Source organism: Diceros bicornis, chromosome 7, assembly GCF_020826845.1.
Source record: "Diceros bicornis minor isolate mBicDic1 chromosome 7, mDicBic1.mat.cur, whole genome shotgun sequence".
In the NCBI taxonomy this organism is placed as follows: domain Eukaryota; kingdom Metazoa; phylum Chordata; class Mammalia; order Perissodactyla; family Rhinocerotidae; genus Diceros; species Diceros bicornis.
The window spans coordinates 74,635,813-74,894,868 of NC_080746.1; the positions used below are offsets into that span (position 1 = coordinate 74,635,813).

At 47.1% G+C, this 259,056-nt stretch overlaps 2 protein-coding genes, 1 non-coding gene and 1 pseudogene across 16 annotated transcripts; 1 reads left to right on the plus strand and 3 right to left on the minus strand.

The window, feature by feature from the left end:
* Positions 1-10,283: 10,283 nt before the first annotated feature.
* PLEKHA7 (pleckstrin homology domain containing A7) lies at positions 10,284-224,705 on the minus strand. 14 transcript variants are annotated; one of them, XM_058546058.1, is made up of 27 exons: positions 224,577-224,704; positions 224,403-224,479; positions 224,256-224,313; positions 98,030-98,113; positions 85,204-85,315; positions 84,329-84,433; positions 82,748-82,820; positions 81,312-81,412; positions 72,697-72,872; positions 59,029-59,499; positions 49,961-50,483; positions 49,307-49,393; positions 46,579-46,632; positions 36,253-36,321; positions 35,998-36,078; positions 34,975-35,124; positions 34,299-34,400; positions 28,881-28,989; positions 28,493-28,719; positions 24,276-24,464; positions 24,061-24,178; positions 21,968-22,071; positions 21,182-21,382; positions 18,199-18,357; positions 15,900-16,033; positions 15,325-15,467; positions 13,635-13,745 (listed from the first exon to the last, which is right to left on the minus strand). In XM_058546058.1, exons 1-27 carry the CDS (start codon positions 224,660-224,662, stop codon positions 13,645-13,647), a joined length of 3,894 nt encoding a protein of 1,297 aa, XP_058402041.1. In that variant the 5' UTR covers positions 224,663-224,704; the 3' UTR covers positions 13,635-13,644. The 14 variants fall into 14 exon arrangements, with proteins under 14 accessions (XP_058402036.1, XP_058402037.1, XP_058402040.1 ...); XM_058546053.1 differs by lacking the exons at positions 13,635-13,745; positions 224,256-224,313; positions 224,403-224,479; positions 224,577-224,704 and adding exons at positions 10,284-11,691; positions 12,611-12,663; positions 147,993-148,488; XM_058546054.1 differs by lacking the exons at positions 13,635-13,745; positions 224,256-224,313; positions 224,403-224,479; positions 224,577-224,704 and adding exons at positions 10,284-11,696; positions 12,611-12,663; positions 147,993-148,487.
* An 8,708-nt stretch (positions 224,706-233,413) lies between these two features.
* LOC131409150 (PDZ domain-containing protein 11-like) lies at positions 233,414-234,031 on the plus strand (annotated as a pseudogene).
* An 18,050-nt stretch (positions 234,032-252,081) lies between these two features.
* On the minus strand, positions 252,082-255,071 carry RPS13 (ribosomal protein S13). Its single transcript, XM_058546068.1, has 6 exons — positions 254,994-255,071; positions 254,800-254,848; positions 254,548-254,626; positions 253,340-253,509; positions 252,796-252,896; positions 252,082-252,160 (listed from the first exon to the last, which is right to left on the minus strand). The coding sequence occupies exons 1-6, from the start codon at positions 255,014-255,016 to the stop codon at positions 252,127-252,129; spliced, it is 456 nt and encodes a 151-aa protein (XP_058402051.1). The 5' UTR covers positions 255,017-255,071; the 3' UTR covers positions 252,082-252,126.
* LOC131409181 (small nucleolar RNA SNORD14) lies at positions 252,349-252,439 on the minus strand. Its single transcript, XR_009220861.1, has one exon. It is a non-coding gene; the product is annotated as a small nucleolar RNA SNORD14 (small nucleolar RNA).
* Positions 255,072-259,056: the final 3,985 nt, after the last annotated feature.

Sequence of the window (259,056 nt, forward strand, 5' to 3'; positions counted from 1 at the left end):
CTAGAGTAATCTACATGCGATGCAGTCTCAACAGAAAAAACAAAAACAAAAAAAACATCCATTTGAGGGTGCAGGGTGAAACTTGGCAAATTGCTTCTGAAATTTATAAGGAAATGCAAAAGAACAAAACTAGTCAAGACATTTGGGAAGAATAAGAACCAGATAGACAGCTTGCTTTTCTGAGTATCCACACTTACTATGAAGCTCCAGTAATTAAAATAGTATGATATTGGCACAACAATAGACAAATAGACAATGAAATAGGAAAAAAGAGCCCAGAAATAGATTCACACATATACAGACACTTGATTATGACAAAGGTGGCACTGTACAGCAGTAGGAAATGATAGACTCTTCACTAAGTTGGATATCTATATGGAAAAATGAACCTTGATGCCCAATTTACACCTTACTTAAAATTCAATTCCAGGTATACTGTAGATCTGTGAAAGACAAAACAATAAAGCTCCTAGAAAATACCATAGGAGAACATTTTTATGACTTAATTACAGGAAGACTTTTTAAACAAGATGCAAAAACCACAAACTACAAAGGAAAAGATTTATAAACTTGATTACCTTAAAATAAGTAATGTCTATTAATTAAAAGACACCATGAACAGGAAAGCCAAAGTGAGAGAAGATGTTTGTTCTGCATATAATTGATAAAAGGCTCTGTGTCAGATATTGCTTGTGCTCCGCATCCTCTCAGCCCCCATTTTACTGTAACTGTTACTGCTGCAGGATCTCATTTTAGCTACACCTCTCATTTGATGCCCCAGGGCTTCCTAGCTGCCCCATTGTGGGGTTCATAACGGGAATCACTCACACATGTGGGATCTGGAAATGTGAGAGACTTAACACCTCATCAGGGAACCCTTGGTCAATGGGGGCCCTGAGCTACAAGATAAATGATCTTCCCTTTCACAGCTCAGGTGGATAATTTCGAGATGCATTTTAACATGGCTCTTCAGAAGGTCCCAAGGAGACTGAGTCCAAGTTTTGCACAACAGTGACTAGCTTGAGAAGGCATCCTTCTATTGGTTTCCCTTTCTTTCCTTTCCACTTCTGCTCCATAGGATCATTTCCCAAATAAACGATTTGCCTGCAAGCCCTTGCCTCACGCTCTGCTTTCCAGGAGTAACCCAAGCTAAGACAGGCTTATATCCAGAATCCCTACAAATCCACAAGAATAAGACGAGAGCCCTGACTACTTCACAAAAGAGGAAATCCAAATGGTCAACGAACATTTGAAAAGATGTTCAATAGCATTAATAATCAGGGAGATGCTAATCAAACCTATTTCATACTTATCAAAATGGCTGAAATTTAAAAAAACAAAAAGTTTTGAGTATATTAATTATCTATTACTATATAACAAATTACTCCAAAACTTAGCTTAAAACAATAAATATCTCAGTTTCCATGATTTAGGAATCAGGACTTAGCTGGGTGCCTCTGGCCCAGGGTGCCTCACAAGGCTGTAATCAAGGTGTCAGCCAGGGCTGCAATCATCTCGAGGGCTGACCTGGGAGAGGACCCACTTCCAGGCTTACTCCCGTGGCTGTTGCAGCTCTCAGGTCCTTGCTGGCTGTTGGTCAGAGACGTCAGTTTCTTGCCCTGTGGGTCTCTCCACAGGTTAGCTCACAACATGGCTTCCCTCACAATAAGCAAGTAAGAAAGCAGAGGAGGATGCCCAAGACAGAAGCCACAGTCTTTTTGTAACCTCATCTTAGAAGCGACACCCTGTCGTGTTCTGTCACATCCTATTCATTAGAAGCAAATTGCTAGCTCCAGCCCACACTTAGGGGGAGAGGCTTACACAAGGTGCGAACACCAGGAGGGGAGGATCACTGGGGGCTATCTCAGAGGCTGCCACCACAGTGAGGATGTGCAGCAACGCATATACTGACGACAGGAATACAAATTAGTCCTACAACTTTGGAACAGTTTGGCATTTTCTATCTAAGTTGAAGATATGCTTATCTTATGACCTAGCAACTCCACACCTAAGTATGCACCGAAAGAAATATGAGTGCATGTGCACCAAGAGGCATGTATAAAATGTTTACAGCAGCACTATTTGTAACAGCTCCAAACTGGAAACACCCAGGTGTCCTTCAACAGTAGAATGGATAAACAATTGCTGAATATTCCATCACTGGATACTACACAACAGCAAAATGAGTGAAATATAGTTACATGGATGAATATCATAAACATGTTTAGTGAAAAAAAAGCCAGACCCAAAGGAATGCATTCTTTATTATTCCATTCATACACATTTCAGAAAACAAAGGTAAGCTAGAGAATTTGGCGATGCCAGCTTAGATAGTAAAACTATAAAGAAAAAGCAAGTAAATAGTTACCACAAAAGTCAGGAAAGTGGTTTTCCTCTGTGGGAGAGGGAGGGCCTCCTGAGTGGGAAGGGGCATGTGCAGGGCTTCCAGCATCCTGGCCAACTCCGATTTCCTGACTGAGGGGGCGGTTACACAGGGGTTTGTTTTCTGATCATTTACTGAGCTGTCCATTGTTAGTCTGTCTACTTTCTATATGTACCATTTTGCCATAAAGAAAGCTTTCACAAAACTGCACACAAACTCACATCCTATTATCCAGCCATGCACAAAAAGGGGCCTAGCAGAGGGCCTGGCCTAGGCTAAGTGCTCGGTGTATGTGAGCCAGTATCCATTTTCAGGACTCCTTCAGATGGGAAATCCTGCCTGCCTCACCTCTTGACTGTGACAGACTCTGGAAAGAAAGGAAAGCAACAGGGTTGTGCCTCCCAGAATCCCTGCCACTTGCTGCAGGTTTGGCCTGGAGGGGGCTGAGGCCTCTCTTTCTGTGAGAGGCCGATCTTCTCCCACGTTCATGGCAGGAGGCAGCGAGTGTGAGGGGGAGCAGGGCTGGCTAAGGGGACCTCGGGTCAGGAGTCAGGGAGCCTTGTGAGGCAGTCACTGGAGCTCAGGTCTCAGAGACAACCTGCCTGCCCCATGCGACTTCAGTCAGAAGACTCGAAAACCCTCTCTAACCACCTGCCCCCCAGAACTTCAATGAAAAGGTCAAGAGAATTTTCCTCTCCTTTAAATGGAATGAATCTTTCTTGGGCACGGAACGAATTATTCATCAGGTGTTCACGGCACTCTGCACGCTTTCGCAGGGCCCAGCCACGCTCTGAGGTGCAGCAGACAACTTTCCTCCTGAAAGCTCAGTTTATGGGCCAACTTCAAAGCCCAGGTCCTCAGAGCAGGGCACGAGTCTCCAGCTTGGGAATTGACATCAAAGGGGCGTGCACAGGTTGATCTGACGTCGGGCTGGACAGCCGCAGGACTGCAGGGGGAGGCCTCAGAGGATTCACCTGTCCTCAGCCCCTGGAGAGTTCAGGGAGGCAGCCTGGCAGTGGCACCGCCTTGCGAACGCCAACTTCAAAAGCCCTGGGCTGTTGCTTTACTTGCTGCAGGCAACTGTCTAAAATGGCTGTCGGATGGTGGAGGGCAGAAGACTGGGGCAGAGGGATAGCAGATGACCCCCAAACCTGTTAATCCTGCTGAGTCAGGGAAAGGAGACAGGGGTTTAAGATGTGGAAGAACCACCTGGAGCCCTGCTGTTTATAAAGATCGCGCGTGAGGGCAAAGCAGGACAGGAACCACTGGCAGCATGCTCCCATGCCAGGGACGGTGCTTCAGGACGGCCTCACTGGCCCTCACAATCACCCATGTAAGGCAGGTACCATTATTCCCATTTTTCAGAGGAGGAAACTGAAGCGTAGGGAGGTTCGGTGAGTTAACAAGGGTGGCTTTCAATTCCACCATCCCTGCTCTCACCTACTACTCAGGGAACTTAGAAATAGGCCACTAGGGATGCTCGCTGGGGGCTAAAAGTATAAAACACATAAGACAGAGCAGAGCAGAGAGAGGCAAAGTCATCTGAAGAAGAGAGAAGGCTCCCTGGCCAGCAGGCTTTGACTTCTTTCTTTCTCTCTTTCTTTATTTCTTAGCACCTTCTTTATTCTGGAAACCAGGAATAATATAACGAACAAGACAATAATCCTTGTTTTCATGAAGCTTATATTCTTGTGAGGTAGACAGGCAATAAACAAGTAAACAAATAATTTAAAGAATAAGTGTGATATGTACTGATTATAATTTAAATGCAGATAAATGATAACTAATCTGTGTACTTTTTCTAGTGCTTCCGATGGGGCCGGGAACCGTCCTTAGCATTCTCTATGTAATAACTCATTTAATCCTCACAACAACCCGACTAAGGTAGCTGCTAATATAAATCTTTATTTTACAAGTGGGAAAACTGAGACATGGAGAGGTTGAGGAGCTTGCCCAAGGTCACAGGGCTGGCAAAATGGCGCAACCAGGATTAGACTCCAGCAGCCTGGCTCCAGAGCCTGTGCTCGCTACCTCCTGACTGCCTCCTTTCCATGGTGTCAACCTACTAATAAGGGACTGGCCAGCCCTTGTCACATAGAAAGGGGGCACCCGAGGAGCAGTGCTATCTTACTCTGTCCTGAGAGAGGAAGCTCTGGTCCAGAAACGTGGGCACCAGGTCTGTGGGATGCGGGGCATCCTGCAGTGAGATGGGACCTCAGGCTGGCGCTGCTCAGTGACACCAGGACTCTCCATGGTTGCCCTGGTCCTGAGACTTCCGAGGAAGGCCTGGCCTCTGCTGGTGGTGGAATGTCAGTAAACACTAGCAGGCTGGCAGGAGGGTTCACACCCAATCTTCTCCACACGTCCCCTGAGCCCAGTCAGTGTGATCATAGCCCTGAGAGACAGGCCCACTCTCGGTGCTGACAAATCTGGTTTCTGAGCTCCGAAGTCTAGGGACCAATGGCCGGGTCAAGTGTACCAAAGCAATGCCTCTCCATGGGATCCCCTGGCGATGCTCGATGCCAAGTCACAGCCATGGTGGCTGCTTCATTCTCTGAGCACCTACTACTCACTCGGCACTGTGCTAGGCACTCTCCCATGGGTCTCTTCACGCTGTCTGTAAGCTTATCCTTCTCACCGGAGGCAATTCTATTCCAAGTGAGCCGGAACCCAGGCCCACACAGCAGCCAATGTAGTGGTGAAAAGCTCTCTGGAGTCAGATACAAGCTCAAATTTCAGCTCAGTCACTCACTAGTCGTGGAACCATCGTACCTCAGTTTCCTCATATATAATACGGGGATAATGATACCTACAACCTGGGTAGGCTAGATTATGTGACGGTAGAAAATAAAGCCTAAAATCCCAGGGGATGAATACATCAAAGTTTATTTCCCACTCATGCAAAGTGAGCTGTGGGCCTGGGGGCCTCTCCTGGGAGGTCCCCTTCCAAGTGGAGATTTACGACCAGTCAGTTTGCATCTCGTGGTTACACCATCCAGAATATGTGGCTCCCAGGAGGCCACTGCAGGGGAAGAAACAGCCGGTGGGAGTGCACTGGCTCTCAAACACTTCACTGTGGCTGGAGGAGAATGAGGAAGGGGTCTGTGGTAGACAATCTCCAAAGATGGCCTGCATCCATTCTTTCCCTTCCTGTACATGCATGCCACTCCTCCCATCATGAGGTAGAGTCTATTTCCCTCTCCTTTAATCTAGGCTGGCCTTGGGCCTTGCCTTAGTCAAGAGAATGTGGAGGAAGTGACCTTGCGCCAATTCCAGACCTACTCTTCAAAAGGCCTGACAGCTTGCCTCTCTTGGAAGCGACCTGAGGTAAAAGTCCAACTACCCCGAAACCTTCACGCTGTAAGAAAGACCAAGCAGCCACAGGGAGAGGCTGTATGGAAAGATGGAGATGCCCAGCCAGTTCCCAGCTCATCCAGCCATCCCAGCTGGGGTGTCACACATGTGAAAGAAACCATCTTGGATATCCCAGCCCCGCCCACCCCCATAACCACATGGACCAGAAGACCTGCCCAGCCGAGCCCAGCCCAGATTGCAGAATCACGAGAAATAAGAAATCGTTGTTTTGGCGAATTTACTACACAGCAATAGAAACGTCGGTGTGTCCCTGAGGGAGGGGGAGGAGACAGAGAGAATGTTTCTGAGCCCCACGGAGAGAGGATCTGAGCAGAAGTTGAAGAACGGTTCTCCCCAGGGCTCTGAGTGAACCAGAGCACATGCAGCCTTGCTTTTGGGTCCAAAAGACACGAAATTAGGGAGCAAAAGTTCTCCCATGTGTGTGCAGACTGCAGCCTGGGTTTGGCAGGGAGAACTCTGCAGAGGGAAACGCTCACCTGGCACTTCAGGGGTTTGTCCCTTGGGGAGAGGGCTGCAAGCCAGGCAGGGCCAGTTGTCCTGGAACACAGGGGCAGTGGCTTCATGGCCGGAGGATACCGAGAAGCTGCACGTGGAAGGACGACAACTTGAAAGAACTACTGCAAGCTTACGTAAGATATACCTGGGGCCTCGCAGAAACGAGCAGGGGAGACATGGGTGGAGGACCCCCGTTATGAGCAGAAGAGGGCAGAGACCATGAAATCTGAGTTGTTACTGTCACTGGGACCTCATGTGTGCCCCAAGAAACACAGGTAACACCAGGAAGGCCTGAAAGTGAGAGCCAAGAAAACTCATTTCAGAGTGTATGAGAAATACCCTTGGGGATCCCATAACTGGGAGGAATTGAAGGGGGCTGGTGTTCCCACAGCTGTGTGCAGACACCCCGAGAATTACTGTTTATTACTGGGATTCTGAATCTATTTTGACCTCCCCAGGCCCGTCTTCTTGGCTGGAGATTTGGCAAGGACCCTGGAAGGATTTTGCGGAGACGCCCAAGCCCTGGGTTCTTGCAGCTTAGGACCTGGTTTTCCAGCTCCTCCCAGGGAAGAGAGGCCTCTGACCCTGAATTTTGGGTCTAGAAAGGAGGTGCTTTTTAGATCCAAGAGGCCTCCGGAGGCAAAGACTCAGACCCACAATGGGCCAGGAACTCAGTCAAAGGGGGCTGTGTGCTTCAGTGGGCCAGGGGAGCTCCCTGTGTGTGGGGAAAAGGAGACTTCGCAGATGCTTCCAGGGCCCTGAGGCAGGATGGCAAGAGGGACCACTGCAGCAGCCCACACACAGCAAATCGTCCCACGTCGTCACTCAGTGAAGGATTGAGAGGCGGCTCAGGGCTCAGTGGGAGAGCATCTATGACTGATTAGTGAGGTCAACCCAGGGACTCAGGATGGCGGCAGCTTCCTGTCTGACTCTGTGACCTCAGCCAAGGGGCTGTGCCTCTCATTCCCTCTCAGTTCTAAAGCCCAGTGTGAGAGAGAGCGAGCAGCTGAGCAGTAAGAAGCCCCTTACTCGTGAGGATAGAACCCTCATCCATTAGGAGCCCCTAACAAGTGATTTCCGGCTCTCCACGTAACAGCCCTTGAGAAGCTCACCTGGGAAGACTCTTCCCTGTCCCCTAAGCTGTCCCCAGTGTGCTCAGAGAGGTCTTTCCTAAGGTGTGTGCTGCTCCAAAGCATAGGGCTCAGCCTCCCCCAACAAAGCACGGCCCTTCCTGGGCTGGCCTGCACCCTCCAGCCACGACCTGCCCCTCCGCTGTGCAGGCACATCCACCCCCACACACGCCCTCACGCCAGCCTCATCTGCATTTAACATCCCTTGTTGGGCTGTGGCAGAGAATACTGAACAGACTCATATTAAAAATGCCCTTTAAAATTCAAAAGCTTTGAACTAAAGAAATACCTCGAGAAGTTTTCATGGAAAGTTCAGCTCTGCTGGTTCAATTTACTACACTTAGATGCACCTTTTCAAATAATAGCGAAAAAATGTAACAGGGTCAGACCCAATCAATATGCTTGTTCAAACAGAATTGTGGGGACTGTGATGTGCACACATTTTTTACTCTGCCTTTGTACCCCGCCACTCACTCTGAAGAAAGGTTTCTTTGCTCAGAGAGCAATGAAAGTGGTAGCCTTTGGAGTGGAGGCAGCAAAGCAATGGCGTGTTTACTGGACCAGGAGGGGCTGCCATTTTTCACAGCCCCCCAGCCTTGTCCCTTTGTTCTTTTCATAACAGCGTGCAACCCACATGGGCAAAGTCCCTCAAGCACCCAGCGTCTGATGCTGCGTCGGAAGCAGAGAGCTCCCAGCATTTGCCTGCCATGTCTCAGAAATGTGATTTGTGGATTAGACAAATAATTTGCTGCTTCTTTCCCACCCTTGGTGAGAACACAAAAGGACCTGCCACGGAGTATCGTACTGCAGTTGGGGGGAAATTCCAAAGCCCCAGTGGGCTCTTGTCTGGCTGTGAGGGTCTGCATACCCCCGACTCCCTACGCCTTCCTTCCCTAAGCCGACCTTGGCAGACAGGGGCTTCCCTGGCCTTGGGCTACGACCTGCAGTAGCCAGAAAAATTCTGGAGAACCCAGCTTAACTGAAGGCAGCCAAGGGGGTAGAGGGAAGGGAAGGGGCAAGGCGCAGTTTCCACCCCACAGCCAGACACCAGGGCAGGCAGAAAAGTGAATTTAGGGAGCAAAGAAAATGCTTTTTTTCAGCATCTCCATCAGTCTGGGCACATCTTACTTCATGCGTACTCACAAGCGCACGTACATCTCAGCTTTAATCACTGAAACGATGCCCTGGACATGTTGAGAATCTGGGCAGTTCAGGAGGCTCCAGTGGGGATTAGGAAAAGATTTTATTCCCAGCTCGTTTCATACCAGATCCTAAAATATTCTCACTGGCTCTTGCTAAAATTAGATAAGATATCCTGGGCTCAACCTGGGCCCAGGGTAGACTTAAACTCATGAGTTCATGTTAGTAAACAGAAGCAGAAGCCCGCTCACGTCCCCTTTGTCAACTTCAATCCCATCATTTCAAACTCTGCTCAGGCCTTGTGGTTCCCTGTAAAGAAGCAAAGCTGGGGGGCCGGCCCGGTGGCGCAGTGGTTAAGTGCGTGCACGGTGGCCTGGGGTTTGTCGGTTCGGATCCCGGGTGCGCACCAACACACTGCTTGGCAAGCCATGCTGTGGCGGCATGCCATATAAAGTGGAGGAGGATGGGCATGGATATTAGCCCAGGGCCGGTCTTCCTCAGCAAAAAGAGGAGGATTGGCAGATGTTAGCTCAGGGCCGATCTCCCTCACAAAAAAAAAAAAAAAGAAGCGAAGCTGGAATTGTGGGCCACGTGGTTTCCCAAAGTCGTCCCCACCAGTAGGGTCCCTGCCAGCCAGTACTTTCACACATGGCCCCATCTTACCTCAGGTAACAAGAGTCCTCTTGAGAGGGCCAGGCCATGTTGCCCCTTACACGTGACGCAGCTGGAGCGTGCCTTTTCCAAACCACATGTGCTCTTCAGGGGGTTTGAGCGGAGGGAGTGTCATGCTCTCTGTAGACTGAAATTTGGGCCACGATTCTTACAGAACAGGCTACCCCTCCTCCCTGCCGGAGCTGGAGAGAACAGTTAGAGTCACCATGTTCCCTCTTACACAGGATTGTGTGTGTGAAACAGAAACTGAGACCAACAGTAAAAAAACCACTGACACGTTTTCGCAGAGAAAATGCCTGCAGACGGCCACTCTGGGTGGGGTGTTGCCTCCATACCTTTTTTGCCTTTGCACTCAGCTACGGAGGAATCCGTCCCTCATCCCCACTTTCATCTGTTATGGAGACTATCTCCAAGTAATGCTTAAAACCGGGGAGCATTTTTTATTTTAAAATTCAAAGAGATCAGTAGCTAAAAAAGCAGCAGTGCCCCCTGTTCAGAATGCTCTGGAATCTATTTTCCCCAGTTTAAATAGCTGGAGAGTCACTCTAAACCTCGAGTGCTCTTCTTGGCAAGAGAGAAAAGCTGCCATAACAACAACTTGGAAACATACACATCCCTAAACTAAACGGGCCTCTTGCCTTCTGTTTTAAGCCTACGTTACAAGTCAAAACGAATTAAACACAAATCCAGTTTGCAATGGTCCGTCACTAACCCGCCTCATTGGAAAGAGCCAGTGGCATGTGGATTGGAAGGGGGCCTGTGGCGTCCCTCCTGCTATCTTGGATTGCAGTCCGCCTGCCAAAACCAGCCCACACGGGAGTCCACAGCCTGGCAGCTCCTCCACAGGGATGGGTGGGGTGGGGGACCATCCTGAGCAGCTGCTGATGCCCAACCAAGGGCCCAGGAGCACAGGCCTTCTTCCTCCAGGCCTCCAAAGTCAATCAAGTGTCAAGGAACTGTCCTCAGGAGAAAATTCTCATAGGTGGACTCAAGCAGGATCAAGAGCTGACGCTGGGGATTTTCCAAAGAAATGGAAAAAAAAACCAGGCCACTCATGAGAACACAGCCAGCAAGAAGCAGGAAGCATATCAGGTTAATATTTTAATCTGTACATCACATTTTTTTTTTTGCAAACCATTACACTTTTATTTAAATTAACGTTTTCTTGCAAAATATTCATTTCATTTTTCCAACAAAATCTTATAAAGACAAAAATAAAATCTTATTTTGGCAAATGTCATGAAGTCGATACTGGCAGCATATGGAGTTAGTTAAAAATAGACAGCAACTTCTAAATATATTCAAGATTTTTTTCCTGACCATAGTCAAAGACAAATTTTCATTTAAAGTGTGGCTCTACCCAATGGAGTTTTTTTTTTCCTTTTGAACACCATTTTCTGTACACAGACTATCACGAGCTCACGACTTAAATAAAGGACCACAAACACTGGGCCTGGCGTGGCAGTCCTCTCCCCATTTCGGGCTGGAAGTCAAGTCACAGTCCTGCCATTGTGGCCCTGCTGGCTGCCGGCCACCAGGGATGGTGGGGGCACCTGCCTGCCCTCCTGCCACCAGACCAAGTCCCAGGGAAGCGGACCTCCGTTCTCCACGGCAGGCCGCACAGACCCCAGGATTCCCACCACGGCCTACTATGCAGTCAGGGAGCTGGAGGCAGATGCCACCCAGTGTGGAGTTTATTGCTTTTGATACAATAAAAGGTGCTTCCTCTCACCTTTTCTGCATTTAAAGTGTATTTCTTAAAATTTAAGCAAACTGCTTTTTTCTTTCTGAGAAGAGCCCTTTGCTGAGAGAACCTCATGGGTGGGCTGGGAGCCAAAGCTCTTGAATGCACTGTAGCCCCTGAACCAAACCCAAGGGCCAAGGCACAGCAGACAGGGGCTCCACGTGCCATCCTAGTGGAGTTTCACGCTCCAGAGCTGTCATAAGACCAGTCAGGGACGGCTGATCTCTGCAGCCAAGGGCCCCTCTTCCCCCAACAGCACACCAACGAGCCTAACACTGGAACCCACTGGAAGCACATTCTCCAATCCAGCCTTCACCTGAGTTCAGCGGATGTTGATTGGTCTCTGCTTGCCCTGCCTTCCCCACGGCCCCCGACCCAAAGGGTACCTGGATCTGTATGTGCAGCTCCAAAATCCCGCACCCTCAACTTTCCAGCCACTCAGTCCTTGAGGTGAACATTATAAAATATATTCTCATTCTAAAATACAGTGTCAGTATTTTACAGTGTGTATCAAAAGTGCCTCTGTCATATGTAAAAAGGAGTCTGAACTAAAACAAGTGGGGGGTGTTAGACCTAGCCCTATGGTGAATGCCCCACAGCTGGTGGGCTGCTCCTTTCTCCAGCTAGAACCCCTGCTTAGCTGGAAGGGGTTTCCTTGGGAGAGGAAAAGTCAATCTTCTCGGAGGAAGCTGGTTCGACTGGGCCTCTGGCTCCAGACTTCTCTGCATGCTGGGTCACGGGTCAGTCACACCCTGGGCTGGCAAAAAGCACAGGAGACAATGAGAGGCTGGCAGGACCCTGTCCGATCTGAGGAGCAGGCCATGGGCATGTCTGTGCACACATGTGACAGGGAATGGCAGACAGGCTGACAGACAGAGAGCAGCAGAGCAGGGAGCTGGGGCAATGCGGCCGCTGCTGGGGGACCCTCAGCTGCTAGGACTCATGGCACTTGGCCCCACCCTCCCTCCACCCCTAGCACTTCTAGGAAGTTTGTCAGACACATGCTGACCCCGAGACTGGGTCCCTGCTCTGACAGGGCAAAAGGCCCGAGCAAAGAAGACCCTGCTGTCCAGGTCTGGCCCTGCCCTGCACTCACTGAGGCCTCTGGGTGACTCTCTCAGCTTCCATAGGCCTTGTTTTTTCAATCTAAAAACAAGGTGATCATACTCACCTCCTGATGAGGAGGAAATGTGGGTGTGCTCTGCAAAGAGCATTAAAAGCCTATCATACAGCCAGGGGGTGCCAAAAGCTGGGAGGAACAAAGTCTCTCCCTGCCCCTCTGTGGCGTGGGTGGTGTCACCAGGCTCAGATCTCCAGAAAACCACACACCCTACCAGGGCCCCAGCAGGACCTGGCTGGAGCGTTTCTTTGTGGTTCCTCAGTCACAGGGTCCCTACTCCACACCTCCCGAGAGCCTGGCCCACACAGGCCGACCTCTTTCCTCCGCCCTCAGGCTGGTGGGGCAGGCCGACCCTGCTCCGAGGCCGCAGGACACCTACCAAAAACCATGGCTCCCACCCCTAGTGCACAGGATCTCCGTCCCTCACTTCACTCCCTTCTCCAAACACCGAGAGCTCCTGGGGGTGGCCCAGATGAGTCCACGCGTGGTGATGGAGAATAAAGGCTCTGAACTCGCACTGGAGGGGCTCAAACCCTGGCTCTGAAACTTACAGCTGTGACTCCTTGGGCAAGTCCCTCAAGGTCTCTGAGCTTCGTTTCCTCACCTGTAAAATGGGAGTGAATATCTTCATAGGGTTGTTGTGTGGATCAGAGGAGATGCTTAGTACAGTGCCTGGCACACAGTAGGTACTCAACAATGGTGCCCATAAGTGTAGGTAAGGCAAAGACAGGGGAAAACCCTACAAAATGTTAGTGAGATGGTATGTCAGGGAAAGGACTGCTGATCTGACTCCCCCACCGTCCAGGTGAGGCGACTGGGCTCAGAAGCAACAGGCCCAGGCCAAGCACTCACCACAAGACTGGACCAAACGCCACGCCTCCTGACTCCTGGTCCAGTGCTCTTCTCTAACCCCACGCTGTCTCTTCACTAAATGCTCACATAGGGAGGACTTAGTGGGGTGATGCCAGAACATTCTGAATGGCTGTGGGCCAATTTCACATTGCTCTGGGCAGCTTCCCCCCGAAGCTTCCCTTCCTCTCCCTCCTAAGGTCCTCAAGTGACTAAAAGGCAGTCCTAGTCCCTGCTCTCATCCCCATTCTGTGTGACCTGGAGTGAGCCCCCACCCCCTCATTGGGCCCCAGTTTCCCCATCTGTAAAACTGGACTTTTTCCAGTCTCCACTTATTTGGTTTCTTTGGCCAAAGCCCCAAGAGGCCAAGATCTAACTCTTGCTTCCCACCCCTGCTGCCCCTGAAGCTGGCCATCTGGCCTGCGCTCGTCCCGTGGGGCGTCGGGCTGCGCGGGAAGGAGAGCAGGGTGGGGAGGGGCGCAGTTCTGGCTCCTGAGATTCGGGAAGGCAGGCGGCTTGGATCACACAGTCTCTATGTATCGGAGCCACTGAGGGTCGAGTCCCTAAAAAACATCAGTCCCCACCTGCCTGCCGGTCCAGGGCGGTCTCCCCAGCAGCCGCTTTGCCAGCGGAAGAAAGCATCACAGGTGGCACTGCAATGTCTCAGCAGCGGGGAGGGGCATGCTCAGCACTAGGGGAGGGGGCACGCCAGGCAGGGGCTCTTACTTGGAAGGTGTTAGACAAAGGTGTAGTGGAGTCCGTTGCTTAAGGGGGGGTAAGGTGGCACCGTCCTGGAGGACAGGGGGGCTTTAGGCGGGAGGAGGGCCAGCTGCTGCGCTAGACGGGCACACAGGAATTAAGCGGTGTGTTAGGCTCCTTGTCCACTCCCACAGCACCGGACGCGGGCAGAGCTGGGGTGGGCACCGTTGCCCACCACTAATGGCCTGGGCTTAGGGGGCACATCCATAGGCCCTGGTGGGGGCTGGCTGGGACCGGCCTGCAGTTCCCAGCTATGTCTCTGAGATGGACAGAGGGAGCAAGAGTGAAGAAAGGCTGCAGCACAGGAGAGTGAGGGAGGCTCTGCTAACTACCCACAGGGGTCTGGTCTGGGGCACACTGGTGGTGAGGAGGCCAAGGACTGGAGGTCCACACAGGCAGAGCAAGCACAGGCCAAAGAGGAGGGTGCTTCATGATGGGGGAGTAGCCCCTGCTGAAACCCTCGACATGTGCCCCGAGATGGGTCACAGGGAGCCCCCAGGATCATTAGGAGGAGGGGTCTGGGTGAGCCACCTACGGTCTCCCCAGTCACAGAACGCCACACTGACCGCCTCTCAGCCCACTCAGCATGTCCTCCAAGGGAGTCAGGACGGTAGGGATTTCAGAGACTCTGCAGGATCAGGGCGCGAGGGACAGAGAACAGGCTTCCCCTTGTCCTCAGTCACTCCCATGGCTTCCTGAGGGGATGGTCAAGCTCTGCTCCCAGACTAGACTCCCCAGGGCCAGTTACCTTTGGGCCCTGCAGGCCCCACCCTTGGTCGCTTCCAGACCCTTTGGCTAGAGTTGGAGGCTTGGTGGGGCTGTGACACCATTTCAGGCTCTCTGACCACCCCCTCCCCAGAAGGCCTAGAACACCTCTGGCCAAGGGCACCTCCTAGACACACAGTGGCCTCTGCCCCTGGGGGGAAACAGTGCTAGGTGAACTGTGAGGGCACACGGGGGTTGGGGGGGAGATGTGGGTGGACGGAGGAGCCATGAGTCTCTTTCCTGGCTGGGAGAGAAAGCCTTCACTCACACACACACACACACACACACACACACACACACACACGTGCACACACACACACTCCCTCCCATTTGTGGTATTTTTTCCCCACTGGCCAGCACAGTCCCATTTCCCAAGTCTAGCATTCTGGCACAGGCCACTCTGAGAAGATAACAGTGGCTTTATTTTGCGGACGAAAGCAGGGGTCCCAGGAAGGGCTAGAGGGGGCCCCCTGCGCCTTGCCCCAGCAAGAAATTCAAGCACCAATGGCTTTCCTGCACCCTTCTTCATGAGACCAGAAACCTTAGCCTTGGCCTCTTGGCTCAGAGGCCTGAAAAACCTGTTTTTCACCCGCAATCTCAGAGAAAGCTGAACAGCAGCGCCACTCCCAGATTAACGAGCTCGACACACGCTCTCCTGGACCTCTTTCCTCTGCCACTTCTGCGCTCCAGTTCCCCCACTGCCTGGCCTGCCCCACCTCACCTTCCACCACCTCACCCTGTGGTGCTCACGGGACAGAACACACCACTGGCTTGCAACTACCATGCCTGACACCTGGTTTTCTGCTGACTCCCTGACAAACCATGCCGGGCCCCGAGCCCCAGGGAGCAGCGAGTGGGACCCAGCCTTGGAGACCAGCATCCATGGCCTCACCTGCCACCTGCCTGCTGCGCTGGGAGGCCTCGGAGGCCAGGGCGTAGGAGATGTTGATGATGCGCTCCTGCTCCTGTAGCTGCAAGTCCAGGTCGGCCACGCTGTTCCTGTCCTGGCCCGATGTGGGCTGCAGGTTGCACATGCTGCAGGAGGGCCAGAAAGCAGGCTATGGGCCCTCACCACCCCTGCAGCCGCTTCAGGGGAGGAGGGGCTCTCTGGCCCCTCCTTTGGGGGGCATCAGATAAAAGCACTTTCTCCCTAGACAAGGGTGTGTGTGCTACTCCCCATACACCCACGGCTTTGTTCACTTCACCGCCATGCTCAGCTCCACTCCCTACACTTGCCAGGGTCACAAGACATGGGACAGGCCCTCCGAGTATTTCAGGACTTCCCAGATGACCTAGGCAAGCTTCCCTGCTGATCTGTGGGTGACATGCTGAGAGCCAGCCTGCCCCTTCCAATGAGTCGGACTTCCCTGAGACGGAGGCCTGGCAAAACATGTACCCCAGCTGGCCTGACACACCCCCGGGGTCGGGCCTAGCAGGCTGCCAGGACTTGGCAGCGCGAGGGCTGACCTGGAGCGGGCGAGGATGTTGCGGATCTTCTCAGCTTTGCGATACCGCGCCTGCAGCTCCTCAAGGCTGGGTGGCTCTTCAGGATCCAGCTCTATGTAACGCTCGGGGATGGAGACCTTCTCCGGTTTGGACAGCTGAGAAGACCAAGAGGCAGTGGAGGGACAGCTGAGATGTCTGGGTGGGGGACCCGCTCCCCGCCCCATCCCCAGTGTGAGGAAGCACACGGAGCCCACAGAGGTTAAGGACTCGCTAAGATCACAACAGCGGTCCACTGTGGAGCTGGGATCTGACTCCAAAGCCCATGTTCTCTCCACCATCCCAGACACCCTCCTACAGGCTGAGGGCAGGGAAGAGGGAAAGCAAAACAACTAGGCCAGAAGCCCTCAGGACAAGAACCATCCTTAATGCTACCCCCAAACTCAGCCCCACAGCCTCTCAGCCACAACGACCCACGGTGCAGACTCTGCCTGGGATGCTCTTCCTTTTGCTGCAGAGACTCTCTCTCATCCTTCTGGCCTCACCTCCAGGAGGCCTCCCTGACCCTCCCCCACAAACCCCTTACTTCCTCCTGTCTTCTGTTGTCTCTCCGCTGTCCAGTGCAGGGACCTGCACTTAGCAGCCCTTCAGCAAATACTCCTTGGATGGGTAGGTGGGCAGGTGGACGAGCAGGCAGATGGATGGATGAGTAGGTGAGTGGGTGGATGGGTGGATAAAAGGAAGCGATAGTGCTTTCTATCCCTACAAAACCTCCTCCAATCTAGACTGGAGGCAGCCGTGCTGTAACTATTGCTTTCAAGAGGAAAATGGCCCTGACTCCCCCTACGTCTCCGACACGAACCAGTAGTAACCTCAGCTTGGTGAAATCTCAAATGCCAAAGGCTAAGAATGCCAAAGGCAATTTTGCATACCCCAGGGAATTTTTTCCTCTGCAAACTACGAGAGCATTAAAACCAGGCTGGTTGAAGCTTCTAAAGACAAGCTAAATCCAATCCCAGGACAAATCTGGACTTGAATTTAAATCCATGGAGACCTTTCATTCTAGTGAAACATAGCAAGAAATAAGCTCTTCTCTGTTATTTCCAATAAGGGCAGATCCAGAGGAAGGAAGTAGATTACATTGTAGCAGGAATGATCTAGGTTAGAGATAAGGAAGGACTTTTCCCCTGGCTGGCACGCCAATTAGAACACCGTAAAACATACTTCCATTGCCAAGGCAGTGGGTAGAAGCTTCTTTTGTGAATCTGAGAGAGTACAGACCTTTGGCTGCTTCAGAGGTGCCAAAGAGAAAAGGTCTGAGGGCAGGGGACTGGCCTTGTTAACCCCTGGAGCCCCAGCTGACCCCAGAACTCGGCAAGTCCACAGGTGCCAGTTTGCCCACACCCTGAAGAACCCACCCCTCAGGGGGTGAGAGCATGTCCTCTCGCACAGTTTCAGGGCCAAGTCCTTGTACAAATGTTCCTGGGATACCCGTGGGCCACTGTGCGCCTCATCCAACAGAGTCGTCATTCAGCAGACTTTTACAGAACGCCTACTGTGTGCCCGGCCTCGCGCCCACTGCACACAAAGCTGAACCAAACAGCCGGAGACTCTGCATGACAGAGCTTACGAATGGCACAACATAGGCCACAGAAGACACCCTGAGTCTGTCACCCTCTGATTCCCTTTCTCTTCCCTTGGGCAGAGACCTTCCCATTGGTAGGGATCCAGGGGTTACTTGCTTTCCTGGGCCTGCCTGGTCATGACGCATTTGAGCCACAAGAGGGCGCCAGAAGAATTCAGACCAGAACTACGCAGGGCTCCCCGCCTCTGCCATGGCTGGAAATTTCACCTGTGATTTTCAAACCTGCCCCCTTTTTTCCCCAAGTCTGATTGCCCAAGTCAGCCTGACTGGCCAGTTGCAAAGTGGTTCTCCAGGGAACATTACAATAACAACCTACCTCATCATGTGCCTACTATGTGCCAGGCCCTGTGCTCAGGACTTCTGATCTTTGCTAATTCTCTAGGCACCGTGATGAGTCACTTAATCCTCACCACAACCCACGTTACTGTCGAGGAAACCGAGGCACAGAGAAGTTAAATGACCTGCCCCAAATTAGAGAGAGAGAGATTTGAACCTGCATCAAAACGCCTGGGTTCTTTTTATTGCTTCAAGCTGCTCTCAATCCATTCTCCTGGGCCACACTGAAGCTGAGCCCTGTCCTCATTCAGGACAACAGGCCCCAGTGCCACTGGGAGGGTGGATCAGGCTGGGAGCCGGAGGCTGTGCCTCTGGGGGCACCAAGGAAGCCCGTGCCCTCACCTCTCTGCTGATGTCCAAGTCATAGTCCTGTGGTTCCAGGTCCAACTCAGTGACAGGCACGGCCTGCACTTTCAGCCAGCCATTCTCCTCCTTGTCCCTCCTTTCCCCTTGCACGGCCCGCTCCAGCAGCTGCAGGTCAAAGTCCTGCTCGCGCTTCCACTGGCAACAGAACAAGAGGGTTAAATGTAGTCCTGACTGCTCAAAGGGCCACTCCGGGCCCCATGTGGTTGGGTCTCGCAGGCCCTGAGGTCCTCGAGAAGATGGGCCTGTGGCCATCAAGGAAAAGCTGTGTGATCACGGACCTCAACCTCATCTCTAAAACAAGGCAGCAGACCTGACACAGACGGTTCCTGCTGTAACTGCGTAAGGGAGAACCAGGCCTCTGCTCCCCTTACACGGCCTGATTCCAGACTGCTGATCTCTTTCTGATATGGGCCCCCCGAGGGTTCAAACATGCACCCCCAGGGCACAGGTCTAAGATTCATGACTTCAGACTCACAATGGTCCCCAGCAATACAGGAGGTCTGCAGCTCCGAGAGGGTGACCCCAAAACAGAACCCGGGACAGAGCTCCAGGGAAGGGATTTGCCGCTGTGTTGCCCACAGCTCATGGAAGTCTTTCCGGTTCAGGAGCCATATGCCCCAGCTCAGGAATAATGAAAAAAACAAGCCCCTTGAGGCCCTGGTAAGCAAACAGGACAGCCAAGGGCCTCTCTAATGGGTACTCCCAACGGGATACATTTAGGGGTGGGGATACTGCACCCACAGTGGGGCTGGGGAGGTCCAAGCAGGAGCAGCTGGGACCAGTGAGGCAGAGAAACCGTTGTGTACCATAGCACCTACCGTACCACGGCATCTATTGTACCCTGACATCTATTGGGGGCAGATGTTTCAAGTTAGAAAAACTGAAGCCATGTAAAGTTGAAATGCTAAATCAAACACATTTCTAAGGCTGTTCCTCAGTATCAACTTTGTAACAAGCGTCTCTTCACAGAGGAAAGTCTAACTTGGCTATTTTACAACCCAAGCACAACTGCGCGGCTCTGTGGTGGTTTCCTAATCACCTCGGCCTGCGTCCTCACAGGCCTTTGACGCTGAGCCGGTTGTCAAGAGGGAACAGGCTCAAAGCCTCTCTTCTCTTGAGCAGGAGCCAAGCAGATGCTTCTCCACCCCAGATCGCCTCCTCCCTCCCACCCCATCCACCTCAAAGAGCCCCAAGCAGTGAAACGGTCTTTGATGCCCCTTCAAGCCGCCCCAAACCCATAGCCGTATCAGCATATTTCCCTCATCCATGCACAAGCTCTCGATACTGACTCCAAACCAATGTAATCGCTCCTAGGTGATGGTTTCCAGTCACAGTATGAAAGGATTAGGCAGTTGAAGTCTCAGGGATGAAAAATTAATTTAATGATTCACAAAGAAAAGCACATTTTCTTACACGCTCACGAGTGCCCGAATAGAGACAAGTCCTCATTTAAACCCAGCCTGATTGTTTCCACAAACAGAAAAAGTTCACTAGACTCTCAAATGCATCCCGGGGAAGAACCACGCCAATCCATTATCGTTAAGCAACACGTTTATTGGCGTTGATGCAGAGACTTACACAAGTCTTTTTTAAGAAAAAAATTACAAGGTATTCAAGTTACGATTTTAGATTATCTTTCTACATTTGAGACATCAGGTTGGAGAAGGTCAGTGTTACCCCATACGACATTTGCTCATAAAGATGAAGTTACTGGCTTTACAGCTTCTCAGGATGAGTGTCCTGAGTCTTACCCCTTTGGTGTCTGAGCTAAAACCTGTAGACGCCCTCTGAATACAGAACATAATATATCTTGCTATCTGTTCAATTATTAAATACTAGAAACAAAAAGTTTTCCATAAGAAATTGTGCAACGGGACTGGAGAAATTAAAACCAAACCACCTTAGACTTGGTAGAATTTATTCAAACGTGCAATCTCTGAAGTCCGCGTCTACTGTCCAGATGTAAGGCATGGACTTTGATAAATTCATAATGCCCAGACCTCTGCCAATGACCACGGCCCTCAGACAGTGGGTTGGCTCAGCCTTGCGGGGTGGCTTTTGGGATGAGTAAATTACGAGTCAGTAGGCCTGCATGAAGGGGGCAGGAGAAAGGTGAGTCACACACGGGAGTGCTCGCTAGGCTACAGAGACAAGAGCTGCTATTATAAGCCTGGTAACAAAGAGCACAGGCCAGTTAGAGAATGTTCAACGCAAACTAGAAGCTCCTGTAAACACAATCAGGCAGGATTAGAGGCAATGAGCGGTAATACTAAAAGCAAAAGAGCTTGTGCAATGAATTAGGGAAAGAACAGTCAGACTAGAGGTCTCTGGAAACACTGATTTCAAACAACAGAGAAGTCACATGGAATGTTTCCAAAAGGGACCTAAGGCGACTGTGGGCAGGGTGCAGTGCCTAGAAGCACCACCAGGGGGAAGCAGATTCCCTGGCTCTCCTGGGGCACCACGAGGCCTGTCAGCACCACAAGCTGTGGGAGACCACAGCCTGGAGACCACACCACCCTGTGCTCAGTTGCCCCACAGGACATCCGCCTGGAGGTTTGAGAGGCTGGTTGGCTTGTGCTCCTCATCAAATCATACTACCTTTTTCCTCCTCCACTTCTCGAACCCTGTATTCCCAAGTCCTTGATTCAGCTGCGAGACTCCGAAGGCCTACAAAGGCCTCTCTCAAGCTCAGCTCGGAGGACTGACTTTGGACATTTTCTCTGCTCCTAGGCTCCTGCCATGACATCCTCACTCCTGCTCTGGTTGTGGGTCACCCTCTGACCAGGTCACACACGCGGCCTGGGTTGCGGACAAACAGTCCGTGGGGTGTTCTCTGAATCATCTAGGTCAATAGCTCACTCTCTCAGAGGTGTGACATGACATGCTTGTGTTTGGGAGACTCGAGGAAGCTCTGCTCCCTGTCCCAGCCCCACCTGCCTGGACCCTCCTAACATACTGAGCCGAGATCTCCAGGGAGCGGTTGGCTGAGGTAGCGGGACGAGGGCAGACCCGTCCTCTCTCCTTGATTCAGCGTCCTCTTGCGCTCCCGGACCAGAGCCTTCTGGTGCCGCTTCATGCGCTCAAGCTGCTCCTCCGCACTCATCTTGCCCCGCTGGTGGTCCCCTGAGTACAGGCGCTCCAAGGCACTCTTGGGTCTCTGAGGAACAGGAGGGTGACAGACAGACAGAGCTGCTGGGCTGGGAACACAGAGGGCAGCCACCCTGCTGGCTTCATTCCCGTTCTTTGTCTCTCTCACACACACATACACACACACTCATACACACACACTCTAGTTGGGCTCCTCTTGGCCATAGAGAACCACTTTCTCTAAGCACACTCATGGACATGATACCCCTGCTATCCTGCTCCCATGGCAGCACCCCATTCTGCAGATGCAGACACTGAGGCCCAGGCCTGTCCAGTTGGGCACACACGCAGCATACTAGGGGGCCAGAACTCAGGGTGCAGATTTCCTGGGCTCCCTCCTCCAAGCCTGACAGACTGGAGAGAAAGGTAGGTCCTCAGGAAACAGACAGGGCAGTGTAATGCCTCTCTTGGTGGGCAGTGGGGAAGGCATCATTGAGCACATGGTGACAGGGACCTTGAGCTCAGGAGGGGCTGAGGTCACCTCAAAGGCCATCCCCAGGGCCCACAGGATCGCCAGTCATAGTCCACCTCACAGCCATTCCCTCTGTGCATGAGGGAGCAGTGAGCCCCTGGAGAACCTCTCAAGGACACTCACAGGGAAGGTCACCTTGCTGCTTTCCACATTGAGATCCCGCCGGAGGGTGACGTAGGGAGCAATGGTGGACGACTGCTGGAGCCTTGACGTGGACCCTGAGAGCCCTTAGTGAGGAAAGAGAAATGCAACTATATTTGTGACGGGGCAGACAGGCCAGCAGCCCCTCCCTAATCACCTCCCACTCCTGTGAGGGATCGACGAGGGCGCAGCTAGCAACCCACTCTTCTTCCTCCCCAGGGCCTGGACGAGCAAGGCCCCGGGTAGAGGATAAAGGGCCAGCCCAGGGCTGCCCTCTGTCCCCAGTGGGGGACAGTGTCCCTGCAAATCTGTGAACTACCCTCATCTTCCCTCACATGCAGAAGACCTGGGCTGCTTGGCAGGTGAAAAGGATGGAGAGGTAGGAATGCCCTTTATCCCTTCTTCCTGATGAACTCCTATGCGTCCTGCACGACCCAACTTAGATGTCCTGCCTGTGTGAAGGCTTCTGAAGTGCCCCAGGCAGTATCAGTTATCCCCTATATCCCCAGTATATTCACTGGTTACTGCACTGACCACAGTGTTAACATACCTGTCTGACTAGATTGCAAATTCAACAATGCCTGGTTGACCAACTGACTGAATGAAAGAATAAATGAATGAAGGGAAAGAAGGGACCAAACATTTATTGAGCATTTACTATGTAACAGGCAGGCACCGTGCTAGGTGTTTTATACAGATGTTGTCCCACTGGCCCTACAATGTAAGTATTACCTGACCATTGTAGAAGGGAGTAATCTAAGGCTCAGAGAGGTTAAGGAACTTGTCCAAGGTCACATGGTAGGAACATCACTGACCACGCGCTTCCCATGAACAGGTCCTATGGCCTAGAGGAATCATCTCACCCTGGCTGGTGCCACAGCCTGAGCTTTCTCCACTAGCCGTGACTCTCACCAAGGGTGGCCCTGACATCTGGAAAGGGGCAACACACTGACTGAGGAGACCACCAGCATTTAGCACATGGGAAAAAGAATGATCAATGCCCTGCATGGCCCAGAGAATCCTGAGCAACAAGAACTGTCCTGCCCAGGATACCACTAATACTGCCATGGAAAAACACCTCTAGGCTATAATGAATGAAGGGAACAGGGTCCCCAGGTACAGTGCCAACGGCTGCTGGGATCCATCTCAGCAAAATCCAGAGCGCACACCCTCCAGGGACCAGCTCAGGCCACAGCAAGCCTAGACAGTGTGGTGGGCTGGGAGTCACATGACCCCACAGGTGTCAGAACCATGGCTGTGTGTCCTCCTGCTTCCGCACCTGGCCAACGGGGGAAAGCACTTGACCTCCCACCTTGGGGAGCAGACAGGAAAATCAGGTGAGGGAGCACGGTCAGCCTGCTCACAGGTTCCAGGAGGACCAGATGCAGAAAGGTTGGGAGGCCTCCCTTTATGGGGATTTCTGAGGAAGAGGGTCTGGCTATGGGGAAAATGGGGTATGGGTGAGCTTAAGGGCCTAAGGCTGCTCCCATCCCCATCCAGAAGGGATAGGGGAGGACAGTGAGAAGGAGGCCCAAACGAGGAGAAAAGTGTGCTTGTTTAAAGAAAGGACTCATGGAGTCTTAGAGTGACACAGAAGAGGAAAAAACCCTTGGGAGGTCCTGAGATGGCCAAACTGATGCAGTCACCCAACATCCCAGCCTGCAGGGGCGGTGGCTCTGGGGCCAGAACACTGGGATTGTACTCTGGCTCCATCATTTACTGGCTAATTAGCAAGTTATTTAATTTCTCTGAGCCTTAGTTTTCTTATCTCTAAAATGGGGATAATAACAGTACTTCCCTCATAGGATTCTTACGGATATTAACTAAGTGAATATAAAGTGCTTAAAACAGTGCCAGGCTTCACAGTAATTACTATTATCATTGTTCCTGGGGGCAGATGTAATAGAAGAGGAGAATCAGCATGTGGGCCAGAGCAGGGAAGGACAGGCCCTCCCTGACAGCCGCTGCCCACAACTGTAGGCAGAAGGGTGCAAGGTACCGGGTGAGGGTTGGGGAGCAGTGGTGTGGTGGTGGTGGGGGTTCCCAGAAAGACTCCATGGAGATTCTTGCCTTACCTCTGCCTGGCAGCGTCTGGTACCTGCTCTCAGAGCCCACGAGTCCCAGGGAGGGCTGGGCCATGTCCCCACTGAAGGTGGCCAGCTCAGGCTCACTCACGTATGACCGGAGCTCCACCTGTGGGCAGAGTCTGAGGCTGTCATTCCTGCCCTTCATCAGCCACTTTACCTCTCCGCAGCATACTGGGGCAACCCCAGGGGTCCTCCCTGCTCACCCTCGAGTCCCCGTTCACACACTGCCCCTGCTCCCGGTCTCGCTTCCTCTCGTCCGACTGCCGCTTGAGGCCCCTCACTGAAGTGTGCCGGATGATGGTGGCCTCCCTTGGCAGAGGTGGCACGGCCGGGGGCTGGTCCTCCGGGCTATAGAGCTCAGGGAGTGGGGGCCTGGGAGGTGCCTCATCTTCCTGCTCAGAAAAAGAACCAGTGTCCAGTGAGAGGGAGCTCGAGGGAGGACGCTGAGTGGTGGCCCAAAGGGCAAAGCAGGCCACCTCAGGCCTGCACAGCATGACCACTTCAGCCAAAAGATGCCAACATTTCCCCTGGTTGACCTCTGAAGAAGGGGGAATGCCTCTGCTCTATCTCCATTCTTCCCTTTGACTCACACACTTTCTATTTTTCCAAGTGTTACCTATACAAAATCCAGAACTCAGGTCTCCTGGGTCCATGTTGACTCCACTTGCTTGGAGCGCATCATAGGGGGAGCAGGCTGGTAGCTCTGCACTTATTCATCAGTCTGTGACAGCACCTCCTCCACCACACCTGGAGAACAATCGTCTACCCCACTCCAGTGCTCAGACTGAGCCGGCTCAGTGTCCCTGCACAGTCCCTGGATCCTTCAGCAGGCTGGGGATCTGAGCAAGGACAATCTACACCCTCCTGCCCTATCAGAAATGTGCATGGCTACAAAATATTTCCTCCTTCCGGACTCAGGGACTGAATAGGCAGTCAGGACGGGTGACTCACTGCCTACCCTGCAGCCCACTCCCTGGGCCAGGATGAATGTAACTATTTTCCTTGAAAGCCCCTACCCACAATGCTCTGAGGGCTGTGGCCTCTCCACAGACAAACAGCCTGGACCGACCGCCATGAACACCCACTCCTGGGACAAAGAACCATGGAGACTCCTTCCTCCTAAACTCCTCTTTTCTTAGTCTAATTTTGCTTTGTTTTTCAGAATTTTGCAGAGTTCAGGAAAGGGTGCTGCAAGCCTGCTTTGCCAAGGTTTATCAGCATTCTTCTAATGCAACACATTTCAATATTGTGTGAAAGTTAAGCCGCCTACCCAAGATACCCATTAGGCTCTCTGAGCATCAGTGGTTTCCAACCCTGACAAGATCTCGGAATCACCAATTTTTAAAAAGCTCCCCAGAAAGATAAACACAAAACATTAATTGCCTTTGATTGAAGCAAATAGAATGTCTAGAGACAGAGGGTACATGGGAGACATTTATTATATACTTGTTTATATCTTTTGATTTTGTACCATTTGAGTATTATCTAATAAAAAAGTAAAAGACATTAAATTCAAGAAAATAAGCCAAATAAAAATGAAAGAACTATAGTTACATGCAACAATGTTGATGAATCTCACAAACATAATGTTGAAGAAAAGATGCAAGATACAAAAGAATAAATACAGCACAGTCATGTGTCGTTTAACGATAAATGCATCGTTAGGTGATTTCATTGTTGTGCGAACATCATAGAGTGCTCTTACACAAACCCAGATGGTATAGCCTACTACACACCTAGGCTGTATGGTACTAATCTTATGGGATCACTGTTGTATATGTAGTCTGTCGCTGACTGATACATCATTATGCGGTGCACGACTGTATTACATATGAGCAAAATTAAAGTGTTTAGAGATGCAAACATAATGGGAATTATCCAAAAAGTCAAGATAGTGGTTACCTCTGGCAGAAAGGGCCTGCACTGGTACAGCCACTATGGAAAACAGTATGGAGGTTCCTTAAAAATTAAAAATAGAATTGCCATATGGTCCAGCAATTCTACTTCTGGGAATATATCCAAAGGAAATGAAAACACTACATTGAAGAGATATCCCCTATGTTTACAGCAGCATTATCTACAATAGCTGAGACATGGAAACAACCTAAGTGCCCATCAACGGATGAATGGATAAAGATGTGGTGCATATACAATGCATTATTATTCAGCCATAAAAAAGAAGGAAATCCTGCCATTTGTGACGTGGATGGACCTTGAGGCATTATGCTAAGTGAAATAAGTCAGACAGACGGAGAAAGACAAATACAGTATGATCTCACTTATATGTGGAATCTTAAAAGAAAAATAAAAACCTCAAAGAAAAAGAAATCAGACTTGTGGTTATCAGAGGCAGAGGGTAAGAGGCAGGAGAATTGGAGGAAGGTGGTCAAAAGGTACAAACGTCCAGTTACAAGATAAATAAGTACTAGGGATGTAACGTACAACATGATGACTACAGTTAACACTGCTTTATGATATATGAGAAAGTTGTTAAGATGGTAGATCCTAAGAGTTCTCATCACAAGGAAAAAAACTTTTTTTTTCTTTTTTTCGTATCTATATGAGATGATGAATGTTAACTTATTGTGGTAATCATTTCACAATATATGTAAATCAAGTCATTTTCTATACACCTTAAGTTTATACAGTGCTGTCAATTATTTCTCAATAAACCTGGTGGGGGGCGGGGGAGGCACGAGGCAGAGACAGGGCCTGCACCAGAAGGAGACCGAAAGGCCCAAGGGCTTCTGGTTGCTGGCGAAGTTCCATTTCTTGGTCTGGGTGTTGGTAAAACATGGGTGATCTCTTTATTATTATTTCTTAAATTATATACTCATGTTTTATGTCAATTTCAGGATGAACTCATTGTTTCACAAATAGAAATTTTAAACAAGCAAACAACAACAAAAATATGGTAAAACTGGTGAACACACATACATTACTAGAAGGAGGGGAGAGAAGACCCCCCCTGGTGACCCTGCTGCTCAGCCAAGTTGAAAAGCCTGGCCCCTGAGCCACAGAGGACCAGGCTGTGAGGAGGAGCCTCTGGCATCATCTATTCCAAGCTGCTTGTTGTGCACAAGGGCAAACTGAGGAGGCTCAGAGAGGAGATCAGCCTTGCTCAAGAACCCAGTGAGAGAACAGGACTAGAATCTATGCAGTCCAGCTCCCAGGCTAGCACCTTCTCCCTCTGTTCCTCGTCCCGGCCGGCAGGCATCTTGCCTTATGTCAGCAGCATCTGCCCCAGCCATTCCTGCTGTTCTGCTATCTTTCTGTCTCCTGTTTGGTGGCTGGTGCCCCATGCCTCTTAGATCTGGGATTGGGAAGGAGATCTCAAGATGGAGAAATTCACAATGACTCTGGGTCCTGGCATCTGTCTTCCAGCCCTGGGCCGTGGCTGGAAGCAGGTGGACAGTGAAGAGCTGGGTACGGGAACGTGTGTGTTTTACCCAGCACTGAACACTGACCTCGTCAGAGGTCCTAGGTACACATGGTGCCCAGGCAAAGCTCCTCCACGCCTTTATTGGCAAAGACCTAGAGGTCCCCATTCCAAGGTCCCCTCTGCTATGACTTCCCTGTCACTTGGACCAGACCCCTCATGTTCTCCAGCCAAGGTTGGCCTGGCCCTGGAGACATGAGCTGTCATGGTACCTGACCACATCTTCTATCTCCTTAAAGTCTCCTCCCGTGCTCCAAGACTCTGCCAAAGGCTAACCCCTCTCTATGCCAGGCAAGCCAAGGTGTTGGCCCAGGCAACCACATGGGCCACAGACCTGACCTGAGGGCCTAGGCTGAATGCCCAATTAGATGGCAGATGGCACAGAGAATGGTCAGGAGATGTGGACTGGATCTGCTAACTAACATGGAGACCTACAACAAATTTTAACACCTTTGGGCCTCAGTTCTCTGATCTGTGGGATGGAGATACTGACCTTCCTGCTTATACTCCTTGAGGTTATTGTGAAGATCAAACATTTCCTACAACCCAGCTGAGTGCTCAACTGTAGGTGAAGATAAGGATACTTTTCTGCTGAAACAAGCCCATAGCCCACGGGCCTGTGTAACTGCAGGTTTGCAGGGAGCCCCACACGGGGCAGCACACACCTCTTTGCATGGTGCAGATCACGAAGTCCACCTATTCAGCACAGTCACTTCCTCTTGCTGGGCCTCAGTTTTCCCAACCACCTAATGGGAGGGTTGGGCTACACCATCTCTAAGGGCGCTTCTAGTTCTGGGGGTCTAAGGCACAATGGCGGAGCCCTACCATTCCTTAACCGCTCATGGCTCAGGACTCTGGCTGCTTCCATCTCCCCAAGTTTCCCCAGAAGCTTCTCTCCCAAGAGAGACTGACCTGAGGACAGAGGGACAATCATCTGGTGGAGAGGAATGACGCGCTCAGCTCCGGGTCATCAGTACTCACCACTTTGGGCTTAGTCTTGGTTGGTGACTGGAGGGGGGACGTCACTTTCTTCAGCTGGAGCGGATGAGGTCGGTACGGCACGTAGGTCTGCAGCTGAGGGAAGAGTCGGACCTCCAGCGGGGTCCGCACCGGGCTGGTGGGAGGGCTGGGCTGCGGGGGCAGCTTGCTCTCCGAGGTCGAGAGTGAAGGCACAGGCGGGTGAGAAAACAAAGGCACCGTCTTCCTCTCTGGGGGCGTGGACGAAACACGGGATAGCATGTATCAAGACCCTCCTCCTCCAAGTACAAGAGGAGTGACAGCGCCTCAAGACCTGGCCTCCCCCAAGACCATTCCACCCACCTGGGTGCTGGCCTCCAACACCCTGTTCCCAGGAAGATGGTGCACTCACCTGGATTTTTGACCGATTCCACCAGGATTCTGAAGTTCTCTTTATTTGCACTCAGGCCTGCGATGACATCTTCAATTCTCCAGAGATCCTTCTGTATCTGAGATTTCTCCTGGGGAAGACAAGGTGGTGGTTCACTTCCTTCTTAGCTCCTTACCAGAAGTTCCTTATTAGGACTTAACGCTATCATTTCAGACAGAGCCCCTCACCCTGGGGGCAGCATCCCCTTCAGAAACCCCACGAGGGCTAGAGCCAAACCTGCTTCACAGCTTCACAGGGAAACAGACACAGATGCGCCCAGGCTCCAGAGGAGAAATTTCAGAGCAGCTCTCACTAGTCCACCTTGCCCATTTCCGGCTAATTGAAAAATAGACTGCCTTAAATACTGTACAATTCCACTTATATGAGGTGTCTAGAGTAGTCAAATTCAGAGACAGGAGAGAGTCTGCCAGAGGCTGGGCGGTGGGATGCAGATGGGGATTGTTGTTTGATGTGCACAGAGCTTCAGTTTCACAAGATGAAGAGAGTTCTAGAGATTGGGTGCACAACAACATGAATGTACTTAACACCACTGAATTGTACACTTAAAAATGGTTAAGGTGGGGGCCGGCCCCGTGGCTTAGCGGTTAAGTGCGCGCGCTCTGCTGCTGGCGGCCCGGGTTCAGATCCCGGGCGCGCACCAACGCACCGCTTCCCCGGCCATGCTGAGGCCGCGTCCCATGTACAGCAACTAGAAGGATGTGCAGCTATGACATACAACTATCTACTGGGGCTTTGGGGGCAAAATAAATAAATAAATAAAATCTTTAAAAAAAAAAAGGTTAAGGTGGTAAATTTTATGTTATGTATATTTCATCACAATTTAAAAAAATAGACGGTCTTAGGAAACCATGGCAGAAGGGAAGAGAAGGCACGGACTAGAGGTTACACCACCTTCAGAATCGAAAGAGCATTTTTCAAAAGACAAAGCTGAGTCAAGGGATTTGAGTTTTAGTTAAGAGTACAGTGGGGAATATTACTTGGCCATAAGAGGGATGAATTACTATATGTGCTACACCACGGAAGAGCCTGGAAAACATGATGCTCCATGAAAGAAGCCAGACACAAAAGGCCACATATTGTAGGATTCCATTTATATAAAATGTCCAGAAAAGGTAGATCCATAAGGACAGAAAATAGATTAGTGGTTGGCTAGAACAGGGGTGGAAATGGGGAGTGACTGTTAATGGGTACAGGCTTTCTTTTTTTGGGATGATGAAAACGTTATAAAATTGATTGGTGGGGATGGGTGCACAACTCTGAATATTCTAGAAACCACTGAATTGTATACTTTAAAAGGGTGAACTTTATGGTATGTGAATTATACGATAAAGCTGTTATTTTTTAAAAAGTACAATGGGAAAACAGCCAGGCTACACAGCCACATGCATACTCTGACAAGTTACAACCAAAATCGGATGGGAAGATGCCCTAGAAAGAGGTGAGCAGGGTCTGCCATTTTAACAGTCCTTTAAACATCAGATGTAGAATTCTTTTTTTTCTGGTGAGGAAGATTGTCCCTGAGCTAACACCTGTGCCCAACTTCCTCTGTTTTGCATGAGGGACGCCGCTTCAGCACGGCTTGATGAGTGGCGTGTAGGTCTGCACCCGGGATCCGAACCTGCGAACCCCGGGCCGCTGAAGCAGCGCGCACAAACTTAACTGGGCCTGGCCCCAAGATGTAGTATTCTTTTAATTTCTAAGTTATAATGGGGGAAGACAGCCTTGGCCCCACCGCATGGATTTAAAAAGGAAGACTTCACATCCCCACCTCCTCTCAAGGCACCGGCCACGGCCACCCTCAATTGGAAGAGTTCTCCCTCAACACTGCATGATACTTACGGAGCTGCCTGATTCTGCAACTAGACTATGTCCCCCTTGACACCCCCACAGGGCTGGGTACTTGGCAGGTTCTCAGTCCGTGCGTGTTGAATGAATAAAGGACCAATCATGTAAAATTCCCTGATCCAATACTTTCCAAGAGCCAGGACAACAGATGTCTGAAGCCCCCCATCCTAAGGGGCTCCTGCTCTCGTACTCTCTCCACCCTTCCAACACCATCGCACATCCTCAGGGCTGACAAGCAAATAATGGGCTTGATGTTCAGCTCCACACTAAAGTATGAGTGTCCTAAAACAGACGTGTTATTGAACCCAGACTGTGTGTGTAAGCTAAGAGGATTATATCTAGGGCTGAGGTCCCCAAGTGGAAAGCTGGGGACAGGTGAAGGTCGAGCATGGGATTAAAATCTACTCTCTCTCTCCTGCTCTGGCGGTCTACCTGGCATACTGCTACCTGTCAGTCCACAATCCTGCTCCATTCTGCCTTTCTGTCACCCTCACGTGTAAGAGCAGAGCAGAGAGGAGCAATGGCCGGAGAACCGCTCTTTCTCCAAGGGCAACAGAATTTCAGAACTTAATGACAAGGTGAAGAAAGCTTCTGGGGAGCAAGGAGGTGGGGTTTCATTCCTGTGTCCTCACACCATGCTGGGCAGAAGGGCTCCTATGTACTACCTTCAGCAAAGGCTGAACTCATTGTCCGGAAGCAGGGAACCTACAGGGAGCCTCACCTATGGCGGCCTCTCACACAGTTACCTGGATGTTCTTTTAACTGCTGTCTTCCCTGCCCAGGGAGCCCTGAGGATCTTCATAAATAAAGCCACTGCTTTACTGAAAAGGCTGTGAATTTCCTCACAGCCAAACCTGCCTAAAGGGAGGTGAATTTCCAAGCCCCACGATGACGGGGGATTTGCATATAGGGCTGCAAGTATATCTCCGGCATTAGTGATTTATTCAGGACTCTAACAGCTTGCCTGGCCTAGAATTACACCAAAGAAATTAGCATAGAGCCTGCTCAAAGAAGGGCTCTGTGAGCTTCCCAGGTCACTGTGCACTCAGGGAAAGCATGAGCAATGCCACTGGGCTAGAAGGAAGTCAAGCTGCATGGACCTGGCTCCGAAGTGGCCTACCTCCTAGTAACTTACAGGGCTAAGTTCTCCAGGATGTCTGTGACAAGACCTGTTACATTGTACCCATTGCTTTTTGGAGGAGAAAAACAGATTCTGGGCCTGCTGTATGTTAAATCACCATGAAATAACGCTCGGTAGAAATACAGATGGCCGATAATCATATGAAAAGATGTTCAGCCTGCTAGTAACTAACTAAATGCAAATTAAAACAAGATGTCCTTTTCCAGCCAGCAGACTGACAAAAACTAAAAAGACGGATAACATCAAGTGTTGGCGAGGATGTAGGCCAACAGGTTCAGCACTCTCATTCACTGTGGGTGGGAGGGCAAATGAGCTCAGCCTTTCAGAGGGTGATTTGGCAGTGTCCATCAACATTTAAGATGTACACTCATTTCAACCCAGCAAGTCTACTCTTAGGAGCCTATCTTAGATAAATACCTGCAAATGAGCTTGAAAAGGCAGTTACATAGATGCCCATTGTGGACTGTTTATAAAAGCAAAACACTACAAATAACTTAAATGCCCATCAGAAGAGGACTGACTAAAGCGTGGAACATCCAGACTATGAAATACTACATAGCAGTTAACAACTAATTTAATGTCAGTTACTGAGACCAACACTGTCCAATACAACTCTCTGAGATTAGGGAAATCTATAATGCGTGCTGTACAAAACAGTAGCCACTAGGCCACATGTGGTTGCTGAGCACTTGCAATGATTCCAGTGTGACTGAGAAATCTACTTTTAATTTTAATTAATTTATGTCTAAATTTAAATAGCTACCGTATTGGGCAGCATAAACTTGGGGGTATCTTCCCTGGAAAGATTTCCACAACATAAAGTTATTACAAAAAAGTGAGTTATCAAACAATGTGTGAGTATGATTCCTCTTTAGGTAAACCCAACTCCCACCCCCAACTAAACTACATGATTCTATGCATGTGCTTATGTTTAGAAATGCATAAAAAACGGTCCCGAAGACAACACTGCAAACTGATGGGATTACATATAGGGAAGGTGATGGGACTGGGGCAGGGAGGGGGGGAAAGAGGAGACTTTTGTTTCATTTTTTTTGTTTTTGCTTCTCATTGTTTGGCCTTTTCAGAGAGATGCATTCATGTGTCATTTGTATAATCATAGAAATGCAATGAAGGAAAAGCTAAAAAAAATTACTGCTAAAATTAATGTGGATCATTGAAATTCAAGAAGATAAGTCTAACAGGACAGGACAGTTTAAGGAACTAGTAACTAGAAAGACTCATTTGTTAAGACTTTGTCAACGACATTCACCTAATGTTTTCAAACCACTGTGCTAAGTGCTGGGGATACGAAAAAGAACAGGAAAATGTTAGTCAGCTCTAATGAAGGGGAATTGTGGGGAAAAAAACAACAGTAGCAGGAGACAGACAAGTTCTAGGAAACCTCGTAGGCCCTTCCTGGGGTGAGGCTAACGTCCAGCCAGTCAGTATGTTCATTAAATCACTTGAATGAAGAGCCTTGGCTAGAACTAGTTCATCAATTAACAAGCCTAGTCCCAAAATAGGCCTAGCACAGTGCCTCATACACAAAAGGCCTCTCAATTAATGCTTGCTGAAGTCGAATAAATCAATTATATGTCAGGGCCCTGAAAGAGGAGATATGGATCTGAAGATGGGTTCGAAAACAGGTTATTTTCCATTTTCAAAATTTTGAGGTTGGGGTGGCAGCCTGGTGGGGTAACACTGAGCAGCTGGAGGACCCAAGCTGGAAGAAGGAAAACCACACGGGGCCTTTCCTTCTCTCACCTGTGGGGGCAGAGGCCGTTCTCAACGGGGTGGCCTGGTTTTTTAGGGTAAAGGAGGCAGGGCTCTAAGGCTGCCTTGCCTGAGTGTGGCAGGGGCACAGCGATGGGTATCTCCCAGCCTGGCCTCCAGAAATGCAAATGACCGCCTGGAGACCAGAGGCAGCTCATGGACCTGAATTCACACTCCTCCTCGAGTGAAGGCTTGATACCATCTATCTTCAGGAATCAGAGGAGGGAAGGAGGTGAGGGCTTCCTGCTGTCTAAGTGAGTAGCTAGGAACCCAAGACGGGGCCAAGAACCACAAGAACACAGATCACTTTCAAGTCTCTGTGAGATTCTCAAGGTTGGTATTTGTCTCCTCTCGAGTCTGTTTCCCCAAATGATCAGTAGCAAAACCCTTACAAAAATGCCCGAGAGCTTGTCGTTGAGAGGAGAGAGACAGGGGGAGCTGAGGTCAGCCTTCTCATCACAGCCTGGCTGGGGAAGGGATCCCCAAGGGAGAGCGTGGGGTGGCGAGGAGGCTGTCCCGGTGGAGGAAGAGACGGCCCCTGGGTAGTGCTCTCAGCACCCACAGGTGAAGGATCTCAGAAGAAATCAGAGCTCAGAAGGGATGAAGAGCCCCTGGGTCACCTGGAAAAAAAAGGCTTTTCTGTGTTGCTCCTGCAGGGTCTGCTTCAGCTGCTCCACATCACTTTCCAACTTCAGGTATTCGTTCCAGGCATTTTCCATCTCCTGTTGGCCAAGGAAACGCTTCTGATTTAGTTACCCGCTGCCGCCAAGAAGGCTCCACGAGCACCTGTGCTCCTGATCACTGCCGACCCAGCCAGGGGAAGGGGACAGGTGAGAAAGGGACAGCGGCTGTCTTCTCATTCAGGCCTGTCCTGGCCACCTGCACTATCCCCTCTCCCACCCTTGGGGATGCTTGGAGTCCCAGTATGGCAGAAAGGGCCTGCATCACATCAGATGGACAAATGGAAAAGTGGAAATTCTGACGTGTGCAGAATCAACTGCACACAAATCAGGGAAATAGCCTTGCAGGCTGCTCTGAGATTTCTGGTCCCTTGGGTGTCACTGTGGCCATCCAGGAGCTGCTGATGGAAAGCACCATAAGGCATGAGTACAGACAGACATGTCACCCCTGGACAAGGTAAGTTACTGTCAGGAGGCAGCCTGGAGAAGTTCTGCTCCTCCAAGACACTTGTCACTGGCCACCAAGTCAACTATAGCCTGGGAGATGAGAAAATCAGCCCCCTGGCAGCCTGAGCTGAGGAGGAAGTGTCTGCCTCCCTCCACACCCTCTACGCACAGTGGACTCTCTGGAGAGCTCCGCCCGGATGTGGACGAGGTCCTCCTGCAGCAACCTCTGCTGGTAGGCAATCTTCTCCAGGTGCTGGGGCTGGTCTCGGTACTGCTCCATCTGTCTGTGCAGCACCTCCAGCACGGACTCTAGCTGGTCCTGCAAGGGCCAAAGAACAAGATAATAGCAGGACAGTCCCTGGAGGTCTCCCCGTACCAGGCCAGGAACTAAACAAACCTGCTGATCTAACTGAGGCTGAAGGGGCCAGTGCCCAGCTGGGGCCTGAGTCAGGGTCTCTGATTTCAGCCCTCACTCTGCCCACTGGGTGGCCTCCTGGGACAAATAACCTAAAAGCTTTGTGCCTTAGTTTCCTCATCTATAAAGTGGGCATAAAGCCATCAAATCCTATGAGATAAACTATGAGGATAAACGAAAGAACAGATAGAAAACTCTCTAAGCTATAGGGAAAACGGGCATCTTATAAACTCTTGGCATCACAAATATAATGCCTTATTAAGATGCAAAAAAGAAAAAATTCACTTTAATGGCCTAAGAGACCAAACATCAGTAGCCCCTGGCCTATTCCTGCCCTTCCAGCTGGACTTGCTTCCTCCACAGCCCAGATCCTAGAGGAAAGTAGCTTTAGGAAGCAAGGGTCTCTGCCCTGTTATGACTGCAGCTACTTTCTCCAAGGCAGCCTCCCTTTCCTTGAGGCATCACATACAAGCCAGCGGAGCCCTCCTCTCCCAGACTCACCTCACACAGCCTCCAGGGGGAGGGGGGCCAAAGCAGAATTAAGGGGGTGAGGCGGGAGGCAGTGCTTGGAATAAATAGGCCAAGGTTTCCCTATAAGGTTTCCTCCGGGTTCAGACAGAAACCCCTTAAGAAATACCCTTTAAACCCAAAAACATTGTTCTGGATAAACTAACACCTGTTGTCCAATACCAACATGCGAGTCCAGTCTATGTCTGAGAAAAGACAGGATGAAAAAGCCCCTCCACTCAGCCCAGGATTACGAAAACTTATGCCTACTTTGTTCTCCTTGAGGGCTCGAATCTTGTCTTCCAAGTCCTGGAGGATCCTGTCTTGTTCACAGAAGACGCTCAGTTTGACCTGTGAGCAAGAACAGGTTGGAGAGGGCCTGGGACGATGAGAAAAGGGCATGGCCTTGGAGTGTGATCAGAAAGACTTTGGCGACAGAACCATCCAGACCCTGCCTGAAGCTGCCCACCCTGGGGCTGGGGGCAGCAGGCAGTCAGGAGTCAGCCTGTCACTGTGCTCACTCACGTCAATGTCACTCTCGGCGATCTTCACCGGCTTCAGGCTTCGATCCTTGAGAAGGTCCCGGCCTGTCATCTGGGAGGTGAACAATTTAAAGGCGATTTAACCACGGGGTTCGGGATCAGAACTCAGGAAGGAAAGTTACCCCCCGATGCATGGGTGTGGAAGTCTCAGCGGTGGCAGGTAGGGTCTCGGCACAGAAGGGGCAGAAACTTGGGCAAAACCTGCTTTATTTTTATGCCTATTTCATTTTAGGGAGAAACCAAAGCCTTTTTGAGATCCTAGTAGCACCTGTAAATTTCGGAAGTTAAAGAAAATGCAGACATTCAAGTTACAGTATCATCAATTAGAGAAGCTTATATTTGCCCCAAAGGGGTTCAGTACGAATCTTGGAAGATTTGCCACTGATAAGTGAGAGTTTTGCTACTGGACCTGGGGTAGGACACAAGTGACAGAAGTCTGTGACCCCCGCCCAGGGCAGTGGGGTAGGTGGACCAGGAGGGACAAGCAAACCTCCTGGGCATTGTCAAGGCTCAGTCCAAGGAAGTCTCTGAGCAGCCCACCTCCCCATGAGTGAGATCAGCCTTCCTCACCCTACACTATTTGGGAAGAGGCTCTGGCCAAGGGAAGGAGGAACTAGATAATTCCTAGCTGGGGTTTTTAACTGATCCCTGAATAGTTGAGGCTAAGCTGTACTTGTAATACAAGCTACAAGTTACCCTGTCCTCTCAAGAAAGGAAACCACAAAGCAGCAAATAAAAATCACCCAAATTTGTGGGCCAGTAGAATTTCACAACATTTCCCATCCCTCCCTTGACCCAACATGGGCGACACGTTGCCCATCTCTCACTGACCCCTACGAATCTAAACCCAACTCTTTAGCTCATGTTTTCATTTCCCCCAAATCTCGTTCTTGCCAAAAGCTGTGCAGGGAAGGGGGAACTTTGGCAAAGATGCACCCCACGACCAGGGACAGCCAGGTCGAATGTGGCCTGTGGAGGGGAGGCCATCTTGCTGAACTCTGTTTTGGAGATCCGACCAGGGAAACGGAGGGTGGAGCTAACCACAGCAGAGAGAGGTGGTGTGTGGACTATGCAGAGCATCCTGGTGGACAGAAAGCTGCTCCGTACTCCATCTGGGAGGTCCAGTTAGTTTGTGAGTGTGAATCAGAAGCAGAAAGACATCGGCAAACATTCCCCTCAAACTCCTCCCTGACAAGCGTCACTAGCAAATCTAAGGTCAAGGTCAAGGTCGAATGCCCCCTCCATGCCACAGGCTGAGGACTGATTCTGGGCTGCAGACTCGCCCCCACCCAGTCCCATGCTCCCTCTGGTCACACAGTAGAGGGCAGGGATCACTGTCTTATTTATCATAGTAGAGTTGGCCCTGGACATAAGGCCTGGCACAGCGGAAGGTACTCGGCAAGTGCTTATTGCATGGCAGGTAGGTCAAAGGGAAATCCGTGCAGGTCAGCATTGTAGAGTGCCTGGAAAAAGCAGAACTCCAGCCAAATTCTGCTCTTCAAACTGGCAGGTTATGTGTACATACATGTATACACACAGTCACAGAGCACACTGACTACAGCAACAATCCACAGACAGACAGGCTGTGCTGGCTCCTGCAAGGGTGGAGGGGGAGGGAGGGGAGTGGAGAGGCACGGGAGGAGGTGGAATTAATCCTGGTCAACCACAAACAGCTGAACTTCCTAGGCAGGACTTGGGCCTTAAACTCAGGGGAACCCGGCAGGTAAAGGTAGAGAAGTCTTCACTCTGTGTCCCAGTCCTTCACCAAAGCGAGGGACACAGAGCTTGTCTACTCTCCGAGGGGCTGACCCTTGGCTTGTTTCCTAGGAAGAAATCATTTTCAAACTGAGCTATGCTTCGGGGATTTTTCCTCCTAGCAAAACTTCCCCTTATTTCATTGAAGCCTTTTACAGATGACATCTTTTGGATGTTGAAATAGCAAGGCAGAGTATCTAATTGAACAATGCTTCATTTATCCAGCACCATCAGGAAAGGAAGGGGGTATTCTACACAAAAAGGGCATTTTGAGAAAGCCAAGTCTTTTAAACTTTTTGATGGAAAGCTTTCTGCAAGTATGTCCTTCGCTGCCTTCATAGAATACTGAATATAAACTCAACCTTTTTTGGATGAATCAGAGTCATTATAAAAATCAGTAATACAGAATTTCCTAGAAGCTACTTTAGGATTATTTGCCCCTTGGTTAAACGCTCCCAAATTTCTGTGCTTTCATTTCCGTTTTAGATTGACATATAACGTTTCTTTTCTTCTCAGAATATCAGCGCTCTCTCTTTTCTAAGATGTTTCTCCTGTCCCCTTTTAAGGTGTTGTGAGTTAGAAATTCAAACCACTGACTGTCAGGATTAGAAACACAACAGAGGTGACACACCTGCTGCTCTTCTCTGTCTCCCTCCCTCGAGGCGGGTTCGGTGCCATCAAGGGAGATCCTCCTGTACCTTGTGTCTCCCACTCCCATGGGCCTTAGGACAGAGGATGTGTTCCATCTCCCCTCACCAGACAGGAACCTAATTAGGGGTGACCGTGGGAACTGTGACATATTTTCTCTGTATCCTCAGAGCCCAGCCCAGGGCCCAGCATATTGAGGATATTTGGGAAATGTTTGCTTAGTGAGTCTGTGAATGTAAAAAAACAGGGTGAGCTGGCTGTGCTGAAGGCCTGAGATCTATTCCTATGGAGTAAAGGCCACAGGCTTTAGAGCATGGGCTCCATGATAGTCTTTACACACCTCAGAGGCCCACTGAGCTTCTGAATTTAGCTTTGTTCCAGACAGCTGAGGCTACTAAGACATATCCACAAGTAATATATTACATCTAATTTTCCTTTTAAAATTGCGCTTTGTGATAGCAATGTTTAAGTCCATTTAAAACATCAACTATGGGTGCCCAGCATCTCTGTCACCAGAAAAAGTGAAAGCCTGTGGGCCCTCACCCATTTGAAAGAGTCTCTGCATCAGAAAGGAATCAAAGGCCACGCAGGCACCCACTCTCCTCCATCACATCCCAAGACTCCTTTTCTCAGGGCTCGGGATGATGGGGCACAGTACCTGCTTCCCAAACTGCAGCTTCCTTGAAAAGCTGTAAAAACTGGCCACGTTAGGCATAACTTCTGCGTCACTCAAAGGGGGATGGGGGGGCCCGTTTTGTTCTAGTCCAACTCCAGACTGTTTTCAAACATCAACTCCTTGCCCTGAAGAAGAGCCACCCTAATCCCAGGGCCATGGTGGAATCTGAGGAGGCCCCAGCTCCTCCAAGGTGACCAGGAACTGCTGCTCCCCCTCAAGGAACTCATGCTTGACTACACAGACCATGCTGCTCTCTGTCTAGGTCAACCCTTGCCATGGAGGCAGACGAACAGAATGCGAACGTGACACAAGCTGGTGGCAAGCTAGGCAAGCCCCCCACCCCCATGCCAGCACAAAAGATGGAGTCACAGAACACCACAGATGAGAAGCTCAGCCTGGTGCACCAGCCAAAACGCTGAGAAGATTCACTAGAAAGAAAATAAACCAAAATGACTTGCAGGAAGCCTGGGGGCGGTCAGAAGAGCCCCTGGATAAGCAAGTGATGGAGTCGCACGGAGCCAGAAGCAATGGAATGGCCCCGCCTGGAGACACAGATCAGATCATCTTACGCTTCTCCTGGGCCGACAGCCCTGTGCTGACTTCTTCAGCACTTTGTAAAGCACGTTGATCAAAGGTTCATTATTTTTTATCTGTTCCAAACAAAAAGGCAAATACAACAAAACGTAACAGGTGAGACATCACATGACACTTGAAGGAGCCAGAATTTGGGGAAGTGGTGAGGGAAACCTTAGGGAGGACGTGTGCTGTGCAATTCACATGACTGCGTCTCAGTCTGGCTGTGCTGCTTCCCAGCTGCCAGACTTTTCCAGACTTAGTCCCCTCACCTCTAACACAGGGGACAATAAGCTCTGCGTGAAGGCCCCTTGTGCAGGCTAGTTTACTGAGAGTGCCGGTTTCAGTGTCCGTTTCCTCCCTGGTTCTGCCGCAGAAGGCAGGAAGGAACCTTGCTTCTCCCTTCACCCTCCCTCATCACATACGGTGAGATACCGAATCTGGAGTTTAGAGTGGTGCCATGCATTAGTCTTACCCTGCCCAACACTTTCCACCTTCCATCCCTCCGACTCTTACCTGCACATCTGTGTTGCATCTACGTAATTATGTCTTTCTAATGTTCCCAAATGCTTACAGCTCCTTTGAGGGAAGGAACACTGTCCCCAACCGCTAAGACAGTGGATCTCAACCCTGGCTGGAACACTGGAATCAGCCAGGAGCTGTAAAAAGTACTGATGCCTGAGTCCCAACTCAAAGAAACTTGGATGTAATTGGTCTGGGGTGGGGTCTGGGCATCGGGATTCTTAAAAGCCCTCCTGGGTGATTCAAAGGTGCAGCCAAGATTGGGAATCACTATTCTAAAAAGTGAATCTCAAACTTGAGCATGCTTCAGAATCACCTGGAGGGCTTGTTAATAAATAGATTTGCTGGGCCCCACCCCCAGAGATTCTCACTGAGCAGGTCTGGGGTGGGGCTCAAGATTTTGCATTTCTAACAAATTATCAAGTACTGCTGATCCTGCTGCTTTGGGATCATACTTGGAGAACTTCTGCTTTGAAACAATGTTTCTCAACCACGGGTACACATTAGAAACACCTAGGGAGAGTTGTTGTTTTTCTTTTTTCTTTTTGAGAGTAATACTTGAGTATTACCAATTCAATCAGAGGGTCTAAGGGGTAGGACCTAAGCATCCATATTCATTTCAAAAGCTTCCCTGGTTGTTCTAGTTCATGACCAGGGTTAACAATCTCCGCTCCAGAACAACAGACCTCAAACTATAGTGTGTACAAGAATCACCCCAGAGCTTGATTAAAAAAAAAAAAAAAAAAAGGGGCCGGCCCGGTGGCGCAGGCGGTTAAGTGCGCGCGCTCCGCTGCGGCGGCCCGGGGTTCGCTGGTTCGGATCCGGGGCGCGCACCGACGCACTGCTTGGTAAGCCATGCTGTGGCGGCGTCCCATATAAAGTGGAGGAGGATGGGCACCGACGTTAGCCCAGGGCCGTCTTCCTCAGCGAAAAAAAGAGGAGGATTGGTGGATGTTAGCCCAGGGCTGATCTCCTCACAAAAAAAAAAAAAAAAGAGCAGAATTCTGGGCACCATCTCCAGAGGTTCTAATTCAATAGAACTCCCCAGATCTGCCATTTTTTGTCAAGCTCACAAGTGATTCCAAAGTAGGTGGTGGCCCAGACCACAACTTAAGAAACTTTGGCCCGGAAGCTAACTTTGGAAACAGACCCTGAACAGAGAGGTCCTGATCTCAGGCTCAAACAGTCAGGAAGAGTCCGGGGGCCCGGCACCCGGAGCCACTGTGGACACATCCCCATCAGGGACAAGAGCCTCTCTGGGGCTGACTGTAACCTGCTCCACCCTCAATGGCACCACCTGAGTGGCAGCAGATGACCTTCCTTCAACCTCACTTCCCAGCTGTGCCTCCCAGCTGTAAAAAACAATTCAAACTGCCAACAACAGTGAACCCCCACATCCCCGCTTCAGACCTAGCTGGTGTGTAGGGTTCTAAAGAGCAGAAGTTTAATGGCAGAAATAGAGCTCAGCGAATACAGCTTTAGAGTGGGTACACGGTATCCAGAAGAAGGAAGGCAGGTGTGAAGTTAGTCACTGGGTTCAAATCCTAACCACATAACTTTGCAGAAGTTACCTCTCTGATACGTGGGTCCCTGGTTGGTAAGGTGGGGACAGTAATTCCTATTGCTCAAGGTTGCTGAGAGGATTAAGTAAAATAATGAACATCAAGTGCCCGAACACTGCCAGGCAGGAACAGATGCTTAATCAATGTGGACTCCTTTCCACCCCGGCACCGCCAAGCAAAATGCCAGAGAAGTAAACATTTCCAAAAAGAACATTAACGCAGGGCGTCTACTAAGAGAAAGGAGGATGCCGTTGTGTGATCACTTGGCAACACAGCAGGAATGCTCATTTCAGGAAGAAAAAACTCCACAACACTGGGAAGCAAACACCACCAACTGACTCTGGAAGCTGAGCATCAGCTAACGGAGGGAGACAGACTCTGCATCCTTATGTCCATGGCCTTTGGGACAAAGACATGGGGGACCCTAGGCTCACCTGGTGGGGGCGGGGAGACTGTCCTCCTCCAGAGAGGCTTACCTCCTTACTCTCCCACCAAGGACCCAGGAGGGACCTCTCACAAGAAGCTGGTCACAACGGGACTGTGCTCGTCTCTGTCTCCAGGCCCAGGCTGGGCTACGGGGCCCATTCAGTTGTGTCCACAGAGGCCTCATCTGTGGGACCCCAGCTGGGCTCAGCATGAGTTCATTTTGTCTGGCATGTCATAGACTCTTCAGAGTGGTAGGCCGGGGTTTTTCCTGATCCAGTCACTCATCCCACCCAGTACTCATCTAGCCTCAATTGCACCCCAGAGATGGGGAGTTCACCACAACCTGAGCTGGCCCTTTTAGAAAGGTCTTTCTTCTACTAAACTATATCCCTTCTACTTGAAGCTACTATCTACTGGACTTAATTCCCCCTTAGGGCTACAGAAGACACCTGGTAACATTTCAGAGCTTTATAGATTGTCTCTTCATCTTTCCCGAATCACACCGACCTCCTCTGACCATTCCACACTGCAGCTGTGCTAGCTACTGCTGTTTCTTGTTTCTGCCCAGCACGCTTTCCCCTTAGGGAACCCCTCCAACACGCCACAGGGAGGCGGGGCTGGGACAAAGTGAACCTGGGTTTGCAAGTGGCCACCTTTCTTCCCTGGCCATGTGGAGGCAGCCTGCACACCAGGGAAAGTAGAACCGTGATGACGTGGCCTGATCCCCTGGAACGGAGTCCATGGCTCTATGAACCAGTATATTCCCTTTCTGGCTTAGCAGGTTGATTTGGGTTTCAGACACTTGCAAACAAAAGCATCCCACCTAATATACTCCTCAGCCACGGTTCTTGCAGGCCCTCAACGCCTCTCCTTGGATTCCAGACCCTCCCTCGTCTGGATCCTGAAATGAGACACACATCTGGGAACCCTACACCCTAGCCGGGTCTGAGCAGAGCAGGCCCACTGCCTCCCTGATCTGGGCACCCTCTCCCCTGGAGGGAGGCCATGGTGGTGCCAGCCTTTCCGGCAGCCAGGCCAGACCAATAACTCACACGCAGCACAAACTCCAGCATCTTACCCCACCTGTGCTACAGGTAAGCCAAGTGTCTCTCACCTGCTAGTGCAGTTCATTTGGGGAACTAATTCTCCACGAGGAGCTTAGCAACCGGAGGAAGAGCCACAAGACCAGAGAAACTCTGGTATCTACATAGCTGTTGTCCATGACAAACAGTGACAACTTCCAATCACTAGTTCATGTTCTGGTCACACAGAGCTCCTAGCAAGTGAAACATACCAAGGATGCACTTGCCTCTCTCTATCACATCAAACATGTTTCCCGGCATAATGACCCCAGTTTAGCTCTATAAAAAAACTTAATGCCGGGGCCAGCCCAGTGGCGTAGTGGTTAAGTTCGCGCACTCTGCTTCAGCAGCCCAGGGCTCGCAGGTGTGGATCCTGGGCACGGACCTACGCACCGCTCATCAAGCCATGCTGTGGCAGCATCCCACATATAAAGGTAGAGGAAGATGGGCATGGATGTTAGCCCAGGGCCAATCTTCCTCAGCAAAAAGAGGAGGATTGGCAACAGATGTTAGCTCAGGGCCAATCTTCTTCACCAAAACAAACAAACAAACAAAACTTAATGCTGTTGTGTCCACAGTAGTATAAGCAGCATTTTAAGAAAGCCTGGGTGAGGGGCCAGCCCCGTGGCTTAGCGGTTAAGTGTGCGCGCTCCACTACTGGCGGCCCGGGTTTGGATTCCGGGTGCGCACCGACGCACCACTTTTCCGGCCATACTGAGGCCGCGTCCCACATACAGCAACTAGAAGGATGTGCAACTATGACATACAACTATCTACTGGGGCTTTGGGGGGAAAAAATTAAATAAATAAAATTATTAAAAAAAAGAACTGAGCAGGCAGCACGGTGACTGGCTATCGGGGAGGCCGTGGTACACATGGCAGGTGGAGGCCAGGGCTGGTGGACCTCCCTCCAGGTCAGGTGGGGTGGTGGGCGTGGTGGAAGGACCTGCCCAGGATGAGGGTACAGGAGGATAGGCAGGGGTGCACATTCAGCCCACACACCAAGTCTTAGCACTTTGCACCCTGAGGCATTACTACCTCACTTACAACACTCATGCTCTGTGTGATCTCATTGCCACGTAAACACCCTGATTTTTTTTTTTTTGTGAGGAAGATCAGCCCTGACCTAACATCCATGCTAATCCTCCTCTTTTTGCTGAGGAAGACCGGCTCTGAGCTAACATCTATTGCCAATCCTCCTCCTTTTTTCCCCCGAAGCCCCAGTAGATAGTTGTATGTCATAGCTGCACAAGTATGTGGGACGCAGCCTCAGCATGGCCGGAGAAGCGGTGCGTCGGTGCACGCGTGGACACCGGGCTGCCAGTAGCGGAACACGCGCACTTAACTGCCAAGCCACAGGGCCGGCCCTAAACGCCCTGATTTTGAGAGAATCTTCCTTGTATTGCTCATGTCCAAAAGCCAAGTCTGACTTTTGCCTACCACACCTTCCTTCCTAAGGCCTAGGACAGACTCAGGAACCTGGACGACCTGGCTCTACCTCCCCCTGCCCTCCCCCTGGCTCTCCTTGGCTCCCACCATTCCCTTCCCTTTAATCTCAACCAACCTAAACCCTCTGGCTCTTCAAGGTGCCACACACATGCCACCACTTCCCAAAGCTTCCCAGCACTGCAGCCCACAATGACCCTCACTATCTCAGTCCTGAGCACTGGGCCAGACAGGTCCTGGTACACTCATTGGAAATAAGTCTGTGTTATTCGGGGATATTTTCTTTCCCCAACCCAGACTGTCTGGAAGTTTCTCAAGGCCACAGAGCCTCAATTTTTCTCTTGCATCTCCCCTAGGCTTCTCCAGAGCTGGGTACATAACAAGTGCTCAATAGATACCTAAATTAACTGTTTGATTCTTAATCGAAGGCCTGATCCTGCCTCCCTCCTCTGCTGCCTTCAGGCCTAATATTCATACCCCTGCTTCTACAAGGCCTGATGACAATCCCGTGTTACAAAGATCTCAAGCCAGGTACGCGGGCACTGGGGCAGGCAGTTGCCTGGATGTCCTCCCACGGGCCCTTCGCCCACCCTCTCACACCCACAGTTAATTAAAGGTCACATTCCTTCAGTCTATTTCATGGTTCAGGCATAAGAAGTGCTTTTCACAGTGGGAGCTTTCAGAGAGCTGTGGGAATGAAACAATAGCAGCTCTCTTTCAAGCGAATGCTTCTCACTTCTACAGCAGCTTTCTCAGGCTCTCTCTGTGCTGTGGAACCTGATTTAGAGCCTGAGCTTTATCACCTACAGGGAGGGCCCAGTGTTCATCTCCTAAACAGAGATGGCAGACTACGGTAAGCCTCAGAGCCATGTAATTCCATGTGGAACTTGCTCCCCCAGTAACAAAACCAAACAACCCAACAAACTACTTGTGGCTGAAAACACACACTGGTGGCACCTATGAACCAAACCCACCCCCACCCCCACTGGAAGCTCTGAAGAAGCGACTGCTTATTATTTGGCGGGACCTTTTGGTTCTGACCAAGATCTTGTGCCCTTATTCTATAAGCCAGAGACCTTACAGCAGAATTCACAAGAAACTGAGGAGAGCCCCGAGTTTGAGGCTGTAAGAAATAAAACTCTTCTGAAAGGTACAAACTTCCAATTATAAAATAAATAACTCACGGGAATGAAATGTACAGACTCTAGTTAATAATACCGTATTGCATATCTGAAAGTTGCTAAGAGAGTAGATCTTGAAAGTTCTCATCACAAGAAAAAAAAATTTTTTTACTATATGGTGACGATGTTAACCAGACTTATTGTGGTGATCATTTTGCAATATATACAAATATTAAATCATTATGCTGTACACCTGAAGCTAATATAATGTTATTTGTCAATTATATCTCAATAAAAAAATGAAAATTTCAAAAGTCACAGCAACATCAAAAACCAAAAACAAAACAAGACTCTTCTGATTCACACAGGAGACATCTTCATTTGGGATCCAGATTTGATAAGACCTGCACGGCCTTTGGCTTTGGCCTCGGCTCCAATGAGGCTGACACTCTCAGACAGGCGAGTGCCAAGGGAGGCAAGAGCCCTGACATCACTCACCTTCAGGTCCAGGTACTCCAGGTCTTTCTTCAGCTGGAGGTAGGTATCATCAGCCTTCAAATGAAGCACAGAGAGAAAACAGCCAGTTATGAGCACCAAGGGTTTCCATAACTTGGGACTTCACAAGTGAACCACTTACATCGTGCAGCCTCGGGAACAAGGGACCACAGCAGACCAACACACTTGGGACCACAGAGGAAGCACAAATGTCTCGGTGTAGCTCAGAGCCCTCTTTTAGCATGGTGGATCTTGCAGGTCCCTGTGGGCAAAGCCAGCTTGCCCCCCATTGGCTCGGGGGGACAGTTTGATGAGGAGGGAGACAGCACACATCCCATCAGAGTGCTCGGATGGCAACGCAAGTGAGGCAGAAGTGAGCTCCTGAGATGGAACTAGAGAGGTCTAGCTGGAAGAGGACACACTACACCTGAGCTAGGGTCTCACTGGTCACTGATGCTCCATTTCTTGTCATCAAACCTTTGCACTGGGTCACTTCACATGCATGAAGTAAAATGACCCCCTGACTGGTCTGAATGGATGCCTGGAAGAGGCAGGGAGATGACCTAGGTGACCCAGGGAGGTCCCCTTATGACCCTGCGTTCCAGAACAATAAGCACCAGCAGCCACTGGAAGTTTCCTGGAAGTTTTGGCTCCCTTTGCTCAGCACGGAGCCAGTGTGGCCATGTCAGGAGCTAGTTGTGGAAGGTCCAGTGTGAGACCCACCTGCTTGCGTCATCTCCGACACTCTGTTGAGTTCTTCAGTATAATTACTGGGAACAGTGAGAATAAGGAAAAGACTCTTCGATTCCCTAGAACTTGTGCTTCCCATGTAACGGGTCACAGAAGCTAACTGTGAGCCAGATGGGCTACGAAAGCTCAGACCTGAGAAAAATGGTCCGGGCACCACTTTCTCAGCAGAATAAGATGCCTCCCAGAAAGCCAAGCAAGCGAGGGCTGGGCAAGTGGTCTCCGTTTACAGCTCTGATGCAAAACAAACACACAAATAAAAAATGTGAGACGTTCACGCCGTGCTTTTAAGCATGAGAAGGACTGAAGGACCATTGCCAGGGATACAGTGGCTTGCAAGATCTTATTTCCGTCCCTAAACTGTCCCCTTACCCATCCCTTCTTCCCCAATCAGCCTAGTCCCTATACACTTTCCACAGCAGTAAGGAGGACAGAGGAGAGGAATGTTATTAAAAATCACCCAAACTCACAACTTAGGGTTTTTGCATGTGTTTCCTTACATTCATTTTGCTGAATATATTTCCTGAGTCCCTCAGGTCCCACTAAAACAGGACAGGTAAGGAAGGTGACAATCCCATCACCCTCATCTGTCCTCTGTCTACTTCTGTGCAGTCCGGAGGGGCCAGCCTCACGTGGACCAACATCTTAAGCGGCTCAGGATGCCCAGGAAAGCAACTGCCTGGCTATTCCTTGAGGAGCTTGCCTGCAACGCTAGGTCCTGGAAATTTAGAATATTGTGCCAGATAGGACCCGGGTTTTGGCTCCAGCCTGCAGGCCACTAGCTGAAGGATCCCAGGCAAGTCACTTTCCCTTTTGGATCCACTGCCTCATGTGCAGTAATAACCCTTGTCCAGCTATGCTCTCCCAGGTTACTGTGAAGTTCACCAGAATGAGGGATGTGAGGATGCCCTGTCAATCAGCAGGGCACTGTCCAGATGAGAGGGGGCACTATGCCTTCCCTCCTCCAAGCTGACACACACCTTTCAGCATCCCTAGGAGTGCCCAAGGTGGAACAAGGACAACAGCCAGCACAGCCCTTTGGACAAGACCACACATCAGCCTGGCAGTCACCACTCACAGCCAGAGAAGCCACAGTTCAGGTCCCTCACACCACATGCAGCCTCCTCCCCAGCACCAGGGGCGTGGGCTCCACCACTGCCGCACAGTGTCTGGCAGCAGCATCCAGAAGCAAACAGGCAGGGAATGAGGGAGAGAGCCAGACAACAAGTATAGACTAGACCACGGCCAGCAGGTCACTCCCTTGCCCCCAGGATGGCCCCCAGCCCTGACCTGGCAGGTGGGAAAAGTCAGCTGGTGCTGCAGTAACTGGCCGACGGCGAAATTTCGCACACTGGCCAGCTTGGCCTGGTGCCGCCGTAAGCGGGTGAGAAGCAGCGAGAGCTCCTCCAGCTGCAGGTGTGGAGACACATCACAAGGAAATTAGCCACCACAGGAGCACGACGCTGTAATTACTCTTCACCCGGGTACCGAGACAGCACTGATGTGACACCGTTAAGCAATTATCGCATTAACTCTGTCATTAGGACAAATAAAGGCACTGGCAGAAAAGGGGCTGCAGGAAGCAGTTTTTTTAGGAAACAGCAACCAAGAGTGCAACCTCACCTAGACTCAAGCTTTGAAGACAGAGTTAACTAATCAAAGCAAAGACCGGGAAGAAAGAAGAGGAGCTTACAGGAGAAAGCAAGTGGCTGGAAAATGCTGCAGGCAAAATGCAGCCAAAAGAGAAGACAAGGCCAACATTCTCCTTCACTTCCCCTAAGCTCTTTGTCTGCTCTGGGGAGGACCCAATGCCAGCAGGATGAGCCCAAGCAAGCCATCTGACTTTACATCATCCCTAAAATGGGGGTTGCTAACTGCCCTGTGGCGACACTTGACTGGCTCAAGGGAAAAACCCGAGGAGAGAGCCCTTTGCAGGCTATATTTTGTATCAGTCACCTGGCGGAGGAGACAAGGAGCTGCTTACCGATTTTCCATGTAAACTGGGAGCGCTGACAGTGTGGGTCATGTAACCCATGGAGGGCATGGAGCGTCGGTCCACGTGAGAGGAGTTCTGCAGGTGGGGAGACAAGAATCACACCAAGGGCCTGGCAAGGAGGCCGGGGCTGGGGCCGGAAGCTGCCACTCACTCCCAGGGCAGCCTACCACACAGCACCTCACCTTTCTGAGCCTTAGACTCTTCATCTGTAAAATGGGGCTACACACCTTTCTCATCGAGTTATAACTACAAACTGGGAAAGCCCCTTGGAGAGGTAAAATTTAAGTTGGTAAAGAGGTAAAATTTAATTTAAATAGTTAAACTGACTGAACACAAACATCTTTTCCTGCCGTCCAAGATGCAAGGAAGCAGACTTCTAGTTGTGTGACCCTGTGCAAGTTACTTCATACCTTAATGCCTCACAGTTCTTATCTGTGAAATGGGCATAATAGCACCTACCTCATAGAGTTGTTGTAAGAATTAAAGTAAAGCCTTTAATACTGCACCTGGCACCTAAAAGTACTGGTAAGTGTTAGCTATCATTATTACCCCAAATTGCTCAAATTTGTGTTCAAACCATGTAAGGCTCCCAGTGTGCTACTGCTAGACCCCAGCAGCCTGGCACGGCCTTCAGAGCCTCACCTTGGTGGTGTGGCCCCATGCCTTCCTGGGAGAACCCCCCAGTGAGATGTCCACGCTCCTCCTCTGGTCCGGTGGCTTGACAGTGACCCTCTCTGCTGGTGTGTGTGGCCGCCGGGGTGGGAATACCCTTGGGGGTCCCGGGGGAGGGATGTCTGAGGGAGACGGAGGCACAGAAATGGAGCGGGGCACCTCCAGCATGCTCCTGCTCCGGCCCTGGTCGGCGAACTCTGGGGAGCCAGCACAGATGGGCGCCGTGGGGCTGCCGTGCCGGAACTGCTGGCGCTGCTGCCACTCATAGAGCTGCCAAACGGTGCCATCCCGGTGCGCCCGGCGCTCCTCACTCGACATCTTCAGGTGGCTGGCTCGGTCCTGTGCATACTTGTAGTCACTCGGCAGGTTGCGGGGAGGGGGCGGGGAGCCCCCTGAGGGGTGTCGGGTGCTCTTGGGAAGAGTCTGGTAGTTTTCTGGGAAGGCCAGGGACTGGCCAGGACCCTGGCGAGGAAGGGTCTGGTCCGGAGGCAGGCTGAGGAGAAAGGAGAAGGGCAGGTAAGACGACCAAGCAAGGGTCTGCCAGCCTTCTGGGAACACAGCTAAGAAAATCCACAAAGCCAGGCAGGCGAGGGAGCCCTGTAAGAGCCCCCAAGAACATCAAAGTAGACATCCAGGACTTGAGCTGCTCCCCCCCTCTGCAGAGGACTCCAAAACCATTTTTCTCTGTCAACCTTGGTGTGTCAACCCCCCTACCAGGCCAACGTGGCTGCCCCACGCCCATCACTTCAAGTGCAATGTGATTAAACCTGCTTTCTTCTCCCCTCTTGCCATCAGTCAGCTCTTCCAACAGGTGTGCATGCTTCTAGGAAACGCCTCTCAGTCCCCCGGGTCGCCAACTTTCCCTCTGCCCAGTATCTCAGCACCAAGTTCTGGAGGTTCCTAAAGGAAGGGGCTGGCACAAGTTCCCTTCTCTTTCTCCTACTCTCGTCCATACACTGATTAATTACTCCCCCTCAGACAACTCTGAGACCTTCCTAACTAGTTTCCACGCTGTACACAGTCTACTGCTTGGATCCAATCACTCCTGCGCTCCAAAAATTTCAATGGCTCCCCGCTGCTCATGAAATAAAACCTAAACTCCTGTGCCTGGTACTCACAGCTCCCTAGCACCTGACCTCAACCCATCCTGTAGTCCTGCTGTTTTCTCACTGCTTCACTTACCAGGGCCAGGACTAGGCTGGGGCAAGCCAGGAGGCCAGGGCCCAGCATTTAAGGCGGCACTCCCGCTCAGGGATAGCCCTGCACTTGCTGAAGCCTGAGAGTGAGTCTCACCCAATCCCGCCCAGCCTCCTACACACCCGGGCAACTGCTCGCAGTGGAAAAAGCAGAGGCAGTCTGACCTGGGTTGAATCCTAGCCCTCCCATCCACCAGCTATGTGACCCCAGGCAGCTTCTCTGACTGCTTGGAGCCTCGGCTTCCTTATCTGTAACAGGAGGACATGTTACAGGCCTGCCTCATAAGGCTCTTCTGAGGAGTAAAGGAGACAAGTGAGAGAATGCGGCTCCGTGCCTGATGCACAGAAGGTGCTTCACTAGCCTCTCCTTATTCTCATAATGGATTGTTCTTCCCTCCCTGCCTGTATGGGCTCCCCTTGCCCAAGTCACCCAAATCTCACTCATTCTCCAGGACACTGTCCCACGCCCCTTCATGGAGGCCTTCTGCAAGGCTGCAGCCCTCAGGGTTCCTGCTCTGCTCCGACCTAGTTATTGTACGGTCTGTAACTTTTCCAAGGTTCTGAATTGATGTAACCTTTTCATACTTGCAAGACATCGCTTCCCCAGCCAAGCTGTAAATCCTTGAAGGGAAGGAACTGTATCTCACTTCTGCGATACTGTCCAGGGTCTGAGAAAGTCCTGATGTATAACTAGCCCTTCAACAAATACTCCCACACACAAGAGCTGGATATGACTGTGAAAACTACTACCAATCAGCCATCTTATTTTCTGAGAAGGAAGAAAAATTCAGAAAGGGGCAAAGTATGGAGTTTTATTAATCCTTAAAAGTCTAACCTGAGAGGCAGCATGATGTTGTAAAAAGAGAACAGGTTTTGGAGTCAGACAGGCCTTGGGTTGGAATCCTAACTCTGCCTTTATCTATCAATTTTTTCTAACAAACTTTATTATATAGTGCTTACCACGTGCCAGGCATTGTTCTAAGTCAGTACTAGTCAGAGTGTGGTCCACGGACCGCCAGCATTAGCACTACCTGGGAACTTTTTGGAAATGCAAGTTATCAGGCCCCTCCCCAGACCTGCCAATCAGAAACCCTGGGGGCCCAGCCACCTGTGTTTTAATAAGCCCTGCAGGTGGCTAACATTTGAGAAGTGCTGTTCTAACTGTTTTCAAACTCATCTCATTTAATCACTTCCTAGCTACAGGACCTTAGGTGTCACAAATGTCCTCACTCCTTACTATAAAACGAGGATACTAAGAACCACTTAGTAGATTGTTGTGAGGATTAGAAATAACTGTCATTCAAAAATGGTATCTTTCTTCTTCCTTTTTATCATTATCTTTGCAATTACAGGAGGTAATTTTAAGATCTTTTCAACCCAGACTTGTCCAGGGTGTCTGTCTAGGCTGCCTGCTTGCCACTAGGTGGCAGGGTTTGCTACTGATTTCCCAAAGTCAGAGGGGAATGTGTCAGTGCCTGAGTCCTCAAACAGCGGTGGTGGCAGTGGCACAAACCAGGTTGGGAGTTTCCCCAGGGAGTTCATGACTTTACTAATCCTTGTTCACTCTGCCTGAAGCAAAATGCAAACTTTGAAAAGCATGTCCTAACTGTGCTCCCACCGCACACCCCTTCCATCTGGCTCTGCAGGCCACTCTCGGTGCCTGCCTACAGTGTCTGGACAGTTAGAGGCCCACACAGGGCGGTACTCCGAAGCCCTCAGCTCGCCCTCTAGCCTGGGCCCTCTGCTTATGCACTGCCTGCCATCCCCCAGTGCTGGCCATTTGGGAGTGACCCCAAAGACCCCAGTGCAGCGGTGAGCCCAGGCTCCAGAGCCAAACCATGGTAACTAACTGATGGTGGAGGGAGGGACACAGGAAGGAGGGTTGTAAGATGAGGTAAAGACACCCCTGGGAGCAGGCAGGAGCTCCCAGAGCAGCTTTGTCCCTGATAGTAGATCCATTTCCTAGCCCCCAACTCCAGCCTTGCCCTAAATGAGGGCTCAAGGTCTCCTGCCCTCATACCCTGCTCTGTGGCTATGGGGCCTCCCTGTTCCAAAAGGCACCGAACAGGATATTCTGATATAGCCACCACAAAATGGTCATACTGAAATGTAAAATCAATTTTTATAACCAATCACTTATGCAGCAGACATTCATCACCCTGACTTCCATATCAACTGAGCTTCCACATCAATTGGACTTTCATTTTCTACTCTGTTCCTCACTGTAATATTTGAGTCCCTGACTCCACCCCAACCCCCACCTTTTTATTTCACAAGTATGCATTACTTTAAATACCAGGAAAAAAAAATGGAAGGCTAGAATTTCAAAACCATCTCTTAGAATGGGTTAAGATTCTCAGTGTATGTCAGTCTGTCCTCCACAAACCATCATTCTGAAGTTTAACGATGTGAAATATAATATATATCTCTAATAAAATACATATCTTGTGCAGTCTAGAGCCACGAATATGAGATCATATTACTGTTTAAATAACCCTCCTTCCAATATCTAACGTGCTCAATCTAATGAGTTCAGCACAGTATTAATCACACACAAAGCAGAAACATCCATCTTCTGTATTTTCACATGGCAGAGGTTCCTTCATTAAGCAGCCAGATCTACTTACTACTTGCCTGTAAGACATTACAAATATATCTTTAAGAAAAAAAACCCTCTGGGAATGCAAGATGCAGTCCTTTCAAGATACAAGTGAATGATCAGATATTGTACTTTGCTTACTGGGGGACTGATAGTCCCTTTCTTCTCAAAAGGCTAGTCTTCAAAGTCCTCACTTTTACTTTTCAGCCCACTGAGATCTTCCACCACTAGACCAAAATTCCTCTCGTCCTGCACCCAATGACCTTCAAGGCCAAGGAACTGTTTTCATCTGCAGGCTCAATGTCACCCTGACCCTTAGATAAGAATGGCTCAACCTCTATCTCACATCGAGGGACAGTCCAACGCCTTCCCCAACCACCTCTTATCTCCTTGCAGTTGACTTCTCGTCCTTTAGCTCCTCAATGTTCCCCCCACTTCTAAATACAGGCTGTGGTGTATAGCAGAGTAACCTAGGTTGATGGGCTGCCAGAAACAGTTATGTAGAGACATTTCACAACCAACAACTTATAACTGTATATCACTTGCACAGCTTTTGAAAGTCCTTTCTGCAACCCTGCCACAAAGGGTTTCTCACTGGCTGTGCCATCTTTCTACTTTCTTCCCATCTTCCCCTATTACTCTGCCTCCTGACCTAACTCTAAAATTCTAACTTTATTACAAAAGGCAATTCAGGTCTGCCCATCTAAGCCCATCAAGAAGCTTAGTAGAACCAAAGGCCTCAACGACTGAGCAAAAGAACAGCAGAGAGACCCTGAGGCTCCAGATTCTCCTTCAGTGGTGCCCAGCCTCCTCAGAAGGCACCAGCCCCAGGGGGTAGTCCTTATTTGCAACACCTCATGCTGCTGACTGGAATCCTTCCCGACGAAACTCCCCTCACCACTCTCTGGTTTTCCTCCTCCATCTCCTGCTAGGCTCCTTTATGGAGACTCTGCTTTTGCCCACCCCTTGGGCTGGAGATGCTCAGGGTTCTGTCTTTGGCCCTCTGCTATTGTTCACTCTCCGCTAGGGATTCTCAACCTTGGCTGCACATTAGAATTGCTGGAGGGAGGGGGGTGTTTTTAAAATTCCTGATGTCCAGGCTGCAACTCAGATCAATGGAATCAGATGTCTGGGCGTGGGACCCAGGCCTCAGTAAATGTCAAACCTCTCCAGGTGATTCACATACTGGTAATACCACGGGAGCCTTTAAAACACACTGATGCCTTGACCTCACCCCAGACCAATTAATCTAAATCCCCGGCAGGGCCTCAAATGATCTAATTGTGCAGCCAGGATTAAGAGCCACTGCTCTAAACAGTTCACTCTGGGTGATTTACTGTCAGGGCATCAGTTACCACCTCTAGGCATTGATTTCCAAACCTCTCTAACCTGAACCCACAGTTCCCATAACCTACTGGTCATCTTCAGCTGGCCACTCCACAGGTACCACATTCCTCTTCAAGCTCATTTCTCTCTCCTACGCTCACATCTTGTGCACGGCACCACATCTACCTATTAACCAAGCCAAACTTGAATGTTAATCTCAGCTCTACCTGTGGCCCTCCCCATCTTCCAGGCCTAGATAAATCAGTTCACCAAGTCCTAAATCTGCCCAGCCTCAACATCTATGTATGCTACCCATCCCCTCCTCACAATGCTCACCATCTTCAGTGCTTCTGTTTAGGTCTTCCTCGCCTCTGACCCAAACTATGACCACCATATACTTGATCATTTTCTCTTTCCAGGCTCTTTTCCTTCTAAACCATCTTCCATATTGTCACCAGAGCAAGGAGTTAACCTAAAACAGTAGTTCTCAGTGCTGATAAAGGGGTGGGGAAACAGAGACACTTTTGGTGGGGTATAAACTGAAACAACGTCTTTAGAGGGTAATTGTGTAATATCTATCAAAACTAAAACTGCATATATCCTTTGACCCAGTCATTCCACTTTAAGTAATCTGTCTTTCAAATACACTTGCACTTCTACACAAAGACAACTGGGCAAGTATATTCATTGTAGCACAGTTTGTAACAGCAAATGTTTGTAACTAACCTAATCGTCCATCAACAGGGAATGGGATAAAGATCACTGTAGATGCATACAATGGAGTACTCCACACCATTTCAAATTGATGATATATGTCTGTATGTGCTGATACGGAAAGACAGCCAAGATATATTAAAATATCTATCTACATCCATCCATAGATATTGATATATTAAGTGAAAAGGGCAAGGTGAACAACAGGGTTGTTTTTTTTTTTTTAACACAGTGGTTAGACTTTGGGGAGCAGAACTAGGTTTCTGAAATAAAATAGGAGAACCCTTATTTTCAATATTTACCTTTTGGTATTGTTTTGATTTTAACCTTGTGAGTGGATTACTGATTATTTGAGGGTACTAAGCAAAGGTAGATCTGCACACTTAGCTATGAATTTGGTGATGAATTAGTAATTGGTACAGAGAAAACTAAGCAAATTACAAGCATGAACATTATCAACACCAGAAAACAAAAAATTGTACAACAAATGAGATTTAATTACAGTACACTATATGGCCCAGCTGTGAATATTTATATTGTCAAATTAATGTAAAAACTGACCAGTGATCTAAACAAAAATTATGCTGTAACTATACTGTGAAGCTGGGATAAGGGCAAGTATGTCTGTTGAAAAGGAAGGTGGGGGGGATAAGAGACTAAAATCCTTACCCTCTAGAGTAGAATGTCAATAGATAGCTAAAACTGAAAACCAAGAAACAGCAGTATTTAAGTATCTTATTTGGAAATATAGAGGTAAACTGGGAAAACTACTAAAAAAATTGAAAGTAGTTGCTCAGAGGGGCTGAAATCAGGAGTAGGAATGGATGGGGGTCACACTACTTAAATCCTTAAACTATGTACGTACATTAACTTGAATAAAAAAGAATCTTAAAAACAAAGGTAACTAAAACTTCCATTCTCATTTGGGTGGGGTACATCAGAATAACCCGGGAGATTTCTTCCCATGTACAAAGACCTGCTGTATTATAACTGGGATGTGGTAAGGGCTGGCTAGTCTGAAAAATCTCCCTGGGTGATCCCGATGTCTTCTCCCTGACAATACCCTTCAAACCACTGTTCTAAATAATAGATAGTATCATGTCAGGCTCCAGTTTAAAGCCTATCAATGGCTTTCATAGGCCTTCAGGATTAAATCCAGTAGTGGGAATTACAGGCTCATCAGAGCCAAACCCCTGCCCTTCCTATCTGCCCCTCTTTCTGGTTTCTCCTGCTTTCACCTCCCCTAGCCAGCCCCATACTGACTTCAGTTCCTAAGAGTTGTTACATACACAAGGAAACAGCTAACTTATCATGATGAGCTTTTCTCGGACCACACTGTCTCCTCTGCTGCATTCCCCCTTCTGCTGCCAACCTTAAGTGCTGGGGTACCATTTATGTGCTGATTGCTCCCAAGTAGCATGTCCAGCCCAGACCTCAAACTTCAACACCACAATCCATATCCAACTGCCTACCTGACATCTCCCCTAGCATAGCTAATAGGTTTCCCAAACTCGTATGTCCAAAGTGGAAACTCTGATTTCCCCCCAAGCTTGTTCCTTAGCCTTCCCCATCTCGGCAACCACCCAACTGTTCAAGTCAAAATTCTAGGGATCATCGTTTTTCCTCCCTTTCTCTCATCCTGCATGTCCAATTCATTGACAAGCTTTACTTTTTCAACCTCCAAAATGTAACTCAAATCTATTTCTTTCTTTCTATTTCCACTATCCCCATCCTGGACGATTGCAGCCTCCTCCTAGGCTCTTATCGTCTTTGCGAATTATTAATCAGATCACATCACTTGCCAGCTTAAAACCTTCCAGTGGCTCCCCCATTGCTTGTTCAAATAAAATCCAAATTCCTTCCCTTGAAGTACGAGGACCTGCACGTTATAACCCCTGCCAGATTTCCAACCTCACTCAGCAGTAAGGTCACTCAGAACCACCTCCCAGGGGGTCTAGCCAGCCCAGCACCAAGAAAAGCAGCTTCCCTCCCCTGTGTCCCTAGGCAGTAGCTGTTTTCAGTAAGATACAAAATTTGAACAAACAGAATTGACACCTGGCCAGTCCCAGGCAGGAATGGGAAGGTTTCTTAGCTACAACACAAAAGGCCTTCCTTCTCCTGGTTTGTCCCACAACAAAGTCTACCAATTGCTTAGGGGGTTACCATTGTGATTTCTCCACCATCTACCCAAAAACTGCCCACCTGGACCAGATTAAAGAGGTTATGCAACCCACACATGCACACCACACACACACACACACACCTAAAAAGAGGCCTAGGCTATTCCCCTAGGAGCACTACTACCTCCAGAACCTACAGGTGGAAAGTCTGGGCCTCCCCAACTAGGGGGAATGAAGTGTGGCATTTTAAAACATGTTTATCAGGCCTGTCGCTGACTTGATCTGAGCTCTGGCACTGGCACATCCACTGAGGCCCCTCCAGCCCCGGGGGAGCTTTCTGAATGCAGCATGGCTTTGCTATCTCCTATCCAGTCAGTGATTTGTTCTTGAAGCCTGAGGATGGCAAGGGGGATTAACTGTCTTCACAATGAAGACAAAATACAGTGGCTTCTGGGGACAATGGGGAAGCCAGGTTACCCTGAATTCTTCATGTTCACAAATGTGTCCTAATTAATCTAAAATTATAATAAAATACAGGGCTTTGCAAATAGCAAGAGATGCATGCCCTCTAAAAAATTAGAAACCGCTTCTTGAAGGGATGGGTATGCTGAAGCCCAATGTCAACGGTGTTGAAGCACTTCTCTATGTGCCTGAAATTAAAAATGGAGCTGTATTTACTCTAGTTTCTACAAGTATTTCCTGAATGCAGGGGAGCAGCAGCACAGGAGGAGATCAGTTACTATCTACTACTGCCTGTTTCAAGGCGCGCTCTCTGGGGAACGGAGAGGCGCCTTAACATAATCTCATGTGGGCTTGGGAGGCTCACAGACCCAGTGTGAACTGTGGCCTGGCCACTCACCTGTGTGCCCTGGGCAGGTTCCTTCACTTCTCTGAGCCCCACTTCCTTTGTCTATAAATTGAGGATATCACCCCTCCTTGCAGGGTGGTTACAGGCATTTATGGAGATAATGGAGGTAAAGAGTTTAAGGCCGGCATTTGCCCAGGACGTGCTGGGTAAATGATAGTTACTGCTATTACGTTATTATACTCAGTAGTAGCAGCGATCCTGAGTCTATTACTGACCTTCTGCCGTCCCCCTTCTGGGCCTTTGCCCACTGCTCCACTTGGGCCAGGCTGCTCTTCCTCTGGCTGTGCTTTTCAGGGTTGGTCCTGGGAGGAAAGGCCCGCTGGTACCCGCCAGTCCCGTTCTGCTCTCCTGGGCCATATGCGGGCGGCAGCACACCGTTCTTCTCCGCCCGCTGGGGCTGTGCCTGCTGGCCTCTCGGGCCACCAGGTAAATCCACGAACAAGGCGTCCTCCTCGGCTGGTGAGTATGGGGACCTGGCCTTGCTGCTGTCCCGCTTGCCCTCCCGTGGGTCCCTCTGGGAACGGTACCGCTCTTCCTCTTGCTCCCGCCTCTCGAAGCCGAAGGAGTCCTCTTGGCCACGATGAGGACAATCCCTCGCATGTCCAGGTCCCACGCGGCCACATTCACGACAGGACTCTGCATGGTTGACCTGGGGGACTGCCTGCCGCTCCACCTTCTCCACTTCCCTGCAATGACAGCAGCACATTCAGCCCATTCCAGACAGCACCGCTGGCTGCCCAGACTCCCAGTGAACACACTTTACACTCAAATTACCTCCAGGCCTTTGCACAGGCTGTTCCTTCTGCCTGGAACACCTTTCATGCCTGGTCCCTCACTCTGCCTGCCTAACTTCTACTCCTTTGGGATCTGGCTTAAATGTCACCTCCTCCAGGAAGCCACTCCAGACACACACCCCCAGTCTAGATCAGGACCTTCGCTAACTCCCCTGTCACACTAATCACACTGGACCATAATTGCATTTTCACTCCTCTGGCTCCCAAGTAGACTATGAGCTCCTTCAGGCTGAAGGTCCACCTGGCTGATCATCGTATGCCTAGAGCTGTGCAATGACTGGTACAGAACAGGTGCTCTATAAATACTACTGAATGAATAAATGATGCCTGTGACATTCTCAAGCCTTTCCCTTGTGCTGTGTGTCTATATGTCTGTCTGATGCAGTCTGGCTTGGATAGAAGGCCCCTGAGCCCAGGGCCTGCCCCACTGACATCCAGCACAGCCCAAAGTACAACTGGCAGCATAATGAACATTCTTTAAAGACGGGAAGTAGAGAAGAGGCATCTCTTTATATGCCCACTTATCTATCTCGTCAGGGAACTGCTCAAACAGGACCCCACGAGAACACTCACTACCAACAGTTCTATAAAGAATTATTAGCCAGATTTTAGACATAAGGAAACTGAGGCACAGAGAAGATAAATGCCTGAGACCACACTGCTGGAAAAGAGTGGAGCCAGGGCTTAATCCCAGGTAGACCGCAGAGGCCATGTGCCTGAGCCGCTGCTCTCCACTACCTCTCCATGCGCGTGTCCACGGCCTATACACATGCACACCTGGAAATTGTAAGGGAGAATGGGGTGGGCGGGTGAGAGGTCAGGGTGTGAACTGAGGCTGGAGGAAGGGCTTCTGGAGCAGACAAGGAGTCCTCTTTCACAGCCCGTCTCCCACTGTAAGGTGCCTTTCTCCTCAGCTCCTTGGGGCAGGGTCCCAGTTACATCTGCATCCCCACTACCTGGTACCACAGACACAGCAGCGGCTCACAAGCTTTGCAGAATTTTGATTGGGGAAGCAGAGAACATACCCTAGTCCAACTGGACCAGAAAAATGTCAGGGACCCTTAAACAGGGCAGCTAGTCTACTTGTACTCCTTGGTAAAAAGTCCTGGCCTTGAGCTCCATCACTCCTTGAAAAGGCCATGCCAGAGCGTTCCCCATTTCAACACAAGAGCATAACGGAAATGCCCCGGCATTTACATCTCAGTGGCCAGAGCCCAGGTGTCCTTGCAACAACCTCAGAACCCCAGCTACCAATAATCAGCACCGATTCAGGGCAGAATCAACCCAGTCTGGGATAGTTAGAATCTCAATATAAAGTGCAACTACAACCCCTAACACAGAGTCTGCTTCTTTGGCCTTAACTTAAGCATGGAGAACTGAGAAAGGCAATCTCATTGTCCATGTACTCATCCTTTTCCATGAAAATTCAAAGCTTTGTGAAAAAATGCTTCTTTGGACCTCCTTTTATCCATCACTAGGGGACATCTTTCCCCCACACCTGCCACCCCTTCTTCTGGTAACAGTGTTTCAATTTTCATTTGGGGATCACCCTCCCTCACTGTCAGTCCATGTGGTTTGGGTGCTGCTGACTCTACTAGTCCCTGTCCAGCTGAGGCTCCAAAGTCTTAGCAACTGGTTCAGGGGTTGACACATGACTCAATCAGAGTCTGCCCTGGGACTTTGGTTGGAGCTGGACTTGAGCTGCTGGAACTCGGTGGGAAGCAGCTGTTTGAGAATGAAGCCAACACCAAGGAAAGCAGATGGAGAGAAACAGAATCCTAAAGACTTGGCCCAAGGTCCTAGATTTAGCCACACCTAAACCAGACATATCCTTGGACTTTTGCATTGTGAACCAATAAATTCTCTTTCTCACTTAAGCTCGTTTCCGTTTGGCCTTTGTTACTTATAGTGGAAGGAGTCCCATTACATCATTATATAATGACTTACTTAGATGGCGATCTCTGAGGGCCCTTCCATTCCTAATGTTCAGTAGGTCTATAAGCTCCAGTAGTAGGAACATATGGAAAATATTCAGAGGCCTATATTTTAAGAAAAAGCAATTCTTACTGTAAGTTATAAAGGGACAACTCTCTTCCACAATGTGCACATTATAGGTTTTAACTCTTGTCTTTCCTTTTGTCCTTTAATCCTCCGTAACCACGTCACTATAAACCCAACCAGTAGCCTTCAAGTTGCCTAAGCTGGCTTTATCTTCTTTACTGTTTCTCAAATCCAGGAAACCAACCATGAGGGATGTGCTAAGGCCACTACCTAGAAGACTCAAGCTCTGTCTGCCCTCTGAGTCACATCCCGGCCAAGTCACTGAAGCTTTATAACCTGGTTCCTCCAACTGTGAGACCTAAGTAACTGTACCTCCTTGCTAGTCCCACCCTGGAGATAAATAGCACTTTTGTCATAAAAGCCAGGTAGTGAAACATATGCCACCCACATGTATGACATTAGAACTGAAGGGAAAAGGGCTTCGTCAACTCCAGGACCCAGGGACTGTTGTACAATGTCTCAGCCCAACCAACTGCAACGGGGATTGTTCTTTCTTCACCAATCAATCTCCATGCATTGACTGAGCACCTATATGTCCCCATGGGATGAGCACCTGGGGCTAAAAGAAAGTAGAGGAGAAAACAGCCTCTGCCATCAAAGCCAGATGACACTAAAACCCAGGTTAATCATGGTAACCATGTTTAATAGCATTCTCATAAACTGAGCCCAAATCATGGATTTTGCCAGTCTTTTTAAACCCTGGAGCTAACTTAGAACTATAAATCTTAGTCCTTACTGTGTGTGTACATATGAGTGTACACACCACCATATATACCAGTACCCTTTGCAAATAAAGTTGATAGAGAATGATAAACCCCTTTCTCAGATTAACCCCAGCATTTACTGCAAAACAAACCTTTAGAGGGTGGCTAAAAGAATGGTACCTGCTTGCCACCTGGAGCTTTCTAGGCCCTAAGACTTGGGGCTATGAACAGCTCCTATTCCCAAGGCTGCTGGAACTTACAGAAGATGACTTTGTGCCCAAAATGTTCAGGCTGTGGCTGCAGGTAAGCAAGGGGAAGGTTATGTTTCTGACTCCTCCACTGTACCTGACTGAACCATTTAACTTACTAAGTTATGAGATTTAAGGCAAAAATGTTTTCCAGTTTTCTCCCTGTCTCCTTGCATTACCAACAATCTAACACACGACTTCTCAAATCAGGAGACCTGTCACAAAATGGATCTGCAATGCTCGATTTAGCACAATGGTGGGAAAGGATGAAGCACCCCTCGGCTGTCAATGACTGTGTCATTCAGGAAGTTGGCTGTGCAGGGCGTAGATGTTTAGCTAAGACGACACAAGCCTTTCCTATGCAGGTCATTACTGTCATCATGATCACCTATAATCAGTAACTGCTCAGAAATGCAGGGAATTCCTGACATTCAGTGACCATTTTGGCCATATGTGCCACTTCTCAAACATGACAAACCCAGAAGGTGTAGGATTTAGAGCCAGTCAGACCTGGATTCAAGACCTGGCTCCAGCACATAAAAGCTGGGTGACCTTGGGCAAGTCCCTGACCTCTATGGTCTCATCTGCAAAGTGGGGGCAACAGCCCCCGCCTCTTCAGGTTGTTATGAGGATTAAAGGAGACAATGCACAGAAAGAGCCCAGCACCACGTCTGGTACACAGTACACCCTCAAATACAAAGGCATTAACTCCCAATATCTATTCTCTCCTTCTTTCTTGCCCCAATTTTTTCAAAGCAGCAGTGTACCCAGCAAAAAATTTACCTTTTCCAAGCTCCCTTGGAGCTGAGGGTGATCATGTGACATAGATCTGGCCAATAAGATATATGCAGAAATTGCTGGGTGGGTCTTCCAGGAGAGTCTTTAGAAGAAAGCATGCTTAGCCGGCTTAGCTAACCCTTCCCTTCTTTCTGCCTGGAATTCAGACTCTATGGTAGATTGCAAGGTGACAAAAATGAGGATGAAAGCCACCTGCTAAAACCTGGGTAGAAAGTGAGAAAGAGCATGGGTCCCTGATGGCCTCATGGAGCTACTATACCAGCCTGACCTCTGGATCCCTGTTATGTGAGAAAACCAAAACCCAACTGATTATGCCGTCCCAAATTGGGTTGTTCTATTACAGCAACCAAGCGCAATCCCTAACTGACACAAGGGGCTAAACTTACTATTAGCAGGGTTGGGCCCTCCGTTTTCAGCACCTCACAGCAATGCTATGTATCTGCTTAGAGCAAATTCTCCGTTTCCCCTGCAAGTGGGAAAAGCACACATCTCAGAGCAGGGATCCTTCTCTCTTACTCCTTTTCTTCACAAGAACTTGGAAGTTAACAGATCATACCAAGCAACTGTGCACAGACGATTAATTTATTCTGCCTCCAAACCTTTTATCTCACTAGGAAAAAAGGAATAATATTTCCCTCTATCTTAATGCTAAACACACACACACACACCACACACATTAAATGTCATTCAACGCCTCGGGTAGGAAGAGGAATGACAGCTTGTAGGGGCTTGGCTGGATCTTGGTCCTGTTGGTGGATACTGCCTTTCTGCGGCAGTCCCACTGGAGAATCCCTTCCTACTCATCAGACCTAAATGCCCAAACCAGCAGCCAAGAACAAGGGCCAGGCCACAGATATTCCTGGAGAGTTTGGTCTGAGCTGGGCAGGTGGCAGAAATCCTGCCCTGGGAAACCAGCTCAGCCTGTGCTGACAGATGCTGAGTCCTGAGCACTGAGCGTGGGCTCAGGAGGACAGTGGGCGCAAAAACCAGAACCCACCCTGGACATAGTCCATAGATTTGTACAAAAGGCTGAAGAGGAAGAGACCCTAAGTACCTAGGGAGCCCTAAGGCAGGCGTGCCTGCTTGAATTAGTTCCTAGCATCTGAGGAAGAAAATGGATGGAGAGCAACGGAGACAGCAGTGGGTTTCTTCTGTTCCCCAGAGTTAAATAGGACACTTCCTCTGGGATACGGAAAGCGATCTGCTACCTTTCATGCTCTGCTCTAAAGGAACAATAGAGGGCCTGACAGCCCTGAAGACACACTCTCCAAGTCTCCAGGCTGTCCTCCTCCAGAGAAGAGCAAGGCTGAAGAATAAATCAAACAGCAGCCTGCCAAGCTGAGGTGCCTCTTGCCTCAGTGGAATGGCTATTGGCAGACTCCCCTATGAAGTTTTAAGCATTTAAGGACAAACCAAAGAAGAAAGGAAAGACATTCAGTGGCTGCCAGGCGTCCTCACTGTTCACTCCTGCCTGGAGAATCCTTCCCTCTCCCTCCTACCTGAGCAAGTCATGCTCAACTGCCACAGTTCAACCTGAGGCAGTCTGCAGTTCCAGCACACGCCAAGCTCACTCACTTTCCATCTCCCTATGGCAGTCACAGCTCTGGGTCATTCACTTTGTGTGGACAATGCTTAGTTATTATTACCATAGGCTGGGTCCTACTGTGTGCCAGGAACTTGACATAGACCATCTCTAATCCCTCCAACCATCCTGTAAGGTCAGTACTGTCAGGCCCAGATTGGCTGAGGGCACTCACCTGAGTAGCAGATTACTTACAATAAATTACCTCTACTGAAGGCTAGGGACGATGGCAGCAACAGCCCTCACTGACCGAGCACTCACCAAATGCAAAACCCTGAGCTAAGCACGTTAAATATGTTACCTTTTCTTATCATCCCACAAACCCACAAAGCTAGAGATACTATTATTCTTTCATTACAGGTAATGAGGGTGAAGCTCAGAGAGGTTAACCAACTTGCCTTGGATCACGTGACCAGTGACATAAACAGGACTTGAACCCCAACTGATCTGACTCCAAAGCTCTGCACCTGGCTGAAAACATGCCTATAAATTACGTCTGCTGAGGGTCCAAGGGGCTTGTCCAACCTCAGGTGTTCCTGCAACACTTTACCCAAACTGGTCAGGGTTTGGAAGGCCAAATATTTAGTTCTCTGAAGAGGGTGCGGATAGCCAGAAATGTACAGGCCATTTCTGAACAGGCTGATTCCCCCACGCCAATCCCACCACAATGCTCACATGGCTCTTGGGCATCCCTAGTCCTTATCTGAACATCTGACAGGCAGAGGTTTTATAGCTATTTTGTTAATCCATCCATCCATCTACCCACCTGTCCAGCCAGCCAAACATCCATGCACTCTTCCATTGACTGAACGATTCCCACGTGCCAGGCACTGTTCTTATGTTCAAGGAGCTTACAGTCTAGCAGAGGTCACAATGAGAAAGCAGCCAACATACGTTTAACGTGAAAGTTCAATGCATAAGGAATGACAGTGTGCTACAAGGAGGGGCATCCAACACTCTGAGGGCCAAGGAAGGAGGAAATTACATCTAGGCTCAGACCTGAAGGATACGCTGAAGGTGTGCTAATAAGGGTGGGGGCCGAGGGGAGCAAGGCCCAGGGGATCCTGGTGCCTCATGAGATGACCTCTATCTACCTCCCAGGTCTCATCACAGCCTATTCTCTCCCTACTCTCCTTGATTCAGCCACACTCCCTAGCTTTCCAACCAAGCTCATTCTTGCCTCAGGGTGAGAGCCGTTCTTTCTGCCTAGAACACTCTTCCTCAAAGTTTTGCATATGTGACTTTCTTGTATCAATCAGGCCTCACCTCCACATCGTCCCCATAGAGGCCTTGCCTGACCACCCAAACAAAAATGGCTACTCCCCCGCCCCTCGTCCCTATCACATCACCCTATTTTACTGCCTTCATGCATAAACCATGACAGAAAATCGTTGTTGATTTGTTTGTCTGTTTACAGTCTGTCTCCCCCACCCCCACCCATGAATGCATGGAACTTTGCCTCTTTCTTTCAATAACGCAGTATTTCTCAGAATCTTTAACAGTGTCTGATGTACAATATACCCTCAACAAATATTTGTAGAATAAAAGACTAAATGGATGAATGCATAAACAAATGCACCCAATTCAAGAAGTTCAGTATGGTTGGGGCATAGAGAATGGGAAATAGCAAAAGTCTGTAGGGACCAGACCCATGCAGTGTTCAAAAGCCCTGCTAAGGAAACTGGATTTTACTCTGAAGGTTACTAAAGTATAAGTTCCTTCAGTCCTAAGACAGGACTATGGAGACACCAGAGACCAGAGAGGTTTGGAAACTGAGAGAAAAGACAAGCTGTCTTCCAATAGGCCCTCCCATCTGAGTCGCTTGTCAGTTGTGTGAGTTATAAAAGCAAACTGACCTCCTTGCTTAGTGCTTTAGCTTGTTAGAGGACAAGGCACCCTCTGACAAGAGAGAAAAAGCAGTCCAACGGGAGGAGTTCGGAAGACAGATTTCAAGGAGGCTGTAGGGAATCAAAAACCGGAGTGTCAAGTCTTGGCAAGTGGAAGAACATGGAAACGGGGGGGAAGAAACTGAGATCAGGAGGAGGTAGAGCAGCCTCTGGCAGCAGTGCTTGGTGCCCCTCACAGTGTGTGGGGTCTCAGGAACACCTGAATGAATGTCTATCTAGGGACCCTGAGGCCTGTATAGGAAACAAGAGGACAAAGGGAGGAGGTGCAGCGAGGGCACTCCGCTCTGCTCCTGGGTCAGAGCAATGACGGAGGAAGAGGCTGGAGGAGGAGGGCGTGAAGAGCATGCTGAGGGACGGTGCTGCAGGGAGCCTGGGTTGTTGAACCACAACTCACACTGCTAGGGGATGGGCACATCCTGGCAAGGGAGAGGGTGTAATTTGCTCACAGGAGACTCATCATCAATGTGATCCAGAGGATTAAAGATGAAACTGGAAGAGTGTAAAGAAAAAAGAGCCAATGATACTGTTAAATCAAACCCCATGGAAGCTACCATATCTGATATCGAATATCTACTATGTCTTAGGCATCATGCTAAGAAAGCACTTTATATATTCAATTTATTTTTTTTATAAATACTTTTATTTTTTATTTTTTGGGGGGTGAGGAAGATCGGCCCTGAGCTAAAATCTGTTGCCAATCTTCCTCTTTTTGCTTGAGGAAGATGGTCCCTGAGCTAACACCCATGCCAATCTTTCTCTATTTTGTATATGGGATGTCACCACAGCATGGCTTGATGAGCGGTGTGTAGGTCCGCACCCAGCATTCAAATCTGCGAACCCCAGGCCACCGAAGCAGAGCACGCGAACTTAACCACTATGCCACTGGGCTGGCCCCTATATTCAATTTATTTAATACTTGTAACAACCCTACGAACTAAGAAAAATCGAGGTTTAAAAAGGGTATCTATGGGCCGGCCCAGTGGCACAAGCAGTTAAGTGCGCATGCTCCACTGTGGCGGCCTGGGGTTCGCCGGTTCAGATCCCGGGCGCACACTGACGCACTGCTTGGCAAGCCATGCTGTGGCGGCATCCCATATAAAGTGTAGGAAGGTGGGCACGGAGATTAGCCCAGGGCCAGTCTTCCTCAGCAAAAAAAAAAAAGAGGAGGATTGGCAGATGTTAGCTCAGGGCTGATCTTCCTCACACACACAAAAAAAGCATACCTAAAGCACACCTAATTTGCATAAGTGACACAGCTAGAGCTGGGATTTGAACCCAGGTCTATCTGGCTTCAGAGACTAAGCTCTGGAAAGAGATACCTAAGGTATAAGAAACTGATATGGCAGGAAGTGAGGTGTGAATCAGCTGCCTGGACATTGGTTGTTTGCACTTCCTTTATCCCATCCCAACAAGCTCTTTCTCCTTCTTCTGCCCATAGCCCTAACATTCACTTGGACATCCACCCCAGCTCACTCTCAGTCCCCGTGGTCTTCTCAGAAGTGAAGCATGTATCCCAGGCCTGTGCCAATCAGCATGTGCATTCTCTAGCCACATGGTTTGGGGTATAAACGTGATCAACGCCTCTCTAAACAGCATGGATCTCAGAGCTTCTGGACAAGACTCTGGCTCTTTCCTCCTGGACTTTAACCTGGATGACATGAGTCCAGGGCTACTGCAGCTATCTTGCCACCAAATCCTAGATCTGCCAAGGACCTCCACATGGAGTTCAAGAACGAATCCAACCCAGAGGTGGGCAGAGCCCAGAGCCTGAGAGAATGTCTTGTAATCATACTGTCTGAGCCTTGAACCCGGCAGTTTCTAAAGCTAGATCTATCCTGAACTTTTCAGTGACATGAACCAATAAATTCCCCCGTTTTTAAGGTAACTTTGTCTGCATTTTCTGTTACGTGCAGTCTGGAGTCCTAATACGCCACATTCATAAAGAAAGCATCTGCCTGTATGAATAAGAATAGAAGCTTCCGGGTGAGAATCACGGAGGGGAGAGAACGAAGCGCTACTATTGGGGCCACCCACTTAACAGAGATGGAGGTTTTCCAATGCAGATCACCAAACTGGAGGAGAGGCAAGATTCAGCCCTGCCTGACAAGTAATTCCAACTAACCAAATGTCTGAACATCTTATTCTGGAAAAACAGAACATTTAATAAGTCTGGATTTGCTTGGCTGACAATTTCATCTCTCAGAAAGTTGAGAGGAAATGCTATTCTGCCTTTATTCTGAGTCAGAAGGTAGAACAATTTGTTTTTTCTTTAAAGGAAGGAACCTTGGGCAAACATGATTATGGGATTTAACAAGTTTATTAAGAGCATAATAATAAGAAATTTTTAAAGTTCAGAAAAAATTTAGGGACAATACAATGTCCTGAGACCCAACAAGAGACAGCAGCCCAATAGACAAAGGTTGGAGCCCTTCCAAGACCAAAATATGATGGTTAATTACAAAATCTTCAGGTAGGAAAAAGTAAAAAATATCCAAATCTCAGCAAATTAATGCTGAATGGTTCAAGGCAGACATCACTTATCAATCATACCACTTTTTCCTGTTAAGCCCAATCTCCTTCTCAAGTTATCTCTGACCCAGTGCCCCAGTCAGCCACGATGAATTGAGCAAAGTTGGGACACAAGAATGAACCCATTTGCCATTGCTGGTCTAAAGAAACCAGTGTAACAGCACAGGGAGCTCTCAGAGCTCAAGTTATAAACGACATGCACAAGAGCTGGAAGCTGGGACACAAAATCAAGCACAAATCCTCAGCGGAATGGGCCTCACGAATGATGGCAAGAAGGGTCAAGTCCTGAAGGAGCTGAGGTTTGTTTATTTAAAGCAAAGCAAAACAAAAACAAACTTTCTATTTTTCTAATATTAAAATAAAGGAGGGGAGGGCTTTAAAAAGCTATGAGACACAGGTATCTCTGCTTGGAGAAGATGACACAGCATAAATAAAGCTCAATTCTTCAGCTTCTGGATTTAGTTCCATATCTTCATCAAGAAGAATGCTTCACCATGAAAAGGAGAACAACCTTGGTTAAGAGACACCAAGTCCAAGATGGGGAAGAAGATGAGAAAGGCTCAGCCTCCTGCAGCTAAGCTCTAGGCCCAGCTGTCAGCACTCTAGGGCCGTACAGGAACTTGGAGATGGGCTCAAGAAACCTCCTGAATGATCTCTAAGAAATCAGAGAAAACAGGAAAAAGGCCAGGATACTAGAGACTGGCAAACAGCATTCTGATTTTCAAAAGAGGAGAAAAACAGATTCCATCAACCACAAGACTGGAGAGCCTACCACCAACCTCTGCAAGAGGCTGAGCTGCATTCTTAACTGGGCAAATTGCAGAACACGGAGGAAAGGAAGCACTGAGGAAAGGCAAACAGCTCAGTAGAAAAACTGAGTGGAGGATGGAGACAGGCAATTCCCTGAAGAGGAAATACAAGTGGCCAGTAAATACAAAAGATCCCCACCATTGTGGAAATACACATTAAAACAACCAGACGCTATTTATCTATGCAGCAGCTCAGCAGAAATTAAAAGGATTGATAGCATCAACTGTTGGCAAAGATGTGGGGAAATGAGCACTCTCACTGGTGGAATATACAGCTTTCTTTAAAGTGCAATTTGGTGGTACTGATTAAAATTAAAAATGCATTGTATTTTGACCCAGCAATCTGAAAGACTCATATATGCAGAGGCTTGTAGAAGGATTTTCAATTACAGGACTATTTATAACAGTAAAAGATTAGAAAATAAAAATCTACGCAAGGTTTGTCACATGCTTAAATACATAATGGTACATCTACTCTATGAAATACCATAGAGTCAAAGATAGTCAATCCATATACACTGACATAGAGTGCTTTTCAAGATGTTATTATTCACACTTTAAAAAAGCACAAAAGAGGGGCCAGCCCAGCGGTGTAGTGGTTGGGTTTGTGCACTCTGCTTCGGCGGCCCAGGGTTCGTGGTTTCGGATCCTGGGTGTGGTCCTGTGCACTGCTTATCAAGCCATGCTGTGGCAGGCGTTCCACATATAAAGTAGAGGAGGATGGGCACAGATGTTAGCCCAGGGCCTATCTTCCTCAGCAAAAAGAGTAGGATTGCCAACAGATGTTAGCTCAGGGCTAATCTTCCTCACCAAAAAAAAAAAAAAAAAAAGCACAAAAGAAACCTCTATATTTCCATAAAGTGCATATATGTATATAAATGAATAGGAAATAGTTTAAAAGGATCCCCATTAGCCTGATAACAGATAACAGAGATTACCCTGGGAAGGTGATTAAGGACACCTTTGTCTTTACTTTTTGCATTTTTTATAATAAGAATGTCTTTATTGTATAATTAAATAAACACACATTTTTTAAAGAAGGAAAAACAAAGACTAGGAATGGTGAGTATTAGGGACCAGCATGTGCACTAGAAGCAAGACGGTGTCAAACCTGCCCAGTTTCCTTCTCCTGGGATGATGAAGGAAATGACAGTCACAATGAACAGAGTGCCCACAGGCTAAAGGCACAGGCTTTCATGTCATTATCATGGACACGATAGGAAAATTCAGGCTGGATGACAATGCTAGGAGGTAGAGTCGAACTTGACTGAATACCTGTAGTTAGGAGTTATTGATTCAGGGCCCATGTGGAAGCTGCCAGGACAGTTTTTGGTCCTGTCTTGTCTTCAATCTCTTACTCACTCACTTAACAGACATTTGAGAGCTTACCATGTGTCAGATGTTGTGCAGAAGATACAAAGACAGTCCCTGCCTGAAGCCTAGGATACTGAAAAGTAGACAGAAGGAGAGGGGAAAAAAAAAAACCAGCGTGACAAATGCTTGACTGAGGTGTTATAGAGGGCAGGGCCAGCCCCCAATCTGGCCTCTTAAAGGAGGTCACTATCTATACTGAAGGTCTGCTCGCCTCAAGAAAGACAGCATGCAGCTACAAAGTACCACTAATACCAAAAATCACACACACATTCCCTGAGAAGGGAAAGGCTGACAAGCTAAAACACACCATGTGAAATTCAATGGCAATCACAGAAAAATCCTGCCTTTAGGTGGCTGGAGAATATCCTTTTGTTTTGAGGCCTCACTAAAAGACCATTGCCCAAGAGGCTTCTAAGCAGAGCAAGGGTGTCCAGATAGTGAAGAATAGGGCCCATGTCAGATGAAGACTGGCTAAAGGCACACCCTCTCCAAGCCCCTGACTCCACTCATATTCTGCCTCTGCTTTCTCTCACGGAATTGCCCATAGCCAACAGACTCAGGAATTTCAAGATCCCTGATTGTACCCCCGGTTTGCCCACTTGCGGGAAGCGGCAGCTGGAAGATAGGTCAGCCCCTGGGAACATAGTGGGCAGTCTGTGCCATGTGTTCAGTTTACAAGATCTTTCTCGCCTGTCCTCTCCCTCCTCCCCAGTCTGGTGCCCCAAGGTTGTCCCTTCCACCACACATAAGAGAAGAAAAACTGAGAAACACACACCAGGTTCCAAGGCTGTGTATCCCAGACTGTCATTTCACCCTCGAGGCCTTCCTGTTTCTCTGTTTGATGTGGAGGGTGGACTGGATAACTTCCAGGGACCTTTCAGCTCAGACAGGCAACCATGTGTTAGCTGTGCATGCATTCTCCTCCCAGAAGAATTCATTGTTAAAAAAGACCTCAAAAAGAGGGCAATGCTTAATACGAGTGAATGACAGTGAAGTGCAGGGCACCCAAGTGTTCTTATTTAGGTCCCCATCCTAGTGCAGGAGGCGCTCTGACAGGGGCCCTCCATCAGGACTGACCTCTTCAGTGACGATCGAGACAGCACCTGTGCAGCCTGGTTCATGGCCCTGACCCATGCGTTCATGTCCTCCTGGGTGTCGGCACTGAAGTAGTAGGTCCTCATGCCCGACTGCTCGGCTGGAGAGCCCCCCGTGGAGCTATTGTAGATGAGCGCTCGCATCCCCGTGTGCACGGCCTGTAAGCATGAGTCAGAAACCCAGGTCAGAGAGGTCAGCACACATTCCACTTCCAGGAGCAAAAACAAGAAGACGCTCTGGCCAGGTTCTCCCCTCTTCCAGACTAAGAGCCCAGCAGCACCCAGCTTGTTCCCACACCTGTATTCCCCTTTCTGAGTGCAGTCAGGCCCAGTGACAGCTGTGTCTGTTTCCTGCAGTGGAAGTCGTGCAGCTGTATGCTGTACCTCCTTCCTACTTTTCTCACTCCTGCGTAAGGAGGGGCACACAGTCAACACTATGTGAGAAAGAGACTTTTAAAAAACCCTCATTTTGTAGAAGCAGACTCTCGGGAATCCCTGTTTTGGTTCTTCTGAAGCACGCAATTACTGGAATTGAGTCAAAAATCAGCTGCAACAGCAGGTGGCTTGGTGCAGATATTCACTGTGTTTCCCTGCTTGGGCATGAAATGTGATATGCGCCCATCAGAGAAGCTGCTGCTCTGTCTCTCCAAAGCGGTACAAAGTTTGACAGAGCTGACAGAACATCCTTGCACACCTACTATGTGCTAGGAAGCCTCAAGGAGCTTTCACATGTATCTTTGCCAAGAGGCTGTGAAGAGGTACTGGGAATGACCACTGAAAAGCAATTGGGATGGTTTGCAAACAAGAGGCAACACCAGTTTTTCTCCTTGCGCTCTGACAAGCAGGGGCCTTTTAAATTTGCAAGCAAAACCTCACCCAATCTACATAGGAAGACGGTGTAAAAAGAGGAAGATTTACTGAGTGCCTACTATGTGTCTCCTCGGTACTTCCACAACTTTAATCTCATTTTAATCCCAACAGCCTGGAGAGGTAGGGACAGAATCTCTGTTTTACAGATGTGGCAGATGAAGGTCTGAGATGTTAGGTAACTCCCAGATTTCCACACCTGATAACAGATTCTTTATGGCACTTATCATTACCTGGCATTACTTATTTTTACACACTTGAGTTTATCATCTGTCTCCTCTCTCTAGAATATTAGCTCCATGAGAGCAGGTTCCAGGTCTATTTTGTTCACTACTATATCCCCAGGAACAGTGCCTGGCACATAGTAGGTGCTCAATAAATATGTGTTGAATGAATGGAGGAGTTGGAGCCAGGATTCACACCCATGTCTGCCTGACTCTGAGCCTAAGCTTCTCTGTACGACGGTCCCAGGTCCCATCCAGAAATGAGTGTGATTGTACACATCATCGGTCTGAGAATTTGGATCCAGAATGAAAGGCAGACCTCATACAAGGACCAGTCAGAGACAATAAGAGAGAACCAATCAGAAGCTGGAAAATGACATGCTTCTAGAATCACTAAGGGTCATAGATGCAACCTCTCAGATAAATTGTCAGCATTTATTTCTCCTCATCCTGCTAACATCTAGGTCCAAAATGCATATTAAATATGGGCCTGCTTCGGACATTCACATACCTGAATCCGTCTAGCCAGTGCCAAGGGAATACAGGCAAACTTGGCCTATAGCTACAGTGACCAAAGTAAACCCTATTTCCTTCCTTGCACGTATAAGGGGTCATCCACTGTCCCAGGCAGGATTCCTCCTATTTTAGCAAGGTGGAGATGTGGCAATAACAGAATGAGGGCCAGCTCAGTGGCTTAGCGGTTAAGTGTGCGCGCTCCGCTGCTGGCGGCCCGGGTTCAGATCCCGGGCGCACACCAATACACTGCTTCTCCGGCCATGTTGAGGCCACGTCCTACATACAGCAACTAGAAGAATGTGCAGCTATGACATACAACTATCTACTGGGGCTTTGGGGGGGGGGGAACAGAATGAGAAGAGATTTGTGCATGTCTTACTGTGAATCAGCAGGCATTCTTGGTAAAGCTCCCCTGGAGGATGACCCTATAACATCTCTGATACCCTCTCCCAGACTTTCTGCCCAGCCACAGAGGATTCTGGGACTGGCACTTGCCCCACCAGACATAGGGCTACCCACAAGCGTAGGGAGCCCTCAAGGGTATGAGAGAGCAGGTTCCTGTCATACAAGAGTTCATGGAGCCAGCGTGTCCAGGAAATCAACATGGCTCACACTCCAAACACGGAGAGTTTGCATGTCTGTCTGAAAATGGGCCTTGGGAGTCAGAGTCATCATTACGAAGGAGTTGCACATGATCACAAACATAACCATGTCACTAATCAAACTGCCAGCATGTGCTGTGCCCAGCTCCCCTTGGCTCTGAAGAACAGGTTCCCAACTACGTTCTGCCTGTGCTCGGGCATATTATACGTATTAACTGTGAAGGCAAGACGTACAGGGCATTCCCTTTCCATCTGGCCAAGTGACAAAGTCCAATGTGCCCTGAGCCTGAGGAAGATGCCAGAGCCAAGAAGATGTGAAGTCTTCTCACCCCTGCCCTAGTCTCACCTGGAAGATGCTCCCTTCCCCTCTGCTCTTTCCAATTGACACAATCCTACCAGGCAACTCTGCATGACTGAACAGGCAGGCTATGCCCAAAGGAAATGAGGATGTGAACAAGGAAGAGTTTACCTCAAAAACAGAACGTCCCTAGGATATGACTGCTCTCCTGGCTCTGATGACTCAGGTCTTGATACAGAGCTAGTGAAGGAAGCTGGAATGCTCACATCTGAAGTCCCCAGCATCAGCCTTTGGAACAGAGAGACCGACGTGGGGAAATATAGGAGCAGTGAAAAGGCCAGCGCCCATCGACTGACTGATTCATTCTCTAACTTATTCATTCAATAATAATTTATCATTTGTTGAGTGTTTATGTGAAAGGCATTGAACTAGAAGTTGAAGGGACAGCCTTAAACAAGGCCAAGAGAGTTTACAGCCAAGCAGAAGAGAAAGACCACTGAGAAGTAACTACAATTGTAGTAAGTGTTACTAAGAAGTTGCAGATGCTGTGAGAGAGGATAACAGGGGGACCTGGCCTGACCTGGAGAAGGACTTACCTACGGAAATGACATTTCAGCTGCCTCCTACATAAAGCAGACATTTTAGTAGGAGTAGCACAGAGGGGAGGTGTGGGACCCCGAGATGGACAAGATTATAGTGTGTTTCAAAGATGAGGCCAGTGTGACAGGCACAGACAAATGTAGGAGACAGCAGGATAAAATGAGGCTACTGGAGTTAGCAGGGCCAGATCAGTAAGGCCTTGTGGTCACGTTAGGGTTTTGTGTCATTTACAAGATCAATGAGAAGCTATTAAAGGGTTTAAGCTGGGGAGCGATGTGATCAGAGTTTGTTTGGAAAAACCACCCTGGCTGCAGTATGGAGAAGAGGTTAGAGCTGGGGAGGGACAGGTGAGGGGATAGGGGTCTGGAGGCCACTACAGGAGCACAGGTGGGAGATGGTGATGGGGGCAGAGAAGGAGAGGAGTGCACAGAGTCTGCAGAGAACAAGGAGGTAATATCAGCAGGACCTAGTGATGGACGGGATGGATATGTGAGGTAAGGGAACAGCAATCGTCAAGGATAAAACTCTTGGGTTTATGCCTTACAGAGACAGTGGTGCCCATCTGTTGAGACTAAGAAAGGAACTCCTCAAGTCCAACCTTTGGGCTGACTATGAGCAGCTCAGCGAACTGGGTGAGAACTCAGGCTCTTGGAATCACCTTGAGGTCCACAGTGGGCTCTGCCTCTTACCCCAGGGTAACCCTGGGCAAACTGCTCACCCTCCCCCTCCTCTGTTTCTTCATCTTTAAAATGGACTGTGGGTAACAACAGCATTTACCTTGTAAGGCCATGTGAGGATTAAATGAGATAATGTACATACCATGCTTATAGCACAGCCTACCATTTGTAAGGCTCAAAAGATGTTAGTTGATGTTATTATAGGAGCAGTTACTTAAGTAACCTAAGGTGGTCGACTGAATGAGCTTTCTAGAACTTTAAAAGACCCTTCTCTGCCCTCTCTCCCATCACTAATTTATAGAGGACGAAACATGAACCACAAGTAAGCCTGAACCCATTATAATTCGGGAAGTGGAAGCAGTGTCACTGACCATGACTCCTACTACAAATGGTGACTCCACGTGGTCTCTGTTTGCAGAACCGGACTAGCCTCAACCCCTCAGGCAGAACTAGCCGATGGGCTAGTTTCCTGGTGAAAGCCCTGGATGGGTAAAGCAACCTTTCACAGCACAGTGATATAAGAGCTGTGGATGTATAGAAGAAGGGTACCTAACATGTCCAGAGGGCTCAGGGAAGGCTTCCCAGAGGAGGTGACTCCTAAGCAGAGACCCGAAGGACAAGTAGGGATTGAGGAAAGGGCATTCTCGGCTGTGGCTAAAGCTCAAGCAAAGGCCTATGGGCAAGAAATATCCTGAGGCTTTCAGGCAACTGTACACGGCTGGAGGGAAAGTATAAGATGGGAATGGCTAAAAATGTGGCTGGAGAGAGAAGCTGGGGCCTTGTAAACCAAGACTGGGCTTTATCTTGTAGGCAATGGGGAGCCACTGAAGGGTTTATGGTGGGAGTACAACCTGAACAGATATGCAATTTAGGAAGAGTGTGGAGGATAGACTGGAGGCTGCAGGGGCCTTGTTGGCTGAAGGCCAAGGAAGTGATCCCAACACTTACAGAGCACTTCCGTTGTGCTAGGCACTGTTTTAGCAGTTAGTTAGTTAGCTACCCAGGGGAGGGATGACAGCAGCCAAGACAGAAGAGTGACTGCGGCAGTGGCGAGAGAAAATGGATTTGAGATACACAAAGCACAGAATCGAAAAGGGAGAGGGAAGGGCAGCTCTCTCCTGTTCTCCTCTGATTCCCTAATAACCGTCCTGCCAATGCCAACTCTAGAACATACCCCACAGAGACAAGGACTGTGTCCTTTCCTTTGTTGTACGCCCAGCACCTGTACCCTGCCAAGTAGAATCCCAGAGCATGATAAAAGTGTGCTGAATATCAATCAGTGAAACCCACGTCTCTTGGCTGACCTTCGGGTCTTAACCTTTTGGGGGCATAAACCCTCTGACAGTTTGGTGAGTACTATGAATTCTTCTCAGAATGTTTTCAAGTGTGCAAATCAATATATTATATTGAACTATAGTTATCAAAATATTTTGGAATGTTGTGATATAGGGATATAGGTGCTTCTTTAATAATGCATTATATAGCAAATGTAGTGATAATTATTGTAATTTCAAAGTGATGATCAGCCTAAATGATATTTCAAGATAGTTACACCACCTCTGATGTGATATAAAGGTCTCTGGCTTCTACTGTGACCAGGGCACAGGCATTGTTGATAACTGTTGTTCCCTGCTTCTTAATCAAAGGAAATGTTCTCGGTTAAAAAAGGAAAGATGTGATTTATCCACTGACATCTATCCACCTCAGGTCAGGAGCCTTTGGTCTTGAGAGAGGGAGAATGGCTCAAAGGAGGCAGTAATAGCTTTTCCCTCATTGAAGATCCCTGGACCCTTGGCTGTGTGGGGATGTTTTCAGCTCCAGATCCTGGACCCAAGGGGCCAAGCTTGCTCAGAAATTACCAACAGGCTGAGGGTGGCTGTGCATCCAACAGGAGCTCTTTGGGGAGGCCAAAGGTGAGCCAGCAAGGCACGAATGGCCTGCTGGTCAGGGCACAGCAAAATGTCTCCTAGAGGCACTGAGAGCCTTGCTTGGCTCATCCTGCAGACCTGGCTGCGTCTCACAGTCCATGTAGCACCCAGCCTCCCTAGTAATCTGTAGGAGCTGCGAGGTGGCAGGCACAGTTGGAAAAGAAAAGACAAGGAGGGGGCCATATAACCTTTCAGGCCACGCCTATCTAGCACTACAGATACTCTGAACAATCTCAGGCAAGGTGCCCTAGCAACAGTCAGAGACTTTCGGCTCTGGAAACAGAAGAACTGACATGAGAGGCAAGCATACATGGTCCAGGACACAAAACACTGCATTCCTCAGTTCGTCCAAGAACATGAATCCTGAACTGCCCAAGGGGCCCACTCTCACCCCTACAAGAATGATCCTGCAACCTAAAGGGAAAAGAAAGGCAAGTCTTTCATACTCAGGAAACCACAGCCCTTTCTGGAGAACGAGCTAAACAGCACCAGATCTGTCTGCAGTAGCTTTTCTCTGCCCCCAGACCCTGAGGATTCCCCCAAAGACCCCCTCAAACACATGCATGCCTTCTGTCTCCCAGACAAAAGATTCAGGGAACACTCTTGGCAAAGTCTTTCTAAGAAAAAATTTTTTAAAAAAGGGAAGAATCTACAACACATAAAAGATGTTTTCCTAGAATCTATTTTCACACCTCCCAATGAAGTATTAAGATGAAATATATAGCTATGATGAGTTACTTTGAGGATATTCCAAATGCTGGTCCCCAAAATCACATACAACATCGTTATCCCAATTGTTTGCCCAGTAGCAATGCTCAATCCTAGAAAGGAAGGTTTTCTGAGACAGACTTTCAAGCCATGAAAGACCAGTCTGAAATCCACTGAACAAAATGTTTTCAGAGCCAGCAATAGCAGGAGAGGATCATGAACTATTAATCAGAAAAGCATTCCTAAAATGATAACAATAAACGTTAATTCAAACCACCTCCTGCAGGTGGCCCCGTGGCTTGGCGGTTGGGTGTGCGCGCTCCGCTGCTGGTGGCCCAGGTTCGGATCCCGGGTGCGCACTGACGCACCGCTTCTCCGGCCAAGCTGAGGCCGCGTCCCACATACAGCAACTAGAAGGCTGTGCAACTATGACATACAACTATCTACTGGGGCTTTGGGGGAAAAAATAAATAAAAATAAAAATTATACAAACCACCTCCTGCAATGAGTGCGTGGGAGGTGACCAAAATAAGACATGGAAGAAAAGCAGAGAGGAAGAGGAAGAAATTGTCCTCCCTCCCTGCAATGCAATTGAAAGAGGATAGAATTCAGGGTGGAGTTCCATCTCCATCATCTTCCAGTTTTGTGATTTTGATCAAGTTTCTTAAGCTCTCTGATCCTCGTGTTCCTAATCTATAAAATGAAGCTAATAATACTGACCTCACAGGTTCCCCACAAGCATTAAATGAGGTAACATGGATAAAAGTACTTATCAAATCATAAAAGGTTTTACAGATATAAGGCAATCCTGGATCACGCAACATGAAGTAAAGGAGGAACCCAGAATCTTCAACCCACAGCAACTGTGGAGTCACTGGGGAAAGTGACAGTTGAGGGAAGGAGAAGGACAGCTCAAATCTGTCTAGGAACAAAGCTGAAGTATCAGCTCAGGAAGGAAAAGTAGGAGGAAGATGAGACTGACTTTCCAACCACCACCACCACCACAAGGGACTCCAGATCAAGACGCTCACGCAGACTATCGCTTTCCAATGATGCTGTGGACACTACATACCAACACTTTCCTTTAAGCCTTCCAGAGAACAGTGAGTGTCTTATCTTGTGCTTTTCCGTGGTCCTTGAACTATCTATGACTGGAAAACTTGACTTCTGTTCAACCTCTGCTTTAGTACCTACTGTCTAGTACTCATCTTATACTCCCAACATGGGAAAAGCCAAGCTACATGAATAGCGGGGGAAGGAGCCCCTTACCCCAGCTTGAAATGCATGTCAATGTCTTGTATCCTAAGTAGTGTGAGAGGGTGTTTCTCCATAGCTACTGGTGCCAAGAGCCACTTGCTTCAGTATTCTCTGAGACTTCCACTCCAATTGCCAGTAAAGCAGACCTTCAACCCAACCCACCGCCATCACCCATAGGGGACCCAAGAAACAGCAGCAGTGAAGAAAACGTGTGGAGGCCACCAAAGGAGATAACCTCAGGATGCCCCAAGTATGGGCCTGACCACTGCCTTCCCGGAGCCTCCATGCCTGGCTTCAAAGATGCCAGAGGGCGTCAAAGGACTGACATCACTATCATGGCCCCACTCACTCCAAATGGCACAGTGACAAGGGAAGTAGAAAAGGGGTATCACTGGTGAAGGGATTTCCCTGGGAATTTTCAATGATCCAGAAAATAAATCAAATTTGATTCTAATTGCTTTTCAACAAGATAAGTCAAGCAGACAAACCTGAAAATCCCTTCAACATGCAGACCCCAACCCTCGAAGTAAGTTTTCATAATATAATTGACATAAATCCATTATGAGAGACCGTCATTTGCACTAAGTGATTGGATACTAGCCAGACTGGCTGATGACAGTGATTAGAAAGCAGGAGAAGGGCTGTGTCTAATATGTAATCACAGGACTAGTAGCGATAGGTAAGAGGGGCCTAAATACTTGAGCAAGGCTAGGGAACTCAAAAGCTCAGATACAAATGAAAGTGCTTGTGATGTGACATTACTCTTGTTTAAAGAATCTATAAATTTGTTAACGTGAACCTGAAATGCTTCAGCTTCTTAACTTCTCCCTCTCCACAAAAACAACTGCTTTTTTGAAGCCATTTTTGGGAACACAAAGTTTCTTAGGATGGAATTGCTGCACTAGAGGAGAGGGGCAGTACCTTAAAGGAATACTTGCGACTTATGCGATCCTCAGGGGCCACAGGAGAGATCACATAGCTGGGCAGAGGGATGCTCCCGAGGACGACTTCTTCTCGGCTGTCTTTGAATGGAAAAAGACATCAGAATAACCTTCTGTGGCACCTTCCTTGGGCTGGTCCATCCCACTGCTCTAGTTCAGGGTTCCTTATCTCTCCCCAAGACTACTGCAATCACTGATTGGCCATTCAGCTAATGCTGGAACTACAGTGGTGAATGAGACAGGGCCCTCCTCTCCCCGAGGGTGGAGACAGGCATGTTAACATGCTCAACTCAACCTGCTAACTCCTGGAATACAGCAGTATACCACATGCTGTGGGAACACAGAGGCAGGAGTGGCACACAGTCTGGGGAAGTTGAGAAGGCTTCAGAAAGTGATATTTAAAGTGTTTTAAAGGATGGGGAAGGGCATTCTTGGTGGAGCAAACCTCTCAGGCAAAGTTAGAGCCTATGTGAAATATCCTATCTTCTACATCTATTTTCTTCCTCCTCCAAACCTCTTCATCACCAGAGGTAACTTCCTAATGATGGAGTTGGTCCTGTCACCCTCCTATCAAAGGCACTGGCTGACTGCCCACTGGATACAAAATGAAGCCCAACTTCCTCTGCGTGGTGTCACAGCCCTTTCGAATTTTGGCCCTTACCCACCTCCTGAGTCTTATCTCCTAGTGCGTCCTCCATTGCAAAACTCACTCTGGCCTCGCAGGTCTGTCATTCCACTTACTTCTGCTTCTAGAACTTTACTCAAGTTGTTTCCTCTGCTTGTAATGCTATCTCCCCCCTAGACACAGGCAAAGCCCTACTCATCCTCAAAAGCCCAGCTCAAATCCGATCTCTTCTAAGAAGACTTCACAAATTCTCCCTTGCTCCCCCTGAACTGCCTAAGCACTTTGGATGTCTTAAAGCATCTATTACAGCCTAGTTTTGTCTTAAAAGTAAGCTATCTCTTCCTCCATATCTTGAAGCTTATTTCCTTCTCACCATTGCACAGCCCCCAACTCTATGTACTGAGGCTCCATAAATGTTCACCTGGCCAAGTCAATTCACCAATTGCCCATCCAATAACACAGGGGATAAATCCAGATAGGTTACAAAATATATTGATTTACCTATACGTCCCTCCTCTTCAGACTGTGTCAAAGGTGTGCCTATGTCCCAAGCGGGGCAGAAGCTATTCTATTTATTTTAACTCAACAAATAGCACTTCCAGTGTCAGGACTGGTAAAAATAAAGTCACCAACCATGCACATATGTAAAAGCGAACACTTTGGCAGGTTGATAGGTTATTACTTAGCTCATGCCACTGGTCCAATCACTGGATTTGAGAAGACCACCATTTGCATCACTTCACTACCCCCTCCAGCACAATGAGTCCTTGGTGGCCCAAGCCCTGGCTCACCTTTGTAGTAAAACAAGCAATAATCAGCAAGCACAAACCACCTCCTTTTCCATAGCCTCATCCCAGAACTGTCCTGCAAAGTGAAGAAAACTAATTAGGGCAATATCTGAGCATACTGTCCCCCCTCCCCAATCATTACAACCTCATTGTGAAACCAAGGCTTGCCCATATTCACTTTCTTTCAGTAAACTAATGAATTTTTATTGCAGAACCATTCTTTGAATAGGACACTAAAATTTAGATTCAATGACGGTTTATCCCCAGGAAGTTTTTTCTGTTTCCTGAAAACAGATTAATATACTATAAACTTCCTTCTTTTAGAAAGGAAGATGTGAATTCAAAAATATAGTTCTTCTATTAAGAAAGAAATCAGCTTTTAACAAAAAGGACGTTATTTATTGATTTAGGTGCTATGCTGTAAAATACCTTCACTTAAGACTGATGAGAAAATTCATTTACATAGTATGGAACAAAGAGTTTAAGATATCTAATTCATCAATGGGGCAAAATTCCCATTTCACTAAGTTCAGTTTTCTACATTAAGGGACTGATTTTGCTATGTGTTTTCCTTCCACTCAATGTAAAGAGACTTGGATTTTCTTCCTATCAAAATTGTCTCACAAGAATCTGTCTTTCCTCATCCAAAAAGTAAACCATTATATTTATTAGAAAATTTTAGGTGACTGTGAAAATCTTTAAAAAACATATGAGAGATATGACTATCTGTTTCTCCTGCAAACTATGAGTTCCTCAAGGGCACATTTTATTCATCTCTTTATACTTGCTATGAGAGCACTTAGAACATGGCAGGGATCTGGTAAGTGGATGGATGGATGGACGGCAAGGAGAGAAGGAAGGAGACAAAAGGGACATGATCTCTGGCCCTGGAAGTTCATAGCCTATCCATGGCCATAGGACCAGAGGCAAAACAACTGGTGGTGAGGACAGAGACGAAGGATGGCCTCGGGAGCGATGGAGCTGACAGAGCTTCCTGACCGAATGGACCTGGGAGAAGGAGGAACTGGTGATGGTGCTGAGGTTTCTAATGTGAGTGCCTGGGAGAACGGTGGCATCCTCACCAAGATCCAGAAAACGCAGCTTAGGGGAAAAGTGAGGTAAAGGGTGAGGAGATGATGAGCTGAGTTTGGCTGATCTGGAATCTGTGGTGCCAGGGAACTAGATGTGTGTGCTAGACCGGGGAGAGGAAAAGATGGGATTTTTCAGCCAAATGATAACAAAGAATCTTTAACATCAGGAAGGCAAGTGCTGACACAGGATTGTCAGTAAGGCTGGATTCATGCTGACCCACCCACACTAGGGCCTGGGTCTCAGGGCAGCCAATAGCACCGGGGGCCAAAGTGATCAAATGGGTTTAGGGAAGGAAGCTGTAGCCATTGAGCAGACGGTCCACTCATAGAAATGAACAGCGAACCACTCAGCACGGTGGGCATAATCACCTGCCTCAGACAAACTCAGGAACAGAAAGCTTATTATAAGCATATTCCCAGCTCCCGGGGGCCAGGGTAAGAAAGGAAATCAGCAAGAGCAATGTCCCCCCAACTCCCTCCTCAGTCTCCTCACCTGCTTGTGCAGCCAGCCCCTTACCACCACCGGAACATTGGGGTTCCTCCGAATGGCCTGGTCCCTCTTCCCAAAGCTGTGGACTTTATTGCTGGACTTTATGATCTATGAAAGAGCAGACTTGAACTTTAGCAGCAGGGGGGATACAGGGAGGCACAACAAAGCACTTGTGTGAGATGAGGGCTGAGGCTCCTGTGCCTGACTCTAAGTGGCAGCGCCCTTTGATCAAAAGAACAAGAAGACAGGGAACAGGCGTGCACATGGCCACAGCATTCTAATTAAAAGGTGAGCCCAAGACCCAGCAAGCTTCCTGTCTGGGTCACAGCGAAAAAAAATTAAAAGAATTTTTCAATCAACTCTCACCAGCAGCCGTTGGCCCTGATATGTCTTATGGCTTTCTGGAGCAAAGCTATTTCTTGGTCACAGATCTTGCCAATTTCCAGATTTCTACCCCTCCTATCTGGGTTCACTCCTCAGCACTCTCCCCTTCTCTGCAATCTGGTTCTTTTCCCTGCTCCTCAGTCAGTGCTCCCATATCTTGGGCACAGAAACCTCTAGGCCCTTCTCAAGGGCACCCTTCCTTGGGCCCATCTGTCATGAATCCTGCCAGGCGGTCTCTAACACACATGTGAACAGAGGTGTGGCCCTCCCAAGACACGTCAGGAAAATGAAGAATACATCCACGGACTTAGATGTCAGCCCTGGTTCTGTCAGCAATCACATGGCCTCAATTTCTTGATCTGACATTTGGGGAGAATACTTTTTCTAAGTCTTCCTCACAAAACTACAGTGAAGGTCAAATGGGCTTCTGGTTACAAAGGGGTTTGGCAAAATATAAAAAAGGGGAAGGAAGGAACAAGTGGCCAGGAGCTCACCTTGGGGCCAGGCTTGGCCTCCACGGTGGAAGTGGTCCCAGCCGTGGACGTTTCACTGACCATGCTGGACGGTCTTTGGTTTCTCTCTTGCTTCGACATATGTGGATTTGGTCTGTGGGGAGACATAGGGGAATCTAGTGAATAAGTGCCAGGCTCCAGTGGGAAGTGGAATCTGAGATTTATTCCAGGTTAGAACTAGTTGATGGTCAGACAACCCAGGACCAGTCTTTTGGAGGACCACAATGTTCAGCCTACCCATGTGATTCAGGGAATCAAGAGGATGACAGGAGGGTATATCTCCACAGCCTGATACTCCACAAAGAGGCCAAGGCAGTCATTCCTGCCTGCTGTCCTAAGGTCCCCACATTTATTCTCTTACTCAGGTGCCTGTGGCAACTGCCCCACCAGATGGGCAGTCACCACTCTTCACAGCAAGAGCAATCCCTACTCCTTACACACACACACACACACACACACACACACACCCCTCCATTTCCCTGGCTCCCAAAAGAAGCTGTTTATAATTAGTAACAAGAAATCACTTGCGCACACATCCACACCCCCAGATACACACAGAGAATTGCTTACATAAATGCCAGTGGGGCTTGCCTCCCAAAATAGACTACTCAACAAAGAGTCCTATTCTAGGAACACTCCATTTGCCCCAAAACAGAGCCATCGGAGATATTAACTCCTTGTGCCATGCCTGGAGAGCAGGAAGAATAAAGGTTGCCTGGGTCCCCAATGAGGATCCCCTTGGTGCATCCTCATCAGCATTCAGCGACATTGGGCTTCCCACCAAGAAGCCCCACCTGCCCTGGGAGGCCCAGCACTCTGGTAACATCTCGGTACGGCACTCAGGAGACACTGCAGAGAGCCCTTCTCACCTGCCTCCACAGAGCCCCAGCATTTGCCTGAACCTTTCAAAGCAGCGGTGGCAGCAAATGCCTCCACAGGAATTCAATGCCTATCCTTGAACAGCTCGACGCCTGACTCCCAGATCCTGCTAATGCCAGGATCAGTAGGCCTTCCTCAAAGCGTAAGTCCCAGCGTTCTGTAGCTGGGTCTTGTCCACTGCTCTGATGGGCAACAGGATCCAGGCAGCTGCAGTAAACTGAGGCAGTAAACTGAGATGGAGATGGAGGATCCAGGCAAGACACAGCTGAGGAAGAAGCACTCTTGATATCCGTCCGCCAGGCTCACTTTTACAAAGGTGCTACAAGGGAAAATCCTAATTTCCACCTTGGAGATATGCTGCTTCCTCCAAAAACCACTGCCACTCAAAGGATAAATGATCCTTCCTGTGCCCAAGACAGAGCTTCAGTACCCTGGCACCACTGGGGAAGTTCTTCACAGAAGTAGCCGTGACCACCGTGTTCTCCGAGCTGTGCCAGCAGCAGGACCTCTGCAGCGGGCACCAGCCTTCCAAGGGGCTGGGCCCTGCTGGATGCTCGGCAGTGGGAGGTGCAAGTCCCACCAGGCAGAAAGATCACTGGCTCCTTATCAGCTCAGGCACTCACTCCGGATTCCCCAGCCCCGGCCTCCACCCCAGCCAGACTTTTGTTGCTGCTCCCCACTCAGAGAATGTCGCCACGCTCAGCCTGCTCACTGTTGGCAGAGGCTGTGTGCAGCAGAGAGATAATCGCTGGCTGGGGGTGGGGAGGGGCTCTGAGAGGCTGCCTTGTCCAGGCCCTGCCTCCTCTAGGCAGAACTATGTCCAAAACAACTTCTTGGAACCTGGTCTTGAGCCTGACTTTTCAGATTTCCAGAGGTTGAGACCAGGAAGAAGAGTTCTCAGGTCCCTCAGTTATGGCAGCTGTACCTCTAAGCTAAAAGCCAGGACACAAAGTCCAACAATAAAAGGTTTGTTTGGGATTTTATCAAGTCTAATTCGTTCCCATTTAAGATATCAATAGAAGCTTATTATAGAATATTTGAGAAATATAAGAAAAAAAGCTGAAAGGGAAAGAAAAAAATCACCCATGGTCCTGCTACCCAAAAGAAAATCATTTTTAACACTTGGTATATTTACTTCCATTCTTTTTTATATGCCTGACTTTCTTTTGGGGGGGGGGGTGCTTTTTTGTTTCTATATAATTGTGATCATACTGTGTTTATGATTTTATATCTTGATTTTAAACAACTTATTGTAATTTAAACATTTTCTCCATTATTTTAAACTCATCCACGTCATTTTAAATGACTACGTCACATTCCAGCAACCTGATATGCCATTTCTCCTCTGTGGGACAAAGAAAAGACTATCTGGATTTGTGACTGGCCCAGGAAATCCAGGACAGATGGCCACTTCTGCCATTTCCGCACCTTACAATCTTGAGCTCTAACTTGAACCATTCACCTGCATTCTAATCCCATGTCCCCTCCCCACACTAGCTTCTGGGATGCTGGCTGGCCATGGAACTCCTCTAGCCAACAGTACAGGAAGAAAGATGACTGCCCTGCAGCCCTGGGTAGGTGAGGAAAGAGGGTACGAGCACCACGTAGGGAGCCAGCCATGAACAGACTTCAGGTGGAGGAAGACAGGTTATGGCCCCAACACTGAACATCAGTGAGGGACAGTGACAGGGGTAGGGAGGGGAGGAGGAGGAAGAAACACAGGAAGACAACTTCATTCTGCAGGACTACAAAGACCTCTGCTAAGCCACACCCAGAGAACGCTGGCTTATCAGGAGATATGATTCAAGTCCAAACTAACCATGTTGTCTCTATAAACAGAAGCATGTCTTCACCAGGGCTCCCCACAGGCAAGGACATCTCCCAACTCAAGAAGAGACTCAACCATTACCTGGCAATGCCTGACTTGGCTCTTTAAAAGAACATGGCACACACAGCTACCCACTCAGCCAAGTAACAAGATCGGTCTTCAGAGGATGTTCCCCTGAATCTCCTCAACGTGGGTAATGATCTCCTAGGTCCTCCATGGGTGAATATGACTTTTGGAATAACTAGAAGTTATCCAGAATTACAACTAATAAAAAAAAATGGTGGTCATGCTTAGGACACCATTTGGTATCCAAAAATGAGGATATGAAAAAAGTCTCAAAAACAATTTTCTCACTTGGCTGAAGAGCTGGCTTTGATGGAAACTTGTAGAGGTCATTTACCACAACATTTTGAGCAATGGGAACACCAGTGGTGCATGTGTGTAGCCTCCTGAAGAGAAAACACTGAAGGGACCATCACTCACTTGGATGTGCAAAATCTGGAACATTTGCTTCAGCCAGTTACATCATACAGGCGTGTCCCCACTTAAGAGCGTGGGGAGGCTGACACTGATTTGTCCTCAACTCCTCAGACAGAGGTATACTCCTGACAGGTTTCACCCAAGAACCTTCCCCCTCCCCCAGAGAAGAGCCTGTCCCCCAGAGCTGAGTAGCTGTGCTGATGGTTCAGTTCCCAACAGCACACCCTCAGGCACATGAGTCACACAGATCCCGAGAGATGAGACCAAAAAACCTGCACAGGCTAGGGGAAGGCAGACTCTTGGTGTCATTAAAGAAAATCTATTAATTTAAAAGGCTGTTTGCCAGGTTTCTGTGCTATCTGGATTCCCAAAGCACAGTGGGATGATTTGAACAAAGACTTCTCTTTCCTTGACTTGGGCTATGAATGCTGATCATTTTGCTGGAGGGGTGTGGGCTGAAGTTCAAAACAGTGAGCTAGAGCTTTAACTCAATTGCTTCCCATCTGAAATGAACAAAAGAAGTTAGGACCAGAGAAAAATCAGTCTGGAAAAGCCCAGTAGGAAAGTGAGTTCATTCTACTCTGAACTTCCTGAAGGATATATCAGCTGAGCCTGGGTAGGAAGTCACTTTCTCTGTCCCTCAATTTCCCAATTTTTAAAAGGAGCTGTGTCTGCTTCCGACATATCCAGGAGCAAATGCAAATGACACTAACAGATGTAGTATGAAAGGGAGGTTATAAACTCAGAAGCCAATTTTTTCTGCTGGGTCTGAATTTAGGCGAGTTTGGGTAATGAGATCCTCAGCTGCCTCTTAGTCAACATGAACTGGAGCAGACAGAAGTGAGATCACAGGAAGACCCTTCCCTACCCTGTCGCTGTCATAATAGGTAGGGCACCAAGCCAAGTACCACTAACGCTTAGGGACAGGTACACAAGGCCAGGCAAGCAGAGGGACTAGAGGCTGTACTTGTCCAGCACCTACTGTGTGTGCCAGGCACTATGCCTGCATTATCTCACTTAACTCTGCAAAGCCCGTTTTATCATCTCCATTTTGTAGACGAGGAAACTGAGGCTCAGAGAGATTAATGAGTTTCCCAAGAAAGAACCTGGACTCCAAAACCCAGACTTTGCCACAGAGACACCATCCCATGACAAGCCCCAAGGTCTGACAGAAGCAGCCCCAAAACCAACCCCCAAACCAAGAGGATCCTGGGATGGTAGAAAGACCATGAGCCCAGTAACTGTTTCTCAACAAAGCTCTGCAGCTGACTGGCTCTTCCACAAGTCACACACATCTCTGGGCTTCAGTTTACAGTTCTGCAAAATGGGGTGAAAATGACTCTCATCTCACAAGGTAGTTGTGTGGATTGAAATGATGCTTTAAAAACCATGAAACATTGCACTAAATGAAAAGCACTGTTTGAGACTGTTATCAGTGGAGACTCCAGAATTTAAATCTCAGATACATTTTATTTTTTTTTGTGAGGAAGATCAGCCCTGAGCTAACATCCACGCCAATCCTCCTCTTGTTTGCTGAGGAAGACTGGCCCTGAGCTAACATCCATGCTGATCTTCCTCCACTTTATGTGGGACACTGCCACAGCATGGCCTGACAAGAGGTGCGTCGGTGCGCACCCAGGATCTGAACCTGGGCTGCCAGGAGTGGAGCGCGTGCACTTAACCGCTACGCCACAGGGCCCGCCCCTCAGATACACTTTATTTTTATTTCCAAGGCATCTCTCTCCAGAAAGCTCAAGGTACCAAACGATTAACTTCTCAACAATAATCATTTCCTATAAACACCTTATCTGGGGCTTCTTTAAAAGTGTAGTAACTGTGTGGCTGGGGGACTGGGCTCCCATTCTTTCCCCAGAAGAACAATAACGCCAAGAGTCTTCAAGGCTACGAGGCGAGGTTAGAAAGCTATGGGGAGGTGGCAGGGGCCGGCCCGGTGGCGCAGCAGTTAAGTGCTTGAGCGCTGCTTTGGCGGCCCCAGGGTTCGCAGGTTTGGATCCTGGGCATGCACCAACGCACCACTTGTCAAGCCATTCTGTGGCGGCGTCCCATATAAAGTAGAGGAAGATGGGCATGGATGTTAGCCCAGGGCCATTCTTCCTCAGCAAAAAGAGGAGGACTGGCATCGTATGTTTGCTCAAGACCGATCTTCTTCACAAAAAAAAAAAAAAAGCAAGCTATGGGGAATTGGGAATCTCTTGCTGAGAACACATCATTAGATGACACCGGTATCCCATTAATTCCCGGAAAAATAGGCCTCCAAATTCATGCTCTGCCCTCAAGGATTCTACACAGAGAACTCAGCTAAAATTACTGCTATGAGAAGAGGGGTGCATGAGAAAAGGCACACAAACAACCAGCAATTTTTTTAAGGCGCTCACACCCACCACCTAAGGGGTTTGGGAAAAGCAATGCGTAACGAAAAGCAAGAATAAAAGAAAGTGCCTGTCCCAAACAGGCAGACACCTCCACACCTCCTCTTCCCAGAGAAAGAGACACACACAGACAGACCGCCAACGCTCACTGTACACTCCCAACACCCTGGGGGAGGCTGTCTGACACGGGTTTTCATTCAGCAACTGTGGCCTCATTACTCAACTATGGCTCTCTGTGCTCCTTCTCCTTCCCCCTCCAACTCCTCTCTCGAACACAGGCTCCAGTTCCTCACCCCACCCCATCTCAGGAGCTGGAAACCAGTCCAAACAGCACCCCTCAGCTGGCATGAAAATAACCCAGTGAACCTCTCGGGCTCCCCTCTCCCGTTCCCAACCCCCAGCACTGCCCTGAACTTGGCCTGAGTTCCGCTCTGCTGTAAGACCCTGGGCCAGTCTCTTCCGCTGTCCAGGCTCCATGTCTCTTTCTGTGCTGGGGGAGAACGAGACCTTGACCTCCACTGTCCCTCCCACCTCTGCTGTGCCATTTCAGAGATGTTACAATTCTAACCCAAGCCTTTGCAAGCCCTCGGCTAGCCTATCTGCTCCTCTTGGCCTACCCTGCAGCCACTTCTCTCATTAGAAAATAGCCTTGTCTAATGGAGATCTGGGCACTTCCCAGACCAGCGGCAGGGAAAAGAAGAGGACAAGAAGGCAAGGCACAGGAGAAACAAAATGACTGTTTGCAAACAACAGCTTCCCTTCCACACACAGCAAAGCCACCACTGCAGCGTGTTCACCAGCAGAGCCAAAGCCAGGGACGGTGCTGTGTGGCAACGACTACCTCAGTGCCAATGCCCTTCCAAACACCAACATCAAAGCCAAGCCAACACCCAAGTGTCTGAATGAACTGAGGACACCATCACCACCTCGTCCCCTACCTGTGACTGTCACAAATGCCGTCTCCTAGACCAGGAAGGAAAACTGAGCAGCCAAGTTTCTGCATCTGCTTGCCAGGTGTTTCCATCTTTCCTCATTTTTTCTGCTACCATGGCAACCAAATGCAACAGGCAAAGCTAGCCCAAGACTGCCAGTCTGGCTGTATCAGCAGCAGATAGCAACACATCAGCTTCACAGCCCAGGGCTCAGCAGATAAGCAACAGGACAGACTCCTTCTCCAAGCTCAGAGTTGTAGTGCACCCCCACCACATCCTGTGCTCTCAGTCTCACCCGAGCTTTACCAACTTGTTAACTGCAGGAGAGATGGGAGACAGCCATCTCCTAGTAGTGGGAAATAGCTCACCCCCAGGCCCATAATCAGCACATGCCTCGGAGAGCCTTGCCCTGCAATCTGCAAAATGAACCCCCAAAGAGGTCAAAGGTCAGGAACACAACTCTTACCTTCAGCAAGATATCTTTTTAAGCAGTATCCTCCAAATACCACTCATGACATTCCAGGCAATTCCAACTTGTGGTTCTTTTCCAAACAATCCAATCAGAAAACTGAGAGCTGCTCAGACCCCAATGGAAGGAACAAGCTAAACTCCCTAGGATGCCGGTAAAGGCAGGCCAGGCAAGGGTCCTCTCCAGAGCAGGAAACTCTGAGGTGATCTCAGGTGCCTGGCAGCTGGCTTCTGAGCACAACAGCAGGCTTCTGAACTTCCAGAGCACACACTCTCTCTGAACTAGGCCCCACCTCAACATCAAATGCTTGACAGAGCCTGGGGACAAGTGTACACAGCCCGCTGTCAGTCAGCTGCCAGCGTCACGGCTCCGGAATGCTTCTCTCCTCTTCCCGAGAGCTGCAGAGGCGTCTGTCAGCGGCTTCCTGGGCAGCCTAGCACTGAGGAGAAAATGCTCCTGTGCATAGCACCAACCACCAAAACCACAGCCTGGAAGTTCCCGTGCCACAGCTGACCCTTCAGGAGGGCCCCTGTGTGTGGCCCTTTAAGCCACAAAGGGCAAACCACAGGTCCCAATTCAAGAAAATCACTGAGAATCAGGCAAGAGCTTAAGAAGAGGAGCCCAAATGATCCAATCACTGGAAATGAGGCCCTGTAGAAAGGCTTGAGAACATTTTCTGGAGAAAAGACTACCTAGAAGGCTTAGCATCTTTCAAGCAAATGTGAAGTTATTAGATCAAATTTCATTACTGCAAATACAATTACAATTAAAATCTCTAAGTAGCAATAGCCTGCTTAGTTGGCACATTAACGCCTGAGTACAGCCAAGGAAGGGACTGTCTTCTGTAGACCACTGAAATGAGAGGCAGTATGTGTAGTGATTAAAGGCACAGCATCTGGGGCCAGACTATCTGGATTCAAATCCTAACTCTGCCACTTACTAGCTGTGCGACTTTTGGCAAGACTCTTAACCTCTCTGTGCCTCAGTATCCATGATAATAATGGTATCCTCCTCATAGGACTGTTGTGGAAATTAAATTAATATATGTAAAGCACTTAGAAATGTACCTGGTAATAAATAGTAAGGGCTCCAAGTGTTAGCTATAAAAATAATAGCAATATTATTATTAATGGAAAAAGCTAACCCTTATTCTAGGAGGTAGATTACTTCATTTAATGTTAAAGATGAAATTCTAGATCCTGAAACAAGGGATGCTGGAAAATCTCTTTCCTAGAAAATTATGGACTAAGCTAAGCTGAAATTTGCCTACCTAGAACTTTTACCCATTGCTCAGATGCCTGCCTCTGGCAGCCACCTGATAAATGTACCCCACTTACACCTGCCAGCCCTTCTTGAAGACGTACAGCACATCCTCCTTCCTCTTCCTCCTGGAGACTAAACATGATAGGTCACAGGACAGGGGCTTCCAGACCCCTCACCATAATGGTCTCCCTCCTCAGGGGAATCTCAATTGCTCATCACCCTGCTTGAAATTTAGTCTCTAGATCACAGTATTTGGGGCTTGGTATGTCCTTGGTGCTCCATAAACTTGGAATGAATGAATGTAGTAGTCCACAAACCCCATGGTATACTGGAACTATTCTCCTCCCTTCTCTACACATCACACTTTTATTAATGCAGCCTGAGCTTATACGAGCTCTTCCAAGAGGGATTTCCACATGCCTGCTGGCTTGGGTGTGCAGGGGGGTCCCCTGGGGGACAAGGCTGCAGGATCCACTGACGGATACCCACTCACCTTAGGGGTTCTGACAAAGAACTAGGTACCATAACAGAAAAGGTAAAATGAGAAAGCAAACACTCTAGCCATGCAGTAAGAGAAGTGACAGACTCAAAAGGTCCTGCTTCCCTTAATAAACCTGGACTGTGGGTTATTAAGTGTAGTCATTAGTGCTGATCAACAAATATTTCTGATTCTCTTCCCAGGTGCATGGTAGAAACACACTTCCCGGTCCTTAGGAGTGGTCACGTGACTTGCTTTAGCCAATGAAATGTGAGTGAAAGAGCCAGTGCACAATTCCCCAAGTTCCCTTTTTCTTGCCTTTGGCAATGATGGAAGTACAGAGATGGAGCCTCCCTCAGTAAAGATGACAGAGCAGAACCCCTCAGGCGACCTGTGATGGACATGGAGCAAAAGCAAGAACTAAACTTAACTGCTTTAAGTCATGGAGATTTTGATTGTTGTTGTTACCACAGCAGATCCTAGCCTATCCTGGCTGATTCTGTTTTGGTAACACAGAAACTAGAATAGTCAGAGCTCGTGTTCTCTGGATCCACCAGATCATAGCTTTCACATTATTTTTCTTGTCCATGCTTCTAATCTGTAAGATAGGAAACCATCTTTTGGTAGGCATGCACCTATTACACCAAGCAGTGCAGGTAAGCCCCACCTGCCAACAGTGGGAGAGATGTAATGCTCTAAGGAAGTCACCATGGAGACCGTTTCCCCACACACACACACAGGAGAAGGAACCCAAGATTATTCGACTAAAATCCATCTAAGATTATCATTGCAGCAGGGTATCCGGAGGAGACTTAAGGATGCAGGAAGAATCCGGGAGTAATTTAGGAGAGATGGGAATAGCAAATGGTCTAAATCAGTGGTTCTGAAACTTTACCTGAATCAGAATCACCTGTAGATAGATTATGGGCTCCTACCTCCAGAGTCTGATTTAGTAAGTCTGGGTGGTGTTGGAGAATTTGCATCTCTAACAAGTTCCCAGATGATGCTAGTTCAGAGATCACACTTTGAGAACCACTGCTCTAGAAGAAGTCACTCCAAGAAACCAGAAGGCTCTGGCAAGAGGAGTCAATGTGGCCTTAACAGACCCTCTTTGGAGAAGGTAAAGAAAAGAGCCAGTACTCCTTTTTCCACTGAACACATGAATCTGAAAGCTGATGTGTAAAGGACACAAATGGTCGTCTCTGTCTTTTTTCCTCACCACATAACACAACAAAATTAAGCTCCTTTAAGGGAACCAAACGAATCTTATTCACTGGCACATTTTTAAAAAATAGTTTCTGTGAGGGGAAATCATGCCTCACTCACCCTCCCGAGCTCCACCAGGAGGCAAATCTGGGTTTATTTCGGAAGGAAACAATTTAGATAACTGGCTGCAACCTCCCTCTCCAACCTTATCTCCACACTTCCCTTTCCAAACCTCCACTACAAGTCAGTCTTCTTGACCTCTGACCCCAGCAAGGCTGGTCACACTTCCCTCAACTTTGAGCAACCCTCACACACATGCACATTTATCTTCACTTATCTAAATCCTCCCTCTTCCTCCAGTTTAGGGCCGAACACTTCAAGAAAGTCTTCCCTCTCTTTCATCCCCATCACAGCCAATCAATCACCAAGTCTTGTCAATTGTACCTCCCAAGTATCTCCAGAGTCCACCTGGGGCTCTTCATTTTTCACTCTAACTCAACTGGTTTAGATCCTCCAGGTTCTGCCCTCGTTCCCCTCCAGGTCTTTGCTCAGGTTGTTCAGCTTGACTGGACAGGTCTCAATTTAAACAACATCGCTTCCCAGCATGGAGAGGCCTTCCAGGATCCCTAAGCCAGGTCAGAACCCTCTTTTATCAACTCCTATTGAACCCTATGTTTCCTCCACCATGACCATTTATCACATTTGTGATCTCTGGTTTAATTATCTATCTTCCCTACTCAACTATAAGCTCTTCACAGACAGGACCACATTTGTCTTCCTTGCTGCTGGAACTGCAGAGTCGGGCACAGCCCCTGACACAGTGGAAGCACTTACTAAGTGTTCAGTGAATAAGTGCAGGAATCACCACATCAGTTCATAGGAATCCCTCCTTCCTCTCAATGCCTGAAACACATTCTGCCTGCTTCAAGGAATGTCTGCCCATACAGCTGCACCCATCACCCGAGATAAGCAAGCATGTCTCATGACATCCAGGAAATGGGATCTAGAGGGGAAAAGTGATCCTTGAAAAGAAGCAATATCTTCTCCTTGGAAAATGGATGAAATTGAGATTAACTACAGAGATATGTTTGTAGGATAATAGAGGCTACCTTCTCACAAGTGGTCAGGGGATAGTCTTCTGTTAACAATGAAGAAAATGAGGTGTGTGCAGAGGTGTTTAGTGATGGAAAGGCCGCATTTCTCCAGAAGCTCTTATTAAAGTTGGTAACTTCCCAAGCTAAATGTTCTGATGGATTCTCCATGTAGACCTTTAATGACAGGCACCCATGTCTCCAGGATGCCTAAGGAAGGGGGCTGAACTCAACGACCTCCCAAGTACTTCTGACCTTCAGGATTCTATACACAAACTCACTCCAAGCTGGAATTCAAAGAATCCACATTCTGGCTCTGTCTTTACACAACAGTTCTTTCTCAATGTAGGAAACAAGACAATCTTTACCTTTTACCCACTCTCTCTAATGGTATTAATACTTTCAAAGTCAGACCCCCAACCCCAAGAGTCTGGCTGTCATGTCCCATGGGCCACGAGCATCAAAATAATTTAGCAAGCAGCCTCTGACTAGGGCAAGGGTTAGATCTGACCAAGAGATCAAGGATGACATCCTGGCTTTTCTACTTCTAACCAGGCAACTTTGGGCAAGTGACTTTACTTCTTTGAGTCTCAGTGTCTTCATCTCTAAAATGGGGATGGTCTACATCTCAGAATTATTGCATTAAATGAGACATGCATGTAAAACCCCCAGCAGAGAGTAAACATGCAAGGAATGTCAGTATTATCATAATTATAGATTTCTAAAAGTTCTGGAGGATAATGATTCTAAGCCGAAAATACTACAGAGATGAAATGTTTGGAATTTGCTTCAAAATAATCCAGCAGGTGAGGGGGAGGGTATAGACGAAATAAAATCAGCCATGTTTTGGAAACTGTTGAAGATGGGCAGTGAATACATTGGATTTATCACTGTATCTCTACCTTCGTACACATTTGAAATCTTCCATGATAGAAAGTTCAAAAGTGTACGTACTGAGGGAGGGAAATGCTGTAAAAATATAAATACTGATAATTTATTTTAAGATCATATTTGGTCTAGGTGATTGAACAGAAGAAAAATGATTTGAAGAAAAAAAAACTTAAAGCCAACATCTCTATTAGTTTCTCAGGCAGAATTGTTTTCTTCCAACAGAACTGTTTCAGATGAGCAGAAGGGAACAGAGCTACTTGCACATGTTTCTCTGCCTTCATTTTTGGGAGAAGAACACATCCTGCCTGAGCTGTACATGCATTTGCAAGTAGACAAGCCCTGGGTGGTAGAATCTGCCTGCGAGCACGCCAGAGGCCCTGCTAAAATGGAACTGAGGAGCAAGAAACACTCCCGTGTTAGGAAAAGCAAGCTGAAGTAACTCAAAATGTTCAGGGACAATGGGTGTCACCAGTTCTCCTCTCTTCTAAGCCCTGGCTTTGGACTCTTATTTGAGGTTTCCTTGGGAGGCTGGTTCAGCTGAGTCTGAGGCTACATTTAAGATACTTTCACATCAGATGAGTGGGTCCTCTCAGAGCACAGCTAATGTGTTAGACGATGCTTGACGGGAAAGGGTTCATTCAGGGGAATGAGAGCTTTTAAGACGCTCTGACAATACCAATCACAGCACATCCCCATATCTTCTCCCCACTTTCACATCTTCCCACTGAGAAAGTACAGAGAAGGAAAAACAAAATTCTCGCATTTCACCTTGAATCAACCAACTCACTCCATGCCCCTCTATCTGAGAGACAAAACACTCCAACGAGCTTTGTTTTGAGAAAATGCCTTAAAACTTCTTCCAAACTCTGCCTGGAAAAGGAGAATTTACAAAAGTACTTACTCGTCTTGAAGAATAAATTCACTGTTTTCTGGAGAAAACTGCCCACTCACAGGATGCCTGAACGCTGTGGTCTGCTGGTTATGGCTAAAGAGAAAGAGAGAGATAATGAAGGAGAAGTCATTTGAGTGGAAAGCATTACAGACACAACAACAGGTCAGTAACATCTGAGGACCCCTGATCATCAGATTCCTCCCTGGGTGAGACAGTGCGCCTTTCCTCTGAGAGGCAGTTAATCTATCAGAACCCAGCTGCATTTAAAAACCAAGAACTCCCAGCTCAGGTGCCAAAGCCCACCTAGGACGCGGGGATTTTAATTCTAGGGAAGTCTTGGCTCCATGAGAACACTGCATCTTTAGAGGAACATTCCATCAAATACTTACTCCAACAAACCGAGCCTCTCAGCAAAAAGTGACTTTAAGATGGCACGAGCTAAAACAAGAGTGAAGGAAAGCAGACAGCGCTTTCAACAGCTTCCAAAAACCATGAACCAGGGAAAGAATTCTAAGAATTAACCACCCACCCAGAAACATTTATCATCTTAAAATTCCTCTCCCTACTATGAAACGTCTTCACTTCAATGATGGGATATAAAAGTATGGGCACGTCTCTGCCACATGAACCTGCACAATTTCAACACTGTGGAGTTTTTATCACCCTTTTGAAGGTAGGAGGGATTAGGGGCCAGCCCCATGGCATAGCAGTTAAGTGCGCACCCTCCGATGCTGGCAGCCCTGGTTCGGATCCCGGGCGCGCACTGACGCACCGCTTGTCAGGCCATGCTGTAGTGGTGTCCCATATAAAGTAGAGGAAGACAGGCACAGACATTAGCCCAGGGCCAATCTTCCTGAGCAAAAAGAGGATTGGCATGGATGTTAGCTCAGGGCTGATCTTCCTCACAAAAAAAAAAAAAAAGAAGAAGACGGTAGGAGGGATCAGCTTCCACGCCCAGCTGACAGAAACAACCAAAGTGTGTAGGTGTTTTGTGTATTCACAAAGGCTGCCTGGTTCTTTGAAAAGCAGGAGGAGCTGGCTCTAGAGGTTGCTGGTTTGTTCCGTGAATAAGCTAACCTAACCTCCTTCTTTCTAAAAGAATATGATTTATTGTAAAGTGTTTTTCCCAATCACAAAATCATAGTCATTTTAGAAAATACAGAAAGAAAAAAAGTCACCCATGATCTCACTATCTAGAGCTATACCTGGGTATCTTCTCCTTCTTAGCTTTTTTTCCTTCTCTTAAAAATAAATGATGATTTTACTGTATTTAGAAATCTGTATCCTGCTTTCTTCACATCCTATTAACAGATTTCCTATGTCTTTAAGACGACTTCATTTGAAACAGTTGAATAATAGTCTTATCATATAGATGTAAATTTTTTTCTTGTAACCATTCAAAAAATGTTGACTGGTCATCTGTGTGCCAGGCACTGCTTTAGGTGCTGGAGACAGAGTGAACAAGAGTCCTTACCCACGGTGTTTACATTCTAGAAAGTTTTACAGTCTTCTAATGCTGGACATTTTAGGTGCCCCCGCCACTCCCCACTATTATAATTGATACATCTTTGGGTTAAAGTCCCAGAGGTAAAATTACTTAATCAAAAGGCATGGTCGTTTTTAAAGCTCCTAATACAGACGGTTAAAATGCTTTCACTGCCTGAGTCAATATATCATCTCCGTTTGGCAGTATTAAGATATTAGCCTCATCTCCAAATTGAGCCACCCTGGAGATTAGCAGGTTTAAATGAGCATAGCACAAAGGTTTAAAAAAAAAAACAGGGGGCCGGCCCGGTGGCGCAGGCGGTTAAGTGCGCGCGCTCCGCTGCGGCGGCCCGGGGTTCGCTGGTTCGGATCCCGGGCGCGCACCAACACACTGCTTGGTGGGCCATGCTGTGGCGGTGTCCCATGTAAAGTGGAGGAAGATGGGCACCGATGTTAGCCCAGGGCCGTCTTCCTCAGCAAAAAAAAAAGAGGAGGATTGGCGGATGTTAGCTCAGGGCTGATCTCCTCACACACAAAAAAAAAAAAAAAAACAAAAAAGAAACATCTCTAGGCCTACAAAGTTTCTCACTCTGCCCTAGGGCCTGGTCAGGGAGTCTTGCGTTCTGGTGTCTGGAGTAAGCCAGCACTGAGGTTAGAGCAGCCTGAATCCTAATAAGCCCAATGTGAAGCAGGCAGAGCCATCACGCCAGGCTGCTCCCTGGCCCTGCGACTGTGTACCACCCCCAGCACCCTCTCACCCCTCCCAACCACTGCCAGCCACCGAATTCCTAGCTCCTGGTTCCAGGCAAACCCTTGGAATCCTATGACCTCATCTGGCAGGCAGCAGCCTGATCGTCCCAAAACAGCCGAGTTAAGGCATGAGCATCTAGATAAGGATGAGAAGTAGGCCCCCTTAACACCTGTTTCAGAAATCCTTGTGCCACGTTCAAGGGTTACACTTTATTTGCACCCAGCTTCTTTTAGAGAGTCATCTCCATTCACCAGAGAATTTGAAAACAGAAACTCTAATCTAAGCCTGCCTCATTTCCACCTGGAGGGAAAAAAAATGCCCTACTCATATGGGAATAACAAGAAAGTGGTGGAAACAAGATAGTGGTGTTTCAACTACACCACTATCAACTACTACCTCTCAAGGGCTTTACAGTCTACAAAGCCTTTTCTTATACATCTTAGCTATTAACACCATTGTCCCCCATTTTATGAATGAAGAAATGGCTCAGAGAGGTTAAATGACTTAAGACAACTTCATCAATAAGTAATGATTGGACATGAATCCAGGTCTTCTACTTCTAAATTCAATGCTCATTGCATGATAACCTGCTGTCCCCTTCCCTTAGGAGTCTGTGGGGCTGGCAGCTTCCTGGCCATGATCAGAAATCCCTAGAGACGAGGCATCAGAAAAACAGCACCCTCCACTGGTACTCCCTCTTTCTTCCTCCCTCCTTCCCTCCCTCCTCTCTCTCTCCTTTCCTTTGGGCCCAGGGCCAAAGTTCAGAACAACATCATCTGTGTGGCACTCAGTAGCCCCCAAACAGCCTTCGGTCTTATCACAAGGTCAGCTTGGTGGATCTCTGGTGAATGCAGGCAAAGAGCGAATCTTCTATATGCCTGCAGCAGCATCCAGCAACCACTTCCTATATGCTGCACAACCTTAAGACCAACTCCTGGGATCCCCACACCCAAAGTGTACCAGCTTAAATAAGCCCAGAGTCTTGGGTAAATGAATCCTGAGCTGGAAGGTATAGGCACTAAGATGAATTTTACATTCTAACATTAGAAGGAGGATAGTTTTTAAAAGTGGGCAAAAATATAGCTGTCATTTGATCAGACCTAGAGGCATCTCCCCAACCTTTCTTCCATAATAGGGATGCTGCCCTTTTTGCCAAAAAAGTTATCAACCACAGCATCATCACCACCATTTCCTGCATTTACACAAAGCTTTAAGTGTGGTCACATTCATCATCGTATTTGACCCTCCCAAGTACCCAACGAGGTAGGCAGGGCAGATATTTTTATCCCCATGTTACACATAAGGAAACTGAGGATCTGCGTTATGGGATGTTACTGGAACACTAAATTAAAAAAAAAAAGAGGCCTCATACATTGAGAAAAGAGATGAAGCCAGAGTAATGCCTCCTGAATACCGAGGTCTTAAAATTTGATCATTTCTGATCAAATTCGCCCAGCTTGCTAATGGCAGAGCTTCTGGGTCAGCACTTTTTGAGCAAAAGAAGAAGAGTTAGGTCCTTGGGCTATTTCATTCAATCTTGCCAAATATCCAGTAGGGCAGGCCGTGTTTTGTCACATCAGGCCACAAGTCGAAAAGTGCGGCCCAGAAAGGGCAAATGACTTGCCCACAGTAACAGTCAATTCCTGTGGTCCTGCACACCGCCACCCTTCTGATCTCTTTCTACGACTCCAGGCTCATCCTCCAAATGAAGGCTGCCTATTAAACGGATCCCCACACCCATCTGAAGATTGCAAAGTCCTTTGACTTTACCTGCTGTACGGACCCTTCAGCTCAAAAGCCCCCAGTCTGCTCCATTTCCTGATTTTCTAATACCCCTGAAGAATCTCATGTCCTATCACCCTGTCTCAAGATGCATTTAGCAGGTACAGACAAATCCCCTGAAATACCTGTTCTTAAACCTGAATTGCCACCTTGCTCCTTGGTAGTGATGGAGATGGCCTGGCTGGGAGCCAGGTGGCTGGTTTCAATGAGCACAGAAACTTTTCTCTCTTCCATACAAGGACTTCTGTTTCTCTTCAGGCTACTGAGAAAGTAACTTGGCAAACGAGGTACAACACAACCCAGCCTTTATTCTCAGGCCCCACTCTTCCTCCAGGGAGCAGTCCCTCCAAGTTTATCAGCAGCCAACCTCACCTAGAAGACCAGGGAGCATAGACGGAAGGTGGTAGGGAAGGATGATTCCCGTGAAGGCAGGCCATGGGTAATCAGCCACGGAAATAAGCACATCTTCACAAGCCCTGGGCCAGGAAGGACTTGGGTTAGGCCCTAAAGAAGTCTGACAGCAAACCCAAGAGACTTGATAAGAGAACAGAGTGAGAACCAGGAGGAACTGGAGATCGATTTGAACTCAGCATAAGGAAAAGCCCACCTACAACCACAGACAGGGCAAGCCAAAATATAAACGGCTCTTATAGTTTCTTGTAATGTTTTTGCAAGATTAATTTTCCATTCATACAGATTTTGACTATAATGTGAGCAGTGACTCTGGCTGGTTAAACATAAAGGTTCCAATTACTTAGCACGGCAAGAAGTTCTGGAGTTATGTGAATGGTGCTCAAGAGTGGAGGTCAGAGCACCCTGATAAATCAGGTTTTCTGACAGGGGTGGTATTGGTATGCTGAGAGTGTGACAGATCTGCTCTGTCAGCACCAGCTCTTATCTAGCCCATGCTATAAAGAGGAGAAGAAACAGCTCCAAATGTAAGGAGAGTGTCCGGCCTCAAAGCCTAAGGAGGGACTCTATCAAGGCTCTTCTCATTGGTATGCTCGGCAGCATTTGCCACTCTGGACCTTCTGGCTCCTCAATGCGGCTCACGGAATATTGTAGAAGAGTCACCTTGCAAACCTGAGGCCACATTCAGCACTGCCTCCAGGCTTGTTAAGGCACTTACTATCTTTGTTCTAATTCCCAGTGTCTTAAGAAAACCAGGGATTCTTGGTAACTTAATAATGCTCTTAGTTAGATCCAAAAATTGGTAACTGAAATCCAAGAATGCAAGAAATTATCTCCCCCTCTCCTTCAGTTTCCACTTGGGCTGCAGAGTAAACAGCATCTCCACAGTCCCTCAACATTTCTTAAGCTCTTTTTGTTTTATTTAACACTTACAAAATTGCTCATTTAGTGCAAAGTGTCACTGTTGTTCACATGGTGTTTCCTAAGGGAGCTGAGAATCTTACTGAAGTGGTCTTGAGAGCTTGTACTATTTCGAAAATGTCAAGATTTTCAACAGCCTGCTGCACATGGGCATTACTCTGACAGGCCTTTCTTTCAGAAGCAGGCGAATCCATCCTTGATGAGCCAACATGTGGTCCCCCATTCTCTCTCCCAGCGAAAGCCATCAACACAGCACTAACCAGCCTCCTTCAATATCTGCCCTGAGCAACAAGTCAGCCCAGGGAACTGGAGTCAGAAGATCTGGGTTCAAACTAGAACAAGCCACCTCACCTCTCTGAGCCTCAGCTCTTCTATTTGCAAATAGGGAACAATAATAATATCCTTCCAAAAGGTTGTTGTGAGGGTAAAATGAGGGAACATACATGCAAGGGCCTCGCACATGCCTGGCGTGCAGAAAGTACTCAGTTAACATTTGCTGAACCTGACTGTGCCTTGACTAGGGAAATGATTAACAGGCATCTACATTTTAACAGGGCAAAAACAGCATGAGCATCCTCCCCCCACTCCCAATACTCCTCCAGGCTTCCCTAACAGCGTCACTTCCATTAACAGCATCACTATCCAACAACCTTGGAGTCATCTTCCATTCCTTTCTTTACCTTAACCTCCACACATAGTATATTAGCATGTCCTGTTGCCTCTACTCTGAATTCATCCACTTCTCTCCATCTATATAGCCAGCACCCTAGTCATCTCTTGATAAGATACTGCAACAGCCTCCTAACTGCTCCTCCTCCTCCCACCCTGGACTCCGTACCACCCATTCTCCTCACTGGCAGCCTGATTGATCTTTTAAAATGTAAGATAGATCATATGACATTTCTCCTTTAAACTCTCAACAGCTCCACGTCACACATACAATACAATTCAAAATCCTTACCTTGGCTTACAAGATCCTAGACGATCTGGCCCTGCCCAGCTCCGTCCTCTTCTTGTACCACTCTCCTGCTTCCCCATCCTGCCCCAGCCACACCGGCCTCCTTTCTATTCCATGATCACTGGGCTCCTTCCTATTTAACAACCCTTGTACTAGCTCTTTCCCCCATGCTCTCATAACTGGTCTCCTGTCATTCAGACCTCAGCAGAATTATCACCATCTCAGAGTCCTTCCCAGCCACCCACTGAGGTAGGCTCCCAGTCACTTCATATCACATCACCCTATTTTAATTATTACTGTTATTTTTCTTACTTAGGGATAAGTTTGATTATTCTCAGTCTCCCTAACTAATATGTGTATTCCAGGAGAGCAAGTACCTTGCCTGTCTTTTCACTGCTATTATCAGCCTATAAGTGTCTGGCACTATTATACTTCCTGAATGAATGAATGAAAAATGACTAAGGAGGCTCCTAACTTAAAGTGAGGCCATGCTTCCAAACAGGCTAGCTAACCCTACAGAATTCTGGACTCAGGTAATAAAGAGACAAGAACCCAAAGGGTCATAAGCCATCAGAAGGCAGTGGCTTCTGCTCTTACAGCCAGAGGAAGAAAGAATGAGACACCAACATGCCAAGAACGCTCCATCCTTGGCTCTCTCCCAACTGTATTACAATATAATTTGGAGAAATTAGCCCTCCCCTGCAACTTTCTCCACTCCTGCAAAGGAGAGTTTATATACTCGACAGAGAGAATCAAAGAACGGAATGTAAACACCCAAGAAAAAATTACTGAGTGATTAAACACACACAGGAGGATAATACAAGCATCACCCGTATCTCCCTTTTGTGAACTGGGCGAGTATTTGGTGTGAAACCTACAATTTGGTGACTGATTATATCCTTTCTCATACTGCTCTCTGCCTATTTCATGTTTGTTCTCCTCCCCCTCACCCCTACCTCCAGTAGGATCCTAAGTTTCTGGAGGGCTGGGAGCAGTCACTCACTTATTTCTCTTACATGTCCTGCATCACAGAACAGTAATATCCATGGAGTAGGCACTTGAATCCCCTTCTCTCAACAGCCTGAGCACAAACACACGTCACCTCTAGGGAGAGGCTGTGCAGAACCCACCTCATTGTCTGATTTCAGCAACCCAACGTATCACAGATCCCCCAAGAGAGAGTTGGGGAGGCAGGGGCCCACAGGCTCTGATAAAGGATCGTCCAGCTAGGCTGGGAGACTCCACCAGCCCTGGGGAGCATGGCACAGACCAAGTAAGGGCCTTCCACACTGACTCCCACACTGTCCACACCAGACTCACTCACCCACCCAACCAGGCAGAGACACTGAAATCCAGCCAAACCCCAGACCCACCACCTGGAGGGGCAGTCAGGAACCGCTTTCCTCACCCAAAGGTGACAAAAGGGGCAGAGCCTGGCACAGACAGAGCCAGGCAGGAGACAGTCACAAAATTAACTGAGTGAACACAAAATTAACCGAAAGCTCTCACATCTTGCAAAGAGAGGTCTGTCCTTTCCAAACTCTAGATTTAACAGACTGAAGTCTTCCAGCATGATTTGAAAAGCTCTCTATTTCATTAGGCTCTCCAGATGTTTTCAGATCCATTCGGTGGCCAATTCATTTCATAAATTACCTCTTCTGACCCAGTAACCCACAAACTCATCTGTAAACCCAAGTCTGCTGCAAACCCGTCTTCTTCCCAAGTTCCCACATGGGGGCCCAGAAGTTAAGATCGCTACTTGGTTAACAGTTTTAATTTTGGCTTCACAGGACCTCAATAAACATAAAAAGATTAAAGCCAAACTCCGATAGAACGAGGAAATCAAACCCAGATAGCCTTCCCTCCCCTAACTTTTTTAAAGGAAGTTGGCAGAGAAGCAATGTACTAGGAGTTGAGGTGCCAGCTTTGTTACTACCAACCAGTTCCACACCCCCAAGCAAATACTCAGCCTCTCTGGGTCTTGGTTTCCTCCTCTGTCCAATGAGGGGATAGGCTCTCCATCTGGAGAGGCCACATGAGGCCTGCAGAGCATGAACCCCAGGCTGTTGAGAGTCACAGAGACTGGAGTTTAAATCCCAGCTCTGCCGCACACTGGCAGTACACGACCTTGAATGAGTTAGTGACCTTCTTGAGTGTTGGTTTCTTTATTTGTAAAAAGAGAAGACAATTCCACCCTGCAAGATTGTTATGAAGAGTACTGATAACATGCCCGGCCTACAAAAGACACTCAAGCTTCAGTGCCTGTTATATTTTTCTTTGGCTAGCTCTAAAACTCCACTCTAATAGAGTTGCTTTGCCTTTTCCCATGTTACAAACTCCAGTATTATTAGCCTGCTGTAGGACAGAGGCTCAAGAACACATTTTCTTCCTTTTGAGTTAAGGCACAACACCCAGCCTGCTGTTTAAACTTCTATTTAAAGAACTCACCTGCCAGGCAAAGTGGATGAAGATCAACAGGCGCCTTCCTTCAGCCACACTCCTGTCTCTCATTGGGTCGAGCCCCGTGGTTCAGAAAGTGCAGCCCAAGGAAAACCACCTCCCCAGCAGACTGCGCTGAGCCAGGGACACACACTCTACCCAAGATTTAAAACCTCATGGGAAACATTTTCGACCTCAGAGAACACCCAGTTCTATGCTTCTGTTTAATACTCTTCAGTAAGTCAGGTTCCTCAAGTGTAAAATGAGAAGTCTGGACCAGGAGAGGTTTCAGGGATCTTCCAGCTACAACATCTTAAGACGCTGAGGTTCATCTCAGACTAGTTCCAGAGCCACAGACTGAAATGTAACAACACTACACATAACTGAAAACACAAAGGAACAGGCAGAACAGCTGTCCTTGCCAACAGAATATCCTTTGGAATGACATCACAGAGGTGTAGTTAATGACACTTTTGTCCTATTTATTCCCTATTAAATTGGATTGTCTGGGTTGTTTTTTTTTTAACTGCTCCCAACCAACCTGTCGAAAACTCCCTTTCTCTCAGTCATTACCTGACTTGCATGAATCAGAATATATCACAGCAAACTGAATCCCTACGAAACCAGTACAGGACTAACCTGCTCTCCCGTTCTCGCTGAGAAAGGCAGCAGTCACACTCACTCTCTCCTCGAGCTCCATGTTCAGGATTGTGTCTTCCCCAGCCTTGGCCTTATGAAGACTCAGTCCAGATCAGACAGGGAGGGCGGCCCGGCCACCTGTGAAGCGGAGGCTCCCAGCCCGCCCACAGGCTCTCTCTCAATTTTGGTTTTGGAGCAGCTGCCTCCCAAGGTGTTACAAATTCAGCAGCCACTTGCTCCTACTCATTCATTCTCCTTCCTCCCCACCCCCCATGCAAAATCTGGCAACGACGCAGGAACACAGTTCCAGCTCTGAGTCACAGCCCTGCTGTAGCCAAGCAGAACACCGGCGGGGAGTAAACAGCGAGGCACGCACTTTGTGTCCCCAGGTCCTGAGTCTTCTCTTCTTTGAGACTGTGGGGTTGGCTGCCTGTCTAGAAGCAGGACACAAGAAACATCTCCACTTATGACCTCTGGAGTCAAAAGAAATTGCTCACTCGGTTTTGCTCTGCCACACGGAGGCTGAAATCAGCCCCAAAGCTGAGCCTTCGGTGGAGAAATGATGGCTCCTTTATCACTATTTCACACGGTCAGAGCAGAGAAGGAACCGAGCAGTTACAAGCCACCATACCCACTACCCCTGGTAACAATCTATGATTCTTCCATTACTGTTTGGGATCGTTAAGGTCCTCTCAGCATCAGTTTAACCATGGGGCCCCCACTCCCAGAACAGGCCTGGACAGGAGAAGGGGAGAGGAGTTAGAAAGGGAAACTAAGGGTTCAAGGTACCTTTACTGCCTGTGGCTTTACCGCCACAGCCTCAGATCAACACTGTGGCTCTTCAAGTCCACAAGTACGTACATGTAGGCTGCAGGTCACAAGGCAGGTGACCACTTGAAATATAAGCTCCCCGGGACAAGAACTTCTATTTTCACAGTGATGTTCCAATGCCTATGTAGTGCCTGGCACACAGGAGGTGCTCAATAAATATTTGTTGAATGAAAAAAAAATACAGGGATGGTGTTCTGATTCTACTTGGGATGACAGTTTTACTAAAACCTGTATCCATTACCACCATTTTTTCCTTTTTAGAAATTTCCACATCCTTCCTAACTCCTGCTCCTGCCTGTAGGGAGTGTTCCATAAATCCTTAAATGCAGAGATGATTTACTGTGAAACTAATGAAGCTCACGCTCTAGGGCCCCTCATTTTCACAAGCCCCTTCCAAAGCCTTAGAAGGGCCCTAACAACGTGATTACATGCTTTCTGCAATTTTATGTATTTTTAAAGAAGGCCTCCCAAAATGTATAAACATCAAGCCCCACAAAATTTAGATCTGCCACAGCAGAATGAAAAACCCACAAGCCATCCTGACAGGTCATCTGACTAGGGCATTTGACAAAACTTATTTTAACCACAGACGAGATAGGCCCCAGCCTACAGACACATCCTCATCTATCCCAAGTCAATTGCTGTAAAGACTGGATTAGGTCTAAGAGCACAAACTCCATTCAGCCAACATTTATTTAGCCCTCCAATGTGCTTAGCACTCTGAGAGCTTTGGGGTAAAACAATGATTAGAACATAATTATCCCCATCGAATAGGAGTTTGCAATCCAATAGAATAAACTGATATGGTCATAAATAGATACAAACAAATATATATTTTATATATTAAACGTAAGCAATATATGTATACATAACTACAGATTAGAGTGGGTGCCATAATATAAAAGTAAAGCAAGGTACATCTATCTGCGAAGTATCAATCTGCTACGTACAATAACCCTAGAAGATAAATCGTATTATCCCCATTTTAATAGTGATATTGAGGCCCAAAGGGGTCAAGTGCCATCCCAAGGCCACAGAACTACTAAGTGGCAAGCTCAGAATTCAAGCCCAGATCTGCCTGACTCCAAAAGCGTGGGCTTGTTCTTAGTGGCTACACTTCAGCCAACGGCCAGTCGCTCCACAGAACCTCTGAAGTGTCTGGGGAGACATGCTGGCTTCAGAGGTACAGTAACCACATCGAGCTCTGGCAGAGGTCGGCCAGCTTCCAAAGCCTACACTCCTGGGAGAGGAGGAACAGGAAGTGCCACGAGCTTATTCATCAGGTGTATAGATATCACCCTGTTCACCAGGCAACACCCTAGCAGGGATCAGTGACGGCTACCTGGGAGCCAAAGGAGGCCATGTGACAGGCTCCCACCCTGTGGCCCTGCCTCTAAACTCCTGGTCCTTGTTGCCAGACTGATTGTGTTGGAGCACGGCTCTCAGCCCATTATCTCCTGTTACACACCCTCCATGGTTCCTCACTGCTAAGGCCTCCTTCTCTCTCACCACTTCCCTGTACTCTCGGCTCCTGCCAAACTGAACTGTTCCCCAGTCCCCAAGTCACCCTGTCTTTCCTACCCTTCAGTTTGGCTTCTGCTGTCCTCTTCTCTTATGAATTCTGCCCAATTCTCAAAGCCCTTTCTGTTCCCAGGCGTCCTTCCTGATCACTCCAGGCCACTCTGCTTTCTTCCTTCCTCAATACTCTCAGCGCTGAAGGCTTACACTCTTTATACAGCAAGTATACTTCCCAACAACTCTATTCATTTTGCCTTCCAAAAATTAAGTACTCCGTGTTACAGAAGGGTATAAACTAAAAAAGCAGAAGTTCCCTTTCTTGCCTCCAATTCGGTGTTAATCTCAGAGGCAATACCTTTACCAGCTTCTTGTGTACCTTTGCTTTTGTTTTCTGCCTTTATGAAATTTTTATGCATTTAAATTTTTTTTGTAAGCATTTTTTTTGAGATTTTTTAAATATATTTTTAATTTATTTTATTTTATTTTATTTCCCCCCCAAAGCCCCAGTAGATAGTTGTATGTCACAGTTGCACATCCTTCTAGTTGCTGTATGTGGGACGCGGCCTCAGCATGGCCGGAGAAGCGGTGCGTCAGTGCACGCCCGGGATCCAAACTCGGGGCCGCCAGCAGCGGAGCGCACGCACTTAACCGCTAAGCCACGGGGCCGGCCCTGTTTATTTATTTTATTTATTTATTTTTTGTGTGAGGAATATCAGCCCTGAGCTAACACCCATGCTAATCCTCCTCATTTTGCTGAGGAAGACCGGCTCTGAGCTAACATGTATTGCCAATCCTCCTCCTTTTCTTTTTCCCCCCCAAAGCCCCACTAGATAGTTGTATGTCATAGCTGCACATCCTTCTAGTTGCTGTATGTGGGACGTGGCCTCAGCATGGCCGGAGAAGCGGTGCGTCGGTGCGTGCCCGGGATCCGAACCCGGGCCGCCAGTAGCGGAGCATACGCACTTAACCGCTAAGCCACGTGGCCGGCCCTATGCATTTAAAATTTTATATGCACACCTTTTTAGAAAAAAATTCACATAAATAGAATAAAAGCATACATATAATTCTATAACTTGCTTTTTACTTTACATATCTTGGATTCCTCCATATCCATATGCAAGGATGAACATAAGCAGTCCCCTCCACACACAGCACACCTAGGACCAGTGTACCAGACCAGACCAACCCAGAGACAGAGATGACCTGGGAGCCCATCCCACATGCCAACCTGCCCCAACATGTATCAGAGGCTTCAAATTGATGACCTACAAATTGATGACCTAATTCGTCCCCAAAATTAGTTTTATTTGAGCCATACAGATTTTAAAAATGGAGCCTAAGTTTAAAAAGTGGAAAATTTCATGTAAAAATCCAGCTCACCTTGGAAAAACAAAAACTGTGGCAACACTGGGCTCCCATGAGAGGTGGAATGGCCTTTCTAGTTCACTGCAGTCCCCACCACTCCCTACTGCTTCCTGATGTTGAGGGTGTACACCTAGTGCTATTTATCATCACACTTCCATTTCTAATTTTCTTATAAGAGAGAAACTTCTTTGTACCCATATCTCAATCAGAATTTGGAAAACAAAAGATAAATGGAGTGGACTGAGTATTCCAAAAGCAAGTTGGAGAGCATAAACACAGGCTGCTTTTTTATCTGCTAAGCCTCTAGCGACATCTGAGTTTGCAACCCTATCTTGTACCAACACCACCGATTCTGGAGAAGATCTTCCTTTTAGGAAGGAGATCTGTTTTAAAGAATAAGGATTTCTTGCAGATGAGTAAGAACTAAAAGATGGCAAAAATAGTCCAAAAATTTTCCTTCTCACAAAAAAATCTTAGAAGAATCTTCCCAACAAGTAGACTTGCCCTTAGCCTTCCCTGACTGGTCTCCCGAAGAGGTAAGCCCCAAGACAGTCAGCAGACTGCTTCTTCTACAGAGTGAAAAATCCAGAGAGGCACCGCCAACCGTGCTGTCCCTAAAGAATCCAAAAGAAGAGAGGTACCAGTGGCTGCAGCCCCTTAGGGACACCCACAGGGGCCACTGAGAGCAGGCGAGGGCTCCTACAACAGAGAAGCATTTGACCAGGTGCTGCCTGGACAAGATCACAGACCTCCTCCAACCTGAAAAATGCACAGTCTACTGTCGTGTTTAGAGCACAGGCCCTGGAGTCCAGCCCTCAACAGCCACTCACATCATGGATAAAGATACTGCTCCAGAAAGCAACTTCAAAAAGTTGCCACTGGGCCGGCCCCGTGGCTTAGCGGTTGGGTGCGCGCGCTCCGCTACTGGCGGCCCGGGTTCGGATCCCGGGCGCGCACCGACGCACTGCTTCTCCGGCCATGCTGAGGCCACGTCCCACATACAGCAACTAGAAGGATGTGCAACTATGACATACAACTATCTACTGGGGCTTTGGGGGAAAAAAGGAGGGGGATTGGCAATAGATGTTGGCTCAGGGCTGGTCTTCCTCAGCAAAAAGAGGAGGATTAGCACGGATGTTAGCTCAGGGCTGATCTTCCCCACACCCACACACAAAAAAGTTGCCACCATCTTTTAAAAATAACTGCTTCCACTAGGTATTCAAAGACAATCTTAAAAGACCCCCAATTACTAGATGAGCAGACCTGAGCGATACTGCATTACTTACCCCCAACAACAATATGTGACATAAGTATATTCATTCATTCATGTAACAAATATTTGAGAGTCCACCAGATGCCAATCCTATTGTGTCTTACACCTGAAAGGCAAGTAATCAACAAGAAGGAGGTGGGTATTAACAGCTTAGTCTCCATATCCTGTCAGAGATGAACAAAAGGACAGTTTTTCAGATTTTAAGATTCCTGAATGATAATATCGTCTTAGTCAAGAGCTGTAAATTCTCAATCAGCTTATTAAACCAATTTGAGACCTATTTTATCACAAAGGAGAACCCTTGCTTTCCAGAAATCACAGTATTAAGAGCTGAAAAGGACACAGGGCTCACCTCACCCAACCTCTTTGTTTTACAAATGAGGAAACTGAGATCTGGGAGGGTTAGAGAATTGCTCAAGGTCATAGTTATTGCTAACCATAAATTAACACTAGGTTCCTGAAAACAAGGATTATGAAAAAAACATCATACATTGTTTTAAAATTAACTTCCTGTCTTAAAATCCATCTTTCAGTGACTCATTTCCACTAACAAACATGAAAAATATATTTTAGAGATAGGAATACTTGTGTCCAGTCAAAAGACCTTGCATAGAAATCCAGTGTCATTGGTTTGGATTCAAGCGGCATATAAAACACACACAGGGGAGAAGGCTATGTGAAGACAGAGGCAAAGACTGGAGGGATGCATCTACACGCCAATGAATACCAACAATTGCCAGCAACCACCAGAAGCAAAGAGACAGGCATAGAATGGATTCTCCCTCACAGCCTCCAAAAGGAACGCATTAATTTCAGACTTCTGGCCTCCAGAACTGTCAGAGGATAAGTTTCTGTGGTTTTAAGCCACCAGGTTTGTGGTAACTTGTTACAGCAGCTCTAGGAAATAATACAGAATCTGTATTACCTCAGTGGCTTTGATTTACTACAAACTCAATTAGTCAACAGTGTAGAAAAGCTGTCACAAAGCCACTAGGACCCTGGGACTCCCTTAATAATAGTATGAAGTCCAAAACAAGGGAAGTAAAAAATGTTCTATTTTGAACTGATCAGACTCCACTCAAATCTTGTGTGCACTTCTGATAACCACACCTCCAAGTCAGAATGGAAAGCTGGAGCATGTGCAAGAGAGACAAGCCAGAACTGTGAAGGGCACCAATGGGTCAAAGCCACATGGCTGAAGGAACTGGAGTTTGATGGCCTGGGAAGACTCAGAGCACATGACCATTATCATCATCTCTGAAGAGCTCCCATGAGGAAGAGTAATTTGATTTGCTCCCTGAGGCCCAAGATGGTAGAACTAGGATCAGTGGGTGGAGTCACTGGGAGGCATATTTTTCAAGGAATTAAGTGTCACAGTGTCACCGAGTGGCCTGTGAACACCAGGCTGGCTGGCTGCCTCCTGCTGGTGGAAGTTTTCAAGCCCAGGCCAAAACACTGTTTGGCAAGATGTTGCCAAAGAAAAAACACAAACCCAGGCCTGCAATCTGCCAAGATGACCTTATGCTCCTCTCTAGCTCCATGAATCTATTAATCCATGAAATATACCATTTAGCAATTACGTAAGTCAAGAGATTTCTGAAATACATGGGTGGGATGAAGAGATCCTGAGCATGAGGTGATATTTTGGTGGGAAACCAAAGAAATAAGGCCCTGTACAGAGCTATGGCTGAGAACCTAGGCCCAACTCCCAGGAACTGGCCACAGGAGCAGGTGGTCACAACCCTATAGTGGAAGCTGGGTTAGGTTCCTTAAGCCCCATCTCACAGGAAGCTTACACTGAGATTGACAATCCCTATGTCAAAGCTTTTTCTTTTAGATACACAGCTTTAATAGTCCAATGTAGCCAGTATCCATTAACAAACCACTGGGACTACGTTAAAATAACAGTCGCCATTTCCTGAATACCTACCACTGCACCTGCTTGAGATGCTTGCATGTATTACGTCTAACAGTCACTTCAACGCTGCAAGGTATCTTAGGAAACTGAGGTTAAGAGGACTTAAATCATTTGTCCAAGGCCATACATTTCAGAATGACTTAGCATTCCCGTTAGAATCCAAGTCCAGAAGCCAAACTCTTTTCCTGCATCATGATGTCTCCTCTGTCTGCACCCTACTTCAGGCATTTAATTTGTTGAAGGTAAATAATCACAATACCAGGCAAGTGGGAAGCAAACAGGTGGCTTTCCTTCTCTGGGCCTCAGGCTTCTCACCTGTACAATGGGAAAAGGTTGGAGATGATGAGCACAGGAAGCCCTTCCAGCTCTGATGCCTGGTGCTGCTCTACTAGATTCCTTTTCTCCCTGTCCTTCCACACTGATGGGGCTGAGAAAGTGGTGACAGGGGAGGCGGTAACCCTCTGGTACTCACCACAAGGGGGACACAGCTAGCAACTTTTCCCATGCTGCCTTGAAGTCAGGGCAATCACAGAAGGAGGAAACCAAGACAGGCACAAAGTCGGCCACATGAGCTCACTCACAGGTGTGCAGTGTGGAATGACCCACATAAACCATGACATTTAGTACTTGACTCCATAACCAGGGCTGTGCTGTAAAGTATCAGCACACAGATCTGAGGGCTAGCTGTGCCCAGAGCGCAGGGGACATCCATGAGGAATTAAAAGCACAGGGTCTTTGTTTGGAAAAGATAAAGCTGTCAGAGGCGTGTAAGAGGTCAAGTAGCCCAGCCACATTCCAGTGGGAGGAGCCTCCTGCAGCTGCTCCGCACAGCCTCCATGCTGTCCTGAATTGGTTAGGGCACCCTTCCGCCCTCCACGACTGCTTTCTCATATGCCCGCTTGGGACCTCCTAACGCTGCCTATTTCCCAACTGCCCCCCTCTCAGGGTCTTCTAGCAATGGTATTAACAGAACCAAGGGACTCTGGAGGCCCAATCGCACAGGGCAACTGGCCCAGTATCCCTCCATCACCCAGAGAAGGGAGACCATCCTACCCTCTGTGCTGGGGCAGGGGACAGGGAGAAGGACTCCAGACGTCCGGTCAGGGAGGGGCTCCCTCTGCCTATCTCACTTCTAGAAAGGAGCAAAATGGGATGATTTTGGAAACCCCCCACCCAAACCAGTTTCCTTCTCAACTTCCTAGTGATGCCCATTCAGGAAAGGAGCCCCAGGTTGAGGAACACAGCAGGAAGAAGGCGTCTGACCCACAAGACACCGAGAACACAGACTTTCCAGTGAGCAAACCACTGAGCCCCGAGAGAATAGCCTGACAGACTTTTCTGGTTTTATTCTACCATTTCTTTCTTTCTTTTCTTTTTGGTTTTGGGGGGGCAAAGCAGGACTGAGAGGGGACGGGCAGGGGAGAGGCATCAAAGTCAGTGGAAGAGTGTGGGTTTGGAGCCAGAACTGGGTGGGTTCCAGTTACAGCCCCACACTGCCAGTGTGGGCTTTGTGACAGACCTTCTAAACAGTTCCTGGTTTCAAGGAGGTGAATAAGGGTAGCCAGTGTTATCAAGGTCCCCTTTCCCTAAAGAAAACCTACTAGCTCTCCACATCCCTAAATAGAGGACCCACCACACCAGTGTGCCAGACTTCTGCAGAGAGCCAAAAATGCGTGCAGAAAGGAGGGATGGTGAAGGAAGAACCACAGGAGATAAAAGAGAGATATCCATAACAGTACCTTCAGTGAGCGTATTATATCATACCATATCATATTCTAGACATGCTGCAGGCACTATCTCATGCCTTATTATAATCCGAGGAGCTGGGTACTATTATCTCCATTTTACCCAGATGAGCAAACTGAGGATGAGAAAAATTAAGGAGTCTGTGCAAGATTACACAACTGGATAGGGGCAGAGCCAGGATTCAAACCTAGGTCCACTGACTCCAGACTTGGAGTCAAAGGTTGGACTTTTCCCCACGAAAATGAGATGGCAAAACCAGCTCCTTACATTTCCAAGACAAGAGGAAAACTGTGGTACCGGGTAAGGGCTTAACAGAAGAAGCCATTCTTACCAGAATCTCCACGCTCTGAAAATAAATCACCAGCCCTCCACATCCCTGTCTGGAAGTCCCAACACCCTGGTGTGAGTACCGGCTGAAAGGCTGAAGGTTAGAGCCCAGAACTTGTTGGTGATCTTTAACCCAAAATGACTCCTATCTTTGAAAAAGCTAATGTAAAGGAAATGGGGGTGCAAAACCTCCTTGACTCCTCACTTGGGAGACAGCTGCACCTCACTGACTCCGAATTACACATTTAAACTGCGCTTCTCCAGATCCAGGCTCAATTCCCCAACGTCAAACTATGTCTGGCGGGGAGGGATGCAGACTGCAGAGAGAGAGCTCAGCGGATCACCTTCTCTGCTAGTGATGGTATCTGATGCATGTTAAATGCCTCCCTGCAATTCCTCAAGTGTCTATTAATCAGTGAACCAGGAACACGGAGGGCACCAAGGAAAAATCTGCCATTGCAGGGAAAAAAGCAGTTGTGAAAAGCCTCCTTACTGATGCACGAAGACTTCTAAAGCCAAGGTGACGCAGTGATAGTAACAGCCCGCTCACTGAGACACTTGGTCCCATTGGCCACAAAGCAAGACATTTAAAGAGCCCTCAACTAAAAGGGGCAAAATCCACTGCTCCCCAGTCTCATCTGGACACTGGCTGGGCCAGGAAGAGAATGTGCCAAAACCGAATAAAAGAGAAACTTGGAAGGGTCATTTGCTCTTGCCAAGCTTCAATTCCCCTTCCCTGTAGGCCTTAGAACACTGTCAGTCCTCCCCAGCTTGCAAGATCAAACGAGATACATCGAGATGGTCCCCAAGGTTCTACCATCCACCTGTCCCTTCTCAGGCTAAATATCCTCCCTGGGAAAGCTCATTCGCTGCCATGAGTGTAACTCCTGAAGCTATCTCCAGTGCTGTCCACTCTCTCGAGCCCTGGATCCCTAGATCCAACTGCTGTCAGGACACTTCTACCAAGATATCCTCCAGGCACCATTAAATCAACATACTCCAAAATGAAACCCTTCCCACTCTATTTCTCCTCTTTTTTTCCTATGTGTGAAACCACGATCTCGTGGTTTTCAACCAGGGGCATTTGGAAAAATGGCAGTGACATTTTCATAGTCACAATGACTAGGGAGTATTTAGTGGGCAGGGGGCCCAGGGTGATAAACAACACTGTCCTGCACAATGAAAATCTGTCCCTCCTAAAAAGCCAACAGTAACACCATTTAGAAATGCCAGAAGTCATCCTGCCTCTCTCCCTCATTCCCTCTCAGTCATAGGCTAGTCAACTCGACTTCCTGTGTCAGCAATTCAGCCATCTTCCCCAACCCCACCGCCACTCTCATCAGGATGACGGCAATAGCCTCTAAGGCTCTAAGCCTCTAAGACAGCCTCATCCTGTCTCTGTACTCACGCACATGCTCCCAATTAACTTTCAACAGTCCTCCACACAGCTACCTACAATATCTCTAAACCTAAAAATCGTGTCACTCCTTGCCTTAAAACCATCCAATAGCTCCCCTCACCTTCTGAATAAAGGCAAACAATACCCTCTATTTGTTCCCTGCCTCGTGGTCCACCACTCCTTCATGGATACCCAGGCTCCAGTGGTGCCTCAGTGTCTTTGCACACACTGTTCCCTTTTCTTGAAAGGCTGTCTCCCTGTCTCTCTGGCTTTTCTCTATCCTTCAAGACTCAGTGCAAGGGTCACCTCCTCCTCCAAGCCTTCCCTGACACCAGGCAGCGTTCAGTGCCTGCTGCTACACACTGGGATCGCACAGTTACCATCTGATTCTGATTGCTGTCCTATTGCCCTGCCTGTCTGTCAGCTCCAATTCTCCAGCACAGAGCCTAGCATACAACAGGAGCTGAATAAATAACTGATGAATTAAAATCCACAGCTGATTATAAAGCACTTACAGCTGACATCATCTCATGCGCTCCAATGACCTGGAGAGGCAGTTACTGTCATTACTACTATTTTATGAAAGAGAAACCGAGGCTCTAAGAGGTCAAGTTCTTGCCCAGGTTCACACAGGATAGAGCCAAACCTTGAACCAGGTTCTCTGATGGCAAATTCTTTGCTCTTTGTCACAACACCACTCTACACGAAAGGTTATAAAACAGATATCCAGTTGGGGGTGGCAGGTGTCATCAAGCCTGTCTTCTTCAGACCTAGAGGTAACCTCACCTGCAGACAGAGCTCAGGAAAATCCATCCACACTATGCAGCTGCACAGCACTGCCACTGTCCACTGTCCTGTCCTCTTCAGGCCTGGTGGGGGGTGGGTAACTGCATGTGCAGACAGAGCCTGAAAACCCATCCACCTTACCCACCTGCACAACATCATTCTTCCCCCATTCCCCTTCCTACACCTCAATCAAACTGTGCAGAAACCCCAAAGCCAGCCAAAGAACCTGGTTTTACTGTCAGAAACAGCTGCACTCTGCCTACATGCTCCTGTGTGCCAGCCGGGTGCAGGGAGGGACGAGGAGGACTAGGGTAAGTGGCAGCACTTCAAGTTGCCTTGCATTAAGTGCAAGCCACTTTAAACTGGCTGCCGGCAGAGGTGGTGTATTAGGCAAGACTTCAGAGGGCCTGGGAGGCGGGCAGGAGAGCCGGGAGAGGGAGGAGGCCTTGTAAGCTGTCCTGCTGTGCCACGTGAAAGGCTGGTAGTTCCTAACTACTTTCAGCGAGTTTTCATGAGCACCTCATATATGCCATTTTGCTTCAGGAGCACAAAGCAATTAGAAATGGGGTTTCAGACTTCATGACTCGAGCGACTCTAACCATGGCTGTTGCGGAGCGCATTCCCTCACACTCACACATTTGGCACAAATGCAAATTCAAAAGGCGATTAAGGAAATGTGGAGTTTGGTTCTGCAAGCCTCTCAGAGGGCCAGGAAAATGATAAATGCTCATTTCAGGGTTCTGGATGGCAATTACTACCCACTTCACCGGTGACATTCAGACATCACCATGACAACCATCAAAGGCTTCCTTCCTCTGTGGCAAAGACAATAGAAATTTTAATTAAGGCCATTCATTTTTTTTCTGACTGATGGAAAAAAAACATCAACAAAATGTTACCCAGAAATACATGACCAGGAACACTTTCAGAATTCAAAAACACTTCTGCTGTTTTCCAGAGTCACTTGATCTACAACCCCCAGGCCTGCCCTCCTGCCCTCTCAACAACTCAAATTTTATAGATCTCATAAATTCAGACTTGTCTAGATCTTTTATCAAACATTATAAAACTAGGTAAACATTCCAATTTCATTTTCTGGCTATGATTGAGAACAGGATTTTTGTCATTTTTATTTCAGTCATAAAATTCAAAAGGTCTAGTACATTTTCATAAAGTACTTCCAATATACTCTGAGACAACCCAAGATTAGACGAGTGTTCAGTGGCCTTTAGGCAGGAGCAGATCTAGCGTTGAACACCTGCTTTGTTGCCCTGGGTGACTGGGTTAGTTACTTAATCTCTCTGAGATTTAGCTGCCTCATCTAGAGGACAGAAGTAATAATGCCTACTTTGGAGCAAGGAGAAGCAATGATGACCGTAACTCGCCAGCACTTTGCCTGGTACATAGTGAGCTATCAATAAACGGCAGCAAGTATTATTATGACTCTGCCTTATTTTGCCCTGAAAGGATTAAGAAGACCCTATCCACTCTTCTTGGAAATGTCGCTGACGTGTGTTGGCTCCTCTCCCTTCTCACAGTCCTAAATCCAAGCTTTCACCTTCTCTCACTTGGACTTTTCCAACAGCCTCCTAAACTGACTTCCTGGCTTCTGGACTCCGCATTTTCTAGTTCACTGCTCTCTTGAAAGATGTTGATTCTTCCCTAAATTAATCTGTAAATTCAATGTGAAACCAATCAAGATCTCACAGGGTTTTTTGTGGATCTTCGCAAACTGATCTTAAAATCTAAGTGAGAGAGCAAAAGGACAAGACTAGCCAAGAACATTTCATCATCGCAGAAAGTTCTACTGGACAGTGTTACTCTGAAGTAAACAATTTTTTGTTTCAATGGGTTTTATGTTGGAAAAATGTGTTCAATATAGACTAAAATGTAGCACAAAAATAGGCAGGTGGGTAGAAAATATTTTAATAAAAAATACTGATAAGTGACCCCTGATTGGAGGTGGAAAAAATTGGGTAACTTTCTCTGCCAACCCAGTGTAGGACCAGGCCAGGGAAAGGGAGGCAAAGAAGAAAAGAGGATTGGGAAAGAGGTGATGGTCTTTATCAAAAGCCTAATTTCTCAGGCACTGTGCTATGTGCTTTCCATATGATCTTCATTTAAGAGTCACCACGAGCATGTAAGATAGGTGCATTATTTCTATTAGAGATCAGGAAAACCTAAAGAAGGGTAAGTGATTTGCCCAAAGGCAAAGAGCTCTTCTTGTAAGTGGTGTGGCGAGCACCTGAACCTTGTTCTCTGGGACTTCTCTTTCTACCATACCTATGAGCTGTTCCAGGCCTGCTCTTAGCAGTCCCAGGTGTCAGCAGGGAGACAGAGAGCCCAGGTGCCAGAGGTGTGCAGCAAAGTGCTGGCAGGCTCACCGGGGTGAGGTGGGGGGTCACCTAGCAGACCTGCTCCCCTCATCCTCACTCCCTACTCCTCCTTCTACCAGGAATGCGCCTGGACCTTACTTACAGACAAACACCCGTGCACACAGTGAACGGAAGGCCTCAGAGCCCCAGAGCTTGCCATCTCCAGCCCTGAGAAATCCAGGTCATGCTCCAAGTTGCCAACTTAACGCGTAATGAGAAAAGAATTCTCCACATTTAAGCCTCTCACAGATTGTAAATCCTCAGCTTTATTCTGATGGTATGACAGCAAATTCTGCCCTCAAACATACAGTTGGATCTCAATAAATTTCACTTTGCTGATCCACAGATCCTGTTAAAAAAACCTGTGTATGGTCCAGTCCGCCCTAAGCTCAGGTGGAAAGGAAGGGGCTACAGTGAATTCCCATTCTGTGAAGGCCTTGTAACTTTCATCGCGTTTTTACTGGGTTACAAGCAGACAATGAAAAATGCTGGTATCAGCAATTATACCTGGACAATAAAATGGAACAAATTACCTAAGGCATGGACGCCCCACTACACTTCCTCCTTTTACTAGTATTCAATTTGACATAACTAGCCAACACCCCCCACTCATTTTTTCCTTGTAAATAAAGTTGTGCCCAAAATTGTACACACCATTGTGATCATTAACAACTTGGTGGTCCTTGGACAGACTCAAAGGGCAAATAAGAAATGAGAGAGTGAAAGGCAGGAGTGGCTGAATTCTGACACCAGCTCAATTCAGGCACAAACACTTACGACACCTCTCACTTTTTTCCCCCAAATATTTTTCTAGAACAAAAATTCTCAAACTAATGCAAGTGATACAACATGTGGAAGTCGTGATGTTTTCTGTATATCCCAATGGAATACCCATTTTATGACATAGTTTATTTTTGGTTCCTTGCTTATAAAAAGTAACACACACCCCTTTTCTCGATTTCGAGAAATTGAAAAACCTAGAAAAATAGACAGCTGAGAAAGAAATAAATCACCTCTAGGTCCACCAACCAATCAACTGAGAACTAAATATTTAATTTTATGCCAAATTAAATCTATTTTTTCATTGATTCTAGTGAGGACAAACTAATGTAAGCCAAAAGTTTAAAAGAATTATATGGAGTTTATCCACCATTCCCTAAATTCCACCATTAGCAATTCATCTTTTTGGGTAAGCATTGTCCTTTCCAGCCTTTCTTTTCTCTTTTTTTTGGTATGGTAACAGCTTGATTGAGATCTAATTCACATGTCAAACAATTCACCCATTTAAAGCATGCAGTGCAATGGTTTTTAGTATAGTCAGAGGTGTGCAACCACAACCCCAATCAATTTTAGAACATTTTCTTCACCCTAAAAAGAAACACCATACCCTAGCCATCATCTCCCCTCCGGCGCGAGGCAACCACTAATCTACTTTCTATCTCTTTAGAGTTCCCTATTTTGGACATTTTATATAAATGGGATCATACACTATGCCATCTCTTGTGACTGGCTTCTTTCACTCAGCATAATGCTTTCAAGGTTTATCCTTGTAGCACATATCAGTACTTCACTCTTTTTTTATTGCCAAATAATATTCCACTGCATAGATATAGCACACTTTATTTATCCACTCCTCAGCTGATGGACTTTTGGGCTATTTCCACTTTGGAGATATTCTGAATAATGCTGCTATGAACATTCATGTACAAGTTTTTATGTGGGCATGTATGTTTTCATTTCTCTTGGGTATATACCTAGGAGAAGAATTCATGAGTCATATGTTAACTCTATGTTTAACCTTTCGAGGACCTGCAAACTGATTTCCAAAGTGGCTGCACCATTTTACATTCCCACCAACAGTGTATTAGCGTTCCGATTTCTCCATATCCTTACCAACACTTTTTAATTATCTGCCTTTTTGAATATAGACATCCTAGTGTGTGTGTGTGAAGTCGTATCTCATTATGGTTTTGGTTTGCATTTCCCTGATGGCTAATAATGTTGAGCATCGTTTCATGTCCTCGTTGGCCACTGGTGTATCTTCTTTGGTCTAGCTTTGCTTTTAAACTGCAAGTACCTCTGGATAGGGACACTGTCCGAATTCAAATGTTACTTATTAGCTGAATTATCCCGCGTAAGTCGCTTACCTTTTATTAGCTTCAGGTTCCTTATTTGTAATGTGGAGATAATAATATCAACTATCTAACAGAGGATGTGAGAATTGAGATAAGGCATGGAAAGGACTTAGCACACAGCTGGACACTGAATAGGTGGTCAGCAGAAACAGCTATTATTATTAACAACAGACTTGATCATTAACACTTTACAATCCATAAATTCTTTGAAACAGTTCTTCCCATAAGGGGAGAGTCTAAGATCTGGGACAGAGAAGTTGGGAGAAGGGGGCAAGGGGAGTTCAAAAGGGGGAGAAAAAAGGAAAAAGAAAACGGTTGCCAGTGGATCATTTTCAGAGTTTTGCTGTAGGAGTGACTGCCAGAGGCCAGCCAACAGCCTGCTCTTCCTCCCTTCCAATAACGACATAAGCATCCAATTCACTGTATTAAACCCATTTCTGTTTAGAATAGCTACTTTCTCATTACTGCCATTGAACCCTGACAGAAACAGGAAGGAATGAAGTCTTAGTCACAGCTGCATCACTGAGGCCTTGCACACTGGATGACATATAACATCAGGTGATCAACAGCTGAAGTGAACCAAACAGAATGAACGAGTACATGAATGAATGGAACGAACAAATGGACAAACAACACATGTTTGGAATGTACGCTCAGGTAGGTGATGAGGACCCCCTGCCCCAGAGGGTCGGAGCAGCAGCTGAGCTTCTCCATAACCCATCCATAATCCAGCACCACTGCACAGACGTCTGCATTAGAATACTTTTCATTTTTTTGTGGCCGACGCTCAGGGATTATAGATTCTAGAGAATGCTGCTTTCCTTTATTTATTTCTTGAAGTCGGGAGTGAGAAGGTAAAAAGGCCTCCACTTATGCTTTTTGCCATATAAATAGCTCACAGTGGAAAGAAACTGGGAGTCAATGGTTCCAAATTCAAAATAAAGACAGGCTGTTCTGACAAGGTCCAAATTACAGAGCACTCTAGGTGCACATAAAGACAGACACTTTTCAGAGAAATTCTATTTTGCTTTTCAATTCTGAAAGAGAGAGTCAAGCCAAGAAAACTTTTATAGCCTTCCACAAATTTATTTGGTTTCAGGGCAGCACACAGTCAGACAACAAACCATCCTTTAGGCTTCTGTCCCCTCTTGCCACGTTCCCTTCCTTCAGAGCCTGGAAAAGTATCACTGCCACTTGATTGTTCAACATGGTACAAAGACAGAGCAAGCTCTACATTTCTGATGTACAAATTTGCAAATCACTCTCTCCCCCTGATATCTTTCGTGGCTGAAATTGAAGAACCCTGCAGCTATCAAAATGTGACAGGTTTGGATTTTGCAGTCTATTTTGGGGTCCCTCTTGACAGGCCTTCATTACTGTAAAACATTCTTTATTCTTTTGTGTTATCATTTATTGAAATCATGTATAGAACACTCCTTCACTCCTGTCCCCTCATTCACTAAGCACAGGCAACTGTTGAGTGCCTGCTGTGTACCCATCCCCTGGGAATACAGTTCCTCTAGGCTCCAGACTGATTCTTTCGGGGTCAACACTTCTAAATGCTGTGTTTCCTAAGTTGTTTTCATTATGGCATTATTTTAACAGCAAAAAACTGGAAAATGCCTAATCATAATGTAACTAACCAGAAGGGAATGGTTAAACAAAATATGATAGACTTGATAGAATATTATACCACCACTAAAAACAAAATTTATAAAGAATTTAAGCTTAAAAAATGCTTATGTTAGGGTGCCGGCCCAGTGGCATAGTGGTTAAGTGTGCGTGCTCCTCTCCTGGAGGCCCAGGTTCGGATCCCCGGCGCGCACTGATGCACCGCTTGTCGGGCCATGCTGTGGCAGCATCCCATATAAAGTGGAGGAAGATGGGCACAGATGTTAGCCCAGGGCCAATCTTCCTCAGCAAAAAGAGGAGGATTGGCATGGATGTTAGCTCAGGGCTGATCTTCCTCACACACACACACAAAAAATGCTTATGTTAAATGAAAACCAAGCAGGACCCACACCAACATAAAATATAATCTCAACTATGTTTATAAAATGCAAAGAACGAATACTGGGTAAAAATAGGCCAAAATGTTAATTTTAAGATTATGGGCAATATCTCCTCTGCATACTTCTCTGAATATTCCTGCTTACTGTAGAAAATTTAGAAAATAAATAAAAGTATAAAAAATAAAAATCACCTCTAACATGCCTCCACTATTACTAATTTGGTATTTTGCTGTCCATTATTTATGTCAGAATAAAAATTCATAAATATATATTGCTTGCGAAATTTTTAAAAATCTTTAAAATGGGGAAGAATAAGAAATGTTGTTTAGACATATGAAGACAACGTAATGTTAACCGAAAGAGTCAAAATTATATGTACGATGACTAAAAGCACATTATGTAAAAAGACACATTTTTCACTGCTTTGTACCCTGTGAAATTTGTGCCATGTTATATATACCTATTTAAAATAAATGAAAATTATTATTCTCCCACCTCCCCCCAAAATTTCAGAAGAAATACATTAAAATGAAATGAAAACGGGTGCTTTTTTTCCCTCTTCTCTATGATCCAGTTTTTGTTTTTTTTTTAATAATCTTATTTTATTTATTTTTTTCCCCTAAAGCCCCAGTAGATAGTTGTATGTCATAGTTGCACATCCTTCTAGTTGCTGTATGTGGGACGCGGCCTCAGCATGGCCGGACAAGCGGTGCGTCGGTGCGCGCCCGGGATCCGAACCCGGGCCGCCAGCAGCAGAGCGGGCGCACTTAACCGCTAAGCCACGGGGCCGGCCCTATGACCCAATTTTTGATGTAATATAGTTATACTACCTTTGTAATGAAAAAAATTACTTAAAAAATTCTATGCTTTCCTCAAGGTCACCATAACCCAAACTATCTATTAGCAATTTCCCTTTAAACAACCTGAGCGCCCCCAAGCAGCCTTCTTTGCTGCAGGGCCCCAGGGAACAGCAGGACAGGGCTCTCTGATGAACATCTTGCAGAGAGGACCTGCAGAAACCCCTAGTCCCCCATCAATGCCTGTGAGCACTTCCTCCAGAGGGGGTAGGGATGCAGAACCGCATCCAGTGTCAAGCACTGCATGACGGTGAAAGGCTGGGTGAGAAGGCCTTTGAAACTGGCAGAGGAGATAAGTTTGCTTCTTTTCTCCAAATGTCCCTGTGTCCCATTCCCCAGGCTCCCACTGCACCCTCCTCTGGAATCATGATGGTGCTGGATTAGGCACTGAGTAATCATTAGTTTCACAATCCCACCCAAACTCAGTGTTTACAAACACCTTCAGTATTAAGTGTTTCATTTAACACTCTCAAAAAAACAAGTTTGTGAGACAGGAATCACACCTCCACTTTATAGCTGAGGAAGATGAGGCTCCAGAAGGTTAAGGGACCCATCCAACAAAAATCCAGGCCTTAGTCTCTAAAGACCATGCTTCCCTTGACAGGTGCCCTCTAGGTTCCCGAGTCAGGGACAGCTCTTCTCATTCGGGCTCTTGGCACAGCCTGAGAGTAAATGCCCAGGGGCAGGTGGTGGCCTAGTAAGCTGGGTGCCACCCAGTCAGAACAGCCCTAGAGGTTCCAATGGGCCATCTGACAAACACCAGGTCCTCAGACGCATGGACTTTAGCTGGAGAGGAGGAGCAGGCTGGTGGGGTTTACAGTAACCACCCCTACAGGAGTCTAGAACTACAGATCAGGAACAAGTCTATGTAGGCTTCATAAATTGGAGGGGTTTGAATCTCAGCTCCCCCTCCTACTCTGTGTCCTTGAGTAACTTAACGTGTTTCCTCATTTACAAAACAAAGACAGTTATAGTACCCTCTGTGTAGAGTTTTTGGGTGGATCAAATGAGGTGTGCACTGAGGTAAACACTTCACATGCTTTGGCATACAGTAAGCAGCAGGTATTAATAATACTGACAATATCAGTAGTCATGATGACACAGGAGCATATCACAGTGGGAGAAAATGTGCAGCCAAGGGACAGCGTCAGAGGTTACTGAAGAAACGAAGGAGCTTCAGTTTCCGTCTTTTTCCTTTTCAATATGTTCACCCAGAAACTGCGGCCTCTTTATGTTTACTGCCTTCTCCCCTCAAGATGTGCTGCTATAAGAATCAATGAAAATCATGCCATGGACTGGGTGGATTCTGTTAAATTTCCATCCATAAATTGCTGAGCAGAAAGAAATGATTAACAAGACCTATAAGGCAAGCTCTGTAGTAAAACAGATGGCAGCCACAGCACCCCAGATACGGAGTGGGGCCTGCTCCCCCGGCACCATCAGAGGCAGCAGCCTGGGTTGTAGGCAGCTAGTAAGTCAGACATGAGCAGGGGCAGGGAGAAAAGCGACAAACCACAATAGAAGCAGCCTCTTCGGAGGGCCCCCTTCAGCATCAACAATGTCCTGTTTTGCAGCTAGCTCATGCACAGAGCTAGCTTCCACCTGCTGCCCCCTAACCTCACCTTCATTATACTAAAATCATAATAAATTTACATTGCGGTTTTCACCCTCCTTGCAGGGGATAGAAGCCATGACAGTTCCACGGAGGACCATCTAAGGGAAAAAACTCCCCCTCCCAATGTGAGGGAGGGGGCAACAAGCCAATTGGACAGACCCCCTTCAATCCCCTCCTATACCCCTCCACCACCTATATAACCTAAAAATTATGCAAGCCCGGCACAGTCGCTCACCTCGAGCCTGCCCGCTCCCTCTCTTGGAGTGTACTTTCACTTTGCAAATAAATCCCTTCTTGCTTTGAAGTGTACTTCGTGTGTTCACTCACAAATTCTTTTGCGACACTGAACAAGAACCTGGAAAACCCAGCCAGCCCATGCGGTAACACCTGGACACACGTGAATGCCACACCAAGGGCCCCAGCACCTGGAAAGCTGGAGCCGTAATCTCACTCTGCCACTGTAACACCTCAGATATGTCCCCTCTCTGGGCTCAGTTTCCTTGTCTGCAAAATGAAGTGCTGGACTAGCTGAGCTTTGCTGTGCCAAAGAGCTCAGAGACCTTTCATCTCCAAGTTCATCTGCATGCGTCTCTTTGCAGACTAATGCTGGCTTCACCGCCTGCATTCAGGGCTCATGCACCAATTACCATGTACCTCTCTGGGTGCTGAAAATGAGAGAAAGGAAGGTGGCACTGTTTTTTTTTGTGAGGAGATCAGCCCTGAGCTAACATGTGCCAATCCTCCTCTTTTTTTTTTTTTTTTTGCTGAGGAAGACTGGCCCTGGGCTAATATCTGTGCCCATCTTCCTCCACTTTATATGGGACGCTGCCACAGCATGGCTTGCCAAGTGGTGTGTTGGTGTGCGCCCGGGGATCTGAACCGGCGAACCCCAGGCCGCCGCAGCAGAGTGCGCACACTTAACCACTTGCGCCACCGGGCCGGCCCCAGTACTGGTTTCGATTTTCATAAAACATTTGACAGCCCTTTGGAAACCTCACCATAAAAAGAAACTGGCTCTCGCCAGCCACAGGTAATAAACTAACAACCAATCTTGCAGAAACAATGACCCAAAAGAGGTATCAGAATGGCCACCAAGAAGAAGGAGAATAAATTTAAAGCAAGAGAAGGGAAGATTAACTTTATGGGCAGAAAGATGACAAGGGCAATATACTTAGCCAAATACAAGTCTAGAATTGCCGTGCTGAGTTCTGCACTTTTGAATTTGAGAAAACCTCAAGAGCTGGTAATTAGACCTGAATCTTATCATCACCACTTAATATATGAGTAATGTTTTATAAACACTTCCACATTCAAGGTGTCACTTAATTCTCATTCACAACAAACACTTCTTTCTACCATAACCAGATGAGGAAAGTGACTTAAGATGGTTAACAGACTTGCCCAAGATCCCACAGCTGAGAAGTGCAGGGCTGGGAGGCAAACCGCAGACTGGAGTCCCAGTTCAGTGGTCTTTCCAAGCTTAGTGACACCTTCCTTCTGCAGGCCAAAACAGAGAGGAGGAGAGAGCGTCTACTCAGCGTGACTTCATTTATGTGTGTAATTCAGCACAGTAGCCAAGTCGGGAAGAAGCCAGCTACGCAAATTTTAAAAGTGAAGTCCCAAAACATAAAAATAAATGTCATGGGGTGCCATTGGGGAACATCTCTGACACATGGCTTCTGCTGCTAAAGCAGTGGTTCTCCATGAGTGTGATTTTGCCCCCCAGGGGACATTCGGCAATCCCTGAAGACATTTTGATTGTCACAACTGGGGGATGCTACTGGCAGCCGGGGGTAGAAGCAAGAGATGCACAGGACAGCCCTCCCACAACGAAGAATAATCTGTTAAAAATAGATGATGGATGACACTCTCCATCTTAGCAAACTAGAGGAGCAGAAAAATAGGCTATGCTTTCAAAGAACAAAGCTCTCTACTAATATGAGGTAGTATTAATATTCTGGACTTGGCTTCGGGTTCTTCCAGGCTTGGATCCAGCCCTAATCCACTCTGTGATGCTGGGCAAGTCACTTAACCACTCTGTGTCATATTTCCCCTGTAAAATGGGGGTGGGGGCGTGACATTTTTCAAAGTGATTCTCAAACATTCCTATACCTGATAATGGCCTGGGATTCGGGCTAATATGCAAATTCATAGGTCCCATTCCCAAGTACCCCAGGGGAAGCTGTTATAGGTGGTTAGCAAATTGCAGTTTGAATAGCATGAGAAAACAGACAGAAAATGTGTGTAGCTTTTTCTAAGCAGGATTTGTGAGTTTGAGGAATGGTGCCATCAGCACCCTGGGGGTTAAACTAAAGTCCTCTTCACCTGTGGAGAAACTACAGGGGGCTCTCTCAAGGCGGCTCCAACTTCTCTAAGGCCGAGAGGGCCAGGGAGGTGGCTCAGCAATGAGACAGGAACCGAGGTGCAGCTGAGACCACAAAAGCAGCCCCTTCAACCTGAGAGGCTGCTCATGGAACAAAGCCCCAACCACAAACACCCCAAAGAGGGTGGGGAAAAGTGGTAGGACTTAGGCATCAAGTCAAATGCATCAGCCAACAAGGAGCATAACCATTCTCGAATCAGGGAAAGGAGCCCCCAGGCAAACCCAAACACTCTTAGTGAAAGGGCTCATTCATTCATGACAATCATTCAGTCCCCTGTTACCTCCTCTGGGAAGAGATGTCTACAACATTCAAGAGGAGACTAGCAGAAGAGAGGCCTTAGGGATCCTAGCCTGCAAGGGGTAACTGAGAACTAGGAAGGGCTGAACATTCACTGCGGGCACCCACTACTTTGACGTGTCTGTCCTCTAGACCCAAACTGAAAGCCATCCTCTGCCATTCACTCACAGCCCTGCTCCCCATCCCACCCTCCTGTGCCCCATGCTCCTAAAGGTTGAGAAATAGGTCCTGGCTAATGAACCAAAGGTAAGCAGACTCATACCCTGTCTGTTCCTTTTCATCTTTCACCTTAACTAAAGCACCCTCATCCTGTCCAGATCCCCCGCTTAATTACCAGGCAGAGGGACACAGTCAGAGCACAGCCGGGTAACAGAAAGGGGTGCCAGGGACATCCACAGGGGGTTCCCATCAAGCCAATACCACAAACAAAAGGCCAACACAATCCTCTCATTTGTCTTTTGACCTTTTCTGCTTTCCTAAAGGACGTGGAGCAACCTACTGCCACAGATATCACAGGCTTCTAACACACATCTTCTCATAAAGGGAAATTGCTGCTCGGACATGGCAGGCACATCTTACTCCTTATTGTGGGAAAAGCATTGAACGTTACGATTACCTGTGGAATGTTTTTAAAATGATGATGCCACAGTCCCAACCCAGACCAAATAAGTCAGAATCTCTGGCACTGGGTCCCAGACATCAACATTTTTAAAAAGCTCCCCAAGGGATTCTAATGTGCAGCCAGGGATGGCATTCACAGGGCTGAGGTCTCGCAGTGGGGACGTGGGGCTCCAACTTGCCAAGCGAAAAGTTACCAGTGACATTCAGCCCCAAAGTGAATATGGTATAACAATAAAGGGAAGCAGAAGAAAAAGCTTCACCTCTTCAAAAGGATGAAAAACCATCTGACATGGAAATTTTAGATGGGGGCTGAAGAGCAGAGAACTAGCTTCTTTATGGAGAGCATAAAACCACTGGGTTTTGCCTCATAAAGGCTTGTTTTCTTTCAATCAAGTACTAGCACTGTATCAGGCACAGAAGGAGGGAACAGTCAAGTATGAAACAAGGCATCTTATCTTAAGAGTGTAGACCTTCTAAGGAGGTAAAAAAGTGGCAGCATCAAGCAGTTCCTATTAAGGCAGGATCTCCTGGTGCTGACATGGAGGGGAGGGCAAGGAGCTGGAGGTCAGCCAGGCTGGGCTAGGCCCCAGGGATGCTTTGGGCTCCAGCCATGCTCAGATACTCCCACAGGTGCTGCAGGACTCAATTCCCACCTCTTTCCTGTACAACTCGGTCCACCCTGCTGGCCTATTGCCAGCCAGCTCTAAAATGTCTTAGTGGGGGGCACAAGGGGCCTCTTGCTGCCCACAAAGTTGCAGCTATATTCATTTCCTTTCCAAATTAACATCCTACTTCCCCATAATAAAGCTGTCAGCTCCCAACAAAGGACGCTGGCTAAGAAAGGTGGCCAAGGCTGTTTGGGCAGAGGGCACAGCAGCTACTTGATGCCAAGGGTGGGAGGCCCAGAGTGGCACCCTACCCTTCCACGTCGACAACCGGCTTTCCCATCACCAGAATGCACTCAAATGCCCCTCCCTGCCTGGCCATCCTCCTTCACTGCACATTTACCACTTGGCCAATGCACTTGGGAGTGAAACACAATTAATCCCTGCTCTAGCCACATTTCTTTTTTCCCAGAGAATGAATCTGATAGACCCACAGCGTCAAGAGGAGAGCACCACTCTGAATGCTAATTGCCCCCAAGAGTTCTGCAGAGGGCACAGAAGAGGCTAGGCTGGTGGCCTCCGCGGCGTGGGCACTCTCGGGTTTAGAAACCCTACCTGGTGTTATCAGCAACAACTTGATGCAGGGACCGCCCTCCCAGTCGCGACAGCAGTAGCCAGAGACCCTCAAGTTTCCTCCAGGCTAACATAAGGCTGGTGGCCGGAGCTGCAGTGGTCAGGCAGTGGAGGGAGAGGTGAGTGGGCTGCCTGCAGACGGTGTGTAGCTCCACTCCACTCCACTGAGGGAAACCGGCAGTGGGTGAGGATTTAAAATGCAGCAGATGAGATTTAAGTTAGATTCACAGATGAACTTCCTGACAGAGAGGGAAACATTGGAAAGGCTGACCCATTACTTAAATTTCACTGGAGAGCCACAACGGGCTGATTGTACCGTCTGCCAGGAAGCGAGTGAGCGGTGAGGAAGCAGCCTTCTGTGCACAATGGTCAGAAGCAGGGACCTCATCTGGCTGGCCCACAGCCACCTAACATGCCATAACTTTTCTGCTTTTAAATACAATAGAAATAGAACAGTCTGATAATCCCCACTAATATACACTTTTAAATATACCTACTCTTTGATCTAGGAATTCCAGTTCTAGGAATCTAAGAAAATGGTAAAAAACATAGTCAAATATTTTTATATATTTTAGGGGAAAATATGTATTTATGTATATTAGTGGATGCAATCTAAATGCCCACCTATTGAATGGGGAAGACTAAGAAAATGAGGGCACATGTACCCCACAGACTATTATGTAGCCAGTAAAAATGTTTTTAAAGAATATGTAATAATCTGGGAAATGCACGATATAATGTTAAGTGAATAAGGTATATTAAACTGTATTTTGTAAAAAAAAAAAAAAAAAAATGTATGTGTGCATTTCATAAAAGAATGGAGGGAAATACACCAAAATGTTAGCAGTAATCATCTCTGGGTATGGAAGTAAACATTTTTATTTTCCTCTTTTTTGGTATTTTCCAAGTACTCTAAAATAAGCATATTACCTTAATAATCAGAAAATGTAGACATAAAAAAATAAAAAAAGAGCCGTCTGTTCTCTGAGGTACCTCAGCGCCATAAATCTATTTCGTCTGCGTGGCCATTATTCCCAGAAAGCAAAACAGTGATACTCAATCTTGTACTTGGCAAAACGAACATATTCTCGATTCCAAAATGGCTCAGCATACTCACTGCAGCCACCTGAAAACCACTCGTCACCATTTCCCTCTGGGAAGCACAGGGTCTTCCCCCTCAAAGATTCACGGGGCTCTCATTCTGTGGCCAGACCCTCCTTCACATCCAATTACAACATGCCTGAGTGAGTCTGAAAGGCAAGGGAGAAAGGTGGAATCCTGCAAAGAACTGGGATTTATTGGATTAACGCTTAGAAGTCTCGAACTGCCAGATTTAGAGATGGTCACTATTTACTGAATGTCCACTATATGCCAGGAATTGGGCAGGGTGCTTTCACATATTTTGCAAAGTAGGAATCACTAGCCCTATTTTACACATGCAAGACTGAGGCTCCAGAACTCACATCAACTTGCCTCAAATCACACAGACAGTCAGTGGCAGGGCTGAGACTAAATGCTGCTTGCTCAGCTCCAAGTCAGGAAAGGTTTCCTCCTCAGTCATCTCTAGTATCAGCATCTTTGTAGGGAACACAACGCAGACCACACTTCTTCCTTCCAGACTTACACCCCCACTCTTGGTACCCTGAGAGAGGCCAGTCACTGTTTCTTGCCCACTTTCTACCTCCACCACTACCCATGGATACACACAACAGCCACATGTGGATCCACTGTGGCCAATTCCCCAACCTGCCTCACGACCCTTAAGGAAGATGCTCTGCGAGATGGCACTCACTGACAAAGCCCTCTCTGGAGGTGTCTGAAACTCTGGTAAGAGGAAGGGGTCCTGTAGTTCACAGCAAAAACACATTCTACCAGGATGTCCTTTATGCTCACAACATCTCTGAAGTAGGCAGGCATTTACCTCTTTTACAGATGAGAAAACCAAGCTTGGAGAGTAGGCTAACCTGTCCTAAGTCGGATAAGCAGCAGAGCTAGCAATAGAAGTCAGGTCACTGACTTCTGTCAGGCCTAGTGATCTTTCCACCACAGACAAGAATACTAAGAACTTGGGCTCTGAAGCCTGGAGGCCTGGGTTCAAATCTCACCCCCACTACTTACAAGCTGTGTGCCTTGGGCTCATACGTAAGTCTCATTTTCCGCAATCATAACATGAAGAAGATAACAGTCTCACCTTGCAGTTGTTGTGAGGATTAAATGGGATAATATATATAAAGAGCTAGCAGGGGCCTGGGATGCTGTCAGGTCTATTATCACACAACCCTGAAGGCAGAGCAGCAGGACTTTTCCTTCTCCTCTCCCCACTGCACAAGGGCCCGAAAGGCTTTAGTCTGAAAACAGGGCCATGAGGGCCTGCGCCAACTCAGATGGAACCAGCTTTTTACTTTGCAAGGCCTGGCCAGTAGCCTCCACTTAGTTTTCAGATCTTACTGAGATGACTTTGACGATGCTCTTCTCTCTGCCATCAAGGCTCTTCCTTGCCCTGCTTCATTCCCTAAGTCTCCTTCAGTGGCACCTCTGAGGTCAACTCACCCAGGAAGTCTTCCCTTATCTCTCCAGGCTGGATTAGGTCCCACAGATTCCTATTGCAGTGTTTGCCATGATTATCAAAATTGGCTCTGTACTTCCTGTCTCCCCCACCAGACTGAGAGCCACTGAAGACAGGGACTGCACTATATTCACTGTTTGATCTTCAGTACCCATCTGGATTGGTTTCCTACTGCTACTGTAACAAATTACCACAAATCCAGTGTCTTAAAAAAACACAAATTTATCATTTTACAGTTCTGGAGGTCAGAAGTCCAAAATCTGTTTCACCGGACTAAAATCAAAGTGTCAGCAGGGCTGCGTTCCTTCTGGAGGCTCCAGAGGAGGATCCATGCCTGCATTCCCTGCCCACGGCCCCGAGTCACTCCGACCTCTGCTACTGTTGTCATGTTCCCTTCTCCTCACTCTGACCCTCCCAGAAGGACCCGTCCGATTACATTGGGCTCACCCCGATAATCCAGGATAACCTCCTCATCCCAGGATCCTTCACTTAATCACACCTGCCAAGTCCCTTTTACCACATAAGGTGACATATTCGCAGGTTCTGGGGATTAGAACGTGGACATCTTTTGGGCAGGGGCCGGCATTTGGCCTATGGCACTATCACAGCACCTAGCGCATAGCAGATCGTCATGGACTGCCTGCCTCGCGCAAGAGACCATGTTCAATGTGGTTCTAAACCACTGATAAGTAGAACCTTCCAGCTGGTTTAGGAGGGACCCAAAGTCTAGACTCCCTGTTCTAGCCAAAATCTCTCAAATAGGGCCCTCTCTCCATAACCTACAACTTTGGGTTTCTTTGGTTAGCGTGGAAGCAGCCCACATTTACACTCCACACTCCACTCTAGATAAAAACCTACAGTTGATTCTCTGAACTCTGAAAGCATGAATAGATGAATCAATCTCAAAAACCAGCCGGTAATTGCCCTTTAGACAGACTGACAGGCATAGTCTATGTCTTCCTGGAGCTCACAATCCACACAGCGTCATCACAATGTGAACAGAAACCAAAAGGAAGCAGGATAAGGGTTCTATCACTTACCAGCATGAGTCAGATTTGATAAATACCACATATTATAAATACAGCACATTATTTGAAATTCTATCAAAATCAAGCTTTAAATTAGCAGGCTAAAGCAGCAACCTAGCAACCCAACAACATTCGTTTCCATTTGAGCCTGGTACCTGAACAAGAAGGTGTCAGAACCTCAGAGGAAAAGGGCAGGCTGGGTCCAGGGCTCACCCACTTTGTGGAATGTGGCAAGTAAGGAGGGGCAATGGAACGAACCAAGCTGGGATCTGAACCCTGCCTCTCCAATCTATCCTTTGTGACCATGGGCTTATTAATCAACCTCTCTGAGCTTTCTCAATATAAACACGATGAACCCATTAATACCCACAGGTAAAATGCCCAGGGTGGAGCTGGCCCCCTTCTTCCTGCCACTGAAAGAATAAAGCTGGCAAAGCAAGTACATCCTCTCAGAGGGTGCAAATTGGTGTATATGCATGAATTTCCTAATGTTATCCACAGACAGCCCACACGCACCTCCATGATTTCTGCCACGTTCCTGTCAAACCTGTACTTCTACTTTTTTTTAAATAGACCACACAGACTTGAGCGACATCCTAAGCAATAATAGCCGCCAAACGATGAGTTCAATGTTCTAGCTATATTTCTCTTCAAACACACATGAAAAAAATCATATACTCATGTATAAAACAATTAAAAAAAATATTCACTCCTGTATTATCCCATATCCTGTCACACTTTGGAAAACACTGGTGAAAAAACCTGATTTCTGATCCTGGCTTAATTAAAAATATTATGTATGCCCAGGTCATTCCCTTCTCTGGGACTCAAGTTTCCTCCAAATACTAAGGAGGATGGTGTAGACAACTTTTCCATTTCCTTCCAGTTCTGAGATTCTGAGATTTATTATCAAGTAGTCCAAATAAGCAAAAGAATCCAAGCAGGGAACTTTTTAAAAAGGTAATCAATACCACTCAAAATAATTAGAATCATTCATCTTTTTTTTTTTTAAGATTTTATTTATTCATTTTTTCCCCCCAAAGCCCCAGTAGATAGCTGTATGTCATAGGTTCACATCCTTCTAGTTGCTGTACGTGGGACTCGGCCTTGGGTTGGACGGAGAAGTGGTGCCTTGGGGCGTGCCCGGGATCCGAACCCGGGCCGCCAGCATCAGAGGGCGCGCACTTAACTGCCAAGCCACGGAGCCAGCCCTAGAATCATTCATCTTAAAACCAGATAGAGGAAAAAGATGAGAGAGAGAATGACAGAGTATATGCCATACTTTCCCTCATCTCGAAAGGCTCTGACTTCCTGCTTCTCTTTCACGGGATTTATTATATCAGCAGTTTTTCATCACCGCGGGTACTTGGTTTTGTAATGGGACAACCTGGATTTGAATCTCAGCTTGAGTGGGTGTTGGTTTTATCACCTGAGGCAAGCCATTTAACCTCGTAGTTTCCACAGTTGTAAAATGGGTAATACCTCCTTCACAAGGTTGGAGATTAAGTGTGAGTAACTTGTGTAAAGCACTTGGAACCGGCTGGCTACAACCGCTCTCCACTATTACTATCATGCCTGTACTAAGCGGTGGAGTACACGTCGGCCTCTCCCACTCAACTGTAAACTCTCTGAAGGCAGGAACGCCTTGCTCATCTTCCACTCCCTGGCTGTGCCTAGCTCAGTGCATCACACAAAATAAAGATTTCGACCTGAATCTGTAAGGAATCAAGACTTCCAGAAAGAGTGCCTGCTCCACGTGAGGAAACTAGCTGTGCCCAGAGATGTATAAATAACAAGCAAATCTTCCCTGACAAAAACCAAATGTTCCCTCTTCCTAAAAAAAAAAAAAAAAAAGTCTTTAGAAATCCACCAAAAAGTAAACAGTGGTTGTCTTTGGTGCTTGGGCCATGATTCCTCCCTTCTATCTTCCTTTGCAACATTCTAAACTTTCCGCAACGTGTACATAATAGGAAAAATTATTTAAATTATAACAAGGATAAGTGAGACTGCTTACTCCGAGTGAGAAAGTCGGAGACCTGCGGTCCAGTCCCCCATTACATATCTGGCTACCTGACCTCAGGCAAATCACTCCACTTTCCAACAAAATGACAGGAACAATAGCCACTCTGATGACATCACCGGGCTGCCAGGAGCCAGGGCACCCGGGGCCATGCCATGAAAACCCTATCACTGCAGACGAGAGCTCTGGAATCTCTGGAGCATGCCTGGAGCCCCACCAGTCGCTTTTCACTTTTTATTCCTAACCAGACCTTTATTCCTTTATTTTGTGTCATACCCTCATAAATGTTATTCTTGTCATAAAAAGAAATAATAACCCACAAAGCTGCAGCCTTTTTCTTATCCTATAAACGTGCTGCAAAAGTAATGAGAACGAATTTGAGGCTGTGATCATAACTCTCTGTTAATGAGCACCACCAGTGTTTGAAACACCACCAGCTGTGAGCCCTTATTTTCACAGGGTGTTTTGTTTCTTTCTTCCTTGTTTTTTTCCCTAACACATTTAAAACTTCAGACCTGAGTGCTCACTGGCAGATCGTTTGGAGTAGAGAGAATGAGGCAAAACAGCGAACCAGAAAGATGGGACCTTGAAAACTTGCAGCCTGATCGTTGGCTCTAAACCAAACATTTCCCCTGCCTGAAGTCAAATCAAACTGGTAACCTCTTTTTTTAATCCATAAACATTTAGTTTATTTACATGAATTACACTCAAGTCAGAAGGAGATACAACCGGTTCTCAGCATCTAGGCGTTGCCCAGCACTGAGGAAACTCATGTACAATCCCTTTTATATACCTTGCATCACCATCCTAATATCAACTATCTTTGATCCACCAGCACCCTCATTCCTAAAAGGCACCATTAGGCGAGTGAGCACAGACGGTCATAGTCCCACACAGACAACACTTAAAAGGCACAGCAAGGTGTCGTGTCCATAAGCCCTGTAGAGCCTGTGGATGAGGGGGCAGAGAGGACAAGAGAGAAGCACCAAAAGAACAAACTGACCAATAACGACCTCTTTTACTCATTTTATAGACTTATATCCAAAATTATCTTGGGATGTTAGGTCAATGGAAGAAAGGCAGTGTGGAAACATATTTGCAGAAACTTCCATTTATTCCTTACTCTGGGAGACAGAGGTCTTCAGATGCATGATTTCCACAGGGGGTCAGTTACCCAACAATAACGATTACAATTCCTAACAGTTCAACTTTCTCATCAATAAAATGTGGGCAATAATCAACTGCATCATAAATTGTTATGAGAATTAAATGAGATAATACATGAAAGCACTGAGAACAGTGTCTGGTACATAGTAAGCTACCAATAATTACTTGCATGCTGCATTACAGTTTTGCATACATTATCCCATTTGATCATAAGAACTGTGTGAAGCAGGTTTTATTCTCACAGGACACTGACTCAAAGAGATAAAGGACTTGTCCATAGTTACATAGCTAAAAGTGCCGCGAACCCAGTTGCTCTTAGAACTAACATCCGATAATCGTGGCTGAACCAGAGACAGCTGCTTTAGCAGGAGCATGAGCATGCTACCTCTCCAGTTTAGCTGCGCTGTATGCCTGCAGTCAGGGATAATCACACGTCTCCAAAGCATCTCTCAATAATCTGAGGCTGGAAAACAGGTTTGATGTGAAGGTGAGATGACACTCTTCCAGGACAGTCCTCACATCTGACCCTAGGAGCCCGAGTATGGCCTCTGGGGTGGGCACAAAAGGGCATTTCTGACATTCTCATTTTCGACATAATAAAACAACTCTCTCAGCTGCTGTTCCAAGGATCCTCTAGTTACCTTTAATTAATAAAAAGTAGCTACCAATTAACAAGCACTATGTTAAATCCTTTACAAACATCTCACACAATCCTCACAATTATCCTGGGGGGGAGGTGAAGAGAGGTACCTTCATCCCTCTTTAACAGGCAAGGAAACTGAGACTCAGAGAGGCGCAGAGACACGAATCCAGTTTGAAATCATCTGCAGAGAAAGTGCCAAACACCATCTGCCTCAAGTAACCCCTCGTTCTCTCTCCCCTTCCTCCTGGATACATACCCACAGGGCACAAGCCTGGAAGACTAGCCTCTTTTCTCTTCCGAGACAGTATAAAACCGAGGGAGGAATTTTGTGCTTTTGCAAATCCAGACTGCAAAGGCTGCCAGGGTCTTGATTCTGTTTCTTCTCTTGATCTTATGTGATTCAGAGCACCTCTCTCTTAGCCTGGGTACTTTCTCCTGCTGCCCATCCCAGGAAGAGGCTCCTCGCCAAGCCTGCTACTGAGGAACACAGTAACAGCCACCATCAACCCCAGTGCCTCCGTTAAGAGGGAAGAGAGAAGACAAAGTTGAGGAGCTGGTGTACAGAAACAGGCTGTGCCTTTTCCCAGGTCACAGGGGCAGTCAGGGCCCAGGACAGAGGCCTCAGCTGATGCTGGACTCATCACAGCCTGCTCTGCCCAGCACAGAGATTAGGAACAGGACCCACGGAGGAATCTCCAACCAGCCCTGCTCAGTCCTCTGACTCTACCACCCACAGTGACCTGCCCGGCTCCTTCTCACCTCTCAGTGCCCCAGGGACCCTACTGCCATCTACTCTTTACAGAATCACCTTGAGTAGCTTCCCCAGGCAGTGGTTAGGCCATTATCAGTGAATACTCGGCCATGACCAACATGTCTGCAAGGTGAGCAGACATTAGATGGCAGCCTTGGGCAGATTTCTCATAATAGAAAAAACTTGTCCTTAATCACCGCCGTCTCCAAACCCTCAACTTGCAGAGTGCCAGCAGATCACCAGCAGCTTGGGGCACTGCTGGAGAAGGTGGCACTTTAAAATCATGTGTTGGGGGGAGGGGTACCACTGAATGTACACACAACAAACCCAAGTGGGAGGACAGGTGGCACGGAAGCAGCCTCTGAAGCCAAGCGCTCCTTCATCATTTCCTCCCTGGAAGGCTGGGGTGAGACGGAGACTATGTGTCCCTGGACAGCCATCAGAACAGTCCAGCCCTGGAAACCAGAGCCAGGAGGAAGGTGAACCCAGCAAGCCAAGTCACTGAGGAAGGGGACAGAAAATTAGGGGGAGGGACGTGGGGTACTATAGTTGCCTGTCTCAGAGAACCTCTGATACAATGCACAGCCCACAGCCAATGCTAAAATCTCCCTTGCTTTGTTGTAGGCAGCTAGTAAGTCAGACATGAGCAGGGGAAGGGAGAAAAGCTGACAAACCACAATAGAAGCAGCCTCTTCGGAGGGCCCCCTTCAACACCAAAAACATCCTGTTTCGCAGCTCGCTCACGCACAGAGCTAGCTTCCACCTGCTGCCCCCTAACCTCACCTTCATTATACTAAAATCATAATAAATTTACATTGCGGTTTTGATCGCCCTTGCGGGGGACAGAAGCCATGATAGTTCCACCAAGGGCCATCTAAGGGAAAATACTCCCCCTTCCGACATGAGGGAGGGGACAACAAGCCAATTGGACAGACCCCCTTCAATCCCCTCCTATACCCCTCCACCACCTATGTAACCTAAAAATTACTCAAGCCCTAGCGTAGTTGCTCACCTCGAGCCTGCCTGCTCCCTCTCTTGGAGTGTACTTTCGCTTTGCAAATAAACCCCTTCTTGCTTTGAACATTACTTCGTGTGTTCACTCACAAATTCTTTTGCGATGCCGAACAAGAACCTGGAAAACCCAGCCAGCCCACCCAGTAACATCTTTGGCGAGCCAGCCGGGAGGGTATAAACAACTGACAATCAACCAGTGGTGAGTCTACATTCCTCGCCTCCCTTGCGCTAGAGGAATTGTCCTCCTCTCTGTCACACTACCAAATCTCTCTCTTCCTCCCCTATTTCTCTTTTCTGGCCTGACAAGAGCGCAAAAAGCCGCACACAGGGTGGGCACAGGTTGAGCAGTTAAAAGCCATCAGGGCGCTCACCACCTAAAAGAAGTCACCTGTGACAGGATGAGCTGGTCATGGAACAGGGTTAAATCTTAGTCCCCACCAGCCACAAGACAATGTCCATGCCACAAACAGGAACCCAGTCAAGCACACACATTCCCACCCCATGGCAACGTCCCCTTTTAGGCACCTAGATCACCCACAACCAGGCCTCCTTACTTCTCTCTGTCTCTGACGTTTCTTACTCCCATCTTTGTCTTTTCCCGTCATGGGGGAACCAAAGCCTCCCCCTTGCCTTGTCTCTGCTGCTGCTGCCCATGTTTATTTTGATGTCCTTTTCAGCGGGCAGTGGGGCTCTAAAGTCTGCGAACTTCTCTGCAAGCTGTCACTCTGGTCCTGTTCCTTTTCGCCTAAGCGTTGCACTTGTGCGGGCCACAAACGGTTGGGTTATGAGCCCTTTTTTTGATTGAGTTAGAGACCCCCAACATCAGGATTTTAGCTTACGGGTCTATTTCATTAGGCACTTCATAAAATGCCACCGGGTCAAAATTCTCTGTGACATACATATGACAGTCAGTTCTACCTGGACATCTGATAAACTTAGAGAAATCCACAAATTTTTATGGATCAGACAAAGCCAGGTCAGTTTGACTCAAACACCCCCTACCTTAGCGACCATCACCAGCCACCAAATACTATGGAGACTTATAGATCAGGCTTTATGGGACTGCTTGAGGGCAATGTTCCATCAGGACACTACGTCCCAAACAGATTTACCCATGAACGAGGGTGAATCATTCACCCTCGAGAACCCTGTAGAGCCCATGCTCTTCGGGGGGAGGTTCCTCCTGCAAGAAGAGGTATGGATGCTATAATTGATAGTCTGGTTTACAGTACGTAGGGGAAAGTAGGAACCCTGGGACTCTAACCCGGGGTACTCTGGGGCTCTTGGAGGCCCAGTATAATTGGCCATAGGTTGTACCGTAAACCTCAGGAAGGTCCTCGTCTTCATGGGCGCCCATGGGGGATAGGACACCAGCCACCGAGATGTCGGGGCCAACAGGGAGATCGCATATAGTGGGTATGGCAAGTCCCACACTCCGTACACTCTGGGTATGGCGAGTCCCGGAGTGCCCTGGGTATGGCGAGTCCCAGGGAACCTGCTAGAGGGACAAAGGGTCACTCCCAGCTCCCTCAGCAGTATGTGATCTGGTCAGGGCAGGGGGACGATGGGGACGCCCACTCTCCCTTGGCTGCCCCTCACACTCTCCCTGAAGGTTATGAGTACTACAAACCCAAACTCCTCAAATCCAGGAATGGGCCTGAGCCCGCACACTCTGGGTTAGAGTCCCAGGGTTCCCACTTTCTCCTGACCTCAAGTTCTGGAATGGGCCCAAGCCCCCATGCTCCAGGTTAGAGTCCCAGAGTACCCTGGGTTAGAGTCCCAGGGTTCCTACTTTCCCGTGAGCACTACAAACCAGGCTATCAGTTATAGCATCCATACCTCTTTTTGCAAGAGGAACCTCTCCCTGAAGAGTATGGGTTCTACAGCATCCATCCCAAAAACCTCCCGTCTGGTGTGCATCCTTAAGAATCGGGAGCAACTGTCTCTGGACAGCCTCAAGAGGAAAAAACTCATTTTCTTCTGTAATACGGCATGGCCACAATATAAGTTAGGGGACGGAAAAATCTGGCCAGAGAAGGGCAGCCTAAATTATAATACCTTATTGCAATTGGACCTGTTTTACAGAGGTGAAGGGAAATGATCAAAAATCCCCTACGTTCAGGCCTTGGTGGCTCTAAGGGATGACCCTATTAATACAACACATGCACAGAGAAGTGTCGGCCCATGACCCAAAATACACCCGACACTATTGGTGGCCCTCAGGACTGAGGAGACTGAGGCCCCTTCTCAACCAAAAGACCCAAAATCAGGGCTCACACCTACCCCACCCCTATGTCACTGCCAGCTTATCAGCCTCCCTTGCCCACGGCACCCCCTCAAACTAACAGGGAAGTCCCATCTGGACTATACCCCCTCCACAAATTAGCCAATGGCCAGGCAGGGACCATATGAGTGCAGGTACCCTTTTCTATGTCCGAACTGGTGCAGTGCCAGCAAAAATTAGGAAAATTCTCTAAAGATCCAGATGGGACCTCAGAAAGTGCTCCTCACCACCAAATTGAGACCAAAGTCTGCGCGCAACACAATTTGGCCAAGTTCTCACCTGACCGCAGGTGAGTGAGCTTCTTCTGGTGCCCCTTGGCACTTTCCCTTCGTTTTCTTCCACCTCACGTGTTGCTTCTTTCCCTCGTCCTTTTGTTCACGTGCTGCAAGACTGGGTATGATAATTATCTTACGCAACGTCACCAACTATAGCAAAGGGACAAAATCTTACAGATTGCTAGATTTGCCACACATCTCCTAAATCTGCTACCCCTTACCTATATCAATTTCAACCTACACTTAACTTTTCAGATCTCCAAGTGCCCAGGGCAGGAACACCAGATCTAAAAAGTGCCACCCTCCTTTCACAATCCTCAAGTCCCTCCCCTTGCGTGAGGTCCCTAGTCCTGAGGGAGGAACGATGTGGCTCCATGTGCCCTTCTCCATGGCTGACCTAAGTGGCGGCCAAAACAAGCTCGGTAGATTTTCAGAGGATCACTCTCACTTTGTTAAAAATTTGAGGGTTTAACACTCTCATTCAGCCTAACCTGGGCTGACATGCATGTCATCCTGTCCACTTGTAGAACTCTTTTAGGGATGCATTTTATAACCCAGTCAACCCCAAACCTCAGGAGAAAATTACAAAAGGCTACTCTGGGACCCCAAACACCCATCAATCAGTTGATGGACATGGCCTTTAGGGTGTCTAACAATTGGGACCGGACAAAGGAGGCAGAGAAAGCTGAGAAAACTAAATATAAGGCCCCACTGTTGGCCATGGCTTTGGCCGCCAAGCCACCTCAGGGTTACCTGGTGAAAGGCCCTAAGGCAAGGGCAGGACCCGGGAAGCCCTGGTCAGAGCCACTGCCCTCGCCAGAGCTCTAAGCAAGAAAACCGTCACCTCTGTGGACAAGAGGGGCATTGGAAGCAGGAACGTCCTCAGACTAAGTCGTGCCCACCACACCTTGTCCACTCCATAGACTTAAGGCTTACTGGAGGAAGGACTGCCCCCAGCTCTCTCCAGGGCCGGGGACAACCCGAATCCTATCGTCTCACGAGGATGACTGACAGGGCCCAAGGTCCCTTGGCTCACACTCGCCATCACACCACAGGAGCCTCAGATAACCTTTGACGTGGCAGGTAAGGCTGTTACTTTCTTACTGGATACGGGAGCCACCTACTCTGCCGTCACCCATACCCCAGGGCCGTTGTCCCTCAACTCTTCTCCTGTAACCGGGATAAATGGGCATACAAAACTCAGGAGCTTTAATCAACCCCTCACTTGCCTCAGAGACTCTTCTATGGTAATTCACAGTTGGGAACCAACATCAGGAGGGGTGCACCCCAGGAGACTAACTCACTGCTCTTGAGAAAACTACGAAATTAACACTAAGACCACTCATGTTAAAACCACAAAAGAAAGACTTCCCCGGGGACCAACTATAGCCTAAAAGGAAAGGGCCATATCAGGTGTTGCTAAGCAGTCCTACAGCTGTAACATTACAGGGCATCTCCAGCTGGATACATATGACTAGGATAAAGCCTACACCCTTCCACTCTCAGCAGGACCCCAAGGCAAACTCCAGCCCTGAGTACTCTTGTGAGCAGGCCACTGAGAGATAAGTAAACCCGCCCCACATACACCTCCTCCTACTCCCATTCCTCGTTCTTTCCACTTTTTACATCCTCTTGACCCACAGCAAACCCCTCTCTTGGAGACATAACTCTGTATGGCAACGGGTACAAGCAATATCCGGAATATACAATCTGACGGACTGCTGGGCCTGTTTCAAACAACTGGTATTTACTCCCAATACCACCATGGGCTCCCCTAACCCCTTTGAAATTGCAACCATGTTGTGGACCAAAGCAAAATCAATCCTGCCCATTGAGTGGTTACAAACTCTCCTAGGCCCCTATTATCATCATCCTCTGTCTTCTCATATTTGGACCCTGTATTTTTAACTTACTTGTTAAATTTGTTTCCTCTCACCCAGAGGCCATCAGACTACAAACAGTCCTCCAATAGGGATACAGGCCCAACCGTCAGCCATCAGATGATGCACGTGCCACCTTCCATGGACTGACATCCAACTCAGAGCCACCGAGGAGCAAAACCGAAACTTCCTTTTAGCCCTTCTCCCCTGACAGAGAGCAAGAGGTTCTGGGACTCTCAGGTAGGCCTACAACCCCTACCAGCAGGAAGCAGCTACAGAAGATCTGACCTCCACCCCTACTCCCTTGTAAGATTCCAAGGGCCCAGATCTCTTGAGGGGGGAATACTGTAGTAAGTCAGACATGAGCAGGGGAAGGGAGAAAAGCTGACAAATCACAATAGAAGCAGCCTCTTCGGAGGGCCCCCTTCAACACCAACAACGTCCTGTTTTGCAGCTCGCTCATGCACAGAGCTAGCTTCCACCTGCTGCCCCCTAACCTCACCCTCATTATACTAAAATCATAATAAATTTACATTGCGGTTTTCACCCCCCCTTGCGGGGCCTAGAAGCCATGACAGATCCACCAAGGGCCATCTAAGGGAAAAAACTCCCTCATGTTGGGAGGGGGCAACAAGCCAATTGGACAGACCCCCTTCAATCTCCTCCTATACCCCTCCACCACCTATATAACCTAAAAATTATGCAAGCCCCGGCACAGTTGCTCACCTCGAGCCTGCCTGCTCCCTCTCTTGGAGTGTACTTTCGCTTTACAAACAAATCTCTTCTTGCTTTGAACTTGACTTGGTGTGTTCGCTCACAAAGTCTTTTGCGACGCCGAACAAGAACCGGGAAAACTCAGCCAGCCCACTCTGTAATACCTACACTCTTCACCCCTATAAGTCCATCCCTCTCTACACATCTCTCACCCCCATATGCCCATCCCCCCTACACACTCCTCATCCCCATATGCCCATCCCCCTGTACACACTCCGTACCCCCATATGCCCATCCCCCCTACACACTCCTCATCCCCACATGCCCATCCCCCCTCTACACACTCCTCATCCCCATGTGCCCATCCCCCCTCTACACACTCCTCACCCCCATAAGCCCATCCCGCTCTACACACTCCTCACCCCCATAAGCCCACCCCCCTCTACACACCTCTCACCACCATATGCCCATCCCCCTTCTACACACTCCTCACCCCCATAAGCCCGGCTCCCTCTTGTACTCCTAAGAGTGTCAACTTCCAAGACATGCTAATTTTCTCATCACACTTACTCTACAGATCCACTAACCCTTTAGCTTACAAAGCTGAGGACTCTATTCTAAGCTGACAAAGAAAGAACAGCTTCCCAGGTCTCTAAGTCACAATGCTGCCAGGACGGCTGAGTTTGGCGACTCTCCTCAGGCTCCAGCTGAGGCAAAAATCTCCTCAGGCCTGCCTTCAACCAGCCCCCATGCAACCCACCTCCCCAAAGCCAAGCCCCATCCACAGTCCTCTATTTAAGCCTGAGCCCTTCCATTCCCATTCAATAGGGGCCCCCGGAAATACCCCAGCACACATAGAGCACACCTGGTGAGACTACCAGTCCTAGAATCCACCTTCTCCCAGCCATGCGGGAAGGGAAACTGAAACCACTCTGAGGGAACTCCGCCCTCAGCTCTTCCCCACCTCGACCTCCTCCCTCTCTGGGCGCAGAGGGCACTGGGAGAGCAGGTGAGGTGACCACCGGGCAGACACTTTTGCTTCTGCCCACAGTCTTAGAGACCAGGGGCTTGAAATACACCCAAGGCCACTTGTCGAGCAGGTGCAGAGGTTTTCAGGCACTGGGGCTGGGACAGGGCAGCACTTTTCATTAGGCTTCAGACTGCCGGCTGAGGACTCAGGTCTCACACACCTGGCCTGGAAGCTTCATCAGGAAGCTGCTCTGAGGCAGGGGTGGGAAGGTTAGTTGCGCAAGGCAAAGGAGGAAGGGGACCCGCTGGTTTAAAAGCAGATAAAAACCTGGAGATGCTCCCTTTCTGTCCTCCCAAAGGAGACGGGCTGTCCCATAGATGGTGAAGAGGGATCCCTTCCTCGGAGTGCCAGTCACTGGGGGAATACCAGCATCTTTCTCAGGAACTAGGCTGCAATACCTTGGGCTTAAACCTTGACTGCCAACGCCAAAAAAGGTAAAGAAAAACCTGCAACCCACCAACCTCATTTCCAGATTCTCTCTCTAAAGCCTAGACACACTAATAATTAACTTGCCTACCCGGGAGCTCGCCGGCGTTGCCATAAAAGATGAGTAATGGCACCGGAGCCCCGGCCCCACGCCCGCGGGCTTCTGGGCTCAGGGCTGGGACGGGCGCCTGGAACAAAGCCTCCGCATTCCTCCGGGAAGGTGTGTCTGAAACCAGACCTGTCAACGGCGGGAAGCTGACCCCTTACCTCCTCCTTAGCCGGCTCCCAACCAGAAGGAGGGTGGGATGGGGGTAAAGAGGGGGAGGAGGGGCGGGCGCGCGGGGCGGAACGGGTGGGGAGGTTGCCTCTGCCCACTCCCCCCCCCCACTGACCAGTGTCCCCAACCACAGCCGATTTCGGGAAGCCGCCCTGTCTGCTGAGAGAGAATCCTGTCACCATGAACGCAGGCTGTACTTGGAGACTCAATTCTCAAAACAACAAGGCAGCTCCCTCGGCGCCCTTCCCAATGAGTAACCCAAAGCCCGGCGCCGGCTCAATGAATTCTCTCGCTGAAAACTCCAGCGGCAAGCTGCGGCTCCCACGCCGATGGCCGGCCGGGGACAAACCAGCTCCCGTAACGCCAGCGGCCAGGCACAAAAGCACCCCCCAATACAGCCCGTGCACCGTGCACCCTGCCGACCCAACACCCCGCAGCCCCCCGAAAGTTACGGCGCGCGGACACACCTGCAGGTCCCCCGCGGCGGCCCCTGCCAGCCCTCCAGGGCGGCGGGGCAAGCGTCCCTGGGCGGGCAGCGCCGTGGCTCCATGCGCCCACTCCGCGAGCCCGGGCCGGCCACCGGTCAGCAGCACTGGGCGGCGGAGAGCGCTGGGGCCTCAGCGCGCCCGCGGCGCATCGCGCGCCCTCCTCGTCCTCGCCTGGGCCTTCCCTAAGAGCCCACACCCACTTGACATCAGCGCAGATCAGAGCACGTGGCGCGGCGCCAGACGGCGGACCCTGGCGGTCCAGAGCGCGCCCCGCGTGCCGCCGCTCCAGCAGGACAGCGCGTCCCAGCGCGGCACATTCCTCTCCTTGCAGAGGATGCTGCAAGCAGGAGCGGGTAGGGAGACCAAGGAGGAGGAAGGAAACCGGTGGAGGGGGCAGGACCTGCCGCCTAACAGCAGGGCTGCTCTGGAGCCCAGCCACCCACCAGCAGACCTTACAGCCCTTGTCGCAAGTGCCCATCTACTGTGAAGACCAGGCTGCGGGTGACCCACGTTGCTGTCCTCTCCCCGCCAAGGAGAGAGGCCTGACCTTGAATTCTCTTCACCAGAATGACTCAAGGAGGCTCCTCTCTAACCACCTCTATTAAATTGCCGGGCTGATTCTGGCAAGCCAGGAATGAATGCTTGGTTGATGTGGTTGCTGACCCCATCACCCAGGAGGCGGCTCTCCAGCACCCAGTGAAGCAGACCATACCCTCTGGCTTGTCTCTACATAGCAGTCTCAACTGGGTATTCTTTCTTTCTCTCTTTTTTTTTTTTTTTTTGTGAGATCAGCCCTGTGCTAACATCTGCCAATCCTTTTTTTTTTTTTTTTGGCTGAGGAAGACTGGCCCTGGGCTAACATCTGTGCCCATCTTCCTCTACTTTATATGGAATGCCGCCACAGCATGGCTTAACAAGCAGTGCGTCGGTGCACACCTGGGATCTGAACCTGCGAACCCTGGGCCGCCACAGCGGATAGCTCGCACTTAACTGCTTGCCCCACTGGGCCAGCCCCTCTTTCTCTCTTCTTTTAATGCCCTTGGCAATAAGGGACAGCTCTCCTGGTTCTGCAGGCAATCAGAAGCAGCACTGCTTAGCAGCCCACCACACACACATACACACACTTAATTCACTCATTAGCATGCATACAAATAGGCAAACATTCAAGCATTTAAGGCTCAATATGTGCCAGGAGCAACACACAGAAGATAAACAACCTACACTCATAGACCATTCAGTCTAGTCAGGGAGAGAGATATTAAATGCAAAGCAAGGTAATTATAATTGTTACAAGGGTATTCAAGGTAGCAGGTGCTATAAGAATGCACACAGAGACCCCCAACTATCTTGGCAGTCAGGAAAGGCTTCCCTGAGGAGGTGACATTTGAGCTGCTGAGGCATGATGAGGAGAAATTATCCAGGAGGAGGGAAAGTTCAGGCAAAGACCCTGGTTATTAAAGTGTAAGCTCACTCCCATTCACAGATGGTGATGATCAAGCAGAAGTGAACTGCCATGCTGGAGACACCGGGACCTTTGTCCAGGAGGGGGCATGGGGCAGCTCACAGGCCCTGGAAGAGAGCCTGGCCGTCTCTCGTCATAAGGGTCCAAAGAGACCCTTATGTCTGTTTTCTCATCTCTCCCTGAACCATGCTCTCCCACCTCAATGAAAGAGCTCTGAACAGGGAGTTGGGAGCTTTTACTTCTGACTCCAACTGCATCACCAGTTTGCTGTGTGGCTCTACAGAAATCCCTTCCACTCGCTGATTTCAGTTTCTCTATCTAATATGAGGGGTTGGATTAGGACAGTGTTTCTCCATTTATTTTTTAAAACCCATACTCCCTTTTGGAGAAATATACAACTGTCATTCCTGTTCTGTAGCATCTACATATGATAAGACATCAAATCATTTTCCAAATCAAAAATTACAATATTGAACATGCTCTTAAAACTACATATGCCCTTTAAGTATTAAGTAATATTGTCTTTAGATGTCTGCTGAAGATAACTTGGAGGCAGGAGTAAAGATATGGTCTCCAAGCTCATCCTTTTCCTGTTATCTGTCTCTGTCCCTCCCGCATGAACCTGGCCACCAGCATTTATCATCTCTAGCCTCATTTCTTTTATTCTTTCCAGGATAAATTGGCCAGACAATGAATAGAAGCTCTGGGTCATCCAAAAAAAAAAAAAAGGCATGCTATGGAAGACTCTTGAATAATAACTTCCAGTAATGCTGGGAAATAGATGCTTTGAAGGAAGCATACAATGTTCCCGGGGAAAAATTAGCAATATGAATTAAAAGCCTTAAAAATGTACATATCATTTGAACCATCGATTCCACATCTAAGAATTTATCCTCAAGACATAATTATGGATGAATGCAAAGGTTTATCCACAAGGTTGTTCATTTCACCATTTTTATAACAGCAAATAATTAGAAATAACCTAAATGTACAATGTACAGGAGATTGGTTAATAAACTGTGGGACATCTTTACAACTGAATATATGCAACTTGAAAAAATAATAAATAGAATATTTACTGTTGAATAAAACAAAACAAAGGTTACAAAACAAATGATCCCAACTCTGTGTGTGTGTGTGTGCACGTGTGTGTGTTGCCAGGGTGGTAAGCACCTATGGCGGAGTTGCACTGTGTTCATTTTCCTCACTGATTGACTCAGAACCTACCCCCTGGAGCAAAATGTGATGCCATCATGGCATGTCATCCTCACAAGTAAATCTACTAACCAATATTCAAGTTACAGAAGCTTGGTATTAAAACAGAATGGAATAAACCTTACAGATAGGAACACAGTTCAATTCTCCACCATCTACTCACCATTAGGAATTTGATAGTAATCTTAAAGGTAGAATGTTTTTTTCCCTCAACTTGTCATTTCATATAGGGTTTTCAGTTGTTCTCTCCTTGAGTCCAGTTCAGTGGTTTCCAAAATTTAGAGTATAAAAATTATTGTCCATGGTGGTTTAGGGTAATTTTGACTTTATGAGATTCTTTTCCCTTACACTCTGAGTTTAGAACCATTGTATGACAGTTCAGAAAAAAGACTACCAGAAGGATATTTACTAAAATGTTAACAATGTTGAAATTAATTTCCTTCCTTGGGATTTTCTATGTTTTCCAAGTTGTCTGACAATAAACATATATTATCTTGGTAATCAGAAAATAAAATGCTCCCTAAAAATAAGCGGGTTAAAAACTCTCCAAAAGATAAAAAGAAACTATGCCTTGACCTTAAAAGAGGCAACTCTGACCATGCCCTTCATATCCCTCCCCTCTGTAAGCTCTGATACTGCCCCAGTTGGTGCCCCAACATCCAAGGACAGACAGTACATCGTCGCTAGGATACCATGCAGGAAAAACTGGCAAGAAAATTATTTTTACATTTACCTCCTGGGCTGTGCTTATAATAATGCCTAGAAGCTTAGACTAAAGGGTTCAAAATGAAGCAGCCACGACCATCCACTACTGGATCTCCCCTACCCCTGAAAATCTCTACCAAATATTCTGGATTCTTAATAAGCTGACAAAATGTAAGGCGTATACCCTTGGTCCTAAGGACCAAAAACTGTTCAGCCTGCTTTTTCCAGACCTGATGGTGCAACCAAGCACACAGGCAAGGACCAGTAGAAAAAGAACAGGCTATAAATTAGACTGGGCTCAGCCAGTAACTGGTTGGATGATCTGTGCCTCAGTTTCCCTCTGTTAAACAGTCTGATAAAGGCTCTCCTTTTCTTTTAAGGGGGTGGATATAAAAGCATTACAACAAAGTGAACAGCATCACCTCAGTGTAGGGTGTTATTTAATGAAAGTATATGCTGGAACTTTTAGGGGGAGAAGGAGCTGGCTAGTTGTGGGTCCTTAGGCACAAGGCTGGTAAACTGCAATTTGCCTCACATTTCAAGCTTTCCCAGAACCTAGAGTGCTCACAAACCAGATGAAGGAGCTGAAGTGGGAAAGATAACTGTGCTGAATTTCTCTTGTGGCATAGCTCAGGAACTCTTAAGTCAAGGACAGAAAGCAGGTGGGATTAAACCTCCAAGCTGGGGGCCCAGGTTTCTCAAAATACAATGGGCAAAAACCACTGGGCAACATCTACAGATGAAGGATGCTTGTGTTATTTGGCCACTTTAATTCAATAATCATTTAATCCCCTACCAGGCACTGCAACTAACTATATTCTCTGCTCAAAATAAAACACATGACTTCCAAGCCAGACAGAGCTGCCATTAGGTTACATTTTAAATCCACCTAGAGTCTAATAAAGCTAATTTTACTGTTATGGTGTCTATTAAAACATGGGGCCTTTGTTTAGAGAGTCAATGGAGGGGAGGAAAGCACAGACTTCAAGAGGTGGCAATTTTGATTATTCCAGAATTGATTCTGGGAAGGAACTAATAAGAACAAACCTGATTTTTAAAAATGACTTTAATGGGGCCAAATGTATGAGAAAGTCCACTCTTGTACAACTATAGAGCCACCTCGAGAAAAAACCAGCCTCCACCAGCCAGGCATCAGCTAAGGGACAGAAATGAGGAAGCCTGCTTCACCTAAGCAGGAAAGACTGAACACTGACCAAGGAAGCCAGCTTGGGCCTGGGACTTGGAGATTAGGGGTCAACAGGATGGGAAAAAAGCCTACTTGCTCCATGGTTGGAGACCAAAAGCCACCCAAATGAGAGTTTTGCTAAAATGAATTTATAACTAAATATATACCTATAAAACTATAAAAGATAAAGCTATAAAATCTATACAGATTTTTTAAAAATCAAGAAAACCAAATCATAAAACACCTAATTAGCTAGATCACATGTCTATGACCAATGATCTTCATACATCCATTTTAATCAGAAAAACCTCCAGGGGATTATTTTAAAAAGCAGATTCCAGGGATCCATACCCAGAGAATGGCATGGCAAAGGTCTAGGGTGAGCCCAGGAATATGCATTTTAGCCAGTACCCCAGGTGACTTGGCTGTGTGTGGTCTGGAGCCCACACTTTGATACATTAAAAGCTAAAAAGCCCAGAGGGCCAAACATACTTGTCTCCCCTTACCTTCTACCAGGTGTCACCCAAGTAGGCTTGAATCAATTCATAATTGAAGCTGAACGAATCCAATTGATACCTCTTATGAAACCTCAATAAAATTACAACAAAAGTAGGGCATGACGAAGAATGCCAGAAAAAGGAAAATACAAGTAAAGGAAGCACTTAGTACGTGGGAAGTGCTCTAAAACCATTTTCTTTTACAAGGATGAAGATGGTATACTTTTGAAACCTGTCTGGCCTCACCTGTACTCACAAGCCAGGTATGAACTCTCTGAATTCACTAGTGTTATCACCTAAACACTCCACAGACTCAGCCAGACCTGAGTTAAAATCTGGGCTCACCACTTACCAGCTTCCCTGAGCCACTATTTCCTCAACTCTAAAATGTAGTTAAAAATACCCACCCTTGTAAGTATTGCCATGAGGATGAAATAACAGAATTTGTAAGTGTGTGGGACACAGTAGGTACTAAATAAATGGTGGTGATCATTATTCATTCAATGGATAAACACTTATCAGAGCCTTCTACAGTCAGACATTGTAGGCACAGAAGATACAGAAGTGAATGACAAAAGAGACAGAGGCACAAAAATAAAGATAAACAAGTAAACAAAGAATTTCAGAGATTGATATGAAGAAAATAAAACAGTGATATGATTGAGTGATATGCAGGTTCAGGGTATGTATCAGGAAAGGCCTCTAAGACGTAGCATTTAAACTATGATCTATGGGAAGAGCATGTCAGGCACAAGACTGGGAACAAACTACATAAGTGCATTCCTGGGATGGAAGGACAGTGAGGCTGGAACTCAGGGACCAGTGGGGAGGATAGCAAAAGGTGAGGCTGGGGAATCAGACAGTGAGGGCGATGGAGGACCATGGAATACGTGGTGGGAATTTGGATTCTCTTCCAAATGCAATAGGAAGCCATGGAAGGGTTTAAAAGAAAAGATCGTGCCATGGAAGAGGCCTGATCTGAGTTACTTTCTAAAGGGACTTCTGTGGCTTTTATATGGAGAATGGCCTGGGTTCTGGGGACAATAAACAAAAAACTAGTGTTTCTTTAGTGCTTTCACTATGTGCTCTGACCTGTCCAAAGACCTTTATATGTAGGATCTCCTTTAATCCCCATGAAAATTTTTGATATGAGTACTATATTATCCCAGTTTTACAGATGACAAAACCCAGGCACAGAGAGATGAGGTAACTTGTCCATTACAGTAAGTGGAGTATCCAATATGCAAACCCAGATGGTCTGACTGCAGCACCACTCCAATGCCTTTGAAAAGTGGGGAAACATAGAAACACCAGGTAAAGAGACCACTGCAGGAGTACAGGCGAGAGAGGGAGGTGGCTGGTAAGATGGCAACAGTGAAAATGCTGAAGGGGATTCAGTTGTGCAAAATGTCTTGGTGCCAATTTCATTACCGAAGGGATTTATGACAGAGGTGAAAGAAAGAGCCAATTTCACTACCGAAGGGATTTATGACAGGGGTGAAAGAAAAAGACAAGCAAAGAAGACTCCCAAGTTTTAGTCTCAGCAACAGACTGGATGCCAGTGCATTTTCCTGAGATGATTAAGCCTGAGGGGACACGAAATCAAAGGGAAGAGGAGGCATTAAAATGAACCAAGAACTCTGTTTTGGACACATTAGGTTTGAGGTGGCCATTAGAGTTCCTTGCGGAGACGTCCCAAAGGCAGTGAACTGTGGCAGTCTCCGCTCAGGGGAGAGGTCACGGCTGGAGATGTAATCAGAGGTTATCTCATTGTCACATGACACCTTACTTCATGTCTGTGTGTTTGTGAGAGTGGGGGAGGAGGGCTCTCCCAGCTCCAGACCTCTGGTTGGTTGTAACAAGCAAAGGCAGAGCCACATCTCAGCACAAGATTACAACTTGCTCTGAGGCTGAAAGCAACCTGCCCAACCCAGCCTCCCTGGTCCAGTCAAGTCTGCATCCCAGCCCCATCCTTTGAACCAGCTTCCCAGGAGCCTATCTAAGCAGCATTCTTTCAGGACGACCTTTAGCATGCCAGATCTCCAGAAGGCAACACAGAGCCTGGAGGTCTGGAGGAGAGGTTGGAAATAGGAGTTGTGGAAGGAAAGTTACCGGGCAATCTGCTGGCTTGTGAGAGGGGAACTTCTGCCCCCCTCTTCCACTTCAGCACTTCTTTTCTTGGTCCTCCTATCATCAAAGCCCATCCGAGTGTGAGTCCCTGGAACGGCTCACAAGGGCCTTAATGAAAGAGTTTCCAAAATAACCCTCCCACATTCAGGCTTCCCAAATGCCCGGCTGGCGTCCAGGCTACAGCATTTCCAGAAAAACAGCAACTGTGCTTGATAAAATACTTTCGGTATTGACACCTCCTTGGTTCAGAGGAAGTGGGTGTGTGCTGGAGGTCAGGTAGAGGTTGGAAGAAAAAAAAAAAAAGTAATTTTTAAAGTTCAGCTGAAATGTCAGGGACATGAAGCAGCCATGTTTACAAAGAGCTTTCCAAAACCGAGAGCAACTTCCAAGTAGCTTTAAAAAAATGGCTACATCAACTTGTCCAATGAAATGGCTTTTTAGCTTAACAGAAATAGTACCAGGCTGTTCTCATTCTCCTTAGGCTTAATCTCCTAATATATAACTTATACTCTCACTGGTGCTGATTGTTTTATTTTTTATTCAGATTTTATCCCTTTCCCATGAGCTGCCTCAAATCCACTGTGGAACAGGATGAAGCAATAGATGAACAAATAAACAGTGCATGATTTTGACATTCCTGGAAATTTAAGATCCATGTAGTCAATAAAGGTTTTTTATTGTGGATATTAATTGACCGATACAGGGAAGAAATACTCTAATTAATAGATAAAACACTTTAAAAATTTGATCATCTTATGTTAAAAAAAAAAGGAAAGTCTGGTAATAACACCTGCATTTTTCATATTTTTCTGTCCCTAATTGTCTAAACAATAATTTATGGGGAAAGTGGGTGAAATCTTATATCCTACATATGTATGGATGATTTTGTGGCTCTTACCATTCAAACCAGGAACAACAGGATGGCAGTTCAATAACTGTGCTACTTCATCTTCCAAATAAGACTTGTCAAAGCCACTGAAGGGAATCAGAATAAGACTCAATCTAAGTCTATCCACAAACAAAGCTGGAACCTGTCAATCCTTTTCTGGCATGGAGGTAAAGGCATGTCAGTGTCTACCGCTATTCTTTGGTGTCCTTCTAAATGCAGAAACAAGCTTTAGAATATGAAATAGCCAGCAGCCTGCAAACGCAATTCTGGAGACATAAAAATTATTAGGTTTTCTGTATCACTGACATGAGCCAAAACCCGTACTGAGACTAGTGGGCCAAAGAGAGATCCAAAAGCCTCACCACATTCACAAACATCCCCTGAAGTGCCTTCCTCGAGAATTCTCTCTAACATAAACGTGAATGTAGCAATTATTCAGATCCCCTTGTGCAGGCAGCAAATGTTTTCGAGGAGGCTCATTTTCAAGGGAGCAAAGGGAAAGTGGTATTTTTGACTAGCATTTTTTATCACCAGAAATCACTGGAACCAGTATCTTGGTACTCTAGAGCACACAGTGATGACAGATGCTTATAACGCCCACCCTGAGGACCTGCAACCTTGTAGAGGGACAGATCAAACACTCCTTGTTGAAGTCTGAAATGTGTTTTATTGCCTTCTAATTTTTGAAGATTGACACTCCGTACAGCACATGGTAGGTGGCAACACTGAGCCATGAGAAGATCCCATTTGCCAACCTTCCTGAAGAGAAAACTGAACAGTGAACCCCATTCTAAGAATTAGGTCTCTATTAAAATAATGATAACAGGCACAAAGTTATTAAAAATATATGCCTGACAAATTTGGAATCAAATGCACCACTGAATATACTTCTTGGCATGTTGTCATTTCCCACCTCCACTCTCCCACTCACTGGGCAAATCCAATTATTCCTTGAGACAACCGAACTGTGCCTCTCTTCTCCCCTTCTCCATAGTGACTTTTATGAAAATAATATTCAACTTCAATACACCTATACTTCAGGAGACAGTGTGACAAGAGCAATAAACACATGTTCTGTGTGCAAAAACCAGGGAAAATGAGTTCTGAGACTGCCTTTGCCACTCCCAGGTGCAGGCTTTCTTTTCCCAAACTCAAGAGAGACTGGAATGTAATAGCTGTCAGAAAGCAGCAATGACCTGTGCCAGAAATACCCTCGCTGTGCAGCTCTAATTGCCAAGAGATAAGAAGCTGTAACTCACACAGACACTTGTGGCTCAGGCTCAGACGCAGCAGGCAGCAAGCAAAGAGCACGCGCCCTGGAGTCAGACAGCATGCGCGCTGCCTCTCACCAGCTATGTGACCTTGAGCAAGCTGTTTCCCTCACCTGGGAGGACTAGCAGCCACGTGTACCAAGTGCCTACTACAGGACTGGACTTAGAGCAGGTGCACAATACACTGAAGTTATTACTGTTAACTATCTCTGAAGGGTACAGTGGAGTAAAATGAACTTGGAGATGTCCTGAGCACCGTGGTGGTCAAGCTCTCTGTACAAGAGACAGTTGCAACCTTGAAAGGGCCTCAGTTTTCTGTGAGAGTGCTATAAGAATCAGAATGGCCACTTTTCCCTTATTCATTTGTTCAAACAAGTATTTACTGATACCTTACAGTGTGCCAGGATTATGTCACACACTGAGGACAATATGGCCCTGGCCTCATGAGGCTTACAGTCTAGTAATACAAGCTTTCAAATAAACACACGAGTAGATGTAAATGTACATCTGCAATAAGTACTACAAATAAGAGGTAAATGGCCATCTGTAACATGTCCACCTAAAATGAGGAAACTGGCCTAGTCTGAGGAGTCACAGGATGACAAGGGCTTGATAACACACAGAAGAAAGCTGAAGAAAACTTTTCCCACACCCTCAGTGGCCCTACATAAGAAATTTACCTTAAAGGAACAAACCAGGAAGCACTTTTCTTCTTCTTAATGACTAGGATGTTTTCTTTCTCTAACAGTAAAATCCAGAAAACCTACTCTGTTCCCTTTTTGTTTTGGCTGCCAGGAAGCTCCAAGTCAAATATGAAGCTCAGCAGTAATACAGACCCTTAATGCATGCGTATTTATATTCTCCCCAGCCCCCTTGGTTTGTCTTCTTCCTCTTATATTTCCCCCAGTCTTGATTTCAAATTCCTATTTCTATTTTATCGTTATATCTAGTGTTCATGGATCTTCGGTGGAAGGAAGCAGGATCCAAATAGAGACTTATTAATACCCTTTCTAAAGCTAAGGGGCTGAGCTGGAAAGAATTAACAGTGTGCCCTTTGTGTTCCTGCCTGGCGTGTTACCCCAGAGGCAGAGGAAGACTTGTGGCTTGGTCCACTTTTATACGAGCAGTGCGTTCCTTGTGGTTCGTGTGATCCAGCACGACGGTGCTTTTTTCCAGAGCCACTTTATCACATTATATTTCTACCCTAACAAGCAGACTTCCTTCTGCTCCTTTTTCTCCGAAACGTTCACTGACCTATATTTACAGTGAACCTACATTCCAGATATTCCAGGATAGGTGCCCCTCCCCCTCCTTTTTTTTTTTCAATTCTCTGTTTAATACAGGCAACTCATTAAACATATAACTGGAGTTTTCATCTTATACCTCTGAAAGGCATGATATATGCATTCCAATCCTTCATCAGACTATATGTCACAATTTTTGGATCAGAAAACAGTCCCTCTCCTCTTACAATGAATTAACATTCTCATGTTGAAGGTTGAAAACAGAATAGAGATGAAGAGGAGATGCGGGAGAGGCCGTTACCTGTTTTCAATTTGCAGTTTATCTGCACCTCATTAAAAAAATAGGCTGCTTTATAAGTAAAAAGTTCTTTCTTGTAGAAAACTCTGTTCCTCCTTCTGGGAAGATGAAATTTTTACAAATGATAATTACACACGATTCTGAGAACTGCAGATTGTGGCTCTTCTTATTTGGTCCTGGCCTCCCTTACATGATGAAAACTTCAAACTGTCTCCCCCAGGAAAAAAATACATAAATACAATTTTGGAGAATTTTAGGGGATTCAAGGACCTCCTGAAAGTGCATTCATGAACTTCTTAGGCAGACTCTCCCTAAGACTGGAGCAAATGCCTGAGGGTGCCCAAGACGGGAATGTGGCAAGAACGTTTGAAAAAACATAAATTCTATAAATAACAGTTACATATACTGTACATAAGAGTTCTGAAGGTTAATAAAAAATGAAATGAAATTATTTTTTAAAATTCACTTATTTAGTATTTTATTTGAAGTGAGTCAATTTAAAGAAAAATATTACATGGCTATTGCAAAAATGCAGAGATGGAACAGGAATGCCTGAAGTTTAGGGAATACCACATAGGGGATTCACAAAATCTAGGTTTAAAAATCCAGGTTTAGACTGCAGATACAGTCTAAAAGCAATTATACAATTGTCCAAACCCACAGAATCTATAACATCAAGACTGAAGCCTAATGTAAACTATGGACTTAGGGTCATAATAATATTTCACTGTAGGTTCACCAATGTAACAAACGTACCACTCTGGTAGGGGATGTTGATAGCGGGGGGCTGTGTGTATGTGGGGATAAGAGTATATGGGAAATCTTTGTACCTTCTGCTCAATTTTGCTGTGAACCTAAAACTGCTCTAAAAAATAAAGTCTACTTTTTAATAAAGTCACTCTCATAAAGCAGCTCATTCAACGACACTGTTTTTTCCTTTTTTCTCTCCTCATGTTCCTCCAGACCAGCTAGCCTGGCAACACATACCCCATGTCACTCTTATCCCTCCTGGCCTTCCTTCTATTACGAGCCAGAGGATTCCTGGTTTGCTGCAAAGATTACAAGTGAAAGGCTGCCCTGGCATAGGAGACGTGTGTGGGGTGAAGCGGCTGGGGATTTCCCTGAGCCGCCTGGGCAGAGGTAACTGACCAGGGTGAGGTGATAAAGACCACCCGCATTTCACTGACACCCAGGATCTGATGAGACCCAGACATTGCCACAGGAAGTGAGTCAGAAACCCAGGAGATCAGACGATGGTGCCAGGTTTGCCAAACTAAAGCCAGGGCCACTGGGGGCTGGGGCAAGAAGTGGAGGGAAGAGCCACCATTGAGACTGGGTGAGTCTGTCTCCCCCTTCACAATCAATCAGGACCTTAAAATTTCTCACTCAACGCCCATCTCCTTTGCTGGGCTATAACTTCCAGAAGGAGAAGGACCACTTGCGTCTTCTTCTCAGCCCTGTATCTCCAGGCCCTAGTACAGTGCCTGGCACACAGCAGGCACTTTGAGGGAATGCAAGAACTGGGCCACTGTGGGGAAAGGGAACAAAAGTATCACATCTTTTCTCTTCCGCCCTCCAGTGGCCAGCAGGTGCTTTGTACCAGTAGATGCTCAAGAAATGGTTCTTTAAAAGCAAATCAATTGCCTGAAATAACCAGTAAGTATTGTTGTTGTTTTTAAGATAATTATCATTTTTAAAAAAAGAGCAAATGAATCCAGCAAACACAGTCCCTTTGCTTTTTCACTTCCTGTAGGCAAGGCCAGGGTGGCAAAGGAAGCTGGAGGAATGATGGAGACCAAAATTAAAAGCTGGCTGTGACTCCCGAGGGCTGGCCGAGTGGTGCAGACACAGGCATGCTCCTCCACTAGCCACCTGGCTCTGAAATCAGTTCAATCTACTCCATCCCCAGAGAAGGGAGTTTAAGGATGAGTGTGGCACCAAGACCCAGGTGCCCTCCACTCTTTGGATAAACATGTGGTAAAGGAGCGACATGCCTCTCTCCAACTCAGCCCCAGTGCCTGCCTCCAGGAAAATTACTACACTCGGGAGAAGAGAGGCATTAGAGGCTATGTCAAAGTGAGTGCCCCGCCTGGCTGGGTGGGGTGCGAAGCCTCGGAGGTCCCCAGTGGCCCTTTAGAAATGGGTGTCCCAAGGTGTTGGGATGATCAGTGACCCTGCCTAGGGTTTCCTTACACAGTTGGATCAAATGTTCATGACTAAACAAAGGCTCCATAATCTCAGAGCTGGAAGCAATCTTCAAAACCACAAACCCAAGGACTATCCCTTTGCAACATCCCTGCTGACCGGCAGTCCCACTGGGACACCACCCTCAATGATGAGGGACTCACTACCTCTCAAAGAAACCCATTCCATCTTTGGGAAGCTCTATTCAAAGTCTGGATCTCCACTGTTTTGCTCTGAAAAAGAAAATGGTTTCCATGGCACTCAGGAACAACCTCGCCCATGGAGAGACCACCACAGGAGAAAAGGATTTCTCCTTCCACCAGCCTAGGAAACTTTTAATGTAGAACCACTGACTTCTAGAGTCTCTAGAACTGGAAGCGATGGCAATAATAGCTAACATTTACAGAGCACTTACTATGAGTCAAGCATATGCTAGGAGCTTTATGGGCATTATCTCATTTAATACAACATTTAATGCCCACGCTCTCCTTTGAGCAAGATATTATCTATTAACTTTTTTATACATGAGGAAATGAAGCCTCAGAGAGTTAATGTAACTGGACCAGGATCACACAGTGAAGAGGTAGGTGAGCTAGCAATGAAACCCAAGGTTTTATATTTGCTTTCTTTTGTTTTGTTTAGCAGTAGAACCCTTTAAAAAATAGGATCTTATTGTCAAAACCAAATAAATAAAACAAAGCAGCACTGTGTGTGAAGGCCCCTAAGGTAGTGACATACTCTGATAATTGTAGTGAATAAATACACCTTGAATTCTTTGACTAAAAGTACCTCTCTCAAAGGGAGTTGTACTGCTTTGTTCACTGCTGGGCCCAGTGCTAGAACAGCACCTGGCGCAAAAGAGGCACTTAAAAACTACCGCTGATTGAATGAACCCAATGTTCAGTTTTTACTGTCTTCCAGGCACTGTTCTAAGGATCTTACAGGTATTAGCTCGATTAACCTCACGAAAGGTTCTATTATCCCCATTTTACATATGAGGAAGCTGAGGCACAGAAAGGTCAAGTAAGTTTCCCAAGGTCACAGAGCTAGCAGGCAGCAGAAATGGAATTCTACCTGAGGTCAGACTTTGTGTCTTTTTAACCATATCGAACCATTCTATTCCCTTGTTTTTAACAGGAGAAAGATCTGAGGCCTATAGAAGAGAGACTGTTTGCCACAGAAATAGTTAATGGCAGGTGACCTTGATCTTCAGCTGGGCTAATACTATCAACTATTTGTGCACCCCTGACGTCTTGCCTTTTTATTTCTCATAATCGCACCATGAAGTAAACACAATAGCTTTTAGCATTCCCACCTCAGAGATGGAGAAACTGCTCAGAACTCCCAGGAATTCTGCCATCTAGAGAGAAATTCAGAGACCAGTGCCCACTCCAACTTAGCCATTGCTTAGGAGCAAAGTCTGCTTTTCTCAACCTCGCCACGTGAATGCCTGGCTGGGCCTCACACACTGTAATCATGAAACATCAGGGGAAGAGAGGGAGAAAGTGGAAGGCAAGGGAGAGGCCAAAAATGATCAGGAAAAAGGGTAAGCGGTGCTTTCATTGCTATTTCACAGCAGTTTCATCCCAAGCCCACAGTTAAAAAATGAAATGCAGTGTCCACGGTAAACTGCTGTCTTCGGGGCTTTGCAGCTCTGCAATAAAAATCCAATCTGAGCAAAGCAATCTCTCCACTTAGGCTTTCTTCTTGCCCCTCCTGGAGATGTTAGAAGACTCTCTTTCAAAATAGTAGATAAGCCACAAATGCCCTTCAGACTGAATTTCATGAAATTCCCACTTCAAAAAAAGCACCAGTGATAATAAACAGCAAACGTTCAAGGTTGGTTAAATGATTCAGAATAACTGTTCTGGACATCCATTTCATATGTAAAACCCATTTTTTGAATTTGCAGAGTAAACACTGTAAACTTTTTGAACTGGCCCCCAAGATTGACTTAAAACTTAAAGCAGCACTGTCTGATGAATATAATGTGAGCCACACAGGCAATTTTAAACTTTCTAGTAGCCACACTAAAAAAGGTAAAAAGATGATGGTGAAATTAATCTGAATAATATATTTCAACTCAATATTTTTAAAATATCATTTTCAACATGTAATCGGTATAGAAATTATTATTGATATATTTTACATTCTTTTTTTAGTATTAAGTCTTCTAAATCTGGGATGTATTTCAAATTCACAGCACACCTCAATTCAGACTACATGAATTTCAAATGCTCAACAGTCACATGTGACTAGTGGCTACCCTGTAGGACAGCACAGATCTCAAGCTTTCAAGTCCCAATCATAAACACCTGGCATGGTCTCTCCCTCGCCTGATACAGGAAAGTGTGCAGACGGACCAGAGCTCAGCATCAGAGGCTTTTTAACAGCAAAGAATTTGCTGTTAGGTCAAAGCACAGGCTCTTGCTCCTTATTTTACAACATTAAATCCTATCAGAATCAACTGCCGGCTTAAAAGATAAATGTTGTGTGGTGGTAACTCTGATTAAACCATTAGGGGAAGGAGAGGGACTGGGAAGAAGGGATTATTATAATGAATGAATAGGAACGATAATCCCTTCCATTTATGGAGCCCACATAGAACTCCTCACACTCATCAGATACCCACGCCTGATAACCCTGGGACTCCGAGAGCCTGAGTGACCAGGAGGTCACCCAGGTAGACAGAGGTGGTGCCAGGAGAAACTAAGCCCAGGGCTTGGCCTCCAAGTTCTGTCCTGGGGGGCCGGCCCCGTGGCTTAGCAGTTAAGTGCACGCGCTCCGCTGCTGGCGGCCCGGGTTCGGATCCTGGGCGCGTACGGACGCACCACTTCTCTGGCCATGCTGAGGCTGTGTCCCACATACAGCAACTAGAAGGATGTGCAGCTATGACATACAACTATCTACTGGGGCTTTGGGGGAAAAAATAAATAAATAAAGTTATAAAAAAAAAAAAAAAAAGTTCTGTCCTGGGTTCCCTAACTGAGCCCCAAAGCAGAACTGCCTAGCACTTATTTAAAACACAGACTTCCAGGCCCTGCCCAGATATACTGGAGCAACTTAGGGGGAGGAGGGAGAAAGGCAGAACCACAGGACCTGTATTTTTAAAGACATTTCCCAGGTGATTCTGATGTTGCCTCTTTTTGGGAATGACTGCACCAAACCGCCTTGCAAGTATTAAAATGACTCTCCTTTAAAAAAAAAATCCAGTGTGCAAAACCCACACTTGACAAAACAGAGTGTTACTCTCCATCCAGTAGATTTCTTTCACGGTATTGAACTGTTGGAGTTACTCCTTTCACTTACGCTGAGGCATGCTCCAACAGACAGGTTTATAAGACTTGTTGAATTCACGCTGAGCAAACTGTTGGAGGTGTTTTTCTCTGCATTTTCAGTGACTTCCCTCTAAGGACCCTGGGGAAATTTCTTCTCTGACTTTGAAAATAATTACAATAGCCAACATTTATTAAACAGTTACTATGTTCTATGAATACGCATTATCTCATTTAATCCTTAACAACAATCCTGTGAGGTTGGTGCTATTATTATGCCTTACTCAATTTACAGATGAGAAAGCTGAGGCTCAGAAGAGTTAATATTTTTAATCAAGCTTAATTTGAAGTAGGTCTGTATAATGCAAAAGCTTCATTATCATTATTCTTCCTAATACTAAAAATTGCTAGGTTTCTTTCCAACATCTAGTGTGTTCTGACCTTAGAAACACTGGATGACGTTAACAGATCCAGCCCACCATTACACAGGTGCCTCTCCTTTTGCCCCTGTACTTGCCTGTTGCCTGCCTTCTCCAACAGCCTGCGAGTTCCTTAAGGACTGTACCTCTTTCTCGCATATGTATCTCTGTACCCAGGAACTTCACAAAGCCCTGTAGTATTTGGTAAGTGTAGGATGGTTGAATGGATGGATGGTTGGATGGATGGATGGATGGATGGATGGATGGATGGATGGATGGATGGATGGATACAAGCCTGATAGGAGGGGAGGAAGAGCCAAATCATTGGACTTTATTAGCTGAATAAATGGAAGCTCCATAAGGTTTCTAAGCAGCAAATAGGATAAAAACTTTGGTCCAGGAGTACCTGGCACTCTCTGGAGATAAAGGAACATGGTGGGGGCAGGGGGGAGTTGGGAGGCCCTACAGATAACAGATCTGAAGGGAAGAAGGCACAGTGCGGGAATGCAGCAAAGGCGATATTAAAAGGCAGTTTCAAAAGAATCAGGGATCTGGGCCTAGGAAAAGGCTGGAACATGGGCCCAGTAGGGACCTCATTAGGAACAAAAGTCCTACAAAGCCTCGTACTTTCACTCTCTGGCCTCAAAGGACATCGCTGCTTTGCTCTCTCATTTAGGTCACTGGTGCTTTTGACTGTGTTTTTAAGGGAAAAAACATACCCTACCTTGTCATCCCAGTCTGCTCATGACTGAGCCACAGACAGGAACCATCCAGATTCCTTCCACTGTGGTTTCCTCGGCCTCCTCATTTAGGGGGAAACTCGAGCCTTCAGCATCGGGAAGTTGCTCATTTTCCAGAGTCCTCCTCATGGGGGCAGCAGGAACCATCGGTGGCACCACCCACACTCCTTCCCCATCAGGGCGCTTCTGCTGCTGGCTCCACCCGCCTGCCACCAGCTAGAAACCTAAAGGTGGGCAAAGTCGGCCCGGGGAGGTGGCACCCATGCGAGCTGGCGTCCAGTTAGCCTGAGGCTGAGGCTTCCAGTTTCTCTCCCAGTGCCTCCTCCCAGTCTAGTCACCGGATAACCAGCCCTGAAGAGGACTGGACACCTGCCAGAGCCCCCAACTCTGAGACCCCACTCTTAAAGTGTGCAATCCTCCTTCCTCACTTCATATCACAAGACAAGATGACAGCAACCTTAAAGTGAGGGGAGGATAGGAACTGTGAAATTGAACACTGAATATTTTCAGGGTTTGGGAATCAGTGGAATTTTTGTGCTGATTTTTTTGATGTGTTAAAGAATTTCACTTCAAGTGTATCCCAAGAGGTTCACAGAATCGGGATGCACAGAGGGCGCCACAAACCTGCCCACAAAGCCCGACCGCAGTGTCTGATTAGAATGGCAAATCAGTTTATTTGAAGGCAAATCAGGTTTTGAAGTAAATTTCTGTAGAAAACAGCAAAGAGTACTCATTACTGACAGGCCCCAACTTGCTATGGGTCTTAATGAGCATTTTGTTGACTCAGGCTCTGGCAACACACACCCACCACACAGAGCAGACCTGGCAGAATGTTCCCTCGCCACTGCTCTGCTCTGTAAGGTTTTTTCTCTCCACTGACCAAAGTGGAGGAAGGAGTCATTCTTATGTTTAAAACCCCCCATCCCAGCTGAAGAATTCGCAGGTCCCTAATCCCTGCGTGAAAGGGCAAAGCGACTGGGTTATCTGGGCTGATGGTTCCCAAACGCACCTACATCAGCATCCGCAAGCTCCCCTGCGAGCCGTGAAGAATACAAACACTTGGGCCCCCAGGGCCTGGGGAGCTGTAGCCTTTTAAAACCCCTCTGGTGACCACTGAATAGGCTACTGTTTTCTCCACTAGTGGGTTGTAAAAGCACATCTGGATGTATCAGAATGTCCTGCAGTGCCTCACCCTTGATTTCCCTCACACCAGGAAGGTGACAGCAGTCGCAGCAATGAGAAGAATGGAGGACAGGTAACAGGGTATCTGCACAGATACTATGTTCACACATACACACATACATAGGTATACTCATACACACATACTCATACAGATGGCCTGGTAAGCTGTGAAGCAGGATGAGGAGGGACATACACACACACCCCAGCCTCTCCAGCAAGTTCACAGGAGCTGGTGAAGATTGGAAAAAAAAAAAGCACAGGTGCTTGAAACTAGTAGATACCTTCTCACATCCAACAGGAAGGAAGTGTTTTAGAAGGACTTGATCATGAGCTCCAGGTTTCCCACAGCCCTCTCCATGAAGCCCTTGACCAACTCTCCTGGTCTCCAGGGACATCCTCAACACAGAGGAAGAACAGCAGGCCCTGCAGGTGACAAGTCCACACAGATGCCCACACTCCAGCTTCCTCAGCACCATCTTTAGGGCAGGAAGCCACCACTCCTCAGCAAGGCGTTCGAGCCCTCCGGTCCTGAGTCTTTCTTCTGCTTCCCCTCACGTATTCCTATCCGGCCAACCCAGATCCCTTGTCATTCCCACACTCGGAAGTTCTCACCTCCACGCCTTGCTCATGTTGGTTCCTCCTCCCAGAAAGCCCCCCGAACGCTGCCTCTCTTTACCCTCTCCCCATCTCTATCAGCAGGCCTTATCTGTCCAACCATTTCAGTGGAACCCCCACCTCCTTAGCGCTCCCTTCCCACTCACTACTTCACAAAAGCCATGCCTTCCACCCAAGCCCCACCTCCCCTGCAGGGGGGAAGGGGTAGACAGGGACCCTGCTCGCCTCCCAGGCCTCATCTAGAAGACACTTGATCCTCAGCAACTGAAATGCCTTTATAAGATTGGCTCACTGTCTAAACTAGGAGTTATCAAATTTTGATGTGAATAAAATCACTCGGGAAGGGGGAGAGGGACTGTGCTTGTTAAAAACAGACCCCAGAGCCATACTCCCAGAGATTCTGGTGCAGTAAATCTGATAGGGCGCTGAAACCTGTATTTTTAACAAGCACCCCATCACACACACATGAATCTGATGCAGACGGTCTGTGGAAAACACTTAGAGAAACACCACTAAGCAGTTAACTTACAACAAATCTCCCCCAGATTATTTGTTTGTTCATTCATTTATCCCAATGTCTGACTGCCGACGCTATGCCTGTACTAGGCACTTGGAGGAATAAAGAGGAGAATCAAAGATCAGATCTTGCCCTGAGAATCTAGCACAGGAGTTAAAAGATATGAATAGAAATCACCAAAGTACAAGAAAGAAGGTAGCAAATACCATCAAAGTGCAGAGATCACTAGCCACAGAAATTCAGAGGTAGGACAGAAACCAAACTGGAGACAGGAGGGTTGAGGGGAGGTGAGAGATCAGAACCACCACCAAGAGGAGGTTTTGAAAAAGAGACACTGTTCTCTACAAAGAGTGGGGGGAATTAGGCCTGACAACAGCCTTTGGACTTGGTGAGTAGGAAGCCAGCAGATGTCAGAGAGCGGAGGGTGAAAACCAGTAGTAAACACGGTTAGAGTGAGTGAGCGAGTGGAGGCAGAGGAGGGCCACAGAAAAGGGAGGGAGAGCAGAGAGCTGAGAACGATCTTCCAGGAACTGAAAAGGGTTTCACCCTCATCTGTGAGGTGAGACAATGGAGAACAGTGGCCACGGCCATGACCACCATTACAGGTGAAATCTCAGGTTGAGACACGTAGCCCTGAAAGGAATGGAAGAAGAGCCCCATACCAATGACGGGAAGAGACGCCCACTCCAGAGAAGACGCCAGGGGTCCAGTTCTTCCTGGCACAAAGCTGCCCCCTGACGTTCCGGGGAGCCAGACAGAAAGAGATGTGGGGAACAACTCCTCCAGGCTGTCAGGGAATCAAGAAGGCTGTGCATAGCCACGAAGGAGAGATTCCCTACTTTCTTCTCCTTCGGGAAGATCAGATAGATTTTTTTTTTTCATAAAAGAAAACTTCTGCTGGACACAGAATAAAGTCCTAGCTCCTAACCACAGTCCATGAGGCCCAGTCCAGTGCTCAAGTACCTGTTGGGCCTGACCTGCCATCATGGCCCCACAGGTAGTTGAGCCTCCACATATATCCTTAGCCACACACACCACCTCACCATTCCCTCAACCTGAGGCTTCCACACCTCCAGGCCAGTGTGCACACGGCTACTCTGCAGGGAACTCCTTTTCCAAACACCTTTCCCTGACTCAGGTACCCTGCCTAACTCGCAGGCATTTAAGCCCCAGATCGAATATCTTGTGCCCACTCCACCCCTCACTCTGCCTCCCTGCTCACATCTCCCCAACTACGCCCTCCTCTGCGTTCCCACAACACTCAAAGGATCCTTCCATCCTGGCACTCACCACGCTGTGCAGAAATCATCCACTACATGCCTGCCTCCCCCTCAAACCGTGAGCCCCCTGCGGGCAGGGAGCCAGTCTTATGTATATCCCCAGCACTCTTTTATTATTGTCTTAAATAACATTTACTGAGTGCTTGCTCCATGCCAGACACCATGCAAAGAACTCATCTGTGTTACCTCACTGAATCCTCACAACTTTATGAAGTTGGTCATCACCCATGTGCAAAGACAAACAATCAAAGCTCAGAAGCACGAAGTATCTTGCCTAAGGTCACGCAGCTGGAGAGTGGGTGCTGGGACAAGCACCAGGCGGTTTCACTCCGCAGTTTCACTTCAGCCTCTCCCCTCACATGGGGAAGGTGTGCAGTTAATGTCTGTAGAGCAACCAGGGATGGCAGAGAATGCCTGACACCAGACACGTTTAGTCTGAGAGGGGAGACATGATGACAACAATGATGAAGACAATAATGGTGGTGCATTTTATTGAGCACTTACTATGCATCGGGCTCCTGGTTAAGGGATTTGCCTGGATTGTCTCACTTAGTCCTTACCTTATGAGGTAAATAATAATAATAATAATAATTATTATTATTATTATTAATTATTTTTGTGAGGAAGATCAGCCCTGAGCTAACATCTGATGCCAATCCTCCTCTTTTTTGCTGAGGAAGATTGGCCCTGGGCTAACATCCATGCCATCTTCCTCTACTTTATATGGGACACCACCACAGCATGGCTTGACAAGCGGTGCATCAGTGTGTGCCCAGGATCCAAACCTGCGAACCCTGGGCCACTGAAGCAGAGTGCGCACACTTAACCGCTATGCCACCGGGCCAGCCCCATGAGGTAAATATTTTTAATGAAAGTATCCATATAATGCAGAAATCTAGGCCTAGAGATGACAAGTAACAGAACCCAGACACAAATCCAAGCAGTCTAGCTCTGAGAGCCAGGCTCTTATCCACTGGGTCACGCCAGCATCTAAGTAAGCTGTGTAAGTTAAAAAAAAGGAAAGGCAATACAAAAACGTATAGGAAAGGAGAAGGTTAGAGACATGCCTAGGTTAGTAACCGGTTGGTGTCAATCAGAGAATGCTCCTTGGAAGAGTTGGTCCACAGCTGCAGATTTTAAAGAGAGGAAGAATATAGTTGAGGGCTCAGAAGGGACAGGCTGGATGACAATGTGCCGACAAAGATGTATCTACAATACTCAACCATATCTGAGTACTACCATGTCTGCACTTCCATTTATCTTCAATTTCCAGCCCTAGGAGACGAAGCAGGTCTAACTACAGAGGCAGCTCAGGCCCAGGCGAGGAAGGGAAGCTGTGAGAGATCACACAGCACCTGGACTGTGACCTTGACTAGCCCTCTACACTGCTGAGTGCTAATGCCTGACCCAGAGTGGGCACATGCAGTTCCCCCAAGATCTGTTCTCTTCCTCCTCAGCAGCAGAACCACTGAATTTTAGCTGGGCACATTGTAACCTGTGTAAAAGAAAACATTTCCATGCAACTATGAATGGCCATGTGAATAAGTTCTGATGAAGGTGATGTATGTAGAAGGACCATGCAGGACTTCTGGGAAGTATTCCTAAAGGCACAATTCTGTGTGTTTGGGGAGGAAGGTAGAGAAGGGAGGTGATCCTATCCCCTGTTGCCTGGAATACAGGCATGATGGCTGGAGCTCAAGCAGCCATCTTGAACTTTGAGATGAAAGCCATGTGCTAGGGATGGCAGAGCAGCAAAATTAGAGTGCCTGGGTCCCAGGCTTTTTGAGGCCAACCTAATAGCTCTGGGATGACTACCTCCAGACTTTTGTGTGAAATACAAATAAATTTAAGTCACCGTTACATCAAGTTTTCTATCATTTGCAGCTAAACATAACTTTAACTAAAACAAGAAAGAATAGTGATTTTTAACTTTAAAAAATTCATAGACCTCTGCATAATAGTTAAACTTTTAGTATTTGCTGACTTTAAAAATACAAAAGGACAAAGAGCCACTATGTATTCAATAAGGCTTTTTAACTAATTAAATGAATTCAAATGAATTTTTATTTCATTTTTCACAGTGGCATCTACATACATCTGAAAAATAATAATTTTGACACATGACATATTGTTTATTCAGTCTTCAGATAACGTTTACTATCCATATGAATTTGCTGATCCACTGCAACAATTCTGAGGTTCCCCTCAAGGAATCTACAACCCAAGGTTGGGAGTCCATGGCCCTAAACAACACAGGAGGTCAGGGACAGCTTCCTGGAGGTTTGCGCTGTGCCTTAAAGGCTAGGGATTAAGTTGCCACATGTACAAGAGGGGACCAAGAAAGGGCACTCCAGGCAGAGGGAACGGCAAGTGTAGAGGGATGGAGATGATACTGTTAGATCCCACTGGATTACAGATTCTCACAGACCAGTCTTAAACCCTGGTCTTCTTTACAGTAATCAGCTAATTGCGTAGTGTTAGTTGATTGACAAAATGAATGTTTAAGAATAAATGAGTATGAAGAAATCAAAGAAAGTTATAAGAAAGTTCTTTCATGAGTGCTAGAATGACTGTAATCTACAAGAAGCCCTAAAGTGCTAAGATTTTGTGCAAAAAAAAAAAAAGAACAAATAAGAACAATTATGTATACCATCCCAATTTAAAAATTAAATAAACTAGACCAAATGGTAAGGACAAGGGACTTTCAGAATAATAAAATAAGACCCTCGGTCACATCTTTGAAATATAAGATTTCATTTTGTGCTCTAGCTATTTTTGCACTGAAATAGACAGAAGAACTTACATTGACAAAGTTTACATCAGAGCCCTTTACTAACTGACTTTTAATGTTTGAATAAATAGTACTTACTGCATTTAAGGGCACAACTTAAGCTACCTGTTAAAGGCAACTTCACCTGGCTGATTGGATGATGTTTTTGTACTTTGTGTTTATTTTATTTTATTTTACTTTTGTTGTTCAAATAAATGAGAAGTCTATTATTTACTCTGCAGGAAAATGCAAAGCAGATTTAGAGAGTGCTTATGTGTTTCTTTCCCTTCCCCCTCAAGAAACTGGTAAGACGGGAATATGACAAACCGCACCATACGAGAATAATATGGCCTTTATCATGGTGAGAAAGTTGACTCACCAAACAGAAACTTATATGAAGTTCAGAAACTGACCCCTCAGGCCCATAGGAAGCTAAACTGAAGCAAGGAGTCAGAAAGGAAGTTCAGGGCTTCACTAGGTAAGAAGCAAACTTAACCCAAAGATGAAGAAACTCCACAAGAGGGATTTGTAGGATTTCTGGCCCTATGTATTTTGTTAAACAATAAGAAAAGAATCATGAAATAAAAACAGTACCATAAATGTTCTCTTATCCCACACTATCAGAGCACAGAATAAAAAACTAATAATATAAGATGCTGTAGTTATTTGAAAGGTCACAGAAATCCTCCAAATAAATTTTTTGGGAAGAGAACAAAATAAAAACAGCTAACAAGAGAGTTAAATATTAACTACACACCTTACAGTTGTCCCATGCTTTATTTTCATATACATTGTTTCATTCGAAAGTCAGTTTGTGCAAATATCAGAGTGATTTTTACTTCCCTTACTTATCAGATGGATTTTTTTTCAATTTACTCAAATATTCCCCAAACAACCATTGTATACAAAGCACTATGCTGGGCACCCTAGAGAATACGAAGAAGAAAATCTAAACTCCTAACACACCATGGGGCCTAGACTATGGCAGGCTCACAGGAGAGACTTGCTGAATGAATGAATGAATGAATGATAAATGAATGGAATGAAAAGTTTTTCACAGAATACTCCTCCCCTACCCATCCACATGGCAAATTCCTACCCATCCTTCAAGGCCCAGTTCAAACGTTGCTTCCTGTTGAGCCTATACCATGGAATGATCGCTCCCAGCGTCTCTGTCCCTGTTGCATTCAATACAAATCATCATGAGGACACTTGTCACATTACAGTTGTTTATGTATCTGCTTGTCCCCACTGGACTGGGGCACCTTGAGGGACCATGACTTACTCATCTTTGATTCCTTGGCATCTACTATAGTGCCTGGCACACAGTAGAGGTTCAGTTAGTGTTTGAATTAATTGAATAAGTCAGTTGCTTACAGACTAAAAGAGGAGATAATGTATACACTTAAGCTCAGAATCAACGAAGTTTAAAGAAAATTACTCATCTAGACAGAGTTCTAAATTTTTTTCTCCAGGCCACGTCAAACATGAGCCAGAAGTTCACAATGTCCATAAAGGACAGTAAAGACTACCTCCAGAAAGCTCTAGAAGCGGGTGAGAAGGATGGGATTCCAAGGACTGTTCTCAAATATGTAAAATGAAGGCAAGCTTAGTGAACTCACACAAGGGATCTAAAATGACTGGGACATGGTCAGAGGCCGTCATCTAGAACAGGGGAGATTTTAGATACCATACACAGCCACTCAGAAAGCGGAGTGGGAGAAGAGTCATACCCAGTGATCTAGATTGTAGAAACATGTTCTTTTTGGATACTTGCCATAGGGACCAGGCAAACAGGCACATTTTATCATCAAAATTGAGCAGCTCAGGAGAGTGTGTGTATGTGTGCATGTGTGTGCCCACCTATGTCCATGTTGGATACTCACTCTGTCCCAGGCACTGTGCTAGGGTTGAAGGGAAGAGTCATCAATGATGGCCTAGCAAGAGCAATTCTGAAGGGAACACTAATCCCCAGGGCAAGTCAACACCCACTTATAGTACAGACAACCTGATTCCTAGAGCGGGGAGTGCCTTGCCCAACGTCACAGAGCTAATTAACGGCAGGGCAAAGAACAGACCTCACCTCGGTGTTCTCCCATCGGCTGGTTCTGTGGCTCGATCTCTCTCTCCCCACAGAACCAGCTGATGACCCTTCAATGATCCCATGCTCACAATGCCACAGTAAGAGTCAAAGGTAGCTCATATTTTAGTAACACCTAATCCAGGTCTGTGAGAGGGATAAAGGAATACCCTGCCAGTCCTAGATTCTGGAAGAGGTCTGAAGCCTCTCCAGAAAGTCTACTCCTGGCTGTGCCCTAATCCACAATCTGTCTACACAGGGCATCTCACAGCCAGCCTTGCTCTGGCACTTCCTGCACCTGGAAGACAGACAGGAAGCAGTAAATCACTTTTACCTGAGGTCTCTCTGGCAGTTACAAGTTCCACAAGCATTGGCCAGCCCTGTCAACTCAATCTAAAGCAGTTTAACCAGTCTCTGCAAAAGTTATGCTGCCCTTGAAGAACAGAAAGATTCAGCAAAAACAGCCCAGGTAGTCTCAACAGAAGTGTCAGGTTTAATAAGTGCCACTTTCTTAAGTAATGTGAGATATTATCACCTTGCATGGTTTAAGGCAGCATTAGTCACCTTTGCTAAGGAATTGCTTTGATGGAAGAGATAAGACTGTCAAAAAAGCAACAGGAAGCCCAAAGGTTAGAGGCAAGAGTCTTTCATTCAAAGAGACCAAAAAAAAGAAAAGTTTACCTCATAATCACTTTCAAACTAAATTACATGGGATAGTCAAGGATACGTGTCCTTGCTAATCTGAAATAAAGAAAGAAGTTTATGCACAAAGATGCTCAACACATCATTACTTACAGGCGTTAAAAAACTGGAAACCCGGTTGCCAAGTGGTTAGGTTCAGTGCTCTCTGCTTTGGCAGCCCAGGTTCGGTTCCCAGGTGCGGACCTACACCACTCATCTGTCAGTGGCCATGCTGTGGTGGCAGCTCACATACAAAAAGAGGAAGATTGGCAGCAGATGTTAGCTCAGGGCGAAACTTCCTCAACAACAACAACAACAAAAGCCCAAAACTGGAAACAACCTCAGTGTCCAAAAACAAGGAATTTGTTAGATAAATTCTGACATATCCATATGACAGAATCCCAGCTCCTTGATGGTAGGACCTTATGCTGAAGACCCAGGGCCTATTCAAATAGATCAATAAAAGCATACCATGCAGCCATTAAAAATCACATCTCATGTATGATTCCATTTACATGAAATATCCAGAATAGACAAATCGATAGAAACAGGATACAGACTGGTTAGTTGCCAGAGGCTGGGGGAAATGGGAAGAAACTGCTCAATGGGTCAGGAATTTTACTTTGGAGGATGGAGACATTTGGGGACTAGACAAAGGTGCTTGTTGCACAACATTGTGAATGTACTAAATGCCACTGAGTTATTCACTGTAAAATGGTTAATTTTGTATTACATAAATTTCATGTAAGTAAATTATTTTTTAGAAATCATGTCTCAAAGGAAAACTTCATGTCATGACACACATTTATGGGGCATTTTTAAGTAAAAAGGGGAAAAAAAGGATGTCTGTATATGTTTGATCCCAATTTGTGGTGAGAGATAGTGTGTATACGCTAGAGAAAAGCAAGACTGGCAGTGGATACATGCAAACAGTCCCAGGGTGTTTATCTCTGGATGGAGGAATCATCAGTGTAATTTTTACTTTTCCTCTGTAATTTCCAAATTTTCTACAATCAAATATGCATTACTGTATTTCTGTAATAAGAAAAAAAATAACTATTATTCAAGTGCAAGATATATAGACTTATATAGAGAGAGTGTAAAACCGCAATAATATTTTTAAATGCCCCCCAAAATCTAGAAGGAAATATGCTAAGATCATAGATAGCATTATCTTGGGGTTGTAGGATTATGGGTGACATTTTCTTCTTTGCTAATTTCTTAATTACATAACAGATGTAAACAGAAAAAAGATATTGACAAGAAAAAGCAGCGAGAAGGCTCTCACCAAGAAGTGCAAGCAGTGCCCACTGCAGCAACGGAAGTGTCAAGGCTGGGAGGCAGGTGCCTGGCCCAAACTCCTGCCTAAGCCAGGAAGCTCCCCATCTTTACACTTGGTGACCGGCCACCAGCCACGGCACCCTCTCCTACCTTCAGCCTGGCTTCCCTACCACCACTGTCCGATTCATTTCCAGTCTCTCTCCATACAGTGGGAACTGAAGGAATTATTAATAAACATGACAACTGGAAAGAACATTTGAAGCCCATCTTGTTTGTGCTGGATTACCTCAGGAAACTGAAGAAAACACGTTTGTAAATGTCTAATAAAATTCAGAGAGCCAAGAAAACGTGCCTACAAGCTTGGGTTATCTTTTTCCAGGCTCAGCACCCTATGAGGGTGATGTCTGAGGGAGATGCCAGGCCACTAGTTAAATCAAGTTTGAAAAACTGGACCCAGTGCAGCCATAAGTACTAACATCAGGGCTGAATACCCGGGAAGGCAACAGACCAAAGTAATGAACCTGAACTGGATCAGTGCAGCCACAGTAGTATTCACCTACCTGATTAGAAGGCTCCTGCAACAAAAGGCCCACTCAGTTGAAATCTAATCTGTGTTAATTAACGCCCCCGAGAATGAAAACACTTCTTTATCAGTGTGTGGTTCCTGGCTCCCGCTCTCCCATAAAACGTGGCTCCTGGATAGAGAGGGCTGAGGGTTCCCTCAGAGGCCACAGAGGCCTGCACCTCCGTATGGAGCTCACCCAGGGGAAGGAGCCCAGGTGACACAGGTGGAGCTGAAACCTACCACCCCAAGGGATCCACTGATGACCAGAAGATGAGGGATGGCATCTCCCTCAGACATCACCCTTGTAGGGTGCTGAGCCTGGAAAAAGATAACCCAAGTTTGTCCACGCCCCAGCCTCCCACCCCCCCAACCAAGGCAGAGCACACGCACACACACACTCCCTTGACACCCTCCCATGGCTCCACCAACCATACCCCTTGCTGTGAACTGGCCTCTCTGTCCACCTGGGGCCACACATCCTTTCAGTCCCTGCGGCACCTTCACTCCTGGATGCTGACTCTTGTTCCCTTTTGTCCCGTCTGCAGCCACTGGCAGCCCCCCTACCCCCACAGCCATCACAGCCTCAAATCCCCTCAGCCCTCAAGAAGCTGGCCCAGCCCCCAAGTGTCTGGCACCCAGAGCAGAAGGCATGGGCCCCCAGGGCCTGAGCTGGGCCTGGAAACAGGAATGAGACCGAGAAGCCACTGAAGATCTAGATTCCAAACTCCCCCCTGGATTTACTCAAATATTTCCTGAGACCTGAGTGCCACGCACCATGAGTGAGGATCAGGCCAGTCTCCGGTGAGGGGGAGAAGGACAGGAGGAGAGGGCGAGGAGAGGGGGACACGCACACCCGTACGGGCAGAAACAAGCGCTGCAGGAGCACACGGGTCCGGGAGAGAGCTTCCCTGGGAATTCCAGGCTCCTCGGCCTCCGCGACTAACCCAAGTGAAGTATCTGGTGCAGTCCCCGCAGGCAGTAGGTGCCAACAACAAACAGGTGACCGCAGGGTCCAGCGGAGAAAGGGGACCCGCAGCCCAAGGTGATACTCTGCCCATAGGCCCTGCTCAGCCACAGGAGAGGTGCTTAAATAATAAATAACAACAACGACTGTGTAACAGCTACACCCCACGGCTGAGGCCTCCCAATGCCTCAGGGCAGGAACACTGCCATGAGGGAATTTCACCCCACCATACAGATGGGGACACTGAGGCACACAGGGGGCTGGCCCAGGGCAGGGAAGAAGCTCTCACTCCAGTTACCGCCAACTCCTTGAACCCAAACTTGTCCTCAAACTTCCAACTTCCTTATATCACCTCAGTCCCCACCCCCACCCCCATCTCCAGCCTGTCCTCCCCAAGAACAGACCCAGCCAGCAGCTCTCCCTTGCACCCCTCCAGGAAGCCCACTGCTGGTCGTGCCCTTGGGGGTCTCTGGCTGAAGAGCCTGATTCTCTGAAACATATTCCTCCTCACTTTCTAGCTACAGCTTTTTCCAAACCCAAAACACAAAGCCCTCAAGTTTTAGAAAAATCAGGTCATTGCACAAGGTCTCCCCAGTGAGGTCCCCAAACTGCCCCCGCCCTGAGCTGGTTGCTCTGCCACTCACCAAGATGACAGAGGCTCCTGAAGAAATGACAGAATCTCGGCAACTCAGCCAGGAAGGGCTGCGGAAAGGCCCCAGCTCCTCCAGGTGATCCTGATGCCGACTCCTCAGAGGACAGGTCTCTCAGGGGAAGAGCACCTGCTTCTCACACCTCCCCTGCCCCTCAAAGGCACTGACCCTCCCTCGGCTCCCAAGCAGGCGGCCAAGAGCTCCGGAGAGTTTACAGTTACGGCTATAGGCAACTGGAGAAGTGGCCCAGAAAAGAGGCCCTCAGCCCTCACCTGCCCCTGGCCACACCGAAGGGGGCATCCTGGCTGCTATTCTCTGCAGGGCAGGATCTGCAGACCCTGGGGAGGGCGTGAGGACCCTCCCCACCCACCTCTGCCCCAGCATCTTTCCTGGAAAGGGCATATGTTGTTTCAACCTCGGCCCTCAGACCTACCCTGACATCATCAAAGCCGGAGACAGGATTTTGGTAGAGCTAGGAGTATGGAGGTCTTGGCAGCCCCACTGCACACTGTGGGAAGAGGGTGGAAAGGCCACGGATTTTTGAGTCACGTGGTCCTGAAATCAAACTGAGGTTCCGCCACTAACTATCAATTTACTTGGACAAGTTGTTCACTTCTCCGAGCCTCGGTTTCCTCACCTGTAAATTGGGAGCAGTAATACCTAACTTCATGGCTGCTGTGAGATAACAGGGGTGAAGCACCTATCAAAGGGTCTGGCATATAGCAGGTGCCTGATCAATATGTCCGTGGTGGGCCCGACCAAAATGCACCAGATAGGAAGCAGGAGCCTGCACACCAAAGTCAGGGTGACGCCACCCCCACTCCAGAACGGTAGTAGGTGAGGGGAGAGTAGGGCAACTTTTATTCTGTACTTTTCCCCAAAACAGAAGGGGTGGGAGGAGCAGCAGGGCCCTGAGTCCCGACACCGTCTCAGGCAAGGAGGCAGCCTGGTGGCTTTGGGGGAAGTGATTGACTTACACGGTAGCTAGGTGCACAGGCCCTGGAGACAGACTGCCTGGGTTCAAATCCCATCTTACCCCTTGCTGGCTGTGTGGCTCTGGGCAGGATGCCTAGCCTCAGTTTTCTCACTCTAATTGGGCATGATCATAATTCCCACCACCTCACAGTGGCTGTCTGCATAAAAACCCTTGGAGACAGGCCCAATATGCAGTAATTACCCAATACCTTTCACTGTGGTTATTATTGTCTCCATGCAACACTTGCTCCCTAAAACAGCCATAAGTTCCCCTCTCCTGTGAACTCAAGATCTGCCTGTGGGAACAGACACCTTGATGGGCCCCTGGGCAGCTCCCCTGAACCCTGTGTTTCTGAGACTCTCTCATGCATACTGGTCTGCCCAGGGCCCAGGAGCAACAAGAAAAATCACAGTGCCCAAGACATGGGGCTTGGCCACTGAAGCCTTGGGAACTACGTGGCACTAAGGGGGTTTCTGAGTTAAAGGCAATCCTCCCCAAGAGAACCAAGGGCTGAAGAGACATTTTGGGAAAGGGGCAGTGAGGAGCAGGGGCAGCCACTGCGACCCCCGAGGATGGTCGCCAAGGCCCCTCTTGGCTTCCACCTCCCCACCTGTAGATCAGGAGGCCTCCACTCCCCGCCCCCAGGGCCCACGCATGATGAAAGACAAGGCCTTGTACACAGTCCAGTCCTCTGGGAGGAGGCTGACACCGTCCCTGTGCAGCTCCAGTACTGGGACGGGGGTGGCGAAAAAACACAAGTAGAGAAGCAAGCCCCCGACCAAGCAGCCCTATTTGGTTTTTCCAGATTTCAGCATCATTTATTTTTAGAGGTACATGTTCCAACTGGGTTGAGGTATCTCCAGGTTCCGTGTACCTTGCTTAATTCAGGATGTTTTTTTCTTTTTTGGTGGTGGGGTAGGAGTTAAATACAGCTTCTCTCAGCCACCCCTGGATTCTAAGCCCTAAATTTAACTCGAAAGAAACCTGTCTGCCCTACTTCATGATTCCAACTCTCAGAGAAAAACCATTACCTGCTTGTGAAAATCAGCGAGCTCTGACAATAGAGCACCAGAGAGGAGTGTCCTTGATCACAGGGCACTGGGCTGCAGCACCAGTGCTGTCATCAGCTGACTGGGGAGAGGGGACAAGAAGGGGGACAAATGGCCCTACTTCATGGCCTCAATCTTGATGACCATGCCCCTGGGGGGCCTGGAGAGCTATTTGTACAGCCAGTCAGAATGGTCAGGGTGTGGCCACCGGTGTCCCATTCTAGCATCCCTAACGCCTGGCACAGGTGCCCCCAAGGAGAGGGACAGCCTGGCATCTGATCGGCAGTTGCAACACATTCGGACAAAAGAATTAACTGACTGTCCCTCCACCCCAGCCCCCAGCCTCCTCTCCTTGCTTTTGCTTCCTCCCTCTTTCTTTTCCCTTCTCATTTTATTATATTCACAATGTGTACAACCACCACTATTTATTTCTAAAACTTTTCCACCACCCCAAACAGAAAAATTATAATCATCAGTTAGCAGTAACTCCCCATGCCCCTCCCCAACTCCCAACCCCCGGTAACCTCTAATCCTTCTACTTCTACGTATTTGTACGTATCTACTCTAGGTAGCCCATCTAAGTGGAATCAGACAATATTTGTCCTTTTGGGTCTGGCAGCATAATGTCTTCAAGGTTCATCCACGTTGTAGCATGTATCAGAATTTCAGGGCCGGCCCCATGGCTTAGCAGTTAAGTGCGCGTGGTCCGCTACTGGCGGCCCAGGGTTCAGATCCCGGGCACGCACTGACGCACCGCTTCTCCGGCCATGCTGAGGCCGCATCCCACATACAGCAACTACAAGGATGTGCAACTATGAATACAACTATCTACTGGGGCTTTGGGGCAAAAAAAAAAGGAGGAGGATTGGCAATAGATGTTAGCTCAGAGCTGGTCTTCCTCAGCAAAAAGAGGAGGATTAGCACGGATGTTAGCTCAGGGCTGATCTTCCTCACTAAAAAAAAAAAAAAAGAAAAGAAAAGAATTTCATTCCTTTTTATGGCTGAATAATATTCCATTTTATGTATGTGTATACCATATTTTGTTTATCCCTTCATCTGCTGATGGACACTTGGGTTACTTCTACCTTTCAGTTATTGTGAATAATGTTGCAATGAACACTGCTATACAAGTATCTGTTTGAGTCCTTGCTTTCAATTCCTTTGGGTATATACCTAGAAGTAGAATTGCTGGATCATATGGTAATTCGGTTTAGATTTTTAAGGAACTGCCAAACTGTTTTCCACAGTGGCTGTACCATTTTACATTCCCGGCAGCAATACACAAGAGTTCCAATTTCGCTATATCCTCACCCATCTTTGGGTACCCAAGCCCCAGAAAAATGGCCTTTCCTTTGTACCCTAGGATGTCTGCAAGCTGTTGGGATTGACGGAGGGGCTGGGGGATAATGGCAAAGTACTGCAGCCAGCTAGGAGAGTTTCACCCTTGGTTCCAGTCAATTTGGTAAAACTCTAAGCAAAAAAACATGAAAAGCTGGAAGAGCAGGGCCTGCCTGCTTCTGAAAATCAGAGCACCTAAAAATGGAGGATCCAGCCAGACGTGCCCTCTCTCACAGGGCGCTGGGCTGCAGAAGCAGAGCATTCATCAGATAACTCGGGGGACACCAGGGGTCTCCAATGTGGGCCACACTCAACCACAAGGTGCTCAAGATGAGCCGCAGCAGTTCAGGAAGAAAATATTAGAACATGTTTATCATGTTTATCCTTATGTTATCCTTTTAAAGGTGTGTGTGTGTGTGTGTGTCTTATAGGTACATTAGCACAGCAGTTTATGCATATAATTTGTAAATGAGTATATATATTTTGGGGTACATGCTAATTTACTAATGGGATATATTTGATCAAAAAAGTTTAAAGACCCCTACCTTAGACTTTTATTGCTGTCTTACTCTGCTAATTTTTATATATTATACCAACAGTAATGATAACGACAATGGGGGGAAATAAACTCACAAAACCCACCACCCCAGCCCCTCAAAGCCTGACACTTTATTGTTAACTGTCTTTAGGGGGAAGTGAGAGACAGCTGTCTATAGACAGTGGAGCAGAGGGGAGAGGAGAACGGGCAGCATTTTTTCTCCCTGAGGCACCCACTCCACTCCAGCTCAAAGCCCAGAAAAGGGAGGTTGGTAGCCTAGTAGTTAAGAACTCAGCTTCTGAATCAGAGATACCTGTGGGTGAGCAGTGGTATCACCATTAATTTCTGTGGCAAATTAGGTCATCTCTCTTGACTTTGATTTTCTCATCTATAAAATGGCAACATTATAATACTAGCACCTACTTCACAGGGTGGCTATGGGGAGCAAATGAGACAGCTGACATGGAGCACTAGTGCAGTGCCTGCCTGGCATATCTGAGGTCTTCTAAGAAAACAGGCAGGAGTGAGGATGTACAAGAGGCAGAGAAGGAGAACTCCAGATGGAGCTGGGAGAGTGAGGCGTGGAGTGTGTGGGCGTGTGTGTGTGTGTCTGTGTGCTGCACACAGCTGTAATAACCACCCCATGCATTCCACAAACATCCACTGAGCAACCACTAGCGTGGGGCACCTTAAGGGACACAGGTACGAGTCAGGAAGAGTCCACTCTCTGAGCTCATCTCCAGGTGCCACACTGCGAGCCACAGGCCCACCAGGGCACCAGCGAGAGCAAGCAAGGTGCAGGGCCACCTGGAGTCACTAGCCAGGCTGTGACAGTGAAATTCGGAGCTTAAGCTAGAGAAGGCCTGACTGAGATCCAAGGCCTCTGACAAAAGGTACCAATCTCCTACAGTAACACACACCACTCGGAATCCAAGAGGAGCCTTTGTTTCGGTTTCCCTAAATTTTCCATTGAGAGATTTTTTTTAACCTCTTCTCTTTTCCAAAGCAAACTCTGCAGAAGGACTTTGTCATCTCAGATACCAGAGCAGAAACTCCACCCCCTGCTTTATTCCTGCACGCGGCCCCACCCGTTGGGCCAATGCGGGTCTCATTGCTGTTGTGTGCCCGGAGCATCTGTCTGCATCACGATTTGGGGCTCCCTTTCCTGACTCAGCCACTTTCACCCGGCTGTCCCACCACTGAAAGAGCAGCCCCAGCTTTCTGGCTTCACAAAGTGGTGAAATGGCTTCCTGGTTCATCTACAAATGGGCTGCACAGTAAATTACTTGTCAGAGACAGGGAGCCGAGCATCAGGGCCTCCTGGAAAGGCCACCAACGATAACAGGGCCATTGAAACCCTCCCAGTCAGCACAAAATCGCTTATTCCAACAGAAATGCTGAAATCATTCCAGGACACGCATGCTCTCAATGTCCTATTTTTTGAGTTCCCTACCTTGTTTTTTAAATTGACTGTTAAACTTCAGCTCAACAACTCAACAGGTACATTATTAACTGGCAAACGCTTCTGTGGCTTTGTTAGTTAAAGTTTAGAAAAGAACATTCCCATTAAAATATAATTTCTCCAGAACCCCACTGAACAGCCCAGGGAGCATTTCATTAGGGCAAACCTCAACTAGTGTTTCCCTCTCTTCTCCCTCAACAAAGGATTTTCCCAAACTGGCTTCTGTTCTCCTATAGCAGAGAGAAGTGAAAATCTGGACAATTCACGTTGACCCTTGGCTGGGTATATGAGGTCTAGGCAGTGCTGATGAAGGACAAGTGCTAAAGAGGCACCCTACGTGTGACTCTCCACCAGGCTGGCGAAGGGAGAAAACAGCTCTGCTTAACGCCACGAGGCCCTCCATTCCTGAGGCCCCCCCTTAGGAGCCACAGTATGGACAAGTTACCTCCTGCCAGGGAGTCCAGGGCCCCGCTGGATCCCAAATCCAGGAGACAGCAGCACACCAGCTGTGACTTCTGCCTCGCCTCCCTTCACTAGCTCCCCTTCCCCAATGCAAAGGTGCTCCCCAAACCAGGTTCCTCTGGTGTGACAGGCCAGGAGCCCAGAAGCAGCCCCAGACAAGCCCCTGTCTTGTGCCCTCCAGGTCCCAGAGTGATTTAGGCACCCCCATTACACACAGACTTGCCAGCTTGCTGCCTCTACCCCACTCCTCACCAGCCAACCTCAGCCTTGGACTCTAGACCCTTCTTTGGACCTAATGCCCAGAAAGAGAAGTTCATCTAAATAAGAGGAAGTCATTCCCTAACCAACCCCCTGGGGTGGAATAGAGGCTCAGAGCATGCAGGAAAGGGGAAAGAAGTGATGCAGAGAAGGAAGGAGAGAAAGGAGGAGAGGAAGAAGGAGAGGGGGAGAGAGAGAGGACAAGCAGACAGTACCCCCTTCAGCCCAAGCCAAAACCAAAGTCCAACCGGGATCTGGTGTAGGCAGAGGGAATGAAGAGCTACTGGTGCCACCCCCAGGAGGTCATCTGGATGTCAAAGGGACAGGGTGCCAAAGTACTGAGTGGTCTGGCAAACCCACCTTGATGTGTGGAGGCCTCAGGCACCCCTAATGCTCATCAGCAGAGAGACCTGCCTCCTTCTCCTCCCAGGCAACCGCAAGAGAAACTGCTCCCGGACTCAGATCTGGACGCAAAGACACACACACAGCACAAATGAGGCTCCATCAGACCCACTGGGCCACATGGTCACTCTCCAGTCTCATTCCTGCCCAACTCACAGGCAAGCTAGTGCCTCGATCAGGCTTCTTCCCAAACATCCTCTGTGGACACAGGGCCTTCCAGGGCAAGGCTCCCCTCACTTCCCTCTGTTCTCTAGGGGTCCCTCCAGATGCTGCTGTCCAACTATGCTCCTGCCAGGCCATCTACAGTGGTTCACTCTGTGCTGCATCAGATTAGTGCAACATATTGCCAGAACTGCCACACACCCACCCGCCCTCTCTGAAGGGCCACTTTGTGTTTCTTGTAGCAAAGAAAGAAAACTGTTTTTGCAGCTGAACAACACAGTTTGGCGTCTTCAATAGAGTAATGGAGGCCAAAAGCCACTCGGCACACCCATACCTCCCCCTCACTGCCAACAATGCCTGCATGCAGAGGCCGGCATGTTCGACCTACAACCTCAACAAGGTTCCTAAGGACTTCCACTTCCCTTCCTACCACCCTACACCACCGCACACTTCTCAGGAACCTGCTAGTGCCTGACAGTCTCTGGAAATGGATCTACCGCTTTCTCTAGTATGTCTCCCACACCCACCCCCGCCAAGAACTGCTTAATTTCTAACCTGGATTCTTCCTACTTCACCTTAAGTCCATTTGGGACCTCAGCAGAAAAGCAGACTGGCTAATGCTCTTCCTGGTGACCTCTGGAATATCATGAACCCGGGAAGTTGACCTTATGGATCACAAAAAGGAAACTGTACAGGTTTGGGAGGATATGGGGAGATGAGAGAAGATTCTGGCTTTTTTGATGCAGGTGACTGCTGGGAGCTATCTCACTCCCTCATCTCTCCCCTCCCTCCCACTCAGTGCCAATCACATCCATTACCTGACTGCAGTGTGCCAGCTGACAGAATAAGGGCTAAAGGATCTCAACAGGCTGATTCTCTGAACCCAGGATAGCCATATGAAATCTCATCGGGATAAGCTTAAAAACCTGAATTTGAGTCCAAAATCTCTCAGCAGAAGTGGTACAAGAGGGGAGAGAGAGGCTGAGCAGCTGCACTCGATGTAACATGATTACACATTAATAGAGAACCTATTTTGATTTTAGGTTGCAATAATGGAAGTATAATGCTGAGAAAAAGAAAGATGATGACACCACCCGGCACACAGTGTTCAATTCTACATATCACAGTATAACGGGCAGGCATTGCTTACACGAATCCCTTCAGTGGAGAAAACCATACCTCCCCATATGGCTGAGCTGCAACTGTCTGCCACCATGCCCTGCCTCCAGCGGTGAGCCCATGATCCAAGCAGGGCCAATCAGAATCTTCTCTACTAAGTTACATACAGATCCTGGGAGAGTGAGCATCTCCCTTCCTGACAAGGGGGTCAGCAGAACTGAAAGATGGAGAGAGAGCGAAGCCCTCAAAATGCCCTTTGAGCACTTGGGTCCAACAGTGCCAAGGCCAAGCAGATCTACCCTTGGAGTTCCCAGTTACTGGGACCAAGACATTTCCTTTTCTGTTTAAGCTGGTTTGAGTTGGGTTTTGTCATTTCCAAACTGAAGTGCTGACCAATACAGACTTTAAGAGGATACTGATAAAATGGAATATGCCCAGAGTGGTACCGAAGACAGTGAATAAATGAAAAACCATGTTTTGTGAGGGAACGAGAATGATTTAACTCAGAAAGGGAATGCTTGCAGCCACCTGGGAGCCTCTTCAAATACTTAAAGGAAGAAGACCTGCTCTATGTGGGACCAGAGGGCAGACCCAAGACATTGGTGGAAGTTATGGAAAGGAGAATTTCTGCGAAATCTGAATAAAACAACAAAACTGATGAATCTGAACCCATCTCCTACTCCATTCCCTCATGCTCACTGGATTAAAACAATTCCCTTTCTCATTCCAAAGTAGTTTCTTATCTTGAACAAACTGCAACTTCTATAAACCTCAACTTCCAATCTGTACAATGGGGATAATAATCCCTCCCCTACCAGCTTCATGGTATTATTTTAAGGTTCAAAAGAGAAAATGTAAATGGAGAGGGCATTATCATTGGCTGATATCCTGGTACCCATCAATGACTCTTCTGAGGAAACAACCATAGATGTTCATAAAGACAAGGGTGTTTATAACAGCATCATTCATAACAATGAAAAAAAAATCAGAAACAATGTAATGTCCAACAATTGAGGATCCCTCATAAAAACTAGATACTATACAGCCATTGGAAATTAGGGTGTAGAAGCACAATTAACGACAGAGAGAAATGTCTACAACAGATTAGTGAAAGAAGCAAGAATCAAAACCATATGTACAATATGATTCCAAGTTTGTAAAATTTGTATCTGCAATGAGAAAAGACAGGAAGAAAAAAATGTTAATGGTGATTATCCCTGAGGGATTATAAATATTTCTTCCTTCTTTGGGCTTTTCTCTATTTTCCTAATTATACGATAAATATGTATTCTTTTTAAAATCAGGAAAAAGTTATATCTGTCCTAAAGTGCTTTACCAACTGTGAAGAGCTACGGAAACAAAGTAATGTGGTTCTCAAATGGGTTTCCCTCCCTCGTTTGTCTTTTTGCTCTGAATATAACAACTAGCTCTTGATTACAGAACGCCTTACTCTCTATTTTTTTAGTAGTCAGAAACAGACGAGGACAGTGAGGAAAACACTGGATTCTTACAAAAGACCCAGATCCAAAATTCTTTGTGGTCTTTGGGCAAGTCAATTTCCTTACCAATAAAATGAGGAGGGTGATAACATTGCTTTGCATGTATGTGGACTTAAATGTTCATTGAGAACCTCTGAAAGCCAGCCTGTTTCGTAATTTTCTTTTACCTACTCAGGTACAGGAAACATTTTCCATATCATTAGTTAATATTTTACAGCACCATTTTATTTTATTTTATTTTTTTATTTATTTACTTATTTTTTCCCCCAAAGCCCCAGTAGATAGTTGTATGTCATAGCTGCACATCCCTCTAGTTGCTGCATGTGGGACGCGGCCTCAGCATGGCCGGAGAAGCAGCGCGTCGGTGCGCGCCCGGGATCCGAACCCGGGCTGCCAGCAGCGGAGCGTGCACACTTAACCGCTAAGCCACGGGGCCCGCCCTACAGCGCCATTTTAAATAGATGCATAGTAATTCACCATATGACTAGTATGTTTGGTAAGAGTTTTTCCCTCGGCTCGGTTTCTGATATAGAAATAGTTCATCTCCTCAGCAACCCTTGGAGCTTAGGTGTTCTAAGTGCTGGGCTGTAGAATACACTCGATAAATGCAAGCTATTATTACTACCACAGCCACTATTACTACTACTACTCAGGTTCCAGTGAGGTATCCAAGTTCAGTCCAATATTTTAGGTTTTTAAAAATGTTTCTCTGGAAGCCAAGAAAAATGCAGATATAGGCATATTTTAAAATCTTGCCTTCTTTCTTGTTTTCCAAACACCTCCAAACATTCTGATGAATGGGCATTAACGTACCAATACACATGTGCTGTCACAGCAGCTAAATTTTCATAAATGCCTGAAAAACTAGAAACCTTGTGGCCAATAACCATACACCTCACTATAATAAAACAGAGTTTCCCAAAGAGGCATAAGCCCCAAGGCCTCTAGAGACTCTATGGACCTACATGGTTTTGTGGAAAAAAAGTGGACTGGTAGTTAAAAGTGAGAGGTTCAACTCTGACTCACTCCTTCTTTGAATCAAAGACCTTCTCAGAGCCTCCATTTCCCCAACTATAAAACAGGAATAAGACTTCCCGAGTTGTCTGCCCTACAGTCTGGTTGTGAGACTGGGCGAGCCCATATATTTAAAAGCATCCTGTGACCTAAAAAACGCCATGGATAAGTAGAGAATATCATGGTTTCCCTCTGATCCCTTGGGACACTTATCATGCCCCAAATCAGCTCTCTGACAATCCTTTCCAGCCCCTCCCTCTGGGTGGGCAAGGACTTGGGCTACATAAAGCCATCAACTGCAATATTCAAAATTAGCAACCACATCTGCACAAGGTAAAGAGGAAATGTGGGGGCCTGAATCTCAGTTAAAGGGCCACCAGCACACAGACATCAGACTTGGCAGGGACCACAGAGGGGAGCCCCCAGATCAACCACCTTCACACCAGCCTCAAACTCGCCCCTGAAAGCAGAAGCAAGAAGAAACACGGAAGTGAGGCGAAACGTTTCTCCTTGTGCCCCTCCTAAATGCCACGCACTGTGCTGAGTCCCGGGGTAAAAGAACCAACTTAGGTGTTTATGGTCTCACCACAAGTCTCAACCCTGGCTGTACGTTAAAATCACCAGGAGCGTAAAGAAAACACTGCTGGGGCTCAACCTGACAGATTCTATTCATGTATTTATTTTATGATTGGCTACCACAAGAAAGATACTCCCTTTTAGAAAACAACCCCCAAAAATCTTATCCATTACTGGTTAGGTAAATCATGATACAACTGTATAAGGAAATACTGTGCAGCCATTAAAATTGATGAGGTAGGGGCTGGCCCAGTGACACAGTGGTTAAGTTCACATGCTCTGCTTTGGCATTCCCGGGCTTGCAGGTTTGGATCCCAGGCACGGACCTATGCACCACTCATCAAGCCATGCTGTGGTGGCGTCCCACATACCAAAGAGAGGAGGATGGGAAGGGATGTTAGCTCAGGGCCAATCTTCCTCACAAAAAACTAAATACATAAATAAATAAAAAAATTGATGAGGCAAACATTAATTAATGACATGGAAATTTTTTTCAATATAAAATTAAGTGAAAAAAATACAAAATAGTAGGCACTGTATTATCCTATTTTTGTTAAAACACACACACATCTACATAGACACGTATGGATATACATTAGCCCCCCTTACCTGAAAGGGATATGTTCCAAGCCCCTCAGTGGATACCTGAAACCATGGATAGTACCAAACCCTACATATACTACGTTTTTTCCTACATATACATACCTACGATAAAGTTTAATTTATAAATTAGGCACAGTAAGAGATTAACAACAATAACTAATAATAAAATAGAACAACTATAATGATATACTGTAATTAAAGTTACTGTACATGTTACCAACCTCAACATACCAATTTTTTTTCTTTCCTTATTAAGTTGAGAACTTTCACTGTTTCACTTAAAGAAAGCACTTTACGGCTTCTCTTGGGCATATCTGAATTGCCAGCATCACTACTCTTGTGCTTTGAGGCCATTATTAAGTAAAATAAGCGTGACTTGAACTCAAGCACTACGATACCCATAGCATATACAGTGTGGATCCACTAGACAAAGCGATAATTCACGTCCTGGGAGGGGCAGAACAGGATGGTGCAAGATTTCATCAAGCTACTCAGAACGGTACGTAATTTAAAACGTATGAATTGTTTATTTCTGGAATTTTCCATTTAGTATTATCACACTGCAGTTGATGGCGGGTAACTGAAACCGCAGAAAGCGAAACCGCGGATAAGGGGGATTACTGTACCACAAAATGCTAACAGCAATTACCTCTAAGTGATAGGATTACAAGGGATTTTTATTTTCTTCTCGTTGTTTGTCTGCCTTGCCTAAATTTACAATGAACATGAATAACTTTATAGCACAAAAAGCAATTTTTTTAAATGCTTGGAGTAAAGCTCCAATTTTGCCACCGTTAAAGCTTCCAGCCAAAATTGTGTCCTCCTCCCAGCTAGCAAGCTTTGTGGGTGAGTCTGCATTCTAAGAGCCATTCCATTCAGAGGCTCAGCGAGCTGCTGTGGGCCAGCCTGCTTCCACCTGAGGCAGGGGCTTTGCTCACTGCCTGCCTCGCTGGGCCCAGGTGCCCCAGCCCATGGGAGGGGCATAGGTATTTAAGAAGGACCCAAGGCTGCAGCTACACCAGGGCCATTTGGCCAGAGCCCCAAGGCCCAAAGGAAAGCCTCTGGAATTTCTCAGGGTGTTTGGCCTTCTGAAGTGAGTGATGTCTTGGTCCCCACCACCTGGGCCTTCAGAGATAAGCGCTGGAAATGAGCTACCGAACCTTGAGCAACTGGTGAAGATCTGGGCCCAGCTGAAGCCTCTTTGAACTTCTGATTTGGGGCCTCATTGGCCCACAGAGGAAGGGAGGGTGCTCCTCTGTGGCTCATCCTGTTTGAAACGTTTCTCTTGTTCCATTTCTAATGTCCACCCTATCCCCTTTTTCTCCTCCAGCTGCTTCTCCAACCCAAGGGCAGAAGCCAGGCTGGAAAGACTGGCTCAGCCAGAGAAGAGCCAGCGTGGCATGGGGCAGGAGGGCTAAGAAGCACAGACTTACAGGAATGTGCTGTACAGCTTGAAGGAATTCCCCCAACCTCTGAGAGGCCCCATTGTTTAACTCACCTCTAGGTAAAAGGGGTTGCTGTGTAAAACCCCGCCCCTCTTGGCAAGCTCTACCTGGGAGCTTCCTCTCTAAGATCTCATCTCTGCAGTGAGAAGCAATGTTTTTACTCTGGTGGAACAACCAGGCCACAGAGCAAATTATTTTCTTAGAGCAGCTCAGATGTTTTTCCTGTCACTTTTTTTTCTCACATGACATCTCCTTTCAAAGCAAGACCTGATAAGGGGATCCTGTCTGTTTTGCTCACTACCATATGACTAGCTTAAGTGCCATGGTAGACACTCGATAAATAACTGTCAAATAAATGCACACATGCACACCAACAGTTCCTTAAGCTGAGCACCTGGCAGTGTGTGGTCACACCCCCCTGGACCAGAGCACACACAGCTATCTGTTTCTTTCTACTGTGAGGACCATTACACATCCACGTGAAAGTAGCCCTGACATCCCCAATCCATCTCAGCCAGGGTTTCCCTACCCCTCCCACTATTATTCTTACAGATGGGTAAACATTCTAGAGAGGTGAGGCAACTCTCCCCCTCCCTCCATCACTCCACATTTTACACCATGGCCAGATGAACCACCCCTAGAATGTTTCCCCCATGTTAACTCTCTATTCAAAAGCCTTCAATAGTTCCCCATCACCCAGAGAATCAGATGAAAGAAACTCCTTGATCCAGCGTCCACGGCCTCCCAACTACCAACCTCCCTCCCTGTCCAACCAAGCTCCCTCCAAGAAAGCTCCAGTTCAGCCCAGATCTGCCATCTTTACACCAGCTGGCACCCCTCCCTCCTTTTCTCCCTGCCCACCTCAGTCCCGCTGGCTGCTCCTCTTCAGGCTTTCTCTGCCTCTTGCTTTCTGTGCCCCCATTTATCCCTCACCACCCACTGCTGTATCCCTCCAGATGAGAATGAGTGACTTCAACCAGATGGCAGATTACACAAGGACAGTGTCATCCTGGCCTCTTCTCTGTGTCCCTCAGTGTCCAGCAGCATGCTGTATACACAGGACATATGAAATAAATACCTGACTGGTTGACTCTCACCCTGCCCCAACTCAGAGCGTCCCACCCCTTGCTCACCACCCAAAGCCAAACCACACGGGCAACACTGCCTACCTGCCCGGACCCCAGCCCAGTCTCTGCTCTAGGATCACTGGCAGCTAAGGCAACACGTGGGCTCAAGGACTGACAGACTTGTGGTCAAATCCTGGCTCCACCACAATTCCTAGCTGGGCAACCTGAGCAAGTCATTCAACCTCTCTGAGCCTGGTATCCTTGTCTGCAAAATGAGGTGGAGTACTTCCTTCAAGTTCAGGCTGCTGTGAGGATGAAACAAGATAACATAAGGTGCTAGCACTCAGTAGATGTAAGGCAAAGTTTTCCCCTCCCCCTTTGCCACCCCAATAAAAACACACTGGCTCAGATGTTGTGCATGAAAACCGGTTGGACGGCAGGCACACCTCATCTACCCTCACCTCCAGTTGGCTTCCTAAGACAGAGGAAACAAAGCCTGAATTTATTCCCACTCTTCCCAAGCAGGGAGGTCTCTGGAAGGGGTCTTTGTTAATACAACTTTAGTTTAAAAGCTTCTTTATGGGCCAGACACACTGCTCCTGTTTGTAAGAGGGAGGGAGAATCAGCCTACAGCTTAATATCTCTTAATGCTGATAACAAGGCCTTTTGTTCACATCCCTCAATTAAATTCTGCAGTAATTAGCGGCCACCTACTCCTGTTGCTTGAGGGAAACAGGGCATGGTCCTCGTGCATAGAGACCCAGAAACAAAACAGTTTTCAAGTAACATAAGACAGAAAGACACACACAGGGAAAAAGAGCAAAACTCAACCTTGATGGGCTTTTGAATCACGAAGAATAATGGCAAAGGGGCAGCATAGCAGGCTAATGCTGCACACACTTTCTTCCATTCTTTCATTTGATACACGTACGTATCTTGCTGAGTTCAGGAAAATCAACCTGTAGCAGCATTGTATGGCTGCATGGCTTCATAGTTTAGTTATCGGACTCCTAATTGATGGATAGTTAGGCTGTTTTCAATTTCTTAGTATCATAAACAAGGCTGCAATGAACATCCCTGTACATGTGCCTCTGCAATTTGTCTGCTTACTACCCTGGAAGGATGGAGCCACAGCGAAGGGACTGCTGGGTGTCTGTACTTCTGACTATCTCAATAAACAACAAAATCATCCAATGCGCACATAGAAGGTTTTACCCTTTCCCAGAACATATACATATAAAAACGCACACACACACACGCACATTTATGTGTGCCTCCGTGCCCACACCGCTGCCTCAGTTCAGGCCTGCATCATTTCTCACTTACACTGTCACGGGGTCCTCCAGCAGGTCTCCCTGCACACGGCCACCAGAATGAGATTTATAAACCATCAATCTGATTCTGCACTCCAATGCCTCAAGTCATTCTGCCCCCCCCACACACACACACCTTCAGGGCAGAGCCCCAACCCTTAGCCCACCTCCAGCCTAATGAGGCCTCTTCCCCAATGCCCACAGCCCCACCTTCACCCCGCGGCATATTTCTACAGTGCCAAGGTGTGTTGTCTCTACCTTGTGCCCCCTCCCTTTCTTACCTCTGCCTTACTCAAGTGGCACCTCTTCTGGGAAGCCTCCCCTGACCTCCCAGAGTGAAGTACCAGCATACCTTCTATGTGCTTCTAGCAAAGCACTTGCCAGACTGTCACGTTCATGATGTCCACTCACACACACACCCGACCTTCTCCTCCATCTCTGGGCTCCAGGAGGGAAGAGACCATATTCTTTTTTTTTTTTTTTTAATGTTTATTTATTTATTTATTTTCCCCCAAAGCCCCAGTAGATAGTTGCGTGTCATAGCTGCACATCCTTCTAGTTGCTGTACGCGGGACGCGGCCTCAGCATGGCCGGAGAAGCAGTGTGTCGGTGCGCGCCCGGGATCCGAACCCGGGCCACCAGTAGTGGAGCGCGCACACTTAACCGCTAAGCCACGGGGCCGGCCCGAGACCATATTCTTTAGATCCTTAGATGTCAGACTCTGGGACACAGTAGGTCTAGCAAAGGTTGGCTAGTTGAATGAATAGATAGGAACACACAAGAACACACGATCTTTGGCTCCTGAAAACTCTGAGAGGCAGGCAAAACGTAGATGGTTATTCCCATTTTACAGATATGCAATTTGAAGCCCAACTTGCTCAAGGTCACATAGTCAGCTGGTGACAGAACCAGGATAAAGCCCCAACTCTCCTGACTATGGAGTCCAATAATCAGAGAACTGAGGTGGCACAAAGCCTACATCACCACAGCTCCCTGAAATTTAATCTTCCACTCTTTCTCTCTTTCTAAGGCTTTCACCATTTTCATTGTTTTCAATGAGAGGTGCTTGCAAGATACTCAATCTTTAGAATATGGCTCTATAAAGTCAGCAAGATGAAAAAAAAGACGTATTCCCCCCTTCTTAATCAGAGACTGGTTATCTGGCTAATCTCAAGTCAGAGCAATTCTCTTTGGTCTATAAATGTTTCTCATTTGGATACCAAGTGTCCCATTCACCGACAAGCAAGTCCATCCATAAGCAAGCAGGCTTGTATACACAGTGTCTCCACATCTTGTGAGGCTACCCTGTGTCTGTTACCCACTGTCACCACATCAAGGAGCTCAGCCAGTGGCTGAGAAGGGGTCCTGCCACAGACAGACTGGAGCAAGGCAAGAATGGCCCTGACCCACAGCAATGGCCAAAGGCCACAGGAAGTGCCAGGCAGGACAAGGAACGCCTGCTTAGACTTCCCTGATACACCACAACTCTTCAACTCCTGTTACCCCCAAAGAAAAGCGGTCCAGTGCTAAGCCTAGAAAGAGAAACACACCAAAGAGAAAAATGCTACATCAGCCCTTTGGAAGGAACTGCAATGGCAAGAACAGCTAACATCTGTTGAACACTCACAGTATGTCAGACATCGTTCTAATGCTTTATGTGGATTAACTCCTCACAACAAACCTATGAGACAGGTGCTGTTATTAGGGCCTGTCTAGGGCTATACAGTTAGTGCTGGAGCCAAGATTCAACCAGAGACAGCCTGGCCAGTGGGATCTCACGCAGGCTGGGTCCAGAGGGGATGGCGGTTAGAGAATTCCCAAACTCTCCCCTGGTCCAATCCGTTTTCCTGGATCCACAGCCACCACCCACAGGACATTCCTGGCAGAAGGCAGAACATGCACAAAGGCATGGAGGATGAAAGCCAATGAGATATCAGAGAATAACAAGCCATTCTTTGAGGTAGAGTAATGTTTTTGTTTGAATTGGTTTTGGGGAGTAGAGGAGAAAAGACAGGCAAGATAGAGCCAATTGAAGGGTCTTACATCAGGCAAGACTTTGGACTTAATCTAAATAAGCAGAGGTGCACCAAGTGCCCAGTACTTAGCACACAGTAGGCCTTCAATAAACAAAAGTTCCTTTCTCCTTGTGCAGAGAGGCCAATGGGGACTCACTGAGGCTTTCTAAGCCAAGGAGTCACAAAATCAAACTTGCATTTTAGAAAGAATGTTGCTCTGTTCCTCTTGTCATTTCAGATGAAGCCCTTGCAGGGTAAATGTGATATTGATGATGATCAGGACATAATACTAAAATGACATAATATAATGATAAATGCGCTTATTGGGTGTTTACTATGTGCCAGGTATTATCTTTACACTTTACGTATGTTAAATTCATTTAATTCTCACAACAATCCTATGAGTTAGACACTATTCTTATCCCCATTTTGCTGACGGGAAAACTGAGGCCCAGAGAGGTTAAACTAGGCAGTGTTACCAACTGGGATTCCAACCCAGTAGGTCTGACTTTAAAGCCAGTGCTCCTAAGCCCCAGGCAGCTCTGGTTCCAGGGGAGGAGAGCCTCTAGTACGACCTGCTGCTCCCTGCCCTGCAAGGACACTCCGGACCAGGTCACAGGGATGTTTCCCAGCCACCTCTAGCCCCTCACCCCAGCCCTTCTCTCTCTCACCATTGCCAAGTCAGCCAAACGCAAACTACCCCCAAGCTACCATTTTCTCCCAAAAGGCTGCTAATATTAGAGGGGAAAAAAGGAGTTGCAATAAAAAGTTGGCTCTTAAGCTGCAAGAGAAAATGAACAAACGAGGAGGAGTGGGCCACCAGATCCCCTGAGATTTCAGGGTGGAAAGTGTTCAATTAAAATGCATTCTGCCAGAGCTCAGCAGCAGCATCTCAACAGAGCCACCATTGTCTCCGTCTAAACTGCTGCTGCCCACAGCCCAGCAAGCAGCAACGAAACAGGCTGTCGTCATGGAACCGGAATGTGGGGTCCTGGCCCTCCCGACAGCACCAGAAACGCCGCTCTGTTTACCCACGTTGCCCCTATTTAAAAACAAAACAAAAAGCCCCACTCCACCCTCGGCCCTTCAGCATCCAAGACACCGGGGAAGGACAGACGGCGGTGGGAGGACACTCCATATGCTGGCAGTGTGAGGCAAGTCTGCCAGAAGATTCCCAATGGGCTGGCCAGGCTGGGAGAGACAACAGCCCCCACCCCAGGATGCTGAAAAAGTACTTTTGAGAATATAGAAAAATCAGATACAAATAGCTATCTGCATGCGGGCGGTATAAACAGCTCTGGAAGGGCCCCGGGCCCCTTTAGAAAATCTTTATGCCCAAAGAATCTGGAATGTTTGGCCAAGGGCTCGGAGTCCAGGCGCTGTTCATGCAGACTCCCTGCATAAATGAGAAGCCCTGCAGGGCAGAGACAGGCCTGTGGGTCCAGCCAACTCTGGGACAGGGGCAAGCTGAGGCCAGCCAGCCTGCCACGGCTACAGCATCCCAGCCTCCACCCCAAACCAGTGAAGGGACTCTCCAGAGGCAGGGGCCTGGAGCCAGGATCACGCAGTAGGCTGAGCTCAGAAACAGGGTGTTGAGAGTAACTGGCACATTCAAGGTGCTGACTTGTCCTCACTCCACTCTGCAGAGGTCCCAAGGACAGGTTTAATCAGTAACTCCAGACAGGAGCAGGAAGGAGAGTTAAAGGTGCTCAGAAATCCGTCCACCAGTTCTAGGAGAATGTGAAACTCGTGCTACCTGGGCCCCCAAATGAACCCCCTCTCCCACACACACACACACTGATCCAATGGTATGAACTATCTAGAATTCCTGGACTCTATATACTATTTGAAGATACCACCTCACCTTCTGCCTCAAAGGCTTTTCTTCCCTTCCTGATGTGCCTAAATCCTCACCCTTCAGGACCCGACTCCAGCATCATGTCCTCTACACAGCTCTCCTTGACCTCCCCAACTAGTTGATCATTCTGAGTAACAGAACAAGAACTGCACAGAGCCTCCTAGGACACTAGGAAACTTTTCCCTAGTGTGTGTGTGGGGGGGGGGGGATAAGGGTGGTGAGAGGGACTATAACTGACTCCCTGTATTTCAGAACTAAAAGCAATGGGGGCAGAAAAGATTTCAACTCAACCTAAAATGGAACTTACTAACAATGAGGATGTGATGATTATAGGAGGGGATATCTTGTCAGGTAGCAAGATTTCCCTGTTATCCAGAGGAATCAATCATAGGCGATTTGATCAGCACTGTGGCCGAAGGTCCCTCTGTTTGGGGTGAGCAGGTAAACTGCATGAGACCACATCAAGGACCCAAGATCTTTCCATAAAGGCCTGAGCAGGGTGGAGGAAGGTACGAGAGATGCTCATGGTGAATTCCTCAGCAGAGGGGAGTGGCTCTTGGGGTACAGCTCCAGCCTTTCCAGGGAATCCCAGACAACCAAGGGAAGGGAGGAGCAGAGATGGAGAAGAGAGACATTCCACGGGGCAGCTGGCTTGTTGTTCCCTGGAGTGGGCCATGTGACTGACCCACTCCTGATTGCCAGGTTGACCTCCCCAGTCCAGGCTCGTGGAGGCCAAGACTTTTCTCCTGCCTCCTCTCCTGCATCACTGCCACCATCACCACTCCCACCACCACGCCTCACTACGACTACTGAACAGAAGATCAAGAAAGGAACAGTCAAAGAATCAGACACCTTCTCCCTCCTCATTCCCAAGCCCAGGACCCATCACTCTCCTCCTCAGGGAGAAAGCATCCTGGATGCTGCAGCTCCTGTGAGGGCAGAGGGTAGATGGGACGACGGCCCAGGCCGAGACCAGCAGGCATCCAGGTCATTCTCTAATAACATCATCATCATCAAGATGGAAACTACCATTTAATGAAGGCTATTCTATGCCAGGCCCCACGCTGAGTACGCTACATACACTGTCTTTGATCAGTCTATTCTCTCTGCACAACAACCAGAATTATCCTACTTCTAAATCAAAAGGTAGATCCTGTCACTCCTCTGTTCAAAGCCCTCAAAGTGAGGATTCCCACCTCACTCGGGGAGAAAGCCAAAGCCCCTTCAAAAGCCTACAAACCACCTCCACACACACACCCCTCTGACCCCAGCTCCTACTCCCTTAGCTCCAGCCACGCTGGCCTCCTTGCTGTTCCTTCAACAAGCCAAGCACACTCCAGCCTCAGGGCTTCTGCATTTGCTGCTCCCTCTTCACGAAATGTTCTGCCCCAGATGTTTACATGCTTGATCAGATCTCTACTCAAACGTCACCTCCACAGAGGCCTCTTGTGATCATTCTACTCCCCCACCCAGCCCTCCTCCAGCGCCCTAGCCTCTTTCCTAGCTTATTTTTCTCCACAGTACTTATCATCCTCTGATACTACATATTTTAACCATTTGGTTTGCTGTCTTTCTCCCCCACTAAGCTGTAAGCTCCATGAGGGCAGAGGCCTCTATCGATTGTGTTCAGTGTCCCATCCCCAGCATCGAGAACAATGCCTGGTACAGAGTAGGAACTCGTTAAATAATCCTTCAATGAATGAATGAATGAATGAATGAATGACTCTACAAGGTAGGTGTTCTTCCTAGCCTCTTACTACAGATGTGGAAACTGAAGCTCAGAAAGGTTGACTCACTTGTCCGAAGTCATCCAGCTAGCAAGGAACAGAGATGGGATTGAAATCCAGCTTGTCTGACACCCTCCTTAACCCTGTGGTGGCACATTCTTTGACCAAAAGGAAGGGTCTGGATATCCTATACCACAAGTATCTTGGGTGCCAAATGCTGGGCACCTCCTCACCCTGTCTGCATGTTCCTCCACTTGGGCTCCTCAAGGCAGACAGACGCCTCTGCCTCCATCATCGAAGAAGGCCCAGCACCTGGCCCAGGGCTGGCACAGAGTAGGTGCCCATCAGACGTATGTGAATAAATCAAACCACCTCTAGGCACTCGGTCTGTCCTTATATATTTCGATTTCTTTATGTACCACTTCACATACTGTTCTTCATTTTACAGAATATGAGAATGGGCAGAAATTCTGAGTAGACAAAATCGAGCTAGAACTAGATCCTACCCTGAAGAAATTTAGAACCAGGTGAGGGAGAGACAGAAGATGTAAACACAGAGAGGTGTAACATGAAGCAGGACGGCCATGTGAGCAGCACCCACAGTGCCAGGAGTGCCAGGGGGAGGAGAGCTGGGGGAGTGGGGGAGGCTGCACACAAACAGCTAGACATTCACACCCTAGAGGGGACTGAAGAAGGGAGAGGAAGGTGGGAAGCCTGCTCATTCATTCACTCATTTAACATTAACTTTCAAGGTTTTCTTTGCCAGACACTGCACTGAGTGCCGGGGGTAGAGAGACAAATGAATAAAACGTGAGGAGAACCCACAGGCTAATGTGGGAGAGAGAAAAACATCAGTATAAACTAAGGTGATATGTGGCAAGAGAGGATGCGTGGATGTAAGCACCATGGGCACAGACATCTTCATTTCCTGCCCTGCTCTACTCCCAGCACTTAGAACACAGTCAGCCTCATAAAAGCTTCTCATTACACGTTTGTTGAATAAATGAATGAAAGCGCCAATGAAGGGATGTACAAAGCCTCACTGGAGGCTGGTCAGGGAAGGCTCCCTGATGTAACATCTGAGTCTTAAGGACGCACAGGAGTTATCCAGACGGAAAGGGGGCACTCCTGGTGACCAGAACTGCAAAAGCAAAGCACAGAAGCAAGAGAGTGCTAGGAGCAATGTGACCTTCTGGGGTGTGTTCACGCCTAGGTGAACGTGTGATGTGACAGGACACAGAGCACATGAGGAGAAGCCTGACTTAGGAACACCTGGGAAGGCCCTGATCAGACAGCACGTTAGGATGAGGTCTTTGGGCCCCGGAAGGGTGCACAGGACAGAGGCAGGACAACCAGTCAGGACCAGCTGCACCAGTGCAGCTATGAGCTGGTGAGGGCAGGGGCTTCAGCATGCCCCAGAGAGAGGCCCTGTGCAGGAACCTTTTACCAATCACAGGTGCCAGACCCCAGTGAGGAGGGAGGCAGCAAAGAGAAGCCCAACACATTGCGAACAGGCAGGAGAAGTGCAGCCCCGCCAGAGCCCTCACTGGAACACCACAAAACTGCTTGGGGGAGTTGGGAGCAGAACCACATCACATGTCGTACACAATCACCAGAGCAGGGACCCCTGTGACTGGCTGGGGGCAAAGAGGAGTCGGGAGAGAAACCAGAGAAAGTGCTCACTCTTCATTTCACTTGCACTTTGAGCACACCAGAGCCGGGGAAACGCCCTGGCCCAGCAGAGGAGAAATCTGGCTCGGGCCCAATAACCAATAACCGGAGTGACCTTGGGCAGGTTACCTGACCCCTGGACTCAGCTTCCCCATCTATCAGCCAGAGCTGCCACCACGAGCCCCACCACATCCCACCCCCAACAGCATCCTGGAAAGGCTCCCATCAGATAAGGACCAGCTCTGCATGGTTCTATAAAACACCTACTGTGTTTTCTTCCTTGTACCAGAGGGGCGGTGGGAAAAGAACACGCCCAGCCCCTGCCCCCAGGAGAGAATTTAACAAAGGGACTCAAGCAGGCAGCGCAGGACTCAGGAGAGGACATTCTCGGGCACATTCTCTGGTCAGTCTGACTGCCCAGCCCAGGGAGGGAGAGAGTAAGCGGTGAGCTGTTTTACAATCCATCAAATTAATTGCCCTAAATGGGAAATTTACAGGCCTCCTACAGCCTCCTGTGTATCCCATAATCTCCCATGGCCCTAATCTCCTGAGAAAGAATGTGTGGGCTGTAATCTTTCCAGCCCACTGTTCTCAGGGGCAATGCCTTGGAAAAACCTCAGTTCCTACCAGTGGTCACCCCCAACCAAAAGCCCCCACGCTGGTGGCTGGCCAGGGCCTGACTCCGCCCACCTCCACCCACCAGCAGCTAACCTAGCTGACCTTGGCCTAGACTCTGGCCTCAGCAAGAAGACCTGCCCAACCAGCCCCTTTGGTAAATACAACTTTTGCCCTCTCGTTTTTCTCCTTAAGAGGAATAGCCTTCCGGAGGCAGAACAAGGAAAAATGCCTTCTGGGCAGACTCATCCATGGGACAAGTGAAAACCCCTGATGAGGTGTCAGGTGTGGTTCTAACGTCAGCTCACCCTATACCTGCTGGGAAACCCTCTTCCCATCTCAGGCCTCACCTTCATCTGAGAAATGAAGGGAATGTAAAACAGCCTCCCAGGAACCTCTCATCCACCCTCTCCACAACCCAAGTGTCACCAGCAAACTGTAGTAAACCTGGATCTCTTTCAACCACTAGAGAGCTGCAAGATCTACTGTCTGGAGGGGAAGAGTCTTCCAGCTGGCGGGCAACACCCACCCCAATAAGGAGACTCCCCATCCACCCCAGCATCTAACTCTCTCCCTCCACGTCATTTGTACCACACACACGCCCTTGCCTCCTCCAGGCCTTTGCCCGCTTCCCTGCATAATGAAGTCTTTGTCTAGGCCCTACTCAGATATCACCTCCTCCATGAAGACTTCCTGGATCTCTCCCTTCAGTCTCTCCTGACTTCTCCACTCAACGGGCCTTGAGGGCAAAGGAATCTCTTACTCATCACTAGTGACAGGAAACTCACTTTATCACAAAATATTTCAGAGGGCTCTGCACAATCCGAAAGCACCCGCATCTAACAGGCCTTGAATCACCACTGGGTGAAGTTTCCCAGACACTGTTCAGGCAGTCAGGCTCCTTGAAGTTGATTATGCTCCTGGGAGCCAGAACTGCTCCTGTTAATAACCAGCGTTTGGAGCCGGCCCCATGGCTTAACGGTTAAGTGTGCACATTCCACTACTGGCGGCCCGGGTTCGGATCCCGGGCACGCACCGACGCATCGCTTCTCCGGCCACGCTGAGGCTGCCTCCCACATGCAGCAACTAGAAGGATGTGCAACTATGACATAGAACTATCTACTGGGGCTTTGGGGAAAAAAAAAAAAAAGGAGGAGGATTGGCAATAGATGTTAGCTCAGAGCCAGTCTTCCTCAGCAAAGAGGGGAGGATTAGCATGGATGTTAGCTCAGGGCTAATCTTCCTCACAAAAAAAGTAAAATAAAAAAATAACCAGTGTTTGAACCCTCTCTCCTTGACAAACAGCCTCCTCATTCACCACCGACGAAAGCCCAACAGAGAAGGACTGATCAGATCCTCCTTTACAGAGAGAGCAAGGATTCAAACCCAGGTCTTCTAAATCTGATTCCAACCCTGTGTTCTCCCCACCACACCTGGAGGTGCAGGCAGTCCTGAAGCCTACGGAGGAGACTTGGGCTTGGGAGAGACACCATCCAAATCCCACCTCCCCCCCACACCGGCCTCCCTCCCAGGAGCCACACCCAGAGCAGCAGAGACAGCCAATCATGGACTCTGGACAGAGGAATAGCAGAGGACATTTACTCCATACTCTCCACTGTTTCCAACCATGCTCGATTACCTCTGGTGACAGTGAACTCCCTACATCCTGAGATATTTCAGAAGATTCTGTTGTAAACCTGGAGCTAAAACCTTTCTCCCTATAGTTTTCCCAGAGAATACAACTCTTCTATGTGACAGCGCTTCAGATACGTGCAGCCAGCCCTCACTTCCCTGTGGGTCTCCTCCTCCTCACAAGAAACATCCCTAGTTCCTTCAGTTGTTCCTCAGGAGACAAGATTTCCAGTGCCCATTATAGCCACCCTTTCAGAAGAGCTGAAGCTGGACACATCCCTCTTAAAAGGGTAATCCCAGAATGGGTCCCGGTACTCCATCTGTGATCTCCCCAAAGCAGAGCAGCAGCATCACCTCCCATGTTATGAGCACTATACTTCCACTAATGTAGCCTAAAATAAAATTAGCATTTTGAGTGGTCACATCATCTTGTTGACTCCTATGAAATCATGGTCAGTAAACCCCTTTGTCCCAGAACTCCATCTCCCAGAGGGCCTTGGCCATGCAGGGGCATGGACGAAGCTCATTCTCCTCAGCTAGATAGAGCAGAAAGTGCAGGAACTTTGGAGTCAGACGTGGGCTGGAATCCTAGTCCTGCCACTTACTTACTGAGTGACCCAGACAAGTTACTCACCCTCTCCAAGTTTCAATTTCCTCAGCTACAAAATAGGGAAGAATTTTACCACATCAGGCTAATTTGAGAAATAAATAAAATAAAGTATGTAAGTCCCTAGCCCAGACCAGGGACTTTCTCAAGGTCAAAGCTGGTAAGTGGCTGGGCTGGGATCAGAGTCAAACCCAAGGCTGTCAACCCAAAGCTTTGTGGCCTTAGGCAGACCGCTTCCGCTCTACCCTGTTTTCCTGACCCACAGCCCTAACCACCTGAATATCATCTTTGCTTTGTCTTTCTCCCTGCCCTGGACTGTGATTCCTTGAAGACACCCTTGTCCTTGTAGCCCCAGAGTCTGGCATAGTGCCACCTGGTACAAAGTAGAAGCTAACAAACACTGATGAATGAATTACTGTATGAACGAGTCACTTAAACTGGTATCAAGAAGACAGGCACCTCTTCTGCCCTTTCTCAGCAGCTCCAATCCCACCAGCACGAGCTGGGTAGCAAGAAGCATTTATTTCATAAAGGCTTACGGTACTGAATCATGCCAGCACGATTCCTTCCAGACAGGGAAGCCCATTTCACAGTCCCCAGTTCTTTCTTTGATCTCCTTGCCTACCCAGAACACAGCGATGTGTGCCTTCCCTGATGACAAAACCTCCAAGACTAGTGAGGTTTGCTCTGAGCTGCTCCTGGAGCCAGGCTGAGCTACGTGTAGTCAGATGGGTGTCATCTGGGATGGTCCCTGGTGACCCCAAGATGGCACAGGTCCTATCTGGGGGGGGGGGTTGATGCCAGGATTTCTCCAGCCCCAGCTCTCTGGGGCTTCATTAAAAATATCTCCTCCCTGTTCCCAGGTAATTAGTAATAGGAAAAAGAAAGACAAACCTGTTCATATTCAACAGGCATCTCAAAATCATCCAGGCCACACCTGATAGAGCACTCTTGTCTCACCATCTGTGCCACTGCTCAATGCCACACTGTCTTCATAACCCAAATACTACCAGTCCTTCAGAGCCTGGTTGTGAGTTTCCCTTTAAAGACTTTGCCAATTGTTCCTAAGGCTCTGGAGTCAGTGAGAACTTTGGTTACATCAATTCTGAGCCTTAATTTCCCCATCCCACCGAACGGGTACATAATTATCAACCCCAAGGTTGTAACATGGTTAAGTGTGATATAAACATGTGGCCACATACTACACACAATAGGTGTTCACTCAACCTTGGTTTCTTTCTCGCTGGTCTATTGCATCCCAGGGCCTTGAATCATTGTTGTCTTGGCCATGGCTCAGCTTCAACTCTGCAGCGAGAACCTCGAGAGAGTGGATGGCATCTCCTCTGGCCACCTCAAGTACTCATACGGTTTTGAGAACTCGACGGGCATTCAAACACTCCCAATGGTTAGCTGGTAAGCCAACCCATTTTAATTCACTATGGTCATCGTGGACAGGCATGATAGAAAATATCTGTTTTCAGATAATTCCCCGAAAGGATGGACTGAAATCCAGCATGGATATAAATCAGGATGCCGTGTGGTCCCCAGACTGGAGAGGAGTCTTTGGCGACACCCAAGCCAGAGTACCCAAGGCCCGTCCCTCTCCCTCCGGGACTCTTGGGCTATGGCTCCCTCGGATACAGGGAGGCACCGCTCAGTGGCTGACTGGCTTCTCAGGCACAGTCCCAAGGAGAGAATGCCACAGAATTCACTGAACCATTTAATCAATTCATTCCACAATTATTTTCTCTCACCATGAACAAAAAAGGTAACCATGTGAGGTGATGCCTGTGTTAACTAGTCTGATTGTGGTGATCATTTCACAATGTATATATACATCAAGATATCAAGTAGTACATCTTAAATATGTACAATTTTTGTCAATCATAGTCCCATAAAACTACAAGAAAATTATTTTCTGAGCACCTGCTTGTTCCAAGCACTATTCCAGGCACTAGAGGTACAGCCTTGAATAAAACAGGCACTGTTCCGCGTCTTCATGGACATTAAATTCTAGCGGAAGAGACAAATTAATAAATTAAAATACAATATGTCCGGATTGAGGACTCTAAAGAAAAAGGAAGTAGGATTAAGGGAAGAGTATACTGGGGGAGAGGAGTCAAGAAAGGCTGCCCTGAGAAGGTGACATCTGAGCAGAGACCTGAAGAAAGTGAGGGAGAAGTAGGCCAGGGGAATATCTGAAGGAAAACATCCCAGACAGGTACAGGTACAAAGGCCCTAAGCCTGGTTGTGCCTCACGTTTGAGGAACAGCAAGGAAGCTAACACGCCTGGAGCAGAGCAACAGGAGGAAATGAGGTTGGACAAGTAACGGGGATATGGGAGAGCAGATGACACAGGGCCTCATGGGCTGTAAGGACTTTGGATTCCCCTGTGTGTGAGACCGGAGCCCATAGATGGTTTGAGCTGAGGGAGTGACATAATCCAACTCCTACTGCAGAACAATCTCTGGCTGCTATATTGGGGGAGGGGAAGAGAAACACGGGGACTCATTAGGTGGCTACTGCACTAGTCCAGGCAACTGCTCTCAGTGGCGTGGACTAGGGTGGTAGCAGTGGATATTGAGAGAACAGTCTGATTCTGGATACATTTCAAAGTAGAGCCAGCAGGATTTTAAAAGCTCCCTGGAAATGTGCCTGATGCCAGGTAGTCCTGGGCATTATCAGCTGCTTGTACTGGGGAGACCTAAAGACAAACTGAATTTGATCCACTGAGCCCCGACCTGGGCATGCAAGTATGGAAGCTGCATCATGGCAGAGGTACAGGCAGGAAGCCACGTGGCTGTGTTTGTGTGTGACAGGAGGTGGGGACGCTCTCACGTGGCCGGGAGGGGCCTCTCCCAGCAGGACTCACCACCCTTCACCTCCTGCCCTGGTTCTGAAGGGCTGGGTGGCTCATGAGCAAACTGCTCCCGGCTTTTCAAGGTAGAAGGCGAATTCCTTCGCAAGGAAGCCCACTGAGGCAACTTGGTGATCTGGGTCCAAGCCCCGGCTCTACTGTCTCCTGCTGTGTGACTCCGGGTAAGTCGTTTGGGTCTGGGTCCCAGTTCCACACGTGTAAATGAGGATCATAATACACCACCTGTGTGAAGGGCCATGTGAAGGACCAGTGAGCACACAGTAGGCACTGAATAAGTGGTGGTTACATGGTTCCAGAAACAAGCCCAGGGCACTCTCCGGACACCAGACAACAGACCAGACCAGAAGACCACGGCCAGGAGCAACAGTGTTAGATGGTTCCACTTCACATGCCTGCAGACGTCATTTTCACACAGTTTCCGTCAGACCCACAACCTCAGTTAAAGTTTAAAGTCCTGCACGAGGACCTCTGGCACAGCCTGCATATAAACTAGCTGTAGAAATAAGTCCTGAAGGCCTCAGAAATCAGGACAGACCAAAGGAAAATAAGGCAATGGGCCTAAGAAAAAAGTGAAAGCCTTCTCCATTTCTCCTCTTCCCTACTATCTCTGGGTGGCATTTAAGGAGGCTGGGAGGGAGGATGAACAAGAGAATGCAAGGGTGTTGTATCTGTCAGATAATTAAGTCTATGAGGAATTATGATACACTGGGGAACAAAAGCCTAAATATAAAGAGTTTTTCCTCAAAGTCTTCTTCAGTTGGAGCTGATAAACACACAGGTTCCATTAACCTGAATCCAGGGTCTTCCCCGCACGTGCCCTCCTCCCAGCCCCCACCCTTCCCCTAGAAGCACTGAGCACACAGGCCTGGGAGCCAGATTTCCTCTGTCCGGGGGGTGGGGCCAAAGCCACGGTGACAGGACATCTGTCCAGTGCCCAGGGCTGAGGAGGGACGAGGTAAGGAGAGTGAGGCCACCCTCGGCAGCTGCTCCTTAGAAGGTCCTGATGGTCCAGCGAGACCGAGGGCGACTCTTGCACTTCCAGCGGGTCAGGTTTTAACTGGGTCACCCCTCGGACACTCACACCACCCACTCTTTATCTCCGTCTCTTTCTATTTTAAGGCAGGAGGGCTGCCAGGCAGTGGTGTGGGTTACCTGCTTCTCCTGTGGAGGCCAAACCCCTCACCTGCAGGGTGGGAACCCTTGCAGGCTCCAACCTACCTCCTCCAGACCCACCCCTGCAGGCAACCAGTGCGAGCTAGAATCTGGGAGAATGACTGCCGCCCCCAGCATATCCCACCTTCCTCCCCAACAAGCACGGTGGGGCCCCGGTCACACCCCTGCTTAAGCCAGTTCCCTGGATCCGCACTGTCCTCAGGACGAAGCCCCACCTCCCCTGAGCAGCCCTTTATGCAGCCCCCTTCCTCTCTCAAGGTCCTTGAACGTGTCATGCTCTCGCACCGCTCTGCCCTTGCTGCTTCCTCCCCCTCCAACACCCAAACCCCCTTCCATGACCCAACAAATCCCTGCTTGTTTTTCAAGGTCCAACTTAGGCTCCCCTACCCCAGAAGCCTTCCCTCCAGTCCCCATGCTTCCCTTATCAGATCATTTGCATGCACAGTATCCTCTACTTGTTGACATGTCTGTGTCCCCACCACAGCACAGGCTCCTGGGCCCCTTGAGGACACCAATGACATTTTGATTCATAATGCCTACTATGTACCAGATAGCTTCGGGAGCCAGTGACACAGCAGTGATCATGACAGACAAAACGCCTGCCCTTAGGAAGCACATATTCTAGTGACAGTAACAGACAACACACCGGAGTACTTTCTATACTCGACTATTCTGAGTACTTTATATCAACTCATTTAATCCCCACCACAACTATTATTATTCCCATTTTACAGATGAGGAAACTGAGGTTCCAGATTACACAACTTGCTCAGGATCCACAAGCTAGCAAGTGGCAGGGCAGGATTCAAACCCCGGCAATCCTGTACCAGGGACCATGCTCCCAACTATTTTGCCTCTCAGTGCTGTTTTCTCTGCTTTACTCATTTTGGTGTCCAAGCCAGTGCTCGGCATAACCCAGTGCTCAGTAAAAGCCTGCTCAATGCAGGGACCCCTCAACGATGACTGCTGGTCCCCCTGCCTGAGCACCCATTCCTCTTCTCATCCCCACCCAATCCCCACTCGCAGGACCCCCCAAGTTTTCCTGACTCATCCAGCCCCTGAATCCTCTCTTCCTGCACATTCCTCTCCATCCCGCACCTGCACTACTTGTCCTGACACTTCATGAACACCACCTGACCATCCTATCACCTGAAGATGTGTGCACCTCTTGCTTCACCAGCTCCCTGGGCCCCCTGATATCCCCCAGGGTATGACAAATGTGGCCCCAGGTACCTGGCAAAAACGATACAGAAATGCTGAACTGAATCTGGCCTCCCCTCTCCATTTTTCCATTATCACTGGAGCTATTTTTCCTCTTGCCCAGGGGAAGCAAGCCAGGGCTTTGGTCAGACACAACTTTTGCTGCAACTATATCCAAACTGCCTAAACCCATAGCTATAACAGCCAAGGTCTTAATTAGAGCGCAGCTGTGGTAAAAAACACACGTAGGGGCCGGCCCGGTGGCGTAGCAGTTAAGTTCGCATGCTCCACTTCAGCAGCCCAGGGTTCACTGGTTTGGATCCTGGGCGCGGACCTACGCACTGCTCATCAAGCCATGCTGAGTCGGCATCCCACATAGAGCAACTAGATGTACAACTATTACATACAACTATCTACTGGGGCTTCGGGGAGAAAAACGGAAAAAAAGGAGGAAGATTGGCAACAGATGTTAGCACAGGGCAAATCTTCCTCAAAAAAATCAATAAAATAAAAAAAAAAAACACACATAGCAGTGGATGTTTTTAACCTTTGGCAAAATCCATCAGGATGTTCAATGTCCCCCATTAGAAAACGCCCATAACAAAATCTGAGCTGGACAGTACACACAGTATCCTCTGTCTATACCAGAAAACAGAGTCCCTGTGGGATGTAAGTCAAGGAATTAGCCAATATAGTTGGACCAGTGGAGCCATCACACAGAAAACAGAAAATACCTGGTATTAATGGAAATACTTGCTAAAATGTATTGGACTATACTATGTTCAGAAACTGAGTACTTTACATGCAGTATTCTCATTTAATCACTGCAAAAGACCCGTGGGGCAGATACCAGCATTTGCCCCATTTTACAGAGGTTAAATAACTCGCCCAGTTCCACAGCCACAAAGTCGGGCTGCTGAGCCTGTGCGCTCACTCATGACCCTATAGCTGCCCCATCTAGAGCCTGGAGTGGGAACAGCTGAACTGTGTGCAAGGCCGAGTCCAGTCAGAATCCCTCAGCATGAGACAGTAGCCTCAGGGAGGTGGTCCCTTCACCTATCCCACCTGATAGCAACCCACCAGGCAGGGCTTTCCAATGGGAAGGAGCCACGGTCATCTCAACAGCCTGGCCGGGGGAGTCCTGAGGCCACGTTCAGCTCCAGAAAGGTTTCAGATGGGAAGGGATGGGGGAGCCAGGGGAATGTTATCAACCTACAAGAAGGAAGTCGAGGTCCTCAGCAAGGACAAAGTCTCCGGGGCCACAGAATGCTTAACATAACTTAAAAACTGACTCTCTTGGCTCTCTGCCTGGAGGCCCCGAGCAGGAGTTACCAGGCCCTTTTCCCCTATCACCGAGGCTCTACTTCTGAGCCAAGGGCATTCCTGTTCCCTCCCCAGGTGGCCACTGCTGCCATCACCACACCCCTCACAATACCCCGAGGTACCTATGGGGACAGAAAAGACAGCCACCTTCTCCCTGCTTCCCCTCACGGACTAATGTCCAAGGCCAAGGACCTGAGCAATAGCCCAGGGGCTTCAGGGAAGCACTGAATGTGAGCTTTTCAGGCTACTCTCCTCCAAAGGCCAAACCCTTTCACCAGGAAGAGGAGTTTATTCAGAACATTCTTTCCACTTTGGGTGGACTGCCTCAGTCAGTCTCTGAGCCCAGGGTGTGGCCCTCTGGATGAGTCTGCAGAGCCGTCTCCAGGCACAGCCCATACCACCCCCATCAGGAGCCTTCTCTACAATCAGACATGCATATGTCAGGGGCAGGGGGTGCCAATGCCCACCAGGTCAGCCAGAGCTACAGAGCTGACACAACTAAAGGCCTCACAGGGTTTGCTCCTATGGAGTCCCACACCAGCTGCCCAGGCTGTGGCCTCACATCCCTCTTCATGGCCACAGCCCCTAAGTGCGTTGTGTGAAGCTTGAGCATTTCCCTGAAATGAATCAGAGCACAGCCCGCCACGAAACAGAGTGAGACAGACCAAGCAGAGCACAAGGGGGCTGTGAGGACCCCAATTAACGACAGCTGGGTTCAATCCCAGCCCTGCCACCTGTGCTGCGAGTTCCACAACCTCCCTGGGCCTCCTCACCTTTCTGACCTGTAAAATGAGGATCATGATAATACCTACCTCATAGGGCTGGTACAAGGATTAAATGAGCCCACGTCTGTTAAGTCCTTAGAATGGCGCACACGGTGAGCATTAGACAAACGTTTGTAAAATAAACAAACAAGGACTCAACAAAAGCAACTGGCTTCCCAGTGTGACAGTCCCTCTGCCCCCGAGCTCAGCTTACTGAACCCCAGAACCAAGCAAAACCCAACACAGACCTTAAAGAAAAAAAATTCTCAAACTTTTCCATGGACTCAAGGAAGTAATCAGCACCAACCAGGTCCTTCCATCCCCAAGGAGCAGCCTAAGAAAGGCCCAGCAAGATCATCACACAACACGATTATTACACCTGAAATCATGGGGCTCCTCAGACACATAGAGCCTTTGAAATAAAAAGAGTGTGTTTTAGATTCTAATTTAAATATCTATCTATTCACAGAATAGGAAGCCAATTACTTGCCTCTCCCCTAAAGAATAAATATCCCCTCTGAGTTTTGGAAACCACCTGGTGCCCAACACACAAACACGTCTAGGCATTTTCAGGTGAGGAAGGCTGGGAAAAAGTCGAAGCAGAGGCTGGCTGAGCTCCCTCCCGCTCCCACCCACACACCAGGGGTAAAAAAATGTAATTATTCAAAGCCTCGGTAAACGGATGCAATTTCAGGTACACCAATTCTATTTAGCAATGCATTAATGGGTACAGTGATTATAGACATTTAGCTTCACAGCATTCATCTCTCTATTTTTTTTAATCCCCAGGTCAAAATGTGTTGAGGAAAAAAATCTTTCCAAACACTTTCATGGGCAGGGAACAGAACCATTTCCTGGGACCCTGACGGCTGACTTTGTGTCCCTTCTCCCCCCTTCAGCTTACAAACCCCAATTTACTCCCACCTTCAACCAACCCTCCCTCTTTCTATAGCTGCCAGTTTCAAGAGGGTCATGCCAAATGTCAAATAAACCAACCCACACCAATTTGGTTGGGCACCGACTCTGTGCCTGACACCGTCCCCAGAGAGCTGGTGAGCTGTTCATGGCACTGAGTCACAATCCTGCCCCTGCTCTATCTCCCCCAGGGCCAGCTCAGGGAAGACTGCAATGCCAGACACCTCTACAGCTTACTCATCATCACCATTGCCTGCAGGGACACTGATTCTCCCACACAGAGGAAGTATTCCCATTTCTCAACTTAACTGACAACCAAAGCAGGTGAGCGGGCTGCAATGTCAATCACTCAGAACAACCCACTGCTCACCCCAGCCTGTCCTCTGCCCTCAGGAGGGTCCCTAAATGGTCATGGGGTTCTGAGATGTGGAACTGCCAGCTCACCCTCTAGACAGGCACAGGCCCCATTCTGTCACCCACAAGAACAGCCCCATCACCAACCTGTGGGACTGATAGCATCACCTGGGCATAAGGGAGGGCGGCGCATTCCCAATCTCCATGGAGGAAACCAGAAGCCCACCAGGGAGCCTGGCCCCCCAGGATCTACCCTGGGTAACGGGATGGGCATTACAGACAGCCAGACCCTACTGACACTTTCGCAAGGCCTTTCACACAGCTGCATCCGATCAGTTCCGACAGATGTCCTCCTGTATGAAAGGACTCACGATGTCCGAGCACCCACCATGTGCCAGCTAGCATGCGAGGAGCTTCATAGGCCATCACATTTAATTCTCAACACCGGGGAGGAAAGTAGCACTGTCATCATTGTACAGATGGGGGAGCTGAAGCTCAGAGACGTTTCCACGTTCAGTGTCCATAAAATCACCTGTGGAGCTTGTAATAATGCCGATTCCCAGTCCCACCCTCTAGAGGTTCTGTCTCAGCATTCCAGAATGCTGCTTCTACCTCCAGTCTACCCTTGCTGCTCACTCATCAAGGGCTCTAGTATAGACATCAGGGTTATTGCCTCCAAAAAAAAGAGCCAGCTGCCCTGCCAAGCAGTGCAAACACAAACACTAACACCTGGGAACACTCTCATGGCGGGGGCAAAGGACAGGGAGGAAATGAAAACTGCCCGTTTGGAAAATGTGTCAATCCTAAGTACGAGGAAACTGTTCATTTTCTCTTTGGTTGGACACAGCCATAAAGGGCTTCAAAGATGAGGAATCATTTCTTTGATATTTAGCACCAACCATTTAGTGCCCAACTTCCCTTTAAAGCCAAGTCTCAACAACAAAGCACAACTCTCCCTCTGGCTAGCCTGATCTCAGGAGACTTCCCCAAAGAGAAGAAACCGCAGCTCTCCTGCTGCCTGTGCCACATTTCACCAAGGGGAGGGGCTTCCTTTACAGGAGTAGTAATGATAATAGTTAATTCTTATATAGCATGGACAGTTTGCCAGGCACTGTTTTAAGTCAGCAGTACTGTCACTGTCCCCATTTTACAGATGAAGAAACATCTGAAGACACAGAGAGGTTTAAGTGACCTGTCCAAGCCAGCAGCAGAGCCAAGATTTCAACCTGGGCACTCAGACTCCAGAATTCATGTTTTGTAACCCCCAGGTGGCACCAGCCCTTACACACAGGAGTTGGGGAAGCCCTAGGGCAAATCCCCAATTACATGACTCGCCTGAAGCCCTACTTGTTAGGGATGCTGTCCAGGACCAGTCCCTACTCCTCAACTCCATGCCAGCCTCTTCCAGGCGCAGACAGGCACACACACACTACACCTTCACCCTTGTCCCCCAGTGCCTTCCCACTTCCTCCACTGGCCTCTCCTGTCTCGGGCTGCCTGCTGCTCTCCTCCCCAGCAGCCTGGCCTTCCTCACACTCATTCTGAAGCTCCCTAGGGCCCCCGCCTCAGGGCCCCAGCTCCAGTCACCCATACTGCAACTGTCCAGTGTCCATCTTCTCTCCTGGACTGGCCACCGCTGGAAGGCAGAGATGGTGACCTCTATTTCTCGCCACAGCACCCAGTGTGATGGGTATGTAGCAGATGCTTCATCAGTCTGGTGACTGAACGGATGAACCTTGGACCAAAAGCCATCCAGCCTCTGATTAGACTGTTCCTCCAATAAGGTGCTCACCACTCCTCAAGGTGGCCCACTGGTTCCATCCCTGGACTTGCACAGGCAACTCAGTTCACAAGTAGAGAGAATACGATTATTGCAGAGGTTACTGCATCAATGTGAAACACTGCTCTGGCTCCACTCCTTCCAGGAAGGAGATGGTCTCATCTCCCACTTCACCCAGGGGGAGGGAACACAGAAGGCTGCGTAGCCAGGGGCCTGTGTATAGGGCTGGAATGGGCCCTCTGCCCCCTCCATCCCCCGAGCAAACTACCCACCCCCTGCACTGCAGAGTGTTCCAGGGAAGCACGGGAGGTAGCCAACAGCCCCTGGGAGAGACTGCATGCTAACTCCAAGCTGTCAGACCCCGAGAGGATGAGAAACCCTCGGGAAAAGCCCCTGAGAACACTGGCCATGACGTTGGAAATGCTCTTCTGGCAGAATGTGAAAGAGACAGCCTGGCTCTAAGCAGGCTTAAGAGGCTCATCAGCCCCTAAGCTGCGGTCAGCTGACATGGGGGGGAGGGGGGTCCACTTCCCAGAGCACCAGGGACCTGCCCACTGTCCTGCCTGGGGAGTATCCACCCCACCCATCACTCATCTACCCTTCGGGGGACTTTCTGAGGGAGGCCCAAGGAGGCTTCTGCCTCGGGGTCATCAGGGAAGGTGCAAAGAACCAGTCTGGGGACGTAGACCCAGTACGGAGGATTCAGGACAGAGAGTGGCCGTGGGAGCCAGAAAACACCTCGTACCATGGTAGAAACAGCACCCAAACTTGGAGTCGAGAAGACTCAGGTTCACATCCCAGCTCTCTCACTGATGCTCTGGCCTTGGGAAGGAAGACCTTTTAACCGCCCTCCCACCTCAGGCCTCAAGCGCTTGATATGTAAAATGAGGACAATAAAAATACCTGCTTCTAAAAGGAATGTATGTGTTTTTCAACTATAGAGCACTCCGAAGACTATTACTGTTGACATCTGTGGCCCGGGCAGCACCAGACAATAAGTCTGTCCTTCAGCGGTCAGAGCCGATAACCAGGTGGCCGCCCAGATTAAGGAGCAGACATCTGTGCAGCCCTCTGAATGCCCAGGAAAGAGGTAAACCAGGAGCTGTTTTCATACCTCATTACCCTGGGCTCTTGGTCTCCAGGTCCCTGCAGCCTGGACAAGGTACCCATGGCCGTGGGACAGCACAACCCTGATAGACAGTTATACAGTGTTTTTTTTTTTTTTTTGGGAGGAAGATCAGCCCTGAGCTAACATCCATGTCAATCCTCCTCTTTTTGCTGAGGAAGACCGGCCCTGAGCTAACGTCTATTGCCAATCCTCCTCCTTTTTCTCCCCAAAGCCCCAGTAGATAGTTGTATGTCATAGTTGCACATCCTTCTAGTTGCTGTATGTGGGACGCAGCCTCAGCATGGCCAGACAAGCGGTGCATCGGTGCGCGCCAGGGATCCAAACCCAGGCCACCAGTAGCAGAGTGCGCACTTAACCACTAAGCCACGGGGCCGGCCCCCAAGAGTTGTTTTTAAAATTAACTTTTTATCTGGAAATCATTTCAAACTTACAGAAGACGTGCAAGAATAGTACAAAGAACCTCCACATACCCCTCACCCAGACTGACCCATTGTTAACATTTTGCTCTGTTTGCTCTATCATCCACGCCCCTGAACACACATACACACAGAATTTTTTTCCTCAACCACTTAAGAGCAAATACTTACGTGCATATTCCCCAAGAATGAGGACGTCCTTTTAATAACCATATGGTTATGCAGCTTCTATTGGTCCAAACCAATTTCTGAGTTGAGTCCTACAGTTCGCAGGCTCCTGACCCGGGCAATTCCAGTTCAAGGACACCAGACTTCTCCCACAGCAGCAGCTGAACGCAATTAGGACTCAGAATTCGCATATCCACCCCACAGTTGTGTGGATGCTCTGAAAAGGAGCTCACATTTATTGGGCATTTACTATGTGCCAGGCACTTGCTAAACCCTTTCCATCAATTAATTCATGTAATTCTCACGTTTATCCCCATTTTACTGGTGAGGAAGTAAGGCTTAACCGGAGTAGGTAACCCGCTAGGGTCAGGGAGCCATAAATGGTGGAGCTGGAATTAGAATCTAGGGAGCTGATTCCAGAGCCCATGTACTTCCCCACTGCCTCCTTACACATGCTACCACCACATACACAACTCCTATACATTTTTATGCATGATGAAGTCGCCTGGCTGTGCCTTGGGCTTCCAGAAAACCCAACCCTGCTGCCAGGCCAGCATCCAGGGGACTCTGAGTAGGCTGGAAGCAAGAGAGATGGTCTGGCAAAACTCAGTCCAGGCAAAAGACAACCCAAGGTCACAACAGCTGCTGGTGCTGTCTTCCTCGAGGCCTGTACACCTCCTTTTGGGGACGCAGGGCCCAGAGAGGTTGGAAGGCCACAGAGTGGTCTCCTCACTCTTCCCTGTCACTTAAGACTGAACATGGGAATTGGTGTCCCAGAGGTACACATTTCTGTTTAGGAAAACACAAAGCCATACAAGAAACATGATGCATCCTGCCCAAGTATTCATCTTAATGGAAGGTAAGGGAGGGAATTTTATAATAAATTAAATTGAGGGTAAAGTCTACATGAAATTTCAGACAGAACCAACATTGTGAGGATGCTTTCCGCCATCCAGTCTCCCAGGTGAGTTGGCCTTCACCCTCTTCTGTCATTAGAACTGTGGTCGAAAGTCTGAGAAGCCTTGCTCAGAGACAACAACATGTCCTCTCTCTTCTCTGATCCCTGAAAAAACTAAACTCGTACAGCACGCCACTTTAGGAAGTCACTTTATCTCTCTGAGCCCACGTTCCTGCACTAAAAAATGCAATAATTGAGAGCCTCCAACAAGATAATGTTCATGAAGCAGTCCGTAAACAATAAAACAGCAACCTAAAACACTTCTCATTTCAGAAAATCAAACAGTCAATGTTTTGACAGCCATGTGAAAACAATAGGCAAATAAAACCATATTCCTCCGTGTTTTTCCTTCTGCCAATATTTACTTAGGACATCATGCCAGTTTACTGAGATGCTACTGTCTTAGGCTGAACAGAAAGATGCAAACCTGTGTCTTTGGGCCGGCCCCGTGGCTTAGCGGTTGGGTGCGCGTGCTCCACTGCTGGCGGCCCGGGTTCGGATCCCGGGCACGCACCGACGCGCGGCTTCTCCGGCAATACTGAGGCCGCGTCCCACATGCAGCGGCTGGAAGGATGTGCAGCTGTGACATGCAGCTGTCTACTGGGGCTTTGGGGGGAAAACATAAATAAATAAAATCTTTAAAAAAAAAAAAAAACCCGTGTCTTTTCTGAGGACACAGAAAACTGGAGCAGGCACCTCATAAAGTCACCAAATAGTCCACATCGTGAAGTGCTTTCTTCAATAAGCTCCGTTTTCCAAAGTCCTCAGTTTAGGAAGTCCAAAATGCAGTCACACAGAGATCAAGAGAGAATGGAAAGAGTGCCATCAATGCACAAGAATCCTACACCCCTCTCTTCACACACACAGCACTGCAAATCAGGGGTGTCTACCTCCTGTCCTTTCTCTGAAGCAAACCCCTCCCAGGGGTAAAGGGCCTTAAGAAGCAACTTGAGACTGTTTTGAAAGAGGTTTTCCCAGATCTTTTCTGGGATGGTTTTGAGACTGTGGTACGAGTCATGGCTTTTAATCCTTCCTTCAGCTTTCTGCACAACACCGCTGTTGTTCTTTTTGCACAGAACCTAACATTTCAATCCATGAGCCAGTTTTCTCCTTGATAAACCAACCAGGAAACGCAACATCAAGCGTGGGATTACGCCAGACCTTGCCAGGCTGGGAGAACCTTTTCTTAACCTTCAACATGAGGCTTCAGAATTTCCATTTTAAATCGATGTAAGCTGCTAGGTTCCCAGAAATTCTTTGCAGCTGTCGCCTTCTGGTTTGAAATAAAGTTTTGGGGACTGCTGTTCCAGCAATACCTCAATGAGAAAGACGACAAATAAATGAACCAGGTTGGCACTTTATCAGCACTTTACATGATAAATTTCACTAACATGAAGTTCAACCTTTGTCTGGGGAGGAAAATGTGGCAGACGGGACAGACTTCGTCCTAGGGGTGGCCTGGAAGACTGTCCCTTGGGTGATGGCATAATTAAACCTCAAGAGGGCAGCTTCCTGGGCTGTCCAGTATTCACAGGCTTTCCCAAAGGGCCTTCTACACTGGTGCCTACAGCCAAGTGGGGTGCCCACCTGGACATTCTGTCACCCCTGGTTCAGCCTTCACTCCCCAACTCCTCTTCTAATTTCAGACTGAAAAATGGGTTTGATGAATACAAAAACACTCTCTAGAGATTTAGCATTATTTCCAAAAGGGTAACCCCTCTGAAGGAGGCTTGAAGCCTTGGCTCACACCTGGTCCCCACTCCCTGCCATCCTGGGACAGGTTCTTAATTGCCCACTCCCAGCCTCCTGGAGCCACAAGCCCAACCCAGCCTTCCTGCTCCTCACTTCTGTCCAGGAGGGCCTGAGCAACGGCACTCTTGTGCTGTGGTGTCTCCAAGTGGGGTGTGGTGGTGGTGAGTCAGCCTATGAGGTCAACGCTCTGATGTCTGCATTTAAAAATTTATATTCCACAATACAAAGATGAACCATAAGATTTATGCTAATAATTTAAATTTTTCATTTTTTTACTTAGAATGACTTTAAATAGCAAATAAAAACACCATGATAAGTTGAGGGAAAGACTGCAGAAGAAGGGAAAACGTTTTACACTTAATATCTTTAATGGCACCTTTCTCCAGCTTTTTGAACGAGCGGCCCTGCACTTCCATTCTGCACTGAGTCCTGCAAATTATGTAGCCAGTCCTGCCCCGAGGAGCTGCTGCGGTCCAAAGCGCTGGGGAGGGGAAAGTCGGCCTTACTCCAAGCCTCAGAAATGTCTTTCCTAAGAGCCTCACTGCCCTCACTTGGTGATGGGCACCCACAGGAGAAGAACACCACACAGGACGGCCCTGCGAGGCTCCAAAGCTAAAACTGAGGAACTTAACACTGGAAGAAACCTTGCGCAATCAGCTGTTTCCTGCCAGGACCATGAAGCCAAGACACAGAGGACACCAAGGCCTGGCAACCAGGGAGGGAGGGAGGCCTGGTCCAATGGCCAACAGATGTCCCACTCCCCAGCTGCAGAGCACAAGGTCATGAGGTGAAGGAGCCAGAGGAGGCCGGGTTCCTGCTTTGAGAGCTGTTCTCAACAGCAAGCAACTACATCCAAGAAGCCTGGGCTCCAGGTACCAGCCTTTACAGGTGCGGCTCTTGGCTGCTTTGCTTCTTTCACTTTGCCCAGTCTCCTCCACATCCCCAATCTCCTGCCCAACAAGTTTTCCAAGACCTGGAATACCTACTGAACTCACTGGGTCCCTTAACACACTGCTGCTTCAATAAATACCATGTGCCTACTCAGTGCCCAGGGCTGGGCTGGGTGCCAAAGTCTCAGAGCTGGGGAACAGGATCCTTGCCTTCAAGCAGCAACCTTGGCACAGGCAGGGTAGCCAAGACCCCTCCTCCATGCCATTCATCCTCCTTATTGACTCAGGACCTATTCAAAGCCTGCTGTAGGGAGAACCCAATGCAGAGGGTTCCACAAAACCCCTGAAGACCAGCCCAGTGTAACACTCCAGCTCCCCAGGCCTCTTCAAGAACTTTCCCTCATGGGTCTCACGTTTGAGAAGGCTGTGTCTGCCCAGCTGTTTTTACTACGTAATAATTAACATCTTCCAGGGGCCGGCCCAGTGGCGCAAGCGGTTAAGTGCGCGCGCTCCGCTGCGGCGGCCCGGGGTTCGCTGGTTCGGATCCCGGGCGCACACCGACGCACTGCTTGGCAAGCCATGCTGTGGCGGCGTCCCATATAAAGTGGAGGAAGATGGGCACAGATGTTAGCCCAGGGCCGTCTTCCTCAGCAAAAAAAAAAAAAAAAAGAGGAGGATTGGCGGATGTTAGCACAGGGCTGATCTCCTCACAAAAAAAAAAAATAAATAAATAAATAATTAACATCTTCCATTTCTTACTAATCAGAGACATGCGCCGCCACCAATCAGCACAGGAGACCAAGGGCTGCTGCCCTTCCAGGGTGCCTCAATCCCCAGAAAAAGCAAAGAAGGGGTCTGGCCCCATGAGCCTTGGGCAGCCTGACTCAGAGCAAGGGCACACGGCACAAGGCTCCTTCAAGTATCGATGCTGGCTCTCACCTGTGACGTGAGGTAAAGAGCCACCACCACTGCCATGGTTACGACTGAAGACCTACATTCCAGGCCCAGTTCTAACATTTCAGCCAAATTACTGAACTTCATGGACCTGAGTTTCATCATCTGAAGAACAGGATAATCCCTGCTCTGCTGCTTCTAGGGGCTGTTAAAAGGAGAAAAAATAGGTGAAAAAGCCAACTGTCTTTTGCTATCAGAATGCCCAGGATTATTACAAGTTTCCACATCGGTAAAATGAGACTAGTAACAGTTCTTACATCATCAAGTTGTTGTGAGAATTAAATCAGATAATAGTTACAAAACAGTTCCTGGCATTTTTCAAGGACTCGAAAAGATGAGGCTATTACATAACTGCTACTACTATTATTGCTGCTGCTGTTAATGACGCTATTGTCACAATTACTATTATATCTTGCTACCTAGCTAAGAGACTCATGAGAAAGTAGAGAAGTTTTAGAGTACAAGAAGCCTTCTTCACAGGGACGTCAGCATCACCTCATCTAGAACTGGGAGAACTGGGAGCAGACTGCTTATGTTTTGCTCCTAGTTAATCCAAAATTGAACCAAAAGTGCAGAAATCAAAACTAAAATCCACCTGCCTTAGCACAAGGTTTTCTGCTTCAAGAAATGGACTCTCGAGAGTATTCAAACATCCGCTAAATATCAGGAGCAACTGATGCATCCTGAAAACCTTACACGACTTTCCAGTCCACGGATCCATTGGGGAAAACACAATCAGCTGTGTCAGTGCTGCCCTTCTAACTGAGCCACGTTAGAGGGGGATCTGAAAAAAAATCCAACATTCAGAAATGCTCATGGCAAATCTAAGAAAGCAGACTGAAGGAAAAGAGACTGAAGAAAAGGAGAACAATTACTCCCAACCCTTAAGTCGCTCAAGAAATTGTCACAGAAGGAAGTAGGAAATACAGTCAGCTGCCACGGGGTCCCAGCCTCCCACATGCCTTGCCTTTGAGGGTAGGGGACACTCCCACACACTGCTTTCCCCTAGGCCTGAGAGGACTCAGCCGAGGCCCTGGGGGGTGGGGAGCCAGGGCTTGCTGTAGGATCATCACTAGGCACTTCACAAACAGAGCTACCACAGAAGAGTCAGCAAAAGAGACAAGGGTAGGGAGGCTGTGACTACGGTCTACAGAGTCCTACAGACCCCGCAATTCCCCAGCTCTAGCACTTCATGGAAAAGACAGAAACCATCAGACAGGAACACCCATCTCTCCCCTCACCAAACCTATCAACCTGCTTGCATCAGCTCTGGCACTCACAGCCCTTCCTCCCATCACACGGATGAAATGCCCTGTGCCCGCCTAGGACCAGTGAGAGGTATGCCTCAATCCCTTCCCTCTCACCTTGTCAGAAACACTGCTCCAGCAATTGTCTCATCTCTTTCCTGCATCATCTGTTTCTCCTCTCTCCTGGATCATTCTCATCAGAACCAAGCATGCTCTACACTCTCCCACTAAAAAAAGAAAACTCCTCCCTCAAACCCGTATCCTCTCCAGTCCTCAGCTAATTTCTCAACTCCAATTCCTAACAAAACTGCCTGAAAGATTTGCCTGTACTTACTGACTCTATTTCCTCACTCCATATTTTCTCTTCCACCTACTCCAGTCAGGTTTTGTCCTTTAGGCTTTTGTGACCCCACATTCTCCTGGGTTTTCTCCTACCTTCTCAGTCCTTCTCAGTCTCCTTTGCTGGACCCACCTCTTTTCCCAACCTCTAAACCTTATTCACCACATTCCAGCCACACTGGCCTTCCTGCTCCTTGAACTTGAAGCTCTTTCATGCCTTAAAGCCCTTGCACTAGCTGTTCCCTCTCTGGAAATGCTTTGCCACCTCATCGACACAAAGATGGCTCTTTCTTGTCATTCAAATTTTACCTTAAATGTCAGCTATTCAGAAACACCACCACAGACCTCCCAAACCAACCAAGGCACTCACTCACTAGGTATTGCATCACCTTATTTTAATTTTCTGCAGAGTACTTACCACTATCTGACATTATTCTTCTTGGTTTATTTACTTATTCTCTGCTCGCTCCCCTCCCCCACTAGATTGCAAGCTCCATGAGCACCCAGAGCTTGTCTGCCTCATTCACTTCTGTAGTCCCAATGCCTAGAACAATGTGCGGCACACAGGAGAAGTCTAATAAGTACTGATGGATGCAGTTATGAGCCCGAAAGGCCCTCTGACCGAGAGGTTCTGATGGTTCCAGCCAGCTTCCCAATTTTCCTCTCACATACACATAAGGTGGAACAGCAGGACCACAGTCCTAGTGCTCACTTCTACAAATCTCATCCACCACGATTTCAACCATCCTACAAGAGCCCAAACTGGGGAGGGAGGCTCCGGAATTTTCTGGGACCACCTGAGCGTCGAATATGCTGCTCCACTACCAACTAGCAGGGTTTTCAAGGTGGTGAAAAAAGGAATTCTGACTCAGTCCCCAAAAGTACACCTAGTACCAGTCAGACCACGGTCCAGACCTTTGGCTAGTTCATTCATTTAGTGAACAAACATTTACCTAGTGCCTACTCTGTGCCAGGCACTGGGGCAGGGGATCAAAAGCAGTTCTGACCTCACCGAGCTCGCTGGCGAGAGGGCAGTGTTGCAGAGAAACGATACAACGCAGATACACGCCGGGCGCGGGAAAGAGAAGCCTATACTAGTGTCAGCGCCTGAGCTGCGCCTTAACTCACTGCCCCTCCATTTCATCTCCACAGACCCGGTCTAGGGGAACCTGGCTCGTGGGGCAACGCTCCCGGGGTTTCGCAGAAAAGCTACCGCTCGACTAGCGGCGGGAGCGATTGTCCGAGCTCAGCACCGCCTCAAGAGCCGCGGAGCGTTGGAGGAATATTATCGGCTGGTCGGTTCCCCTCCCCACCCCACCCCTACCCCTCCCCGCAGGCCCGCTCTAAGATGGGGGGGCGGGTGCGGTGCCCACTCTCCGCAAGCGTCCCAGAGACCGCGGCCCAAGAGAAAGGCCTCCCCGAGCGAGACTCCCCTAGTGCCTTTCCCCCTCCCCAACCCCAGGCCCGGACCCCGGACGGAACTCCGGTTCTACCCTCGCCACCCCAGCCCGTGCCGGCCCCAGTCCCGCCAGACAGCGCGCGGCCCGAGACCCCGGCGGGGAGGCGTGTCCGGCCCTCACAGCAGCGCCCGAATCCCACCCAATTGCCAGGTCCAGCGGGATGCCGGACCCCCGCCCCGGAACCCCGGCGGAGACGCGGACCCCACCCCGCCTCCCTCCCGGAGCCCGCCGCAGAACTCAGGCACACAAAACCCCAGAGAGCGCGGCCGCGGCGCCGTGCGCGCCAACTCGCCGGGACCCGCGGGCAGCGGCGGGCGCGCGGCGGGCAGCGGTCGGCCCCGCGGCACAGGTGCGGGCGCGCGGCGGCGCCCGGTCACTCACTCGATGAAGTAGCTGGCGCCCTCCTCGGTGAAGCCCTCCTCCCAGCCGCGGGGCAGGTCTGCGGAATCGCGAGAAAAGTCGGGTCAAACTTGGGCCGCCGCGCCGCGCGTCCCGCGCGAGCCCCCCTCCCGCCGGCCCGGCGCCCACCTGAGCGGATCATGTGGCCCGAGTTGACGGGCTCCCCGGTGCGCGGGTGCAGCCAGGTCGTGCAGCGGAGCTGGTCACTGCGGGGAGAGACGTGCACCTGTTAGCGCCGCCGCCGCCCGGGGAGCGCCCGCCCGCCCCGCGCCCCCGCCCGCGCCCCGCCTGCCCGCGCCGCACTTGATGAAGAAGACGCGGCCGTCCCGGCACACGCCGTAGGACCAGTGCTCAGGTAAAGTGTCCCGCCCGACCGCCGCCGCCGCCATGTTCGCCGAGCTCGGAGCCGCCGCGGCCGCCGCGGGGAGGGAAGGAGGGGGCGGGGGCGGGGGAGGGGGCGGCGCGGGCGGCGGGCCGGCGGGCCCGGCCTGCGCGGGCCCCCGCGGCGCCCCAGCGCGCTCCATCGCCGCAGCGGCTCCTCGAGGCGCGGGCGCGCGCCCAGGTCCCGGGCGTCTGGAGTTCGCCGCCGCACGGGCCGGCCTGAGCGCGGTGGCCGCGGCCTTTGTCCCCGCGCCTTCCCCGCCCCCAGCCTGCCGGCGGGACGTACCGCCGCGCGCTCCTTGGTCCCTGGGGCCAGGAGACCCGGGCGGGGCGGGGGCCGCTGTCTGGGGCGGCGGGCAAACTCCAGAAACAGGGTGCACTCCGAAGGCCCCAGTAAACCCCACCGGACCCCCACGACAGAACTTCTCTCACCGAGAACTCTACTTAAGCCGGTTATTTCCATATTCCAAGCCTCGGTTTCTTCCTCTGTAAAATAAAGTTAATAATAAATACTAGACGGGATTGTTGTGTAGATTAAATGAAATAACAATGGTGTAAAGTCCTTAACTGGACCCTGGTACGTAGTAGGTGCTCTGTTAATGCCAGGTCAAGTATAATTTCATCTTCCCAAGTTTGCAGCTGGGATAGGAAGCAAGAGGATTGCAGGTTCTCCCCACACACACAGCCCTGCAGTTGCAGAGATCACAGGCTTCTGCCTTCAGTTCCTGGTTCTTGAGCAAATGACAGTAGGAAAGTAGTGTTTTTATTGTTAAACATTAATTTAAAATAATACATTACATGTGCAAAGGACTGGACACACAATTCACGGAAAAATAATACAAGTGGCTTTCAAGCAAGTGAAAAGATACTCTACCTCATAATAGGAGAAATGCAAATTAAAATTAAGGTGCAATACTACTTTTTACATATCAGATTGGCAAAAATGTGCATTGTAGAGAAAGAGATTCTTGTTCATTGTTGGTGGGACTATAAAATGGTCGTCTGGGGCGACCCCGTGGCTTAGCGGTTAAGTGCCCACACTTGCTGCTGGGGGCCGGGGTTGGGATCCCCGGTGCCCGCTGAGGCACCACTTCTCCAGCCATGCTGGGGCCGCGTCCCACATACAGCAACTAGAAGGATGTGCCGCTATGACATACAACGATCTACTGGGGCTTTGGGGGAAAAATAAATAAATAAATAAATAAAATTTGAAAAAATAAATGGTCATCTCTTTGAGGAGAATTTGGCAAAAGCTATTACAATTCAAATGCATATGCCTTTTGACCTAGCAATTCCACTACTGGAAATTTTTCCAGCATTAGTGGTCATACAGGGGCACAAAGACCTGTGTACTCGAGTATTCTCTGCAGCATTGTCAATAGTTACAGAAGACTGCAAACAACCTAAATGTCTATCAGAAAAGAACAGGTTTGCGGGGGCCAGCTGATGGCCTAGTGGTTAAGTTCAGCATGCTCCACTTTGGCAGCCCGGGTTCAGTTCCCAGGTCTGGACCTACACCACTCGTTAGGGGCCACGCTATGGCAGTGACCCACATACAAAATAGAGGAAGATTGGCACAGATGTTAGCTCAGGGCAAATCTTCCTTAAGCAAAAAGAGGAAGATTGGCAACAGATGTTAGCTCAGGGCAAAAAAAAAAAGAACAGGTTTGTATGGTGATGGCTGTTAACTAAACTTATTGTGATGATATTTCGCAATATATGCAAATATCATTATGTTGTACACCTGAACCTAATATAATATGTCAATTATACATCAATTAAAAAAAAAGAATGGGTTAGTTAAATTATGTTGTACTCCTAAATGGGACACTATGCACCTGTTGAAAAGAATGAGATAGCTCTGTATGAACTGACATGAGATGGTCTCTAAATGAAATGCAAGATGCAGAACTGTGTATATGGTATGTTATCATTAATATATAGGGAGCATCATGGCTGAATAAGATATTGCTCATTTGTGTCCCCCCGCAACAACAAGAATTTGGCATCCATCTATGGACAAAAGTGCTTTTGTGGGAGCTGTGGGATCCAGCACAGCATATGCCAAGGGACCCAGGAGTCATCTCACCCACATGTGTATCAGGCAATAGGCATAGAGACCTTGATCCTGGCTGTGGACCTTCCAGTGGCCCATGAACCAACTCCAGCCCCTTTCAATGTGGTCCTGGAAAACAGTGTCTTAGACAATCACCCACAGACAAGAGAGTCTTTTTGGAAGTCCAGGTTTCCAGCAGAGAAGGTCCAGTACACCACTGGAGCAAAAAATACAAGTTTGGACACATTGAAGAGTGAAGTGAGTAAAGACTAGAGAGTATGACTGCTCTTTCAAATGTGAAGACAGCAACACAAAACTTCAAGGAACATGAAAAATCAATGAATCATGACACTACAAAAGGATCACAATAATCTTCCAGTTACTGATCCCAAAGACATGCAGATCTGCAATTTACCTGATAAATAATTCAAAATCCTGTTTTGAGGAAACTCAGTGAGCTGCAAGAATACACAGAAAGACAATTCAGTGATATAAGGAAAATAGTACATGAACAAAATGAGAAGTTTAACAGAAATCATAAAAAAGAACCAAGCAAATTCTGGAGCTGAAGAATGCAATGAATGAAATGAAAAATTCAATAGAGAGTATCAACAACAGAATGGATCACGTAGAAGAAAGAATCTGTGAGTTGCAGGATAGGAACTTTGAAATTATCCAGTCAGAGAAGAACAAAGAAAAAAGAATGAAAAAGAGTGAAGAAAACCTACATGATCTATGGATACCATCAAAATAAATAATTTGTGAATTACTGGAGTTTCAGAGGGAGAAGGGAGCAGAAAGCTTGTTTAAAGAAATAATGGCTGAGAACTTCCCAAATCTGGGGAGAGATTTGGATATACAAGTTCATGAAGCTTATCTATCAGTCACAAAACAAACTCAAAGAGATCCTCTCCAAGACACATTATAATAAAAATGTCAAAAATCAAAGGGAGAATCTTAAAAACAAGAGAAAAGAAGCTTGTAACTTACAAGGAACCCCCATAAAGCTATCAGCAGATTTCTCCTGTAAGAAGAAACCTTACAGGTTAGGAGAAAGTGGAATAATATATTCAAAGTACTAAAAGAAAAAACTGCCAAGAATATGCTATCTGGCAAAGTTACCCATCAGAAACATAGGAGAGAGAAAGAATTTCCCAGACAAACAAAAGCTAAGGGAGTTCATCACCTCTAGACTTGCCTTACAAGAAATGATGTAAGGTCTGCCAATCCTCCTCTTTTTTTTTTTCTGCTGAGAAAGACTGGCCCTGGGCTAACAACTGTGCCCATCTTCCTCTACTTCATATGGGACGCCACCACAGCATGGCTTGACAAGCGGTACATCAGTGCGCCCCCGGAATCCGAACCGGCGAACCCTGGGCCAGGGCAGCGGAGTGCGCGCGCTTAACCACTTGCGCCACCGGGCCAGCCCCTATCTTTGTACCTCTTTATTGTGCGTATTTATGACTGTGATTTTCATTATTTGTTTATTTCTCTGAGTGAGATGTTTTCTGCTTTCTCTCTTCTAAGAATTCTTTAAAATGTGTAATCCAAAAGAGGCACAGTTTCTTATTTTCTGTCCTTATAAAAGATTTTAAAAGATAGATGTGTGTGTTCAATCCAACTTCTTGTTTTAGCCTCCTGCTTTAAATATTAATTCTCTCTTTTACCACAAAATTAAGAATTTTCTCTTAGGCTTGTTGACATTGCTTAGTTTCTATTTACTTTTTTTTTTTTAAAGATTTTATTTATTTATTTATTTTCCCCCCAAAGCCCCAGTAGATTGTTGTATGTCATAGCTGCACATCCTTCTAGTTGCTGTAAGTGGGACCCGGCCTCAGCATGGCCGGAGAAGCGGTACGTCGGTGTGCGCCCGCGATCCGAACCCAGGCCACCAGCAGCGGAGCACGCGCACTTAACCGCTAAGCCACGGGGCCGGCCCAGTTTCTATTTACTTTTAAATGAGCATAAAATCTTGCAAAGAATTTTATAAACTAGATTTCATATTTACCCTTTTTATTATCTCAATTGTGTAATAAAATCAAATATCATAATAAAAAAAAAAAAGAAATGATGTAAGGAATTCTTCAAGCTGAAATGAAAGGATGCTGATTGATAACCTGAAAATATATCACACACTGGTAAAGGTAAGTATATAGACAAATTCAGAATACTCTAATACTGAAATATGGTGGTTTGTTAACCACTTAACTCTAGTATAAAGGATAAAGGACAAAAGTATTAAAAATAACTAACTACAATAATTTGTTAATACACAATATAAAAAGAGATAAATTGGGACATCAAAAACTAAAAAGGAGGGGAGTAAAAGGGTAGAGTTTTTGTATGCAACCAAAGTTATTATCAGCATAAAATAGACTGTTGTATCTATGAGATGTTATATGTAAACCTCATGGTAACCACAAAGCAAAAACCTACAGTAGATTCACAAAAGATAGAAGGGAATCAAAGCACACCACTATGGAAAATCATCAGTTCACAAAGGAAGGCAGCGAGAGAGGAAGAAAGGAACAAGGAAACTATGAAACAGCCAGAAAACTATAAGATGCATTAGTTAAGTTCTTACCTATCATTAATTAATGTAAATGGTTAAATTTTCCAGTCAAAATGGATAGATGTGTCCAGATGGATTAAAAAAACAAGACCCAACTATATGCTGCCTCCAAGAAACTCATTTCAGCTGTAAGGACACACATAGGCTCAAAGTGAAGCGATGGAGAAAGATAGTCCATGCAAGTGGAAACTAAAAGAGAGCAGTGGTAGCTATACTTATATCAAATAAAATAGTCTTTAAGCCCAGACGGGTAACAAGAGATAAAGAAGGTCAATTCATCAAGAAGATAAAACAATCATAAATATATATACACCCAACATCAGAGCACCTAAATATATTAAGTAAATACTAACAGATCTAAAGGGAGAAATAAACAATACAATAATAGTAGGGGACTTCAGTACCACACTTGCAACAATAAATAGATCAGACAGAAAATCAATAAGGAAATAATAGACTTGAATGACTCTTTAGAAAAAATGGACCTAACAGACATTTACAGAACATTCTATCCAACAGCAGCAGAATACACATTCTTTTCAAGTGCATACAGAACATTCTCCAGGATAGATCATATGATAGGTCACAAAACAAGTTAGCAAATTTAAGAAGATTGAAATCATACCAAGTATCTTTTCCAACCAAAATGGTATGAAACTAGAAATCAATAACAGGAGGAAAGCTGGAAAATTCACAAATACGTGGAAATTAAATAACATACCACTGAACAACTAATGGATCAAAGAAGAATCAACAGGGAAATCAAAAAATATCTTGAAAATGTAAACACAATATACCAGAATGTACAGGATGCAGCAAAAGCAGTTTTAAGAGGGATGTTTATAGAGATATACACTTACATTAAGAAAAGAGAAAGAGCTCAAATAAACAACCTAACTTTATACCTAAAAGTACTATAAAAGAAGAACTAAGCCCAAAGTTAGCAGAAGGAAGGAAATAACAAAGATCAGAGCAGAAATAAATGAAATAGAGGCCAGAAAAACAATGGAAAGATCAAGAAAACTAAGAGCTGGTTTTTGAAAAGATAAACAAAATTGACAAATCATTAGCTAAACTAATGAAGAAAAAACAGAGAAGACTCATAAAATCAGAAATGAAAGAGGAGATGTTACAGCTGATACTGCAGAAATACAAAGAATCATAAGAGAATACTTTGAACAATTATATGCCAACAAATTGGATAACCTAGAAAAACTGGACAAATGCCTAGAAATATACAACCTACCAAGACTTAATTATGAAGAAATAGAAAATCTGAACAGAACAATAACAAGGAGATTGAATCAGTAATCAGAAATCTACCAATAATGAAAAGTCCAGGACCAAATGGTTTCCCTGGTGAATTCTGCCAAACATTTAAGACAGAATTAACACCAGTCCTTCTCAAACTCTGCCAAAAGATTGAACAGAAGGGAATACTCCCAAACTCACTTTACAAGGCCAGCATTACCCTGATACCAAAGCCAGATAAGGACACTACAAGAAAAGAAAACTACAGGTCAATACGCTGATGAATATACATGCAAAAATTCTCAACCAAATATTAGCACGTTAAAAGGATCATACACCATAATCAAGTGAGATTTTTCCCTGGAATGCAAAGATGGCTCAACATATGCAAATCATTAAGTGTGATACACCACATTAATAGAATGAAAGATAAAAATCGTATCTCAATAGATGCAGAAAAAGCATTTGACCAAGTACAACATCTTTTCATAATAAAAACTCAACAAATTGGGTATACCAGGGACATACCTCCACAAAATAAATGCCATATATGACAAGCCTACAGCTAACATATTCAACTGTGAAAGGTTGAAAGCTTTTCCTCTAAGATCAGGAATAAGACCAGGGTGCCCACTCGCACCACTCCTATAGTACTGGAAGTCCTAGCCAGACCATTGAGGCAAGAAAAAGAAATAAAATGTATCCAAATCAGAAAGGAAGAAGTAAGATCATCTTGTTTGCAGATGATATGATCTAATGTATAGAAAATCCTAACGATTCCACCAAAAAACTGTTAGAATTAATCAACGAATTCAGTAAAGTTGCAGGATACAAAATCAACATACAAAAATCAGTTGTGTTTCTATATACTAACAATGAAATGTCTGAAAAATAAATTTAAAAAAAAATCCCATTCACAATACCATTAAAAGCAATAAAATACTTAGGAATAAATTTAACTGAGGAGGTGAAAGACCTGTGCACTGAAAACTGTAAGACTTTGATGGAAGACATTGAAGAAGACGCAAAGAAACGGAAAGATTTCTTGTGTTCATGGATCAGAAGAATTAATATTGTTAAAATGTACATACTACCCAAAGCCATCTACAGATTCAGTGCAATCCCTATCAAAATTCCAATGGCATTTTTTACAGATAGAGAAAAAACAATCCTAAAATTTGTATGGAACCACAAAAGACCCCAAATAGCCAAAGCAATCCTAAGAAAGAAGAACAAAGCAGGAGGCATCACACTTCCTGATGTCAAACTATACTACAAAGCTATAGTAATCTAAACAGTATGGTACTGGCATAAAAATAGATACATAGACCAATGGAACAGAATAGAGAGCCCAGAAGTAAACCCTCATGTATACAGTCAACTAATATTTGACAAGGGAACCAAGAATACTCAATGTGGAAAGGATAGTCTCTTCAATAAGTGGTGTTGGAAAAACTGGATAATCACATGCAGAAAAATGAAATTGGACCCCTACCTTACACCACTCAAAAAAATTAACTCAAAATGGATTAAAGACTTAAACATAAGACGTAAAACTGTAAAACTCCTAGAAGAGAACATAGGAAAAAAGCTCCTTGACATTGGTCTTTGCAACAATTTTTTAGATATGGTACCAAATGCATAAGCAACAAAAGCAAAAATAAATAAGTGGGACTACATCAAACTAAAAAGCTTCTGCACAGCAAACAAAACAATCAACGAAATGACAAGGCAGAGTATCAAATGGGAGAAAATATTTGTAAATCATATATCTGATAAAGGGTTAATATCCAATATATATAAGGAACTCATACAACTCAATAGCCAAAAAAAAAACAATCCAATTAAAAATGGGCAGAAGAACTGAATAGACATTTTCCCAAAGAAGATATACAAATGGTCAACAGTTACATGAAAAGATGCTCAACATCACTAATCATCAGGGAAATGCAAGTCAAAACCACAATGAGATATTGCCTCACATCTGTTAGAATGGCTGTCATCAAAAAGACAAGAGATAACAAGTGTTGGCGAAACTGGAGAAAAGGGAACCCTTGTACAATTTTGGTGGTAAAGTAAATTTGTACAGCCACTGTGGAAAACAGTATGGTGGTTCCTCAAAGTATTAAACATAGAACTACCATATGATCCAGCAATCTCACTTCTGGGTGTATTTTCAAAGGAATTGAAATCAGGATCTCAAAGAGATATCTGCCCTTCCATGTTCATTGCAGGATTATTCACAATAGCCAAGATAAGAAAACAACCTGTATCCTACATACAGATGAATGGATAAGCTGTGATATATATGTGTTCAGTCATGTAAAAGAAGGAAATTCTGCCATTTGTGACAACATGGGTAGACCTTGAGGACCTTGAGGGCATTATGCTAAGTGAAATAAGTCAGACAGAGAAAGACAAAGACAGAGAAAGACAAATACTATGTGATCTCACTTATGTGTTGAATCTAAAAAAGCCAAACTCATAGAAACAGTAGAATGGTGGTTGCCAGGGGCTGGGGATGGGGGAAATGGGGAAATGTTGGTCAAAGGGTACAAACATCCAGTTATAAGATGAATAAGTTCTGGGGATCTAATGTGGGGGGATATAATGACAGCATGGTCATTATAGTTAACAATACTGTATTATATACTTGAAGGTTGCTAAGATTAGATCTTAAATGTTCTCACCACAAAAAATAAATAGTAACTATGTGAAATGATGGAAGTGTTAACTAATGCTACTGTGGTAATCATTTCGCAATATATGTGTATCAAATCAACACACTGTTCGTGTTAAACTTACACAATATTATATGTCAATTTTATCTCAATAAAGCTAGAAAAAATATATATAGGAATAGTCCCTAGATGAAAACACATGAAACAGGTAAAGTGATTGTTTCAGTGATAGCAATGGGAACAGATTTACTTTTCATTGTGTTCCTTTTTGTACTGTTTGATATTTTTACCATTTGAAACATGTATGTAGAATTGGCGGTGAGCAGAGCCTGAGGTGGCTCAGGCCTGCTGGCAGGGCCAGATTCCTTACGATGACTACCTGGTGGTTTTCCTGCCTGCCAGCATGGATTCCTCCTCATTAGAGGGTGTACCATGCACACTACAACAAGGAGTTGACCCATTTTCTGCCCCAAATCATCACACTGAAGAAGCCCACTGGAGCTCAGTTGGGATTTAACATCGGAGGACGAAAGGCCTCACAGGTAGGCATCTTCATCTCCAATGTGATTCCTGACTCTGATGCACATTGAGCAGGACTTGAGGAAGGGTACCAAGTCCTAGCTGTGAATGATGTGGATTCCCAAGGTCTTGAGCATAGCGAGCCTGTTGAGATCCTGAAGACAACTCACAAAATCAGCACGCATGTCTGCTTCTTTCCATACAGTTATCATCACCAAAAACAGAGGACTGTGCACTAGAGTTGCAGCCCACAGCCCTACACATGGAATCTGCTAGGACAAGCTGGCTAGGCTCCAGGGCAGCCACTTGGGAAACTCTACTCTCAGCCCCTCCCTGACATAGTGGAGTGGGGAGGGTGGGGAGACAGTGAGGCCCTGCGCTGAGCCAGCTAGCCAACTGCATTACCCAGACTGCTGCACTTTTAGTTCCCTAGTGTTCTAGGGGAGCTTCATTCCATGAAAGGAGAAGGATGATGATGTCTAGGTACAACCTAGCCTGTGGAGAACCCTGCTAGAGAAGGAAACTAACATTTATTGAATACCATGTGCTAGGCACTTAATATATGTCATACCGTTTTCATTAGAGCATAGAAATCAGTAGAAACAAGATCTTGGGGGCCTTCCATCTAATCTGCCCGGCCATCTCATCCCATCCTTGCACTACCAATCTCATACACTCTGGACACTCCAATGGGATACTGTTCTTCTCCCCTTCCTCCTCCTATCCTCTCCCAAAAAAAGTAAAACAATACTGAGGGGGGAAAATCATATATGTATATTTATGGATAAAATAATACAGTTCAGCAGTAAATCCAATAAGAGATACCATAAAATTATCTCAATAAATGCCAAAAGATGTATTTGATAAAACCCAAAACCCATCACTGATTTTTTAAAGTTATGTATTAGAACCTAAAATAAAAAATAGTGACATGGGCCGGCCCCATGGCTTAGCGGTTAGGTGAACACACTCCGCTGCTGGCGGCCCTGGTTCGGATCCAGGGCGCGCACCGAGGCACCACTTCTCCAGCCATCCTGAAGCCGACTCCCACATACAGCAACTAGAAGGATGTGCAACTATGACATACAACTATCTACTGGGGCTTTGGGGGGAAAAATAAATAAAATCTTTAAAAAAAAAATAGTGACAATATTAAATGCTGGTGTGTGCGCAGAGAAACTGTACCTCTCACACACTGCTAGTGGGAATGTCAGATGGTACAGCCTTCCTGGAAAATAGTTTGGCAGTTGCTTAAAAAACTAAACCATTCACTTACCATAGGACTCAGCCGTCCTACTCCTAGACATTTATCCCAGAGAAATGAAACGTGTCCACATAAAAACTTGTACATGATTGTTCATAGCAGCATAAGAGCCAAAAACTGGAAACAAACAAAATGTCCTGTAATAGGTAAATGGCTAAAAAAACTGTGGCACATCTATTCCAGGGAATACTACTTGGTAATAAAAAGGAACAAACTGTTGATACATGCAACAACTTGAATAGATCTTAAGGCATTATGCTGAGTGAAAAAAGCCAATCTGAACAGGTCATGTATGATTCCATAACATTTTCAAAATAAAAAAATTATAGAGATGGAGAACTGATTAGTAGTTGCCAGGGGTTAGGGATGGTGGCAGGGAGGGGAAATAAATGACAATAAAGGAATGGCATGAGGGAGGTCTTTATAGTGATGAAATAGTTCTGTATCTTGATTGCAATGGTGGCTGTACAAATCAATAAAATGACTATAGAACTATACATACACATTGTACCAATGTCAGTTTTCTGGTTTTAATGTTGTCCTGTAGTTAGGTAAGATGTAACCATTGGGGAACTGGGTAGAGGGTAGACAGAGACCTCTCTACTGTCTTTGCAAACTTCTGTAAATCTGTAATTATCTCAAAATAAAAAGTTGAAAAAGAAGTTAGAAAATTACAAATAACCGGGCCGGCCCCGTGGCTTAGCGGTTAAGTGCACGCGCTCCGCTGCTGGCGGCCCGGGTTCGGGTCTCGGGCGCGCACCGACATACCGCTTCTCCGGCCATGCTGAGGCCGCGTCCCACATACAGCAACTAGAAGGATGTGCAACTATGACATAAACTATCTACTGGGGCTTTGGGGGAAAAATAAATAAAATTATAAAAACAAAAAAATTACAAATAACCAAATTTCTTTTGAGAGTCTCTCAGACATACACATTCTTTAACAATGAAACATTTAAAGACATTCTCATTAGAATAAGTAAACATAAAGAAAAAAAAACAAGCATACCTGTAGTGATGCTATTATTTAATGTTTTAGAAGTTCTTGTCAATACAATAAGACCTGAAACAAAAATAAAATATTTAGGGCCAGCTCTGGTGGCCTGGTGGTTGGGTTCAGCATGCTCTGCTTTGGCAGCCTGAGTTCGGTTCCCGGGTGCAGACCTATACCACTCGTCTGTTAGTGGCCATGCTGTGGCAGTAGCTCATATACAAAAAAAGAGAAAGATTGGTAGCAAATGTTAGCTCAGGGCGAATCGTCCTCAGCAAGAAGATAATTAATAAATAAATAAACAAGATTTAAGTATTGGGAAGGAAATAAAATTATCTTCATTTGCAGACGATATGGCATAATGTCTTAAAATGTGGAGAACAACCTCCAAACTCTTAGAATTAATAAGGGAGTTCAGGACCAAGATAATGTCACAAAGTCAATAGTTCAATAATCATTTATTGAACTCTTTTCCGCATTGTAATAGTAGCAAATATATAAACAATTTAGGAATAACCCCAATGAAAAAACTTTACTGAGAGATACTGAATGTTATACCAATTGCTTCAGATTTAAACATGTAAATGTAAAAACAACAATAAAAGCAATGTATGCATTCTAAGTGTCTTTGTAATATTTGGAAATTCTTGCAATTACTAGTAACAGAATCCAGTGAATTATTAGCAAAAATGTTTGTATTATATATTCTAGCTCTGCACTACCCCAAAAGGAGCCACTGGCCACATGAATTTTGGCTAGTCTGCACTCTCTGAATTGATACAGTGCTCTAAGTATAAAATACAGAGCAGATTTTGAAGATTTAGTATAAAAAATGTAAAATATCTCATTCATAACTATATTGATTACATGTTGAAATAATATTTGGGGTATATTGGAATCTGTAAAATATATTATTAAAATAATGGTTACTATGAAATTCAGATTTACATATATTGGCTCACTTTTGTGGCTCACATTATATTTCAATTGGACAGCACTGTTCTAGCTTTTTCATATCACACTTTCATGTACCCATAGACCTTACTGCCTGTTAGAATTACCTGGGAGCTTTAAAATAAAATGCCTGGGCCCTGCCCCAAGCAATACGGTGGGTGTTGGTGGCATTGGTATGATCTTAAATCTCGCTATGTGATTCTAATGTACTCCCAAGGTTGATAACTACCACTATTGACCCCAAGCTATCAGGCCCTAAAGAATTCTTTTTCACATTTTTCATTTCATACAATTAAGGAAAGGCACTCTACAGCCTAAGAAGGAACATTAGAATGCAAAGATGTGGTGCCGGTTCCATTCTGGATTGATACCTCCTGTGATTGATCAAAACAAGATGTGAATTTTCCCAGCCTGTTGCCTGATCATGGCAAATTTTTCAGTTTATAAAAACAGAGTAGGGGCCAACCCCGTGGCAGAGTGGTTAAGTTCAGCATGCTCCACTTCAGCAGCTCGGTTTCACAGGTTCAGATCCTGGGCACAGACCTACACCACTTGTCAGCCACGCTGTGGTGGCAACCCACATACAAAAAAATAGAGGAAGATTGGCACAGATGTTAGCTCAGGGTGACTCTTCCTCAAGCAAAAAGAGGATTGTCAGTAGATGTTAGCTCAGGGCTAGTCTTCCTCAACAACAACAATAAAAATAATGAATTTTTTTTTTTTTAAGTTTTATGTGATGCTCGGCTGAGTACAGTTACTAATATTTGAGCTGGTTCTGAGTGGATGGCGTTGATGACGGATTTAAAACACAGAAGGTTTGTGTGCTTTCTCCTCTTTTCTAATCACAGCATCTCTAGGAGATGGGCAGGGCAAGAGTCCTTATCCCCATTTTTAGAGGAGGACACTGAGGTCCACAGAGGGCAAGTGGGTTGCCTAAGATTGTGTGGCTAGTGGTGTAACATAGTCTAGACTTGAACACACCTCTTAACACCTGGCCAAGACACTTTAGTGGGTATCAGAATTCCACGGGGCAGTTTGTTAAAATTAGGGATTATGTTACCCTGATTCTGGGGTCTGTGTGAAGCCTGAACTTCTGCATTTTAATAAGTGATATCCCCACCAGGTGATTCTGTTGAAGGTGGTCCCACCTTCAAAGCACACTTGGAGAAATGCTGCTCTAATCTGAGCCTGGAGGTTCAGAGACACAGCAGGGAACAGGTGACCGTCAAGAGACATGCATATAAAATTTCTAAAAAGATATGCAGAAAACATTGTTAGTCTCTGAGAAGGAGGCTTGAGGGTCTGGTACAAGAGTGAGACTTATTTTTAAATTTTTGTTACATTTCATACTTTTTAATCTTAAGCATGTACTATTTTTAAATGAAAAAACTAACTTGAGGGGCTGGTCTGGTGGGGTAGTGGTTAAGTTCACGTGCTCCACTTAGGCAGCCTGGGGTTCACAGGTTCTGACCCCGGGCTCAGACCTATGCACCACTTATCAAGCCATGCTGTGGCAGGTGTCCCACATTTAAGTAGAGGAAGATGGGCACAGTTTTGTTAGCCCAGAGCCAATCTTCCTCAGCAAAAAGAGGAGGAATGGCAAGAGATGTTAGCTCAGGGCTAATCTTCCTCACCAAAAAAAAAAAAAAAAAACCTAACTTGAAAAGAGAGATCATGAATTTAGAAAGCTTATTATTAGCACATTGCCCAACAAATAGGTGGTCAATAAGTAAAAATTCCTTTCTTTTGTGTCTTCCAAGCATTTGCCATCCCTTTCCTTCTCTCCCTCCCCCCACCCAACAGTATCTCCATTTGTGCATTTCAGCAATAAATATTAATTTAATGCATATCGTATGCTAGGCACTGTTCTAACGGTATAGCTGCTCGCATAAAACAGACATAGTCCCTCCCTGCCTGCACGGAGCTTCTAGTCCCCATCCTCACCTCTGGAATTTTGATTTCTTAATTCCTGCCTTAAAAAGTGCCTAGCTTTATTCAGGCCATCCCCCTACACAAACCTAAAGTAGCTTTCCCACTCCCCTCCTTCAGAACCTGACCTCAGTTCTCCATGGAGCCTCCCAAGCCCCAGTGATAGTCTCAGCAGAGGGACTCATAGGAGCCTTGGACCAGCTTCCTGCTGCCCTCTGGTGGGGCTCCCTGAGCCTCACAGTCCCTCTTCTCTAGGGCCTGCCTCTCCCCACTTGGCATCTACTCCCTTGGGTGGGCAGGCCCCAGGGATCTGTGCACCCAGAACATACTGGCTTTCCGTGGATCCTGTGGCTCAGAGCTGGGATCTCTGTGACCCTAAGTCTGAGCCATAATGTCTCTAAAGGCCACTGTCTTTGGAGAGGCAGTGCTGTATGGGAGGGCAGCAGTACTGCCCTGTGTGTATGTGTGTGTGGTGGGCGGGAGGACTTCAGGTGAAATACCTTTAATAGAATTCTTTTATTCTTTCTTTTACTCTTTGTTTTTCTTCTCATGCCAAAAGCAATTCATACGCTCACAGAAACATCAGAAAATAAAGACATGCAAAAGAAAGATTTAAACAACTCCCATAATCCCACCTGGAGACCGTTTCTGCTCATACCTGGAGCAGGAACAGAGGGGAAAGGGCAGGATCCTGGAGACCAGACTCTAGTCCTCACTGTCCCCTCACTGTGTGACCCTGGGCAAGCCTCTTCTCGTGGCCTCAGCTTATCCTTACACAAAATGAGCCTCCCAGTCAGCGCCCCCTCTGGCTTTCCTCCTCTGTGATTCTAGGTCAGGTTGCAAGCAGTCCACTCATCAGTTAGACCCTTAGGCAGTTCTAACTTTCAGCTATTACACATATTGAAAAGCAGTAAAGGTAGGCTAAAACAAATTACAAAAAATTAGGAAAAAACCCTGAAAAGTTCTGAAAATGGACAAAAGTGCTTAAAAACTCTTAAAAGTGTTGAAAATTGCCTTATAAAGCATGAAAAGAAACAGGAACTATAGGGAAAAAAAGCAACTGGGGAATATTCATTTTCACTCAAATCATTGTTTTAATCAAAATGTTGTATTCATGAGAAGGCTTTCAGAAAAATTGCTTTCAGCCCAGTTACATGTCTCTGTGTGAGGCAGCCAGCATGAGCTTCCGTCCAGCTCCCTCCCGTCCTTGAAAGAAGTTTGAGATCCCCATTCCCGGTGAAATGAACGTCAGACCAACTGCGGCCATGCATGGACCTGGCAAGCATTTACTGATTCTCTTCTCGTCAGGCTCTGTGCTGGGCACAGGGGATACGAGGCAACCAGGACAGTCCTGCCGTCCTCCCCGTGCAGGGGCTCCTGGCCAGTCTGATAGGACAGACAGACACATCCACACGGAATTCCAATACAGAGTGAGATGAGGTGAGAAGTGGGAGTCGTGGTAAATGGAGAGAGGCAGGGAAGCTATGGCCCTGTCCCTCTGGCAGCCATGAGGCTGTGGAAACTCAGCCTCTCCCTCCTCAGTAAAATGTTCCTGTCATTTTTGCTGTGAAACAAATTATCCCAATACTTAGTGCCTTCAAACAAACATCTTATTATGCTTAAGGATTCTGTAGGTCAAGAATTCAGATACAGCATGGCATGAATGGCTTGTCTCTCCTCCAAAATGTCTGGGGCCTCAGCTGGGAATGTTTGGTGACTGGGGGTGACTCAAGGGCTGGGGGCAGGAGTCACGTGGAGGTATCTTCACCCATGTGCCGGGGGGGTTAGTACTGGCTGTTGCCTGGGCCTCAACTGTTTCCAGAACGTGTGGCCTAGGCTCTCTCACAGCATGGAGGGCTGAAGGTCCACCTTCCTACGTGGCAGCTCAGGACCCGAAGCATGAGTGTCCCAACCAACAAGGCCTTTTCTGCCCTAGCTGCAGAAGTCCCAAAGTGTCACTTCTCTGAATTCTATTTGTTACTTTTGTATCCCAAAGCCTAAAATAGCACCTGACACATAGCTCAATAAATATTTGTTGATTGGATGGATGGATGGATGAGAGAGGAGAGGGGAAGAGAGGGGCCAAGGTCTTGTAAGAGTTTAGACAATGTTGCTGAATGAAGAAATGGGCAGGTTGGGCAGAGCCCAGATGACTCACAGACACACCTGATTTTCTAATCTTCAGGCAGGCACAAGGCCAGGAATGAATCTGTTAGGATGTAGGAAGAAGTAATTCAGTCAGGACTGGAAATACTCATCCTCCCTGCCCCAGGGCCTCTCTTCTGGAGCTCTTGGAAACTTGAATAGCTTCACCTGCTTCCAGAACTGAGCGTGCATAGCCAGCAGGGGCTTGGAGCCTACCTGGTCCAACCTCCTCCTTTTCCAGATAAGGATGAGCCAGACAGTGAGACTTGCCAGAGTTCACACAGCACCCCTGGGGCGCAGTGCTGGGATGGAGAAAACTGGGCTTAGGCACTGATGGACCTGGGTTCCATCCTGACTTTACATCCTGAGCTCTTCTCCCTGGGGTAGGGGGGACCCAAGCCTCATCACCTGAATGGCTAACTGACCACAAAATCCCAGTTCAACTTTCACACTGACCCTCCTGCCGTGCACTCTGGGTGCCGTCACATACACACCCACTCAGGATCACTCTGTCTTCCCTCTCCAGCCCTCACCCATTCTTCATCTTGCTTCAGATGTTGGAGAACCGTCCTGGTCAGAGAACAGTCTTTCAACAGGGTTGAGAGGGCCACACCCCACGCTGTTTTGAGAAAATAGGAAGAAATAAGCTCTTCTGTTTCTAAAATCTAGTGTCCAGTCCTTGAGGCCTCATATTGGCCATGCAGCCTTGGGCAAGGGACTTTACATCTGTTTACAAGAAGAAACTGAGGCAAAGAGAAGTTTAATGATTTCTGCCGCACAGGGCTGCTCTAAGGCTCCGGTGTGATTATGTAGGTAGAAGTGTTTGTAATCCGTAACTCCCTGATCCTGAGGTGGGGGTGGTTAGTGCTTGGGTGATTTGCATAAATAATGACACTTTACTTAGTGTAGGGCTTTACAGTTTACAAAACCAATCACACCCTTTGAATCTTTGTGAATTTGTTAATAAATAACTGTATTAGTGTAGGCTCTCACATAAGGTGCCAGACCCTCCAAGAAATGTATGCGCCTCTCCCAGGACAGGGTTTCAGGCACTGCAGCAAGTCAGCTGCAGAGACCCAGGGCAACAGGGAGGGGCTCTGTCTAGTGACCCTCAGAGGGTTCCTAGTCAGTCTTCCTTGATGGCCAGTCAAGCCCCAATCTTTGAGCCAAAAGCCACGTTGGTGGGCTATGAGGGCCAATGCTGAGGGCCCATGCTGGGAGGATCCCAGATCAGTCAAAAGTGTCCTTTCCCTGGACTAGAAGAGTAGATGCTGGCAGAGCAGGACCCGCAGGGTGACACAGGGCCGTCCCACACCTCCAGCACTAGACAGTCTCTCTGTCCCAAGTTCCCCTGTAGGTGTGGCATCCCAGGCCCAGCACCATGGCGTCCCCATGTGAGCACCACAAAAGCAACCCAGGAGCTCCAGCCTCCAGCCTGTTGGTCAGTGCCGGAGTGGAGAAGGGCACAGCCCCAAAGCAGCATCTCCCCACTGGGTCCTCCCAGCCGACTCCCCCTCAGACACACTGACTATCTCGAAGAGATAGCATGCCTTCTCCTTTTCCAAGTTGTTCTCCTCTTCTGTCTCCTTTCCCCTCCCCACAGTCCTGTGGAGTAGAGCTCCATGTGAGACCCAGTAAAAACCAAACTTCTTTCGAGTGGTGACCTTCTGGTCCCTGGAGGAGTTCAAGTGGAAACTGAACAGCCATCTGTGAGTAGTGATTTCAACCCAAACTCAAACAGCTGCCCGGTCCTGTGGATTCTCCTCTGTGATCTGTCTCCCACCTGCTCCTGTCTCTCGGGTCCTGTTTGTGCCCACCCAGGCTCTGGAAAGCAACCTGCCATTCCTCCGCCCTACTGGCCCTTACTAACGGCAAATAGCTCTAAGTCTCCTACAGAATAGTATAGCCGCTTGGCCTGGACCTGGGCCCTCTGGGAGTTGACCTAACTCCTTTCTCAGACTTTTCTCACTATTACTGTGTTCACCAGCCCAACGAAAATACTCACTGGACCCTCACACTGCACCCTCTCCCACCTCCATCCTTTGCTCATGCTGTTCCCTCTGCACAGGAGGCTCTCTGCCTGGGGTGCACTCCCTCCTTCCTTGCCCACATGTCCTTCCTTGCCCACATGTCCTTCGAGATCCAGCTCAAACTGTCATCTCTTCTGTGAAGTCCTCCCAAATTCTCTATGATTTTTCCTTAACACTTTATTTGCACCTCTCTTCTGAAGCGATTTTGTACCTTGTGAGGTTTGTGCACTTAGTGAATAATGTGACCCACCCCACACTAGGCTCTAAGTCTAAGGTGCAGGGTCAGGTGTGAGTCATCTTATTAGCATCTGGCATAGCGCTTTGCCTGTAACAGGCACTCAGTGAATGTGTGTTGAATGAATTAGCAATGAATCCAGACCCCAAATTGCTGTTCATCACTGTATAGATGAATGCTTATCACAAAAGTGCCCAATAAATATTTGCTGAGTGAATGAACTGCATTATAATTCTACACCTCGGGCCGGCCCCGTGGCTTAGCGGTTAAGTGCGCATGCTCTGCTACTGGCGGCCCGGGGTTTGGATCCCGACGCACCACTTCTCCGGCCATGCTGAGGCCGTGTCCCACATACAGCAGCTAGAAGGACGTGCAACTATGACATACAACTATCTACTGGGGCTTTGGGGAAAAAAAAAAAGGAGGAGGATTGGCAATTGATGTTAGCTCAGAGCCGGTCTTCCTCAGCAAAAAGAGGAGGATTAGCATGGATGTTAGCTCAGGGCTGATCTTCCTCACAAAAAATAAATATAAAACTGTTTAAAAAATATATTTATAATTCTACACCTCATAGAGACTTTTAAAATGAATTATGTTGGGTGTACACAAAGACAAAGAATGTAACAAAAACCCCTTGTACCTACCACCTAGCTTACGAAATAAAACATTACAGACACAGTGGAAACTCTCCGTGTACCCCTGCCCAATCCTGCTCCTCTCCTTCCCTCGGGAGAGGTACCACTATCCTGTCTGGGGTTTATCATTCCCAAGCTACTGTTGCACGCGTCACTGTGTGTGTAGCCACAGCAGCGGGTAACAGTGTAAGCAGCAGCATGGCTGCAAGGTGAGGCTGGGATGCGGGGAACTGCACTAGCTTGGACCTGAAAGGCAACTTTTATCCTTGGCTTAAGAGAACTCTGATTTTTACTTATAGGTAACAAAATTAGAGACAAACAATGTAAAAGAGAACAGTACCTAAATTCACTTAGATTTCTGGAGATTTTAAAATTTGATTTCTCTAGTCAATAATACTTTCATATATTAGGAATTAGCTAAAATGTTACTGTTAACGATTTTTAAGCTGATTTGTCTAGAAGAACATGGGTCTTTATTATTTGCACTTCTCTTAAAAAAGAAAAAAAAAAAACCCGAGAAAAAGGAGCAGAAGAGAAGTGAGGTTAGTGATGGGAACACCAGACATCCTCATGGCCTTCATTTGAGTTGCCTTTTCTGAGCCTAAATCTCCTCATCTTTAAAATGGGGATAATTTGTTTAAATTAATGAATTTATGCCAAAATTCTTTCCAAAAAAATCTGGACTCAACTTTTTGGGAAGTTGTGAAAATCAAAGAAATAATAAATGTGAGAGTACTTTTAAATTATAAGAAGCTGCGGTATACGGCAGTTAGCATCCCAGCAACAACAGAATATACGCCACCTAGTGGCGAAAAAGATTAACTGCATCCGGATACAATTCGAATAGTGTGTTACACAGTGGGCAGCACAATTCAGGTCCTTACAAGGATTACGGGACATTTGAGGAAAGCCTCTAACATAAAAGACAAAGAAAAAAGGAGTTCAGAGAAAACAGACAATTTAGAGGCAGAAAAAGTTTAAGATTATTATTAATGTATTCAGAGATGAGAAAATATATCTACGAAACAACAGGTTTCTATAACAAAGAAAATTCAGAGGACAAAAATGAGCTCTGAGCAGTGGTGAGCTGGATTTGGCTCGTAAGGACTCACAAGAGCCAACTGTTAAATTTTCAGGAATTCTGCAAGCCAGTTAAGCACAGGCATTATTAAAAATTAAATTATACAAACTTAAAGGTAAATTATATTAAAAACAAATGTAATAAACACTCAAAATTCATCATTTTGTAATTATTTTACATCTTTTTACTATTATCCATAGTCTTGAAGTCATTTATGTTTATTGTTTCTGTATAGGGGAAAAACCATATAATGGTCTACTACCCAGCATCTACTCTTCCCAGCTCCACACTGTGATGTTCCATTGGTAGCTTGAAATGGGAGTTTCAAGTGGGAGTTTTTACAACCCAGAAATAGGTAAACACTACAAATCAGAGTTGTCCCCTCCCCCCTCAAGATAAACATTTACCAACATACAATATACATACATGTATTCAACAACATACATATACATGTATATACAACATATAAATATATATACACAACATACATATAGCAACATTTACCAACATACCACTGGCTCTGGGAAATTAAAAATCTGAAGGTAGAAATGAAAAACTTAGTGAGACTGGAAGATAAAGTTGAAACGTCCCAGAAAGTAGGAAAAGAAATGGACAATAGTGGTAAAAGATGAAAAAAAATTAAGAGGATCAGTCCAGAAAGTCTAATGTGCAAAATAATGAGTTCCAGAAAGAGAACAGAAAATAGTGCGAAAAAAATATTAAAGGAATAATTCAAGAAAATTTCCCAGAACTGCAAGACAATTTTGAGACCGAAATAGCTCAGAGTACCTTGCAGAACAAATGAAAAAGGCTAAAACTAAGGCATTACTGCAAATCTCAGAACACTAAGCAATAACAGAGACGATCCTAAAACTGTCAAGTCAAAAAAAGAAATAGAAAAAACAACCAGGTTACAAACGAATGGGGATCAGAATGACATTTGACTTCTCAGCAGCAGTTTTTTCTGTTTTTAAGCTAGAAACAATAAGCCGTGTTAAAAATTTTTAGGAAAAATTATTTCCAACCTTGACTATTCCCAAATTCTCTATCAATCAATAGTGAGGTTGAAAAAAGACTTTTTCCAAGATCTCAATTTTTTTTCCATCCCTTATGTGATACAATATTTCAACCAATATTTATTAAGAACCTACTATGTGCCAGACATTATTCTAAATACTCAAAAATCCAGGATATAGCAGGGAACAAACAAGGTCCTTGCTCTAACAGGCTTACTTATAATCTGAAAATATCAGCATGTCAGGGAGTAATCAGTATGTTGAAGGACAGCAGGATTGCGGGATGGAGTGCTGGGTGGGAGGGCACTCTTTGACAGGGCCTCTGGTGAGGTTGCAGTTGAACAGAGACCTAAATGAAGGGCAAGCCATGTGGATATCTGGGGGAAGAACCTTCCAGACAGAGGAATTAACAAGGGTGATGGCCTTGGGAAGAGTGTGGAGAGCCCAGTGTGAGTGGGCAGGGAGAGAAGAACCTAAAGGTAGCTGGAGGAGGCCGGATCACAGGGGCCCTTGGTATCTGCTATTTTCCTTTTGTCCCTCCAGACCCACTCTGCACCCTACTCTGCTCTCTGGAAAGCTGATGTTTATGGACCATATCAACCTGCTCCCTTGACTGCTGGCTTCCTATGAGATTTGGCCAATTGGAGGCACCTACAAGAAATCAGAGGGCAGGAGTCTTTACTGAGGGCCACGGCTTCTGTCAGATGACTCTCACCAGCTCCAAGTTCCCCTGCACTCTTCAGGGTAGGGGTGGGACTACCTAAGGCCTCCCATGGTTGCTAGTTCCCAGGAACCGCACACAGTATCCTTGTGGCTTCCCTAAACCCCACTGACAGCTTTGTAAAGAGCTCCGTTAGTAGACCCTCTCCCAATTCCTCAATTTGAGTGTGACATTCGTGTTTCCTGCCAGGATCCTGACTAACTCTTCCTTAAGGGCAAGATAAGGATTTTTGATTTTATTCTGAATGAAATGGGAAACCACTGAACGTCTTCTAACATATGGGACACGATGTGACTTACATTTCAAAAGACCTCTCCAGATGCTAGATGTAGAAAAGACCTTGGTGGGGGTCACAGGTGGAGAGAGAACAGTCAGGAGGCTTGTACAATAGTAAGGGAAAGAGATCGTGACTCAGATGAGGGTGATTGTAGAGGAGGTAAGTGGTCAGATTTGGGGATATATTGTAAAGGTAGAGCAAAGAGGATTTGGTGATCAAGTGGATATGTGGTATAAGAGACAAAAAAGCAAGGATGACTCAGGTTTTTGGTCCGAGGATGAATCAAGTTGCCATTTACTGCGATGGAGAGGTCTAGGAACGGATCAGGTTTGGGCTGCAAAAATCAAGAATTCAGTTTGGGTTAAAGTCCAGGTGTTTATTAGAGATCCAAATGGGGATGCTGAATGGGCGCATCCATATCTAAGGCTGGAGTTCAGGAAAGGTGTGTGCTGGAGGTATGAACTGTAGTGTAGTAACCTCAAAGACAGCATTTCAAGCCATAGACTAGATGAGATTACCTAGGAGTTGGTATAAACAGAGAAGAAATGAGGTTCAAGGATTGAACCCTTTCTTCGGGAGCTACTGGAGGATGTTCCCCAAAAGGAAGGAGTAAACCAAGGAAGAAGAAGACATATGATGTGGAAATAGGGAATCTGACACTGGAGGCACAAGGAGTCCCCATACTGATGGCAAAAGAATATCCCAGAACTCTAGGTCTCAAGAGTAACCTGTCTGAATTGGAGCTAGAGGATAAGCGTCCTGGGAGGGATATCACCAAGAAAAAAACAAAAGAAGTAAATCTGATTGAATATATTGAGATTTAAACTATAGTTCAAAGTTTAGGGAAGAATTAGTTAGGTACACAGAACACTAAGCAGATGAAAGAAAAAGGCAATTACTAACATTTTATGTAAATATATACATTTTCAGAAATGTTAAGTATAGAATTATACATATTATATATAAACATTATGGTCACAGAAATATAATCATAAAATAGTGAGTTAATAATAACTTATTATATAATTATGAGGATTCCTGGAGAAGAGGTATAATCTAAAAACCAAGAAATCATAGCGTAAGAATGTTATTTAGAGCAATTCCACTTCTAAATACAAATCCAAAAGAATTGAAAAAAGGGACTCAAACAAGTACATGAATGTTCACAGCAGCACTATCAAAATAGCCCAAAGGTGGAAACAACCCAAATATCCATCAACTGATGAATGCATAAATTACGGTATATACCTACAGTGGAATGTTATTCAGCATAAAGATGACCTACTTACACATGCTACAATGTGAAGTGGAAGCCAGATACAAAAGGTCACATACTGTATGATTCCATTTATATAAAATACCCAGAACAGGTGAAGCCATAGGAACAGAAAGCAGACTGGTGGATGCCAGGGGCGGGGGCGGGAAGAATGAGGAGTAACTGCTTCATGAGCATGGGGTTTTATTTTGGGGTGGTTAAAATGTTTTGCTACTAGGTAAGGGTGGTGGTTGTATAATATGCCATTGAATTGTTCACTTTAAAATGAGTTTTGTCACGTGAATTTCAATTTTTTTTTTAAACAAGGAATGTTATTTACAAATAAGAAAGCATATGGTATGCCAGAAAAACAGCTATAAACTGAAAGCGGCTGCCCTAGACTTCAGGCTGGAAAAGGGAAGGAACTGTTTTTAGTTATAAGTCTTATAAAATCATATGACTTTTAAAACCACATGTATGTATAACTTCAATTAAAAAATGAGATGAGGGGGCCGGCCCCGTGGCTTACTGTTTAAGTGCATGCACTCCGCTACTGGTGGCCCAGGTTCACATCCCTGGCGCGCACCGACGCACCGCTTGTCCGGCCATGCTGAGGCCGCGTCCCACACACAGCAACTAGAAGGATGTGCAACGATGACATACAACTATCTACTGGGGCTTTGGGGAGAAAAAGGGAAAAAAAAAAAAGAGGTGGATTGGCAATAGATGTTAGTTCAGGGCCGGTCTTCCTCACAAAAAAAACAAAACAAAAAGAACACCTGACACTGAAAGAAGAGATAATTTTTACATGAAGGAACAGTTGTTGAAGGAAACCTTGAAATCCTGGGTGCTCACATATCAGTAGATTTGGACAAATAATATGCATATGCTGATTCAAACTGCATCAAAATAGATGTTACAAAGAAAAAGCATATGGAAACATTTGTTTAAAAAGGAAGAATAAATGTCTAAGTCTGGAAGACAGATGACGACCATAACTAAACAGAAGGGAGAAGCAGAAAAAATTTAAAATTTAACTAGACTAATTCATTTAAAAAAAGAAAAAAGGTCATTAAGGAAAATCATTAATGACAGTATCAATAAAATTCTTAAACTTCTACGGGAAAAATACCATAAACAAGATGGAAAGATAGAGAATAAACTGGGAAAAATATTTGTAACATGATAAAGAGTTAAGAATAATGTTCTAAAAGAGAAATTAGGGCCGGCCCCGTGGCTTAGTGGTTAAGTGCACGCGCTCCGCTACTGGCGGCCCGGGTTCGGCTCCCGGCCGTGCACGGACACACCGCTTCTCCGGCCATGCTGAGGCCGCGTCCCACATACAGCAACTAGAAGGATGTGCAGCTATGACATACAACTATCTACTGGGGCTTTGGGGGAAAAAAACTAAAAAAAAAAAAAAAAAAAAAAAGGCATGAATACGCAATTCACAAAAAGTAAACATGAGACATTCAATAGCAATCAAAGACAGAATAAAACCAATATCACTCTCTTAACAAAGATTTCTTTTCTTGTGAGGAAGATCAGCCCCGAGCTAACACCCATGCCAATCCTCCTCTTTTTGCTGAGGAAGACTGGCCCTGGGCTAACATCTGTGCCTATCTTCCTCCACTTTGTATGGGAGGCCGCCACAGCATGGCATGACACATGGTGCCTTGGTGTACGCCGGGGATCTGAACCCGGGCCACCAGCAGCGGAGGGCGAGCACTTAACCGATACGCCACAGGGCCAGCCCCTGTCTTTTATTTATTTATTTTTTTCCCCAAAGCCCCAGTAAATAGTTGTATGTCATAGCTGCACATCCTTCTAGTTGCTATATGTGGGATGCGGCCTCAGCATGGCCGGAGAAGCAGTGCGTCAGTGTGCATTCGGGATCCGAACCCGGGCCACCAGCAGCGGAGCGCGCACACTTAACCGCTAAGCCACGGGGCCGGCCCCCGGCCCATCTTAACAAAGATTTAAACAATTAAAACGTTTTCCAAGGATGTGAAGAAATGACATTCTCATGCACTTTTTGAGTACTTATCAGTACACTTTTGAAAAGCAGTTTTGCAAAACACACTAAATATACAATATAAATGCCAAAGATCTCATTTCTGGGAATTTATCTTGAGATAACTACAAGGCAAATTACAGTACATAACATCTATGGAATACTAAGTATCCACAACCAAGACATACAAGTAAAAAGATTATGGAATGATTTATGTAGTATAATGCCCATGTGCAAAAAATGTCTTTGTGAATTTAAGTTAGTTATCTGGAGGGATGTTCACTAAAGAAACTGTTAAGTTTCTCTCTGAATGATTTCATTAAAAATCCTCCAACATGCGGTCATATTTAATATTTGCAGTTCTATTGGCTTGATGGCAAGAATTATATGTAAATACTTCTTATAATTAAAAAGAAAACCTAGAGATGCTTTGAAACATCAAATGCCCCATCCACAACTACTGACTAGTTTTTGGTCCAGAACCATCCATACTCAACACTTGCCTAGCTTTGTAGGGTTTGCCAGGGATCATGTGGTGCATTACCTTGTATTACTTGTTCAGCACTCTTGGAGATGTCTGCCTTATTAATTTCTTGCTTTATGATGGTTAGCCACTTTTAAGACATGCACACAAAGGTGCAAGGAATTAAAAACTTACATCTAACACTAGGTAAGAATTGGGTGAAATACCATAAACAGATTCTGCACCTGCTTCCCATATTTGGGAGCCCATTAGGAAGGGGAACTGAATCAGTCTGCATACCCAGCAGAGCACATAATGCTGGGTAGGCAAGCATATAGTGTCCTAAAGAATAAGGTGACTTGGGTGTCTGTAGCTCCTGAGCCCAGCAGTAAGAGGCCACCAATGCGAGTTCCGATACTGGGCTCTTGAAAACAAGGGCTTTTGCCTGGTAGTGTGATTTCAAACACAACTTTGATTACTTCTTAGGGTAAAGCTTAAGTAAAAAGCCTATTACTATATGTATTTATTCAAGTGATAAACACTTTAAAAAAGTCAGTACATACAAATGGCCTGCTTGAATGTTTTCTGAATTCTGAAGGAGTCTGGCTCTGTAAACCAGCGAGAAATGCAGCTCATCGTTTACTGGTCTTACAACCTTGAACAAGTAACTCACTTGTTGTTCAAGAGACTTACCTCTTTCAAACAGGGATACCCACATACCTCATTAGGGTGTTTTATGAATTAAATAAAATAATTCTGACTACACCCAAGTGAGTTAATTTTAACCCACCCAAAACCTGCAAGGTTCAGGAACCTGAACTCATCTCACAATTCTTCCTGTTCCCTCTGCTCCAGATGGAACTATGCTTGCTTACTGTTCCCTGAATCCCTTCTTCCCCATCTTTAAGCCTCACCAGCAAGACTGGGATCAAATGTCACTTCCTCCAAAGGTCCCTCCATACTAAAGATGCTCCTCCTCCCCCAGAGGACCTTGCACGTACATTTCTGATGACAGACTACACTGTGGACAACATCTACCACAGATCTACTTCAGTATTTAACATCAAATGTATGAAAAATACTTAGAAATATTTTTGCCATGACATCAAAATAAATCACTACATCAAGTCCCTTCCAGTCCCTCCCCCAACCGCCTTGTATATAGCAACCATCCATGAAGTTATACACCGCTCAACTACAACTAGCTGAGCAGTGAAGGGATGCAATACGTGGATGCTATCTTATTGCTAATTCTGCACAAACACTTCCACATCAAAAAAGAACACTTATGAATGACTGATATACAATTTTTTTGGGGGGAAAGAAATACAAAACGTGTTTCTAGTTAAACAATGATTTTATTGCGTGAGTACATAGACAAATTTATGCAACCAGGGCGGAGGCTGTGGATGACTCACTGAAAAAGAAAAAAGGGGGAGGGGAGAAGAGCTGGATTAATACAGGTTCCCCACTTTCATTCACAAAATCTCCCAGCCAATGGAGCTATTTCCCAGCAGATAAAACAAACCCCAAATATATAAAATGCACCAAACTGCTAAGTTCCTGAATCAGTTCATTGTGCTCAAGTGTAATGAATGAAGATGCTCACTCAGACATCCAAGGAAGAATTGGCCAACATAAGGAAAAACCCTTCTGGTGGAAACTGCGAATGTATGGAAATTAATCATCATAGTGAGCAATCTAGGCAAAAATTAAGACAACATAAACACCTGAGAGCAGAGGTATGAACTGAATTTCACCCACCATCTAAAAGTGATTCAAAGGGCTTGTTCATTTTCTAAATCAGGGGTCTGCAAACTATAGCCCTTTGCTTGTCTTGGTAGGTCAAGTTTCAATGGAACACAGCTGCACTCATTTGTTTACGTATCATCTGCGGCTGTATTCCTGCTACAACAGCTGAGTTGCAAGAGTAGCTGACCATATGGCCCATGGCCTAAAAACATTTACTATCAGGCTTTTTACAACAATTACTACTATATTCACTAATCTGGCTAACTCTTGTTCTTGTTAACCAAAACAGTTGATACTCACTATTTCCAATTGGGGGGAAGAACTCGTTTGGTCTTATAATATCGAGCCAACCGGTGAATACGACTCTCAATCAGAATCAGACGGAATTTAGCATCTTTATCCTAAAAATAAAAATTGATAGAACTCAAGAAAGCCATTCAAAACAACTAAACATTATTGAACATTATTTTAACAAAGAAATGTATAGACATGGTGCACTTTCTCTAATGAAAAATTACCCAATACCCTGTAACAGAATCACAGGCTACGGTTCATGTGGCTACATTAGGTCCTTAAGGAAATTTAAGGCTTCCAGAAGACTTAACAGGAATGATTTGCAAAGTTCTGCAAACACACACCTCTACATTTTCAAGCAACTGAATATATTCTATCAAGGGGAGCCAAAGCCCCCTCCCCCGACCGCAAAACTCTTCTGGTAGAATTTTTATTTCAAAGCAACCATAGTGCTGACTAGTTTGTGGCTCCCCTAAGCCACCTTACATAATTCAACAGATGCATTATATTTTATTGAAATAAGTTGGTACAAGCAGTTCTATACTCTTACCTTTCTGTTCCTCTCAAGATGCTTCCGAACAGCAACAGCTTTCTTAATTAAATGGTAGAGGTCCTCAGGAAGATCAGGAGCAAGTCCTTTGGACTTAAGAATTCTCAAGATTTTATTGCCTGTTACAAAACGCACTTGTGCAACACCATGTGAGTCTCTCAGGATCACACCTGAAAAGGAATCACATATTCTAAATTCTCACACCACACACAAACTGAGCAGGGGACGTCAAGGCTTGAGATCAAGTCACATTCCAGGTTTCCCATCTGTAAAATGGGGCTTATGTTTATATATCACAGAAACCAACATGAGAATGCATGCAAAGCTCATTCAGACAGCGAAGGAAGGTTTACCCAACACTAAGGAGAACCCTTCTGGTGGAAACTGCAAATGTCAGAAAACCATCGTCATAGTACACTTGCTAGATTATAGGCCACCCAAGGAATCAATGAGATTCCTGCTATATATATGTTTAATAGTCAAAACCAGCTAACATATTAAGAACTTGTACCATTCTTCTAAAAACTTCACATACGTTATTTTTTTTTAATCTCGAATAGCACCATCTGACTACTTGACCATCTATTATTTATTTCTCAGGATGTGTGATACCCCCACCAGACTCTCAGCTCCAGGAGGGCAGATCTTTTGCCCTCTTTCTGATTACTGTAGTCTCAGGACCCAGAACCACACAGCTGGCAAACAACTGCCGAATAAAGCCACTTGCACAAAGACACTCAGCTGAGATTTAAACCACATCTAACTGTGAGAAAGTGTGACAAGCACTCCGAGTAGCCAATCCCAGCTCCTTCATTTAATGTGACTTGGGGCTAGTTATATAGCTGCACTGTGCCTCAGCTTCCTCAACTGTAAAATGAGGGGAAACCACTAGTACTTATTTCACAGTATGGCTGTCAGAATTAAAGGAGGGCAGTATATGTACAGGGTTAGAACCACGACCTAGCAGAGTGCCTAGCCCGTAGGAAATACTCAATAAATTCTGGCGAGCATTTTAATAATTTTACCGTCTTCCAAATAAGAACGTGAGAGTGGAACCAATGAAGACTAGACCTCAGTCATCAACAGTAAAGCCAGGGAAACGGGCAAAGGTTTTCACGGCGCGTATGGGGCACATTTACGCCCCGAGCTTTTTCCAGCAGGTTACACGAGGGCAGGCGGGAGAGGCTACGTTAGACATCAGCGCTCACCGATCTGGGAGGGAGTCAGGCCCTTCTTGGCCAGTTTGTAGATCTGCTCCTTCACGTCGTCAGACGTCAACTTCAGCCACTGCGTATGGAGAAGAAAGCGGCCTGAGGACGAGGCGCCCGGGACGGCGCCCAGCGGCCCCTCCGCCCGGAGCCCGCTCCTCAGGCCCACATGGCCTCCACCCCGCGCCGCGCCCCCCGAGCGACGACTGCGCCTCTCCTCCCGACTCCTCCCGGTCCCCGCGCGCTACTCACGGTGGGCACGCTGCGGCGGTACGGCAGAGCCGACTGGGACAGGCCCTTCCTGGGGAGAGGAGCAATCCGGGGGTGAGGGGGCGGCCCGTGCCCCAGCAGCCCACCACATCACCCACTCGACCCGTTGCCCACACTCCCCCCTTCCCCCACCCCCGCGGCCGAGCCCTGCAACCCGCCGGGAAACGCGAGCTCACCCGGGAGCATGCATGCGACCCATGATGGCGGCAGTCAGGCAGCGAAAAGGAGAGCCAGGGAGCGAACACCGTAGGAAGCCACCCAGCACGCAGGAAGTGACCGCACACGTCCCCGCTTCCTCGCATGCAGGAGGCGGAGTCACGCTGCGTCGCCCCCGGCGTCCGCGTGACTACATATCCCGAAATGCATTGCAACGTCGCAGTAGATTCCTCAAGCAACAGGACTACACTTCCCGGCATGCATCGGTCTTCGAGGAGGTCGTAGCCAAAGCGGGAAACTGAGTCCGCCTCCGACGGGGACTGTGCGCTTTCTGGAGGCGCTGCCAGCGCCGACATCGTGCAGGTTCGAACCCAGGACTGGGAGTGGGCATGGAGCAGGTGCAACTGCAGGCGTTGGTGGACTTGGTCCCTGCCCTATGAAAGGCCGTTATCTGTGCCCCCACCGCTTTGCGAATTTGGGCTCCTGAAGTTCAGCCATTCAGCTACGATTATTCATTCACCAGTGCCAGGCTTTTTGTCTTGGCGCTAAATACCTCAAAGTCTGTCCCTGCCACTAGTAAATTCACAGGTACAATACCATGGTGATAAGTTCTACACTGGAAGTAACGGTGGTGGCTACGGCCCAGCAGCAGTACCATTTCTTATCTCTAATCCTAATCTAATCTTTCTGGGGAGGGATCACCGATCACGGCGAAGAACCAGCCCAGGGATTTGAACCAGGCTCTGGCGGATCTCTACCCGCTACCTTCCCCTCCACTCTTTCCCCTGCACCGAGCTGTGGGGCGCTCTGCGCGGCGGGGAGGAGTGTTGGGCCGCGTGCCCGACTGAGAGAGAGTTGGCGAACAGGGAAGAGCTTTGGGAACAAGACTGCAAAGGCAGGAGCTGGATGTAGGGAGGTGAAGTGGAAGTGGGGAGGATGAGGGAGAAAATGAGGCGTCTGAATTTCCTGGCAAAAGGGAACTGCCACTAAAACTGAAGACTGATTCAGTGCTGGTACACAGGAATGCGCTGAAAGACTGGGCAGATGAAAGGGCTTTTTCAAAAACAGCATGGCCCCGGGGAGGAGGGAGGTCGGTGAAATCAATAAACGCCTGTCGACAAGCTTAAAGTAAGGGGTGCGACTTTGAAAGAAACTAGAGTTACTAAAACATCCATCCCCATCCTTCCAACCTATCACTATTTGGTGAGTAGTTTTTTCCAAAGCATTAGGAATTTCATTCAAATTGAGTAACCTATTTTTTCCCAGCAAAGATGCAATCTTATCCTTAGCCAAATTTACATCTTTAGTCCAGATATGGAATAGGTATCTCAAACTTAACATGGCTCCAATTCCCAGTCCCTACCCCTAGCTACCTACTCCAGACCCCTTAATTTCAGTTAAACACTGCCCATTTGCTCAAACCACAACCTTGGAGTCTCCATTTTTCTTTTGTCTTATTTCCATTAGAGAGTCATTTCAGCTCTACCACAGAAATATATCATGAATATATTCACTTCTCTCCATTTCCACTGCTACCCCCATCGTGTCTCATCTGGGCAACTCAGTGGTATCTCAACTGTTCGTGCTTTTACTCAAGTCCTCACCCCAAACACATATAATCCATTCTGCACCGAGCAGTCAGAGTGAACTTTTAACAATGTAAAACAGGTTATTGTTCCCCGGAGCTAATCCTTCCTATACTTTCTCAGTGCATTTAGAATAAAATCCAAACCCCTGACCTCGTGCCTTGCCACACTCTCCTTCTTTGGTGTAAACACTCCAGCCTTTACTTTACTGCTTTCTGACCCTCCAAGGTAACCAAGCATGTCCCTTTCCTCTTGCTGTTACCATACCGGCAGTGCTCTTCCCCCAGATTTTCTCAGGTCTGACTTTCAGATCCTGGCCTCTAGGTCATCTCGGAGAAGCCTTCTCTGAGGGAGACCATCTGACGTAGTCCTTCTCCCTCCCAGCACAATATCCTGTTGATTATCTTTATAGCACTTGAATCTCTGACATTTTCCTTTCTAGTTGCTTGTTTGGTTGTCTGCCTCGAATAAAATTTGAACTCTGAGAGTAGACTGAATTGCTTTTACCTCCAGAACAGTGCCAGACAGGCAAGAAGTTAGGCACTCAATAATTCTTTGAAAGAATGAACCTAAATAAGTAATTTTTTCCCCATTTGAAGATGTCTAGACTACAAACTCTATTTCAGGAAGCAGAAGATAGTGGGAAGAGTAAGATTTGGCAATCTAGACCTGGTTACAGTAGATCTGTGAGATTTGGATCAGGTCAGTTACTTAGTTACGCATGAGTTTTTTACGTCTCAAGCATTGCTGGCATGATTTGCCCTCAGCCCCCTGACTTATCCTCAGTTAGTTATGTCTGGTAGTGGAATGACTGAGGGATGTCTACGATATAACCAACACTAGAGCTGGATTGCTTTGAGAATACCACTCTGTTAAAAAAACAATCAGTTGTTAAAAAGACCATGCAACTTTTTTTTTTCTTGTGAGGAAGATCGGCCCTGAGCTAACATCTGCCAATCCTTTTTTTTTTTTTCTTTTTGCTGAGGAAGACTGGCCCTGGGCTAACATCCGTGCCCATCTTCCTCCACTTTACATGAGACGCTGCCACAGCATGGCCTGACAAGCGGTGCATCAGTGCACACCCAGGACCCGAACGTGCGAACCCTGGGCGGCCAAAGCAGAGTGCGCACTTAACTGCTGCACCACTGGGCCGGCCCCAGTGATGTGGCATGTTTTGAGAACTTTTGTAAATTGGAACCCTCTGATTTTTAAAGACAAAAAAAGGGAAAATTATAATTGTATCTAAAAAACAGTCACCGTTAACACCTTATTAAAGGTTCAGTGATCAAATGGTTTTTAAAAATTGATTGTATGGACTTTTAAACATTTGTTTACTGAGGTAAAATTCACATACCATAAAATTTGCTATTTTAACCATTTTAAAGTGTACAATTCAGTGCTATTTAGTACATTCACAATGTTGGGCAACCATCATTAATTCCAGGAATTTTCATCGCCCCAAAAAGAAGCCTAGTACTCTCTAAGCAATCACTCTTCACTCTCCCTCCTCCACAGCCCCTGGCAACTGCCCTCTATGGACTTGCTTATTTTTGACATTTCATATAAATGGAATCATACAGTGTGTGGCCTTTTGTATGTGATTTCTTCCATTAGCATAATGTTTCCAAGGTTCATCCATGTCATAACATGTATCAGTGCTTCATTCCTTTTTATGGCTGAATAATATTCCATTGTAGGGATATATCGCATTTTGGCTTATTTCTACTTTTTTGGCCATTATGAATAATGCTATGTACATTCGTGTACAAGTATTTGCATACCTGTTTTCAATTCTCTTGGAGAATATATATATATATATATGAATTGCTCGGTCATAAGGTAACTCGATGTGTAGCTTTTTGAGAACTGCCAAACTGTCTTCCACAGCAGCTGCACCACATTGCATTCCCACCAGCAATGTAACAGGGCTCCAGTTTCTCTACATCCTCACAAACACTTGTCTTTTTATTCTGGCCATCCTAGTGGGTGTGAATTGGTATCTCATTCTGGTTTTGATTTGTGTTTCCCTAATGACTAATGATGTTGAGCATCTTTTCATGTGATGGCCAAATGCCTCTTCAAAGTCCTTTGCCCAGTTTTAAATTGGGTTTGCTTTCTGCTGTTGAGTTTTAAGAGTTCTTTATACTATATTTTGGATACCAGGTCCTTATCAGATTTGATTTGCAAATAGTCTCTCTTATTCTGTGAGTTGTCTGTTATTAACAAAAGTGTCCTTCGATGCACGAAAGTTTTCAATTTTGATGAAGCCCAATTTTTTTTTCTTCTGTTGCTTGTGCTTTTTGTGTCACACTTAAGAAACCTTTGTCTAATCCAAGATTACAAAGATGTGCATCTATGTTTTCTTCTAAGAGTTTTATAATATTAGCTATGTTTAGGTCTTTGATCCATTTAGAATTAATTTTTGTATATGTTTTAAGAATCCTACTTCATTCTTTTGCATGTGGTTGTCTAACTATCCCAGCACAATTTATTGAAA

Excerpts from the sequence above, each read along its gene's own strand:
- PLEKHA7 (XM_058546052.1), bottom strand. The coding sequence starts at position 148,360 with ATGGTGACAGGATTCTCTCTCAGCAGACAGGGCGGCTTCCCGAAATCG. Across the intron at positions 82,821-84,328 it reads GGGGCTGGCTGCACAAGCAG|GACAGTTCTGGGATGAGGCT; the intron begins GTGAGGAGACTG and ends TTCACTTTGCAG. Across the intron at positions 59,500-72,696 it reads TCTCGATCGTCACTGAAGAG|GGAAGTGGAGAAGGTGGAGC; the intron begins GTCAGTCCTGAT and ends CTGTCATTGCAG.
- RPS13 (XM_058546068.1), bottom strand. The coding sequence starts at position 255,016 with ATGGGTCGCATGCATGCTCCCGG. Across the intron at positions 253,510-254,547 it reads CCTGACTCCCTCCCAGATCG|GTGTGATCCTGAGAGACTCA; the intron begins GTGAGCGCTGAT and ends ATTCCTTTTCAG. Across the intron at positions 252,161-252,795 it reads CTTCCCCCCAATTGGAAATA|TGAGTCATCCACAGCCTCCG; the intron begins GTGAGTATCAAC and ends TTTCTTTTTCAG.